This window comes from Panthera tigris, chromosome B1 (assembly GCF_018350195.1).
Source record: "Panthera tigris isolate Pti1 chromosome B1, P.tigris_Pti1_mat1.1, whole genome shotgun sequence".
Taxonomy (NCBI): domain Eukaryota; kingdom Metazoa; phylum Chordata; class Mammalia; order Carnivora; family Felidae; genus Panthera; species Panthera tigris.
Window position 1 is genome coordinate 132,752,664 of NC_056663.1, and position 288,358 is coordinate 133,041,021.

The following is a 288,358-nucleotide window of genomic DNA, read 5'->3' on the forward strand; positions in this document are numbered from 1 at the left end:
AACTATATAATTGTTTATTCTCCATCCTTGAAATTGATTTAGTAGGTTGGCTGTAATATTTTTTCTTATATAAAGGATGTTTTTGTTTAACTGAAAATAGATTTTTGTTATCCTTACAAATATTAAAGGTTAAAGGCAACTAATATAAAAGGTTTCACTAAGCAAATGATGAAGAAGTGGTCTCTTCAGCAGCTGCAGACTTGTACTATCTAGAAATGAGATAAATGCATAAAGATGCGTTAGGATGAATGTTGCCCTTCTGAGTAAGTAACCCTGCTTTTTTTTTTCCCAATTATGTTGGCATTGCTAAACATTTTTCTGACAATGGCCCCAAGAGCCTACTTATAAGGCATCCAAGAGGATTAGTCTCATCATTCATCTTAGTCATATGTTGATTTTTTTTTTAATAAAAAAAAAATTTTTTTTAAGATTTTAAGTGATCTCTACACTCAGTGTGGGACTCAAACTTACAACCCCAAGATCAAGAGTCGCATGCTCTACTGACTGAGCCAGCCAGGCATCCCAGTCAGATGTTAATTCTGACTAGAATCTTAACTTGATTATGGCCATGTGTACTTTATTCATCAAACTTGATTAAAAATATTCTATAGTTATAACGGGAAATCTACCATCAAAAAATAAGGGTTTTTTTTTAATAGAAAATTTTTTTGCAAGTCAATGGAAGATTTCTAGTCACCTTGAGCAATAGTAACTTTAATGAAGGAAGTATGTAGCTCCTTTGAGGATAACCTTGTTTGATACAAAAATCTTATGGATTTTGTTGTTTAAAAAAGTTACTTGATGGTCCATACTAAGTTCAGTCTACCTGAACAAACTCTTTAGAATATAAGGGGTTTCTTAAATTTGGATAATAGTTGAGGGGAGAATTAATGACTATAATTTTTTTAAGCATGTAGTTTGTACCAGTCACTTTATAACATTTTAATCTTTCAAAAATTCTGTACTTTACAGTTAAAAAATAGATTCAAAGACATTAAGTGACTTGTCCAAGATCCATAACTAATGAGTGATTGGCCAGCTAACCTTAACCAGCTGTTATGTCTGCTCTTACAAGGTAGTATACATACATTTAAGGAAAGTTGATTTCCTTTTTCATAGTGTCTTAGCAATATAAAAGTATTTCTGGTCACTGTGGTATCTGTTTTTTGTCCCTTTAATTTTTTAAAATCGCGATATAATTGACATACAACATTAATTTCAGGTGTACACCATAATAATTCAATGTGTGTATATGTATATATTTAAATATATACAATGTTCATTTTAAGTGAGAGAAAGAAAGGGAGAGAAGACATATGCAAGTGGGAAAGGGGCAGAGAGAGAGAGAGAACCCAAGCAGGCTCCACACTGTCTGTCCAGAGCCCAGTGGTGGGCTTGAACCCATGAACTGTGAGATAATGACCTGAGCCAAAATCAAGAATCAGCCACTTAACTGACTGAGCCACCCAGGAACCCCTCAATATGTGTATGTGTATGTATGTATGTATGTATGTATGTATGTATGTATGTATATACATATACACACACACACACACACACACATATATATAAATGTTTATTTATTTTGAGAGAGAGTGTGTGTGTTTGTGAGCTAGGGAGGGGTCAAGACAGGCCAAGCAGGCTCCGAGGCATCAGCGTGTAGCCCAATGTGAGGCTTGAACTCCCAAACTGTCAGATCATGACCCGAGCCAAAATCAAGAGTCAGATGCTTAACTAACTGAGCCACCCATGCCCCTCAGTATGTGTATATTTTGTGAAACAATCACCACAATACATCTAGTTAAGATTCATCACCACACAGGGGCACCTGGGTGGCTCAGTCTGTTAAGTGTCCAACGTCGGCTCAGGCCATGATCTCATGGTTCATGGGTTCGAGCCCCACGTTGGGCTCTTTGCTAACAGTTCAGAGCCTGGAGCCTGCTTCAGACTCTGTGCCTCCTCTCTCTGCCTCTCCCTTGCTTGCGCGCTCTCTCTCAAAATGTAAACATGTTTAAAAAAATGTAACAAAAAGATTCAGCCCCACACAGTTTTTTCTTGTGAGAACTTTTAAGATCTCTCTTAGAAACTCTCAAATATACAATACAGCATTATTAACTACAGCCACCACGCTGTAGTTACATCCCCAGGACTTATTTTATAACTAGAAGTTTATAACTTTTGACTGCCTTCACCCACTTTATCTATCTCCTACACCCAACCTCTGGTAACCACTGGTCACTATAGTTCTTTATGTAATGTTTGATTTATATATAAGAAATACATGCAACATGGAAGTAATGAAGAATAAAAATTAAATGCCTGTGTACCTACTCCTTAATTAAGAACTAGAACATTTCTGATCTATTGACTGTACCTTGGTGTTTAAAAAACAAACTTTTTTATGTTTATTCATTTTTTGAGAGAGACAGTGAATGGGAGAGGGGCAGAGAAAGAGAGAGAGGGAGACAAAGAATCTGAAAGAAGCTCCAGGCTCTTTCTGACAGCACTGAGCCCAATGCGGGGCTTGAATCCCCGAACTGTGAGGTCATGACCTGAGCCAAAGTTGGACGCTTAACAGACTGAGCCCCCCAGGTGCCCTAGTGTTTCTTTTCAATTCCAGTACCCAGCCTACCCTCCTCCCCAGAGGTAACTACTGTTCAGAATCAGTTGGTTTTTGCCTTTTGTTTTATATACACATATCCCATATGATGTTTACTTTTGTTGGTGAACTTTATACAAAATAATATTGTACTGTATGTAGTCTTACATTAACTTTTTTTCATTCCACAAGTTCATTTTTATAACTTATAATGGGTACAGTTTTCCTTTTTTTTCTGTTTGGCTTTTACAGACAATTTTAAAATGAACATTCATATATAGTTTCTTGGTAAAGATGTTCAAGAATTTCTTTAGAGCATATATCTAGAAGCAGAGTTGGTTATAAGGTATGTACCTGATTAGCTTTGTAACAGTTTATAAGATAATGTAGTTATTTTCCAAAGTGGTTGTGCTAGTTTATAATACAGTTTATCATTTGCTTACTACTGTAAGATTTGATTCTTGCCAATCTGGTAGGTGTAAAATGACATTTCATTGTACTTTAGTTTGCATTTTCCTAATAAGTTGAGCATGTTTTCATGATTAGTCATTCCTGTTTCTTCTGTGAAATACTTACTAGTGTCTTATGTCCTTTAATTTTTTTTTAAAGAGTTCTTCATAATACAATACGAATAGTTCTATTGTTAATTTTAACATGTTCAAATTTAGTTATTTTAATATCTTAAGATATTTTTAAAATTAATCTCTACACCTAACATAGGGCTCAAACTCACAACTCCGAAATCAAGTCAGTGTTCTTCTGAATGAGCCACCGAGGCACCCCCTCTTTTTTCTTAAAGATTTTATATTTAGGTAATCTCTATACCCAATATGGGGCCCAAACCTACAACCCTGAGATCAAGAGTCACATGCTGTACTGACTGAGCCAGCCAGGTGCCCTGTGTCTTAAGATATTTCTTATAGTCTCTTCTAAAAGTCAGAAAGTCTCATATTTGTCTTCAGTCCACTTGGAATTTATGTATGTGTGAGAAATAATTTCATCTTTTTACTATGAGGATAACGAGTTTCTTTCTACTCTTTATTGATTAATCCATCCTTTCCTCAGGGACTTTATCTACACGGCCAATTTCCATGGAAATAAATGTCTATTTTGGGACTTTCTGTGCTATTCCAATGGTCAGTTTGTCTAACCAAGAGCCAAGTGGCACCTAATTTTAATTGCTGTAACTTGATTAAAGGTCTTGATAGCTTGTAGAGCAAGTCTCGTCTTATTTTCAGAAGTATCCTTGACCTTTTGCTCTTTCATTAAATATTAGAATCATTGTCACATTCTTTGGGAAGAAAAACAACTCCAGGAGGTTTTTTTCTTCCTTTTAAAAACTAGAATAGGGAGCCTGGGTGGCTCGGTTGGTTAAAACTAGAATCGTGTATCTTATAGATTAATTAGGGAGTATTGACAGCCCTACAATACTGAATTTTATTAGGTTTTTCTACTCTTTTATCAGGGAAAGGAAGTTTCCTTCTATTTTATTAAGCTTTTATTATGGGGGTTGCAGTTTATCAGTTTTTTTTTCTCTTGAAGTAAATTGTGTTTATTTTACTTTGATAATGTGGCGAATTACACTTAAAAGTTTTAAAATGTTGAGCCACCTTTACATTCTTGGGCTAAAGCCAGCTTGATCATTAAAGAATGATCATTTTTCTAATTAAAAATTGTTTTTAATTTTTTTTTTTTTATTTTTGAGAGAGCGTGAGCTGGGGAGGGGCAGAGAGAGAGGGAGACACAGAATCCAACCTGCTCCAGGATCTGAGCTGTCAGCACGAAGCCCAAAGCGGGGCTCAAACCCACAAACAGCAAGATCATGACCTGAGCTGAAATCAGGTGCTTAACCAACTGAGCCACCCAGGTGCCCCATGATCATTTTTAAAATACACTTTTGAACTTTAATTGCTAATGTTTTGCTTAGGACTCTTAACATCTGCACTCTGGAGATTGGTCTGTTATTTTGTTTTCATAGTTTTTAGCTTCATAGAATGAGTTATGGAGTATTCTCTCCTTTCTGTTCTCTGAATTACTTAACATTGAAGTAATTCACTTTTTGAACATTTGATAGAACTTAATTATAAAACCATCTGGACCTCCAGTTTTCTTTTGTAGAAAAATTAACTACCAGTTCATTGTCTTATCAGTGGTAGGATATTTTAGGATTTTTAAGTTGGTTTTGGTAAGTTTTGATTTTTAAAATGCCATCATTTTCTGAATCCTACAAGTTTTATTTTCATTATTTCATTAATGTTCACTTCTGAATATTTTTTTAAATGTTCATTACAAGTTTTTCTTTGAGTTTAGAAGTATATCTTTAAATTATTAAGTTAATTTCATTTGATCAGTGATCATGATCTGTTTGACTCCAGGGAAATATACTAAACTTGTTTTATGGCCAATTATGTAGTTAAATTTTGTTATTTATGTATTCTGTTTTGGTGCAGTTTCTGTACTTGTGCAGTGTATCAAACTAGCAATTTGTGTTGCTCAATCTTCTACACGTTGCTATTTTTTTCTTTTGGCTGTTAGACGTATCAACAGAGGAAGTGTGTTGACATTCTGTATTATGATTAGTTGTGTGTGTTGAGGCTTTAGGTGTAGAGTTGAGCATTTTAAGTTGTATGTTTTCAGATGTGTATTTGATTCTGTTTCCAGGGACTTTACCCTGAAGAGAGCTTTTACTGGTTAGTTTTGAGGGTTCATGGGCCCAAAAATACTTCAGCCCATTCAGACCTGCCTCAGACCCTTTGCACTCTTACTTGCTAATGGAGAAGGCATAACCCTATCCAGTTTTAGTGCTGTTCTGGAGCTATCTAGTCCCCTGAATTTTCCAGTGAGTTTGTTTCCTGCTTTTGTGCTTCACAAACCTGGTTGCTTTCTCCTTGCTCAGTTTCTAGTTTACACAGGTCTTCTATCTGCTCGAATTTGGGGTTCCTGAAACATGTAGTTTAATTAGGATGTTGTACATAGGTTTTTAATTTTGTTATCTGTATTTGTCCTGTGTGTTTTTGGTGGGGGAAGTAGGGGAGTGGCAGGGAGCAGATTAAGTGGTCAGAAATTTCACCAGCACTTTAGTTTCTGTCCAAGACTTTTGCCTTCATTTCAATGATTTTTTGTGTTTCCCCTCCACACCTTTGTATTCTTTTAGTCGTTAACCTTAAATGTGTTGACATCTTCAACATCTAACTAGTATGTTAAATGCTTTCCTGGAACACTGAGGGCCTTAGAACAGTAAAATTCATCATCTCTCTTCCAACCTTTGTTATACAGTATTTTAGTTGTTACCCAACCCACATTTAAACATTAATATTTATTTGAGTTCACTTTGATCATTTTTCTTTTGAGTATCTCAGACATGCCTTCTTAGGTAATTTGTTTTCTAAAGGATGTATTTCTAGAAGTGACTTTAAGGAAGTTCAAGTAACTGCTTGGGTTTTTGTTCATTTTACTGCCGTTTTTGTATTAAAATATTGTTTTTAGCTCTGTTGTAGTTGACAAAATTGTGTATTTAAACTGTAGAACATAGGGGCACCTGGCTGGCTCAGTCAGTAGACTATGTGACTCTTGGTTTTTGGGTTGTGAGTTTGAGCCCAAAGTTGGGGGGTACTTATAATCTTTTTTAAAAATTTAACATCACATTCTTTATGAAATAATCATCAAAACCAGGCTAGTTAACACATCCATCATCTCACAGTTACCTTTATGTGTGTGTCTGGTGAGAACACTTAAGGTCCACTCTTAGCAAATTTCAAGTACACAATACTTATTGTTACTCTTGATACTTCTACTGGGTATGGTTCTAGTTAATACTCTCCTCTCAACAGTTTGAAGTTATTATTCCACTACTATCTGATTTCCTTTCTAGTTTTAACTCAACTGCTGCCCTTTCCTTCTTATGGTATCTCCTTTTACTTTCTTCTGTTAAGATCTTTTCATCTGGTCTGATCTGTAGTTTCATTAAAATGCACTGGATTATTCATCATGTAGGTCTTTCTGCTCAGAAAAGTTCAACCATGGACTTTGAATATCACTTTTCTTTTTCTGGGACTTTACACAGAGGTGAAATGGTAATAAAATAATTTGCTGTTAAACCATTGAATCTCTAATTTCACTGCTATGTTTTTCATTTCCAAAAGTACTATTTCATTCCTTTTTCGATAGGCTTGGCCTAAAGCTTTTTGATTCTTTTTGCTTAATTCCTTTGTTTCTTTGAGCATTTCAAACACAGTTAACTTTGTATCCTGTGGTTGGTAGTTCCAGTATCTGAAGTCTTTGGGGGTTCTAAATCTGTTTACTGTCTTTGGGTTTTTTCCTTATGGTGCCATTCTGTGTGTGGTGAATGCTTTCTTAGTTAAACCCATGGGAATCCAGAGGTTCTAAATTGGGCGTGTTCTCTCAGAGAGGTTTTGCATTTGCTTCTCTAGGCCAGGAACTGCCCCTGGGACACTTTAGCCCTCTTCATGGTTCCAGACCTAATATGGAGTACTCAGGCCTGGCTCCGCCCTTTACTGGTCATCCAAGGCTTAGTCTCCCAATCCTAATGCTGAGGGCATTTTTCCTCAGGGCAACGGCTTTTCTGTTTACTTACCATTCCTGCTTATAGGAGGTTTCCTTGCTTTTCTGGGAATCTAGAAAGCGTTTGAAAGTTTTTATTTTATTTTATTTTATTTTATTTTATTTTATTTTATTTTATTTTTAAATTAATTAATTAATTTATTTATCCAAGCACTAATAGTAATGGGAGAGCCCTTCAGAGGGTGTCTGACTGGCTCAGCCAGTAGAGCATGTGACTTTTGATCTCAAGGTTGAGCTCAAGCCCCAAGTTGGGCCTAGCTCTTACTTAATATTCTATTTTTTTCTTTTATTTTTTATTTTTTTTATTTTTTATTTATTTATTTTTTTTAACGTTTTTTATTTATTTTTGGGACAGAGAGAGACAGAGCATGAACGGGGGAGGGGCAGAGAGAGAGGGAGACACAGAATCGGAAACAGGCTCCAGGCTCCGAGCCATCAGCCCAGAGCCTGACGCGGGGCTCGAACTCACAGACCGCGAGATCGTGACCTGGCTGAAGTCGGACGCTTAACCGACTGCGCCACCCAGGCGCCCCTCTTTTATTTTTTAAATTCACATCCAAGTTAGTTAGAATTTAGTGCAACAATGATTTCAGGAGTAGATTCCTTAGTGCCCATTTAGCCCATCCCCCCTCCCACAACCCCTCTAGTAACCCTCAGTATGTTCTCCATATTTATGAGTCTCTTCTGTTTTGTCCCCCTCCCTGTTTTTATATTATTTTTGTTTCCCTTCCCTTATGTTCATCTGTTTTGTCTCTTAAAGTCCTCATCTGAGTGAAGTCATGAGAGTTTTGTCTTTCTCTAATTTCACTTAGCATAGTACCCTCCAGTTCCATCCATGTAGTTGCAAATGGCAAGATTTCATTCTTTTTTGATTGGTGGGTAATACTCCATTGTATGTATATGTGTGTGTGTGTGTGTATATACACACACACACACACACACACACACACACACACACCACATCTTCTTTATCCATTCATGCATCGATGGACATTTGGGCTCTTTCTGTACTTTGGCTATTGTTGATAGTGCTGCTATAAACATGGGGGTGCATATGTCCCTTCGAAACAGCACACCTGTATCCCTTGGATGAATGCCTAGTAGCGAAATTGCTGGGTTGTAGGGTAGTTCTATTTTTAGTTTTTTGAGGAGCCTCCATACTGTTTTCCAGAATGGCTGCACTAGCTTGTATTCCCACCAACAATGCAAAAGAGATCCTCTTTCTCCGCATCCTTGCCAACATCTGTTTGTTGCCTGAGTTGTTAATATTAGCCATTCTGGCAGGTGTGAGGTGGTATCTCATTATGGTTTTGATTTGTATTTCCCTGATGATGAGTGATGTTGAGCATTTTTTCATGTGTCAGCCATCTGGATGTCTTTTTTGGAGAAGTGTCTATTCATGTCTTTTGCCCATTTATTCACTGTTTTTTTGGGTGTTGAGTTTGATAAGTTCTTTATAGATTTTGGATACTAACCCTTTATCTGATATGTCGTTTGCAACTATCTTCTCCCATTCCGTCAGTTGCCTTTTAGTTTTGCTGACTGTTTCCTTCGCTGTGCAGAAGCTTTTTATTTTGATGAGGTCTCAATAGTTCATGAAGTATTCTGTTTAAAAAAAAAAATCTAGGGGCTCCTGACTTCGGGTCAGGTCATGATCTCACAGGTCGTGGGTTCAAGCCTCGCGTCGGGCTCTGTGCTGACAGCTCTGAGCCTGGAGCCTGCTTCGGATTCTGTGTCTCCCTCTCTGCCCCTTCCCCATTCATACTCTATGTCTCTGTCAAAAATAAACAAACATTGGGGAAAAAAAATTGAAACAAAAATCTAGTCTTTAGTAACTTGCACAAGTAGAATGTGGCCACTGCCATTCTACAGCCAAAGAAAAGGGCATAGCTTTGTCTTGATATCACTTACCTTTCTCTTATTACTGCTAGAGCCCTTTGTAAAATTTGTTGAATATCTTCGTAGACTTTAACAGATTGAGGTTTTTAGTCCCATATATTTATCATACCTGTTTTTCGTGAATAAATATTAGTTTATAAAGGATAATTCATAATATGTAACATTACTTGGCAAAGATGTGTCTATCACTTCTTGTCTCAAGTTTATCACTTATTCTATATACACCAGACCCTTAAGTTAACTTGATGTTATAAATCCCTTCATAAATGTGACTCCAGAGTACTGGTGTTCATTCAGAAAATAATTGCATTCTGCCTGAAACTTGCAACTTTTTTTTTTTTTATGTTTCTGTTTTGGCTTCTAGCCAAAAGTAATAAAATTTTTACCTGACCATAAATTCCTTTATTTCCCCCCATTCATCTGCAAACAATGATCTTTTTTCCTGTCTGGAAACCAGAGCTCAGGACTGAATGATACAGTGGCTGTTTGTGTTATAGGCTAACAGCGCTCTAGTTTTCCTTCTTGTTTCATTTGTCAGTACCTATTCTAATACAGTACTAAGTCAGTGTATTTTGGGGATCCAGCTTTATTTATTGGAGTATAATTTATAGAACCTCACCATGTTTACAATTCATGATTTAGTAAGTTTAGAGTTGTGGCAATATCACCACAATCCAGATGTAAACATTTTCATTACCCCCAAGATTCTCATGAGCACTTCTTGCAGTCCATCTCCACTTCTCCCCAATCAGTAATGTGGTTTCTATCTATAAATTTGTATAGGTGAAATCATATTCTATATGGTGATTTTGCATCTGGCTTTTTACTTAGTATACATTTTTTGAGGTTCACCTGAAAAGTTACTCTATACTGTAGCATTTTTATTGCTGGATAGTATTGCATTTTATGCATATATCACCTGTTGTTTATCTGTTCACACGGTGGACATCTGGACTGTTTCCAATTTTTGGCTGTTATTTCTGAACTTTTGACAGCAGCATTGCACATAACAGAAGTAACACCAATCCCCAAAGTAGTAATTAGTAAAAGCTTATTGTACACACACTGGGAACATTCAAATCAAACCATGGAATGAGGCTCAGGGGTATTATTATCAAATTGATATTATTATCAAATGGCTTATGTAGTGAGAAAGCAGTGACTGTTTATTCTTCACAGTGATTGATTAGAATATTAGAATTTTCTTAAATGATAGGGAATTGGTCAGTGGTTCCGTCATCTCAACTTTGGGAAACATTTCAAATTTTGCTTATGAACTTTAGAGGCATAAGCAAGAAATGACCTAGGTCAATTAGTCTTACAAACTAAGCTTCATTTAGTTTATTTTGCATGACTAAACTGGTGTTATCTGTCCAGGGAATTTTTAAGGCTGGTCTCCATTTGTTTTTAATTTTAACAATTCACCCTGTTTTGGTAATTTTCTTAGCAGTCTGAGAGTATTACTAATCAGTATAGCATTATTCTCAGTTACCACCGTTACGTAGTCAGGCCAAATAATCACATGTTCAGTGTTTTCATCCAGTTGAGTCATCAGACTAGAGGGTCATCTAGTCACCGTTTTCATCATTTATGTGGTTATTGTTGATTTCATCCAGCTGTCTGATGATAATTGTCATGTGAGTGCCTGCTGATAGGCATTTAAAACCCTCAAGAGTATACAGTGCACTGGAGAGGTGAACATGAAGACTGTAAGAACACCACCAAGGACTGAAAAATTCCCCACAGCAGAGATAACCACTTAGAATAAAAAAATGAAACCCATTTGTTTCCATAGGTACAATGTGATGTATTAGTATTCACATCCTCATGATTACTTAAAACTTCCTTATATTCATCCTGTCATGTTTTAGGTGATCTTTTACCCAAATTAGGCCTCTATATAATATGAGCAAACAGGTAATTTAATGAGATGCAGCTCTATGGAAAGAAAAGAAAGACAAAGATTAATAGTTTCAGCAAATGATAGACTTAGTTTTTGAGTTTGGAGAGCGGTCAGTTGAGAAGATTCCTAGTGTTAGGTTCAGAGCATCTGGAAGTGAGGGCAAACAGTGGCAGTCTGACAGATTTTCCTGGTTTGCAGCATGAATGTCCACAGGTGAGCTAATGTGATTTCTCTGAAGTTCATGTCTAGTTGTCCAGCTTTAGCTTGCATGGCTTTGGAAAAAGGGCAGTTTTAGTTTCAGGTGATTCTTAGTCAAAAGAGTGGGAGGAAACTGGAGGTGTTTGGAGAGTTCTATTGAAATATTGGAGCAAACTAGAAGAATTCAGGATCCAGTCTAGTTTATAGGTAGAAAAGAAAACCTCAAAGACAATAGCACTACAATTCAGTGTCCACAAAGGTGTAGTATTGAAATGTAATTTCTCTCGTCACCCCCATTATGACCAGAGATAACCACATGCTAATTTGTTTGGAAATTAAATCTAATTTCAATGAGGTTAGCCTAATTACACAAGTACAACAAGAATAGTGATTGACCATATAGGCTCTTTTAAATCTGCTTTGTCAGGACTTTTCATAAAGAATCTCAGACTAGACTTTCAAAAGCCTGTGACTAATCCAGCTGTGTCCTGTTACAAAGAGAACAGATTCTTATTGAACTAATTAAATATTCTTATTTTTCGTGGCAGTATATCTAATGGTATAAGAGTTTCCAAATTCAGAGATCAGGTGGGAAGAAAGGGATAAATGCTTCAACCTTTGTTGCAAATGTACCCTTTACCAAATTGCTGTAAGCTATAGATAGCTTAAGCAAGGAGCAAAAGGGGTCCTTTAAATCTGGAAAACATTAAATAACCAGCAGTATTCTAAATGAAGTCATAAAAATTCTAATCATTTTCATAAGTTCATGTAGTTGTAATTGTTTTGTTTCTCCTTGGGTAAACAGCTTTATGAATCAATTTTCCATTAGAGCTTTAGAAATTCTTTGTTCACTGTTAAGATATTGTCAGAAGCCTGCATTTTGGAGTACTTGTCAAGGTCTTTTACATGAATTTCTTTGAAAATGAAGCATTTTTGCAGGAACACTTCTGCAAAACCATCAGAGTAAAACAACTGTCTGTAAATGTCAAAAGCCTTAAAATTACCCACTTAAAAAGGATCTAGTGAGAGTTCTATATACAACCCCCAAATGATGCAACTGACATGTAAAATTTGGTTATTTTTGTGAAATATATTTTAAGATAATAGTTGAAATTATGACTAATAACACTATACTAGGACATACTTGAAATTTTTTTTTAATTTTTTTTTTAACGTTTATTTATTATTGAGAGAGAGAGACACAGCATGAGCAGGCAGAGAGAGGAGACACAGAATCCAAAGCAGGATCCAGGCTCTGAGCTGTCACCACAGAGCCCAACGTGGGGCTTGAACTCACGAACCGTGAGATCGTGACCTGAGCTGAAGTCTGATGCTTAACTGACTGAACCCCAAGGTGCCCTAACATATTTGAAATTCTTAAAAATCTTACAATTTCTGAATTATTTTAATGAACTATATGTATATCTCAGAAATATGATCTAAGAAGGTTAAACAATTACATTTTATTTGATGTTTCCAAAATAAGCCTAATTTTTTTTTCATTCAGAATTTGATTGAGGGAAGTTTGTCAAATATGTCAGAAGATTTAAAACATTTGATCAGATAGGATCATCAGTCACCGTGAGACAGTACTTACCCATTCAACCAAAGTGACAAAAGATTTCAAAGGCAAATACAGAAAGAGTCATAGTTGTAAAAACAAAACAAAGAAAAACCCTTAGCTTTTTTAATAGAGAAGACTCTCGTTTTCTTAGTCACCAAAGACTTGATTGATAAAGACTTGAACCACAAATTATTTTCATAAGACATAGAATCTGTTTTCTAGGCAAATTACATAAAGGTTAAAAACAAAACAACTTTGTTTATAATTTCTTAAGAGCAGACCAATAATCTAAGAAAAAAACAGTTGTTTTAACAGAGGAAACCAAATTTTAATTTTGCATCGGTATACTTTTGATATTAAATGTTAAAAAAAATTTTTAATGTTTACTTTTGAAGGGGTTAGAGAGGGAGACAGAATGAGTGAGGGAAGGGCAGAGAGAGAGAGAGGGAAACACAGAATCTGAAGCAGGCTCCAGGCTCTGAGCTGTCAGCACAGAGCCTGATGTGGGGCTCAAACCATGAGATCATGACTTGAGCTGACTTGGACACTTAACTGACTGAGCCACCCAGGCACCCTGATATTAAAGTCTTTTTTAAAACAAGTCCATTCTAAGCTTGATCACATAAAATTCCTTTCTCAAGATTCCCTTTTCACAAACCTTCTGTAACTTTCTATATCCAATTAGGTTTTGTCCTTTTTCCTTATTCTGGAACAATCATTTTATTTTAGGACAAAATTTTTATTTTTTTACTAAAAAGAAAAAAACCCCAAAAGTCCTTCATATGTTTCCTTATTCAAAAAACGTTGTTTTCTTTACCTTTTCATATGCAGTTGGTCTTTTTAGCCCTTTTATTTCAAGTAGTTTTATATATATATATATATATATATATATATATATATATATATATATATATATAAGAATTCTTAACTGTTAGGATCTTTAATTCCTAGTTGAAAACTAAGAAAAAAAAGTAATTGTGGGTTGGCAAATTTATAAATATATTTCACAATTTCTAAAGTAGATTTTTCAGTGTGGCACAAATCATGTTTATTAATGGACCCAAATATCTTTTATCTCTGTAGAAAATTAAAAAGCCAAAAGTATATTAACATTAAATGCTAAATGTAAGTTTGGAAATGATTTAGATATTCAATGAATACCCATTATTCAATTAGAGTTAGTATAAACTTTAAATTATTACTTTAAACAATTGTGCTTGGATTAGACATAAACAACTATTGTATTTTTTGGCAAATGTTGAAGACATACCTGCTTTTATTAAACCAGCATACTTAAACTAGCTTGTATTTATCAAGGATTGTCTTAGATCATAAACTTGAAAAAATCTGGGTTAGTTTCTATACTTCTGAGAGTATCTTGATAAAACACTTTTCTTTAAATAGAGCTCTTTACAATTTTGGTAATACCATCTGGAAAGAGAAAAATATCACCTATCTGTAACATACTTAGACCTACATAAACATACAGACATCCAAAAAGTTCTTAAAGCTTTTGTTTTGAAAACTGTAGCCACGTCTCAGGTACAACAGTCAAAAGAATTGTTGGATACAAACTGTTTCTGGCAGGTGGACTAAATTAACAGTACCTACTTAGATGGCCAAAGACACTATTTGCATGCTGTAAGGATTTTTTTTCAGAGCTCTTTATGGAGTCATTTTCGTCTTTTAGAAGCTTCTACATGCCATTTAAAGAATACATTCCATGGTTTCTGAGAGGTTTGGAATCTTCTAAACGTGCTTAAGGTGGACCTAAGTTAAAAATTCCCCAAAGTGGCCACTACAATTTCAAAAGATCAGCCATTTTCCAAAAAGGCACAAGAGCCTCATCCATAGGCCAGACGGAACCCATCTTTACCTTTAATGTCTTAACTGTGAGAGGCCCTGTTTTCCAACAACTGTTTCAAAACACAGGGAATCACGTTCCACCCCACCCCCGTTCTTTGAACAGCACAGAGTGACTAACCAAGAAGCTTCAACAAGCAAAATGCAGGTGTGCACAACAAAGTTGGAGCGCTCAAAACACAAAGAGCAGACCTCAGATCTCAAAGAGACTTACCCTCAAATTCCTGGGTTAGCTAGAAAGCAGTGAGTTCACTGGGCTTTGTGGGTACTAGGCACCTATGTGTTCACTGGCCTTGGAGACATTCAGGGTCTTTGGATCCCACTTCTTTTGCCAGGAGATGTCAGAAGTTCAGAAATAACAGAAGTAAAACCAATCAATCACCAAAGTAGTTAATTAGTAAAAGTTTATTATGCACACACCAGAAACACTCAAACCAATATGTGGAATGAGACTCAGGGGAATATTTGTTATCAAGCAGCTGCTTTTACAATGAGAAAACAGTAACTGTTTATTCAGTGTTAGAATATATTAGTGTTTTCTTAAATGATAGGGAATTGGTCAGTGTGTTACTTCATACCAACTTTGGGAACTGTTCAAGTATTGCTTATTTTCAGAGGCATAAGCAAGAAATGACCCAGGTCAAGTTAGTCTTGTAAAGTAAGCTAAATCAAGCTTTGTTTATATGACTAAACTGGTTTTGTCTGTTCAGAGAATTTTCAAGGCTGGTCTCCATTTGTTTCTTAACACTGCCATGAGTGTTCATGAACATGTCTTAATGTAAGCATGTTTTCATTTATCTTCATAGGTTCATACAAGTGGAATTGCTGGGTTGTATGGTAACAATTTTTAAGAAACTACCAAACTTCTTCACAGCGGCTGTACTATATTATATTCCCATCAGCACAGTATGAGTTTTCTGGGTTCTTTCATCCTTAACAACACTGTGTGTTGTCCTCTTTGATTATAGCCATTCTACTGGGTGTGAAGGTGTAGCTTCATGTGGTTAAATTCATATATTTTTTTCCTAAGGTAAAGGGTTGCTCTCTAGTGGTGCATTCTGCACATTACACGTGGGAAAAGGGCCCTAATGAGAAGCCTAAAGCTAAAACTTGTTAAAATTCATTCATTTCATGTTGCGCCTGCATTGCTTAGCACACCGAGTGCAATTTGAGGCCCAGGTTCAAAATGTTTTCCTCATTACCACTATTCATAGTCCTCAGGAGCTGGCTGGTTGGCTGTGGCTTTTACTTAATCCCCAGAGGTACATTATAGTCAAAACCCTAAGCTTTTCTGCTTCAGATCTCCTCCTCTTTATGCACACAGATCTCTTGGTGTACAGGTTTACACCTGCAGGGTGGCTAATGCCTATGAATAAGGGGAGGAAGAGGCCAGAGACGGTTTTGTTGACTCAAACCTACCACATCCTTTCAAGCCAGAGCCAGAGAAGTAAATAATTCTTACTAGTGGAATGAATGTAAATTCTTTTTAATGAATTGCACACAAATGGAATGTCTGGTGGCTCCTTGGTATTTTCAGGTAACACTTTGTAAATATGCCTGTAGGGAGTTGTAAAGTTTTAGGAGAATGGGTCTCAGCTGACCCTAGGCTTCTAGGCTCTGCTGAAAGGAGAGAGCACTATGCACATTAAAAATAGCAAAAAGTTGAGCCAAGGAAGGAACCTGGCCAGGGATTTACTTAACTTACAGGAATGTATATTTGGTAAGTAATGAAAGATGTGGCTTCAGGAAATTAGGGAAGTAGAACCAAACATTTAATGGTTTAACGTAAGAACCTACAAGTTTTGTTTTATTGCAACAGGATATTTTTTTTTAAGTGTCCATATGTGAAATTTCCCTAACTTCCTGTGTTTTAGGTAAATGTTTCATGCTAACAATGCATTTTACTATCCTTACCTATCCATTAAATGATTATGGAGATTCATCATTTGTGTAAATATGCACAAAAATACATATGCATACTCAAATGCCTGAACATAGAACTGTAGAGAATATAATGGAGGGGTCTTGCCATGGCTGATTAATGTCCCAGTCAAGGGGAAACAAGAGGAAGAAACACATCTGTGACATTTTTGTACACAGTAATTCTACTCCAGAGTCCAGTCCACTTGTGTTTCCAATTGAGGTGCATATAAGCGTATAAGGTTCAGGATAAAGTTTATTCAACTTTGGGTTAAGCACTGGATATAAAGGGGAATTAAAACATTCTGGGGTGAATACAATTTTTAAACATGTATTAGAACTTCAAAAATGTTGATATAATGAATAGCGCTTTCCAAAGAATATGTGGAGATTTTCATTAATCCAGTGATGCTGCCATCATGCCCAAAACAAACGTAAGGAGATACTGGAAGTATTTAATAGGGACATACTATTTTTTCCTCTGCCTTTTGAAAATACGTGTTTTAGAGCTAAGTCTGGTGAGTTATTTATATGGACAAAACTACCATATAGTAAGGTGTGTGTATGCTTATCCATCGAGTACTGCAAACAGCTTTAGAGTGTTCTACATATTTTCTGAGCAGTGCTCACTGATGTGTACTCCTCCCCCTCACCCAAGATGATGATTTTGTAGGACAGTAGTCCTTTTAGTGAGTTCTGTGTATCTCTAAATTTTAACCCATCACATTTAACAGAAATACATGATTACTATTACTTTCATAGACTTTAGGATAGTATGTATTTCAACCCCTTTCTGTTTTGGTAGGAAATAGTATCAGACATTTAGGTAACTTGCACAAGGTAGAGGATGATTATTGTTTTGGCTTCTGGTTGTATTTTATAGATAATATCATGAAAGTGAGACACATCCTGCTAGGCCAAGGCATTCAGCCTTCAAAGTTGTCAGTTTCTAAGCTAAAGTTTTATTTGGTCCCACTACTCTACAACTTGGAGGACCCTGGGGGGATTCACACTGTTGCCAGTTTCAGTTATTTCATATTTGTTGGGATTTTAACCTTTGAAGTTACTTTGCATGACTTTAAAACTTTTGTTTTATGCTAGTTTCCTTAAAGGTTTATAACAAAAAATTAAAATCTAGTGATACTTTTTTTTTATTAAATAATACATGTCCTCATAAAAAGGAAAAAACCTATCTATTTCAGCAAGCACTAGAGATGTACTCGTGTTCTGACTGGTTCAGGTAAATGGATAAAATCTACAAGGCATATGTAAGGCAACATCTGACTTGGGAAATCCCCCGCTGTGCTAGTCATTGTCTAGTGACTACATATTCTCAGGACTTCCTTCTCAAGCTCCATTAAATTTTTTTTTTAAGTTTATTTATTTTGAGAAAAGGATGAGAGCAGGGAAGGGGCAGAGAGAAGCACTGAGGTGCCCCTTGAGCTCCATTTTATAAAACCTCTCTAATTCCTACCCACAATCCAATTTTACTAATTGCCTCTAGTATAATCCAAAAGTGGTTAAATGTTAAGAGCGTTACGATTCTGTTTGTAGAGGACATTAAAAGAGCTTATTTAAACAACAACAACAACAACAACAAAAGCCACGTTTCCTCTAGTTCATTCTCATAAGCAAAATTCTTCATAATGAAGTCAGACAAATCAGTATCATAATCTGGGTTTCACCTTTTGCTAGCTGCTTGACCATAAATTACTCCTCTTTAGCTTAAATTTGATCATCTGCATGATAATAATGACTAATTTGGAAGGTGGTTTTAAAAATACAACTATGGAAGGTATACAGGACAAGTGGCTTAACACATGTTCTTTTCCCCTTCTCCATGTTTTCATTTTCTAGGTCTGTTGGGCTCTGGGGATGGGGATGTATCATGGAGGTAGTAAATGAAAGGGAAAAAGACTGAGTGGCTCCATTTTGCTCTGGTGAATTCAGGACAAATACATAGACACAAGAGGAGTGCTGTCCTTTGCCTAATAGATACACTGACATATGCCATGCTGTCAAGCTTGAAATAACTCTGAACATTGTAGCTACAGGGTGTTAGTTTTACAATAGCATCTATATTAGGATGGGCCAGAGGCAAGGACAATGGCTATCTGAATGGGAAAATACCAGATCTGAAGTTAACCTGTCACCTGGATGGAAAAGAGACATGCCATCCGGAAGCCAGGCACCTTGACCTATACTTTGTGCTACACACATTCTGAAGCATGTCACTTTACACAAAGGAATCACTCAGACTATTGAATGGATAGAATTAAACTTCATGGGGATAAGAAATCAGTCTTCCCTTGCTCTTTTATCTTCATCTAAAATAAGCAAATTATCAGGTTATTAGGACGCTAATCAAGTGAGGCTGGGGACTGACCTGTAATAAATTTTAGATTTGATCTCTGTAGGCCATAGAGAAACCTATGGTGAAATTCATTCCATAGATCCTCAAAACTGTGCCCATATTTCATAGCTTCCATTTTATCCAGGATAAATGTCATCTGCTTGGACAATGAATATGTTTTAAAGATTAATGGAGCTTCAAATCCTGTGTATCAATGATGTATGCAGTTTCACTTACTTAGGGGTTGATCATTGCCTCCTACAGGGTTGGAAAAAAAGAAATGGGAATTGTAAGCAGCTCACAGATGATGTTTTCTGAGGTGCAAGCAATGGAGTATTAAGAAAACAGTCCCATTTACAATTGCACCAAAAAGAATAAAATACCTAGGAATAAACTTAACCAAGGAGGTGAAAGACCTCTACTCTGAAAACTCATGAAAGAAACTGAAGAGGACACAAAGAAATGGAAACACATTCCATGCTCCTGGGTTGGAAGAACAAAAGTTGTTCAAACGTCTGTACCATTCAAAGCAATCTATGGGTTTAATGCAATCCCTATCAAAACACCAGCAGCATTTTTTCACAGAAGTAGAACAAACAATCCTAAAATTTGTATGGAATAACAAGATGCTGAATAGCCCAGGAAATCTTGAAAAAGTAAAAACTGGAGGTATCACAATTCCAGATTTCAAGTTATATTACAGAGCGGTAGTAATCAAAACAGTATGGTACTAGCATAAACACACACACAAAGATCAAAGTTATAGAAAACACAGAAATGAACCCACAATTATATGGTCAATTAATCTTCAATAAAGGAGGAATGAATATACAATGGGAAAAAGTCTCTTCAACAAATGGTGTTGGGAAAACTGGACAGCAATATGCAGAAGAATGAAACTGGACCACTTTCTTTCACCAAACAAAAACAAAATGGATTAAAGAGCTAAATATATGAGACCTGAAATCATAAAAATCCTTGAAGAGAGCATAGGCAATATTTTCTCTGATGTCAGCTGTAGCAACATTTTTCTAGATAGGTCTAAGGTCAAAGAAATAAAAACAAACCACTGACTACATAAAAAGTTTCTGCAAAGGAAACAATCAACAAAACTAAAAGACAACCTATTCAATGGGAGATGTTTGCAAATGACATGGCTGATAAAGGGTTAGTATCCAAAACATTAAAGAACTGCTACAACTCAATACCCCCCAAAACAACCCAATTTAAAAATGGGCAGAAGACCTGATCAGACACTTCTCCACGGACATTCAGATGGCCAACAGACACATGAAAAGTAGCTCAACATCACTCATCATCAGGGAAATGCAAATCAAAACCACAATGAGATATCACCTCACACCACTCAGAATGGCTAAAATCAAAACCACAAGTGTTGGCAAGGATGTGGACAAAAAGGAACCCTCCTGCACTCTTGTTGGAAATGCAAACTGGTGCAGCCATTCTGGAAAACAGTATGGAGGTTCCTCAAGAAAATTAAAAATAGAACTACCCTATGATCCAGTAATCACACTACTGGGCATTTACCCTGAAAATACAAAAACACTAATTCAAAAGGATACATGCACTCCTACATTTATAGCAGCATTATTTACAATAGCCAAACTATAGGGGCACCTGGGTGGCTCAGTCTGTTGAGTGTCTGACTCTTAATTTCGGCTCAGGTCATGATTCCAGGGTCGTGGGATCGAGCCAAGCATAGGGCTCTGTGCTGAGCATGGAGTTTGCTTAAGATTCTCTCTCCCTCTCCATCCCCACTCATGCATGTGTGCATACATGTGCTCTCTCCAAAAAAAAAAAAAAACCCAAAAACCAAAAAACAAAACACACACGCGCACATACACACACAAACAAAACTTAAAAATAGCCAAACTATGGAAGCAGCCCAAGTGCCTACTGATGAATGTATAAAGATGTGTTGTATACACAACAGAATATTATTCAGCCATAGAAAAGCATGAAATCTTGCCATTTGCAACACGGATAGAGCTAGAATATAATGCTAAATGAAATGTCAGTCAGAAAAGACAAATACCATATGTCACTCATATGTGGAATTTAAGAAAGAAGCCCAAAACAGGCGGTGGTGGGTGGTGGTAGCGAGATAAACCAAGAAACACTCTTAACTTAGAGAACTAATGGTTACCAGAGAGTAAGTGGGGAGGGGAGGATTAAAGAATACACATATCATAATGAAAGAAAAAAAAAAAAAAGGAAAGAATGTATACCCATCCACAGTTGCTATAAGAGCTTTTTGGGAGAAGTAGGTTTGGTAACATCAAAAATTTTAAATTTGACTTCACTTTTGACTGAGACATCCCTCTTACAAAAATTTATCCTGTAAAAATACTTAAAAGAATGCACAATGATGTGTTTATCAAGATTCCTAAAAAAGAAAAAGAAAAGAAAGATTCCTCAGTACAGCTGTTTGTAACAGAATAACGGCAGAGGCCCAGGGGAGGCTTGTATGCATAATGTGAGAATGTTTACATAAAGGGAGATATATCCTTATTACACAATATATTGCATCCAAAATAGGATTACCATAAAAACACTGATATAAAATCAAAAGAATCAAAATATACTCCAAATTTATGTTTAAAAACAACGTATAAGTGCGCAATGAGTTCTGGAATGAGATGCACCAAAAGTAATGGCTATTAGCTCTGGAGGGAAATGGATGAAATACGTTTACCCTTGTGACTTTTTTGTTGATTGTTAAATGTTTATTTATTTTGAGAGAAAAAGAGCAAGTGCGGGTAGGGGAGGGGCAAAGAGAATCACAAACAGGTTCCACGCTGTCAGCAGACAGCCCACGGAGACCAATGGAGGGCTCCATCTCACGAACTGTGAGATCATGACCTAAGCTGAAATCAGGAGTTGGATGCTTAACCGACTGAGTCACCCAGCTGCCCCTGCTCTTGTAGTTTTTGCTCTACATGCTTTTATGTCATTTGATTTAAAAAAAATTTTTTTTTAATGTTATTTTGAGGGAGAGAGACAGAACATGAACAGGGGAGGGGCAGAGAGAGAGAGAGAGAGAGAGAGAGAGAGAGAGACAGAATCCGAAGCATGCTCCAGGCTCTGAGCTGTCCGCACAAAACCTGACGTGGGGCTCGAACCTATGAACCATGAGATCATGACCTGAGCCAAAGTTGGACTCCTAACTGACTGAGCCACCCAGATGCCCCATCATTTGATTTTTTTTTTTTTTTTTTAGGTTTATTTTTGAGTGAGTGAGAGAGAGAAAGAGAGGGAGGGAGAGGGAGGCAGGGGCAGAGAGAAAGGGGGACACAGAAGCTGAAGCAAGGCTCCAGGTTCTGAGTTATCAGTGCAGAGCCCAACACAGGGCTCAAACACACAAATTACAAGATCATGACGTGAGCTGGCAGTAAGTCAGGCACTTAACCCACTGTGCCACCCAGGAACCCCTCATTTGATTTCTTTTAATGGCCTATCTGTAGATCAGTTGAAAACAGGATTTAAAAAAAAATCCACAATAATTTACATGATTGGGAAGCTCTGCAAAGCCACTCTAGCATATCACTCCCTTAAGATGCTTGTAAAGTCCTCAACTACAATCCTGCGTGCTAAGTCCTACCAGCAGGAATAGTTTCTTCAGAGACTGTAGGACAAAGATAGAAAAGCAGGGAATTGAATAGTTAACTGAAGACATTTTTCTAAGGCCCATGCAGTTGAGTACAACTCATTTTTCACATCTAATCGTGTATGTACCTACAGAAAAATGTGTGTGCGTACGCCTGTTTGTGTGTATTGTTGCTTAGATGATAATTTATAGGAATACTTAGCAGTAGAGAGATACAAACCCATAATTGTTTCTGCCGCCTACACATGAAATAAGGTAAATAAGATGTTAGGACTGGGCTGCAGCAACAGAGAAGGGTGATTTACAGCACTTATCCAGAGCAAGCACATGGTCTTTTGAAGCTAAAATAGAATTGTCTGTTTAGAAAGCATTCAAGGTCCACCCTGCAGTCAGTTAGAAGGGCACAGGTCTTTATTATCAGAGCCTTGATGTCAGCGGAGTGTGGTCTACAGGGAAACCGCAAACACCGAAAGAGTCCTGTTCTAAGACAAAACAGACTAGACGGGTACATTTATCTAAGCACAGCCAAAATAACAGCAGATAAAATTCTGATTATATTACGGTAAACACCCGCTGGCCTTCAAAGTTGTTTGGAATGGACTGGAGGGTTCTAAACACCTAGATGTCCTAAGTAAAAGTAGCCTGGAATGTGACAATTTACATTTCCAACAACTCTGGTAAATCGTGAACAAATATCTATTTAAATAATTCAGGCTCCACAAGTGCCTAAATACTTGCTAATACAAATACTAACAAGGCCACCGAGGGAAATTACTACTTACCTTAGAGTTGTTGCTGGTTTTAAATAATACAAAGCCTCTCAGGGTCTGGGAAGCAGCCCACACATACAAGACACCAGAAGCAGAAACTGCAAAGACATTGGCAGAAGTTGGCCTACTTAAAACTAAACAAGCTCTGCTTAAAAGGGCCCTAATAAAAACTGAAAAGCAAAAGATAATTTGGAGGAAACCTTTATAACATAAGGAGAGGTTAATATCGTAAATACATAAATCAAAAGGAAAAAGATTAATAGCTTGAAGGGAAGTCATCTATTCCTTTTTCTGCTCAGCATCCTCTCTCTTTGTTAACAAAACCCTTCCTAATGGTGAACTCATTACATGATTTCGGTGAAAACCTTCCCCACATCTACTGAATTGGACACTTGAACTGGATTTGGGGTACTGGTCACATAACCCATGCACTGCAAATGGCCACTTGGTATGTGATGGGGAAAAAAACTATGTACCACAGGAATAATATCTGAATGAAAACATCAGAAGATACCATTTCCCATCTATCAAATTAGGTAACTTTTCCCTTTGCATTTTTTTTTAATGTTTATTTTTTGAGAGAAAAAAAAGAGAGAGCACAAGTTGGGAAGGGCCAGAGAGAGAGGGATACACAGAATCTGAAGCAGGCTCCATGCTCCGAGCTATCAGCACAGAGCCCGATGTGGGGCTCAAACCCGTGAACCGTGAGATCATGACCTGAGCCAAAGTTGAACGCTTAACCGACTGAGCCACCCAGGCGCCCCTCCCTTTGCATTTTCTAAACATGATATCTAGAATCGGAAAGGCAATGGATTATCAATGCATGCTAAAATAACTGGATGTTGGAAGATGTTGAAACAGGAAAAAGCCTGTATTTACAACAGCGTTCTGGTGGTCATATCTTAACCACTCACTCAAAGTTAGCATCACTGGAGAGTTTAGGTGTCTCCTGATGTAACACCGTGTGAAGTATACCACATACTCTGTAGGGTCTTTTCAAATATAATCAAGAGTCTAAGACTGAATCCAGTTTGCAGGAAATATAGAAGTTAGAGGAATTCCACACTTAGTGGAAACACACAAATGTTTTTAATATAATAAATGTTATTCATGAAACTTGACTGAATCCTGGTTTGAAAAATAAGCCCTAAGGCCTTTCAGGGACAAATGCTGAAATTTTAACATGAACTGAACTTTAGATGTTTGTGAAAAAGTTTTCTTAGTTGGTAACATGTTACTGACATTGGAAAATGTCCTGGGAAATGCATGCTCAACTTTTTAGGGCTGAAATCTAATTCAGCATAAATATATACATGCACACATATACTAAGGATAATATACTACAATATTAAGTGCTGAATCTGTCCAAACAGTTTGCTTCAGGGATGCTTGTAGAAGCATTCTTTATAATATCCCCTACTTAGAAATAATCTCCATGTCTAACAAGGTTGGTTAAATAAACTGTTGCAACCATGCAACGGACAACCACTACTGATAATCTATAATGGACAAGATAGGACACGGATAGCATTTGTGAAAAAGATGAAAACCAGAGATTTTATGACCCATTTTTCCAGGCTTAGTTCAAATAAGAGCTCTTCCCTAGAGATCCCTTCCCTTCTCTTAATGACTGAAACACTCCCTTTTCCCACACTTGCCATTGCATGCTTACCAGTTCTTGCTGCTTGTCAACTTTACCACAAGCTTGCCGAGGGTGGGTATCTATTCATTAGGACCAATATAAGTAGAGGTCAACCTAACCTAAGGAACAAAAAATGAAAAAGAGGTGGGTAGTGAGGTCTGAGGCTGGAGGGTAGCTGTGGGCAGTGTGGTGCAGCAAGGGGAAGGAATAAATTAAAGGAGCCACCAATTTAAGAGTGTTCATGCCAGGCACTATGCTAAACACTCTCCATATCCTCTTGTACAATCCTCACCATCTTACTAGGTACATACCAAATCAACAAAGTTTATAAATGAAAAAACCCCACAGAGGTTAAACAACTTGCCCAAGGACACATAGCAAACTCAGGGGCCAGAATTCAAATTTGCCAAGTCAGATTTCAGTATCTAGGTTCTTGCTGATTTTCTAAAACCACTGGCGTAAAACATTAGCTCCTTCAGAGTAACAAAGGGAGGACAGACCATATGCCTTTAGATTCCTTTCAATACTAACATTATACAAATCTGTCCACGCAACAAGTTAAAATTAGGCAAATTATGGTCACCATTGCACCGGGCAGTTGAGGTCAGAAAGAAAAGATGCCACGGTGGTGGTATCAAGCTAATTTGTGACTGAAGTTCTTGCAAATAAATCAAAGGGAAGGATGAGCACCCTCTGCCCCCACTTCTGTTCCCATTTTAACAATAAATACATATTGTGAACAATGGCATGTTATTCCACCATGTGAGTCTCGCGCCTTGGCTATATAATGGGAATTATATATGGCAATTTTAGGAATTCGTTTATTCAAGCAAAAGGAAAGCATGAATTCAACCCCAACAATTTCTCTAAATTTTTATTAATTTTTTTTTTTTTTTACAGCTCGATCCTCTTGTGAAAAGGAAACAATTTGAAGATTAACAAGTCAATTACATGTTTTTGTTTTTTTTTTTTTAAACAGCAATTAATCCTCATTACAGAGAACAAACAAAAGATCTGTGGCACAGTTATCTTTGGAAAGATCTTTTACAAATTTTTCTTCTAAAAAAAGAAAACTATAATTTTCACAGATCACATGTCTCTTTCAAAGGACTATACAAGGCAGCTAAATTTTATTCACAAAAGCCCCAAGTTGCAGTTCCATTGCTGAAGTAGATAAAATACATGGAGTCCCCTTGTGTTGCACATCTTCCCATTGAGAGCATCACTGCTTCCCTATCCTACATACAAAATCACTGTATGGACTAGACAGCTGGCACATTATTCCACAATAACTAAAGAAAAATTCATATTTTAGACCAGTGATCATTTATCAACTGGACAATTTTATTCCTTTTTTAAACAATTTTAATACCAAGATTTGACTTCCTCTAAAGTTATAAGAAAGCAACAAATATATAATATAATATAATATATAATGGTAATAAATAAAAAAAAAGGCAACCCTGCTCAGGTATCATCCGAAACATGATCACATTCAGAAAAAAAAAAAAAAAAAAAAAAAAAAAAAAAAAAACCACAACAACAACAAAAAGATTTGGGACACATGCCTATAAACACACACACACACCAACATGAACAGTGTATACTTGATATCTGAGGGGGGATGTGCAGTAATTTTAACAATACATGTTGATGGCCTGAACAAAAGGCGAAGTTAATACTGCCTGTGTTAAGCATCACTTCAACATCTACTTTTAAGCAAAGCAAGTTATCTTCCTTAGGTCAGCCACTGCCCGGTCTCACCAGGGCAGCATGGCCACCTTGCTGCCAGTGGTCTTATTCCCTTGTCCTTCCAGGCCAATATAGTACCATCTAGGCTCACGGGGAGCTGTAGGTCTTCTTCCTGCCCTTGTGGGTAGAGAAATATAGGCACTTTTCTGCCCATCACAGTACCTGTTGATATCTGGCGCACAGTGGAACATATTGTGATTTCCCTAGGATGACAGGAAATTCACAGCTCCCTTAAGTAGATGGTGCTTCTCAACTCATCACAAAAACTAAAGAACATGGCCAGTGGTCATCGTTCTTAGTCACCAAGAAACCAACACAACTGGATTGCATACTGGAGGTTTATACGGTAGAAATACCACTTGCAATGTTTGAAGGAAAATCCCCCGACATGTTATTCTGCCAGTCCACCTCCAGCAAACAAAATGACAGAAGATAAAAAAGGCACAGGAAAAAACCTTACATCCATTAATTCTCAATAGAACCAAAAACAATCAAAAGAGGCAACCCACCACAGAAAGGGAACAAAGGAGTAAGTACCGCCATAATCCTGACACTCCTCCTCCATGGCCACTATGCAGAACTCACTTTCCAGGGAGTGAATCTCTGCATTTGTTTCTAAAAGAAGCCCAAATATTCTTGCAAAATTTAAATGTTGGTAATTGATAGTAAAGAGTGTAGTAGATGAAGTGGCAAAGTTTTTCAAAGATTTGTGTAGTGTCTGGGAAAACAAATCCTTAAGAAAAAAGTAGAATCTGTGATAGGAGGTATGGAATCAAGCCTTATTGGATTCATTTACCTTAAGGTATACAAATATGCATCACACTCCATGAAGCAGAAGAGCAAAGGTACACATTAACATTTAAGACCCACATTAACAGGTCTTAAAGCCGTATCAAAATAAATACAGCATTATCCCCAAATTACCATTACTTCAAAATTATGTTTGGTCAACAAAGGCACAATAAATACATCCAATTCAACCAGCCTCATATTCTTGTGTGTGTGAATGTTTATGTAACACATACAACACACACACACACATCTCCTTTCATCTATCAGATATAAGAGCTGTTCGTTTTGGAGGACATAATGGTTAATCTTTTTAGTTCTAAAAATCATTGGACAGGAAACCTAACAAGAGTAATAAGCTCCCAATTCTAACATGAATATTTAAGGTACCAATTAAGGCAAGTTTTCAGCCAGAAAGGGGTCAATTGTTAGCTTCTCAACAGCCTGAGATCTGGAATTAAATGATATAAATGTGTTCTAATTTGTCTACAGGAAAAGGCTAAATATTTTGGTCAAAACAGATCTATAAAATCAAGGTCCTTTTGGCTTAAAAAATCAGACTCATTCAGTCTCATTCAGTACTGTGTATGTCAGATAAACCATTCTATTGCAGTTCTCTTCTTGATACTATACCTGCTGGACCCCCACTTCCTCACCACAGCCAGCATGTGGTGAGTGTTTTCACATTCTTAACCCAGTGTGATTTGGTAAATTTCAGTGAAGTGTTTTTCATTGTTTAGCAGGGCCCCTAGTCTGGCTAAAATCTCAAGTTCAGTGATTCACATTTTAATTATCTCCAGAAAGGACAGAAACATTCAACATTTTAAAAAGTAAAACAGTGTTCTTCCATTTCTTAGTAAACACACACACACACACACACACACACACACACACACACACACACACACACACACGTACATACATATACACACAACTGTAGTGCCAAAGGCAAGATTTTCACTTCTTAAGATGTTTTGTATTTGTCTCATTTTATAATCTAGTCCTTTCAACCATCTACCTCAGTACAAAAAATCTGCCTTTGGGAATTTAAGCATGCAGTGAAAAAGTGCAGCGATTTTAAAAATTCTTTAGACTTCTATATACAACTGTAACAGGAAAAAGACCTTATGAACATTAAGGATTCATCAGCCACTATTTTTCATATACTCTATTTTAAAAGTAGCCATTGGGAATCCTCTTTTAGGTACAATGCAGTAAGAATCAGAAATATTCCATGATCAAAATACTACAAATTGATCTCTGCAAATTAATGTTTTTTCAAGGGACAAATAAATTTTTAATATAAAGGTCAGGGTGGGGGCAATGCTACACACAAGGAATAAGGCCACTGAAAAAGCAATCAGGTTTATTTATTTTTTTACAAGTGGCTGAGAAATCGACTTAGAAACGTCTTCAGTCACAGGAGCACTGTCTTTCACCGGAAGACCACACACACCCCCACACACACACCCACACACTCTTTCTCTCTCTTTTTCTCTCTCTCCAACACAATCTGCATAGATCAGAACCTGTCCTAAAAAACACACACTTCCAAACTGACAGGTGACTTGCATTGGGGAATGGTGGGGTAAAAGGGAGAGGGAAGGCCAAGTGAATAAGGGGAAAAAAGGCATTAAATAATCACATAAAGCTGATTCTGGTGTCTGGTCTCCCACATTTTATGAGATGGACACAATGCCACAACCCACCAGGCAATTACTGTTCATTTAACAAGAAGTTTTGTTAAATGGCCGTGCTTTAGAACATCGATAAAGGAAATCTGTCCATCGAAATCACACATCAAATTCTTATGCTCAGGTATTACTACTGCCGTAATTCTCCGGCTTTAACCTAAACATGAGGTAACAAACCTCTGAACTAGCTACTGGTAACAAAATAGGTTGGATAAGACACTGAGGGAACAGCTTCACACAAACAGTTCATATGTGAAAAATAATCATGACTCCCACCCTCTACACATCCCTTTAAAGATAGACCAAAACTTACATTCCTCATATGGACCTTCAACCTGTTCATTACTCCCTTCTTCATTAATGATACAAAAATGACAAAACATTCTTGGTAGGAAACAAAATGTAGAGGGGCAGAATGGGGTAAAGGTAGTGAAAAATGAACCAACTACAGAGGTAACACTCACTCCTCAATTTTAGTACATGTGCAAATTCTACTTCTAAAAGAGATATAAAGAATTGGCTTTTAAAAACACTGCACTCAAAATAATGCTTCCAATAACCTTCTAAGTTTTAATTAAAAAAATCTGTGCTTATGGTTATGTGGGAATTTTGATCGTGTTCTTTCATTCTAGGTCATTCCAAATGAACTTGGTTAAATGTCTATAACATGGCACTAACAACACATGGGAAGGCCACAGCTCCTCTTTAATCCAATCAAATCTAGTTGACTGAGAACACTTTGGAGTGAAGGCATGTGGTGACTTTTTTTTTTTTTTTTTTTTTTTAAGTCTAATTAACCACCCAAATCCCCACATCCTCTCAGGGAGTTGATTTACCGTAGACAATCAAGGGCTCAGAAAGTCTACTTTTTGCTATAAATATAAAATAATTTGTAGCAGAAAAATATAGCCTAAGAAGTAGATTTCATTTTTCTTTGCTGACAAAATTCTGAGTTGGTTAGACAACATGAGTTACCACATAACTGTAGACCACAGATCAGCACCTCAAATTCCAGCTCTACTCAAATAAACATTAAAAAGCACTTTAGCCATCATCTGGTCAGGTATAAATGTTGGTTCCCTTCTTCCCCAAGGTAGAAAATTCATAATACAGTCAATGGTGACTGCCTTTCACGGAAGCGGGGTGGTGGGGATGGCAGCGCCGCGTCCTCCATTGCGCATGCGATCTCAAGATGGCTTCCCGGTGTGCGGTAGCCCCTCCCTCCACAGCTCTGGTGTAGGCGGACTTGCAGCAGTGACTGAGAAATCGGAGCTGGGGTGAACGTGCGGTACTCCAGGCAACAGGAGGGTTCGGGGACGGGGACGGGGACGGGGGGGGGGGGGGGGGGGTTGCCTTCAATTTTATAAATTATGACAATACTTGGTATTATCAAAGTGATTGTTCACGGGCAGAAAGTGGGGTACAGTGGAGTCCTTCACAACTTACGCTTTATAGATGACCATTAGAATTTACTAAACAAAACAAGTATTTCCCCCCTAAACTTAAAAGAAAAAAAAATCATCCACAAAACCCTACACCAAAATTCACTGTTTAAAAAATTTCCTTCTGGGAATGGACTAAGGTGGCTACTGAGATGACATGAACTTGCTCTCAGAGCTGAAACTGCTTCTCCTCATTTCATTTGCAATTTGCATCCTGCTGGTTAAAAAAAGTATGGAAATGTTTCTAGACCACTCATACGCCCACTTAAGTCTACATTGCACTTCTGTCCTTTAGTTAGGAAAGGCAAGATCATCTCTGAGGCCAGCCTCCTCATTCTGCTCCTGCATAACCACCGTGTCCAACCAATGATCACTTAAGTTCTTGAAAGTTTAAGTGGACAAATGTCCTGGCCATCTCACGGTGCTTCTCTTCTTGGTTTGGTGTCCTGATGAGACAAACGTCTGAACTGTTTTTGAGGCTTTCAATGTGCAAAAAAGTTCCCAAGCCATCAAATCAACTTGGGCCTCCGTTAAGGTGTTTTGGTTGCTTGTTTTAGCCGGTGAAAACCCTGTCTTGTATAGTGCACCAGATCCATCAAACTGCTGTTGAGGGCCAAGGCACACACACTTGTGCTGAGCTGAGCAAAAAATTCTGCAAACAAAGCAAAACCAAAACTAAGCAAACACATTTTCATACACAAAAATAATACAGGAAACATAAAGAGTCAAAGTTCCAGCAACTGTATCCCTGCAATATTCTGTACTTCATCATGGCAAAAAAAAAACCACGATCTACTCTAACGGCCTGCTAGTTCACACCCCTCTGCTAGACCAGAAAGGTTAAGAACTGAGTTGGTTTTAGAGTTGAATCCATAATGCCTGGCACAGTGGCTGGTGTTGGAGAATACCCTATTTATACTACTGGATCAGCAGATGCATGAATCAGAACAAAACAAAACAATCCCAACATGTTAAAAGCATCATTTGTTTGCTAGGAAAGAAAGTTCTAAGAGGCTATGAGAAAATTAAGTGGCTACAGCCAGCTGGCCACCACCTTCCCTGCAGCCAGGAAAAAATATGTAATGGCATTAATGTGGCATTTACATATACGCATCTCCTTAGTGGTCACTGGCACTGCCACAGAGCGGTCCGTCTAACAGCACACCCTATACCGTCTCCTAAATCTTGCATTTCTCCAGGGGCCGTCTTCTCAAAGGAGTCTCAAGAATGTTCACTATGCCGTATTTCTTCCGCTGTCGCTAACCATTTTTCTCAACGCACACTGAAAACAAGCAGGCAACTCCGTATTTAGGTTACACCGCGCCATCTGTTGTGCCCTGAGACGGCCAGGAGCTTTCCTTCTTCACCTGCCTTGTCCCTGTGCTGGAGTTTCAGTTCAGGCTGAAATAACAATGCCAGAACTCCTGAAGGCGCAAGGTGCCAAAACCATTCCTAACTTAATTTTGCTAAGATCGAGCCACAGAAATCTGGCTCCATGCCACCAGAGATCAAGAAAGAACTGTGACTAGGTGATGGAACAGAATGGCCAAAATGTGAAAAGAGTAAATACCTACACATTTCCTTTTCTTCGATAAAATGCACATAAAATACAAACCAACAACATCCTTCCCTCCCAAGCCCCCTGCCCCAGGAATTACCAGCAGAGCCATTTACCTTTATTCTTCCTCGTAAGGACCTCAGCCTGTTCCCAAAGATCAAAGGCGGCAAGGACATGGGAAGTGATGGTGACATAAGAAGATGTCATGTTTTGGATGGTGACAGGCATCCCACTGCTCCCTACGCTGCCAGCACTTGACTGGGAACCCATGGAGCTGGCAGAAGAAGGCATTGGGGAAAGAGGGGACGGTGTGCCTGTACTTCTGAAAGGTGAAGAAAAGAACTGGTTAGTCATCTAAACCCACAGATTACGGATTTCTTGTCTCTGGGACCACAGCGCTAGTTACAAAGTTTCCATGTGTATTAGCCAAAATGACAATCACTCCCACCAGATCAGAGATACCCCTTTACCTTCAATATTTGGGGATTTCATAAAATACAACAAAATGCCCCCCCCCCCCAGTAGAGAAATAAACAGGACAGAGGCAAGGTGTCCTCCACAGAATCAGGCAGGCAAATCTGGATTCTGAGTATGCCTACTCCATTTACACAGTCTACCCCCTCAGCCCAGAAGCCCTCCTTTTCCCCACCCTCAATTCCAACTTCTACTAAGACAATGCTTCCCTGTGAAGATGGTCCTAACCTTCTATATATTCATTCTTTCATCCTCCCCATTTACTGAGTAAAACTCCGTACCCGGCAGTCTTCTAGACACTAGGGAAACATCATGGCTTCCTTTCGGCCACCACCTGAACGCGTCTCTTTGCATTTACCTATCAATTTATCCATTGCATTTATCACATCCCATTATACCCTTCTGTCTATTCCTTTTCCTTCCTTGAAGGCTGGGACCATTTCTTATCAACCTTTGCATTTCTAGCACTTAGCACAAAGAGTGGGCTCTTGACAAATATCTGCCGAACCAATGACTGGATGAGGACAGGACAGCCTTTGAGGAGACTGAGCAAGAAGTATTATGCGTCAGGGGAGTCACAGTCTTCTCTTTGCTCTCATCTTGCCTGCACACCTGCACATGCAAGTTAATGAGCGCCTTGATGTGCATCAAATGCGAAACACAAGGAGAACACTTACACATAAAAAGTAATGGGAAGATGGGCCAGTGGCAGGAGCCTCACGACTGGGTATGTCTGCCCTCGGGGGGTCTGTAGGGACCCGAAGTGTCTCCAAGAGAGCGTGCATTTTGAAAGACTAGAGTGGAATCTCCATGAGGGCAGAGATTCCTGCCTGCTTTGTTTACTGGTATACTCCCTGTACCTAACAACAAGGTTTGGTACAGAGGTGGCTTGCTATATAGTGACTGGACAAACTGAAGTTTTCTCAAATAATGTGTCTGACATCTCAGGGGTGAGGGTCATGAGAATTTTCAGAGATACGAAGTCACTTCTCAATCAGGACTTTTTTTTTTTTTTTGAGAGGCCATATGGGAATCTCTTGAGTGCGCTGGAAATGGGGCAACCTTCTAGGTGATACTCTTAAAATAGCAAAACTTACCAGAACGGGGAATTTTTCAAGGAGTATGACCAAATTTTTAAAAATACTAGGCAAGTGCTACAGGGAAGAAAATTCTATCTTTATTTTAAAAACACCTGCACAAAAATTGCTTTGCAATATATTATGGCACAGATGAACAATTTCAGTTCACAAGGTGGGGTGGGGTTTGTGTGTGTGTGTGTGAATTTAGTTAGAACTTTCTTCATTCTGAATATCACTGTCACTGTCATAGATCCTAGAGGAGGTGGAGGGCATACAGTTCTGGATTGTTCTTGTTTACTGAAACACCAAGACAACATGCTATCTAGAGGGAGAAAAGACTGGCTCTGACTGGCTCTGCCTCTGTTTTGTTGTCAGGCAAATCTAAAGACCCTATGTTCTCTGTAATTATCTTTTTATATTACTTAATAAGCCAACACGTTGACTTATAACTATTCCTTAAAAAGGTAGAAATATGATAATAATTTAAGTTTAAGGAGATTAGCACACAGATGTACACAATCTTTGCAAAGCCAAAGTCATACAGATGGTTGCAAAAGCAAGAAGTAATTAAAGAAATAACTCAATTTTGAAAATTATTTAAATTAGACTCTTCATTACCTTGCAACGCATGGAGATGGTGCCTGGGCAACTTTGAAAAAACTGCTGAAGTGTTCATTAAGAGCACGAGAATACTTTATTGCTATATCTTTTTTACAACGAAACATCGCCATGTTCAAAATGGATTGGCAACGCATGCTGTGGACATACACAGAAGTTTAAGTGAAGCATTACTACTTTACAGACACGAGTATCACCACTACAGAAAGCCATCTAACTAATCTCTTATAGCCTAAAGAACACACTGGGTTTTCCTCCTCTACACTAGGAAGAGTATCTTAACAATCTTACTACACTATTCACACTATCAGCAAAAGTAAATATTGGTGGAAAAACACAAATATACAAGAACATAATTGAAGTTACAAGACCAAACCATCTACTGAGTCATCGGTAACATGGCACTAGATGCCTTTCATAAAAAGTAACTATCACTAGGTTTAACCCCTTGACCACACCTCCTACTACTTTCTGGTTTTGTTCCACCTTTCATTATCATTTCCATGTTAAGAAAGCAAATTTTAAAATCTTTTTTGTAACAGCAAAAGAGGCAAAAGCAAATGCTATTCAGACAAAAAAAAGTACACACCATAAAACAGCAAGTATTTTCTCTTGTGGAGCTGAGGCATCTGAGAAGGATTTTAATGACATTATAAATCTATAGGAAAACATAAAAACACATCAGGTTAAACAAAAGCAGTTAGAAAATCCCAGGCACAAAGACATTTTACTATGTCTGTCTTAGCTTTCTGCTGATTTTCCTGAAGATGTGAAGACATGAAAACCGCGCAGAAAAAACCCCAAGGCTTTAGAGCAGTAATTCAAGCCATTCAGAAAAGCAGGCGAGGGCATGTCTCTTCTCTGGCCTGTCTACCTGCTGGAAACCACGTAGACTTGCGACTTGCGTCCTCACTGAGTCCCCTGCCGAAATGCAGTCGATAAGGAAGGGAGCTTACAGTGAGCTGATAAGAAAGCCAAACTGGAAAAACCAGCCTCTCCCTGAAAGGACTGGCATTTCACAGTGAACCTGGCAAAATGAGAGCGCCAGACTCAGTCACTCTGCTCTAGCGCATCATCTAGAAGTGCTACACCCTTAGTTTGGGCTCCAAGAAGAGGTCCTGGATCAGTTACTTTTTTAAGGCTCCCCTTTATTAAGTTGTCTTCATACTAAGTTCAAATGGATTAAAGCAATAAAGGAGAGGAAAGAGAAGTACTTAGGGAGATGGCAGAATGACTGGGCACTTACTTAATGAGGTCTACGGTTTCTGAGTACACCGAGTAAGCCGACTGGGACGCCGGGCTCTCCGACTCCATGGCGATCCCACACTCGATAAAGGACAAGGCGGCCTCCAAGTACTTAAAAGCCTTCCCAACCTTGTCTGTCTGCAGGAGGAGAACATGGTCGTTGTTAGACTTTTGTTTAGTTTCTCAAACACATTCTTTAACCTTCATTTCCCTCCAACTGTCTTAGTTTACTTACGGCCAGGGAAAAGCGTGAACTCAAAATGATAACCAAAAAGCCTGCTGGCTCTGACCCGCTGAAAACTTTCTTTTAGCAAAAATTTGGTAGGAAGAAGAAAATAATGTTGTTAAGACTGTTCTCTCAAAATCTTAAACTACATATTCAAACCAAGGCAATAAGTCCCCTTGCTGTTAGTGTGCAATTACTCATTACATAATTTTCTTGGGAAATAGATTTTTCTACACATCTAGACTGATGCAGACACAAATATCTTTGTTATGTGTTGAAGTTTATCTTATAAGCAGTAGAAAACATTACGGTTTATGAGCATCTTAGGTATTATGTCTAATAATAATCGTTTTATGTATTTTACAGCCAAACAGATTATCCCATCTTCTCTGGAAGTCAGGGTTCAGTGCACAAGGCTATCCCCTAGGCTAGCAGGGATAAACTTGCAGAGTCCCTTAAAGGGCAAGCAGAAATCTATGAATGAAATCAGATACCGGTGGTCACCCAAACCTGAAGGCATACTGTGTCACTTAATGCCCCCTCACTGGAGCGAAGCCAGCTCCTCTGAGGCTGTGATAAGCACAGCCTTTTCTCTACACTTGGCATCTGCACCACATGTCATAAGAGCAACTGATTAACATGACATTTCCAAGTTTGTAGCTGCTGCCAAGGCTTTCGATCTGATACGTTCAAAAAGAAGTAATAACAGCGAAGATGCAAGTGGAGTGGAAGGAGATGGTGACATATCAGCAAAGAAAGATAGTGTGGGGCTACTAAGTTTTTAAAATAACTTGGTTCTGGGGCGCCTCTGTGGCTCAGTCGGTTGAGTGTCTGACTTTAGCTCAGGTCATGATATCACAGTTCATGGGTTTGAGGCCCACATCGGGCTCTGTGCTGACAGCCTGGAGCCTGCTTCAAATTCTGTGTCTCCCTGTCTGTCTCTGTTCCTCCCCGGCTTGTGCTGTCTCTCTCTCTCTCTCTCAAAAGTAAATAAACGTTAAAGAAGTTTTTTTTGTTTTTTTTGTTTTTTTTTTTTTATAACTTGGTTCTAAAATACTTTTTCTAGAGCAGGTAGGCTCAGAGAATTAGCGACAGAGAGAATAAAGATCAAAGTGGCAAGCTCCAGTGAATCAGCAGTAGAGGCTTAATGGTTTGCTTCATTGGTAAGAATTTAACTCCTGAAATTTATTTATTCAATGCCAATTCCTTCACGGAATTTCCAAGATTTATACTGGCCTTAGCCTATACACAAAAGAAACTATAGCAAAACAAGATGCCTCTTAGAGGTAACTATTTTCTAAGGCCATTAACGCAAATATTCCTGTGCCGGCTCCTGTGGAGCTCCGGAGACAGTGTTCCAGCAGTAGTATTCACACTTCCCTACTCAACAGTGACTCCAATGTGGAGATAAAATACACCCCTCTATATTCAGTTGTGAGCTTAACTCCTTGGAATCCAAAATGGACCTAGTTGAGACCTTGTGCCATTAAAATATTACAAAAAAAAAAAATTACAAAGAGGCTGGTCATTCAGGTTTTTGTCCAAACCGGCATATTTTCACAGCAAAATGAGCTGTTATTTATTAAAATGAGATTCAACAGGTATAAATCAGGACTATCCTGGGCAACCGGGGATATAAGGACAGCTTAGGTAGGGAGAAAGAAGATGTGCAACTGTATAAATAAAAAGCAAAAGAAAAACAAAGTTCCCTGTACTACTGTTTGAATAATGAAGGGATCTAGTAATGAAGGGACGCTGAAAGCATCCACTGCCAAGACAAATTTTAGATAACCGGCTGACAAAGTGCTGAATATTTGCTCTTTTACAAAACGCAAAAGGTTCTGACAGTTCTGGCACCAACTTTGGAGAGCTAGAAGGCAGACACTGGAAGAACACTGTCATTTGGTACAGAGTCGGACATCTTAATCTGACTCAGGCCATCCTAGTGACAGGGCAGCTTTGGAGATAGGTCTACAGAGGCTTGTCTCTGATCCCCTTACAGCACCCAGCATAGTAAGGACTTGATAAACATACTGCCCTGGTGAACGGGGCTGATAAAAGGGTCTCAGTCCAGCCCTCCCTAGGCAGTCAGTCTAAGCAGAGATGTCTAGGTTGGGGTTGAAGAGCACCAGGCCAGGATCTCAGTGGCCACCACGGCCTGGGCCGACTGCGATCCCCAAGGGCTTCTGGAATGTGTGGGTCGGTTTGTATGTGGGAGAACAAAGGCAACCCATGTTCTTCCCATGTGGTACAAGGTTCAATATATGGTATTGGCAGGGGTTTAGGTCTGGGGAATACGTTAAACAAAAGGCCCAGAGTCTCAGATGTTTCAACATAACAAAGGGCAAACATTATCTAATTATACTACAGCAGAAATGTAAAAGCACATTTAATTGCACATGCACAAAGCATCACTTTCCAGAAGTCCCAACAGCCACTGGGTAAAGAGAGCTCTTCTTTTAATTTGTTTAATGTTTTTTTATTTTGAGACAGAAAGACACAGAGCATGAGTAGGGCAGGGGCAGACAGAGAGGGAGACACAGAATCTGAAGCAGGCTCCAGGCTCTGAGCTGTCAGCACAGAGCCCGACACAGGACTCGAACTCACGAACCATGAGATCATGACCCGAGCCGAAGTCATACACTTAACCAACTGAGCCACCCAGGCGCCCCAAGACAGCTCATTTTTAAAAAGCATATTTACCAACAGTATAATCATTACCTTCATCTTAAAATTTTACCTAACAGCCTTTGGTCTGCATTCCCACGGGTTACTATCTCAAAGGTTTTAATTTTGGAGGCAAACAGACTATCTCACCTTTTGAAATGTTTCAGGCTGAACATAAATTCATAGACTTTCAATAGCAGAACTTGTCTTTCACATCCAAAGAATTCATTCAGTGGCACAAGGAAGCACTCATGCATTAAATCAAACACTACCAGGTGGATTTAACTTCCATTCGTTTAGATATAAAACTTGTCACTAGGTACACTGTATATTTGCCCATGCTCAGACCGAGTCAGAGAAAATAATTTCACTAAGAATCCCTTACCCCTTGTTCCTTAAGACCCTGTTGATCCCACTTACACTGTGGCCAATGTTCGCCCTGCCCCCACCATCCCCGTCCCACCCCCGCTGTTCAGTGAGATGGCAAACTACAGATAACTTATCAGAACACATTCTACCAAAGGGAAGAAGAGCCAAACTGACCATTAACTCTGCTCTTTGCTTCAACTTTTTGGCCTCCTTCATGTGAAAATCTGCTTGTTGTCTGAAAGAGAAGCAAAGATCAGGGGTGGGTCACAGGAACCTAGAAATTACTACTGGGGGCAAGAGGACTTAAGACTAAGAGGGTAGAAAGCAATGGGAGGAGACAGAGGGCAGAGGAGGGAGTCAGCAGAGAAGGGGCAGAGGGAAAGTAAAAAAAAAAAGCAGGAGCGGTGAGCATCCAGGGTCTTACCTGTCAAGCTTCACTGGAGGCTTCCCTGGTTTAGAATTACCATTTGGCAAAGAAGGCACTAGAAAAGGATTTGCAGTATCTCCAGAAGATCCCTTTAAAAAAAATCATCATACAGATCACACTCCAACAGTTAAAACCATTGACCTAAAGGTACCACCCCTCTAAATTAGACCAAAATAGTAGTTCAAAAAAGATGAAATCAAGCACTGCACAGTTTAGCTTGGTTTAGCATTTTCCCGGCTAGATTCGACTGACACTGTAGGTTCTGATTATATTGAGAACTAAAAAGACAAGAATGTCCAGAAGAGATATTCAACAAAGCTAAACATAACATTTTCTCTTAGTCAATACACACACACGCGCGCGCGCGCACGCACACACACACACACACAGGTTAGTGGGAAGAGAAGAACTGTATTTGACTTGTATTTGAAAAGTGGCTAATTTTGTCCCATTATAACCAATAGTGAAAGTATTTGACATCAAACATCCAAACCGAGAACTAACCAGAGTAACCAATTTTTATTGCAAATCACCTGAGAGAAAATTAACACAAAAACTGATTCTGATTTTTCAACCTCTGAGTCACTTTAAGATGAATAGACTGACATCTAAACTTACATGGAATATTAACCATCTTTTTACTCTCCCTCTAAAAAGTAGAACTTTAAACACAAATAACTCACTGCAATACCACCACTGGGAACTTCTCTTACTGGGAATTTAAAGATGTTATCGATGGACTCCGTTCCCTATGTCCCAGCAACCCTTGCTTACTTTGTGCTCTGTACAGCTTCCAGATCCCTTCCCCTCCACTCTTCTGTGCTTCAGAGCAGAGGAGTCTTTGTGGCTGCCCTTGCTACTACTGGCACTTTGGGGAGGGTCCTGGTCCGCTTCCCGCTTTGGCCTCTTTTGTGCAGGCTTGGCTGGCTTCTGGGAGGATGAGGATGAGGACGAGGAGGACACAAGTTGGGGGGAAAGCATTTCCTTCTTTGAGGGCTCAGAGGAGGGCCTGGGTGTTCTGGAAAGAAACATCACTCAAAATTGAGTTAAGGAAGAACACAAACCACATAACTTAGTTTTAGTTGTAAGATAAATGGCTGCTGACACCAAAAATTAAGAAATCAGACCATGAAATCCATTCTTGTAGAAAGGCCAAATTTCAGAGACTTTTGGTACCTTTGAAAGATCTAGTTCTATCTATGAACAATGGATTAAGTGGTGGAATTTGTCACTAAGCTTGCAGAGCCTGCCAGAGATCCTAACCTCCCCTAACCCAGTTAGTCTTATTAGCTACTCCCCAACCTGTATTTTTCTCTGACAAGTGGGCAAGCCCAGCTGCCACCTTCACCCTCCCTCCCTGACTCCCTCTCAAATCTCTGCTGGCTCCCAGCCAGTGACACTATGCACTTTCTTTTGCCTGTTGGGAGTCCTGTTGGGAAGCGATTTCTTGACTTAACCAGAGAGTGAATAACAATTACTTTCTATATTCATACCTTCTTGGAACTACTCCCCTTCCCTTTGGCCCTCTCTCTCCAAAGCAAGAGACATAGTGAGCAGGCATGTACATTCCTAGTAATTGCTTCAAGAAAGAGCGCTGAACCGAGGCTCTCAGAGTTCAAGTGCTGGTTCCATCTCTCAAGAATTCTGTGACTACGGACAAGTCATCTTCTCTCTCTGTGCCTTGGTTTCCAATTCTGAAGAGGAGGGTAATAGCAGCACCTTTCTAGTTTTTATTTAAAATGATTTTAGAAAGAAGTTGTTTCCAGAAGTTCTGGAGATTTTCCACTGTTAAAATGCCTTTGATAAACCCAAGTTTGCTGCTCAGTGAATTGCTAATTCCTAAAAGGTCCTTTTCCATGGACAAAAGCAACATCAAACCAACCTATCTGCACATCTGAGCTGGGCGTGTGTGTTAATCCACTCCTACTGCAAGAGAGAAATGTTTTTGCCCAGTCAAGACCCAGGAAGACTCGATCACCTTTCAAGGCTGTTGTTAATCTCTATACTCACTTTATTTTAGAAGAATCTTTGTGGGAAGATGAACATGATGGCTGTGCCTTGGTTTCTTTCTCCAGTCTGGCTTTCTTGCTATCATGGTCTTTCTCTGTGTCACCCTATGAGTGCAGCATAACAAAGTACACAGTTATAAACACAGTCATGCAGACAAAACAGAAAAGACTACACGGCAAAGTAACGACAGTAATTAGGCTTTCGGCGACATCTATACCACACAGCAGACTTACAGGTACCTACACCATGTGTGTGTCGGGGGGGTGGAGGGAAACAGACAATCTAGATTTGATGAGGTTTGTACTGAGACAGATTTCTGCCTGAGGAAGGAGTATTCTTCCCACCTAGGAAAGGGAGGATGTCTAAGTAATAGCTGACAAGAGTGATGGTCTTCAACAAATTACTGAAGTTTTTTAAACATAAAAGAATCAATAAAACACGCATATTCGCAGCAATAAAAGATGATTTTATGAATGAGGGTATCTCCCTTTCTTTCACAAGAACCATCCACTTGACGCCTATTAATTTTTTTCTCTTATTACTTTTAATTTTTTAATGTTTATTTTTGAGAGAGAGAGAGAGAGAGAGAGAGAGAGAGAGAGAGAGAGAGAACGAACGCACACGCGAGCAGGGGAGGGGCAGAGAGAGGGTCCAAAGCTGGCTCTGCGCTGACAGCAGTGAGCCCAATGAGGGGCTCGAACTCACGAACCATGAGATCATGACCTGAGCTAAAGTTGGATGCTCAACCGACTGAGCCACCCAGACATCTCCCTTTTTTAAAGACTGTTTTTATATTTCTCTTTTTTAATGTTTTTATTTATTTTTGAGACAGAGAGAGAGCATGAGCAGGGCAGAGAGAGAGGGAGACACAGAATCTGAAGCAGGCTCCAGGCTCTGAGCTGTCAGCACAGAGCCTGACACGGGGCTCGAACTCACGGACTGTGAGATCATGACCTGAGCCGAAGTCAGACGCTCAACCGACTAAGCCACCCAGGCGCCCCTATATTTCTCTACATAGATATGGGGACACATGTTTTTATTTTTCAAAAAATTTGAAAAAACTGAAGGATAAGTATAATTTGAGAGAAGAGTGATGAGCAAAACAGATATTTAATTCTACAGAGACGCATGTAATCGCAAAAACACGTTTATACCAACTAAAGTACAAGATAAACATATGCAATCGCTAAGAGAGCAAAGAATTCTTTATGGCAAAGTCTTTCTTCATTTGTCAACATGCAGACCAAGTTCACAGCAAGTCTAACACAGACCGAGTGACTTCGCAATGGCTTCCTTCCCACTGGTCTGGACTCACATGACCGCTCTGTGGGAAGAACAGTAAGCAGCAGTGAAGTGACAGGTGGGAGGTCCTTCTTAATTCTGATACACATTTAGAACCAAACTCCTCCCACTGTCAGTTCACCAAGAGAAATCTGGGACACGGCCAGTGAAACTAGGACAATCCCGAAAAAACCTAAGATCCTCTCTCAAAGCCTTAAAGGAAAAAAACATTCTTCATATTAACTGATTGTGGGAGGCCCTGGTTTTCACCACAGTCTCTCCTTCATTCCCTGAATTTCTCCAAGAAAAATGAATAAATTAAGAGGTGTAGGCTCAAGCTCTGCCCCGACCCTAACAGCCTGACCCTGATCAAAAGATGGGGAAAGAGGAAAAACATACCCTTCCTCCTCCAGACATTCTGCAAACAAATGTGCCTAAGTGTATACATGCATTCAGCCCTTCCTATCTCCTTTGGAAAAACAGTTTTATTTCCTGTTCCAAAATTGACCAAAGGGGCTTAGAAAAGGTAACAGGTTTTTAATCTCTTGGTGTATGTACAAGTGAGATTATTAAAAAGGGTAAATATGGATATAGAAGAGAACTTAAATCCAAGGGAAAGCCTTTACCTTCCTGGAGGCTGATTCTGTGGGACCTGCACACTCTGGACAGCCCCCAGACAGCATCTAGAAAGAACCTGGACATGGGTAGTCCAAAGTGATTAACTTCAAAGACAGTGCAAAAATGAGAAATGTAATTATTTTTATATTGACTAAACAATGAAGTAGTGATGTTTTGGACATACTGGATTAAATAAAAATTTTTAAATTATTTTCACTGTGGGGGCACCTGGGTGGCTCTGTCAGTTAAGCATCTGAATCTTGGTTTCGGCTCAGGTCTTGATCTCACAGTTTGTGAGATTGAGCCCCATGTCAGGCCCTGTGCTAAAAACAAGGAGCTTGCGTGGGGTTCTCTTTCTCTCTGATCCCCTACCCCTGCATGATACCTTTCTCAAAAACAGATATACAGGTTTTTTGTTTTTTTTTTTTTTAACTATTTTCACTGTTTTTTTTTTTTTTGGTGCTACATATATTATGTACATATATATATGTGTATGTGTGTGTGCATATATATATATTTTTTTTTTTATTAGAGAGAAAGAGAGCAGGGAAGAGGAGCGGAAAGAGAGAGAGAGAGAGAGAGAGAGAGAGAGAGAGATATGGAGAGAACCTTAAGCACACTCCATATTCAGCATGGAGCCTGATGTGGGGCTTGATCCCATGACCCTGGGATCATGACCTGAGCTAAAAATCGAGAGTTGGACACTCAAAGGACTGAGTCACCTGGGTGAGGCTTTTTATATTTTTAATGTGGCTACTAGAACATTTTAAATTACATATGTGGTTTACATTGTATTTCTAATGGACAGTGCTGTGCTACAGTTCTCAAGAGCCAATCTGCAAACTGGGCTCTGAACTTCCAATTAGCTAATGCAAAGAAGGAATAATAAAATGTACAGGCTAAATAAGATAAAAAAACAAACCAGCTGCTCAAAAATATAACTATTTATTACAGAATATTGGAGAAAAAGTATCTCGGGGGACCTAGTAAGGAGATGACGTGATGTAAATGAATAGCTACATCTAAAAGGCACAGCCGTTTCTCCTGTGACATTAAACACAGGCCAGCAGCAGAATTCAGGAGCACAATTCAGAAGAAATGAAAGGCACTGGCACATGCCAGGAGAAGCCTCCTGGGATTCTGCCCAGCACATGGATCCCCATTCAACAATTCATAATGGTAACACTTGAGAGATAGTCCATGTTGGCAGAGAAAAGAGAGCAAATTGGGAATGACTGGGTTAAAATAGAACCCTACTATCCTCCTTGTCAGTTAAGAACCTACTTATGCCTGGGGCATGGGGGTGGCTCAGTCAGTTAAGTGGCCGGCTCTTGATTTCAGCTCGAGTCATGATCTCACAGTTTGTGAGCTCAAGCCCCGCACTGGGCTCTGTGCTGACAGTGAAGAGCCTGCTTGGGGTTCTCTCTCTCTCCCTCTCGATCTCTCTCTCTCTCTCTCTCTCTGCCCCTACCCTGCTTGTGCTTTAGCTCTCTTCCAAAAATAAATAAATAGTAAAAAAACAAATGAACCTACTTGTGCCCAAGAGTCTCTGCCACCAGTGGACCCAATGAATTCTCCTGAGTTTTAGATTAAAGGCTAGAAAGTTGGCAAGCAAACAGTGCAAGAAGATGGGAGATTTATCTTTGGAAAGTCACAGAATTTGCTAAAATATATAGATATTAACTTGCACGTGGAGTGGTTAGTAATACATACTTTTTCCAGTGGAAGGTGTTTCCAGGCAATTAATGACATTTAGGGTAAATTCCCAAGGCAAAATTAGGCATAAACTGTCCACAAGGTTACTTCCTTAAAAACAAAACAAACAAACAAACAAAACCACCAAACCCCAGAGGTGGAATGTGAGTTAATTTTTGTTTATAGATCTTCATCCTGCTTAGGACTATAAAACCAAAGTGGCAGACCTTATACACCACACATGAAAATAAGATTCATAATGAGTTAATCCTCACAGACCGGACATAACCCTGGCTTGCGCCAATCAGCGACTCAAGAGAACAGCCAAAAAACCCCAAGAAGTTACCACACAATAACTTCAACACAAGCATTTAACAACTGTGTTGGCACTTACTGGAATAATATACTGATTATATTGATGTGTAGAACTTACAAGCTGATAATATTCTTTAAGCTGGTAGAAAGTAAGCCATTAAACCAAATAAAGCAACATTCCCCTTCTGGTGATTTTCCTTGCCTGAGTTCAAACCTGTGGGCTTGAGGTTAGTATTTCTGTACACTATGCACTTGGAACCCTGTCATCCTCTGTCTGGAACAGTCACAGAGGCTTCCCCAGAGTAAGTATTTGTCCGGTGGCACAGAAAGCAAGTTTAGCAGCTGTCGGCACAGCTGAAGCCCCTGGAAACAGGACTGCAAGACAAGTCTCAGGGGGTGGATTTAGGAAAGGGCCATTAAACAGGGAGCCAAGCAATACTGAGCGGCAGGAAATACACACTTGAATTCCAAGACTGAAAAGGAGGCAAGGAGTTCTTAAGATTTTCCTGGGACATGAAGCCATTTGAAAATGAGACAAGGGGCACCTGGGTGGCTCAGTCGGTTGAGCGTCGACTTCAGTTCAGGTCATGATCTCACAGTTCGTGGGTTCGAGCGCCGCAACAGGCTCCGTGCTGACCGCTTGCTCAGAGCCTGGAGCCTGCTTCGGATTCTGTGTCTCCTCTCTCTGCCCCTCCCCCACTCACGCTTTGTCTCACTCTGTTTCTCAAAAATAAATAAATGTAAAAAAAAAAAAAAAAAGAGAGAGAAAAGAAAAAAAAAAGAAAAAGAAAATGAGACAAGAGCGATGCACTCCGTCTTCAAGAGGAAAAAGACGTCTCCTTTGCCCTTTGGCCTATTCACAGATCACCCCCCCTTACAAGGAACCCTTGTCTAAGGTCTGGGCTTCAGAAGTTCTCTTTTTCTAGAAGGATAAGCATCTCAAACAGGGCCTATATCTACAACAAAAGGAGGCTGCTGGCTGAAGACTGGTTCCTAACTGACTTGTTTGCTTTTCTTAACCCGGTGGGTCAGGCGGCCAAGGATTATCTGCCAAATGGCGCTCCACCTACAGAGTCCAGTGGAAGGGCAAGCATGAAGACCATACAAGGAAGAGATGGGGACTGTGCTGGGCCAAGCTGGTTCCTGAAAAAGAACACCCCCAGGGCAGCCTCATGCCCACCCCAGCATCTGGCTCACCATCTATGTACCCAAAGGTGGCAGAGGGAACATGAAGACAGCTTTAGGCCATAAAGTTTCTAACAGGTAGAAAGATGGTCTACCACAAGCTTTGCTATGGCAGGGAGAGATGAGGGGCATCTGAAAGGGAAACTGATGTAGAAGGGTGTGGGGGGAGCACTGGAGTGGCAGGAGCAGGGACAATGCAGGGACTGGGCCAGGGATGACACTCTGTCAGTGTCCATACACTGCCCTTGAGCTGTAACCTTGTGCCTCTCTCCAGTAATCCCCCCACCAGACACCTGTGTACAAAAAAAAACCCCCATCAGGTGTGAAAGATAAGAGCACTGCTGGACTGGAAGGGGTCAGCACATGTGAGCTCCAGACCCACTGGTTGCTAAGCAGCCAAGCGATGTTAGAGCCGTCCTGGATCTCATCTAGAAAAGGGGGCAGCTGAACAAGGAACCCACAGTGTCTCAGCACTCAAACTACCAGACTGTCCTCTCTCCCTCAGGAAAGCAAAGGAGCTTGGCAAGCACCTGGGGGTGGGAAGAGTGGAGAATCTTCTGGGCAATCCAGGGACTTTCTGGGATGTGCCTTTGCACAAAGTTCACTAAGACGACGACACAGTGGTCCAATCAGCACCGAGAACGAGGGCAGGGACTTACAGAGAAGACAGCTTACATTCACTGGGATAAGTACGACAGACAAGGAAAATTAGCCCACCTTTGGCCCTTCTTTCTGGTGAGGAAATACACAGGCATTAAGAATGGTTTAAGACAGTCTTCACACCACACTCACATGGTCATGATGCAGAGTAACTAACAAGGCATGAAGTAATTAGATAGCAGTGACTTGAGGAAACTTCTAGTTTCTTTATAGGGATGACTTTTCAAACCCTTGATGTTGAAGAAGAGTAACTGGGAATGTTGATCTCAATAGGTAGTTTAAGGAAAGACAGATCTTGGAGAGAACGAAGGGACTGAACCAACCATCCTGAAGCAATAAAAATGCACTACATCCCCTAACTTCATTTACCCATTCTCCAAAACTGACATAAATGATAGCTCTGAAATTGTATTTCACAAAATGCCAAAGCTTCTTGGTCCGTAAAGCAGCTATTAAGAGAAAGGAAAAGACAGGCTTGAATGAATATACCTCCTTGTTCAGACATATGTCTACACCATGGTTAGGACATGCTGACATTTCATTTGAAAGATGATCTATACAATGATTGAAATTAAATGAGATACTGTCAACAAAAGTGCCTAGAATAACGCTTAACTCACGCATGGAGCTTTGTGCGTGTTAAGTATGTTGTTAAATACTCTCAATTGCACTAGACTGGTTGTATTTCTTATATTGTGCTTCCTGACTTTCATTTTTCTTCCAAGTCTGAGCAACATAAACTTGGTTTACAAATTATATAAATGAAAACATAAGTTGTGTGTTTTTTTTTTTTTAACATTTTATTTATTTTTGAGACAGAGAGAGACACAGCATGAACGGGGGAGGGGCAGAGAGAGAGGGAGACACAGAATCGGAAGCAGGCTCCAGACTCTGAGCCATCAGCCCAGAGCCCGACGTGGGGCTCGAACTCACGGACCGCAAGATCGTGACCTGAGCTGAAGTCGGACGCTTAACCGACTGAGCCACCCAGGCGCCCCATAAGTTGTGTTTTAAATTCTAGTTCTTTTTGTTTTTAATGTTTTATTTATTTTTGAGAGAGAGCGTGAGCAGGGCAGGAGCACACAGAGGGGGACAGAGGATCCAAAGCGGGCTCTGCATTGACAGCACAGAGCCTGATGCAGGGCTCGAACTATGAACCGGGAGATGATGACCTGAGCTGAAGTCGGATGCTCAACCCACTGAGCCACCCAGGCGCGCCCCCTAAATCCTAAACTGTAATCAAGGTGATGAAATTCTGTAGTTTATGTAAGGAGCACTCAGTCAAGTCATGCGTGTTTCCCCTAATTTTCTCCACTTCTCCTCACAAACTGCTCCTTGCCCACTCTTTCAGGTGCCATATCTGACAGCTTCATCACAGCTACTGTCATCCACTGTAAGTCTTTAGGATTATCTTCTCACAATTTTAAGCCTACAGTGGCTTTAAGGGTCCATTAACACTCTGAAAATAGTTGCCAAATTTTGCATCAGGAAAGGAACACACTGAATTTAAATGAAAAACTAAATTTCAGGGGCACCTCACTGGCTCAGTCCAGTCGAGCATGTGACTCAATCTCAGGGTCATGAGTTCAAGCCCCATGTTGGACATGGAGCCTACCTAAAAAAATGAAAAGAAAATACAAAAGAAAAGCTAAACTTCACTAATGTGAAGGATAAGGTACATTCTTCAAACTGCTCTCATTACTTCCGCAGACAGCTTTTTCTAGTGCTCCCACTTAAAATGAAGGCAATGAACAAATTTTCACCATCCAAATTTGTGGAAAAGCGCTCAGTCTTAAAACAAGAACAGTCCTGCCTGCCTTGGGGTCCAACCCCACATGCCGGAGGAGCAGCTACACTATGGGAAAGGCCACAGTCACGCTGCCCTGAACAAAGGGAGTCAATAGGGTCTCAACAGCAAAGGGGGAAGCCTGCCTGCAAAGGGAAGGATCTCAGGTTCCTATGACCAATATTCATACTACCTGGAACACAACAGGTATAAAAACAAAGGATCATGATTCTCTGATCATGAAATAAGTATACAGCTGAATTATTTTTAAGTTTATTCATCTGAAAGCTTCTAACTAGTGATATCCGTTAGGTAAGGAATTCCTCACTGCCTAGATCCATGATGTTGAAAAGTAGCACACAGGAGGTACTTCTCAATCCAAAGAACTAACTTTGTACAATCTTGGCCCTGTGGTATGGCTCTGCTCCAGTGGTCCCCAGCTCCACTAGACATTAGGATTTAGGAAACACCAATGGAGGGAGGAAGGGAGGGGGACACAAACCTTGCCATCAGCATCAAAGGCTCCCTGGTGACCATCACATTGGTTCAGACCCCGATCCTATCAGTACCACAGCAGAGAGGCAAACTGTTCCCAGGGGCAGTTCTCTCTGCCGCCTGCCGAACACCCAAGAAAGCATGCATCTGACTAAGATGGGGGGGAGGGGGGTCATTATTTCTCCATCCTCTAAACAAAGAGATCAATTAGCTGCCCCGGTGGAGCAAGGCCAAGGGCTGGGAATGGCTTTTAGAGTGCACAGCTCATATCCTCAACAGGGAGAGCTGAGTTTCCCTTTATGGAGCTGCAAGCGATGCTTCTAGTTTTGTGCTGGGGTATGGACAGGGCTAAGAACTGTCTGGGGGAGCCTCCATTTCTAACATCCACACTGGGTTAGTAAGTATTTTAGAAGCCAGTATTTCTCCCCACTCCAGCTACCGCAGAAGGGTCACTGGAGACTAGACGAGATCATGGTGGCTGGAGGTTAAGTGATTAAAAGATTTCCCAGGAGGAAGGGGAGGTGAAGGAGTATATTTCTGAACCTTTCTCATGGGTATGAGATGCAGGCACCTTTTTCCTACCCAGAACCATCACAATTTTATCCGTGAAGTTTTACACCTTCAACACATACACATACCGTTTTAAGGGTTTTCTGACCTGGGACATGCCCCCTTCTAGCTGAAACAGCACCACCAATCGGCACTGGATCCCACCCCGCTTGACTTGCCGGCTGCGGTTATGGTGGTAATGCACACCCTCAGGTCTCATTCAACAAGCTTCTGGAGAAAACAGTCACCCTTCGCTATTTGATAAAGTCATGTTATATTTTTAACCTAGTGGAATAACTGGTCAAATCACAGACAGGACAGCAGGCTTCATGATCTTTTTGTCCTCTGTTATTCTTAGCTCAATTTCCACAACTGAGTAAGAAGGTTTTGGTGGACTTGTGAGAGTGTTAAAACTTTTTATCCCTTGTCAGCAGGAAAGAGCTGGCCTTTCTTGTGCCTTTCGTTCTGAATCTTGGGACAGACTAGGCTGGAATGCCACTGGGGAAAAAACCCGCTTATCTTTCACCATGAAGAGTATCAGGAGCTCAGTGATTCAGAATACAGGAAGGAAGGAGATTGTCCAAATGAATAGTATGTCCAAGTTAAGTCAGGGTCTTAAGTAATGTGAGATTTTTTTTTTTTAACCTTCTTCACTGTGTTTATTCCTTAAAGTGAAGTTTCCAAAAATTATGATAAATGAAATGACAGATTTTTAATACCTCACAACATACCATTACCAGCCTGTTATTACTCAACAAGATATCCCAACCATGTGTTTAATAGCTCTATAACCTTTTTTTATAATGTTCTGCTTATTAATAAAAGTCTTTAATAGAGGTCACAAATTCTAAATCTGGTAGTTTCAAATTAATGAAGTGTTAGGCGGCCGTGAATTAAAATATAGATGTAATATTGGTGGTGTTAAAAAGAATATTACGGGAGTAAAATTTAGAGTATAGCAGTTCTTTCAGTAATTCAGAATACTAATTAACATTTCAGTACATTAAGATTTTAATTTCTAGGACAAAACCTAATCATGGGCCAGGTGGTAAATACCAATGTTACCGGAAAAAATAAAAGTGTACCCCCAAAATGCTACATTATCCTAAAACAAGACATCCTTTAGGAGGACTGCCTCCCCTTTTCAGACTGTTGAAGGGACCTGGTATCTGGTAATGCCCGCTGGCAGAGGGGGAAGCATGCAGATCCTCAGGGAGAGGGTAATTCTGGTGTCGGAGCAAAGGCTACATCAGATCAAGGCAAAGATTCCCCATCTCTTCTAGGACAACTCAGGGGTCAGAGCCAGCCCCAAGCCAACAGGAGGTACAATCCACACGGCTGGGGGAGGCCAGGCACCTACACTCACCTTTCTCTTTTTGGCCAACTTGCTTGAACTGTCTGCGCCTCTCTTCTCGGGATCAGGCTTCTTCCCTGTGGCGGGCTGCTTGTCCTCCGGTCTCTTCTGGCGGCCCCCTTTCCCAGGAAGCTGGGGTATCCGAGAAAGAAGGTCGAGGGTTATCTTCACCATCAAGATCGGCGGGGGAGCGGTGTCCCTGAGCGGGGAGAGCAGCTTGGGGTCTCTCGTGGGCCCCGGGAGCCTGTCCTTCCGGCGGTCTTCCTGGACAACCACGGCACGCCGGCAGCCGCTAGTCCTTCCACCGCCGCCCTGGGGCGGGCCCTGGCTCTGGGTCAAGGGGACCAGGGCAAAGTGCTCGGGGCTCCTGGCCCCCACATTGTCCTTCGTGGGCTCCGGGCCCGAGAGCGCCTTCGAGGGGGCCAGCGGCCCACTCCTGTGCTTCTTCCTCTCGCTGGGGCTGGGGCTGGGGCCGGGCGCCGCGGGCTTGGGCTCTCGGCCGTCTCCTGCGCGGGGCCTCCCTTTCGTCTTCACTTTGGGCTTGTCTTTGGAAGGCTGGTCTTTGGAGCCGTAGGGAGGGGGTCCCGGCTCACTTTCCACCTGCAGGCTGGCCCGCGAGTCTGCCTGCGCAGGGGCCTTGACGGGCTTTTTGGGCTGTTTGTTTCCAACGGTCTGCCTCTGGGGAGCCTCCTGTTGGGCGGGGGACTTCTGACAGCTCCTCTTGCCGGCGTGCAGGCCTTCCGAGGGGCCCCGAGGGCCCTTGCTGGAGCTCTTGAGGGCAGGATCTTTGGATTCCGAGCGCTCGTGGCTGGCGGCACCACCGCCGCCGTCGCCCCCGCCCTTGCCCTTACTCTCTGGGTGCCGAGGCGGAGGCTCCGCGCTCCCCAGGGCGTCCGGCGCTGCTGCTGGCTGGCTCACTTTGGTCAGCCAGTTGTCCAGCTGCCATTTGTTGGTTGTAGGAGGCTCGGGCTAAAAACCAAGGAGTAGAGAAGAATGTGAGCTAACCAAGGATGATAAACTCTTCTGTGCTAGTCACCCAATTGTATAGGACTCTCCCAGGGAGACGTAATCATTCCAAACCTAGGAATTCGAGTCCTTTTTATCCCCTCTAGATACAGGTCAGAGCCTCTTAATAATTAACTCTTAAAACAATCTTCCCATCTTTCTGTGCTACAGGAATTTTGCCGTAGCAGATATCGACTAATAACAGACCATGAGATATTGACCGATGTAGACCACTGACAACTGGGGAGAAATCTTTGTAGCAAGTATTCTGTTCTAATAGTAATTCCAGTGTAATTTAGACAGAAATGACACATTTTGGCTCCTAAACTATCCTATCAGAAAATAAAGGGAGAAATGAAGAATAAACAGAATCCTTTTATCAAGGATTTTCAGAAGGCTAATGAGTAAACTAATAATCTTAGTGATTACCTATAGGCTTTATCCTTTTTTTTTGACATACTTTTCAACTGAAAAGCACTTTCCGCAAGACTTGATTTCATTTCTTTACTTAAAAACATTAAACATTTATACATGACAAGGTTTGCAGTATGTCGTGGAATACTGCTTGATTTTCAAATTTTACACCTCGCTTGGGTAAAAGAATCAAGTGAAGGTGCATTAACCACTTGAATTTAGTCCCACTTGAAGTCTTTAAAACTCAAACATTACGTCTCTTGTTACAGGCAATCTTATCTGAAATAGCATCTATTTTTCTAAGAAACACAGGGTGGCTCCAGAACACACAATTAAGAGCAGTGAGATGACACTGATTATACGTACATCTGATAGGACAAACAAACAGAAGTTCCTGGCTTCTCCTGGTATCTTAACTGTTTTTCAAATCTTTGTTGCTCACTGGCTATTGATGCATCCTAACACGTCTCTCCAAGTAGATTATTAACAGAATGACCCAAAGACGTTTCTGTCTCCAAGTTCCACTCTTATGTTTGCAATACAGTGATGTACATGAGATATTTACTTAAAGCATTTCTACAGGCATGTTACAGCACCTATACATTTTATGCCATATGGAAACATTAGTGTCTAATAGAGTAAGCAATGATTATCCCTTTTAAAAGGGCAGCACATCACCCACATGCTACATGTTTTTTAAGATCCATTCTGATCTGTGGTTTGTATGAGTGACGAAACCATATATGCAATGTACCAGAGAGTTAACTGAAAGATATTCCACATAGGATTTAACTGGTTAGAGATTAGGGATAAGCAGATCACTCCAGTAGGTGGATGATATTTTACAGGAAAGACTGCTAACAACTTTCTGAAGTGGAATGTCCCAAATAATTCAACTCTATAAAAACACTACAAATTGATACGTCAAGACGTGGATATAATGTAAAGGATTTTTGACCAGAAAAAAAGTTAGGTAATAAAATGATCAGGTAGGTAGTTTGGGCTTGGTGTGATGAAAACAGAAGAGGAACTGTAAGGAACCAGGTAGGACCATAGTTCAGCCAGAAGGAGGGCTGCAGAACTGTTTTTTTCTGCTTACCCCTCACTGCTGCTTAATATATCTCCTTCAATATCAACTCTACACCCAGGCTCTCATTTGAATTTCAGAGCAGAAGGGAAGGAAGAAGGAAACTACTCTAATGTGCCAGGCATTTATTTTGCCACAGGAAATCTAAAACTGTATTCCATATTCTAACAAGGCAGGATGATTGTTAATAGTGGAGAAAAGATTAGCACCCAATACCTACTTGTCAAATGTGACTTCCTGCAAAGGCTTGAGGGTGTGGTAATCTGGGTGCTAACCAGGAACAAGGCATTAAGATATATCACTTGCCAATCACCTTAGGAACCAAAACTTTCAAATCCTTTCTTGGGAGAGGTATGGATCTCTCACCAAGGCTAAGTTTACAGCCCCACTGACATCACTGACATGCTCTACAGAAGAGTATTTATTCGTGAACCAAAAAGGAAAGTCATTCCTGGTATAAATAACATCTGTTCTCCCCCCACCCCAAAACAGGGCAGTATAAGATACATTTAGTAGGAATGTCCTACTAAAGGAATGTCCTGGTTACAGAAATAAAACACATTTTCTTCAACTATGGTCCTAAAATTGTCCAGAAGGAAGGCATATGGCCCAATTGCAGGGTAAAATTGAATTTATGTGCCTAGACAAGGAGAAAAGGTATGGACAATCCCTTCTACAGACCTGCCATAAAGACGTAAAATGGATAGAATTATTTTAAGATCAGATATTATTTGGGTGTTGGGATAAGGAAAACTTTTACATTAAGGGATTGAATGAAATAGATTTTAAAATGAATTTTAAGCGCTGGACAGGATCAAGATTTGGACTTTCCTTTCTTCCCCTGCCTTTCCTCATGCCCCGCCACCAGTCTCCCAGTCCAGTGCTGGTGCAACCCCAACACTGCACACTGGGTGTGAAAAAAAATACCGGATTTTCACTAGGTTTTTTTTTTTTTTTTTAATTTATTTTGAAAGGGAGAGCATGCATGAGTGGGGGAGGGGCAGAGAGAGAATCCCGCTCTGTCAGGGCAGAGCTCGAACCCACCAACTGCGAGATCATGACCTGAAGCCAAAGTCGGATGTTTAACCCACTGAGCCACCCAGGCGCTCCTCACTAAGTTTTAAGAAATGTTTGACTATACGTCCCTTTACATCTCCTAACTCCTCAAATTGGTGGAAGTTCATGCATTTTAGGATAAATTGTGATTCTGAATAAAAAGTTTTGAGCTATGCACAAATAGGTCTTTTTTTTTTTTCTTCGTAAAAATGTCGTTATGAGTCTCAAAATGTAAGGAAAAGAAGGAAAGGAAAGGACTATGAGAGAGAGGCATGGTATAGTAGCAAAAAATGCTCTGGAGTCAGATGGCCATGGGCCTAAATCTTGATGTTGCTACCTTTTAACTGGTAAAAAGACAGCTCCCAACCTCCCATGGTTGATGGAGAGCTAAGTCAAATAACTCATTAAAAAATACCAAGAGTATGGGAGGCAAATCAACAAAGGCACTTCACTATAAACAAAGCGGGACAATGAATCTACATTAGAAGACCAAGTAGATCCTTGAATAATGGAGAATAGAATCATTTTTTCTTAATGTATGCAGTAAAAAGACGATGTGTCCCATATATTTGGAAAAGCTGAGATTTACATTTCGACTCACACTGTAAAGCAGACACCGAAAGCAGCTTCCCCCAAATTGCCAGCCCATTGGTGGGCATACGGCATTTCAGATCGCCTAAGATCACTGGACTACTTTATCAAGTGGATTTAAAATGGAGCCATAACAAGAAGAAATCTTAGCATTAAAAATAGATTTTAAAAAAGGGTGACGGGGCAGCTGGGTGGCTCAGTCGGTTAATCATCTGAGTCTTGGTTTCAGCTCAGGTCACGATCTCACGGTGTTTGAGCTCAAGCCCCGTGTTGGGCTCCACAGCTGGAGTTTCAGCTACTTGGGTTTCATCCTCTCTCTCTCTCTCCCTCTCTCTCCCTTCCCTCTCCCTTCCTCTCTCTCCCTCTCCCTCTCCCTCTCCCTCTCCCTCTCCCTCTCTCTCTCTCTCTCTTCCTCTGACCCTCCCCTGCTCGCACTATCTCAGTCTCTCTCAAAATAAATAAATAAACTTAAAAAAAAATACTCTCACACATGAGATTTACAATAATGCAGGTGTTTCTTTGAAAAGAAAAGAAGGTATGGGGCGCCTGGGTGGCTCAATCAGTTAAGTGTCCGACTTCGGCTCAGGTCATGATCTTGCAGTTCGTGAGTTCAAGCCTCGCGTGGGGTTCTGTGCTGACAGCTCGGAGCCTGGAGCCTGCGTCTCCCTCTCTCTGCCCCTTGCCTGCTTGCATTCTGTCTCACTCTCTCTCAAAAATAAACATTAAAAAAAAAAAACAAACTTAAAAAATATATATAAATAAATAAAAAATAAAAGGAAAAAAGGTAGTTAAATACACCGGGGGGTGGGGATGGGAATTAAAGGTTTAAAATCTACACAAAGACAAATTATTCTGGTGACATCTCAGTACATGACATATAAACTGCACCCAAATCTAGACTTGCTCATCAGCGCAAACGTGCAAATATGAGCCTGTCTGGTAAGGCAATTTAAAAAAATAAAGTAGGATGGGAACAATTTTTTCAAAAAGTCTCAATCTTTTCCAGTAACTTTTGAACAACAAGATATAATGGTTTCATTAATATAAATGCTAGATGAAATTTTTCTTTCAAGTTTCAATTATTCAGCCAAATCTGTACCATTTCCATTTTATTTGAACTGAATTTTATTATTTAATTCAATTCTCTTCCTTCTTTTATAACCAAACAAGCATGAAGATTTTTCTAATTGAATAAGGAGACATAAAGCAAAGTTCTTATAAGCAGGGAACAAGCAATTTGTCTACAAAGCATTTTCAGTATCTTTTCCCTGATGCACAGAATAATTATTTCAACAGTAATTAGAATCACACAAGGAAACAGCCCCCAGAAACACATAGAGTAGTTTCTAAAATCTGCAAGGCATTTTAAGTACAGTTAATACTGATTCATGTTTATTCACTCCAAAAAAATATTTATTGAGCATTTAGTCTGTGCCAGACATAAATTCATGTCTAACAAAAAAATGACACTCAGTTATTTTTCCTTGCCCTCAGACATGGCTGTTAAGTCTCACTACATTATCTCCAGATGCATTCAGTTAATGCTCTAGTGGAACTGCCCTGATTTCTAAACAGATGTAAATATTGGGAACTTGAATGCTTTCTTAATCAGAAAGGCTCATTTCCCAGGATTCCCATCTAAAATGAGCAGAGTAATTTTCTCTATACAAACTGGTCTAGTTCATTCACCAAAAAGGTCTTCCCTTTCCACCAAGTATAATTTTTACATTGCTACTCCACGTTTTGAGGGCCTCTGGCAACCCTGATTGTTGTTACTAGACTTCTTGTATTCAACAATCCAGTAAAAAAATAGAGTAAGTCTTCCAGATAAACGTGCTTGCGATTTGCAGTCTCATCTGTTTATCTTACAGTTTCTCCCAAGGGTGGGTGACAGGCACACACAATTATCCCTGTTTTACATGGAACACAGGGAGCAAGAAACACAGCCCTGGCAAGATCACTTTGCCATCAATTTAATGCATGGCTTTTAGTGATTCAAAAATAGAACCTCTGATGACTTATTTCTAGTTCACGTTCCTGTCCTATGCTAAATTGGGCTGTCTCCTTTTCATTTCCTTAATTCATGCATTCCTGAAATTTCAAAAAGAATTCTCATTAATATTAAAACAGCAGCCTACTGAAAAAAAAAAAAAAAAAACCACACAAAAAGCGAGTTGTCTTTTTTTAATAGAAGGGAAAAGAAAATGGTGTGCAAACATTCTTAATGAGTCGCTCCTCCAAACAACACTAGCCACAACAGAGAAGAACTTATCATTTTATAGAAGGAGAGAGAAGACCTCTCTCCCAAACTTCTATTGCCAAATGTTTGGTAAGAAATAAATAGAAATAGCTGGCCCTACGCAGCACAGGGGTAGGAGAGAGTTGCCCCATGGGACAGAACCACTCAGTCCACAGCCAGTGCTGGCCCACAGCAGACTAGCCCCAAAAGCAGAATGCCGCCATCCTAGATTGCCTCCTGGAGGGGACACAATACCTCAGGAGCCGGAGTTTCTAGGGGCTCATTCTCTTCGCTGTCACTTGAGCTGCTCTCGCTCTCCGAGTCCGAGGAGCTGTCTGAGTCACTGGTGCTCTCTGACTCGGCACTACTGGAATGTGCTGAGGCCGCGGCTTCTGGAAGCGACTGTGGAGCACTGCGAAGCAACCGAAGAGAGAATCTGAAGACACCTCACAAGGTGGATTTTCTCCCTCTTTACTCACACCCCACCCTGCCCTCCAACCATTTTTCTGCTACTCAAAAGAGAGGGCCTTAATAATACCTAACATTACTAAATTACCACATCATCCAGTTGAGAGAAAGGCCCACAGTGGCTCAAAAAGTCAGTGAAAAATCTTTAAAATGGCTCACCAAATAACTACATAAATGAGAAGCTTGTGGATATTTTGCTCCTGAAGAACATTTTGAGTTACACAAAATTCAAGTTAGATGGTAGCACTTTATATCAGAAGTTCAGTAAACCACGGCATGGACTGCCTGTCTATTCTTCTAAATAAAGTTTTATTAGGACATGTCCACACCTGTTATTTAAGTATTGTCTAGATCTGCTTTTATACCACAAAAGCAGAGCTGAATAGTTTCAAAAGCTAAATAGTTTTTAGGCCATATAGCCTAAAATATTTACTTTCTGACCCTTTGTGTTTGCTTTAAATGGGTATAAATTAACCCATTAAGTTATTTTATGAAGTTAGTTTATAAAAGAACAGCTAATAAATTAAAACCTCCCTCTGTTCTCTATATGAAAACTAACCGAATGGTAGCCAGAGACCATTGAATATAAATGGCGCTCCTCTGGAAAGTGGCCTCAAAGGTAATCCAGTCACACCCTTGGGCAGAGTTATAGAAGAGGCCATTCTTTATGAGTGGCTTAGGATCACCCCCAAATACCAGCTGAAGTAGAGATTAACTACTACAAGTTTTAAGAATAAGGCAAGAATTCTAGTCAGGGAGAAAACACACTGATCACACTGCTGGGCCCATACAGAATTTCATAGCCTATCTTAAAAACTTGTCCCAGATGGGATCAGCCAGGGCAATAAATCAAGAACTATAATCTTGAAAGCCTCCACAACCACCTAAAATATTAAATGATTTATTAAATAAATTTTTTTATTAAAACAAAATAGAGTAACAAAAAAAAATACCAAAGTCACTAGTTGAGGTAATTTTAAAACACGCACACTATACTACAAATGATGTAACTGCCTCATATAAAACGCTACATCAAATTTGCGATCCCGTTCTCCCTGGTAGCTGAAGAGCTTCAGCCAGTGAGGATTAGAATGAGATGCACTTTCAGTGTGCTTCCTGCTTCTAATTTATCCCCATCTTTCCTATTTTCTCTTCCTCCACTTTAAAGTTAGGCTATTTTGTCATATTTTATGCCACCAGAAGTTACTGAACAGAAGAGAAAATGAGCAGAGCTTTTGAATCCAGACAACCTCACATAATTACACGATAATTACATGGTCTGCCTCCACAATAACTGTAACGTCACCTGTGTGGCAGGAAGGTTTTTATTGCTGAGCACGTCTCGGAATGGATGACCACATCTCAAGAAGTAAAACAGCTACAGCATAGTTTAACCCTTTGTCCATGGAAGGCAGGTACCAATATATTAAATCATTAAGTTCAATACCAGAGGAAAATATTGTAAAGACAGTTCAGATAATTCCCACTTCCAAAAACTAAAGCACCTTATTTTCTGAAATATGGCTGCTACTTACAAAGTGAAAACAGTGCCATTTTTCATCACACTAAAATGTACTCTAGGTCAACTTTTTAAAGCAGCTGAAACAACTAGAAAACTCACATGACTGAGAAAATAGGCACTATGGAAAACAATTCCTAGATATGATTCACCTTTGTAATTTTTGAAAACAGCAAATAAAAACATTATGCTCCTCAGCATAACTTTTTAAACACTGGTTATATTAATACTGATGAAAGTGATTTAAGCTTATTTTTTTTAACTCTCAAAAATTTTTAAATTCCAACCTGATGATCTAGGTAGGTACAGGGACTTTCTCTTTTATAGAGCTAACAACCTCTCTAGGCTGATTTAAGCTTCCAAAAACTTAAATAGGTACTTTCTTCTAACTGTGATCCTTCACGTCCTTCTCCATGAAGAAGCTATGAAAGCACTAACGGAGAAACGCAAACACTTTGCCCGCACACAATACCTTGGAGGTGCAGATGCAGAAGGAGGCTTCTCTGGGCTCTAGGTATTCACAATAAGGGCAAGAAGGACCAGGAAAAGAACAAAACAACAGGTTAGGATAAGCAGCTGGAAAGCTTACATTTTTAAGGATTCCTGGTATTACGGGGGTGTACAAAACTTACTTGTTCGTTGTCACTGTCCTCACTGTCACTGAGCTGAAGGTCATCTTCGAGCATGCTGGAATGGGCAGGGACACAGACATTGTAGGATTTAAAGTATTGTCTACTAACTTCTTTTAGTATATAAATAGAAAATATGCTTAATGATAAAAAAAAAAACAACAGAGATGGGATAGGTATAATTTTTATTTATTCATCAAATGCCTTATTTTTCAGAAATGTTAAGTTTTACTATTATAACACAGAAACTAGTTTAGTCCAAGCTCCTTACTATCTCAAGACTGAATCTTCCACACGTTCTGAGCATTAAAAGCAGAACTACCACGAGACAGGGATTTGTGACCAGCCCAGAGACTCAAGTTCCTAGGTCTACACAAACAAAACAAACAATAACGACTACCAGAAAAAATATACACAATACACTCTATTTTCTTCAATAGTCTCTAACTACATTAAGTGATTAACCAGTAAATAAGTTAACACTGGATAAGCGAGTATTTGTAAAGTGTTTAGAAGAGTGCCAAGGCACTCAAGTGTTATATGTGAATTCAATATATAGTAAGATATACGAAGCTATCAAGGCCATTGCCACCAAATACTGCAGGTATCTTACATTTTTGTTCAAAGGACATTATTAATATTAAACTTTATTTTTCACCCCACCCACAAATTCTCTTTTGTCTGCTTAAACAATCATTAGTTGAAAGAGTAGTAATATCAATAACACTGTTGTCTAGAAAATATGTTTAACCTTACAGCTATCATTCTGGTGAAAATAAAACCTCAGTTCACTTCCTCAAAGTTATAGTTAATACTCATCTCTAGGAATTCTGGTCTATGATCAACTTCAGTGCTAAGAGCAAACATCAGGGGCACCTGGGTGGCTCAGTCAGTTAAGCTTCCAACTTCGGCTCAGGGTATGACCTCACAATTCTTGAGTTCAAGCCCCTCACTGGGCTCTCTGCTGTCAGCACGGAGACCACTTCAGATCCTCTGCCTCTCTCTCTCTCTCTCTCTGCCCCTCCCCTACTCTCTTTCTCTCTCTCAAAAATAAAATAAAAAAATATTTTTAAGAGAAAAAAAAAAAAAGCAAACATTATACTTCAATTAAAAAAAAAAAGCCATTTTCCAATCCCTACATGTTTATTCAACTCTCAGCCCTTCCTTATCTCCTCCCTTTTACCATCTTCTAAGGATAAAACTACAATCAAAAGAATGTATCAGTAATTAATTGTTTGTTCCCACTTCCCCCAAATTTATGAACATCACTATTTGAGGAAATGTTATTAGTGAAGGTGAAAAAAAAACAAAAACAAAAACCAATCTGCTTAAGTACATAAGAAATGCTCCAAAAAGCAAAATTATATTAGTTACAATCCTTTAGTATTTCTAAAAATACCTCTGCAATAATCTGACCAACAATTTTTACTGCAAACCCACTAGCTGCCACTGAAGTAAAAGCAGGCATGATTATTTTGGGAATCCTTGGTAAAATCACTCTATTTTTTAACGAAAATAAATTATAAAACGTGGCTCTTTTGTAAATGACCACCTACATGCAATGTTTTAATTGTGCCAAGGAACTATTTTCACCAACAAATGTAGGAAAACTATCCTGTGATAAGTCTCTTAAAAATACAAAAGCTGTTAGCTACTTGTAAATGGAGATGCTGCTCAATATTTATCTAATGACATAAGGCTAGAAAAACACAGACTTCAGATGCAAAACCTGGCAGTAGCTATCATAATGGTGTGTAAGAAAAAAAGTCAGTCAACAATGTTAGTGCTGAAGGGTGGCTTGGCTGGGGTATACACACAAAAAAGATAAAAGATATATATATATCTTTGAATAAATTTAAGGTATAACGCAACCAGAAAAAAAGAAAAAAAAATAACCTGACAAAGTATATTCAATGTTAGCCACTACCACCAAAACCACAGTTAACAGACCTCTTTGTTTCTTAGTTATTGGGTTTTGCATAAAACTGGTTTGTCTTAACTTCCCAAAATATCAACGATCATGTAATCCAATCACCTTCCCGTTGTAAGCAGAGGGCTAGATACTCTGTTAAGCTGTCTGCCTGGCTTCCATGAATATACTCTCCTAAAGTAAGTCAGAAAATATATGTTCTGACCTTTAGCTCTACTTTCTCTGAGGGAATGAAAGGGACTGTGAAAGTGCTGTCCCAGATTCCGAGAATTTCCCCCTCAGAACATTATGTAGGCAATAACAAAATAGGCCCGCAGGTCTGACACCTAAAGAGATGAGTGGCCTCTGAAGGCAGACTGCTCCAGATAGCTCTAAAGAAACATTCACTCAAAAAGCAATGATAAACCAATAGGCAAACAAAATCTATCACTTACATAGGATATACTGGTTATTTACACTTGGTATTCCACTGAATCAAAATTCAAGATACAACTTGATGCAAAAATCAAGATTTTTTTAAAAATAAGCTCTATGCCCAATGTGGGGCTTGAATTCGTGACCCCAAGGCCAAGAATCGTGTGACCTACCATCTGAGCCAGCCGGGCGCCCTGATGCAAAAATCAACATATTATATTGTCAGTGTCTGCCAAAAGTAACCACGGAATCTTCCAGAAACCATAGTTTATTATTATCGCCAGATGGGTAGCTCAACATAAACCAGCATGCTAATGGGGGGAGGGGGGCGGGAACCTCTAAAGTTTTTTTTAACAAACATGTACTACATCTGTATTAAGAAAAAAATTAACTTGAGGTGCCCGGGTGGCTCAGTCATTAAGTATCCAACTTTAGCTCAGGTTATGATCTCATGGTTTGTGGGTTCAAGACCCACATCGGGCTGTGCTGACACCTGGAGTCTGCTTAGGATTCTGTGTGTCTCTCGCTACCCCTCCCTTGCTCGTGCTCGCTCTCTCTCTCTCTCTCTCTCTCTCTCTCAAAAATAAGTAAACACTAAAAACAAAAACAAAAAAAGTTAACTTAAGAACCATAACTAAGTTTTGCCAATATAGAAAATTAATCATGAATGCCATTGTGACTTTACAAAAAAAAAAAAAAAAAAGAATCTACATAGTTAGGAGAAAATCTAACCAGATGACAGGTAAAAGTTTTACTGTTAGAGATAAAGAAAAAAATGTAAAGGAACCAGCTGCTAAAGCCCCGTTTGTCCCACTAACAAGCATGACTGAGGCCAAGTACATTACTATACTGCACTTCACATACCGTATGTAGAAGAACAGGTCCTTAATAGGAAAAATGGCAAAACTAATTATAGCACATCTGGGTGACCACCTTTGCACCCCTAGAAGGGAATCAAATCTCTTAGACCCAGTCTCACTCATACCAGTAAGATCTAGGTCAAGAGAGCATAAGGCTCAAGGGACATACTCAACTGTAAGCTTTTCTGGGGCAGGATCAAGTCATTTTCACCTTCATATCTTCTATATCCAGAACTTGGCAGGTACCCTAAAAGGCTGGCTGAATGAACAGCACTGCTTTTGCTGAATAAGTAATAGTACCACATAGCTGCGCCCACTGCGTGATCACAACTCTATAATCACTGCCTTTGCTCACAACCCTATAGGCTGCCTCTCATCATCCCGTCACATTCTAAGGATGAGGCAATGGGCTCAGAATGGCCACCTAGCTTGCTAGCTGAAGATCATGGGGCTGGTACATGCTGGATCCAGAATGCAAAAGCCATTCCATCTTATATGACCCCCTTGCTCTGGCCAATAAAGGACACAAGGGCTGGAAAACCTACCTGATGGGATGGAATCTAAGCTTCGGAATCCCCTGAAAGACTTGGATTTAAAAGAAAATAGTAATTATCCTGTTGGAATAAAATGAATACACTATTTTTCCCTTATGAAAATAAATGAACTAGAACCCTTATATACTTTTAAAATGGGTGAAACAACAAATTTCACTTCCAAACGCAAGACAAAGCAGTTATTTCAAAGCATAGGACACCATATGGCCTACCGTAGCACTGTTCAAAAGAAGCCAAATACTCAGGTACAGCAACTCTTTGAACTAACACGGAGGTTTAACCACATTTCACATTACTGGTGAGGGAGAGTTTTCACTTAAAGGTTACAAACAACCCTCAAACCCCTTTGTACAAACGCATTCTTCAGGCAGCTGCTCCACAGAGCCGACAGAGCCACGTACAGGTTCCGGCAGGCGCGCTTCAGTGACTCATGGCCCGACTGTTACTGTGCGAAGACACACAAGACAAGCCTTTATTCCTTTCCCATTCCTCAGTACTGGGCTTGCCAAAGACTTCACTGCCAATATTCTGTAACATCTCAACTCAAACCCCAAAATGACATAAATAAATGGATTTTTTGGCTCAACATTTCCTATGATCACGCCATACATTTTATTTGGGGAAAGAGCAAGTGAAGGCAAGCTCACAGTAATTAATAAGTCACAACCCTGGTATTAGGTGTGTTTAAAACGGTAAGTAATACTTTTTCGAAACCGCTAATGAACACGTGAGAATGTGTAAACTTGAACAATCTCACAAACTTAAAACTGATTTGGGAATAGGACAGGTGATGGAGTTCAGGGAAAGAGAAAGAGGCTGGGCTCCAAAGTGGACATACATAATTCTTCAAATCTAAAATTCAATCAGGCTGTGATTCCTTTTCTGGTAAAGGGCAGCAATAAGGACTGCAAAATGTCTTGCAGATGATGGAAGATTACAAATTATGAAGGAGGTTCCACGTACACTAAATGAAAAATCGAAAAAACAAATCTCAAGTAGCTGTGACACTACATCTAAGGGGAACTCTCCATAAATGGTGACAGTGTTGGCATTACTCAAATTCATGAACTATGGGAGGTTATGGACAAACAAGATTGAGGGGAAAGTGGCTCAGTACATGATCTACTGTAGTAATTGAGGTTATGGCTGATTAAGTAAAAATTGCCAGAGGTGTAAAAGATGATTTAAAATCCATGGAAGAGGTGAAGATTATCTGAGGTCACATAAGGATATGAGAAAAATTACAAGAGTATAAATGAAGGGAAATCTGAAGTAAATAATAAGATTAAATCAGTAAATGTAACATGGGTGGTGCCTGGCTGGTTCAGTCAGTACATCACATGATTCTTGAGCTCAAAGTTGTGTGTTCAAGCCCCAAGTTGGGCAGAGAGATTACTTAAAAAAAAAAAAAAAAAAAAAAAAAAAAAAGGTATGACATAAGATACTAGTGCAAGAATGACCTACTGGACAACCAGGAAGAACCGGGAAAAATTACCGCTGAAAATCCTGCTAATATTGCTTATTGGGGTGCCTGGGTGGCTCAGTCAGTTAAGCATCCAACTCTTGATTTCAGCTCAGGTCATGATCTCACGGTCGCGAGTTCAAGCCCCGCATCAGGCTCTGCGCTGGCAGTGCGGAGCCTGCTTAGGATTCTGTCTCCCCTCTCTCTCTGCCCCTTCCCCGCTCATGCTCTAAGTAAACATTAAAAAAATTAATAAAAAATATTGCTTATGCATATATTTAATCAAATCTATGTGTAATATTTTTTCCTTCCACATTTACTCTTAGTACTTACTATATGCCAAACCCTGCTCTAGACTCAATGGATACAACTCTAAGCAGACAAATTCTGTTTTGTGGCACTTACAGTCTAGGAGAAGGAGATGAACAACTAAAATAAATACTTTTCCCTTATGAAAAGGGAAATAAACAACTAAATATATACTTTTTCAATGGGTAAAAAGCCTATGGAGGGAAATAAAAGAATAAAGATGGGTTCGGGTTCCTTTTCTACATGGGGTAGTTAAAGAAGTCTGCACTGATAAGGGGGTGGCGTCCATTGCACAAATAGAGGGTAGAGTGATCAGGGCACAGAAAATAGCAAGGAGGCCAAGGAGGCCAACGTGGCCACAGTGCAAAGTACACCAGAGTATTCAGGAAGAGGGGTAGTAAGGGAGGGTAGAGAGGTAAGTTATCAGAGGGCTTTGGAGGCCCATGCAGGATGAGACAGAATAGACATTCTTATGGAAGTAGACCACATCTTGTTCATTTAGTAATAGCCTACCATCCCACAGTGGGTGGAATGTACAAACTGCCTTTAGGGCTAACAGATTCTTAGCAAATTAAAACATTTTATTCAATCTTTCAACCCATGTTTAAATTAGTCTATGGTCACTTACTGCAGTAAATCAGCAGTTATGATCCAAAGTGAGACTTGAATCGACCTTCATGGGCTCCCTTAAAACCATGTTTTTGCATATGCAAAGGAACTACTTCAAAGTTGTCACCCCAAGTAAGAATGACTTGCTGATGTTTTCAAGTGGCTTCAGAACCTGCTGCAAAATCTATCAAACCCCTTTAGACGTGGCAGGAGTTCTCTGCCTTCCTCTCTCATCATTCAGGCTCCAGATCAAATGTTACCTCCTCTGAGAGACCTTTCCTGACCTCCCTCCCAAACATCTCACCACCACCCAAAAGAACTCCTCCCTGAGCCTGTCACTATCACATCACCAAGTTTGTATTACATGCCACCCGCATTAAGTTACAAGATGTGGAAGACAAGAATTTTGTCTTATTGGCTACTGTTTCCAAGTCCCTAAAGGAGCACCAGGCACACAGCATGTGTTCACTAGTTATGCACTCAATGCATAAATAGAAGCAATTTTTAGAAATATCTCCAAAGTCACCTGGAGCCAAGCCCTCAGAATAAGATTTATATAATTGGGGTCTAAAGCATGTTAAATAAGGAGAATAATTTTTCTTTTGTAGAAGAAACTCATTTTCCTAGCACTTACCTATTATACAACAGACAAGCGATAAATTTATTCTTCTGGTCCATTTTATTTATCTTTGGTCTAAGACCAAATATAGCAGTTATTTTATCCTAAAGGGGCACTCCCAAAGTAGTTTAAGCCATGGCTGGATCATTTGGGAAAATTCAGCTCCAAGGTGAAAACTCTGAAGAGGACAATCCTCTAGCACCTTAGTATTAGTTTTATAATTATTTAAAGTATGCTTCATTTCATAGCCTCATCAGAATATCCCTTCAATATTATGCAAGTTTCCAGCATGAGCTTGTATAGAATGTTAAGTCAAATATTACCCTCCAAGGGATTCAAGAATATCATCTACTAAAGCTAGAAATCTAAGAGTTAAAATGATTATTCCAAGAGACCATAATTCTACCAGGTGCTGGTTACAGCACAGTGCAAATGAGGAAAAGAGGTGATTCTACATTTGGGAGTTTCAGTATTTTCTAAATATTGGTTTAATGTGCCTGAGGGACTATAATTCTGAAATAAGCAGATTTTTGTAAAATATTGCACACCAAGATTCTTTTTGTTTGCTTTCACTTAAGAGTAGAAATTCTTGGTGGGCAGGGCACCTGGGAAGCTCAGTTGGTTGAGGGTCCAACTCTTGATTTCAGCTCAGGTCATGATCCATGGTCACGGGATGGAGCTCTATGATGGGCTCACGCATTGAGTGTGAAGCCTGCTTAAATTCATTCATTCATTCTCATTCATTCATTCATTTATTCTCTCTCTCTCTCTCTCTCTCTCTCTCTCTCTCCCCCTCCTTCCCCCCGCCCTGCCTCTCTCCCCAATTTATGCTCTAAAATAAATTTTAACACAAATTTTTTTAAAGAAATTCTTTAATACTCCATTTTATAAATTCTCATTTCTCTATAGCATGGCTAACATTAATTCCTTTTTTAAAAACAGCTATATTCCATGGGGCTCCTGGGTGAGCTTCCAACTCTTGATTTCGTCTCAGGTCATGATCTCACAGTTCAGGAGCTTGAGCCCCGTGTCAGGCTCTGGGCTCTACCTGCCTCTCTCTCTCTGTCCCTCCCCTACTCATGCTCTCTCTCAAAAATAGACATTAAAAAAAATAAATTAATTAGAATAAATAAATATAAAATGCTATAATCCTTATTTGCTTTCATTTTACAATTCTACCTTTTCTCCTGAAAACTAACACTTCTTAAAATACCTAGGTAACTAAAATAATTATGAACACCAATATCCCCGAATTCATCAGACAAATTGGGAATGAATATGAAGCGTATTCTTCTCCAGCAACACCTGGTCCTGAGTACTGAGAATTATCATTAAAAATGGGCTCTCCATTTACATTCTGTGATGCTCAACTTTAATGTAGTCCTACCAACACATAAGTGACCAGCACAAATGTTTGTTCTTTGTTTTGAAGAACTGTGAATAAGGCCATAGGAGTGTGACCTCAGTGACAGATAATTTATAAGCTATGCACATTAGGGTGATTTCTACTACTTCTTCTGAAATGTGTATCAGCAAATAGTAAAAACAAAAATAATAATTTCCTTAGGCTAAATATGATTTAGATGAACTGGTATAGATAAGCCACTTCTTTAGACTTCATTCTGGGACATTTCAACTGTCAAATGTCCTGAAGTGATGATTTTATATTATAATAAACTGATAGAATAGGTTTTCCCTAGTTCTTTTACCAAGATATTTAAAAACCAATAATGTTTTGAGCAAGAGATGAAAACTCAGACTCACTTAAAAAGGTATCAGACTCTTCCCAGCTTTTATTAACTTTGCACCATTCCTTTTTGTCAAACTTCCAGGACCATCCCAATCCCAGCCTTCATATCCAGATATTCTCCTCATGTCAGAAGAAACTTCCCATGTGAGTAATAAAAATTTCAAATTGCTAAAATGGTTAATTTCTGCCTCTTAGTCCCAATAAATACTGATGATTTTGGAAGCGGAACCAATAAAAATAAAGGAGGACACCTTCTAGTAAAAACTTGCGATTTGAAGGTAGCGTAGGAAGGGAGAAAGAAGTTAGCACGGTAACACCTATTCAAGTGCTTTGTAGTTTCTAGAATAAACACATGATCTCTTTTGAGAGGCTGACAAAAAACAATGACACTGGTCAACTATATCTGGCTGCACAACAAGGGAATTATAAAAGGACCTAAGTGTATAGAAGAAGGAAATACAATAAAACCTTGGTTTGCAAGCATAATTTGTTCCAGAAACATGCCTGTAATCCAAAGCATGTATCAAAGTGAATTTCAAGAACCACTGGCTCAGTTGTGATCATGTCACATTCGGCATCATGTACTACTCGTACTGCAAGACATCATTCATTTATCAAGTTAAAACTTATTAGAAATGCTTGCTCGTGGGGAATCTGGGTGGCTCAGTCGGTTGAGCGACCGACTTCGGCTCAGGTCATGATCTTGCAGTTCGTGGGTTCGAGCCCCGCATTGGGCTCTGTGCTGACGACTCAGAACCTGGAGCCTGCTTCAGATTCTGTGTCTCCCTGTCTTTGCCCCTTCCCTGCTCATGTTCTGTCTCTGTCTCTCAAAAATGAATAAACGTTAAAAAAAAATTAAAAAAGAAAAATAAAAAAGAAACGTTTGCTCGTGTCGCAGAACATCATAGACCAAGTTACTCGCAATCCAAGGTTTTGCTATACCTTACACTTTGCCTTTGGAACTCAACAGATCTAAGCCTTAGAAAAGGATTCCAAAGTCAGGAGGCCTTAAATCAATACCACTTCCCCTAAATTTAAGGGCAAACAGCACTAACATCATAGCTATTCACTCCCTAGCAAAGGTTGGCAGAAGGAATTCATCATTTGAGAGTTTCAACTTCAGAGATTAAAAAGTAAGGGATTCAGCACATATTTCTTTCACACCTACATCCTTCCACCACCTAGCTAATGGCCCCCGCTGCCCTGCCCTGCTCCCCACCCCAAGCCTGGACAGATGTTAAGAGTTAATACAGACTCTCCACAAACTTATTCTCCAGTACTGGGTCACTCTGTTTTCCTTTCACATGCACTACTCCACTTTTCTAAGGATTCCAAAATATTTGCGACTGAAAGAAAGAGCATTAAGACCTGGATTGATTTTTTTAAACCAAAGTACAAACGACCCCAAAATTAACATTTTTCCCTGACATTCAAAGTACATTAGGCCATCCCTCTGGTACTCTGTGTACCACTCAAATCGTTTAACTACATGTCAAAGAACCTTAATGCTGACGTTAGATCAAATTAACCCGTGAGCACTAACAGATGTGACATACTAAATCTGAAACTACGACTGCACTTTACAAATTAATTGGGACACTGAAGTGATTCCTTTCCCCCATGGTACATTTGGCACTTATCGATACCACCAGCCCCACCCCCATCCAACCAAAAGCCATACCACCCTCATTATTCTACTGAGCCTGGAGACTACGTTCTCTCCTATTTCATGCTTCCTTTTCCTCTTCACCTTCCACAGGCCCTGCTTTCCTCCCCTCCTTCAACCTATCAGGATCATAATAAATATTCTTTCCTACGTGATTTTATTTCTGGCAAATGAACAGTTTTACGAAGAAAGCACTATGTACGTCACAAGACAGAAGTTTACCTGCCATACACTTTCAGGCACCTCTGATTTCAGTGGTTTAACTCGGCAGGAGAACTGCCTATTCCTCTGAGGAGCAAAACTGTCAGAGAAAATGGTCTACCCAACCACCCAAGCCTGAAAGCTGATGGAAATTGGTGTGGGAAGCTGTAACTTTGGCCCGCTCAGTCTGAGGCTGCCTAGCCCTCAGGCCTAGCTCATACCAGAGTTGCCTTTTTTCCTCTACCCCCAGGCCCAGGCACACAGCGGCTTCCTTCTCTTGGTGCTGTTGCCTCCAAGCGCTGCTCCAAGGGGAACTCCTCCCTGCTAATCTTACTGCCAAGGGGGATGCAGGCTCTTTAATTCCCTCTTCCTCACTGTCCCCAAAGACACTGACAAGGGCCTTTTATTGTATAAAGGGCTTTACTACCAACCATTACAAAGAGTACAAGGTGTACAACCCTGGGGAAGTTAGAGCTTCCACAGAATTATTGCAATTGTGGTCCCTGGATCTATAGTTTCTATTTTCTACCAGCCATCAACTGGTTTAAAAACTCTCCTCCTTTCAATGTAATCTAAGTCAGTGATTCCATACTTTCAGAATTTAGGAGCCAGAAGAATTAAAAAGGGAGGAGGAGGAGGACAAAGAGAAGGAGGAGGGGCGCCAGAGGGGAGGGGGAAGGGAGGAGGAGAAAAGGCAGAAGCAGCAGCAGCAGCAGCAGCAGCAGCAGCAGAAAAGAGGGAAAAAAGGAAAGAAAATGCACATAGGGGTTAAACATTTTTTCTGGTAAAAGGACAATAAAAACAAGCAAATGTTCACCATCTGCCAGTACTATAAATAAAATAATTTTTATTACACACACAGAAAAGTCCACCCTTCAAACTATAATAGGTTAATCTTAAAAAAAAAAAAAATGTTATATATATATATATATATATATATTTTTTTTTTTTTTTCCTTCTGATTTTGCTATGGAGAAATGAAAACAAATTCCATCGAGGAGCTGGTGCTTAGGAACAGGGATTGAATCCAGTCTCACATTCAGAGTTACGGTGAAAAGATAAAATAACCTCTTTGCCCCAACTACACAGCTTTTTAAAAATTCAACCCACAGCAATGCCTCCTTCCAAAGCACATGGGACAAATACTGTGCCCAGAGCAAAGCTGGAGCTCGAACCTCAAATTCTGGGAGATTGGCAGCTCCTGGTCAGTTACTGATTAGATACTGAAGGAGTATCACCTAGTTCCTAAAAAGCCTTCCTAGTTGTATGAAAAGCAAGAAATATTACTTTAATACCATCAAGAAATGACAAATTAGGTCAAAATGCTGATTTAAAAATCTTTATTATGTACTTCAAACTGTTCCAAAAACCCCAAATGTATCTGGACTTACTTGGCCTTAATAAAGAACAGCTGGGCAACAGGACTTGTTCTTTATTAGTTAAAACTACGCCAAAAAAGTGGCAAAAAAAAAATCTTAAATTGTACACATCCCCCCAAATTTGTTTCCTAAAGCCAAAGCTATTTGAGACTGAATTTTACTAAGCTAAAACCTTCTATTTTCCACAGTTAATATGTAAATAACAGCTCAAATGCTTTTCTTTTGAGAAAACCCCTTGGCAAACTCTGTTATGGAACCTGAACCCTCAACAGGAGAACTTAATCCAAGCATAAATCTAGGGTATTACTTCCTTTTACAAAGCAGTGGTAGTTCATGAAAGAAAGCCATTACTTGAAAGCAGTAGGGCAAAAAAATCTAGGCAATAGATTTACGTGGGAAATTACAATGTTACGTTATAAACTCTTAATAAACAAAAGCATTTTACTTACGATGTTCCCTGCTGAGAATTAGTGTGGTTTTTTGAAGATGTATCATATTGTTCTGTGGGGAAAGGAAAATGATCAAAGCAACACAGTGAGATATATTCATGAGTTTCTTATAAACCCCCACCCCCCTTTTTTTTTTTTTGCTGTCCCTCCACCCCTGTCCTCATCTTTTCCACCTAATCGTTTAGTATACTTGAACTCAGTCAACCACAGTGCTTGCTATACACACCGCACTTGGTACAATCTCACCATTATATAATAACTTACATCACCTCTAGAGTAGACTTGCTCAGAATCAAAGAATCCTGAACAGAGCAAAAACAGAGAAAAGAACTGCTTGCAGCACACACTGCCACATGGCTGGTAACTTTCCTACATGCTGGAACCTGACTTTCCTTGACGTCGGGTTGTGGGGGGCGGCTCACGTGTTAGCACTATGACAGGGCGGCACTCACTCTCACCTGGTCTGACCTCACCTATCTTTCAGTGATTTGCTAGCACTCCCTTTTCTCAGCCTCTGTATTTGGTCAAGTGTGCTCCCCTTCTCATCCGTACCCCCGTTATTCAACACCTGCCCCCATTTATTTATTCAACAGCTACCTGCAGAATGCCTCACAGATACAAGAAGTTCAAGGCATTTGACCCTGTCCTCGATGAGCTTACAATTAACTGAGGAACACGTGACAGGCACACAAATATCTATGACCCCAGGCAGTGTGAGACGAGTACACAAATCAATCATATAAATTAACTGTACCAGGAATCTAGGGAATGGTCTGTTGACTATGACTAAAGAAGGCAAGTTAGACAAGGAGCTAAATGAATTGTGTCACAAAAGATGGGGGAGATTTTGACAGAATGACTGCTCTGGCCATAGAGACAGGAGGGTGAGGAAGGCCTTTGGCAGAAGAGACCGTGTAAGCCAAGGCAGAGAAGAGGGAAGATTTAAAATGGCACAGATTTGGAAACGGTAAGGGTGGGGCGCAAAAGGTGTGGACACCACAGAAAGATGGGTGAAGGTTGAATTTTAGAGGGCACTGGATGCCACGATGGTAAGTTATAACATTGTTAGGCAATGAGACATCACCAAAGGTCTAAACAGGAACATGACAGATTTCTCAGAAAGATTAGTCTAGTGGTGCCACCTGATAGAACCTAGAAGGGAATGGGGAAATAGTAAATGTGGAGGAAACGAACCAGCTGGGAGCCTGCTCTAGGTGTGAGGTAATAGCTGAAACAGAACTTGAAGTGGAATGGCAATATGGGTGCCTTTTAAGATACCGTTGAAGATTTCCCAAAAATGTCATATGGAGACCCTGTAATTAATCACTCTGTCCTCATGGTGGCAGCAGCTCTTGCATGATATTTTTGAACTGCTTCCCCTTGGGGCTAAAGCTGGAGGCAGGACTACAAATGGGAGGGGCTAAGGTCACTCCTCAACACAGTCACAGGGACTCCCATACAGTGGTCTTCACTGGGTCTTAAGCACCACGAGGCTTGGTTATCCTCAGGCAGTCATGTTTTTGCAAACCTGTGAACATAAATACTGGGGCATGCAAGTAAAACCCTTATACCTCATTCTCTACAGACTCTAAAACCTGAAGATAACCTCTCAAGAAATTTGAATTCTCTTGCTGAGCATACTTTGAGAAACACATGTCAAACTCTACTTTTCTGACCACTAAATCGGCACATAATCTACTCCCTCTTCATCCAACATACAACTAGACCCTTCTAGGGTCCAACGAGGCCCTGCAAAGGCCAGTCTCACAAAAGTGAACAAGGTTCCCCAGAACACCAACAGACAGAGTGGCAGCAGCAGGAAAAACCCCAGGGTAAGCATCTAGTGAGCCAAGATCTACTGGAGTCCTGCCAGGGTCTGAAACCGTATCAGAATAAGGGGGAATCAGCCCATGCTACTCCAGTGGCCAAGAGGGCGGCCATCCATCCGCAGCCAAAAAAAGTGCTTACCAGCTCATCTTCAACTATATTTTTGCTATAAGAAGGAAATCAAACAAAGAATTAAAGGGAATCTTTCTAAACCAAGACTGAGCAATCATCAGAGCTGTTAAGCCAGTGGAAGGCATACAATCTGCCTGACCGGCAGACCTAGCAAAGGGGGAGCAGGGAGAGCAACAAGTAAAAGGGGCACATACTACTCCTATCCACAGCTAAGCTGGCAATGCATCTAAGGCTTGTGCCACTCTCACTGCTTATCTGTCTCTGTATAGGCAGCCAAGACGTTGAGAAAAAAAGATTTCCCCATCTCCCCCAAGAAGCCACCAATTTCTGTTAATTTTACCTTGCTACTTATACAATACTGTGGCAAGATGATCAGGTTTACTTCTCTGCATGTAGGGGAAATTCAGTAATAAATTCATTGAAGATCTTATTCAACATCTAGAGCAGGGGATGGCGAACTTTTTCTATAAAGGTTAGACAGTAAATATTGTGGACTTTGCATGCTGTACCTTGTAGCATAATAATAAATGAATGGGTAAGGCTGTGTCCTAATAAAACCTTTACAAAATATAGTTGCAGAACAGACGGACTCTCAGGCTATGATGGGCCCACCCCCATTCTAGAGGAAAGGATATTCTGCTTCTTGCTTTCCTCACCTTTTCTACTCTCCCCACATCCTTGTAATTTAAACAATAGAATAATAAAGGGAAAAATGTAAGTAAGGGAAAAGAATGAGGTGGGGAGGTCTGAGGAAGAGTCACCTCCATGAAATATCTAAGAACAATCTTTTCCTGACATACATACATATCCTACTTTGGTAGCCCTATTTTTTGAAGATTAGCACTTCGTAACTTGGATGCTCACCGTATATTACTAAACTAAATGACTGCAAATACCTGAGTCATTTTTAGAAGGTTTCAAATGCCTTGTATGTAGTTGGTACACAAAAAAATTTACTGAACCAAGGGGTTACTGATGAAGAGAAAGGCTAGATCCAGTTAGCTTACTTCTGTTTCCCCCTAAATTCCCAACTATTTACAATCCATAAAGAGAGACAAGCAAGAATTACAGGGTGAATACATACAGGAAAAACTAAAGCATCTGTGTGCTCTATTCCTTATACAAATTTCTTACTTTTTTTTAGAAAAAAAAACCACAAGAACCACACAAAATACTCCAATCTATTCTTATATATAATTCCTGAATTATAATGCTTTGAGAGTCACATTCAAAATGTGTAGCACAGATCAGCTAATTATATAATTATATATTAATTATATATACAGCTAATTGTTATAATTGTAACACATTATATTTGTTAAGTATTTTACTACGACCTCTTCATTAAGTCTTTGCAACAATCTGAAATTCCATCCAAAGAACAGTTTTATGTTTTCCCTCCTTTCCTATTCTTTCAATAGAGGAAGCCCTCATCTGTGCTAGGCCATTTTTCATTAATTTTCTTATATTAAAACAGTAAAAACTATGCTTTGTTTTTCAATGCAAAAATCACTTCCACGCAATTTACTTACTTTGGTTTTGAGTTGCAGAACTGATGTGCTGAGAATCCTAGAAAGAAAAATAAAAATCTCTAGTTCTCAAAATACTAAGGTTTATAAATCTTACGTAGCATCACCACTAAGTCTGATGAACACTGGTAAATCTAATTTTTACATAAAATAGGTTTTATTTCTTCTGCTGTTTCCTAGAGTTTACTTTTCCTTACAGCAAAGATAGATTTGTTTTATTTTATTTTATGCAAAGCATAAGGTTTTACCTTAAAACCAGTAATAATGAACATTTTTTAAAAACTATCATGAGAAAATATGGAAAGTATCTAACATGGCAAATTCCGGTTTGGGTAGATATAACCTCTTTTGAAAACAATACCATGGAAAGGAATAGCTATAATATATTAACAATGTGCATGCATACAAAGCTGGACAAAACACAGATCTGAAGGTGCTATTTCTATAGCTCCAAGGAGATCCAAAAGTACAAATAAGCAAAGGAAAACGGCAGTGTTTAAAATACATTGTTCACAAATGCTTCAATGAAACATGCAAGTCAGCAACTGATCCACTTGTTACTAAAACCAGCGCTAATGTAGATGATCATATCAAACTTTAAGAAAATTAGGAAGCATAAGAAGTGGAAGATTTATGTATTAGACCTGAACTAGGAATCAGACACTCACCTTACTTACTTTCCCTGAACTTCTGTTTTCCCAGAATTCCCAGAGAATTTACTGAAAAGTCCTAAATGCTTTCATAAGCTATAAAACTTGGTACAAATGTAAGATGTTCTTACTGACATAGTTTGGAGAGTGAAGTGTTTGAAAACATTATGAAGCATTTTAAGAGCTAAATTAACTGCAATTTTAACCTTATCTGCAAAGATTCCAACAGCTAGTGCTAGATTAATCTGGTTCACAGCAATACTTAAGACTTTTCACTGATGTGGATACAGTGCCTACTGTACTTGTAAGGAATTACCTTTGTCGGAAAAGGAAATTTGGAGGACTCGGCTGTACTGGGCGTATGTATTGCTGTCAAAGGAGGCGGCCATGAATGGGTCATTTCCTGGAAAGAGATTTGGAAAGGGATGAACAATTATAAATAGAATACTTATTGCTATGTAAGTTAACTTTATTTAAGACTTTTTTTTTTTTTTTTTTAACATTTATTCATTTTTGAGAGAGAGAGAGAGAGAGAGCAAGGGAGGGGCAGACAGAGAGGGAGACACAGAATCCGAAGCAGGCTCCAGGCCTCGAGCTGTTAGCACAGAGCCCGACGCAGGGCTCGAACTCACAAACCGTGAGATCATGATCTGAACCGAAGTCGGACGCTAAACTCACTGAGCCACCCAGGCGCCCCAGCTTTTTAAAGTGGGTTGATAGTAAATAAAAAGTGAAATCTTAAAAGTTATTTTACTTTAAAAAAAAACCCCTACTTAATGGGCTATGTTCAAACACCAAAGATCTCCAACTCACAAAACAGTAATCAGTTCAAAGAAGAAAAACAAGAATGCAGAACATGAATGGTCTTAACACTGAATATTATAAAGCATATAAACAGTAATAGGTATTAACAGAGCTTATGTAACCGTGAACACAGAGTCTCTACTCAATGCGTTCTTTCTCCCTCAGCTTCTTTATTGCATTTCCTGGAATTATTTAAGTTCAAAGGAAGAAGAACTTTCCTGTTTGACTTAAGCAAACAAGTAATTCAGGTCACTTGTTCCACTTGGGAGAGTTTTAATGGATTTGACCCTTCCCTGATACACACTATTAGTACATATGAACTTTTTTGGAGGAAAGGGCCTTTAAAAATTATGTTCCCTTTCCAGCAACAGAAGTTTCACTTCTATTCACTATTTTCATGGAGGCAAGATTTTTAGATCTTCCAAATTAATATATATATATCCTGACATGAATTCTTTTTTTTCTGAGTGCATTCATGACTTATACTCTGCTTTGCTAAAAACCTGGCCCTAAACAGAATGTCAGATTAAATATGCCCAATCACAAATATATGTAGGTGCGCACACACACACACACACACACACACACACACACACACACAATTTCTTAAAATGGCATTGGAGATCATGAATATCAACCTCTTCGTTTTACAGATGAGAAAACTGAAGTCTGAAATGACCGGATTTGGTGTCCCAGGAAGCTGATGGCTGAGAGCACAGGGTGTGGGCCCTTTCGCTTATCCAGTCTAAGAGAAAGAAGTTCATTCCCACACATGTCAGACTTGCTTGGTAAACTGGCTTAAAGATGGACAGGCGACTCCCTATGAGCAAGCTCGTGACCCCAGATTTACTGCTGAATTACTTCACCTGTATAACACACTGTGTACTATAGCATTTCTTTTCAGAGTGTGGACCAACCTCTCCATTGCCACAGAAATGCCATCTGATCCTTGAACAACTGGAGATGGATCTCTAGCAAGTATTTCCATTCCCAGACTCTGCACTTTTCCCCTTGCCTTTCCCCACAGCCACTCTCTTGGTGGCTATCACCCCAGGACAGACATAAATGACCTGGCACAGTGACAAGAAGAGTAACTGATGCTGGCTTTCCTGAGTAATTTTTGTTAAAGGTGAAGACATGTCCATGCCTACTGACTAACCATCTGCTTTGTTCAGCACAAAGGAAGAATCCTGTCCTAGAATATAACGGAAAGAGTAACCACTCTGGAGCCAGAGTCCTAGACTGGAATCCTAACTGATCCTCACCAGCCCTGGCAGCCTACAGTCCCTGAGCTCTCTGCACCTCTGTTCTCAGTGAGGGGTGAACTAAGACCACTTATTTTTCTAAGTAGAATGAGGGTAATTTATGTAAAATGCTTGGATACATGGTCATAAAAAGTACTTAATAAATTAAAAGCATCACAACTTTTAATTAAGTCTAGTTTTGAAAGAATTTCAATACTGCACCAAAGCGAGCGCCCTGCTGTTTTATTTATTTGACTATCCTTTAAGGAACAGGATCATTATAATGCTGCAATATAAAAATATAATTAATTGAGGTGTTTGAAAGTATCCCCCCTTCTGTTTTCCAAGAATTTCTTTAGAATCCCAATGGCATCTATGACTTTTAGTTACCAATTATTTCCAGAAAATGTCCATTGTGCTCACAATGCCTAGGGCTGCCCCAGCTATTAAATTAGGCAGTTGGAAAGTGCATAAACTCTTTCAGGACCTAAGTTGTTTGCCAACAGCCTGAAAGAATTTATATACTTCCCTAAATGCCTGGCTTACTAGAGGGAGTTAGGCCTTAGGAGAATTGGGGCCATAAGGCAAGGAGGCTGCCCAGAATTGCACACAAGGCCATGAACTCGCTCCCTACCTTAACAATGACTTACCACACGAATGAGGGTAAATCAGGTGGCACCTGCCTGGGTCTTAGCTTCCAGGTGCCATGGAGCTGTTGCTCCTTGCTCTCTACCTTGCTCACTCTGCTCGAGACACACTGTCTGCTTCCTCTAACTTCTGGTGCTCCTTGAATACACCAACCTGTTCCCACCTCAAGGCTTTTTGCATTCTTTCCTCTGCTTATCCTCTTCATTTGCCTGCTATGGGAATCACTGCACTCATCAATACCTGATATTTTTATTATGTAATTATCTTCCTCCTGTAATCCCCATTAGAGCAAGAACTAGGTCTTATTCACGTGGCATCGCCAGTGCCTAGAAAAGTACTTGAGGCTTAGTGGCTATTTGTTGCATAAATGAATGAACAAGTAACAGTGCTACCACTCACTGTACCAGAATTGCTAGAATGCTGCACTGAGGTACTGTCTACAGGTACTGTGCTGACTTCCCCAGGAGGCCGTCCAGGCCATGGCACTGTAAGTAGAAAACCCGAGCTGTTGCCCTATGCCCACTGAGGACATGAGGGCACAGTCCACTGTCTGGAACTCATGTGTGACCAATTCCTAATCTCCAGTACTGTCTGCTATCTTCTTACCCCATCAGCCTGCAGGAATTATAGGCCTTTGTTAAAACACTTCCACTCTTCATATTTCCACCAGAGAACCAAGAAAGATTTTCTATGATTGTTTTTTCTGTGAGGAAACTATTTACTGCTTCTATCACCCATCAGAAATATTTGTGTTAGGATTCCTGGCAATCTTCATAAATTGCTGGTAAAAGAGAAGAACATGAACCACGAGGCAGAGGAAAGTACCTGGATCAGCACTAGAGAGTAAGAGCTAGATAGGACCCTAGGGATCATCTATTAGCCCAGGGCCTTCATTTTACCAACAAGGAAACTGAGGCCCAAGGAGTGCATATAACATGGCTGGAGCCCCCAAGAGAGGGTGAGTGTAGGGGGAAAGACTCCAAGTCTCCACTATGCAAAGGCTTGTGTCCCTCCTCAGTCCAGGATATCCTTCTATTTGCTCTCCCTATGATTTTCAAATGAAAATACTCACCTGGTAGCTTGCATTAACTGTTCACTTTCATGCCTTTCCAGGTAAGCAAGAACCCATGAAAGTGACACTGGCGGAGAGGGGAGGGACGATGAATAGGTTTATTAAATTAAAACTGCTTGTCTGATACTCTAATACCATCATCCTAAATAAGGGATTTCATGAGGAGTATATTAACACATCAAAATCTAAGAGCAACATTTGATATATACAGAAGACAAGTAATCTATATTGTTGCATTTACTTTTGAAATAACTATAAAACAAATCACACACACTTTCAGAGAAAATGCTAAGGCCATATTTTATAACTAAGTCATTTGTTGTTTTATTACTCATCACACCAAAGGATTTCAGAAATATCAGAAGAAGAGGATGAGACAAAAGCTTAACCAACATAACCTGTTTATTATTAATCTTACTTGCTTGTTCATAAAAATTGTTCAATTTTAGCAGTACAAAGTGTGCTTCCTTAGAGATATTTCTTAGAAGATTCCAACTATAAAAGTAGGGGACAAAAATTATAAAACAGAAATGATGGAACTGCTTTCCAAATATCTGAACATCTGGTTAGACACTACCTTTGTCAAAAATTTTGCAAGTGAGGGGCTCCTGGGTGGCTCAGTCAGTTAAGGGCCCGACTTGGGCTCAGGGCATGATCTCACAGTTCGTAGGTTCAAGCCCCATGTAGGGCTCTGTGCTGACAGCTCAGAGCCTGGAGTCTGCTTTGGATTCTGTGTCTCCCTGTCTCTCTGCCCCTAACCCACTCGCATCCTGTCTCTGTCTCTCTCAAAAATAAATAAACATTGAAAAAAAAAATTTTTTTTTGCAAGTGAGAATTACTGGTTTCAATGCCACCCACTTAATACTTTATAATAAAAAATTAAAGGAAAAATTGGATAAGCATATATTTTGAGGAAAAGTGAACGGTGAAAATACAAATGAATAGGTACATGTGTCATACAGATCTCTACTTCAAAAAAAATCAGAAAACTTACAGTAAAAGATAAAGCAAGAATAGCACTAACATGCTTCCACTGACATGGAAGAAAGTTAAAAGCCAAAGAGGAGCAATGAGAAATAAACAAAACCCTTAGTTATTACAATTATAGTACTTGAGCATTCAATTTAGCTCTAGATTTCCTGGAAATTGAAGCCAAAGTAAGAAACTAAAGAGTTTATGTAATTCTTCTCTGATAAAATGAAAGCACACTGGTTCATGAGGAGAATTAATTTATTTTTTTCCTGGAACTGAATTCTAGGAAGAATCTGTTGTCCTTGTGGGGGGAAAAAAACAAAACAAAACCCTGAACCAACAGATAACGGGTTCAATGATGTATCTGTAGAAACAGCAAAAATGTTCACAGCACCATCTCAAGAAACAAGAGTGAAAAATAACCCTTCAAGGTAAGTTTATAGATATCCATTTACTTCCTACTGTTTTTCTTCATTCTTTTAAAAATTCATGGTCTCACTGAAGATGAGGCCATACATAGCAAGTGTCCATTACAAAACACCCAGAGGTATAAATCAAGCACCATTTAACCCCTCAATACAGAGGGCTTTCCTTTCTGAGAAGTGAGCAACTCTTGTGGGTCTTTATGAGCCACCAGAAAAACCTGAGACAAATGCCTTGCAGCTTGCAGATTTCATTTTAATTAATAGAGTCTGTCAGAGAGCTCAATAATGCTTTAAGAGTCCTTCTGTTACTATTCTGGTTTATTTTGCATTTGAAGGTATGAGGAGGGGAACAGTTTAAAGGGGTATGGAAATGGCAACTGTTCATTAAAGTCAAAGTAAATGGAGATATGCCTGCCTCCTTAAACATTTCTTCAAATGAAAAACAGTAAATGAACTCACCTTTAGAATCTCTTCAACACAATGAACTTCATTGGAGTAGGTCTGCTGAAAGTGAAAACCAAGAAGGGAAAGATTAGCACAGAAACAAAAAGAACTCGGGTGATGGTATTAGTAGACGCTGGTATTCATATGGCAACCTTCTGGTGAGTGGAATCACCTCAGGGCCACCCTTTACTAGCTAAGTATTAGGAACTTCACATTCTGGATAAAACAAGACCAGAGACTAACCTGACTTAATGAGTGGGGAGGGGGTTCTGCAGGAGACAATGGCAGACTAATTCTGACCCTCAGATCAAAGTTTCCAAAGGAAAACGTGTGTATTAATGAAAATTAGCAAATTACTAAATCTATGGGGAAAACAGATATAACAAAAGTAGAGGCAGAAAGAAATAAAACTGGGGTCGCAGTTTGCCGCTTCATAGCAACATGTGTCCTGTGAGCCAAGTAAAATGAACACAAAGATGGAAATCATCTGAACACCTACCTCATAGTTAAAAAGGCCAACATCGAATCACAGACAGATTTTTTTTTGTAATATTCTAACTGGCCAAAGATTCACTTTAAGGTAAAGACATTCACTTCAGTGTCTCTGCCCCTGCTTCCAGCCAGCATTTTCACCTTATATACGCAAATATACACATACACGTGTGTACACACAAACACATACTATGTATTTCCTCAGAGAAAGACCCTAGGAGAAACAGATTTCCTAGTGTCTTGGATAAAAGATCTACTACTTAGACTTCTCTTCCTTATCTCCAGCTAAACAAATGACGGCTGCTGCCACCAATATCACCACCACAGATGGTGTCTAGGAAATGTCTTTTTACAGTCTTTATAAGTGCAAAGAAAATGCAAAAGTTTAAAAAAAAAAAAAACTTTAAAAATCATTTTTCCTTAACTAGAGACATGAAATCCCACGACCTCATGATTTTCCCTGGAAAAGCAACTTTTTGCTCTGTGTCAATTCACAGCCAAGTGCCCCGGTCAAGTTCTATACAACACACACTCCTCCCGTTACTGGTCTTCCCAGTCTGTCTGGTCCAATACCTGCCTCATAGCTGGAGAGTAGATGAAAGGCTTCTTTTCCTGGCTCTCATTTCTGATCTGAGTGTAATTTAATACAGCACTGGTTGCCAATTCCTGATCTACGATTCATTAACCCACCATTCCAGTTGAAGGATGAAGGCAAAGGAAAGAAAAGAGCATACAACATTCACACTGCCATGGAATCAAACTGAACGGATCCGTCAATGTTCAAATGTAATTTAATTTGCCTGGGGTCAGGTTTTAAAACGTGAATTTCATGCAAACAGTTTTGTTGAAATGTTTGCAGTTTGATATTTTTGACTGGCTCTGGAGGTCAGAAGGTACATCCAAAGAATCAAGGGTATCCCTTTAGTCCGCATGTCCTATCAGCTCTGCCTTTAGGCATTATGCATGTCAAACACTAGACTTGCTTACCTGCTCTTTGTTTTTCAAAACCATTAAGAGATGCCTAAAAACTGGACCAAATACTAATAACCCAACATTTCAGGACAACTGTCAGGAACAGAAATGAATGCTGTTTTGACATCATGATAAAATTTAAGAGTATTCTACGGTTTCAGTTTTTCACATGCATAATTAGGACAAATAATAATTATAAGCTGAAGGTGGATCAACACAACAGAGATACAGCATATTACTACTGACTCTGGTCAAGTAGTCCCCTCATCCCATCTGTTCCTGGAATGAGAATGGGAATCCAATTAACATATCTGGGAATCAATGAAAGTGAGGAATCAGAGAGAAAAAGATTTCTCCACTGCTTCCAACAGAATGAGATGAAAAAGCTGTAACTTCAGGACACTAAACGATTTTCTGAACTTCTTAATTATTCAAGGAGTCAATACCTAGCCAAGATGTTTCGTGTCACTAAAAGATTTTTTTTCTAAAGTTTTTATTTTTCTTTAAAGTTTATTTATTTTGAGCGGGGGAGGGGCAGAGAGAGAGGGAGAGAAAGAGAATCATAAGCAGGCTTCACATTGTCAGTGCAGCGCCTGATGCAAGGCTCAAACTCATGAATCCGTGAGATCATGACCTAAGTGGAAATCAAGAGTGACACACTTAACCAACTGAGCCGCCAAGCTGTCCCTAAAGTTATTATATGAGATGAAGCGGAATTGAAGAAATTTTTCTATAGCTCAGTATTTATTAGTATCTGGATAAGATAAACATTGCTAAGGAGTCATCATTTAACCCATTTAAAATTATAAATAAGGTCTTAGGTTCAAGCATTAATCGGTTAATTTACTGTGAATGTTCCTATTAAATCCATTATGAAAGTGGGAGTATTTCAAAGGGATGTGGGGATTCCATTCCAAATACATGAGGATATATTTAAAGACCTCCCTGGGGCGCCTGGGTGGTTCACTTGGTTAAAGTGTCCAATTCTTGGTTTCGGCTCAAGTCATGATCTCAGTTTCATGGGTTCAAGCCCCACGTCAGGCTCTGTGCTGGCAGCGTGGAGCCTGCTTGGGATTCCCGCGCTCTCTACCCCTCTCTCTGCCTCTCCTCCGCTCATGCGGTCTGTGTCTCTCTCAAAATAAACTTAAAAAAAATTTTTTTAAGACTTCCAAGCAGCACTGTTTATAATGGCAAATAACTGGAAATAATCAAATGCCCAACAATAGGAATCTAGCTGAAGACCTTTATAGTACATCTATATAGCAGTGTGTCAGAGAATTAAAATAATAATATAAATGTATGAGCTTGCATGGAAAGATGCTCACGATATTTTCAACTTTTCTTTTTAGAAATAATTGTATATTTACAGAAAAATTACAAAAATAATAAAAGAAATTCCCATGAACCCTTCACCCAAACTCCCCAAATGCTGGCATTCTATCGCATTTACTTTGTATTTTTCTCTCCCACCCATACCTCTACACTGAACCATTTAAGAATAAGTTACAGAATTAGAGTTAATTCCCCTTTATCAAGATATATTTTTCAAACTGTATTTAAAAGAGGAGAGGTTATAATAGAGATATATAAAGAGAGTCTGTATAACATGGGCCCATTTTATGTTCCATCTGCCTGAAATTCAGATCTCTACTCTTCTTCTGGCTCAAATTAGAGACTCTTAAACTAGAGTACAGGTATTTCAAATCTGTCTGCAGAGAAAGAGCTGTAAGGACAGGCTCTCTTGTGTTTAATAAAGTACATCTTGGCACCTCCAAGTCGGCCGCTGGAAGGAGACTTTCCAAAAAGGGAGGGGAAGCTCAACAAACCATTATGGCCTAATCCTTTCCTTAAAATCCACTTTTGCCACAGGGTCTCCAGCAGAGTACTGCCACTCCTGCTCAGAGAAGCCAGGTCCCTGTAACAAACACTGCAGCCAAATAGTAAACAATCAGCCTCTCTAAAGCACAGCCTAGTTAAGGCTGAAGATCTGCAGGTAAGACCTCCACAAAGCACAAGACATGATAAAAAGCAACAACAATAATCCATGCTGGTTGCATGAATCAAGAAATTCTAGTCTGCAGGTCCTTCTTTGTCCAGCTCTGCTTCCATGGTGTAGACAGTGACCTTAGCACTTACAACCACAAATCCCACTGCTGTCTCTCACAGGCAGTATCTAGGTTCCTAGGGGAATGCAGCTCTTCCTTCCTGCCTACCTACTTCTGACTGCCTCACAAATCTGGTATCCTGTATGTAGACTGACCTTGCTTCCCCACAAAGGTATGGACTTAACACAGGAACCATAATTCAATTGAAAATAAAATGACAGCAGCTACTTACTGAATACATATTGTACCTGACATTGCATTAACCTTTTTATGTACTGTTATTTCTTCTATTTGATACCATTTATTGTAAGATGCAACATCAGTAGCTTGGCGGGGGGGGGGGGGGGGGGGGGGGGACTGTACTAAATGTACCCATCAACTGCAGATATAGCCCTTATTGTAGAAACTTAAAAAAGAAATACCACAGCTAACATTATACTCGAATGTGAAAAGCTGAAAGCTTTTCTTCTAAGATCAGGAACAAGATGAGGATGCCCACTCTTGCCCCTTTTATTGGAAGTCTTAGCCATAGCAATCAGACAAGAAATAAAAAGCATCCAAATTGGAAAAGAAGTAAAACTATCATTATTTGCAGATGACATGAAACTATATATAGAAAGCTCTAAAGACTTCATCAGAAAACTATTAGAACTAAAAAAAGAATTCAGTAAAGGTTCAGGATACAAAATTAATATACATAAATCTGTTGCACTTTTATACACTAATAACTATCAGAAAGAGAAATTAAGAAAACAATACCATTTTCAATCACATAAAAAAAAAAAAAAAAAAAACAACTAGGAATAAATTTAACAAAGGAAGTAAAAGACCAGACCAGTACTCTGAAAACTGTAAGACATTGATGAAATAAACTGAAGACCACAAAAATAAATAAAAAGACATAACGTGGCTCATAGACTAGAAGAATACTGTTAAAATGTTCATACTACCCCAAAATAGAATACAAGTAAAATAAGATAAAGTAAAATGCCCATACTACCCAAAGCAATCTATAGATTCAGTGCAAATTACCAAAACACTAATGACATTTTTTCACAAAACTAGAATAGTATGAAAATTTGTACAGAGCCAAAACAGACCCCAAATAGGCAAAGCAATCTTGAGAAAGAAGAACAAAGCTTGCAAGTATCATACTCCCTGATTTCAAACGACACTACAAAGGTATAGGAAGCAAAACAATATGGTACTGGCACAAAAACAGATGCACAGATCAAGGGAATCAAATCGAGTCCAGAAATAAACCATGCTTGTACAGTCAATTAATCTTCAACAAAGGAAGCAAGAACATACAAATGGAAAAAGATAGTCTTAAATAAATGGTGCTGGGAAATCTGGACAACTACTTGCAAAAGAATGTAACTACATCACCTTCTTACACGATACACAAAAATAAACGCAACACGGATTAGAGACTTTAAGACCGGAAACCATAAAACTCCTGAAAAAAAAGGATAAGCGGTAATCTCTTGAACATCAGTCTAAGCAATATTTTTTTTTGATCTGTCTGCTCAGGCAAGAACAAAAGCAAAAATAAATAAATGGGACCACATCAAACTAAACGCTTTTGCACAATGAAGGATACTATCAATAAAACGAAAAAGGGAAACTACCGAATGGGAGAGGATATTTTCAAACAACCCACTAAGGGTTAATATCCAAAATACACAAAGAACTCACAACTACTATCCAGAAAACAATCCAATTAAAAATTGGGCACAGAACCTGAATAGGCATTTTTCCAAAGAAGACATACAGAGAGCTGACACATGAAAAGATGCTCAACATCACTGATCACCAGGGAAATGCAAATCAAAACCACAATGAGACACCACCTCACACCTAAGAGAATGGCTATTATCAAAAAGACAAGAAGGGGTGGCTGGGTGGCTCAGTCAGTTAAGCATCCAACTTTGGCTCAGGCCATGATCTCACGGTTTGTGGGTTTGAGCCCCACATTGGGCTCTGTGCTGACAGCTCAGAGCCTGGAGCCTGCTTTGGATTCTGTCTCCCACTCTCTCTGCCTTTCCCCAGCTCGTGCTCTTTCTTTCTCTCTCTCTCAAAAATAAACATTTGGGTGGGGGGGGAAACACAAGAAATAACAAGTGTTGGTGAGTATGTGGAGGAAAGGGAACCCATGCGCACTGTTGGTGGGAATGCAAAATGGGGTGGCCACTATGAAAACAGTATGGAGGTTCCTCAAAAAGTAAAATTAGAAATACCATACAATGCAGCAATTCCACTTTTGGGTACTTATCCAAAGAATCCAAAGAAAACAAAAACATTAATTTGAAAAGATATAAGCAAACCCACATTTACTGCAGCATTATTTACAATAGCCAAGATATGGAAACAACCTAAGAATCTATTGATAGATGAAGGCATAAAGATGCAGTATATACATGCAATGGAATGTTACCGAGCCAAAGAAAAACATAATCTTGCCATTTGTCACAATGTGAATGACCTAGAGGGTATTATGCAAAGTGAAAGAGGTCAGAATTAGACAAATACTGTATGATTCTACTTATATTTAGAATCTAAAAAACAAAACAGAAACAGACTCACAGATAGAACAATTCAGTTACCAGAGGGGAGTGGGATGGGAGATGGCTGAAATAAGGGAAAGGGATTAAGAGGTACAAACTTCCAGTTCTAAAATAAATAAGACACAGGGATGCAATGTACAGCATAGGGAATATAGTCAATAATAGGTAACAACTTTGCATGGTGACACATGGCAGCTAGATTTAGTATGGTGATCACTCCATAATGTATAAAGGTTGCATCACTACATTGTACACCTGAAACTAATAGAATATTGTATGTCAATTATACTTTGACAACAAAAAAATCTGACAAAATTCCGTATAATGCTCCAATTCTCACATTAACCTCTGTGGTAGGTATTATCCCAGACCGAATTCTAGAGAAATTAAATTACATATCCAAAGTCACACAATGCTCTGAAGTGACTGAGCCTGGTTTCATAATATTAATACTACCTTTCCAAAAACCTCAACCTTCAGGCAAGAGGCAAATATATTAGCATTTTAAGGAGGAGATGTGACTCCAGTTGTCCTACACATGACCAAAAACATTCTTTGAAAAACAATGTCTTGCTTCTGTTTGTACAAAGAAGCGCTTTGGTATTCAGATTTAGCTGCCTCTTCCTACTACACGGCTTCAGACCAGAAAAGGCAGCAATGCTGGCCTCAGTCTGATTTCTCACTGCTCTTGGAATGACATTGTGTAATCATAAGGAAATACACAGATACCAAAATAAAATATGTTAGTAAATGAATTCTAAGCATGACACAGTTTGTTTTAATAAGCTAAAAAAGAGCAGGACGAAGAAATATACCTCACCACTGAGACCTGGAGGCTCTTGCAATACTGTGTTTTAAGTTTCTCAAGTTTCAACGGAGCAGCACTTTTATAACAATGCCAGTCTCAAAAAGGCTTAGTTATCACTAACCAGGAACTGCAGGGAGCGTGAAGGCAGCATGCTGACAAAGGAAGTCAAAAAAGATCTTGGATTCTAGTTCTGGCCCTGCTGAGGACTGGCTCTCCAATTCTGGATGAGATTCAACTTCGTTGCGACTATTTCCTCATGGTGATAAAGGGGATAATATTAACAAACCTAACTGCTTCACAGGATTGGTATGAAGGTCAAATGTGAAACTCTAAAAACTTTCAAAAGGCCCAGGGATATGTGAAATCCCTGGTGCCAACATCATTAAGGCATTCTTTTTAAAACATTTTTTAAAGTTTATTTATTTATTTTGAGAGAGACAGAGACAGCATGAGTGGGGGAGGGGTCACAGAGAGAGGGAGAAAGAGAATGCTAAGCAGGCTTTGTGCTGCCAGCACAGAATCTGATACGGGGTTTGAACCCATGAAGTCAGGAGGGCAAAGCCTGATCTGAAACCAGACACTTAACCTACTGAGCCACTCAGGCACCCTAAGCCTTTCTTTAATGGTGTGGACAGAAACCTCAAGAGGGTTCTCTATCAGTTTAATTTTTAAAAGATAAGGCTCATGCTATTTTTCTTCAAACACAGGTCAACTTTTGGATTACGGTTCGGCCTGTAGTATCTACTTGTTGCACACCAATCCCCATCTAGCTAGATGACTCATACTTTTCTTGTCCCTATCTAAAACTCTCTTCCTTCACTGGTGTCCAGATAACTCCCACGCAGACTTCAGGTCACAGCCTAAAAACATCTTTTGGAAAAGATTCCCCAATCCCTCCCTCCCAAAACTGTTCACGTGCTCCCACAGCTCTCTATACTGCTAAAGCACCTCATGTAGCATCATCTCTGCTACTTCCTGATCGCAAGTTCCATGAGAGCGGGGGCCAGTACTACCTCGGTGAACCACCAATCACACAATGCCTGTCACACAGAGGCAACCAATAAACATTTGCTGGTATGTTTTCAGGCTCAGAACTCAGAACATGAAAATAAATTTCCAATTTTTAGAGCTTTAGATACTTCCTAAATACTGTAGCTTGTAGGAATTATAAGTCAATGTCTTAAATAACAAACTACTGGAAATAAACATACCAGGGACAAAAGGGAAACTGTTTTGCATTGTTTTCTCCTCAAAAACACTATGACTACGTAGAAACTATTTTTCACATACTGACTGGCAAAACAAAAAACTGATGATACTGTATCTGTTAAATATGAGGAAAAAGGCACTCTAATACCCTGGTTTGTGGGAGGGTAAAGGGTCACAACTTCTAAAGGCATCAATTAGGCAACCGCCCCCAAATTCTAATTTCCCATAGACACAACAATTTGACTTATAGCACCAACTTCTACATGTACACAAAGACATATGTACAAACCTATTCACTTCAGCCTCGTTTGCAAATAGTAAGATACTGGATACAATCTAAATGCCCATTCAGAAGTTAACTGGCTAAGAAAACTGTGGTACATGCCCCTTACACAGAAATACTATGTAGCTATAACAAAGAATTAGTACTCTCTTCATGTATTGATTTGGGAGTAATCTCTAAGACATATTGTTAAGCAAGAGGGAAAAATATAGGTGCAGTATATGCCAAGATTTGTATACATGAAAAGGTGACAGAAGGGAACATGTATGTAGTTACTAACCATGCAAAAAAAATACTACTGGGAATACAGACAAGAAGCCTGTGACATCAGCCTTGTAGAAAAGAGAATTAGGTGGCTAGAGGGGTGGAGCAGTGGGAAGATTTGCACTACATATTTTTATCTTTTAAATTCTGGATCACAAAATACATCTGTTCATAAATAAAAACATAATTGATATTTTTAAAAAACAGGGATAAAAACTTTTACTCAAAGTACAGTCAATGTAACTTTCCTTCTCCCAAACACACACCTATGTGAATCAGTTTCCAGTTTCTTCCTCGGTGCTCTGGGCTTGCCCCACATAACACTTAGCACACTGAGCTATTCACAGATTTGCAGTCAGCCTTCCACCACAGACTGTGAGGTGTTCCTGTGGAAATCCAGGACTACTATCAAGGCCTGATCCAGTGTTTGCTGGCTAATTCATTCTTTCTTCCCAAACTAAACTACAAAGTCCTTGAAACAGCTGCATTATTTGGCTTGGTTTTTAAGAAATCAGTCATACTTAAATACTGAGCACACACATTCGAAATACACAAAACCTCACAGGACTGCTGTGAGGAAGAAGTAAGACAATACATGTTAAAGCTAATGTCATACAAATAACACATTTATCATGAAGATGCCATAATCAACATTTCCAAGACACAGATTAGAGATGGAAACCAAAAGGCCTGCCTGAGCAAGGTTTTGACACAAAATTAATTTTACTTTGTGAATACACAGTAAATTACCTCAACAGCGAGCCCTATTACAAGAACACACTTATACTGCCTGGGTGTGCCTACTTAGGCTGGGAAAGGTATGAAGGTGCTAGCAATATTACTTCTTCAGAAGCATCATGCCCTTTGGGCAACTACCTAAGCATCTACTTCCATACCTGGTATTTTAAAAGAATTTTTAAGATCCCTAGACAGACTGGGGCGCCTGGATGGCTCTGTTGGTTAAGTATCCAACTTAGATCTCATGGTTCCTGAGTTTGAGCCCCGTGTGGAGCTCTGTGCTGACAGCTCATAGCCTGGAGCCTGCTTCAGATTCTGTCTCCCTCTTTCTCTGTCCCACCCTGCTCATGGTCTGTCTCTCAAAAAATTAAAAATTAAAAAAATTTTAAAAAAAGATCCCTAGTGAAATTTATGGGCACACTTACAGTACAAAACGTATAAGCTTTTGTAAGTAAGAAAGTTATAGATTGTTACTATGAAAGGAGGGATAATGAGCTGACAGAATAAGGCACTCTTAACAGTGTAATAGTATTATGTAAAGTGCAAACCAACTTTAATTGTTAAGTTCTCCCTTCAAAAAATTAAACACCCTCCCACCTCTCCCCAAGTATTTTCAAATAATGGAGAGGTTTTGGATACCTTTTAAAATGTGATATGCTCCAGGGGCGCCTGGGTGGTTCAGTCAGCTAAGCGTCCGACTTTAGCTCAGGTCATGATATCACAGCTGGTAGGTTTGAGCCCCACATTTGGGATTCTCTCTCTTTCCCTCTCTCTCTGCCCCTCCCCCACTCATGCTTTTTTCCTCTCTCTCAAAAATAAATAAATAAACTTAAAAAAATAAAATAAAATTGATACACTCCAACATGTAGCAAAGATCCCTTTTTTTAATGCCAAACTGTCTGCCAGGCACGAAGGCTCCCACAATTAACGTCATGCTAATTGCAGAAATCTCTACAGCTCCCCAAATAAATTTTTCAAGGAGAGGAGGAAAGAGACTGATAAATGACAAGGCTATTTAAAACAATTTTAGGAATCTATAGGTCACCTACAGTTACCATCAAACAAAAATTTATTGTGGAAAGATCATGCCTTCTACTCGTATTGGAGGATCCAGAAAAGCGGGGAAGTGTAGAAACAGAGGTGTCAGAAATACTGACAGACCTTTTCTATAAGTCTTCTTACACCAAGATAACCCTTGGTGTTTTCATTTATTTTCCTCAGACTCGTTTCCTATTTGGTGGGGTCTGGAGTTAATTCATTCATCTCTGTGTCTCCCATGACCTCAGCATAATTATGGACTAACACAGATATGCAAGTAGTATTTGTCAAATGAATGAATTTGATTTTGTCATTTCGTGGCATCTTCAACGAAATTCAGAAACATGAGCTTACCAAAAATTTGGAATATGTTATGGTGAATTCTCCCTTTTCCCCCTACATATTAGAAGCAACGTGTTTGTTCACATTTGTAATATTACAGACATCTCCACAGAACAATGATGCTTTTTAAGACACAGAAATCCTCAAAAAAACAAACAAAAACTATTATAACAAAATTCCATTACCACCAACAACCCAATCAGATGTTTTTCACCCAAGGAGTAGTTTCCTAAGTGCAGTGTAGGGACATGAATTTCTCTGAGCAAAGTTTCAGATATGAGAGTTGCATGAGATCATGACTGTTGGGAGAGGGGGTACATCAGGCATGCTTGGGTGGGGGTAAGGAAAGACATGTGTATCCTTGAGATAGGAGATCAAGAAATACTCCAGGATAAAAAACAGAAAAAGAATGCTGGAAGCTTTGGAAGATGTGGTGGCATCCCAACTCACTTTTTTTTTTTTTTTTAATGTTTATTATTTTGAGAGAGAGAGATAAAGACAGCAAGGGAGGGGCAGAGAGAGAGAATTCCAAGCAAGCTCCATGCTGTCAGAACAGAGCCCAACATGGGGCTTGAACTCACAAACCATGAGAGATCATGACCTGAGCCAAAACTAAGAGTCGGATGCTTTACTGACTGAGCCACCCAGGCACCCCCCCCCAATTCACTTATTAAATGAGAGCTAATATTCCTGATTTTTTAAAGTTCACCTTTAAGTAAACTTTTTTATAGGCAAACTGTATGTATCTACTTGTCTTTCACCAACTAGAGCAAAATGGTCTAAAAATGAAAAGAACCCTAAATATCATTACTGAAACTTAAAAAACCTCACAGAAAGAAGTATTTTGAACTTTTAAATATCAATATGAATAATCAGAGTTTATTGTTCCTTTCCAGTCACTGATTTTACCTGAAGTGGTTTGCTTTAGTGTCATAAAGAATTTATTTTTCAAAAGTATATGAATTTATAAGAAAGCTCATAAATTGTACTAACTGAATTAGTTAAAATATTCTGGAAATTCTGTTTTGATTTCTATTGAAAGAAAGTATCTTTTCATTGTGAAAACTAGGATCTAGTTTTGAAGACTTGGTTTAAATAAATAAAAATAAAAAGAACAGTGAGTAGCTGTTTTCCACATATAATTGTAAAAACTTGATCTAAATGTACAAATGAACACGAGGGGAGTAATAAAAGTGTTGGTTTCGTTTATTTTATTACTATTATATTTCCTAAGATCAACTGAGTGTGTACATTTTAATGTATTCCCAGGGCTTCTGTAAAGCCACATGAAACAGTTCCTATTTAAAAAAAAAAAATTATGTTTATGCATTATATACAGAAATGTCTTCAGTAGATATGACAATGTCAACTAGTTTCTTGGTGTAAAAGTTAAGAGGAATGGGGTATACCTGAGCCAAATTTAAATTGACTTAAAAACAAAGTAGTTGGATGAAAAACAAATGTAAAAAACTTACCATTGTTTGATAGTACTCATGTCTAATCTCAGTTATTCACTGACTTCCTAACTTTTGCCTGTGAACCATTACCATTCATCATGTAATAAGGTATCAGAAATCTCCAATGCTCTTAAGACTTGAAAACACTGTGCCTATGATGAAAGATCACATGAGACCCCATGAAGCCCACTGTGGGCGTATTAACTGTGAATGATTTAGTAAGACTAGCTAAAAAGGCAGTGCTTTAAAAAAAGAAAGGGAAGGGAGGGAAGGAAGGGAGGAAAAGGGAGGGGAAGGGAAGGGAGGGGAGGGGAGGGGAGGGGAGGGGAGGGGAGGGGAAAAGGCATCACAAAGAACAAGTCTAGACAATGGTTCCATTCCAGTGATAATAAATTGACAACCTTTTTCAAAAGTACCAAACTATATGATCTATTCCTACCACAACCAATCCTCCTCACCAAAACAATCTTTAGAGCTTTTTCTAAGAGAGATTTAATTTTTCTTTTTGACTGGGTACATTACTTTGCAAAGCATGAGTAGTCTTTTCAATTAAAATATTATCACTGTAGAGAAGGTGTTATACTGCAGTGTGATGGTGTTTTGTGACCATGCTTACTCCAATCCCCATCCTACCCTTCCTTCCCTCTTCCCACCGCCCCCCTCTCGCTCCCTTGAGTGCTCACTCTGTCTCTCTCTCTTTCTCCCACACACACACACACACACACACACACAAGTTAAATTGTATTAACTGATGGTTGTGAGTATAAAACAACACTACTAGTTTGTCAACCATGACCAGATTTATAGATACATAAACCTGTGTTCTGCACCTCCTTTGAGTATAGGTGTCTATCAAACTTAAGTGGCAAACAATGTTCAGAAACCATGTCGAATTCTACATTCCATAGGGTGCCTGGACTTTTTTTTTTCTTTCCCATAGCTGAGCATAAGCTAAGACTACAAGAGGCATCAGAAAAAAACTTTCCATCAGTTTCTGGATTAGGTTGAAAGAAACTGAAGTCATATGAATAAGATAAGCCATTTAATCCATGCTTTGTCTGAAAGAACATAAAGATTTTATCTTGGATTTATTCCAGCAGTAATCTCAACAGTCCCCTCTGGGCTAGGTGTTGGTTGTCTGTCTCCTGGCATGTTGACTCTTAAAAACAAAAAACAGAACCCAGGGAAAAAAAGGAAAGAAAATTACTGAAGCAGGCATATATGCACTGAGGAAGCAATTTGAACTTCACACTACCTTGGGGATTACTGATACTATAATAAACACAGAAGAGAGAAGGCAAATAAAGATGGCCTCGTGCTTTATATCTTAATTCTGAACAAGTAAATTCCCCCCTCCCTTCTTTCAGTTTTAATATTGGTAACAACTAACCAGGTTACTTGCCAGAGTGTAGAAAAAGGGCCAAAGATCATTCTGGGAAAGTACAATTCATCTAATATTGTAACACTATGAATGATTATAAATCACTCATTTAATCTTATCATCAAAGAGCACCTCCATTTAAGAGACTATTTTGCTTTTCTATAATCTACCAAGAACCAGATTCAGTCATTCTTTTTAGGGAAAAAAAAAAAAAGTTTACTAATTCCACTGAATCTCTGGGAGACTTAATAATCTTTTCCTTTTCCTGCATTATCTTTGTATGTAAGTTTGGTCAGAAAATACAGACAAATTGCATCAGGTTTCCAGTAAAGTTCATCTTATAAAGTGATTTACTAAACTGGCCAAAGTGAAAATGTTTAGTAACAATGTTCTGAATAAATACTTAGTCACTCCACAAGTGCCAGTATTTTTTTCTTTTATAAATACAAGGGGTAAGGTAAATATATACATATAAGTTTTATTCTTGAATTTATTTTAAATAGCTATTTCATATGTGCCAAGGAAAAACATTCTTGTAAAATAAATGTACTCTAATACCTGCTGAATTAAAAGCATTTTAAGCATTCATACTATATATAATCACGATTCCAAAAGTTGCAGCAGCAAACAATAGGTGTGTGCCCACTTTGAAAACATGAAGCAGTGACTATCCTTGCAACTTTTTCCATCTCAATCTTGTCCACGCTCCATCTCCTTTCTGCTCTTCTCATCCCCTCACACTGACACACACCCACAGTGGAGTTTTCAAAGTACTCTTTTGACTTTAACTCCGAGCCCCTTGAACCAAGACTCCAACTTTTTGAGTGTTTTAAGACACAGGGTGACTCAACCACATCTGTCATAACTCTCAATACTCTTGCATTCCCTGTCGTTCCCATTTCCCCTCTTTCCTTCTAAACTTTTCTAGAATATACAATCTAGGTGCCACAGAAGAGAGAATATGAAAAACAGTCAACCATTCTAATAGCAGCAACAAAACCAACTCCTTTTGAAAACTGCCTTTAGGAGATGGAAGGGTCAGGGCGCTTGGCTGGCTGAGTCAGAGGAATGTGTGAATCTTCATCTTGGGATTGTGAGTTCGAGTCCCACGTTGGGTATAGAAATTACTTAAAAATAAAATCTTAAAAAAAAAAGAAGATAGTAGGGTCAAACCAGAAATAAATTACATCTCAGCTGTACATAAATCCAACTGTGGCCCTCCTGAATGTTCCTTATACCTGGCACATGGCCTGCTGGGAAAATGCTCCTGGAGCCTTGGTCACTTTTTTACTGACATTATCATAATCACGCTGCCAGTTTGGAACATGAGAAGGGGCACCTGCTATTTAAAAAGTCCTTTCAGGGGCGCTTGGGTGGTTCAGTCGGTTAAGTGGCCGACTTTGGCTCAGGTCATGATCTCACAGTCTGTGAGTTCGAGCCCCGCGTCGGGCTCTGTGCTAACAGCTCAGAGACTGCAGCCTGCTTCAGATTCTGTGTCTCCCTCTCTCTCTGACCCTCCCTCATTCATGCTCTGTCTCTCTCTGTCTCAAAAATATATAAACATTAAAAAAAAATTTTTTTTTAAATAAAAAATAAGTCCTTTCAACTTAAAGTTCTTTAACTGGTACAGCAGAATCCTCTGTAAAAATAAGCATTATTATTTATGATGCCATAATAATGCTGTCTGCCAAGTAACATTAAGTGAACCTGAAAAGTTTTACACCGGTTCCAGAGCAGGTCAGTCTTATTCGTTTTATTATCTCTTTTAGTAAAACTTTTCAGAGGCATCTCAATGTCAAAAAGTTGTTTCCTTAATAAAATTCTCTCAAAAGCTTTTTGTAGGAGAAAATCAGCCAGTTTCTTCTGGACTTCATTAGAACAAGTTTAAAAACAAAAACAAAAACAAAAAACATTATTTGTGAGGGATTCAAGTCACTAAAAAACTCTATTCCTTCCTAAATCTGGAGCTAACAGGTCCTCCAACTCATTTTAGGACACAGTTCCTAAAAAAAAAAAGCTCAAAGGTATAACCTGAATTCAAATCAATCAAGAAAAAGTTCACATTATAATAACTTGAGGGGTCTCTCTCCTTTCTCATTACTTGTGCCCAATTTCTCAGCTCTCTTGTGGCAGACAGAAAATGCACTAGTGCTTAACTTTAAACAAATTCTATCTTCTAAAGCGGGGTGGGGGTGGGGATTGTAAACACTGTCATCTTCTCTAACTAGCCTTTCATCACATACATTTACATCCTACACAGTTATAGGCTACATGACCACAAATCCTGGTGAATAAATTAATGGGAACCATATAACTCTAAGAACATTAAAATTTATCTCCTATACCTGCCTATACAGAAGTAAAATTACTTCAAAATATTCTTTCACCACTGGAAATCAATTTTTAATTTAAGTTAGAACTTGGGTAGAGCCCCACAATCCTTTGAATTTGACTTAAACGCCATTTGCTGAAAAACAAAAACACAGCAATAAAAATCAAGGGGGAGAGGAGACAGAAAGGGAGGGTGCAGAAGGGCAGGGAGGGAAAGCAAAGCAGGGGAGCATACACGTGTATACACACATACATAAGCTTTTAAACTGCCAATATCTTCCGTGTGTACCTGTACTTTAGAAAGACAAAAGAAACCATCAATATTTGCCAAGCGATTCAGGAGTTCAAGACCAGAGCTTGAAAGATGAACAGAAAAAATCTGACTGGTAAGGAACTGCTTATTTTTAAATGTTTTTAATTTCTTTAAAATGCATTGCCAAAAATAGGCTGTGATTTCATACAGTTATAAAATGATAATATTACACTTTCTCTACTTTAATTCCATTATTTCATTAGGAAGAAAGAGACAGAGAAAGGAAAATCCATAATCCAACCCAACAACCACGAAAATCTCAAGAGGTATTCAGTCTCTGGTGGCAGCCAAAAGAAAAAAAACACGCACACAAAAACAACAAAGCCAAGCCACACCACCTGTCAGCTACCTATCAAGTGTATACCAAGGGAGGGGCCATGGGAGGGGCCGGATACCTGTGGCTGGAAAGCTTATTTATCTTGTTTAGAAGGTCATGCACAGCCTCGCTCAACTACAGAGGTTACTGGGATCCTTCTCTTCTCTGATGTTAGCCCCTAACAGAGAAGGCAAAGAGAAGAAAAGGAGGGAAGGTGGAAAGAAGGGAAGGAGGAGAGGAAAGGGAAGGATGGAATGGGAGAAAAGGAGAGAGAGAGACGTTCCTTGTTTGAGGCCTCACTCTCTCACCTCCTTCTTCCCCACCTGAACCTCAGGCCTGCACTTCCTCATACTTACTGTGGGGCAGCTGTTCACTGTGGGGCACTTACCTCTGTGAACATGTCTTACTGCCTTCCTACATGGCAAAAAAGCTTTCCTGTTTTCATACATCCCCTTGCCAGCCCTAATCGGTGCCACTGGGCCACTGTCTTTTGTGCTAGCGGCTGCAATGGCGGCCCTGACAGGAAAGAACTTTGAATCTCTTCCCCTGTACTGAGCCATAAGCGGCAGCGAGTGCTCCCAGGCACAACTCCCCTGGCTCTGCTCCTAAAAATGCTCTCAAGTACACCGTTGCTTAGCAATATTTGCCTTCCCCCTGTACATTTGAAATTGGCAACATCTGTCCCTTTAGCAGTTTTTACTTGTGCAAAGCACCATGCTCACAGTTTAAAAACATACGGCTTTATGACACGGGCAATCCTCCACTCTTTCCATCAAAGCCAGGGTTGTGAAGACCCCCAAAGTGGTTTAAATCTTTACTTTGCTTTCAAGGTCCATATAAAAATCTTCATGATTTAAAATTGCCAATAGTATAAAAGCAAAATATTTAAGCCACCACTGGGAGTTCCTATTAAGCCCCACCTAATAAGTGTCTGCACAATGACACCTGAGGTGTCTGAACTAAAATTCCCATTCAGCTCGAAATTTTCTATATAACTAATTCTATCCCCAGGTATTATGTGCAAATATGTATTAGATAAGATAAAATATGTATTAGTTAATATGTGTAGGTATAAGGCAATGTATTCATGGAGTAGACAGGGCAATTTTCATGCCCACGTTATAATCCAACATCATAAACAAAAATACACTAACGTGCGCACGCGCACACGCGCGCGCGCGCACACACACACACACTGATCAGTGGCAAAGGAACTCTTTAAGAGTCTAGAGGGAAAAAAAATTCATTTAAGTAATTCCAACACTACGTATTTCAAAACAAATGATCTTAAGTTTCCTAAGCTTTTTCTTTATCTCCTGACAGTAATCTAAGTATTGTACTAAAGTTACTCATTAACACTAAAGTAGTTCATAATGCTGTAATTTTGCACATAATAACCAAAGATAAAAATGAACATGGGTATTTTATAGGCAGTACATATGTCCTGCATATAATTTTACTTACCTAGCACATTGATGGGAAATAAAAATCAGAGTAATAAAAAGCATAAAAGTCAATGAAGAATTAAACCATACTCTGCACTGAAACTTTGGTGTGTAGTTATTTTTGTTTCTTTAAACAAACCAGGCTACAAAAGCTACAATTTTCCTTTTGGCCAAACCAATTTTGACAGATCAGAAACACATGTTTTCAAAGACATTCTGTAGGAACTGAGCTCCAGCTACAAAGGGCAGGCTGACCTATTGGTCTCATCAAGTCTCTACCTGGTGCTCATAAGAAGCAGAAAAGACTGGGTGATACTTACACCACTAAAAATACATCCAAAAGGTCCTTGATTCTGTAGGTTTAATCACAGCCCTGAAATCCCATTAACATGCATGGATTTGTAATCCTGCTTAGCCAACAAACATGAATTCAACACCCTCAAACTCACTTCTCATTGTAGCTCATCACTCACTACTTGCCCAGATGCACACAGTAATTCTTGTGAAGTCAGGCTTTTTACTGCAGTTTATTAAAGAAACTTGAGTGCACTCTGCAACTGGGGATTCTCAAAAGCCTCAGATGTTCCTCTAAGTCATCCCCAGTGGTTCTGGCCTTGCAGGGTAGTGCTTAGGAGCAAGGGTCTGAGTTGGACACACTGGCTTCCAGATATGGCCCTGCCAGGGACCAACTCTAAGCTCACTGAATAGAAAGGACTTAAACACAGTGCCTAGCACACAGTACCTTCTCAATAAAATATATCAGTTTTACTGCTATACTCTTACCATGACACAAAAGTCTCAATCTTATTTTTCCTTTTTTTCCATTTTATTAAACTTTCCCACTTCTCCACACCATCACCCAGGCACAAACTTTATTTAATGAAACCTTCCTCTGGAAGGAGGAAGGGAATGCTGAAGGAATGAATGACAACAAATTTTATATCTTTTCATAACTGTTCTAGGACAATCTTTGCTTGCACCTCCCTCTGATTTTTCCTTTTTTTAAAAAATGTTTGTTTATTTTTCAGAGAGAGAGAGAGAGAGAGCGAGCAAGGGAGAGAGAGCAGTGGGGGGGTGGGGGGTGGGGAGCAGCAGACAGAGGGAGAATTCAAAGCAGGCTCTGTGCTATTAGCTCAGAGCCCAATGCAGGGCTCGAACTCATGAACTGTGTGTGAGATCATGACCTGAAGTGAAGTTAGACGCTCAACTGACTGAGCCACCCAGGCGCCTGATTTATCCTTAAATAGCCAAAGTCTCTTCAGCTCTGGAGCAGCCATCACCTATGGACATTCTTGTCTGCACCTCTTTCCAAATTAATTCATGTGGGGGAAACCTGGTAATTTGTAGAAACTGGGATCCTGAGCCCTAGAGACTGGGAGAATGGAGGGAGCCAGGGCAGGGACTGTGGTGCTGTCCACCAGGCAAGTGCTGATAAGCCTTGAGGGTTCAGTTGAGACTGCCTCCAGGATACCCCTCATGTCAAGCCATTTACTGAACAAGGAAAGTTCAAAAAGCTTTCCCTGAGAGGATTTCAGAGCTAGCAGGGGAAAACAAGGACTGGTCATGCCAGCAATGCCCTTACAGAGTGCCCTGTAGAGGGCACTCAATGAGGGGTCACTAGAAAGCCAAACCCTGGGGTTTACTTAACCAACTACAGCATTATTGATAATTTCTCCATTTTGATGCTTCTGGCATGAGACTTGCTCTTAAGGATGAATGCCATGACCTATCTATCCCACAGTGCCAATCAACAAATTAAGTCTTCAAGCAAGGGAAATAAGACACAGGCTGTAACACTCATCAAAATCAGTTGTATCTTCATTACCACGCAGTGATACTATACCCTATTCTGATATCCTAAAGAAAATCTATAGCCCTTGCATTGCTTCCACCTCTGAAAATACCGAAATAGAGTTAAGGCCCAATCTCTTTCAAATAATACATACCTAATAACTTGCAGGACAACCTGCTGGCACAGTCTGAAATAAATTTCAAACAATATTATCATAAAAGTCTTCTAGGGTGCCTGCATGGCTCAATCGGCTAAGCATCCGACTTCAGCTGGGGTCATGATCTCACGGTTTGAGTTCAAGCCTCACATCGGGCTCTCTGCTGTCAGCACAGAGCCTGCTTCAGATCCTCTGTACCCCTTCACACTTTCTCTCTCTCTCTCTCTCTGCCCCTCCCCCCGCCCCGTTCTCTCTCAAAAATAAACATTAAAAAAAAAGTCTTCTAAAAAATATCCCTTACTCATGAAAAATTTTATAGATGGTATTGGTAGCAGCAGTCAGTAGTAGAAACATTTAAGAACCAATTAAATAAAGGGGGTGGAAGAAGGGGAAAAGAAAATAATGGACACAACTTAGTTCTGAACTGAGGGAAGCTCTTCAAGCATGAAGAAGTCCTCCAGTGGTGAAGACAAGGAAATGTTTTAGATCACCACCAGGCCTCAAGCTTTTTTTCTTTTTTTTGATACTGCCCCATCTCTAACCAAACTTTGTCAACTCTTTCCTCCATGACTCAAAGTATAGTCTAAAACAGCTTTATACAAACTTCAGTCATTTCCACGTATCTTGACAATGACACCATATTATAATACTACCTATGCTACTTTCTTTAAATCAACTTATGATTAACTTTTTTACTGGCCTCACCCTAAGTAACAATATTTATGTAATCCTAAATTTGATGTGATGGTACATATATTTTTTTCTAACTCACATTAAGATAAATAAATATTGGTACTCCTATACTCTTTTGGAAGTTCAGGTGCTAACCATTATTATTTAAACCAAAAACTGAATGGATGCCTTGGCATACTTCACTGATGTTTTCCAGTAAAGATGTGGTGACTTCCCTAGCTCATAAAGTCATCCTATTTTATTAGCTTATGTGTCGTCCATCCTCTCTATCACACTCAAGAAGCCTTTACAAATTACATGAATATGCCTACTCATGCCTATCCTTACTGGATTTGTGATCCAGACTACAAAATTAACATTATATGATCTGCAGTTCAGTACGTAACTTTCCCCCCATGTATTTCATGATGCCCAAATACAACGGAAAGTTCTTCACTAGCCCCACGGAGTCCTTGTAACAACTAATACTAATTCTGGAATCCTGAAAATACAGCAGGTACTCAATATTTAATTGGTGGTACAAAATATTCATTCAAGTCACTTATTTTATTTTATTTATTTATTTTTTTAATTTATTTTTGGGACAGAGAGAGACAGAGCATGAACGGGGGAGGGGCAGAGAGAGAGGGAGACACAGAATCGGAAACAGGCTCCAGGCTCTGAGCCGTCAGCCCAGAGCCTGACGCGGGGCTCGAACTCACAGACCACAAGATCGTGACCTGGCTGAAGTCGGACGCTTAACCGACTGCGCCACCCAGGCGCCCCTCAAGTCACTTATTTTAAAAGGCATATTTTAAAATCTTTGTAAAATTAAATGCATGATGCAGAATTTCACTACCTCACCAAAACAATTAAACCAACACAAAATATCAGGACGTTTCTTAGGATCCTAGTGACTTCTAAACATAGTTGTAAAGTCAATAAAGACAACTTGAAGACGGTTAAATATGATTTTCTGACAGTGTGAATTTGCTTTTACTGTTACTGCGTGTCAACGAAGGTGGGACATCATGCAGCCTACTGTGTGCCAGACCAACATGTACCCCATTCATTTTCACACAGGCCCTGTAGCTCAAGCAGAAACGTCTTGGAGGAAGGGGTCACCTGGGTGGCTCAGTCATCTGTGCATCTGACTCTTGATTTTGGTTCAGGTCAAGATCTCATGGGTCGTGAGATCGAGCCCTGCATCAGAGCCTACTTGGGATTCCTCTCTCCTCTGTCTGCCCCTCCCCTGCTTATGCTCTCACTCTCGCTCTCAAAAGAAATAAACTTAAAAACAAAAAAAGATGGAGGAAAATGGGGCATCTGGATGGTTCAGTCAATTAAGCATCCAACTTGATTTCGACTCAGGTCGTGATCTCATGGTTCGTGGGATCAAGCCCTATGGTTGGGCTCAGCACTGACAGAGCAGAGTCTGCTTGGGATTCTCTCTCCCTCTCACTCTCTCAAAATAAACAATTAAAAAATCTGATAAAGTGCTATAAGCATTACTTAAAAAAAAAAAAGATGGAGAAAAATTAACCCAAGTATTCTGACTCCATAATGCCATCTAACATTATCTCCCACGTATTATTTCTTTAAAGTTTAAAATTCAGAACTATTAAAACTACCCAAATTTCAGATTCTAAGCCAAGGCGAAGAGATGAATCTACTACATTTACTTATACACTTAGACAGTGTTAGAATAACTATGATAATGATGTAGACACAGCAGCTATTTATGAAATATTCACTATATGCAGTAACTAATAGAGTTTCATGTTCATTTTCTCATTTAAATCTGACAACTACATTGTGAAGAAAATTCTATTATTATTTCTGTTATACAGCTAAGAAATGGAGGCTTGACCAGTAATTTTTAGTATTTAAGTAATTTGCCTGGTCTAATAGCTAGTTTGAGATAAAGATTCAAACCCAAGTCTTCCTTAATCCAAAACTTCATGCTCTTAACCACTATGTATAATGCCCTAAAGTCCCATCTATAATTAGCCAAAAAAAAAAAAAAAAAAGAAACCAAACAAATCCGAGATTACCAAAAAAAAAGAAAAGAAAAACTTAAAAAGTATGTCTTTGTTCCCTCCAATGACTCCAAAGTTCTCAGTGTTCCATGGATTGCATGTTCTATTATAGATTTATTATTTATCCCTAGTTATAAATATTAACACATCAAACTTTTCAGCAATGATACTGACAGAGGGGAAAAAAGATCCTATCCAACAAGAAAAAAATAGCTTAGAAGTTCTCCAGAACAGTCACACCCCAGTTCTTAAATAGTACCCTATACTAATTACATATACGTGTATATTTGTACAAGTATAGAAACCTGTACTCTACAGAAAGTTCAACATGAGTTGCCCATAAAATTACAGGATCAATATTGCTAAGATCAGCCTTTTTGGAAGATGATGAATATCCAGAGCCACGCAGGAGCCAAAGCTGTTGTATCCCTTCCTCTCTTACGTTTTCTGTTTGAATCAATAAAAGCTGTTCATATCATAAAAACATGTATACACGTTGTTAAGATCAAAGAAAGGAATGCAGCTCTTTTTTGCTGAATGGGCGCTGAAAGCCAATTTCCCATTATTCACTTTAAAAACAAGAAAAGCATTTCTGAATAAAAGATTTTAGAGAATATGCTACTGAACTCAGTATAGGAAACAGCATCAGCATCCAACTGGTAGGAATTCAACTCCTTTTTAAAAAAGAATCATAATATTTTAGAGCTGAGAAGAGCATGAAATGACTACCCACCTCTTCATTTAGGAAAACTAAGTGAGCACATTTCGATTTGGTGACAAACAGAATAAGAATCCACGTTCCATGGTTTTGGGTAGTAGCAAACTTAAAAACAAAAAACAAGTGGTTAAGTAGCCTAACACTGTGGGGTTTTTTTTTTCTTTAAAATATGAGTAAGTGTCTGAACTACACATTTAAAGGTTTATCAGAAAACATCTCCATATCTGGAAACAAGGGCAAAAGATAAAGAAGTGGGACCAACTTTACGTAATTTCTTTTAAAAGTCTGAAAATCAGGGGCTCCTCGCTGGCTCAGTCAGTACAGCATGCAACTCTTGATCTCAGGCTTTTTGTTTTTGTTTGGAGAGGAAGAGAGAGCGAGCAGGAGAGCGCTCACTCCAGGAAGAGGGGCACAGGTAGACAGATGATCCCAAGCAGGCTCCACACTCAGTGCAGAGCCTGACATGGGGCTGGGTCCCAGAACCCTGAGCCAAACAACCAACCTGAGCCAAAATCCAACAACCTGAGCCAAAATCAAGAGTCGGACGCTCAACCCACTAAACCACTGGGGCGTCCTGGTCTCAGGGTTTTTTGAATTTAAGCCCCACACTGGGCACAGAGCTTACTTAAAACACACACAAAACAGTTTGAAAATCAATTGCTTTTTACTTCAACTAGAACCATTAAACACATTTCACTATAAATCCTTCCGAAAAGATAGGTCTTTTGCATGTCTGGGTTTTCATCCATTGGATCTGCCCAAAGGGAGGGACAATCAAGGATACAGAAATACTTGAATTCACAGAGAGAGCACGGACACTCAAAGGGCTCAAGCAAGGACTGGGACAAGCCAGCGTGTTTGCCCTAAAGGTCAGCCAACTGTTGCTTTGCAGAAATGCAAAACCTATGTTTCCAATGCTACGGAAAAATAAATAAATAAATATCCAGATTTCAATGTGAAGTATATTAATTTTCAGATGCTGGCAACTCAATCAGTACACCATACAAGACGCTGTCCCTTCAAAGGGGAGCACTCTCCCAAGTTGGCTTTAATGCTGCCTTCTCTCACAAATGGGGGCTTGGGGGAACACGGTATTTGGAAACACGCTCATTTTGAAGAGATGAATCTCTTTTTATACTAAGCACAGTGCCACATACATTATGGACATCTTCAGTTCCCTCTGAGAGACTGAAAAGGCCCTCTGTCTGGGGGACACGGTACAAGGCGGCCTGCCGGCTGCACTCTGCGACGGTCTCCTGTTGGCCGCACGAGTGCCTGCCAAAGCCTGCTTCGGCGGACTGGCATATGCAGCCTGACAGATCACCAGAAATGCGAACCAAGTAAGCAAAACAAACCACAGTGTAGTTATTTTACATGACTTGCATGGAATAAACCTGTGAACTATAGGTGAGTCATAACATAATAAAGGACTCAATTAGGTTCAGAACAACACACCAGTGTTTTCCCTCATCGTAGCAACTAGTTCACTGGCATCTTGAGAGAATATAAGGGACATAAAGAACCCTGCTGTCTCTGTCTCACCCTTTCCTGCATGATAATTAATCTTACTAGAAAATTAAACCCAGGTTGCCAGTCGGGCATTTTCAGGGTCAGTAATTCTTAAGTTACTAGGATACCAATTAATGATACCCAAGTGCCCTAAGAAGAGTTAATGCCCCTACCCAAAATGGTTGGCTCATTCCCAAAAAAGTGATTCACTCGATGGCAAAATATCTGAAATTGAGATTCCTCTGAGAGTAACAGCAATTTTATCATATGTAACCACTTACATAAAAAGACACTCAAAATACACCAAAGGAAATCTGGTGTCTTGTTTAATAGAGAGGAAAGCACCCAAATACATGACAGACACAGAAAAATCTTCACTTTCCAAATTCTATAGTACATAAAACCACCTGATTAATCTCTAAACTCAATACTGAAAGTACAGCAATTAGGAGGCTGGAGCTCTACTAAGAATACCTGATGATCGGATTCGACTGCTTATTTTCAAATCCACATGTAAGAATGCCTAAAATGACCTGGGAAATACTTAGGCTGAAAATGGTAAGTCAAACAATTTCTTTTAAAAACTGCTGAACTTAAGTACCTGCTTCCCATCCCAGCATCCTAAATAATAAATATGGTCCTGCATCAAACTGTTTACCCCCATTACTCCCACATTTATAAGAGATTGTCTTTCAGACTGCAGATCCAAGCAAACTAAGAACTCGAGCTCAGCACAGAGCAGGAAAATCCCCATTTTTGCCTCACTTGTGCTAAACACAAAGGACAAAGAAGAAAAGGCAACACATGATCCTGCCCTCAAAATGTTTAGCACCTGGAGAAAGAGGACAACACCAAGAAGTGCTGAGACCAGAAGTCTGGGTACCAGGAGCACAGAGGAGAAAATCACATCTTTCAGGGCCTGGGTGGTGGGAGTGGGGACAAGGAAGCGTCAGCAGGGGTCCTCGACCCAGGCCTGGAGTGACAGGCAAGAGTCCAGTGGAGAAAGCAATGGGGGGGTGGGGGGGGGCGGCGCAGCTGGAGGTGGGGGCGGGGGAGAGAAGGCGGCAACTGGAAACACCTGGATTTGTATCCTGGACAATAAAGAGGTACTGAAGGATTTAAACCAGAGGTGACTTGATTCAGTTTTCATATAATAGAATCACTCTCTTGTGCACAATATGGCAGACAGTTTGAAGAGAAGGAAAAGGGTAAGAAGGCAGATTAGAAACAAGCTGTAACAGTTCAAGAAAGAAGACAAAAACCTGAACTAGACATGGGACAGTGAGGAACAGAGAAAAGAAGCTTTCAACAATATCTAGAAAGCAATATCCATAGGACTGGGTTGCCAAATGGGTAATGCAGGAGACAGAAAGGAATGGGGACTGATGACCAGGAGGGAGGAGAGTGTTCTGCGTGTATGAAGAGGTACAGGAAATGTGATAAAATCCCTTAGAGCCACTGAATTTGAAATGCCTGTGCAACACCAACAAGAAAAGCTGGATGAAAGGATCTAGAGCTGGAAAAATTTTTTACGAGCTTTAGGCTAGAAAAATCTATTTGGTGGTCATAAGTGTGTCAGCATTTGAAATCTATGTGCAGAGGAGATTACCAGGAAAAGGCTACAGAAGGAGAAAATATGGCTGAAGGCAGAGCTTGGGGAAGCGGTGGGAAAGGCAGCCTCCAGAGGGGATTAAAGCATGTGTGGAGAGGTAGGAGCGAACCCAGCCAAATGAGGGCGGTGGTCAACAGTGTCAAATGCCCCAGAGAGGTCAAGCAGGCTACTACGCCTCAAGAGTGCTCCTTGACTCTGACCATCAGGCATCCACTGGAGGCAGCACAGGGGCACAAGCCAGCCTGCAAAGGGTTTAGAGACTGGCTGGGAGGAAAGGAAACAGGCACAGAACGTCTACCTACTTCTTTCTCCTGAGCCTTGGTTAGGAAGGGAGCAAGAAAGAGGTGATTAGAGTAAGACAGGGGTGAGAAAAGGTTTGTTTTGCCCTGTAAGCTAGGAAAGGCCTGAATGTAACTACAGACTGTTAGGAAAGAGGCAAGTGAGGAGGGAAAGGCTGAAGGTAACCAAAAAGGGTATGCAGGTGGAAGGCAAGAAGAGAAAGATCACCTCCTTCTCTGAGACCAAAGGGAAAGAGGCAAATGGTGGATGTAAATATGGACTTTTGTGGGGGTGGAGGAAATCAATGTAGATGGAGAGAACAGAGATCTCATTCCTGGTGGCCTCCTTTAAAGGGTAGAAACCTCAGAGAAAGCCACATGGCCACCATGAGCAAATCTGAGTTTTAATCATTCTCTCATCTGAGTCATAGTATCGCCCAACATTTGCATTTATCAGGCACTGACATGAAGGCAAGGCCATGTAGAAAATCAGAGTTCTTAACGCTTCCAATAAAAGTGTTCCACAAATGATCATTGCTCCACATAAACCACTTCCTGTGGTAGAAACAGGAGCCAAGGGTCCTGGTTTCATGCCCCCATCACTGCCACTTAGGAGCTTAAATCATTAACCCCCTTAGAGACTCAGTTCCATGGCATGTAAAATGGTAATCTGTGCCAACTTCCCTAACTCATAAGGTTGCTGTAACAATGGAGAGAGAAACAAATAAGCAAGTGCTTTGGAATTAAAAGGGGGTGGGGTGGGGGCGGCAGTAAAATATTTTCAAGCACAGACGTTTTTATAAAGGGAAACATTTACACCAGGAATTGGCAAGCTATGGAATCTGCTCTACAGGAGCAAGTGCAAACCCCTGTGCTATCAGGCAGGGCCCGGCAGTGGGGCCTTCACCTCAGCAAGTCAGTTCTTTAAACAGTTCTTGATAAACCCTAAGCAAGTGCCGTCTTTCCCCCTAGGCTCTTCGTTAGTTTATTTTTAACACTCGTACACCAAAATTTTAGGGTTTTATTCACCTAGCATCTTAACTGGGAATTCCTGGTTCCCATGATCTGATTCTACCTACATTTCTTTTTAAATTTGTTTTATGTTTGTTTATTTTTGAAACAGAGAGCACGAGCAGGGAAGGGGCAGAGAGAGAGAGGTAAACACAAAAATTGGAAGTAGCCTCCAGGCTCGGAGCTGTTTGCACAGAGCCCGATGCGGGACTCGAACTCGTGAACCGCTAGATCATGACCGGAGCTGAAGTCAGACACTCAACCAGCTGAGCCACCCAGGCATCCCCACCTACGTTTCTAAAGTATACACCAATTAACAAGAATGGGTTCAGAGCCTTTCTACCTTCCCAACAACACCAACTCCTCATGTCCAAATTCTACCTTTTTCCCTAAAGCCTAGTTCAAATTTTAACTCTAACTGCTCCAACTACCGCTCATTGAGCTTTTACTATGTACCAAGTACCGTTCTAAGCATTTCATATGGACTACCCTCAATCTAGTAGCCCTGTTACTAACAACACAGCCAGGTCAATTTCCCTGCCCAAGGTCTCACAGAATTGTAACACCATGCTGAAGTGTCTGCCATCAACCCAAAGTAATTTCTCCTTTTTATTAACCACCAGTTCTTGGATAAAGTACTCAGTAAGGAACTAAAGAATTTCACATACTGGCCCCATTCCTCATCTCCCCATTGCTCTGCTCTGTCTCTACCCAATCTCCTTGAACCACAGGCCCAGACATTCTTGCTGGGTTCCTCACTGTGTCTTGCCTCCATGTTTCTTCTCCCCTGAGTACTTGAGCCTGGAATGCACTTTTGCCAATACCCAAAACCCAAAGTGCTACAAAAGTCAACTCTAAAAGAATGTGCAGCTTCCTCTTTTGAAAGGCAACTTAATATAGGGGTCAGAGTTAAGAGTGTGGACTCAAGCCAGGCTACTTAGATCTGGATTCCAGAGCCAGCACTTAAGGCCGGGTAAGCCTGGACAACTGAATCTCTCTAACTCTGAGTCTCTCAATAAAACTGCAATAATAATAGTGCCTACCACATGGGGATAGTTGCAAGGATTAAATGAGTTAATGCACATAAAGCATTCAGAACTGGTCCCACCATAAACAAGAAAACAGTGTGAGCTCTTTAAGACTGTAATTAGTGGTTCCACACTACCTTTTTCATCCTGATGATACTTTGTTATTTTTTTTGCACTATATAATAAATGTATTGTGTCAATGTCTTTCTCTCCCATTAGCTCCCTTTATATCTAGTAGGTGTTCAAATACTTGTTGCCTAAAAAGGCGGAAACCTAGAATGTAACAATGTGAATACTTTCTGACCAAACTGTTCTTGACAGGAAAAGAATTTTTAACATTTTTAAAGAATGTCTAGATTATTTGATACCAGGGAAAAAAAGAATTTTTTTTACAAATTCACATGTTCTCAAGTATGAAAAAATGTTGGAAGCAACATAAGAAACTCTACAGCACCAAAATCTGTTAAAAAAAAAAATTCTTTTTCCCTACAATGCACTAGCAAATATTTGCTTTGAGGCAGAAGATTTTTTAAGAATTGGCTGTAAGGAAAAGGAGCATCTATAAAGCTTGAGTTTGTAACTACAGGAAATTTGAATATGGAATGCTTTCTTTTCTTAATTCATGTAGTTCAATTCAAGCTTCAAATTCTTGTCCAATATATATTTTCAGAGTTCTACTATTTGTAAATTGGAACAACAACCACAACAACAAAAAACCTAAGGTGAGTTATCTAAGGGACAGAGCTAGAAATAGGACCTCTAATTACTTAAATACTGAGGCCCCCAGATTAAAACATTAAACCTCAAAACCCTTCAGCCAAAGGATTAAGGAGATTAGAGCAGGCTTGACAAATTACCACAGGGTTAGGGGGAAAATATGCAGAGAGAAAGTAGGCCAAGCTTAAATAGGGAATGAAATGAAGTTCAAGAGAAAACTAATGGTGTGTGTGGACCCTGAACCTCTATGGGGGAAAAAACTGTCAACCTAGTGATTTCAACAATTAAAGAAACAGCATCAGTGTAAAAATAGCTTCTTCTAAAGTTCTTGGAAAATGTGAACACGCAGCAAAGTTAACCTCGGAAAATAACGATTTTCAAACAGATCTTGGCAACTGGAGAGGAGAAATACAAGGCCAAAAAATAAACTTGTTATGATAACAGGAACCAGGATTCTCTCTTAAAAGGACTTCTGCTTAAATATCCCATTAGTAATGGTCACTCCCATCAAAACAACCAAAATCAAAACTACTAAAACTCACTCATCAACAAGACTCTCCTTTGGGTTTTCTGTCCCTGAAGATTATCAGTTGGCTCAAAATAAATCACAATTAATCTAGACAAGAGCTGAAACGACTCCGGTGGCTACATGAGGGCCTGGGAGAGCACACGGCCTGGAAAGCTTCTAAAGAGTTGAATGTCTCCATTTTGGCAAAGGCACAATGTGAGGGACCCATGGGGGATCCAATAACTCTCCACAAACATCTCAAGTGTGAAAACAACAAGGAGGAACAGGAATTTCTTATCCTGGTACCAAATGTACTTCTGGCGTTTTGAGAAGGAAGAGAACATAAAACGTACAAAGAAAACAACTCCAATTAATACCACCCAAAAAGATTTTCAAGGTTCAATTGTAGGCTTGCTTCTTCGGCTACTATAAGTAATTCTATTATTCACACTAACTCATTTCTAGCAATTTTTGAACTTTTCAAAAATGTCTTGCTTTTATTACTTAGAATGTTTCCTTCAAAGTTTAAAGTGTTTCTTCAAACTCAAAAACAACTACCAGGATCAGGACATTAAAGGCGGAAGCTTCTACTCAGCTCTAATGGTGAAATTGAAAATCTGATTTTCTCCAGTTTGTAAATATTGGCTCAAAGGCTGGGCGGTGGGGGGGGGGAACCCCCAAACCCTAAAAAAATACACACATTACAGAAGCAAAACAAAATCGTCTACAGGCCCTGTCTAGTGCTCAGGCTGTCTGTAGCTTCTGCTCTAAAATTTCCATCAGTCACTTGCTACTACTTTTTCACTTCTTTATTTAGTTATTTGGGGGCTCTAAATTTTAGCCAGTGTCTAAGCAGATCCAGGTTGGTTACTATTCAGTATTTCTCCTAATATAGGAAGTATTCTGCTGCAGGCATCATCAGGGAGTTGTGTACACAGATGACCTTTCTGCTTTGTTATCATTTTCTTAACATAAACGTTTAAGTAGGGCAGGTCTGCCCAAGTTCACTGAGCACTAGCTCCTGGAATCTAATTTGCTATTAAATTACTGTTACTGTAATAAAAACATCTTTAGAAAACTGAGGAAAACTAGATAAGGTTGCATCAGAATCTTTGCCCACAAGCTTGCGAGTGTTGATGCACAACAAAGTGGAGTCTTTGGGGTCCTACTCCTTTTTCTTCCCTGAGGCTGCTCTCATTTCCTTCTGGACAGGAAAAGCCCCACCAATTCAGCAGGATCTTTTAGCCTGAGGCCCACATGGGAGACAGGGACCGCTGAGAAGAGGGCACTCTTTTAACCCTGCTGGGGTCCATTTCAGCTCTTCTGCTGCAGTTTTCATTTCTAGACCCTAGAACAAACCTCATGAAAATCAAAGATACAGATTCTTGAGCCTACCTGTATACCTGCTGAATCAATCTCCTGGAGCAAAGGAATTTTGAACAAGTTGTATCTTTAGCAGGCTTCCCCCAGGTGATTCTGCTGTGTTGCCACGTCTCAGAATGAATGTAAAAATTCTCTTTGATCGACAGTAGTGGGCTTCTAACCCAAGAGGACTTGTAACAGTCTCCACACATCACGTGGCATAAGCCAGGGGCACATGCTGTTCCCTCTTCCTGGAATATTGATGCTCCCTGACCCCTGGCACATCTGCTATGGTCTGAATGGTCATGTGCCCCCCAAATTCATGTGGAAATCCTAAATTCATGTTGACACCCCATAGGTGAGGACAGTAAGAGGTGGAGCCTTTGGGAGATGGTTAAGTCATAACGGTAGAGCCCTCAAAAATGGGATTAGTGCCTTACAAAAGAAGTTACACCGGAGATCCCTGCCCCTTACACTAAGTGAGGATACAGTGAGAAGATGTCAACAGGGAACTAGGAAGAAGGTCTTGAGACTGTGGTCATGCTACTGCCTTGATCTTGGACTTCCACCTTTCAGAACTGTGAGAAATTTCTGTTGTTTATAAGCCACCCAGTCTGTGATATTTTGTTCACAGCAGCCCAATCAGACTAGGACAATCCCTCACTTTTTTCCTTCTTTTTACTCACTATTCAGGTCTTGTGTGAATTCTTCTCTTAGCTCCTGCATTCTAAACTGCAGTCCCCCTTTATCCTTCTTATAATAAATCATCTGTGGATACCTTTATAGTGCTGGCCAAAGTTCTTACAACTTAATCTGAGTGGTTACTTGAATGTCAGTTCCCAATTAGACAGTTAAGGTCCAAGAGGACCAGAACCATCTGTTTGGCCCACCATTGTAACCCCATCCCCAGCACTACACCTGGCACATAGCAGGTGCCCTAGATATTTTAGTTAGAAGTTGGAGAATTCATGGTGTATAGGGGAGAGGGTGTGCTTCTTAACTCTACAAGAGTGTTTTATCAGCAGGACACATACCATCGACACACCAAAAGTGAACTGCCTGAAGGGTTACATCATTGTGTAATAGGGAAGTTGCTCTTTTCAACTTTAAGATAATAAGAGAACTAAATATGGAAGAAGGAAAGACTGTACAAACGAATGTAAAGTGAAACCACTATCACAGAGTTTTCCACCATGGACCAACTCACACTGTTAGGCTGAAAATGGAAGATTCAGTTTAAGAGTTGCCATGAATCAAGGTGATCCAAAATGGCATTGACAGCTGCAGGTGACACCTGGGTTTTGGAAATTAGTTAGAAGCATTTGGTAATATAAATCATCCCTCACTGATGCCCTAAGAGGCCACAAGGTAATCAGAGACCATTAGGACTCAAAATCAAATTTACCTGGAGGGGTATGGCATGGGACCACATAAGGAGATAGAAGCAGTAGCAAATTTAAACTGATACTAAATTCTGCTAGATACCAATAAGTAAATTAAGATAATTGTACCATTTACATGTACACTTCAAACTCTAAGTGAAAAAGAAAAAAAAAAATGGAAACCTCTCATTTCTACTCTTTTATAAGCAGATTCTCAAGTTCCCAGAATGATCTTCAGTTTTTGCTTCTGAAGATGAAGCCACCCTCATTTCTTCCCACCCACTTGCCCCTAGCCACAGGTAAGCTGAGCCAGGAAGGGCTTGATTCAGGGACTTCTCAGGCAGTCCAGTCCCAAAGCTTTAAATCCCTACTGTATGCAAACACAGACCAAAGTTATCATTTCCAGTGTTAACAGTTTCTCTAAGCCGGTCTCAGAGACTTGTCGAGTCTACCTGGACAAATAACAGCATCTCAAGCTAGGTATTTGATCTACTCAGACCTCTTGCCTTTCCCTCCAAACTTGCTACACCAAGATCAACTCCACCTCAGTAGCAGCTATCATCCCAGCATCCACACCTATCAAGTTAAAAAAAAAAAAAAAAGAAAAAAATCCTTGATGCCTCACTTTCCCTCACCTCAGTCTCATTCCCATCTCTAACCAATCAAAGCCCTACCAGTTCCCGGTCAAAAACATCCAGAAATCTGCCCAGTGTGCACCAAGCCCACTCTTATCATCCTACTCTAAGCCATCATCATTTCTCAGCCCCTAACTGGTCTCCCTGCTTCAACCCTTGCCCCTTCAAGCCTTTTTCCACCCAGAAGCCAGAATTATTATTATTTTTTTTTAAAAGAAAGATTTATCACTGTTATGCTCAAGATGGTCCAGTGGTATCCATTCCTACTTAACAAGCAGAAGTAGAAAGATCACAGTACTGAGGGTGCTAGCTCTGGCTCTGTTACTAATTATAATAAATCTTGGCAAAATCAAGTGATTTCACCTGCCTAGGCCTTCCTACCAAATGAAAGGGCTGTATGTTTAGCTTCACAAGTCTAATATTCTAAATCCAATATATTTAAAATTCCCATCTCAGCATATTCCATTTGTTTGTTTCAATAAAACATCTATTTCCTAAATCCTGTATCTAACTCTCTCTCCCTCCCTTCCCCTCCGTCTCTCCCCCTCTCAGGGTCCATGCTCAGAAGCACAACACAGAAATACCACAGCTCCTCTCTCACATCCGTTTGTTATCTTTAGGCAGAAAGGGGAGACAGCGAGGAACCTCAGCCTTCCATTTGGGCAGGTCCATCTCCAATGGGGCGACTCTACACCTGGAAGGCACCCATGTAAGATCGCTGAGGCCTGGCTGTACCCTCACGGATCACTTCACGCCACTACACATCTCCCAGCTGATACAGAAGAACTAACACGCCCCAGAAAGACCAAGTGCAGATTTTTGTGAGCCAGGCCTCTAGGTGGTCATAATATTGACCTGCTGATCACTTTCTTTCCTGTAGATTTTAGGAAAAACTTTTTTTTTTAAGTTTATTTATTTTTGAGACAGAGAGAGACAGAGCATGAATGGGGGAGGGGCAGAGAGAGAGGCAGACACAGAATCGGAAGCAGGCTCCAGGCTCCGAGCCAGCAGCCCAGAGCCCGACGCGGGGCTCGAACTCACGGACTGTGAGATCGTGACCTAAGCTGAAGTCGGACGCTCAACCGACTGAGCCACCCAGGCGCCCCAGGAAAGACTAAGTTTTAACTATGAAGATGATTTATTCCAGAGAAGAATACCATTTTTTAGGAGAAACAACTAAAATGTACAAACCATGTTCATCTCCCACAAAAGGAAAGGACTGTGTAAGGAATTCATATGTACGTGGCTTGAGAATGAAAGAGAGCCAAGCAGACAAGAGGATTTTCCCAATTTGGTTCATTTTTAAAAAATACTGTTTCGTGGAAGCCACGGGGAAAGGGGTGGAGATGAACAAACAAACCGCAAAACCCTCACACTCAAAAAGCCAGGAAAGAAAACCTCTTCTGACTTGCCTTAGGACAAATTAAGCAAATAAAGGAAAACCACTTAGCTACCCCCATACCCCTTCTCGAAGGGGCACCAACAGCCGATTTCCTCTATCCCCATTCTCTATCCTTCTGCTCCAATGCCACAAACAGCCGAAGATAATTGCTAATATTCTGGTCCTAAATTCAGAGTTTAACTGCTCTGGGGCTAATTCCCTGCTTTCTCTGACGTCCCATCTCTATGCTTCCCTTTGATTCGTGAGAATATTAAAATTTGATACTTTAACCCAACCTATACTTTTTAACATTTATTTCAAGGAGAGGGAGAGAGACGGGAAGGGGCAAAGAGAAAAAGAGACAGAGAATCCCAAGCAGACTCTCGTCAGTGCAGCGCCCCATGCAGAGCTCAATCTCACAATCTCACAATCCCACAATCTGTGAGATCATGACCTGAGCCAAGATCAAGAATCGGCTGCCTTGGCACAAAAACAGACACGCAGATCAATGCAACAGAATAGAGAACCCAGAAATGGACGCACAAACGTATGGCCAACTAATCTTTGACAAAGCAGGAAAGAATATCCAATGGAATAAAGACAGTTTCTTCAGCAAGTGGTGCTGGGAAAACTGGACAGCAACATGCAGAAGAATGAACCTGTACCACTTGCTTGCACCACACACAAAAATAAACTCAAAATGGATGAAAGACCTAAATGTAAGAGAGGAAGCCATCAAAATCCTTGAGGAGAAAGCAGGCAAAACCTCTTTGATCTTGGCCGCAGCAACTTCTTATTTAACACATCTCAAGAGGCAAGGGAAACAAAAGCAAAAATGAACTATTGGGACCTCATCAAAATAAAAAGCTTCTACACAGCAAAGGAAACAATCAGCAAAACTAAAAGGCAACCAACCGAATGGGAGAATGTATTTGCAAACGACATACCGGAAAAAGGGTTAGTATCCAAAATCTATAAAGAACACATCAAACTCAACACCCCAAAAAACAAATAATCCAGTGAAGAAATGGGAACAAGACATGAATAGACACTTCTCCAACGAAGACATCCAGATGGCCAACTGACACATGAAAAAATGCTGAACATCATTCATCATCAGGGAAATACAAATCAAAACCACAATGAGATACCACCTCACACCTGCCAGAATAGCTAACATTAACAACTCAGGCAACAACAGATATTGGCGAGGATGCAGGGAAAGAGGATCTCTTTTGCACTGCTGATGGGAATGCAAGCTGGTGCAGCCACTCTGGAAAACAGTATGGAGGTTCCTCAAAAACCTAAAAATAGAACTACCCTACAACCCAGCAATTGCACTACTAGGTGTTTATCCAAGGGATACAGGTGTGCTGTTTCAAAGGGGCACATGCTCCCCCATGTTTACAGCAGCACTATCAACAATAGCCAAAGTATGGAAACAGCCCAAATGTCCATCGATGGATGAATGGATAAAGAAGATGTGGTATAAATATACAATGGAGTTTTACTCGGCAATCAAAAAGAATGAAATCTTGCCATTTGCAACTACGTGGATGGAACTGGAAGGTATGATGCTAAGCGAAATTAGAGAAAGACAAATATCTTATGACTTCACTCATATGAGGACTTTAAGAGACAAAACAGATGAATGTAAGGGAAAGGAACACAAAAATAATATAAAAACAGGGAGGAGGATAATATGTAAGAGACTCTTAAATATGGAGAACAAACAGAGGGTTTCTGGAGGGCTTGTGTGAGGGGGGATGGGCTAAATGGGAAAGGGGCATTAAGAAATCTACTCCTGAAATCAGTGTTGTACTATATGCTAACTAATTTGGAGGTAAATTTAAAAAATAAACATTAAAAAATAAAATAAAATATAAAATAAAATAAGACTGATTTCAAATTAAAAAAAAGAGACAGAGTCGGCTGCTTAACCAACTGAGCCACCCAGGTGCCTCAAATTCAACCTACACTTTTAAAAAAATATTTAAAAATACCCATTTTATCAGGTGTGTGAAGTTAATGTTAAGTCTATGAAATGTGAGATATTAGATAAAAGAGCTAAACAGATCTGAAACCTAGTCAGATAACACTAATACCCCTGCTTTCCAGATTTATTCCCCCTTCATTCCAAGAGCTTAACTCTGAATCCCCCCCTTCACATAGGCTGCCCTGAGCCCTCCATCTCCAGGGGCTCAAGGCAGTCGGCACCACAGCTGCCAGCAGCCTGAGAACCCTGAGCAGAAACTAGACGGAGCCACCACCATGTTAAAATGAATGCTAACTGGGAACACAGCACAGGCCCAAGATGAAAGGTTCACATCTGCTCAAACTGTTGACAGCAGATGACCTTGGGCCAAGAAAACTCCATGCTCCAATCACCAAACCTATAGAGGATTTTGTTCCTTTCAAATATCCATTCAGAAAATATTCCAGGGCCATCTAGCATGGTCCTATGGCCTAACATATTACATCTGAGGAGCTTTGAGACCTTGGAGAAATCTCAACTTGGCTTATCTTTTCTTCACCAAGAAAGCAAAAAGTTGACTAGGATTCTCTCCCCTGGAAGGTCTATTAGAAATCCCATTGGTTCAATTTACCTAGGTTCACCGCTTTATGAGGGCCACTTGAAACTTTCTCCTAGGAACCAAGTAGTAGATAGTTTGGACTCCACTGACCTCTAACTGTTTCATGTGTGGAGGCTGATGTACACACTAGACTGTCATCTCTCCTGGGGCAGCACCAATACTTGCCTGGCATCCCACCCTGCGCTTAAGCATATGGTGGAGCATTTGGCAGACAATGCAAATATTTGCTAATCTGCCTTAAACTTGTTTTAAAGCAATTTTTAGTGGCATGGTTTTTTGTTTTTAAAGAAAATATGTTTAAATTTCCCCCTTATCTGTTTTTTAAACTAGGAAAACAGTTATTTGATAAATAAGGCAAAGAAAATCCCACTAAATTCTTTACTGTCTGAATTATAAGGCAGGCTGGCTGACTGACCATTGTGAGGGAAGATCTCACTTCATTTCACTCTAACTTAATTTGCTGCCTACCTCTCCCCCTAGCCCAGCACACAATGTTTAGTAAATATCATTACAGTGAATTTTCATAACTTATGGGAGTTATGAGTTCTGCCATTTTGGCCATTTCTACCACTTGTTTTCCTCCCGCTTTCCCATTTTTCCTCAGCCTCCAAATAAGACACATGGTGAAAACATCCAGAGACACTCCATCTCAACAGCTGACTGTGGATGGAGCCATAACCTCTTTAAACCAAAAGCTGACACCCCAGAGGAACAGATTTTCCTTCTTCAAGATAAGGGTTATCTTTCCAGTTAAGCATCCTGGAGTCTGTTTTGGTTTTGTTTTTAAACCTTAAGGAATTTTACCTTCTAGCACTAGGTAAGACTGATATCTGGGTGCCCACAAAAGCCTTTGAGCAATGGATATGCAAATTAGAATGTTTATACAATAGATGTGACTAAACCAAGGACATTACCTTAACAGATAAGCTTCAAGACAAATTCACTTCAAACATTTCACTTTGCACTACTAATCTGAATTTTGGAGTAACTAACTGGTGCTAATTTAGAATTCCAGTGATAAGATGTGTGCTCTGATTCTCTTCATTCAAACACAATGCTGCCATTTACAAAGGAGCAGAAAAAGGAATTTCTTCTTTGTTTAAAAAGATAAAGTATTTTGGTTACTTGAAAAAGCCAGAGTTGAATAACATTCTGTATTATATTTGTGACTCACTTTCAAATGAGAGGTCACCATACCCCCACTCCTTTTTTAGGTGGTAAATAAAACAGAACTTCAGTTTCAGAGTTTCTTATAATTTACAGGGAAATCTTTATAATCTTTAGAAATACTTTGCCTTCAACATTTTAACCTCTTACTTTCACTTTTGTATGGTTTAGATCTCAGAAAAACTAACTGGGGTAGAGGAAGTCTTAACTTTTTTTTTTTGCTCTACAATGTTAAAGAAGTCAGTGTTCCCCCAAACAAACAAAAACAATAGCTCAAAACCTTCCTGAAAATTTCTTATGATAAATACCGTGATTGGGTTGTAGATTATAAAACGGAGCGAACGGTACTCATGATCTCTATATTTTACAGCATATAAGTTATGGCCCAATAAAAGTACTTTTTTAAAGACCTTCCTGAAAATCACATTTCAGTATCCGTCATCAGCAATTTAGCTCAGACCTGAGTTCTCTTGGGTCAACATGATCCCAAAGCCAAAAAGGAGTCTCACAACCCAAAAGCCATTGACACCCATGCCCCCAATTCTCCAGAACCTTCCATCTCAAATTTTCCTTCACACTAGAATTGTCCCAGATACAAAATTTCACTCACCTCAACCGACTGAGAAGGCATCTTCAGCTTGGTGAGCTTGGCTTTCGCAGGCACTTTTAAGTCTGTTTTTTCAAAGGTCTGCTGCCGGTAGTCCTCCGGCAGTGGTTTCAGTTCAGGAGACTCACTTGGAGCCTGATCTTGACCATCCATGGGCCGGACATAAGCCGTGGGCTTCTGCTGCATTGCCACAGTTTTTGAGGGGAGGGAAGGTGGGGGGAAAGTCTGAGAAGGTGGCTGGGGAGGGGCTACCCCAAGGCTGGCAACTGCCACTAAACTGTCTTGAGGGGTCTCTTTATCATGGACCTTGACCACTAGGTCTTTGGGAGATTTGGCCGGGCAATAGCCTTTATTGTTACTGTTACTGCTGTGAACCTTGTTGCTTCCTTGTGTCCTGGGAAGAGTCTGCTGGTTGGAATGTACAGGTGACAAGGGGGCCACTGGGGAAGGCAAGGAGAGCAAGGGAGAGAGCTCCCTCTCTGGAACAGAGTCTGTCACCAAAGCACAGCGGTCTCCATCACCTCTGCGGTCACCTTTTTTGTGATGAGCAGAGCCACACCCCTCCTGACCGAGGCGATCTTGGGTCAGGTGCTGGCTGTTTGGTGGGCCATAGCCTCTGACATGAGGATTTGACATTGGTTCCATTCTTGGCTGTGCCATCTTTGGATTGTGGCTATTGTTACCAACAGGAAGTGGTCCGGAGGCAGGAGTGTTAATAGGCTGGTGGTGGGCACTGGTGTGGAAGGGGTGGGGTGGAATGCTGCTCCCCTTCTCAGGAAATGAAGGATATCTTGGCTTTCCCAACCTATTTTCAGAAGCATCCAAGCGATGAGGGTGGGACTTGGTACTGAGGAACTCCTTCACTTCTTCATAGTTTCCCAACATGTTCTGTATTCGACTGGATAGCTCATCACCTTTTTCTGTCTGAAAAAGGAAAGACAGCAGAGTTAGATACCAGAAAAAAAAAAACAAAACAAAAACTAAGGAAAACCACTATTTAATAAACAATGTTACATAATACCATTTAAAAGGGGAAAAAAACCCACAAAACTTCAATTTAATGTGGCAGGAAACGTAACATGAAATTTAAACTCAGTTCCCCTGTTGAGAAGCCTGTCATGGACAAATATTACTAAAGACAAGAGACTGACATTACAAAAGACTATAAACTTTGGTAATTTGCACAACAATGTTCAGAGAATTTTCATAGTTTGTTTTCAAAACCAACCTAAGATAAGTTGTTTTATTTTCACGTTTGTGACCCTTGTTCAAACTCATTTTCAATGCAGAGTTAAATACGGTGATAAATCAGACTTTCTAGTATTCAATAAATACCTTGTAGGGCTCTCCAAAAAGGGGGATCTTTTCAGGAAATGCCTCTTTCTCTTGGTGAGCTTCCTGGTTGCGTCTTTCCTTCTCTCTAATTCGAAGCAGATTTCTGTCTTCATTGTACAAGCTGTTTCAGATGCCACAAAAGAACAAAAACAATAAAATTTATCATGTCCAAAGTTTTGCTGTGCATATGTAGATGTGTGAAGGAGGCCAGGATAGGTCAACAAGAAGGTATGACAAGGGAGATGTTTTCAAGAAAGCCTAAGTCCCCTCAACCCACTCTTGGATTAAGGCTGTGAACCTCCAGCTGTGGGTCCTGGCTCCAGAAACCTAAGCATTCACTCTGGAATACTGCCTTCATGGCTCAGGACTGATTCCAAACTGAACAGTCTTTTATAGGCAGTCATGGAAGAGAGACAAGATTAATGATATTTTTACTTTCGCTTGCAAAATATGGGGTAGAGGTAGAAGCTTTTCATCTGAAGGAGTCAGCAGGATGTGAACTTTAAAAAGGCTGTTTTCCTGGATCAGTATTATACATTCTGGAAGATTAAAATCAAAAGGCTTATTTCATAATTAAAAGATTACCAACCACCCCAAACAGCATTTACTTTATTCTCAGCTTATTCTACTGGGAGTGTCTTGGCATGTAAATCCGAAAAGATAATTTTTATTTCTCATTTCAAACGTCAAGGATGGGAAAATCCAATTGTAGATGTCATCTCTACCTACCGAGAAGTCTGATAATCTGCTTGCCCTAAACCACATAAAACTATATCCTACATCCTTTTAAACCACATAAAAATACATCCTAAATCATCAGCCCTGGAACCAAAGGAGTTAAAAATGCATTCACTGACAAATAAATTGCAGAGATGGAAACCAACAAGAGTGCAGTTTTAGCCAGCATATAAACCAAAAGTGGGCTTGCCTCAGGTGGGCAAACAGGCCACACCCTCTCGACCCCCCACAAGGTGATGTATGAGAATAACGAAAATAAGAACTATAAGCCAACTTTTGTCCTCATAACACTTCCTTCTAGGGTATCTGCTGAATCCTTTCCCTCAACATTATGTAAATAAATAAGTAGGAAATGTTTCAATTGTCTTGCCAAGACAATATATACCTTTAGAAACTCGCCCCCATCTCAGACACCCCTTTTCCTGGCCTCTCTGCTCTCATGTCTCTTTATTTCCTCTGGCAAGAGCCTACTTACTGGTCTCTCTGCCTCCCCAGCATCTTGTCCCTCTAAATTAACCTTCTCATGGAAAGAAATCCAATCTAAAACTCTGGTTTTCATGGCACTATCCATATTTTAAAATAACAAGAATTGGACAGCTCTTTGCTGCTGCAGAATAAACTCTAAATCTTTGCTTTGGCATTAAAATTCCCCCATAATCGGGTACAGATCTACCCTAGATATTATCCTACTGTCTCTAGGCATTATCCTACTGTCTCCCTTGCAGGCCTGCCACAAGCATTCTCTTGACAGTCATGTCTATTCCCCAAACATACCCTGTTAAAGATACCCTCTTGCTCCAATCCCCACCCCAAAACCCCTGAATGATATCCAATTCTTCCAGGACCAGCTTACACACAAAATATGATTCTCCTGCAGACCACATCTATATTCCAGGCATACCAGACTATTCCCTGCTCCTCACTGACATCCTGAACTTCAATGCTTTCATTCTAAACAATTTCCTCTGCTTCTCTCTCAACCTCACACCCATCCCCAATTTTCAGCCACCAGCAAATCTCTGGAGCGAAGGTTCCAGTGTTACTCACCCTAAAGGGTTCCTCAAATCCACCAAGTATGTGCTGATAGAACATACTGATTGCTTCTCTCTCCTCCTCCCCTTTCCCCTAGAATGTGAACTCCATCAAAACAGAACGACTCATATTTCTCTCTTTCCTGATACTAAAGCATGGTACTTTGCATTGAAGCTTATCATTTAAGTATTTTTTAATTAAAAAAAAAAAACAGCTGCTATTGCTTACAGTATATTTTTTAAAACTTACTTGTAATTACAAAACAAAAAAATGCTGAAAGACATATGCAAAAACAATTTTTAAAAAATAGTCATCGGGGCGCCTGGGTGGCTCAGTCAGTTAAGCGTCCAACTTCGGCTCAGGTCATGATCTCACGGTCCATGAGTTCGAGCCCCGCGTCGGGCTCTGGGCTGACAGCTCAGAGCCTGGAGCCTGCTTCAGATTCTGTGTCTCCCTCTCTCTCTGACCCTCCCCCGTTCATACTCTGATTCTGTCTCAAAAATAAATGTTAAAAAAATAAAATAAATAAAATAAAATAAAATAAAATAAAATAAAATAAAATAAAATGTCATCTAGGAGCACCTGGGTGGCTCAGTCAGTTAAGCGTCCAACTTCGGCTCAGGTCATGATCTCACGGTCCATGAGTTCGAGCCCCGCGTCGGGCTCTGGGCTGACAGCTCAGAGCCTGGAGCCTGCTTCAGATTCTGTGTCTCCCTCTCTCTCTGACCCTCCCCCGTTCATACTCTGATTCTGTCTCAAAAATAAATAAATGTTAAAAAAATAAAATAAAATAAATAAAATAAAATAAAATAAAATAAAATAAAATAAAAGTCATCTAGGAGCACCTGGGTGGCTCAGTCGGTTGAGCGCCTGACTCTGGCTCAGGTCATGATCTCAAGGCTTGAGCTTGTGGGTTCGAGACCAACATGCACTCTCTGCTGTCAGTGCTGAGCCCACTTCAGGATCCTCTGTCTCCCTCTCTCTCTCTCTCTCTCTGCTCCTTTGCCACTCATGTTCTCTCTCTCAACAATAAATATATTTTTTTTAAAACATAGCCCTCTAAAAAGTGATTTGCAGCTATTTCTACAGCCTTAAGGTAGTGGGGGGCTAAGCTACCTGGCTAAATTCACCAGGATGTGGCAAAGAATTACCTGCTCAGACCACTGTTACCAAAAACTTTTCCTAAATGATGGATATCTCGATGTCCTACTTTCAGAGAACTACAAAGTGAACAATTTATGTCAGTCAACATACTGAAAAAAGTGAAGGAAAGAAAAACTAAACCAGAAACTAGCCGTGGAGTATTCTTTAACAAAGTCTGAATCTCACATGTTTTGGACAATTAGATTTATTTCTGGTTGAAAGAAGCACAGTGGACTTGATAACCACTCTGGAATTCCTTTCAATTAGCTTAGAATTTTGGTAATTCCTCGTTGGCCCAAAAAACAATCACATAACATTAACATACGTAACGTTAACATACATCCATGGGAGCCAATAAGAGGGTTGATCAGGAAATAACTTTCTTCTTTCAAACTTGCTTTTACAGCCACTTTGTTTACAGAAGGCGTGGGGCATGCAGCTACCTCTGGGCAACCTGAACTGCCAAGTTTCTCTTTTCCAAACCTACTTGGTACTGTACCCCGAATGGGCACGCACAAGGAGAAGCGGCCTCCCAAGGGCGTCCGCTTTACCATTCTCGCCATGAAGGGAGTTCTCCCTTTTCAGATTCTGCTGGGGACAACGGCAGAGTCCCTGTAGCTTTATTGGCGTGGCGTGTTCACAGCCTCTGGCTCTGCTTCACGAGTAACTGCTTCTGAATAACTGTTACCCTTGTCTCAGAAAAGGGAACCACAAATGGCTTAAGTCTCCGTTCGGGATTGAAAAGCGAGGATGTGAACAGCAGCACCTCAACCATCAAGCTGCTTGGGGTCCTCACTTAGTTTTCCTGTTGACTCCACACGTACCTTTAAGAAAAGCTACCCTGGCTTAAAATGACTGAAGTATTTCCAAATTAATCAGCACAGCCTTATCTTAGCATCTGGTACATTCCACCACACTCGCTTCCAGGTATAAAGACTGCTATGGAAATAACGAGAAGAACCAATTTGACAAAATTCCTAACACTGGCTTATTGCTGTGTGATTCAAATATCAAGGTACCTCCCACAGGGGAGAAATCCTATTAAATTAGGGACTCTGCTTAATTACAAGTTTTACTTCATCAGTTTAAAAAAAGTGAAAAACCCACACCAAGATTTTATTGGCAACATACATAATACTACACCAATCTTGAAACAAGCGTTGAATGTATTTTTTTCTTATTAATTATTACCCTTCGACTGGAAAACCCAAAAATAGGGAGATGAGGAAAGACCTCAGGAATGTCACTGATAGGATGAGTTTTAGGAGGTCTAGACTTTGAGAGAGAAACTCTCTCTCACCCACCCTGTCCCTTGGGTCTCACTCCCTAGAGGGCCAGGGAAGGCAGAAGAGACAGGAAGTGACCAGTCCACAGTTGCCAGGACTACACAGGACAAGGTGAGACCTCATTCTTCTGGACTGTCCACCTTCTCACCTTGCAACTAACAGAGTTTTGCCAACTGTACTAGGTAGGGAGCTTTCTGGTTTATTTGGCTTTTACTTGTTGTAAGTTTGCAATGGCTTCAAGGATGGTTTGTTCAAGTTCGTAAGCAAACTTTTTCATGAGTATCTTCTTTTTCTTGGTTCTATTCTGACATCGGGGGAAATACAAATTTTAAAAATATTAACTCAAGTAGTAGCATGAGTAAGCAAATCACTGTTCAGCCTTATATGTCATTGTTTTTAACTCAAGGTACAAGCAAAGAGCGAGTGGATAGAATTTTAAATGAGGGGTTTTAGGTAGCAGTACATGTCCTACAAGATTCACAAACTGTTAATTACCTTTGAATAATTACAAGCTGACTACCACTTCATTTAATTAAAGGTAGCATTTTTCCTCTGTTGTGGAGGAGAAAATATTCTCCCTCATGGGATAACCTCATCCCAACATCAGCATTTCACTGTTAGACTTTCTCACGGTTCCATGCAGAATGGAGTGAGCTAGGAGTTCTCCTTCCCTTTCCATTAGATGAGAGGTTCCCAAACCAGCAAGCATTAGCATCACGAGGGGGGGGGGGGGGGGGGGGGGGGGGATCAGAACACAGAGGGCAAAGACCTGCCTCCAGAGTTTCTGAGTCAGTAGATCTAACGCAGGGCCTGAGATGTGCACGTGTAACAGATTTCTAGGTGGTCCTGAGGAGCACAAGATAGTACACTCTTCTTGGGCTATGTGGAGCACTCGAACAAAGCTTACCGAAAAACAAGAGCAATGAAGACAGCAACAGCAGCAGAGCCTAGCCACGTCCACCACTTAGCATCTGTTGTTCAGTCGGCACTGATTCAGGCACAGCACATCAGTCTCCTATTTAATTTTCACAACAACTCTGTGAGAGGGAGATTATTAACCCCATTTTCCAGGTGAACAAAAAGAAAGCTCAGAGATTAACCTGCTATTAAATAATAGACCTTAAAATTCGAATGCAGATCTGCTTGGCACCAAAGCGTGTGCTCTTAACCACAGTTCTGCTGGCAAAGCTTTCAGGCTGTGTTAAATAGGGCAACAACAAAGAAGGTGGGCTGTGTGTTCACAATTCCTTGGTCTCAAAGAGGGACACGTCGATTAATTCAGGTTTTATCCCTGCCGGCAGAGCAATCTCAGAGCCGCAAGATGCGTTTGCTTAAATGTGTCCACACAGGTCTGTCTTTGCCGAAGGACCTAACAGAGAGCCCTTTGAGAGAGGGATGGCTGGCAGCATGAAGTGGCTCCTCAAATTATAAACACTGCACTACAATTTCTCATTTTGGAAACTTTTTTGTTGTTGTTAGAGCTTTCTTGAATTTACAGATTTGAGGTCACTGGCCCCATAATAACCTCTGGATTCACAAGTCATGTCCAATGTGCTAGAGGCTCTTCGCATTAATATCTTTAAAGAACAGGCTGCAGATAAACTTGTACCAAAGCAGCCATTACATGCCCAATATCAGGCTCCACTCCCAGTAACTTCTGGCCACTGACCTAGGCCTCAATGCTAGTTGTCTGGTGGGCCCAGGAGTCCCTACCTGGGGAGAGAAAGACCAAGTCACGTGACGACTTCAAGCAGCTGAATGCATTCAAAAACAAGTCCACAGTGTTGAAATACCCCTGGGGAGAGGGTGCAAAGTCTGCCCACCCGGCAGATATCCATGAGTTCCACGGAAAGTCTGCTTTAAGTATTCTAAATCAGGGGATTCCTTTCAGGAGCCACGTTGTTGCTTTTGGATCATATGCTACCATCCACCATCTATCTGCAAAGGTTGCAGCGCTGATACACCAAAAGGATCTCTGCGAATGGCAACAAACCACCTCCCGCCACTTTTTTTTTTTTTTTTTTTTTTTTTTTAAGTGAACTAGAAGGACCAAAGGGGGAAGCACAGGCCTCACATCCCAGGGCCCAGTGTGCCCTGCAGAACACAACCAACCGCACGAGACATCGCTGCGCTGGCCTGCACCACCCATGTCTTCGGTGACAGAATCCCACCATTCTCATCCACGCAGGAGCCGGGATGAAGCCTGGAAGTCTAAAACAAGCCAGGATAGGATGCTCTCACTTTCAGAGAGGTTGTGAAACTCCTGGGGAATTCGGAGCTGCCCATTCAGCCCCTGAATGCAGTCATTTAGTCAACCCCATGCTGGGGCCTGTCAGGGCACATTGATTCCGACTTTTCAAATGCTCCTCCTTGGGGTTTCGGATGGACGTGTTAGAACACTGTGATAAAAATGAAGAAATCCCAGCTCTGTGAGCATTAATGAGAGCAATCCCTCTTTCTCACTTTCCCTCACACAAAAAAGGAAAGACCGTATGTGGAAGGAGGAAAAGACGGCAAGAGGAAGGCCCAAGCTGAACATGCGCAGTGGGGCGGCGTGCCGGCCTGGCCATCATCTGGCTGTGAGCACCTTCTTCCAGGCTGGAGCCCACGGGCCCTGCTGCTAATCTAGGTTAGTCATGCAGGATTGCTGAATGCCACTGGGTGCTTCCATGGCAACCCTGGGCCCACGGGGCAGGCTATGCACAGCTGACTACCCATTTATCACCCTTGACTGGCCACTTCACACAGACCTGCCTCTGATAGATGGGACCAACTCTCTCTAGAACTCACGTTTAAAAGTTTAATTCTCCCTTGGGGGACAGAGTGTAATTTCTCCTGTGTATTTATCTCCCTAGGCATGGAAGAGACATTTGGCGGGAAGGAAAGGAAAAATCCTAAAATCAGCCACGTACATTAAATTTGGAAAGGAACAAGTCTTTTATACTGTTTTAGGGGAAAATGATGCCATTCGGATTTGAATGTAGCAAGGATAAAGCAAAACATAAAACTCTCAAGTCTGTTCACAGATGTTGGGCAACCCTGGTTTAGAAACTGGTGATATATGTGTCACAGAGGCAAAAGAACAGCAGGATTGGGTTCTTACTCTTGTGCAAGTGACTTTTTTATTTTCAAAGCTACCCTCTATTGACTTTTCAAGTCCATCTTCTGGCCCTTTTTTCCCCATGTTCCTCTAGTCCTATAATCTAACATCCAGGGGACGTTTTTCAAACACTGGCTTTACAGAAAAAGGTCAATATATGCTTCAAAGCACAAAATTAGTCTTGCCATTAAACTGTATCACTCATAAACACAATTTAAACATGAGAAATCAAAGTGGCTCCAAGTTTGAAAGCAGAAGAAATGTTGCTTCAAAGAATGGAGGATTGGGGCACCTGGGTGGCTTAGCTGGTTAAGCGTCCAACTTCGGCTCAGGTCATGATCTCATGGTTTGTGGGTTCGAGTCCCACATCGGGCTCTGTGCGAAAGCTCAGAGCCTGAAGCCTGCTTCGGACTCTGTGCCTCCCTCCCTCCCTCCCTCCCTCCCTCCCTCCCTCCCTCCCTCCCTGTCTCTGCCCCTCCCCCACTCATACTCTCAAAAATAAACATTTAAAAAACAAAAACAAAGAACGGAGGATTTTTTTCCTCTTTCACTTTTTGCATGGGAAAAATTTTGCAACAGGCTTTCTCACAATAAAAATCACTCCACTAAATCTTCCAGGAATTTCACCTTCATAAGAAAAAACAAAAAACAAAACAAAGAATCCTTAATTTTAAAAACAAAATCTGATTTAACATAAAAGATAAAGTATCAGCATAGTGAAAAGGCAAAATAGCACTCTGCCACTGTTGTTTTCCTGGAGGCACTCCCAGGGGATCTTCTCAAAGTGACAGCTCTCTGCTGGCCACAGAAGACTGAGCCTCATTAGGATACTGAAAGAGTTGTAGGTAACTTCATTTTGCAAAATTAAATCAACCTTTAAGATATGTTGACATAATTTACAAGGAATCCTTTGAATTTCAAATTGAGACAGCCTCTACCTGGGCAAACAACTGAAAAAGTAAGTCACTTCTAATAAGAGACATGCTAATTTTTACCTTTCAAAATGAACCTGCCGCGTGCCAGGTACTTTTCCACATGCATGTTAATATGTGGCAAAGGTCCGAAAGGATTAACTTTACAAAAATCTATCAAGAAGGAGCACCGGATTATGGTGGAGGAAGTTAACTGGTAGTGTGGTGGTTTAGGGAGTATTTTAACATTCTTTTCACAAGCAAGTATCCGTTTGGGGCGCCTGGGTGGCTCAATCGGTTAAGTGTCCAACTCTTGATTTTGGCTCATGATCTCACGGTTCATGAGTTCGAGCCCTGCTTGGGATTGATTCTCTCTCTCTCTCTCTCTGCCCCTCCCCTGCATATGCACACTCTCTCTCAAAAATACATTTTTTAAAAAGTGTCCATTTAAGATTTGTGTGGTTAAAATTTTTTGACTGAAAACAAAAGAAACTAGGGCGCCAGGATGGGTCAGTCGGTTAAGCGTCCAATTCTTGGTTTCAGCTCAGGTCATGATCTCACAGTTTGTGAGTTTAAGCCGTGACACTGATAACAAGAAGGCTGCTTGGGATATTCTCTCTCTCTCTCTCTCTCTCTCTCTCCCTCTTTCTCTGTCTCAAAATAAACAAATAAACTTTAAAAAACAAAGAAATTGCCTTATATAACAACATCAAGATCAGGGCTAAAGAACAGGGTGTTGAACATTTTGGCAGTAACTCTCACTGGAAGCCCTGAAAACTGATTTTGGACCCTGGACTCCCAACTTTGATCATTATGAATAATTATAGACCCATCTGCATAAAGCAGTGTATCAGAGACTATGTTGCAAAGTTCAAACACGAGCAGCTGTTTTTTGGAAAAGTAGTCTCACTTATAGCCTGTTTTGGTTACCTCAACAGATCATAAATATATTCCAAGAGGCACTTTTTTTACCCTATAGGTGGAAAAGCACAAGAATTTGTCTTCACTGATTTTCAAAGAGCAGTGGGGGAAGCTGTGTGTGTGAAGATACACAGCCCCAACAAGGAGAGGAGAGAGGAAAGGAGACAGATGAGCTACTGCACTATGTGTCCTTCTGCTACTGCACTCCAAGTCCTTCACCTTTTAAATACATTTTAAACATACATTAAAACAAACAAAAACAAACAAAAAATAAAACTAGTGCTGAGGAAGGCCATCAAGCAAATGGAACAATTACACAAACCACACCAGTGAAAAGAAATCACTCCTGACCTTGAAGATTTGGCAATCTATGTGTGAGGGCTTAATGAAAGTTGCTTTTAATGCCATTTGAAATGAGAACATATTACTGTTACTGAGAAATTCTAGAAAATACAGCCTCTGACAGGGGTACCCTAAAATGCAGACAGTTCTTACCCACGTTAACTGAAAGCACATACAGAAATCACCGCCTCCCATAGGGGCAACAGGCTCACTAGAAATAAATCTGCCACCTGACGATTTATGTCCTCCTATTTACTTATAAAGGCCCCTGGTGTTGGGAGCTACCTCAGACCACCTGCCTTACTGGCAACTGCACATTTGGCCCCAGTCAGAAGCATGGGCAGAAGCTGTTGGCTCTTCCCCCTGCAGGTCTCATCTGTACTAGAATCAACCAGAGCACTGGCCTCCCTAGCATGTCATTCTTCTTACACACTCAACTGACCATTAAGGACCACATCACATACCTATAAAGTGAGGGTGGGGAAAGTCTGTATCCTTAGAGCCTCAAATTAAAAGAATGTGGTGGTTACTAAGAAAGAAGTAGACTAGCAAGCTCAAAGTTTTGGGCTCTTTCATTGCTTCCCTCATTTGATTTATACTCAAAAACGGGGGTCATTAACTCTATTAAGCATCCACAATTCAAATAAAGTGTTGTGTGGACTTCCTCATTTCTCATTTGGAGCACAGCCCCAACAGGCTCCTTGTCCTGGGCCACTCAGCTCCACACAGCTGCCTCAGTGAACTTCTAAAAATCATGAATCTGATCTTGCTATTCAGCGATTTACAACTTTTCTGACCCCAACGCTCCCTACAAGATTAAAACTGACAGACAGTTAAGCCAAGCAACACCCTTCACTACCTGGCTTCAACTTACCTATAATCTTGGGGCGGGGGCACGCAGGTTAAGACTTCTTTTTCATTTCTCACCCAAAAATGCGCAAGACCCAGTTTTGCCCCCTCTCTCTCTTCTAGACACTATGAACACAAGGAACTGGGATGCGTGGGGAAAAGCAAAGCCCTGGTCTTGGCCAATTCTCTAATGAATTCCTCCCCTTACTTTCACAGCCTTCTGAAATATCCTTGCCTCTCCATCACAGTCCCCAGCCGGGACCTCCACTCTCACTTCCCAACCTGGCTGTGAATGATTCCTTTCTCTGGGATACATTTGTCCTTGCAAATCTGCCCATGTTTACCTTTACAAAAATGAGATGGACTGTACACGTGCCAACAGATTTTCTTTATTAGACTGTGAGCACCTTAATGGCAAGGACTATTTCTGAGAGCACAGTGCTTAGCAAAAAATGATGCTTAATATACATCATTGATTTAATGATTATATTCGAGTATTACTCAAACAATCCAGAATTATACTGAAGTCTGCCAGTCTTATTCATTATTTGATGACAAAACATGATTCACTGTCTAATACCTAAAACCGATTTTACCAGACTGTTGTACCCATCAAATGACTCATCTCCCTTCCCAGGTCAGCCGTGAAAGCTGCCTCAGCTAACACCATATGTTTATCAGCTAATACAACAGGTTTATTCTTCAGTTTGCTGTATTACTCATAAAGCCCAAGTATACTGTAACAACAAAAAAAAAGTTTTGAGTAACATTTATAGCAAATACACATTTAACTTTAAAATTTTTTTCATGTTTGTTCATTTTTGAGAGAGAGAGAGAGAGAGAGAGCGAGCGCGAGAGCGAGCGAGCATGAGTGGGGGGAAGGACAGAGAGAGAGGGAGATACAGAATCCAAAGAAGGCTCCAGGCTCTGAGCTGTCAGCACAGAGCCCGACGTGGGACTCGAACCTGTGAACCACGGGACTCGAACTCGTGAACCGTGAGATCATGACCTGAGCTGAAGTCAGATGCTTACCGACTGAGCCACCCAGGAGCCCCTTAAGTCAAGTAAGATTCAGAATGATATGAATAAGCTGTCTCTAGGACTACGACTTCACCAACAAAAATTCCACAATGAAAAATCTTTCCATGCTGCCACAAACGCATCATGGAGAAAACAAAACAAAAAATACAAGATCTAGAGAGTTTTAAAATGCAAATGAGATTATGTGGCTCCTTCCACTGCTGACAGACCACCACAGGCTTCCCTTAGCATTCAAGATGAAAACCCAGAAGCTGGATCTATAAGGCTCCATTCCCCAGCACACCTCCTCTTAACTGCTACCTCCGGATGCATTCCCCTCCCCCCTGCCCTTCTCAAATACTAGCCACATTGGCCTTCTCATGCCTGGAACGAGTGGGGCTGTGCACTGCTGATTCCCACCTGGATGCTCTGTCCAGAGAGCTGAGGGCAACGTTGTCACTAACACCTCAGGTTAAATGAGCTCTTCAGCGAGGTCCCAGATCTGAACGGGCACTTTACCCCTCCAGCACTCCACCCTCCATCTCTTTTTATCACTATCTAAAATTACCTGGTCTATTCACTTATCTGTTTAATTACGTCTGGCTCTCCACGCTCACCTCCTCCAGGAATGCGAGTTACAGACGCCCAGTCACCTTTTCTAGCTCCACACTGTATATACCCAGCACTAACCCATCAGGCTAAATGAGTATTGGCTGAATGGGTGGAATTCTGCATACAGATGCAGAACCTGAAGTCGTGGTTTCTTTTTAAAAACAAAACAAATCATACAATTTGAAACAAACATTTTCAAAAGATAGTGTGTTATTTTTTTTAAACTAGGCAGTATAGGGGCGCCTGGGTGGCTCAGTTGGTTAAGCATCTGACGTCAGCTCATGATCTCACAGTTTGTGAGTTCAAGCCCTGCGCTGACAGCTCAGAGCCTGGAGCATGCTTCAGATTCTGTGTCTCCCTCCGTCTCTGCCCCTCCCCCGCTTGTGCTCTGTGTCTCTCTCTCTCAAAAAATAAACATTTTTTTTTGTATTTTAAAAATACATACATACATAAAAACCAGGCAGTTATGGAGATCATCCTACCAAATAACGGATTTATACATCAAATTTTCAAGTACCACACAGAAAGCAAGAGACAAACCAATCATTTCCAAATTCATCTTGTGTCTCATGAGACTGCTGAAATGTCTTTAGGGAGATTGAAGGGGGGAGGAGAGCAATTCTTCTCTCAAGTAATTATTCAGGAGTAAGTTTATTTTTTGTTTGTTAAGAAGAGTCATAAGAGATCAAACATATTAAGTGGATATTTTTTGTCACTTGACATTTTGAGCACCAGATAATTCCCGACATACATCAAATTGAATGCATTACATTCTGTAGAGCAGCTTAGAAAACTGCACAGGATTTACCACTCCGAAAGGAAGAGTCCCTCCCAATGACTGAACTTCTAACACGCACATTCCAGAGAACCAATTGCACCACATATGATAAGAAGAACTGTTTGAAACTGGGCCAAGGTACCAAGCACTGCTCCAGCCAGAATAAATGCTCAGCATTTAGACTTGCTAACCAACAGCAAAAAGCAACAGGAAAAGGCTTCATTTGGGAAATGAAAGGAAAAACAATGTCTATGTATTGATAAGATAATAAGAAAACTGGCAAGAGGCGATTTATTTCTCTAAAGAATATTAAGAAACATTTATTCTTTAAATAAGTACACATCAACACATTTCAGTTACTGAACAAACCAAAACAACTGTACAGCCCCCTCCTCTATTCATTTAATGAAATGTATCCCATTATGGGAGTATATCTAAAACTAAAGACCAGGCAACACACAACTTGCAGGAGAAGCCACCGGCAATTATATTTTTAAACCTAGTTAAACAGGCTGCTATGGACACCCCATAAGAAGAGATAAACTTTCTATGACTGAAAAACTTGTTTTAGGCTCTAACAAACACCTGGACATAAAAAAACACAAAGATATATAACCTTATTTGCATAGCACACAAAACAGACAACTACGTAAGAATAAAGCGTTCATGTTTTTATAGAATCATCACTTTAATCTCTTGACTTCCAGTTATCTTCTTTTGGTTAACTGCACATGTCACACTTGTTTTCACAGAGAGAAAGCTTAATGTCATAAAAACTAGAGGCAGCCTCATTATTCTATTCCGTTTCATTCCACAGACATTTCAAGTAGGAAGAACAGGGAGATTATTATAGGAGAAGAAAGCTGAAAACATGTATTGGTATTTTATATGGCAACAAGCAACAATTACATGTTTCTAAATATTCTCATTTTCATCATAACCCCAGCTCACCTCCTACCACTGGCTATAATTGGCATCTCCTTAAAACTAAACAGTAAGTCATTGTTTTTCTGGAGAAGTCTCCCTTCATTTTGACCTCTGCTAAGCAGTGTTATGAGCCTTACAAAGCTTGTCAGGATTCTTTGGGCTGGATTTTGGCCCAGCCATGGACATTTATATGCAGAATATATCATCTTTTCCCCATCACTGTCAACAGGCAGTTCACTTACATGAAACAAAGGGTATTTATCAAACTTAATACATCACCCTCCCCCTTCTTCAACACTGGTAAAGTAGCATCTGAGAGTTCACTTAATTTTTTCTTAAAAAAATAAACTTCAGGAGTATTAGAGATTGTGTCTTTTATAATGCTTTAAAATTTCCATTTTTAACTCTCTATTTGAAAAGCGAAGCTAATACATCCATTGTAAGGAAACAATAAGCAAACATTTAAAATTACCAAATGCACTGATGATTTATATTAAAAGCCTCTCTGACTGTAAAAGAATGTCTTCAAACAGAATTGCATTTTAAATTTCATGCCACTTAAAGTTATTTAAGAGCACAAATGCACTTCTATGGTTTTCTGTAGTCCAACTCAACATCGTAAGCTTCACAGAATAAAAACAGAAAATCTATTTGTTTTCAGTCAATATTGACTCCACTCCTATGTGCTAGACCTAAAGGACAAAAGAAGTAAGGATTCGACAATCTAGTAGGAGAAATGCAAAGGGGGGTGGAGGGTGGGTTAGGGTAAGGAACAGACTGCTAAGAGTGATTTGCAGAGGTTGGTTACAAGTGCTAAAGAATCAGAGGAGAAAAACACCAAGTCTAAAGGAAGGAGCCTGGGATGATTTAATTAGGAGCGGTGACATCTGAGCTTGAAGAATGAGGAGTTTGAAAAAGGGGAAGGGGCCCCCATGCCCCTGCTAAGAAAGCACGTAAGTCGTGGAGGGGTGATCATTCACCATGGGGTGTTTGCACCATCTCACCTCGTTCCCCAACTCCAAATTTGTCCAGAAAGGGTCCAAAGAACCACTGATAATTCATGAGGATGACAGCCTTTTGCAGTCATCCACTCCACTTGGCTAGCCTAGAGCCTCGAGGATATTTTAAGGCAGCGGATCCCCTGAGAGTGGCCTGCAGGCTTTCCTCTGCCTGAAATAATGACCTCAAATTACTTTGCACATGAAAAACTGTCAATTTTAGGAAGTGAACAGAGTGGGGATGTCAAACTTTGGAATGCAAATGGACTTAACTGCGGCCTCAGAGGATCACGGAAGCAAAACTGACCACTCCTCCCACCCTTAATCCTCCCCACTGCCCCCAAAGAACACAGTCCTGGTGCCCACTCAATACAGAGCCTTGCTGTGCAAAGTCTGGCCTGACTTCCTAATTCAAATGATTTTACACTATTTTCCAGACCTCCTTGTATCCTCGTGTTTGTTGAGCCAGCAATCACAATTTCATGATTTTACAAACTCTGTAATATATCTAAAAGGAGCATTTAGTAGAACATCCCCACCTGAAACTGTTCCTTGATTTCTTGGCCTGCTTAGCCCAGAAACTTCAGGCCTAATTTTAAGTAAAATTAGTTGAAAAAGAATAAGGCTACAGTGGCAAAGAGGGGAAATTTTTTTTTAAATATTCCAATTTGCATTAACATTGATCAATGCTTAAATTTCAATCTAAAACTGTATGGTAAACAAAGTTAGTAGAAATAAAAAGATGGACTAGACCAGGCATTGGTAACCTGGCTCATGAGCCAAATCTGCCCCAGCTGCCTGTTTTTACAAATAAAGATTTATTGGAACTCGACCCTGCCCATTTGTTTACATACTGTCTATGGCTGCTTTGGTCCTGGAACTGCAGAGAGTAGTAGTTGCAACAGACTGCATGGACAGCAAAGCCTGAGATAATTACTACCTGGCCCCTTACAGAAAAGAGTTGTCAGTCCTTGGACTAGACCCTAAAGTATCAAAAAATATGAAGGGTGATTTTTAAAAGTTTATTTTGAAGTGTTTCATTTTAAAGGAGTAAAGTAAGGACTATTTCTGAAATAATTTCTTCTGAAACACACAAGTCTTTCAGTAACATCAAACTTCTCTCTTATCTATCAGCTTTCCTGACTTGAGGGGGAAAGATGAGAAATCTACTCATCTCGATCTCATTTTAATGCCTTACTCTATTATTCCAAAAGATTAGCATAATGTAGTGTGTGGTGAAAAGTGTGCCAAGCTGGCTGCCTCCAGAATCTGGCATCATTCACTGTATGATGTTATCTATTACTTCCAGGACTCAGCTTCTTCATCTCTAATACCCTGCCCTGGGGCCTAATGGTCAACAGTCTCAAAAGGGTTGTAAAAAGACTGTGTTGGTGAAGTTTGGGAGATGTAGGAAGCATAAAAAACATCCCAGTCACTGGTTCCAGCTGCATCTTCAATGGAGTAATGGACTTCACACTACAATTCTGTATGACTTTAGCATGAAATGAATGGAGAAGGAGAGTATATGAGGGAGATTGCAGAGTAGAAGAAAACATTGGGAGAAGCTCGGGAATTAAAACCTCCCAAGGCACAGTGAGTCCATCCAACTTCCCTGAGCTATCTACTCCAGCAGGCGGGTGTGGTTTGCGGAAAATATGAAGAATTAAGCCAGTGGCTGCTATTAAAGGTCAGAACTTACTGTTCCTCAAATGTCCTGGTTTTTTAAAAGTGTGGTGGGAGACTGCATCACTAGATTCAAAAACCTTTATTTAAATAAAAGGACACTTGTCAGGTTGACAGTATAAATAAAGAAACAGGCTTGACAGCCTTTATAAAATTAAACTGAGATGTTCAAATGTAGGTAGAGTGAACCTCTTACACGTTTTAATCTTATTCCTTGGACTTAAAACCTTCTAGGGGATCTCTCACTAATTAAGGCTGCTACTACTCCCACTCTGCCCTCGGGGGAATGTCGCCTCCCTACAACTCTGGCCCAATAGTAAACTCAACTATTCCCTTATAAATAGCTGAGAAATGGCTGAAACATTTACATTAGACTACCAAAAGCTGGAGGATAACAGAACAGAAATAAACAGGTAACATTCAACTAGATAATTTAACAAAACACAACTTGCCTCACTTCAGTTCGGGGCCCCTGTTTATCTACAGACCCACCACTAGGTTACTTGGAAAGGCATTCCTTCACCCCCAGACTTCTCTCATTCATCCAGGTCCAAGAAGGAGGCTCTGAGAGTCCTGAGCCCACCCATACATGATGAGTGGCATCAACTAAGTCCACCTCTTTCAAGAGAGAGCCCATCTCCCTACCTGTGACGTCCACAGCATAATCCTGGAAGAACACAACCCAACCATCCTGGCACCTCTCTACTACATACACTCTTAAAGTAGCTGGCTTTAAGTACATCGTGTCACATGCATTTCTCTGTTACCCAGAAATAGGAAGGTCTTAAAGAGTGGACAGAACTCTCTACTCTCCATGAAGTCTTCCACTGGGAAAAGGACTAAATCACTCCCCCCCCCACCCAATTAATGATTTTGGAGTCAGATTCAAATATTCAAAGCACTCGGTAAAGACAGGCTTTGCTTGTTTTAAAGAAAGCAGTCACCATATGCCTCATCACAGAAGCAATTTTAGTTACAGTCATGGGAGAAGACATTTTTGAAACAAGATTCAATATATCTTAGGAAGGTCAAAAATCCTAGAAACTCAATACAGTAATTGAGGAGAATTCTTAGCAAGAGACAACCTAGGTAAGGAAACCTCTACCTTAATCCAAAGGTTTTAGCCTGAGACCCCAAGAAATTACCTAGTCTCTACAAAATGAGACATTATCAAACATACACAAGTCATAAATACAATTTAAAAATATATAGAAATGATACCTTGAAAGAAGGAAAAATAAAACCCAAATGAGGTTATAATTATCTTCTAATCATCTTACCACATACATGCCAAAAAATAACCCTAACATTAGTCCTATATCTTTTTTTTATATTTATTGAGAGAGAGAGAGAGAGTGTGTGTGTGTGTGTGTGTGTGTGCGTGCGTGCATGCATGCACACACAAGGTGGGGAGGAGGGGCAGAGAGAAGGAGAGACAGAATCCCAAGCAGGCTCCACACCATCAGCACAGAACCCGATGTGGGGCTCGAACCCACAAACTGCGATATCATGACCTGAGCTGAGATCAAGAGTTAGACACCCTACCGACTGTGCCACCCAGGCGCCCCTAGTCCTGTATCTTAATAGGGGTTTGGGTTACACAGACGTATACATTGTCAAAATGTACCAGTACACTTAAAATCTGTGCATTTCATGGCATCTAAACTTTAAGGCAAAAAAGGAAAAAAAACTGTAATACTTAACTTTAGTTAATGACACACAGGTTGCAGTATTCTGAGATCTGCAAACCCACACAAAAAGCCTAAGAGATGAATGGATGGATATAACAATGAAGAGATGAGTACTTACGTGGAAACACAAGGATAAGTGTTAACAAGAGTATAATCTGGGAATAAGGCTTTTTACTGTGAAATTCTTCCAATTTTCTGAATGTTTGAAATTTGTATTTTATATAGAAAAATTTACATTTAAATTATAATTATATATACTACATATAACTATGCATAAAGTAACTTATACTGTATAATATAACATTAGGAACAATAGCCCCAAGAATAAACTAGTAAATACGATAGGATCTGAGAGGCTGCCAAACACCAAGAAATCCCACGGGGTTCCATCACACACATCTACAGAGAAACTTGAGGTTTAAGCAGACGTCTCCATCAGAAAAGGGTAAGTGGGAATCACAAATTCATCTATTAACGAGTAGAGTGGATCTGTGAAAGGAAAGGAACTGAGGAGTGGTCCTGAGCTCCGTGAGACACACAATAACAGCTGCTACTGGCAGAACTGAGACAGCTCGAGTGTATGTATGCCTGCACGCTGCAGGAGTTGATCTATGCGTGCGCGCTGAGCAAAACCTTACCTTGTTCCTCCAAAATCCTGCTTGGGCTTCTGCTTTTGTTCTACTGAGAAACTACAACTGATCCAGTAGAGATACATACATACATTTGGAGGAATACATTTCAGACTCCCCTCTGGAAAGCTTTCAGGCAGTCTCCTTCACAGCCCCCGTGGAGACTTAATTCACCTTTCCGTCTTTCCTCCTCCAATCTTCATCTTTGTAAAAAAAAAAAAAAATCATTGTTTTTCCCCATTTGAGAACTAGGTTGGTTGTGAGGTTTCAGAAAATCAATCTTCTCTAATTCTTGTCCTACTTCTTCACGTACGGATTTAGTGCCTATAAAGGAACCACTGGAATCACATTTCCTTCTTCATATTTCAAAGTGTTTTTCCTGCAAGTCCTTCCCTACAAAATTACCAAGCCAGAAAGCTTTGAGCTTTAAGGCGGGCCTGATTCTATGGTTTCCCTAGTTTAGGTTACAACTGATATCCAAGATACAAAAGGTCCAGATTTTAGACACGCATTTTACACAAGTAAATTTGTAATACAATCAGCGGTTACCTTATACCTACCAATCTCCCTTTCTGCCTATTTTTTCCCTTGAGCTAGTTCAAAATGCTTCTGCAGGCAACCTCTTCCCTGCCAGATATGTTGAGGCCCCAAGCCACTCGGAATTCTTTCCTTGCTGCTTTAAAAGGCTCCCCTTAGTTCTCTGCTAATGTGTTCCCTCACCTCTGACCCCTCTGTATCACCTCCCAGTACAGAGCAACCGGATGGGCACTCAAGGTCCCCGAATGGAGACTGCTGTCAGTCTCCCACAGCAGCTGTGCTGAATTCAGGGAAGGCAGAGAGGAGGCTGAGCGACAGACAACAGGATGGAACACTCTGCTTACCAGCAGAGTAAGCTGGTCAAGAGCATGGTCTCTGGAGTTAGCAACGGGTTAAAACTCGGGCTCTGCAACTTTCTAGCAGCGTCCTTCGTCCTTCGTCCTTCGTCCTTCATCCTTCGTCCGTCCTTCGTCCTGTCCTTCGGGTCAAGTCATTTAACAGGAATGTCGGCCTTCTTAAAAAAGTAGAGATAATAATGGTGCCAATTCCCTAAAATTAATGCGAGGTTTAAGTGAGCTAATGGCTTACAATACAGAGTAAAGGGAAAGCACTCAGGTGAGTAAGAAAGGGGAAATCTGAAAACGACCCCAGATGCACCTCCAGCTGTGCTTTGTCCCGCTCAGGTTTTACACTTTCCAGTTTTGCAGCTTATACCTATCCAAGCCTTTCCCCACCCCACGTCCCCTCTGCTTCGACAAACCCTTTCCTCCCCACCACACTTCCATTTTTCCCTTTCCTATGGGCTGTGTTATCCACACGGTGCCCAGCAGCATCCTGCACATGTTGTGTCTAAACTAACAGTCCAAATGACTAACACTTAGAGTCAGCACTGGCTGAGCAGGAGTCTGGTTATGATGTACTGATGTTGTCTGGAGCACAAACACCCCCAAACCTATGAACCAGGGGGAACCAGCAGAGCAGGGCACTTCTCAACTATGGCACTATTGACATTTTGAACCAAATAATTATTTGTGTCAGGGCTGTCCTGTGCATTGTAAAATGCTTAGCAGGGTCCTTGGCCTCCATCTTAGGTGACAGTGCACACTCTCCTCCCAGCTGTGACAATCAAATATACTTCTAAGCTTTGCCAAATATCCCTGTGCTTAGGGTGGGGGTAAAATAACCTTCTCCTCTTTTCCCTGCCTCCCCCATATTGAGAGCCAATGCTGTAGATAACGAGGGATATTCTCCGTGTCACAGTGTTAGTTTTCTACTGAGACAACAGCCACCACATTGCAGCACACTGAAAACAGACATGGGAAACATTTCCTAATAGCTATATTTGTGAAAGGCACCTTCGAGACTCTATCACTACTAGCTATGGCCAACAGGGTAAGTCACAAACTCTAAGCTCTAATTGTACCAAAAGGTTTAGGACGGTTGTAAGATTTAAATTAACTAATACATACACAGTGCTTAGTCCAGTGCCTGGCTAAAGTATTTGATACCTGTGAGCTATTACTAATAAGTATATTCGGCTGCAGTTCAAGTGCTTGGCAAAGCAGCACGGGCCTTGGCTCTCCTCTCACCTATTCTTTCTATGCTCCTCCCACCCATCTCCCCAAGGAGAAAGTAAGGTAATTCAATACTGAAAACAATACGATGGTCCCTAGAGCTGACAGCGTGTGAAGCAGGGTAAGAGACCAGAAGAAAAAAAGGAGAATCCAAAGATAGAATGTAAAGTGCGGTGTCCTGCCAGAGAGGCAAAGGGGTTTACACATTTCACACTAAACAGGAAGAGGCAGAGGATGACTTTCATTCCAAAATGAGTTTCTTATAAGGAAGGAGCATCCTGAAAGAGGATGAGGGGTACAAGGGATTTGACATCTTTTACCCAGAGAAGTTCCACCCCACATAAATCTCCCTTTCCAAATATCACAGGAGTTCCCTGAGTTAAAAATAACCACAACTTCAAACAGTTGTATCATCTCTCCTTAATTCCCCATGTGGTAACCAAGTTGTGGGGGGAAGGCACTTCCCAGTGCTGGGCATTAGGGAACACTGACCTCACATTTCTTCTGTACATGTCTTCACTCTGCAAGGAATTTTACACATACCATGCTTCCCTACTCTCATCTCGTTCCCTTTTCCTGTTTCATACACTTCAGGTAACAGGCACGCACACACAATCACGTTCCATTTTCTCCATCCTTCCTTTGCTCCATTAGTATACCAAGGAGCACTGACCACATAGATATGTGTGTGAAGGACAAAAGCAACATTTACATAAAAGTCTAGAGTAGATTAGCAGAGGCTGTGTAACCCTTATTGGTCAATCACTGAGAGTCAAATCCAATCTCCAGGAGTCTCAGTTCTTCACCTGTACACTCAGAGTGATAATTTCTGCTATAGATTCAGTGATACCAGATATGCAAATTTCTGACTCGGAATATAACAATGCACAAATGATTGCTATTATCATATACTAAAATGATACACAATGTCTGTACTTCAAAGTACTCAAGTTTGCCAACAAATACTCCGAAAAGAATTCATTTTGCTCATATTTTGTTCCTATTAAGCCTAAGGATCCCTTAGAGCACTCCTCTCTCCCACCAAAAGAACCAACTTAGGCAGAAGGTAAGCTGTCTTACTCAAGCATGGTTTGTATGCTTTGTTTAATCAAAACCGCTGTTTTCCATTATTGTACCACATGTTTGACATTTTGGCACCATAAGTGAAGAAACACTCTGGGTTCAGCCTTGGGCCTAACCTTCATCACATGATTTTCGTAGCTGCTTCTGCAAAATATCTTCTGTGCTCCAAACCCATTTCTAGAAGAAAAAGCAGTTTGTAAATAGGAAACCGCGCAGGCTTTCTTCTTAAATTTCCAACATCTACTGAAATAACATCCACTCTTACTAGCAAGTCAACTATGAAAACAGTGAAAGAAATGATTTTTGAACTAAATCAGAAACGTTTCTCTCAAAAACAAAATGAATAATTTTGGTGGCTCTTGCTGTCCTACAGTTTGGGCACAATTTTTAAAGGAATTCAATAAAAATATAAGATCTAAAATTTCTATTCCTGATAATTTAAACAATTAGATTAAAATTTACAAAGTTAAAGACAATTGCCAAAAATCTATTTCCTTATCAATTTTAAAAACAAATGAAATTTTTCATCAGCTAATTTTAAGCTAATATTTAAAAGCACAAGGAAAAAAAAAATCATTTGTCTGCATTCTGATTCCAGCTTCTACCACTGAAGCAACGTTTGTGTTTCTGTGTGAGCATGATGTACATATACCTGCGTGTATGAATACAAAGGAAAAAATACTAGAAGAGGTCTTCAATTTATAGCAGTTTCTGAGTTATACGTTGTTCTTCAACTATGACAGTCTTATACATAAATATGAATGAGAGGTGTCGGGGTGGCTCAGTTGGTTGAAACTCTTGGTTTCAGCTCAGGTCATGAGCCTGGTGTCGGGCTCCACATTGAGCATGGAGTCTGTTTAAGGTTCTCTCTCTCTCTCTCTCTCTCTCTCCCTCCCTCCCTCCCTCCGCCCCTCCCCTTGCACACTCATGCGCTAAAATATAGACAGATAAAATAAGAATGAGTGAAGTTCATAAATATGGTACTCAGTATAGTTTCCATACCCAGCATCATGAATCACATAACATCTATCTGTGGAAGTGTGTTATTATCTGTTACCACCTTGGTTTCTAGCGCAATGTATAAAAAAACACCACCTTGCTTTGGGCAATATTAACTTTTTGACTTTTAAAAATGTATTCTTACCATTGCATTTCCAGGCATAAAAAAGATCTCAAAGTCTTATGTTCCTCTTCAAATTTAAGACAAAATGAAAATCTAAAAAAACAAAAAAACAAAAAAAACCACAACTGCCTCAAGTAACCCCCACCTCACCTTTCCCCCTATACATTGAGCACATCACCTACCAAATATATACCAAGAATGATTCAAAGTGCGGTAACATTTAACATATAAAGAAAAAGTAGAAAAGGAACAGAAGAAAATGTTTGGTCAAGCTGTTAAAAATTACAAAAATGTTTCTCTTTCATTTTAATTACAATTAAGTTTAATATATTCTTTTGTTTTACTGAACTACAGAGTATTTCAAAAAGTAGAAATTATATCTATTACAGTCAAGGAAACGTGAATGAAAAAAGTCTGCTAGAAAGTGAAAACTTCTCAGGGCACGTAGAGGGCTCAGTTGGAAGGCCATGCAACTCTTGATCTCGTGTTTGTGAATTCAAACCCCACGTTGGGTGCAGAGATTACTTAAAATAAAATGTTTACAAGTGGGGATGGGGGGGGGGGCTGCCTGGGTAGCTCAGTCAATTGAGCATCTGATTCTTAATTTAGGCTCAGGTCAGGATCCCAGGGCTGTGGGACTGAACCCTGATGGTGGAGCTTGCCTGGGATTCTCTTTCCCTCCTGCTCCTCTCCCCCAACTCGCACACACTCTATCTAAAGAAATAACAATAATAATAATAAAATTATCTTAAAAATTAAAAAAAAATTAGAGTAAGTTTAAAAACAAAACAGGAAAGTAAGATCCCCTCTACAGCAATACAGAGACCACAAAATCCTCCTCCTGCCTAAAGTCCTATGTAGTCACTCACAGAAATAGGATTCCCCTTAGAGAGTTAGATTAACAACACGCTCATTCGGGACAAGAGCAAACGTACATTTTTACTTCCTCCTGAAGAAACTGAGGCAAACAAGATTTCCCAAATGTGTCCAAGATAAACAAGCGGTGTCTGTCCAGTGATTCAGGAGTCCCTGGCACTCAAACCTACTCTTTTCCATTCCATGAAAATCTGCAAATTTAGACAGTAATCCTGTCTAAAACTTTAATGCTTCTGAAAAACAGGATGAGGTTTTTATAGGAAATTATCCTATTAAAAGGCCACACACTTTTTTTTTTTTTAAACAAAATACTCAAGCTGCTCTTGAAAAATATCTGTGAAAATACCAAAAGCAGGACAAGTTAGGTATAGTGATGGAGTCTGACAATGGCTCTTGAATAGAGAGAATAGAATAGCTCCTTTTGAGGGGAGAGAACAGGGGGATCCAGAACCCACACTCCTTAAGCCAAAATAAAATCCACATGGATAAAAGATGTAAAGACACAGCTTTTTAAAAAATTTATCACCAACACTCAAAGAAACCTTCTACAAGAATACTTTAATACCTTCAAGAGGACAACTTAAAATGAAGACGTAACAATTATGAGTGTCTATGCATCAAAAACATTGCATCAACATTCACAAAGCAGGGGTCCTGATGCTCAGTCAGTTAAGCGTCTGACTTCGGCTCAGGTCATGATCCACCGTTCGTGAGTTCAAGCCCCTCGAGCCCCGTGTCGGGCTCTGTGCTGACAGCTTGGAGCCTGAAGCCTGCTTTGGAGTCTGGGTCTCCCTTTCTCTCTGCCCCTCCCTGCCTCTCAAAAGTAAATAAATGTTAAATAAATAATTTTTTAAAAATTAAAAAAAAATTCACAAAGCAAAAAACTTCAGAAGATTATTAGGAGAAATAGAAGCTCATTAATTGTATGTGACTTATTCATCTCTTAGTCCACAGAATGGATAAAATAAGAATACAAAAATAAGGGGCGCCTGGGTGGCACAGTCGGTTAAGCGTCTGTCCGACTCTTGATTTTGGCTCAGGTCATGATCTCCCGGTTTCAGGAGTTTGAGCCCCGAGCCTGCCTGGGATATTCTCTCTCTCTCTCTCTCTCTCTGCTGCTCCCCTGCTCATGTTCTGTCTCTCCCAAAAAATAAACTTTAAAAAAATGAATATAGAAATAAGGCAAGACAGGTCTAATGTACAAACCCACATTTGACTCTGGACCCTGAAAATAGAGAATATACATTCTATGTTCACATTCATGGACTTACCATCTATTAGGCCACAAAAGGTCCATGACTAACTATATTTATTTGAAAATAACTGTAAATAGAGGTACAAAAGAGATGAGGTGACACTGAATGCAGGATCCTTATAGTAACTTTATATAATTAAACATAGCTGTGATGCATGCAGAGCATAAGAACTTTCAGTTCCTCTAGCAGTTTGTTGTGATAACATTTTTTCAAGAAGCCACAAAATCCCTTGAGAAAAAGGTACTCAAACCATCTGCTACTTCCTAAAATATCCAAGGTAGAGATTATCTATTTCCTATTTCTCAATAGACTAAAAGAACTCCACCTTCCACTATATTTTCATGTTTAATTATCTTCAATGAGAAGTTCGTTGCTGGGCTTTCCTTAAACCCCTTAACATATATAATTTATTAATTCAAGGTCTGTTTTTGGCAGAAGTGCAAGCCATCTTTCACCACACTTCCTATGGCAGTCTTTCACAAGTATAAAAGGTTGCTTTGTAAATTAACCTTTTTATTTAATAGCCAGGCTAAACATCCTCTTTACTGTCTAAATCTTCACCTCCTTATGACTGTACTCCCTGAGCTGGGACTTCTCTAATTCTATCACATCTCTTACTTGATGGCTTTCCAAACTAAGAAAGATGTCCTCTCAAATTTATTTTCTGCATGTTTAACTTGTTTATATTTATGCACCAATTAAGGCAAACTCTTAGAAAACAGTCTCTATTTTAAAAGCTCATGTTATGTTATGAAGCTCATTTTATCTGTATTAAAAAACAAAAACAAAAACAAAAAACACAGGACTGAGTTTTGGTCGAATTAATCCACAAAAACAATTTTTATTTTAAGAAACTGCCACATGACAGTGTTTCCTAAAATCCTATCTGCCCTGTTTAAAAAATGCCATTCTTTCCACTATCACTTATTTCCATGTACATTCTGAAATCGCAGTTCTAACATATATCATGACTTGATTTTTCTCTGCTTCAGTCAACTCTACCAGAGGTCCTTGTGGCTGACAAAGTCCCCCACATTCCATTATTCTCTGTCACGACACCCCCATTTGTTTTTTGTCATGGTGCTGTAACAGTTTGTGACTGTTTCATTGGCCAGTTTTGTTTGCTGATTTTCTGTCCCCCACCCCCACAACCAACTATGAGCTCCTCTCCATGTGGGGAGACAGCTCCCCACATGAACCAGCTTAGAGACCTGCACACACAGTGGCTGGCTCTCAGTGAGCAACAAGGCATTCGTCAATACATGATATGGATAATATTAAAAGCACTGTTCATGTATGTGAATTGGCCACAGTCATAAAGCTATTAATGCTGATATAATCTTTAAGTAGATAAATTAATACCCAGAAACAGTGAATTCCAGTCACATGCCACAATGTTCTGAGGCCCCAAAGCTGAAAGCGCATGGGCAGACTTGTTAAAGGCAGCCATGTAGGAGACAACTAAGTGTGGCCTCACAGCTCCTTTACAGAATAGCAACGGGAGTGCTGAAAAGGGGATTCACTCTCACTACCATCACACATACACCCACAGATAATTTCAGAGCACTTCACGAAGTATTCTTGTTCATAAAGCAGATCCACCTTTTCCTGAAGTTTGGAACACACTACCAATTGGGGGAATATGGTCACCACCTTCCTCTAGCAAAACCCCAGTTTTAAAGATAATTTCCAGAAGCTCCACTCAGATAACATATCTTTGCACAAATTCAAGACTGTAGCTAATGAGAACAGCTAAAATTTGCCTGAAAGTTTTTTTACTAAAAACACATCTAAATGACAATTTCTAGGGCTGTTTAGCAGTTCTGAAAAATAGAATATATATATACACATATATATATGTATACATATATATCGATTTGATGGGTTCATAAGTTGTGTGTTGGAAGTTTCACTTGCAATTTTGACAAAAGCATGCATTGATATTTTAAATGTTAATTTGACTTTCTTTAAATACTTCTTGATGTAAGCTTCTTCATCACAAAGTCTGACCAATTTTAGAAATCTTCATAGTATCTTCTATGAAAAAAACAGTTGTGTTTTAGCCATATGTATTTAAAACACATTATTTTTTAACATTCAAATGCAAAATTGATCAGATCTCAGAACCACCAGTTCCACAGCCCAGTTGACTACAAAGACAGTAAAATAACTTGCAAGAAACTGAACTAGATCAGTTTAAACATGGGTTAGGATGGACATACAGTTTGGAAAACAGTTCAGTGGTTTCTCAAAAAAGTAAGGTATAGGGGTGCCTGGGTGGCTCAGTCAGTCAAGCATTCAACTTTGGCTCAGGTCATGATCTCACAGTTCATGGGTTCGAGCCCCGCATCAGGCTCTGTGCTGACAACTCAGAGCCCGAAGCCTGCTTCAGATTCTGTGTCTCCCTCTCTCTCTCTGCCCCTCCCCGGCTCGCACTCTCTTTCTCTCTCTCTCTCTCTCAAAAATAAACAAACAAAAAAAAAAAAAAAAAAAAAAAGGAAGTAAGGCATAAAACTATCCTAAGGACCCAGCAAATCTACTCTTTGGTATCTAACCAAGCAAAAGGAAAATGTATGTCTACACAAAGACTTGCACGCAAATGTTCACAGGAGCATTATTTGTAATAGCCACTCCCCTGTGAACACACATGAAACAACCAGTCTATCATACTCAGACAGCAGAATACTATTTGGTAATTACAAGGACAAAGCTGACATATGCTATGTCACAGATGAATCTCAAAAAAATTACACGAGTGCAAAGAGCCAGATGTAAAAAACCTCAAAGTTCCATGTAGGTGAAGTAATGACAAAAAGGCAAATTTACACACAGAAAGATTTAGCAAGGAGCTAGGAACATGGATTACCTGTAAATGGACATGAGGGATCTTATTGGGGAGATAAAATGTCCTAAAAAAGATTTATGGTGATGGCTGTACCACTTAAGAAGGTAAACATAATAAAGTGAAATCATTGAGTTGCACACTTGAAATGGACAACTCTTAGGATATGTAAAATATACTACAAAGTTGTAAAGAAAAAAAAAAAACTTGGGTTGAGGGAAAAAATGATAAAATGAGAAGTCACAAAAGAGATGAAAGATCTGGGTGATAGTGACTGTATCTTGATTAAAGCAATCTGCTCCCCTCCCACCCTGCCAAAAAAAAAAAAAAAAAAGTCATTTGCCAAGATACGAAAAAAAGAAGTAGGAGTAAAGTTTCCACTTCACTCTTTAATATAATGGATAATACCAACACCTTAGAGGGATATCACCACAGAATATGGGTGACCTCAGGAAGAAACCAAGTTTTATTCTAGGCTTTATGAGAATTGTCATGATTTTTTTCAAAGCCTACAAACTAAAGTCCACAGTGAGTAAATCTAATGATTTTCACTTTATCCTTAGAAAAACATGACTGTTAAAATAAGAAAAATATGACGCTATTTGTAAGAATAAGGCACCTGTTGGGGTGTCTGTGTGGCGCCATCGGTTGGACTTCAGCTCAGGTCATGATCTCATGGCTTGTGAGTTCGAGCCCTGCTTCGGGCTCTGTGCTGACAGCTCAGAGCCTAGAACCTGCTTTGGATTCTGTGTCTCCCTCTCTCTCTGCCCCTCCCCTGCTTGCACCTTGTCTCTCACGCACTCTCTCTCAAATATAAATAAACATTAAAAAAATAATAAAATAAGGCACCTATCATGAGTTTTAATATAAAAACCCCACACTATCAACAAAAAGATAGAAACTACCAAATTCAATCTTTTATAACTTCCAATCTAGGGCTTTTTGTCTTCTGGGCACAGTTCCCACTTTAAAAAACTGTGTTTAATTGGTTTACTCTCGATTTTACTAAAATCAAGTGACAAGCAGACAATACTCATCTCTGTATTCTTTACAACACTTTCAGCTAGAACTTGGTTTTGGAAACAAATGTAACACACTGGGTTCCATTCTATCTTTTTACTATGCTAATGTCAGTAAATGTAGCTGCCTAATTTCTTCCATGTGGTACAAAGTTTATATTTACACAGCTTTTTAAAATGGAGAGTTAGCACAAGTATGGTTTAACTCTAAAAGGGAAGTGAGTGGGGGGAAAGAGAGATACACAGACCATAAAATAACAGAAAAACATAATTTCTAGAAGTGCAATTGCAGGTCAACATTACTTAAAGAGAAAGAGAGTGAGAGTGTTAGCTACGTGTTACCGTCCAGAATTTTGTACCACTAAATATCCCCTTTTAACAAACTTTTAGAAGTATTTAATATTCAGCATATTAATTCAAGAGGTTCTGTTTGCCTTTAAACACACACTCACAGCATAATTTCATGAACTCATGACAGCTAAAGCTACCAACTGACTAGGTAGGCCATCTTACTTAAAAATGTCTACAGTAAAATATCAGTTTATCGACCAGGAGACAAAAATATGTAATTTCTACACAAAACTAAGTAGGAAACATGTTTCATTCTTTTATATGAAGCAATGGGGCCTGGTTAATTTTACCACTTACCAAAAATTCACATCCAGAGTAAATCAGATACACCTGCATTTTTAAGGCAATGAGAATGAGGGGATTGATTTAACAAGTTATCCAGATGCACATTGTCCGGGATGAATGTCACGTGAGTCTCGGCTCTATCATGACCGCAAAAACATATGCACCAAATCAAAATTTAATTACACTGCACAACACCGTTTGTGAATTGTGCTACATATTTTATCAACTGCTCTGCTTTTGACAGGACAGTTTCCTGAAGGAAAGTTCCAAGAACTGAAGAGTTACAACACCCACATACCAGAAAGTGTTTCCTGAATTTTGTTACAGGAACTGACATCTGCTATAATTTGAACATTTACTTCCCAGTAGGAGTCTCACTTAAAATTTTTACTGAACATTATTTGTTCAACAACAGTGGACACAGACAGTATTTTGTTTAAAAAACAAAAACAAAACACCACCACCTTTTAGTTTCATGGAGTTTGGATATAATTGACCAATTCACAGTTGTAACTTTTCTCTGGGAACAAAAACAACTGCCACCTGATAAACTGGGGTGTGTGTGGCAGAATGCGAGTTAGTAGTTTTGGGAAGGATCCCAGAATGGATAGGAAAGGGTAAATTAAATATTTAGGTCCTTGAAAAGAAACAATTCTTGGGAAAGTGCTGCATGATCAAATTGGGCATTACTTCTTGATGCCTTCCTTTTCCTTTTATTTTTTAAATTTAGGTGCATCTGGATACTTTAGCAAATACAGTTTGTAATATATATATAAATAGAGATGGAGATTTACTTTTTCTACCAATCTCTTGTCTATTTCAAGGGGGGGGAGGAGGATATGTGAGTATATATTAAGTCAAAATGTAATTGCATTGTATAATATATATATATTTATTTTATTTTATTTATTTATTTTTTTTTTGCATGATATACTTTATATATCTCTCTCACACAGACTCCATTTCACAAAGGGTAGTAGGGTGGGCCTCTGGCCTCAGAGCCGGCAGGGCTCCCCACCCAAGCTCCACCCTACACCTGTCTAATGAGACTCTCTGAGGGTGGGGAAAAAAGGAGTAGAATCGGCATGTTAGCAACCACCCCCCCCCCCCCAACCCGGTGATTCTAGTGTCAAGTTTGAAAGAGAACCTTGAACTTAATATGACCACGTTGCACCTAAAATATTCTTTTACTTTTATTTAATTGCCAACCCAGCAGTAAGCAACATGAAAAAGAAAGCAAGATCTTGTAGGGTAAAATAAAGGCAAGCCAGTGACTCAAGAGTTGCATCCTTAACTCTCTACAGCCCACCCAAAGGACCATGTGGCCTGCAGGTCTCCAAGTATTCATCATCATATGAGCCAATAAAGAGAAACAACAATTCTTGGTACCTTTAGAACGTGGTCGGGCACCTGGGTGGCTCAGTCAGTTATGCGTCCAACTTCGGCTCAGGTCATGATCTCATGGCTAGTGAGTTCGAGCCCCATGTCAGGCTCTGTGCTGACAGCTCAGATTCTGTGTCTCCATCTCTCTCTGCCCCTCCCCACTCACACTCTGTCTTTCTCTCTCAAAAATAAACATTAAAAAAAAGTTTTTTAACAATGTGGTCAAACTGTGGGTGTCCTTTGGAAATATAATACCTAACACCAAAGCAAAGGCAATTTAGGCATCAGTCGAAATACACTATAGATTTCCCCCCTTCAGTTAGTTTTCGTTCTTTTTGACAAGATGTCGCTACTGGGATTCCTCTTACCATACTAAATCTGACATAAAATTACTGCTTGAGTAACAGCCTTTTGAATCTGATAGTTCAATCTGGTTAAATTAAAAACAAAGCCAATAAACCATAACAAGAAAACAGACATTCATCAGAGAACAAGACTTCCAGGATATTAAGTCTGCTGGCTTTGTGGCCATTGGGTTAAGCTTTAACTCACTAGGCATAGCTAGAAAAAGGGAAAAGTTTGCACAGGGGAAAGATTCTCAACACCGATCACTGCCAAGTCACAGAAAGTCAGCACTGGGATGGTTTTGAAGTTAATTTTTACTTTAGGGTCTCTAGAGCATTAACACGGCAAGTTATAAATCTTATTTTTCCCTTTAAGGCCTAATACTAAACTCCACCTGATACATCTATATTTCAGCAAGACATTGTGCCTTCTACTTACTGCATTATTTTGAGCAAATGAATACATGTATACTCATAATAAAAGGAATGAACAAAAATACAGCCTTAGTTCTCTCCCCATTTTTTTTTCACTTATGTAAAAAAGGTAATCATTTAAGCTGTAAAAGTTATGCACACACCCTATACCAATAAAACGTAACTGAACTGCAACAGAGACTATGATATCCAAGTTTGTTACATTTTTACTTCTGAGTCAAGAAACTTTGTCCTAAAGATGTAGACTGTATTTCCAACTAGTTCGGAGGGATCATCAGAAATGCTACTGCTTGTAGTTCCCACCACAACTCACATACAGAACTTTCCCTTTTAAAAGACAGGAGCTTTTGGAATTGAGTTTATACGCCAATCTTGGAAAACAAATGAAATAGAGAAATTCCCTAATAGAAAACTAAGTTTATATATTTGGAAGCAATCAAGTTGTATGCTGTACCTCAAAGCAGTAACGAAGATACTCAGCTTTATTTCCTGCATTTTACAGCTACTGGGTAATATATAGATTTGGAGGCTCAAAACGAACGACAGCACCAAAATGAGATTTCCCTCTTATCCGTGACTAAGAGAACATTTCTCATGCCTGAGAATATGTGACATTTAAATTGCTTCAATGCAGCATTCACTAAATTCCATTTTCAAAAGAGTATAGAAACTATCAAACACCTTTTCATGCTATCCCGTAAGAATCCCCTAAATCTCTTGAGAGATCACGTGCGTTAATATCGCCAAAGAACATCCCCATAAACCAGCTGACTGGAAAAAAAAATGACTCAATTCTTCTTTATGTTGGAAGAAACTGTAGTCTGGTGAGTCAGGAAGCTCGGCTGGCTCTCAGGATGAACTAGTAGGAAATCACTTAAGAGACCTGTCTGTGTTTCTCTCCTGTCAAGGACACTGTTTACCATGGCGTCACAAAGGAAAAAATGAAGACATTCGCTGGGCCTAAATACTGCATAAATTATTTCCTTCTTGAAATCACGTCCTTGAACCGCACTTCCCAAAATACCACAGCATTTTTCTTTGATATCTGCTCATATTTAATAATCAGAGCTTCTTTGCTTTCGTGAATTTTCTTCCAAGGTAATTGGTAGCTCACAAATGAGGGCAGAAGACAGAACAAAACTGGTTCTGTACCAGTTTAAGAGCAATGCTTTTTGCAATGGAAAATTTCCCTCACCAAAGAGATCCACCAAAAACCGGCTTCATAATAATCTTGGGAACAATCTGACTTTGCTTTATTATTATTATTATTATTATTATTATTATTTAAACTTCATTAACATTAACCTCAGTCAAATTGAAAACAAAAACACCGTGGGAGAACTGACTAACCCTAATTTCCTTTTGCAAATTGTCTGAAAGTGCTTTCTTCTGAGATGTGCTCAACCACCAGATGCTGTTCTTCTACAGAATTTCAACTCCCCCACTCCCCTCCCTCCCAGGGTGGGGGTGGACCAGGGCTTCTCCCTTAGCACAAGGTGCGTTTTAAAACTGGTTAATCCCTGGCAGTAGTTGAAGGTACGTATATATTCCTTTCTAGAATTCAAGGATTGCTTCAATGAGGGGGTTAGCAGAGATGGGGAACCAGACAAAGCCCTCCTGTTTTATCCATCAACACACTTCTAAATATAAAGTAAGTTAATCCTCACCAAAAAGTATAGATCTACAAACTATTGAGATGCCATACCCACCTTTACCCCATCACAGGCTTGCTATTATCCAAAGAGGGCACGCCAGGTTATATACACTTCTATAAAGCATTCGGTGCTTTAGATCAGAATTTGGAAACTAAAGCCACGGATCTGTAACTATTTCAAGTTAAAGAAGGCAAGTTTATTACAACTCCCATAAGAAAGTAGCCAGTGTATCTGTTGTGCTTAAAGGTTCCAAAGAAAGCACACACGAATCTGAGAGTGAGAGCAGAGGCACAGTATGTCCTGCTTGAACTGGTACTGCATTTCTTTTTATTTTTTTATAAATTTTTTTTTAATGTTTATTTTTGAGGCAGAGAGAGACAGAGCATGAACAGGGGAGGGCCAGAGAGAGAGGGAGACACAGAATCCGAAGCAGGCTCCAGGCTCTGAGCTGTCGGCACAGAGCCTGACGCGGGGCTCGAACTCACAGACCGCGAGATCATGACCTGAGCAGAAGTCGGACGCTTAACCAACTGAGCCACCCAGGTGCCCCAACTGGTACTGCATTTCTAAATGACTGCGTTTCTCCACAACTTGAATACTCAAATCAAATATTACATGTTTTCAAAATACTGACCCAAAATCTAATTTTTAAAGTTTAGGCAACTGACCTTTCATTCAACAGATGTCTTCCACTTCTGGGGGAAGAAATCAACAACAAAGCAAAACAAAATAATCAATTTCCTAGTTTTAGGTTGTTGTTGTTTTTCGCTCCTTTTAGGTTTTAAAATGAGAGAGAGGACTGTACAAACTCAATTTATAAAGGTTCACAAGCTAAGAAATAATTACGTAGTCTCTTCCTCATTCAAAATTCTTCTAGCTTATGCAGGAGACAATAAAAATGTGAGACAATGTCTTGCCTTAAGGAGCTGACTATAGAAAAGGAAGACACTGCCTAGCCTATTCAGTCACACAAAAAATTAGTCATATACCAACCGTAAGTATCAAATGAAAAATATTACCTGAAAGTAATGCCAAATAACGAGAGGAAAGTGACATGGTCCTCTCGTGTAGTCCCTGTCAGTGCCACAAAATTCATTTTGATCTAAGCTCTCATCTACCTCTTCGAAGAAAAAAAAAGTCAAATTACTTTAAATAGTGCACAATGAAATGACTGTGGTTAGAACAAACTGAGCTATGAATCCTGAGGACCAATGAGTCCAACAATCTAAACTAATTGTTTCAAGAGCAAACAGATACTGTGTGTGGCACATGGACAAGATTTTACTGCCCCAGATCATAAATCAGAGGTGATGGTTCTGTTTCTCTTAGCACTACTCAGAACGATGTGGCCCAGCTTGAGGTTTCCTTGAAATCCAAAAATATCTGCAATCTTCTCTTTGGATCTCAGAAATTACCTACTATCCCACAAAACACAACGTCTAAATGAGCGTAGACCACATTCCAAATGTAACTGAAGAAAATGAATATTTATAACTTAAGAGATCTACTCCCATCATGCAGGCTAAGAAAACAACAGACATCATGGCCTTGTGGCTTTGTTCCTAGTTCAAGGGCACGTCTGAAGGCCAGGAAGAGAAGAAGAGCAGAATACAGGCAGTCCTCCTATTTCAGTTACCCACAAGTTGAACTACCAGACCGGTAATTCCGATTTTTCCATTTTGTAGCAGAGCACTTTGAGCAGAAATTGCTTTTTGTATACTTATATTAAGGCTTTGCAGATCCCTTTTCACACCTCACACCTCACCATTAAAGAAGCATCCTGGAAGTAAGCAAATCTGCAGCACAGCTCAGGAGTCAGGCACTGCTCCACTTGTGTGATCTCGGGCAAGAAACAGGCAGGCCGGGACTCAGTTTCTTTAACTCCAAATGTGAAAAATAAAACTCCTTACCTATTTAAGTGACTGAGAAGAATGAAAGAGATAATTCAATTACAGCAGCTGTGCCTGGCACGCTGCAGTGTTCAGTTAGTTACTATCTTATTTTATTCTTAGCTTAAGAGCGGAGGCATTGAAATCACTTGCACCTGAGTTCAAATCGCACCTCTATATGAAGGAGTTTTGTTGAATAGTATTTAATTATTTTGATCAAGGTATCTTATCAAAGGTTTTATGCCACGGGCCCCCTTGGCAGTTAATTTTCATTACAGGTTAGCACACAAAGATGCAACTTTTGTTTCTAATCAAAGTTTTCCTACTACTTGGATCCAAGAGCCCCTTTCTCAGAACAACCAATAACATGGAACAGGGAATAAACCACTGAGTTGAGATGTTAAAATATATACAGCAGATATCACACAAGAGGTGGTCTACATTAGAGAAGTTGTTTCTCTTCCTAGAAAGTTCTCTTAGGAAACAATTTTGAATTTCATCTCACCCAATCGTCAGCATTCGAGCATCTATTTCTTTTAGTGGTACACCAGGGTTTTGGGACCCGAAACGTATTTAGCCTAAGACATCCCCAAATCACTATACTACAACAAATGTCAACTTGAAGGGCCCTATTATTATTTTAAATATGTGACACCAAACTGCTTTCTAGTAAAACAGTTGAAAAGAACTTAAATATAACTTTAAGCTTCCCTTAGCACCAACTGCTGTCACATCTAAAATGAATTCACACACAACAGTCTGAATCGTATACTAACCACTAACGCCTTGTTATCACTCTTTAACACTCATTGCAAAAAAAAAAAAAAAAAAAAAAAAAAAAGGAACCAACCAGGCAAAGTCAGAGCTTGAGGTCCTTACAATAGCGCTCCTCTGACAGCAACTGCAGTTCATTATCCTCTCCCCTTCGCCAACCCCGGTACGTTCCCGGTCTTTGCCTACTCAGCAGATTCTCGCAAGCCGTGCGTTTTATGAGGAATCCTACATTTTAGCAGCAACATTTTCGATCACTCACCAGCCAAATTCTCAACCACCTTCTCTAAGGCGAACTGTTTTTACATTTACTGACTTCTAAAATTCCGATCAAAAATACTAGCGCTCCCCCTCCCCCCCCCCAAATCAGGCGAACCAAAGAGAGGTGCACAAAGAAACTAAACGAAAATTTGGGCAAAGGTAAGCAAGTTCAAACAACTTACTTTCTCCGAAAATAATTATTTTGGAAGACGGAAGAAATTTAACTTTTAACTTTAACTCAACCCCTCTCCTCCGCTCTGCAGAAATTGTCCAGTATGCTCTCCCAACGGTTTTTTTTTTTTTTTTTTAATCTGACGTTAAGTAATGAACCACAGCATCGGGAATGATGAGAGAGCAATGACAAAGCTGCTTCCTGCCGGTCGTCTTCGCAGCACCCCAACCGTCCCTCCCCCACCCCCCGCCCTCAACCTTCAATTCCCCTAGCCACTAACACATTTAAAAAGTTTCTCTCAGAGCCTGGCTTACCTTGACTGGGCTGCCATAATTCACTTTGCAGAGCTCAAGGTCTTCTGTCCATCGGAGCCTTCCACCCGCGGCCCTTCTGCCAGCACCGCGCTCACCATTTGCCGGGGCCGGGCGGGGACGAGCTCCCCAGCGCAACTCCCCGGTGTTACGGGACTACCTGCTCCCGAGCCCGGGCGTCCTCAGCGCAGCCTCAGGCTCCGAGCGTATTGGCTCGCACTAATCCTGATGGACATCCGGGCACTGGGGCCTCTGCAGGCGAACTACACTTTGGACCAGCTCGGGGAATGTTGCGTCCGAAATGAGAGCAAGTGAAGACCCTCGGGCGATTTCGGAGAAGGGAAACCCGAGGAGCCCCACGACCAAAGCCCACCAGCGCACAGCTCCCCCTGAGCGCCACTAGAACCCGGGCCAGCGTTAGAAGAGAAACGAAAGCCTCTTTAGGCTCCCTGAAAGTTGTCCGAGTTCGCCTGACTACCCCTGTCAAGAAAGTTCTCGTGGTACGGTCCGCCTCCTTAAATGGGCACGGCGCTCCGCCGGCCCGAGCCGGAGGCTGCGCCGGGCGGGGGCACCGAGCCCGAGCGCCGACGCAGCCCCGCTCGCTCGTTCGTGGCCGAGCCCCGCCTGCCGGCTCTTGGCTGGTGCTCTCTTGCCAGGTTTTAACAATGTACAAACACACCGCCGGAACACACAGTACCCGGCCGCTCAGAACTCCGGCTCCAATTTGAATATTTGTTGAATATTGGGCCCCTAGAGGCTGCAGTGAGCAAGGAATAAAAACCACAGCAGTAAACCACGTTCGCTACTTTTGATCATTCCAATGCTCGCAGTCAGGAAATGTGCAACCAACGCACTCTTGTTTTACTTTGTTCGCTTTCAGTTTTGATTTCATTACACTGAGAAAACATTTACAAAACGCCCTGCCTTTTCTGGACAACATACAGATTGCAAAGTAAACAGTAACTCATTTTGGTCCTTTAGTAAATCAAGGGATTGGCATTAAAAAAAATTGAGGATGCAAACTACCAATATAGTAAACGCTATGTAGTTAGTACAAACAAAAACGGGTCGTACTAAGAGGACTAGGGAAGGCATTTGTGTTTCAACAGTGCCTAAAGGTAAGCAGGAAAACCCTTAGGTGGGCAGAGATGGAGAGACGGTGTGCTACAATATCTCCTGGGGACCTGCAGCACACTGTAAGAGCTGGAAATGAAGGCTGACCGAATGTCTGCCCTGTAGGCTCCTCAGTTCTACCTAGAATCATTACAGGGTTGTCTACCTCACAGAGATAATCCAGACTATGCCACTAAGAAGCCATGGAATAGTGACATGTTGATCTCTGGTATGAAAATGACAATGCTGGGAGGAAGGCCCAATGCATCTCTATGTGTGGTTCTCAAAGTGTGATTAGTGGACTCCTGGGAGTCCCCAAGAACTTCGCAGAGGTCAAAACTATTTTTAGAGTAACACAAAGCCCTTATTTGTCTTTTTCACTGTGCTGCCATTTGCACTAATGATGCAAAAGCAATTGTGGGGTAACTGCAGGCCTCTGAGCCCTAATCGCCACAGTGGCAGCAAATGGAACTAGTAGTCACTGCATTCTTCACCACCACACATCAGCAGTTACAACAAGTGTCCTTCACGAATGTCCTTAATGAAACAAGCAGTAGGAATTACTACTTTTGTTAAATCTACCCGAGTAGGTCTTTTTGATGTTCTTTGGGACTGAATGGGAAGTGCACCGAAGCACTCTGCTGCTGCAGAAGTTAAGTACAATCACGGCCTAGTAGAAAAGCACTTGTGTGTAATTGAGTTGCAAGCTAGCCCAGCTGTTTTTTCGTGGACTACCATTTCTACATCAAAGAACAATTGATGGACTGTGGTTAGTCTGACTTGGGTTTCTGGCAGTCATTCTCTCAAAAATGAACAAAGTAAGTCTGTTTCCTCAAGGAAAACAACCGACACTATTTACTGCCAATGGTAAAATCTGAGCTTTCAAGCATTTTGTAAAACTTTACATCTGCCACTGTGAGCTTGATAGCTTCTCCACAATTAAAAGACTTTTCTGATGAGATTGAAGGAGGACCCAGTCATAGCCCTGACTGACTCCATTTTTGCCTTCAATGTGTTCCTCTTACTTGTTTTTCCCCTTCCAGCTTTACCAGTTAACTCAGGCAAGGGACCCAGCAGGCAAAACATCCAACGATGGGAACAGAAACTACCCCCTCGAGCAAGAAGGACAGCCCAGACGCCAGCAACACCCTGTGCGATTGACCCCAAGACAATAATCAACCTGACCTTTTGCTGCTCAGCTGCGTACCCACAGATCTTTGTTCCACGTTTTCCCTATATAAACTTAGAAGTATTCTCAGCACCTTGGAGACGATTCTTTGGACGTTAATCCTGTCTTCCTGGTGCTGACCTCACTGAATAAATTCCTTTCTTGCTTCACGCCATGTTTCTCTCAGCCTTTAGATTTTGTTGGCGGTGAGTAGCTGAAACTGTGTTGTTTGGGCCCCCTGGGCCACGTGTTCTTGCACCCTTGGGCTCCAGTAACACATTTTCTGGTGAGCCAGACAGGAGCTGCTTCCAATCTGTCCCACCCTCTAGGGATTCCAGGATGGAGCTGCAGGCTGCAGCGCCCAGGACTCACACATTCATTTCCCCTAATAATTGACTATGACAGGTCAGAGCCAACCACTGTGACTAGCTGATGCCAGGCAGGGAGAGTGAGGAGAACAGTCCCTTACAGCTGCCAAAATCTGTTTGGTTTTGGGGACAGTCCTTTCTGCTCACCCCAGACAGGCACTGACTGCCTTAACTACATTTATTGAAGCAGAGAAATGAACTGAGAAGTGCATCCTGAAAGATTTGGTTCCTGGTAAGTTCCTCGACAGTGCACATCGGGTCCTATCCTTCCCTACTTCCCTGTTGTTGGACCTCCTAGGAACCATTCTGAGTTTGTGTGGGTCATTCATATGACTTGTAACAAGAAATCTCTAATTAGAGACACCATTAGAAGAGTGGAAGGGATGTGGGGCAAGTAGGGAAGCCAGGATATGTGTTTGGAAGATCTCTTGAAATTTGTGTGAGAATGGGAAGTATTATTTCTATTCCCGCTCCCAGCCCCCTCAGGAGAATATTGGCTGAGTCGTCTACTTTTAGCTATGAACCTATGACTAAAAAGAAGTATTTTATTGTAATGCTGCCTGGCCTGTGTATATGTTAAGCTCAGAGAAAAGACGGCTCTGAATGGCTCTCTTTGATTTCTTCCTCCCATTTGGTTGCCACCAAACAGGAGATTTTGATCTGGCTCTCTTAGCTTGTCTAGAAGCTGTTTGGTTCAGGGGCACCTGGGTGGCTCAGTAGGTTGAGTGGCCAACTCTTGATTTATGCTCAGGTCATGATGCTAGGGTCGTGGCATTGAGCACCGCATCCAGCTCTGTGCTGGCATGGAACCTGCTTAAGATACTCTCCGTCTCTCTCTCTCTCCCCCTCCCTCTGTCCCTCTCCCCTGCTCCTGTGTGCTCTCTCTCTAAACTAAACTAAACTAAACTAAACTAAACTAAACTAAACTAAAATAAAATAAAATAAAATAAAATAAAAAGAAAGGAAAAAAATAGAAGCTATTTGGTTCAGCCAGTGAAGCTCCAACTTTTGGGAAAGAAAGAATGCTACCACAGGTACTCTGAGCTTCATTTGGTTACAATTTTGTATCTTCTGTGTTCTTAACTTTTGCCTATGGAGATGGGGGATGCTTCTGCTCCCAAAGAAAGTCCATTAAGACATATTTTGAATAAATGATGCAGAGAGCTAAAAAGCAACCAGAGAAAAAGTCTGTTTTGCAGGAGGAAGAGGCAGGAGAGGGAGATAAAGGAATGTCAGCCCAGACTTTAAATCCACCATCAGCCTTGCTGAGGAGGCACCTCTCCCTCCTCCTGTTCCTGTACCACCACTGGCCAGGCTCGCACCACTGGCTCCTATATTATCCTCGGTGCCCCAGCTCCTGTTCCCACCTTCACCATCAATGAGCAGAAAGTACCCCAAGCTGTTGGGTCACCTCCTTATGAAGTTCATCCTGAAGCACCTCCCAAAGCAGCACAAAGGAGTCCAGGGGCTTCCCAGGACTCCAACTACCCACTTCAGATTTCCCCACAGGAAAAACTGACAGCAGGGAACAAACTGATGGACTTTAGTGGACACAGGTGCAACATAGCCAGTATTAAAGCTAATTCGAGGTTGTTGGTTTAATTAAAATAGACATGTCTTTTAGAGTTATCAGCATTAAATATAAAACTTATTCTACCAAGGTTTACTGAAGGTCAAATAAGCTCATGTTATCTCTATTGCAGTTTATCAGCAAAAAAGATGACTTAAAATAATGGTTAACGTAGTCTCTGGCATGAAGTTTTCATGGGTAATTGTTCAGAGCAAGTAGATTAAAATAAAAAGGCTTATAGGTAAACTTTAAAAAAATTGTTTTTAAGTTTTATTTATTTATTTTGAGAAAGACAGAGACAGCATGAGTAGGGAAGCGAGAGAGAGAGAATCCCAAGCAGGCTCCAAAGTTCCTGCACAGAGCCCAATGTGGGGCCCGAACCCACAAACCTGCAAGATCATGACTTGAGCCAAAATCAACAGTCAGGTGCTTAACCAACTGAACCACCTAGGCTCCCCAGGTGAACTTTTTTTTTTAAAGTTTATTTATTTTGAGAGAGGGAGAGAATGCAGGGGCAGACAGAAAGAGAGGGGCAGACAGAGAGGGAGAGAGAATCTAAAGGAGGCTCCGTGCTATTAATGCAGAGCCTGACATGGGACTTGAATTCACAAACCATGAGATTATGACCCAAGCTGAAATAAAGAGCTGGACACTTAACCAACTGAGCCACCTAAGTGTCCCTATAGATAAACTTTTAAATAGCTTTCAAAATCTTTGGTAACCTAAAACTTTAAATTTTGCTAGGTTTTTTGGTTTGTTTTTTTTTTTTTTAAGTTTACTTATCTTGAGAGAAGGAAAGAATGGGAGAGGGAGAGGGAGAGGGGGAGGGGGAGGGGGGGGAGAGGGAGGGAGAGGGAGAGGGAGGGAGAGGGAGGGAGAGGGAGGGAGAGAGGGAGGGAGAGAGGGAGGGGGAGAGAGGGAGGGGGAGAGAGGGAGGGGGAGAGAGGGAGGGGGAGAGAGGGAGGGGGAGAGAGGGAGGGGGAGAGAGGGAGGGAGGGAGGGGGAGAGAGGGAGGGAGGGAGGGGGAGAGAGAGAGAGGGAGAGAGGGGGAGAGAGAGAATCCCAAGCAGACTCCATGCTGTCATCTCAGAGCCCGATGTGGGGTTCAAACTCAGGAACCGTGAGATCATGACCTGAGCTGAAATCAGGAGTCGTACGTTTCCCTGACTGAGCCACCCAGGTGCCCCTTAAATTTTGCTAGGTTAAATGACAGATTGGTTTGAACTCACTGGATATCTACGTCTTTTCCAAATAAGATAATAAATACTGAAACATTAATTACTAAACACAGGTTTATCTGCTTTTGGCTTATTACAGAGAAACTAACAATACTTGGGTCTGCTAATGAACATTTTATGCTTTATCGAAAGATGTACTATGAAAAAACACATATTTCTAAAAATGAAATATATTCATAAATTTGCCAGTCTAAAGCATTCTAGTGTAATAGTTCACAATTGGTTACTACCTAGTTTTCACTGGAAACTAAGGTTTCTAAGAGTGAAATTCTGATAAAAGTAATTAAAACTGCTAGAAACAATAAGGAAGATAACTCTGTATGTAGGAAAAGTTACGATATGTTTTCAAAAAAAAAGGTATGAAAATGGTAATACATTTTTGGTGACAGAAAAGAAAGTAATTTTGTCCTACACTGAGACTAAACGAAGTCTTTTTGAATGAGAAAACTTAGGATAAAATCTGAATGTAAAGAAAAATAATTTTGTTATAAACTGAGACTGGTTAGAGAGAGAAAACTTAGGATAAAATCTGAATATATACAAAAAAAAAACTTTGTAGAAGGTTTGTGAAGGGGAATCTTTGGAAAACAATTTTATGCACAGTCAGGAGTAAGGATGGAATAAATGAATTTTAAAAGTATACTGGTATAAGATTGGAATTCGAGGGGTGTTTTTTCATTTCTATTAAAATGACAGTTTTCTTAGATTATTGGTCTACGCTTGATAAAAAAAATTGTAAACAAAGGTTTTTTTTCTTTATCTGCCCAGACAACCAAAGTTTCTGTTTCGTCTTTATCAGGTCTTTGATTATTTAAGAAAGTTAAAACTTCTCAGTATTAAAGGAGCTAAGTTTTGCTAACAACTATGTAACCTTCTGTAGAATCTCCTATTGCCACTTTGGTTAAATAGATAATTAAATATTAAGTCTTATAATGATCTGTAATTCTACCTAGGCATTTTGCTTTAAAACCTGAGGTCTTTAACAAAACTTCCCCCAAATTCAAATTCTAAATGAAGTCTTTTTGACTAATGAGGCTTGATAATTTGGTATATTAAGTTACATGGTAAGCACTGTCAAACAAATGATGATAAACTTTCTTAGGTTACACTTCATGGGCAAATGCAAAACTGTCCTACAAGTTATATGAAATTCCTAAGGTTTAAGTATGTCCTGGTATAAGGTCATCACTTGACATTGTAATTATTATGTTGTGTGTCACAGAAAAAACTGGATTTCCTTGTCAATTGCATTATAACAAATGCTCATCAGATCTTTAACCATGTCCATCTTCGAGTCTTTTTGTCATTTACACTTATTGTTCTGATGCTCTTGCAAAATGTGTTTCATCTTCAAGGAAATTCATGAAAAAGACTTTGCACAAATACATCTTTCTGATACTTTAAGATCACAAAACTAAACTGGGTTAAGAATCTCCAGAACTAATGGAAAAGCTGCGAACAGAACCAGATTTAATAATTAGGAACTGAATGAATTGAGGAAGATGATTATAGTTTTTCTGACTCTTGTTTGAAACACTGCTGGTTCTCTAATGTTTGCTGTTTTAGATTTAGGGGAAACTTTTTCTCTTAAAGTATGTATGACTTACAGAAATATGGTAAAATATTCCTTTGTGACAAGTGAAAACATTTCTTTTCTCCCTATCTGAACCCTCTAGAATTCAGAAATTCTCAGTGAGTATTCTTTCTTTCATGACAATTATAATTGTTTATATAAGTTCAGTAAGAATCTGTTCTCCTAGTAACAGGACACCATTGGAAACACTGGTTATATTACCAAGGTTTTGACTGGAATGTCATATTTGAGACAGACATACATAGACTCAGATATGACCAGACAGTTTTAAGGAACTGAAATTGACTTTATGGAGACAACAGAGCCCCTTGGAGATGTTCCCTGACACCTTGCTTACAGAGTCCCCAGCAGCTTTACTCCCAGGTGAATAAAGAATGTCACTTCCTGGCAGACACAGGAACCTTAGGGAGGATGTTTGGGGGACCCCAAGAAGAGAGGAATTCACCCAAATCTATAAGCATTGCAGGCAACCTGACGGCAAGTATTTGGCTTGACTTCTCACCTTGACAGGCTGTTAAAAAGTTCAATCTGAACCTCCTTATAGAAAGTTCCAGCAAAGTAGATTTTAAAGAATTTATATGGTCAATCAGTATTCCAGCTGTGCTTATGTAAATAATTAGGCTAAGTTTGTTAAGATTGGACTCGTTTTACAAATGTCTTGATTTGGCTCTCTTTGCTGGAAATGAGGATGATTTTAGAGAGAAAAATTATGTTTCGATAAACACTTTTGTGGATGTTAGATTCTAGTTTTGTCTTTCAATGTTTGTTGTGCACCTAACCTACACAACTTGAGGTAAACATCAGAGAAATTGCCACAATGAGGCACATATAGACAGTCTTCATGCCTGTTACTCTGTGGGGATGACAAGAGGACCCACGGGCATATGACTAAACAGCTAGACAATGGAAGACACTTGCTTGTTAGGAGTTCTTACCGCTCCCTTCTCAGTCCACATGAAGTCTGAAGTTGCCCACTGGACTCCCTCTCAAATTATTCACCCAGGTCACACAGTACCTCCTTGAGGAAATACCAGAGGAAGCTGAATATCTTTGGGTATACCTTGCTCCCCTGATGGGGACCTGCAGCTCATCACATGTGTTTGCTTTAGTAAAAGAACAGATAGACACCACCCCAGGTATGGGAAATGCAGCACATGGTGGAACTGGGTAGCTAACTGCTGAGCAAGTCCAATGGAGTAAAGAGCACCCCCCCCCCCCCAGGTATTAAAAAGTTAAATGGTATTTAGGGATCATCCCAGGCAATGGGGTGGACTTCCTGAGAATTGTGTAACACAACTGTCACTTTGATTCTATGTGACTGGAATGGCAAAACTGCTACTTAAGAGCCAAGAGTACCGCACTACTCCATGGGGTTAGCTATATGGACTTGTGGAAATAATGGATGGCCTTACCTTATGAATGGATTAGATGATGCATGCACTTGTGAATGAGTTACCTCCCACTTGCCAGTGATTTCTCATAATAGGGATACTGTTAAAACTAGACATCAGGCAAACAGGGCTTTTTGATGGTTTTATTCTTTGGCCATATTTGTCCCAGGAGCTGCCTTTATCAATGTAGAATTAGAAGTAGAGGCTTTAGCCAAGCATACAAAGGCCACCTTGAAACAAACCCAGCATGCACTCTCCTAAATGATGATACCACACAAATTCAAAAAATTGCCCTTCAAAACTGGATGGCCATTGACGTTTGACTGCAGCCCAAGGATGAAATTGTACTGTCATTAAAACAGAATGCTGTATTCCTATTCCAAATTATTCAAAAAATGTAACTGAAGCCACTAAAGATTTAAACAAACACATAACTGCTAGAGATGCCCTAGTTCTAGATCCTTTTAGCAGTTTGCTGAATTCTATTCCTTTCAAATGGAAATATGCCCTGCTAAACATTGCATATGTCTTGTTCTTCTTCTCTTTGGTTGTTTGACTTTCTGTATTTGTCAAACAGGAGCCCACACTCATACTAGCTTGGAGATGCCCTTGCTGTCCTCCTCAGCAGGGACACAAAAAACAATTCTAACCTGTCAAAATCCTCCATCCCAAAATTCCTACATCATCCCTGGTCCACAGGAAGTAGTTACAGCAGAAATGACCATCATCATCCCTTCTTGTTCTATTGAAATGTAATAACTTGACAGTGAGGATTTGAAGAAGGACCCAGTCTTTGCCCTGATTGACTCCATTTTGCCTTCAACCTTTTCCTCTTAAAGGCTCTGTTTTTCCCCTCAGGCTTATCTGTTAACACCGGCAAAGACCCAGGGGGCAAAAACATCCCCTGGGAACCAAAACTACCCCCTCAGGCAATAACTACTCCCCTGACGTCAGCAAGACCCCCACGTGATGGACCTCAGGACAATTGTCAAACTGACCTTTGCTGCTCAGCTGCAAGTACCTACCGATTTTGTTGTTCCCTGTCTTCCCTATATAAACTTAGAAGTATTCTCAGCACCTTGGAGACATTCTTAGGACTTTAGTCCCCAGTCTTTCTGGTGTTGACCTCACTGAAATTCCTTTCTGGTTTCACCACCACTTGTCTCTCCAACTTCAGATTTTGTTAGTGGCATGGGACAGAACCTGGTCTGTTTTGGCCGCCCCCATGCGTCTAGGTGGTCTTGCACCATTGGGCTCCAGTAACAAAATGAGAGAAATAAATGTGATTTTAGAAGGTCTGCATAACCTCGTGACCAATGTCTTCTAATTGGTACAAAGTCATGCATGGGTAAAAAATTCACTGAAAGTGTAAAACAGACTAATGGATTTGAATGTATCAAAGTAAAAAACAAAACAAAACTCAGTGATAGAATTCCAGATTCCATACTGCAATTAAGCTTTAAGAAAATGTGACTTGTATAGTTTTAGTATAATATCAAAGAAGGCTTTAAAATACTTCCCTCTTTTCTGTGTGAGACTGGATCTTCTTCATAGATTTCAACCAAAACATTGCAACACATTGAATACAGAAGCATCTATGAGAATCCAGATGTCCTCTATACTGTATTAACCTTCTATTGCGTTAACAGTAAAGAGATTTGCATAAATGTGAAATAATGCCATTCCCCTTCCTAATTTATTTTATTTTGGAAATAGTTTTCTTTCCCAATAAGAAATTATTTCCAATAATAGACCCAAGTAATGGGTTTATTATTATTTTAAATACGACCTGAGCCGAAGTCAGACGCTCAACAGACTGAGCCACCCAGGCCCTACAGGTAATGTTCTTATACTGTAGCTATTCCCATATAACCTCTTAGCACCTAGAACAAAATATGCTCACATCATCACCTGGGGCTATGTCAAAAACACAGTGGAGTCCAGAACTACTGAATGAAAGTCTTTGTGAGGTGAGGTCTCCAGGATACACATTTCAGCACATTCTCCAGGTACTACTTGTTGTCTGCTTGTACATGAGAGCCACTTACCTAGATCATGCATATTTAGAAAATAATGTTAAAAGCTTTTTGATTCACTATTGGTTTATAATTTCTGAATCATTTGAAGGATCACGGTTGGACAACATTTATATTCATTGTCAGAGATCTCTATTAAACAATAAAATACCACTGCACACATATATTCTTATTGCCACAGTAGAGTGATAAACCTTCAAGGAGACAAATATAAATTCAGGCAAAAGTCTACTCCTAAGAATTTTCTGCTTGCCATTTCCTCCTGTTTTTTTCTTATTATTTTCAATACCAACTATGATCATTTGTACTTCGAACAAATTGGTATCAGACATCTAAGCAACCTGAAACAGTATTTTTTTGGGGGGGGGGGCGCAAGTGAGCAAGGGGAGGCAGGAAGGGGAAGGAAGAGGGGTAGGGAAGCAGGGATCGTGTTTCACCCAAAGTGGGGCTCCTGCTCACCTGATGTGGGACTATAACTCCTGAACTGTGAGAACCTGAGCCAAAGTCAGATGCTTAACAACTGAGCCGCCCAGGCACTCTGCAATAGTATTTCATAATAGCATTTACTCACAGGTTCTCCATTTACCACAGTCTAGAAATGTAACATCAGTAATATTAAAATTACATGTTTCCTCTTTGAACTGTGCTAATTGTTCTGGCACTATTTAAATATGAAGAAATGGAAGAACATAGCAAATAGCTACCCAAAAGGAAAATGGGAATCACCAGATCACGATTACACCTGTGATTACCTGGGCCCTCAAAATTGTTTGTAAATTAGTGAGGGTAATTTGAAACAGAAGTGAGATTACACTACATTTATACCATATCTAAAAATACTAGAGGAAAGTGCAAGAGAAATTTTCTGAAATTAGATACTGCCTGTGGCTGAAGTACTGCAATACAAACATGGGTATAATTATTTCCAAGCATTTTCAAAACACTATTGTGTCCTAACCACAGACTTGTTCAGCGATGAAACTGAACAAAAATGGTATTTTTGGCACACAAAATTCTTTGGCTTTCAGATGAAATTTGAGGAGATAGCCCCTGCATACATTTGTGATACTTTTATGTGTTTAAGATCTCCCTAGAGCCCCGGAGGCTCTGTAGACTTCAGGTGAAGAGCTGCTGGGCCCTGAAATACACTCAAACTGGACCAGCTCGTAGACCCAGCTTAGCTTACAAGTAAGAGGTAAGACCACCTGTCAATCCTTACTGTCCCTTAAAAACTTAGATGTGTCTTATTCATTGCCCAGTGAAGGACTACTAATGAAAAGAGAAAGATGTGACATGCCATCAAAACACCTGCACAACAAAATAACAGGTTTCTCTATACAGTGAGAATATGCTAATCAGTCTACGTTTCCTGATTAATCCAACAGTGACCACATATGCTAAAACCAATAGTACGCTACACAACTTAATAAGTAGGGTAGAATTTATAAGGTTAGTGGGACTATTTTACAATCATAAACGTGTTCTTGAATCACAAGAGTATCTTTTTTTTCTTTTAATGTTTATTCATTTTTTGACAGAGAAAGGGGGGGGGGGGCAGGGGCAGAGAGAGAGAGAGAGGGAGACACGGAATCCAAAGCAGGCTCCAGGCTCTGAGCTGTCAGCGCAAAGCCAGACACGGAGCTGGAACCCACGAACCGTGAGATCATGAACTGAGCTGAAGTCAGACGCCTAACTGACTGAGCCACCCAGGCACCCGAAAAGTATCTTTTTATTAGCCCTTTAAATTAATGAGCTTTATAAGTGACACTTGAACATATGTAGTGGCAACAACATATAGCATATGTAACACATCTTAATTACAATCACAAATGTGTACTGGATATTGTTATCCAAGAGTGAAAATAGAATAATCTTTCCAGTGCTCCATTACCTATTTGGCAAAATATACAGACATATGTTTAGAAATATATACATATTTACATTTAAATATTTTTTTATTTAGATAGAGGGCAATATCTTTCTAACATACCTTAGTTGAAATTAAAGGGGAGAAGAAAAGGTTACTCAGATTGCCTTAATCCAAACTGTAAAATGCCTCATTCAATGTACTATGCATTTGGTCCACAACAGTCATTCAATGATTCCACACCTTAATAGCATTTTGGGTCTAAAAGTTAGCTACACAGGTCAAATCTCCTAAGAACTGCTACTTCATTACAATGAGATGTTTCTTAACATGGACACTGCAAAAAATCACTTCACAAAAGAAAAGTGCTCCAAGTTGCCACTGGAAGATCTCAAATAAAGCAGACACAGGAAAAACAAGGAGAGGCAAAGGAGGAGAAAAAAAGATGAGCAGTCCCCAGAGGTCAGAGCTAGCAGAGAAAACAGTATCATAAGCATCACTGGAAATTAACTGGCTCCCCCTTCAGCTGTGACCTCAACACAAAGTAGTCCTCCCCTCACTGGTCCCGAGAAAACCCTCCTCTCCAGGCACTATTCCAAAGCTTTACTCCACATCTCTTGGGTCTTCTTTTTATATTTTTACTAAAAACAAACACTTTAGTGTCTATTTATTTTTGAGAGAGAGAGAGCGCGCGCATGCACATGCATGAGCAGGGGGGCAGAGAGAGAGGGAGACAGAATCTGAAGCAGACTCCAGGCTCTGAGCTGTCAGCACAAAGCCTGACATGGGGCACAAACTCACAAACCGTGAGATCATGACCTGAGCCAAAGTCGGACGCTCAACTGACTGAGCCACCCAGACGCCCCCACATCTCTTGGGTCTTCTAGTATGGTCTTCAAACTGAGGGTACAAGGAAATCCTCAAGAGGCCTGAGGGCAAAGGTTTAGGTAAATCTCTTTCCAAGGTCATTAATTTCCAAATGTCCTCTTTCCTGAAACAAGGATTCAGGCTTTCCTTTAACTTCCCCCTTGCCTTTCCCTACCAGAACAAGAAAAGCCTGCCTCTCATTCATCCCAAATCGGGGTACATTGTTCTGGGATATAAATGCCTCTGAGACCCCAAAGGAACATATCTATGTAGGAGAATCCCTGAGCTCAAATCAAGAAATATTCATGGGTGATTCCTCATTAAAGACATCCAGGTAACCAACCTGTAGCAAGGCCCATGCCTTTCCTATCTAGCTATGCAGAATTACAAAATGAGGTAGATCTTCTCTAATAGGTTTGAAAATGAAGACCTATGGTTTTTCAGCACTCTGTTGGGGAGTACACAAGCAACAATGTTTAGGACTACCATCCAACTTCAGCTCTTCACTGAATGAATGTCTTTTTCTCTACTTCTGGTTTACACTTTTCTGTCTCCTTCTATGGGCGCATTGTTAGACCATTTCTCCTCACCCTCCCCAAGACCCATACCAATTACTTATTCTCAGCCTGCAAAGGAGCTCAAGTTTCCCAACACCCCCCCCCCCAACACACACCACAGCCTTAAAAAAAATTATTTTAGAATAATCTTAGATTTACAGAAAAGTTGCAAAGAATTTCCATATACCTCTCCAGCCAGCTTCCCCATTTTTACATCTTATAGCACTATTTGTCATTTGCCAAAACTGAGAAATCAACATTGGTATATTACTTTGAACTCTAGACTTTGTTTTGAATTGTTTTTCCATCCATATCCTCAATCTATTCCAAGAGCCAATTCAGGGTATCACACACTGCACTCTATGATAGTATCTCAGTTTTTCCTGGTTTTTCATGACTTTTAACAGTTTTGAGGAGTTCAGGCCACGTGCGTTGTAGAATGTCCCCCACCAGCCTGGGTTTATCTGATGTTTTCCCTTCAGGGGAGGGAGGGAATTACACTCCACCTCCTGTAGGGTGGGTGGTATTTATACATCTTATTTGGAATTCTTCTGTGAGGAAGATTTGCTTCTTCTCCATTTATTAATATTTAATCACTTCTTTATATTAGTATGGGGCTCACTGTTATTTTATCCTTTGGGTTATAACTCAGGGCTACATGATTTATTTTAGTCCTCCAATTGTTCCAGCCCTGGCCATTGGGAGTTCTCAGGTGAGCTCTCTGTCCCTTTGACCTGCTCCCATCCTTTTGTCTTTTAAACACTTCCTTACTTTCTGCTACAAGATGCTCAGGTACCATCTATTTTCTGTATGCTCTGCCCCAGTTCTAGAGTCAGCCATTTCTCCCACATATCAGCATCCTCTTCTTAAAATGCTATCCCCACTCAGGGTGCCTGGGTGGCTCAGTTGGTTAAGTGCCCGCCTTCAGCTCAGGTCATGATCCCAAGGTTCAAGCCCCACATCAGGCTTTGTACTTCAGCTCAGACCTCCTGCCATCCCAGCCAAATTTCCCAGCCATAAAAATGTAGGAAGCGTTGTCGGCTTCCTTTACAATGAAGCTCTCCTCTGTGGACTTTTAGGGTACCACTTTACTTGGGGGGGGGGGTGGTGACGCTCACTTTATTTTACAATTTCTATTCACACATCCAGAATTCAATATAAGACATTAGAAAACTTCACTTATCTCTCGGTCTGTTTGTGGTCTTGTACGATATCATAAGTGACTCTCCAAAAGTTTAACTCTAGCCCAAACCTTTCTTCACAACTCCAACTTCATTCTTTCCAGCTGCCCAGAAACACTTTGTTGGGAATGGAAAGGCATTTGGGAGGTTGTCCAAAATGGATCATTCACTTAGTGAAAAGTGTTTTACCCTCGAGATGCCAAGAAACACATGTCATTCAGCCTGAGCTGATGCTTGGGTCTGCAAAGGGCATTTTCTCTACAAAGGAAGGAGACAATGTCTTCCTCCCCAAAGAAGGGAAAGAACTGAGGGAGGAGGGCTAGAACTGGTTCCATTCTTGCAAATAAAAGCAGAAGGCAGAACTTAAAAAGGGCTTCTAACTGGCAAATCAGGAGAGACAAGGTAACATAAAACTAAAAAATGTCATTATCTTTATACTGTGTTTAACTGTAATGAACAGCAATAAACATCTTAAAATAACACCTGCCTCCTTAAATTTTTTACTAGCAAAAAACAGTGAGTATGCACAGTAACAGGTGGTATGCAGAGTAGTGATACCTTTAAAAAGGAAAGGCAAACAGGTGAGGGAAAGAGAGACAAAGTCAGCCTGAGAAATGGCCCCAGGCCAGGCAGTGACCCCCAGCAACTCACACTCACCAGGGCCAGAATTCATCTGACCTCAACTCCAACCCATTCCTCTCCCCTTGGTCTCCATCACCCAAACTAAAGATCAGTTACTCCTTTTCCTGGTTCTTTCTCCACATGTAATCACCACCCAAATCCCAGAGGTCTCTTGAGATAGTAAAAATGCAGGGATACAGGGGTGGGGGGCTCTTCTCTTGAAACACTTCTCTATTTTTTTTTTTCAATTTATACAACTAGTCCCTAAGTGCTTTTTCTCCCCCTGGGTTGAATATGCTTTCACCCTCTTGTGTTACAAAAATATTTAACAACATGGAAAGATATAATATAGTACAAGTTTTTTTAAAAAAGCAATTGCAATACAGTGCCTTTGTTAGGAACCCACTTCATCAAAATTTAAGTGAATATTTGTATTCATGAGATTGACTGGGCCTCTGTACCAAAATGCTAGTAGCTGTAGATATTTCTGGATGGAAGGACCAAATGGCTTGTCTTGTTCTGGGCATTTAAATATTTTCTAAGTATTATAAGGGCTCGTGGGTGGCTCAGTCGGTTAAGGGTCTGACTTCAGCTCAGGTCATGATGTCACGGTCTCTGAGTTCGAGCCCTGTGCTCAGAGCCTGGAGCCTGCTTCAGATTCTGTGTCTCCCTCTCTCTCTGTGCCTCTCCTCCACTCACACTCTGTATCTCAAAAATGAATAAATGCTAAAACGAAAGTTTTTAACATTTTCTAAGTATTATAAAATGAACATACCCACATTTCTAGCCATTAAAACAAAAAAAATCACAATTATTGTAAAAAATAAACTATAATCAAATCTTAGCTCCAGAAAGGAGACCAAGGTCATCTAATCCACATCTCTATGCAAGAATGCTCTTTCTGTGTGTAGACTAGCCCATTTGGGAATCTCCAGGGACATGTGTTGTAATTAAAAGGCAGCCCCTTCCACTGCTGGCCAGTGATGAGCACCAGAAAGTTCTGTGCTCCATAGAGCTAAAATTGGCTTCCCTGCAGCCCTCATCCATTGGTTCTATTCTGCCCTCTTGATCCTAATGGAACTGCCCGGCTTTCTCATGCTTACATTTGAGGGTGTTGCTTATTCTATCCTTTTTCCTTAGACCGATTCATGTTTTTATATTTAAAATGCATCTACTGTAAGGGTATTGTGCTGGGTAAAGCCCAGTCTGCTGGATCTTTGCCTTGTAACTGAAATGTTTAGACATTTATTTTAATTATTGATATTGTTGGGTCTAAGTTCTACCAACTTGCTACCTGTCTTCCACTTTCCCTTTAGATTCCTGTTCCTTTCCTGCATTCTTTTGTGAATTTTCAGGCCCCACCCAAACCTACAGAATCAGAAACTCTATGGGTGGGGCACAACAATTGGAATTTCAATAAGCCCTATAGGTGACCCTGTTTTACACTCAAGTTTAGAAACCACTGCTCTAGCGCTAATAGAATGCATCCTCTACATAACCAAATTCTATTTAGACTCAATCTTGTACCTATTCCCAGCTGACACTTTCATCATCTAATTTATTTTGGAAATTAAAAATAATCACAAGGTCTTCTAGAACCCCTACTGTTCTTAGTTCAGGTTCTTTCTCATATATCATCATGCTTTTTCAATAGCTTAAGATTTCTCTTGCCAACTTTCTCTCTCCACTCAGCCTTCAACAGTACTGCCAGAATATATCATTCCTAAAATACACATCAGATGTTACTCTCTTGTGGAAAAAAAGAAAAAGAAAACCAACCCCCGTCCACTGCTTCCTCACTTTATCACCACAAACACCCTCCAGCCAGACACCTCTCATGCCAGCCATCTTTGCAGAGTATTTTCTCTTTGTTGGAATACCCTTTCCTTCTTCTCCAGCTAAAGACCCCCTACCATTTTTCAAATCCCAACCAAGGCAGCTCTTCTCAGAAGCCTTCTCTGCTATCTGAACCTTCACGCTATCCCACAAGCTCCTAGCTCTCATGTATATCAAGTCACGAGGTGGGATAGGATCAAGGGGAATGTTTGCTTGTTTGAGCAGAGCAGAAAGGAAGCCAAAAGATAACGCAGCTAACAGATAATTACTGAAACAGAGAGCTGTGAAGAACTCTGCCAGCTGCAGCTGCCAGACTGCTTCCGACACCTGAATCCAAGGGAGAGCTCTGCCTGGAACCCACACAACCTGAGAAGCTCCTGGATTATGTAATCTCTGGACTCTGACCCACGTCCACAAATGGAGATCAGTGAACTATTTTCGACATTTCAAAAAGTCCAAAGGAAATCACTTATTTGTCTGTGGAAAGTATGTGCAGGCCTCTGCTTTGGGCCTTCCTAGACCCTGTGCTAACTCAGTGTGGTAACACCAGGGAGCTCATGCTCACCAGGAAGTCTAACTGACCAGCTTATGTGGTTTGATTAACTTAAAACCAGAAAACAGCAAAGCTGTTTAAAATGTGGTTTAGTAGAGGGACTCTTCCAAAACATGGGCTCCAAAGGAGAAGAGAGAAATAATAAAAGAAAACAAGAGTACTTTAAAACACACACAGAGGACATCACTTTGAAGACAGGTACTTCCCCACAGATGTCAACTAATGAAAACAATTCAGATCCTTCAGAATAAGCAGTATGGTTCCCGGCCTTGACTCTGCATGGGAATCACCTGGGGAGGTTTACAAGTTCCTGACACCCAGGCAGCACCCCAGGCCAATTACTCTCTGGAAGTGGGACCTATGAGTCAGTATTTTTTTAAAAGTCCTCAGGTAATTTAAAGTGAAGCCAAGTTTGAAAACCTCTGCTTTTAAGCCTTGCTACTCCTCCAAGTGAGGGCTGGAGAGCAGCAGTGACAGCCCCACAGGGAGACTTGTTAGAAACCCAGAATCTTGGGGTGCCTGGGGGGCTCAGTCGGTCAAGTGTCTGACTCTTGATCTCAGCTCAGGTCATGATCTCACAGTTCATGAGTTCGAGCCTCAAGCCTCGCATCGGGCTCTATGCTGACAGTGTGGAACCTGCTTGGGATTCTCTCCCTCTCTTCCTCTCTCTGCCCCTCTTGCGCGCGCACGCGCACACACACACACACACACACACAAATTCTCTCTCTCTCTCTCCGTCTCTCTCTCCCCCTCTCAAAATAAACTAAAAAAATATTAAAAAATAAAAACATTAAAAAAAGAAATAGAGAATATTAAGTTCCATTCCAGATATACCAAATCACAGTCTGCAGTTTAACAAAATTCCCAGGTGATTCATATGCCCAATAAAGTCCAAGAATCACTGCATTATAAGATAACAAGATATGAGGTGCCTGGGTGGCTCAGTCCATTGAGTGTCTGACTTCAGCTCAGGTCATGATCTCGTAGTTCATGGGTTCAAGCCCTACATCGGGCTCTGAGCTGACAGCTCAGAGCCTGGAGCCTGCTTCAGATTCTGTGTCTCCCTCTGTCTGCCCCTCCCCAACTTGTGCTCTCTCCCAAAATTAAACACTAAAAAACTTTTTTAAATTAAAATGTATAAGATTTAAGAATTCCTTAAATTCTCAAAGACAAGTGATCAATATCTTCCCAATATTCAGTCTAAAACAATAATCTCTAAACAATGTTTTCGTGAAGTTCTCTATGCATTGGGGACTTTTTTATCCCTTCAAAATACCCTCAAATTTTCCAGAATACACATAAGAAAAAGGGAAGGATGTAAGAATTGGAAGAGACGAGACATTTCCCAGGCTTTCAGGGTTGTTTTTCCTTTTTGTTAAAAAAAAAGTTTACATACACAGACAAGCCACAATGATCAGTAAATTGCAGCTCATAAATTACAGTAAGATCTCATCTCTGCACACATAAAAAGAGGTTACGTCAACTACTGACGTTTGTCTGTGATAGCCAGGCCTGTCTTAAATGTGTTTTTATTCCTAGCAAATATTTTAATCCAAACAATTCAAATCTAATTTAAGGCATGAGTTTTGCATTCCATTGGAGGGCAACGGATCTCCTCCAAAAACCAGGGGAGTTTCATTTGAGGTCATGAGCTCTGCCTCCTACCTAGGTCACATGCAGAACAGAAAGATTAAAATGAAATCAAAGCAGCATTTATTAAGCATCTATTTGGTCCCAAACCCTGCACAACCCCATAGGAGAGATTTAAAAATCTTTGTCCTCTAAGCACTTACTAACTCAGAGAAAGAGCTACTCTATTTTCTATGTCCCAAACACCTTGAAAATACAACAAATCTAAAGAACAAAAAGTTGATTAATCACCAATTACACCTCTACATGATCAAGAATCTCTAAGTTATTGAGCTAATTAGTTTTAAGCATCATGCTGAAGGATTCATTTAAGAAAAGTACAGCAGTTTTTGTTCACAGTGTTACCTATAGCCCAGGAGGAGACTTCCTGGCTAATCCAATTAGAACTCATCCAGTTCCAGTGGTCAAGGTGAAAACTCTCAGCTGGGATCTCTACTCCCAGCTGACAGACTAGTCAGTGCCCTTAACACCTCAAAGCTCAATGGCCTCGTGCCTTAAAATGATTAACAACTTAATGGGCCTCTAAGCTTCTTCCACTTGGAAATTAGCAGAAAGATGACATTCTTCCACATAAAATATTTCCTCAGTACATGTGCTTGAGATGTTTGGCAACAGTCTTAGATACCAAAGTCTGGGCACAGTGGCAAGCAAGGTGCTGGGAATAATTCTGTTACTGATATGAATTGTAAACATGGCACCCACCATATATAGTGCTCTGCCTGTATTAAATTAATTCCCACCACAAACTGTTAAACCAAGTACAGGGTTGCCATCCCTGCTTTACATACAAGCATACACGATGGTGAGGCCCATGAAGGCAACTGGTAAGTGGTGGGACAGAGCTATGGAGCCTAGCACCCTGGTTCCAAGAACCCTTGCTCTTAATCACTATGCCTGGAGCCTCTGGAGAGGCTACTGTTACACTGTCGAGCAAACAGTCCCAGGAACACTTTTACAGTCTTTTAGGAAATATTCTTCCTGACATCTAGCTATGTTTCATTACAGCATTCCCAAATGTGACATTATTTTTGAACTCAGCTAGATGGCAAATAGGGATTTATTATCATGGTTACCCTGGTTTGGTTTTCTCCAAGAGTGTTTGGGGTTGAAAGAAATGTGATACCTGGGATCAGGGCATCTACTGTATTTCAGTGACTAAGGATAAAAAAAACAAAAACAAAACAAAACAAAAAAAAACCCTGATTTGAGGTAAACACGGAACTCCATTCCTGAATTTTCTCCTGATGTTTCAGGTGCTATGAACACTGAAGTTTCCAGCCATGAAGATGTGGTTAAGAGACGCCCACCTCCATCCGAGCAGAAAGTCTGCAGAGACAGCTGTAAGCTAATGTGACTGAGTCTGAGCAGTAACAGTCACACAGCTATTAATGGTGGTGTCCTTCCAGGGCAATCATCTTATGACGAGAAAGTGATTTTAGAACAAAAACTAACTTGGCTGAAACAACTTCAAGTAATAGCTTCGCTCTCTTTACCCCCTCTCCTCTCAACCCCTCTTCTGTCTCTTTTAATAAATGCACCCTTTCAGGGAGCCAAGTACATAGGTCACATATTTCCAACCTTAAATGAGAGGATCACGGCCGATAAAATAATAAATAAAAAAAAAAATTTTTTTTTTCTATGCAATTCTCCTAACTCTCATACATTTATTGAGTTGAACCACATTCCTGGCAAATATGCCATGTTGAACAGCCTCCCGCTGCCTACATGTAACACTTAAGCCCTAGTTTTTCCATAAACTTTGATGGCATCTACAGCACGTTCGTTATCCAAGGCATCTTCAGCAAGTGCCTCCTTGCACTCTCCTTACTCACTGGTAGCGGCTAGCAACGTTGCTCATGGATGGCATCCTCTCGGAGGGCAGTCTGAAATTGCTCTTGGGGAACCTGGCATTTCAAGAAGTTGTGCTGTACACAAGCTCTGGAGTACAGCTCTCTCGAGATGGATCCCACGGCCTCGTGTTCACTTCATACTTCTTTCACATCAACAGCTAACCAAGGCTTTTTGACTATGACCAAAGCAGCGTGCCAAGGGCTCTTCCTGAGGGGGTCCTGGTACCTTCTACAACTTATGCGGTCTTAAAGAAGTGCTAAATCGTTACTACTCTACAATGGCTACTGCCTCTGGTTTCTACCTGGGTATCAGTTACCACCTCTTGCCAAGTCTGACTCAGCCTCGTCTATAAATTGCTGGTCGTCAAGCCCCTGCTGGACCCCTGACTCAAGGCTTAGAACTGTTGTGTTCAGACCCTACTCAGGAGAGGGTAAATGGCCAGGAAAAAAATCAGAGGAGCTTTCCAGGGCCTAGGGTCAATCAGGCCATTCAGGCTGAGTACTGAAGTTCCTGCCCCACAGAGGTGCAACTGTTAAATAAAGCCTCATCCACATGCAACACACTGCCTGCACATAACAGAAGATTCTGAGAAGGAAAACAAGAAGGAGTGGCTATTACATAAGGAGCAGAGAAAAAACAGGAAAGACCTCTAATCTAATCCTCTTTCTTATTTTATGGTAAGAAACTCAAGTGCCAGGGAGTTCCAGGTTTAAAAAGACTTTTAAGATGAAGATTTTCTTAAAAAGCATAACTATAATACCAGTAGCCCATCTAAAATGTTTTAATAGTAATTATTGTTTACTATTAATAAAATTTTCCTTTAATAATATATTTCCTCAAGTATCCAGTTAGTCTACAAATTTAATTGGTGTGCTTAGATCAGACAGGATCCTTTTACTACAGGGTTATGTCTGTTGGGTTTTAAAATAAGGTGCCTGGGTGGCTCAGTTGGTTTAGCATCCGACTTCAGCTCAGGTCATGATCTCACAGTTCTCGAATTCGAGCCATGTGTCGGGCTCTGTGCTGTTGGTGCAGAGCCTGCTTCAGATCCTCTGTCCACTCCCCCACCCCTCCCCTGTTCATGCTCTCTCTCAAAAATAAACATTCAAAAATAGTAATAAAGTAAAAGTAAAATGAATACTGACCCTTAATTAAAAAATAAATTAAATAATCTATTTCTTTTTCTAGAGATTTGTTGGAGGAAAAAAATTACTTCCTGTAGCATTCTCACATTATGGATTTTGCTGACAGCATGCTGGAAGTATCCTTTGACCCCTTCCTTGGTCTAGTGTATTTCCTACAAACTGGCTTGAACACATTCCTGTCCAAACTTTTGGAAAGACTGTTCCGCAAGTGGTTTGTCAACATCCCATTGAATCACATCAGGATGCACAACAGTTATCTCTTTAAAAAAAAATCTTAACATTAAAATCTTAAATAATGGATTCAGGTGTTATCAGCCATCCTAAACCATCCCACTGAAAAGTTTCTTACCACTTTTTAACCTAATGATATTATCAGCTACTGGTAATGACTGCCTATTCAGTGTGAGAATGCAAATACTAGAGTAATATTCCAATGCTATCACTCTTTATCTGTTAATTTTTTCCTGTAAATATCTTTCCCTCATTAATTACTTGGTTACCCAATTTGTTCAGGAAACTAGGATAAATTGCTTGATACTTTCTTCTGTTTTCATTTTTAAAAAGTTATGAGTTGGTTTCCCACCATTTCCCAAAGGTAATTAATGGATTTTGTATTGTTTTAGTATCAACTTAAACCATGGGTTTAACCATATTTGATATGTTTTAATCCACTTTTTATGCTTTTATGCCATTGGCTGCCGTTTGCTGCAACCCTTCAAGTTGTTTCTTTTCGCTATCACTCCAACCGTCTTTAATAGTGTTTTGCTCTCTGGTAATGATGAGAAATTTGAGGCTCATCTTGTACATTTCTAGACCCAGATGTAGAACCAGTCCTCACTTCAAAGGGGCCTGGTTCCTTTTGTTGGGATCTGGGAGAGAGCCCTGATGCTGAGTTGGCCATGTTTAGGCTTCCCCCCACCACCCAAGAGACAGAAGGAAATGCAATTTTCAAAAAGATAATAGACATCATTAGTTTCCATTGATATTTCCAATTAAATTTAGGATTACAGTGTTTTTTCTTATCCTCTTTGATTGTGAAATTTTGTTTCCTAACAGTACAATACCTCTAGCATTACTAACCATGTTTGCTGAGAACAGTTTACAGCTTGTCACTAGAGTCACTTGAAATATAGATAATCCTCACTTTGCAGAGTAGTGAAGGACCATAAAAAACTGAAACTCTGCAAAAACAATCTTAATATCAATGGGCAAAATTACAAATTGTTCCATGTCCTTTACAAATTTCTGTCAAAATACTAAAAATGTATGCTATAAGTCTATAGGTTTACAGGGAAATAACATATATAATGTAGAAGTAACATACAAGTTATATATAAATAACATACAAATAACATAGATAAGTTATAGTTTAAGGGAAATGAACAAAATAGTAAAATATCTACTAAATATGCTGTGATTTAAAACATTAAACACATTGAGAAGTAAACAATTTCTTTGTTAGGGGCACCTGGGTGGCTCAGTCGGTTAAGCGTCCGACTTCGGCTCAGGTCATGATCTCACAGTCCGTGGGTTTGAGCCCCACGTCAGGCTGTGTGTGGACAGCTCAGAGCCTGGAGCCTGCTTCAGATTCTGTATCTCCCTTTCTCTCTGTCTGTCCCTCCCTCCCTCCCTCTCTCTCAAAAATAAATAAACATTAAAAATTTTTTTTAAAAAAAGAATTGCTTGTTAAAAAAAAAAAACTTTCTAAGAGTGCTTTGAACAGTGCTCGCCTTCTTGTCACATAAGTCACAACACAAAGCAAACATCTTTTCTACACCCTGGCAAATTGTCATACTCCTTTCTAAGTATGGATCAGCTTCCAACATTTCATCCTTGGTTCTTTCAATGTGGTGAAATGTCTCAATGTGGTGAAGTAAGAGTTCCTTTAATGTGAGCATTTCTTAGGCAGCTCATCCTCTGGGACATCGTCCTCCCTCTCATTGCAACTGCTTTCCTCATTTATGTCAGTAAGCTCCTCTCCACTGTGTTCCTGTCTGCACATTCCCAGTCAGCCATTTTTTCTGTAGCTTCCTTTATGCTCGTTCAGTATTTCTCTCTCAGCACTGCCACCTTTTGTTTCTTTCTGCACTTTCATATTGGTTGGCCAAGTCTCTCTTTAGATTATCCATTTATGTGAACTGTCCCATGGGTTCATCACTGGGAGACAAGGAGCCAACACAACTACAGCAACCAATCAGGGCAGGCCTTAAAAGAAGTGACATGATTGGTTATTGATCATGATGCCCTCTGTTATTTACACAGTGATTTGTGGAGGAATTAGCTAGTTTGCACTTCATGAAATTGCTGCGCTAACTGAAATCTGAACCACTCTGTTGGAGACCTGGTGTTACTGAGACCATGATAACTGAAATTTGTTCACAGCAAGGGCTGACTATAATTCCTCTCAGTAAAGGCAAACCACTAACTCGACAAACTATTAGATTCATTTGTTAATTGTTGCTTTCCACATTTTTTTAAATGTTTATTTTTGAGGTGGGGAGCAGAAGGGGCAGAGAGAGAGGGAGACAGAGGATCCGAAGCAGGGAGATTGTGACCTGAGCCGAAGTTGGACACTTGACTAAGCCACCCAGGCACCCATTGCTTTCCACTTTTAAGGGCTGGTTTCACCTTCACAATTTTGATTTAATTTTGTTTTATAATTATGTATAACATTTAGTAGTTCCAAGATGAGCCACAAAGCAAGGCACATTCAGGAAAGTCTAGCTTCTATTTTTGCCCATCAAGTTTTTGAGTTATCTATTAATTATTCTTTTAATATAAGCAAAGCATATACATTTTCGTATTCTTCCCTTACTATTTTTTTAAGTGATTGCTACATACAATGTGGAACCTGAATGCACAACCCCAGGATCATGTTCTACTGACTGAGCCAGCCAAATGCCCCTTCCCTTACTAAAATAAAAGGTAACATAATTAAACATGCTATTCTACACTTTACTTTTAAAAAATTTTTTTTTTAACATTTATTTATTTTTGAGACAGAGAGAGACAGAGCATGAATGGGGGAGGGGCAGAGAGAGAGGGAGACACAGAATCGGAAGCAGGCTCCAGGCTCTGAGCCATCAGCCCAGAGCCCGACGCGGGGCTTGAACTCACGGACCGCGAGATTGTGACCTGAGCTGAAGTCGGACGCTTAACCGACTGAGCCACCCAGGCGCCCCTCTACACTTTACTTTTTAAAAAAAATGATAGATCCGGGGCATCTGAGTCACTCAGTCGGTTAAGCATCTGACTTCAGCTTAGGTCATGACCTCACAGTTCACGGATTCAAGCCCTGAGTCTGTGCTGATAGTTCAGAGCCTGGAGTCTGCTTCAAATTCTGTGTCTCCCTTTCCCTCTGTCCCACCCCCAGTCATATTCATTCATTCATTCATTCATTCATTCTCTCTCCCCCTTCCTCTCTCTCAAAAATAAACATTAAAAATTTTTTTTAATAAAATAAAAAAACCTTAGAGATCACACAATAGTAGAAAATAGAGTCCTCATTCCATTTTAAACTTGTATAATGCTCCATTATTTTGAAATACCAGATTTTTCTTTTAAGTTTATGTATGTACGTATGTATATATGTATGTAATTTCTACACCCAACATGGGGCTTGAACTCAGACCTCAAGATCAAGAGTTGTAGGCTCTTCCAACTAAAGTCAGCCAGGTTGCTTTTAAACCAACTCCCTAATGATATTTGGATTATTTTGTCTTTTGCTATTACATACACTCTATAATAAATACACCTGTAGATACCTTTTCCTTATTTTTGCCAGTGTATCTTGGGGATAAATTCCTAGACGTGAGCTGATTGAATCAAAGGGTAAACGCAAATGATATTTTGCTACTTACTGCCAAACTCCCCTCATAGGGTTATACCATTTTGCGTTCCTGCCAGCTATGTATGAAAGCATTTTGTCCTTGGGGCGCCTGGGTGGCAGCAGATTCTTGATTTCCGCTCAGGTCCTGATCTCACAGTTTTGAGATCTAGCCCCATGTTGGGGTCCACACTGACAGCAGGGGAGCCTGCTTGGGATTCTGTCTCTCCCTCTCTTTCTCTGACCCTCCCCTTGCTTGCGTATGCGTGCTATCTCAAAATAAATAAGCATTAAAAAAGAAGAAAGAAAAAAGGAGGGGCACTTGGGTGGCTCAGTAGGTTAAGCCACTGAGTTTGGCTCAGGTCATGATCTCATGGTATATGAGTTCGAGACCCAGGTCAGGCTCTCTGTCAGCACAGAGCCTGCTTCGGATCCTTGGTCTCCCTTTCTCACTCTCTGTCCCTCCCTCACTTGCTCTCTCTCCCTCTTTCTCTTCCCTCAAAAATAAACAAACATTAAAAATGAAATGAAATGAAAAGAAAAGAACGGATGAACGAACTTTGTCCCCTACAGTCTTATCAATAAAACTTGTTTGTATGGGGTGCCTTGGTGGCTCAGTGAGTTAAGCAACCAACTGTTGGTTTTGGCTCAGGTCATGATCTCAAGGTTCCTAAGACTGAGCCAGAGTTGGGCTCTGTGCTGAGAGGCGGGGCCTGCTTGGGATTCTCTTTCTGCCCCTCCCCCATTTACATGCCGCCCATGCTCACACAAGTTCTTGCTCTCTCAACAATGAGTAAACATTAAAAAAATAAATAAAACATGTTGTAAAACTTTTTATTTTTACCAGCCTGATAGACAAGATATGATACCTTAATGCAGTTTTCATTTCCATCTCTTTTATGTTGCATGGTTGGGCATCTTTTCTAATTAAAAAGACACTGTAACTGCTCTGACAAGTTTGATATTTTAGAATAAGAGTTTTCAAATAAAATTTTCACAAAGACAAAATGTACTATTAAACACACTCTTTAAAAAGCTGAGTAATTTAAATACACTTCCACTCCCACATATGCTTTATTTGTATCAGTTCATCCTATCAACACAAACATGAGGGTTTTGGTGTACCAGGACCTGCCCCTGCTGTACTAACGCAGGTGAGGTTAAGGCGTTTGGGGATGCTAAGGGTGAGATGTTCAGCAGGGATCCCAGTAGTTTAAAAATCACTGAAGTTGAGAGCATCTATCTTTCTTTTTAAAAAAAAAAAATTTTTTTTAACGTTTATTTATTTTTGAGACAGAGAGAGAGACAGAGCATGAACAGGGGAGGGGCAGAGAGAGAGGGAGACACAGAATCTGAAACAGGCTCCAGGCTCTGAGCTGTCAGCACAGAGCTGGACGCGGGGCTCGAACTCACGGAACGCGAGATCGTGACCTGAGCCGAAGTCGGCCGCTTAACCGACTGAGCCACCCAGGCGCCCCGAGAACATCTATCTTTCAATAGAAAGTAATGCACTGAGGGGGCACCTAGGTGGCTCAGTTGGTTGAGCGTCCAACTTTGGCTCAGGTCATGATCTCACAGTTCACAGTTCGAGCCCCACCTCAGGGTCTGTGTTGACAGCTCAAAGCCTGGAGCCTGCTTCTCATTCTATGTCGCCCTGTCTCTCTTTGCCCCTCCCCCACTTAATGCTCTGTCTCTGTCTCTCTCTCTCTCAAAAATAAATAAAAACGTTTAAAAGGGGGGGGGGAGTTATGCATTGGGCCAAAAGAGAAAGGTTTTTTTTCTGGGTTTAGAGATGGTCTGAGCAAAGAGTGATAAATGTTCACAACAGAACAAGCCTGCCTTTTCTATTTGAAAAAATAAAAAGGCAGCAGGGTAGGCTACAGAGGCCAGAGAATTATGGTGAGAAAAGTAGGGACAGATACGACCAAAAGCTTAAAACCATAGCTGTAATAAAAACCTGTAACTAGGTACCTTTAATCAAACATAATACTCGATGCTGATTAGGGATTAAGTGCAAAAACAAAGAGCCCAGGAAGGCACTTGGTCCAAAGGCAAGGATATACCCCTCCTTCCCACATGTGTGGAGTAATTTCTATTCAGGATTAAAATCTGAGAAATGAGCAGGCTTACTGTGAACTTTACCCTGCTCAGTTTATTAGACAGATTCTGTTGTGACAGAAAACTGAAATGTAACAACAAGAAATAAGCTACCTTCAGTGAGATATCATTAAAAAAAATAAAGTTATTCTGAAATTCTCTGACTGAAGCAATTACACTTCTAAACAGAAATCCCAATACAACCAAACCAATGCATAGCCTGTTTTTCATTTTATCAGCAACCATTTACCTCTTCCCTTACATCCACAATTAAAACTGTAAGAGCCAACACAACCCAGGGCAGAGTACACAGTTGATTCATCTTTGTAGCCCCCACAGCGCCATGTGCAGTAGGCACTCAATAAATACTTGGTGTATGAAAGAATGAAAACACCCTCCCGTAGCAACATGCCCAGACTTTTCCATGGGAGGACCTTTCTCCTGAATTATAAGTTAGGGCAACTCCCTAGTAAACCTTTCAAATAAATTCAACAACTACTTGTCGAGTGCCCAATATGTGCCAGTGTTAGGCACTGCCCTTGGCAGGGGCATGTAAAGAGGAGTAACGCATAGTCTTTAACACCCTGAGGGAATTCAGTCTAGTGTGAGAAACACAAACTATAAAATTCAATGGGAAAATGCCACCATGGAGATAAAATGATGTGGGAACACAGGTGAAGGAACACGTAATTATGCAGGGAATGAAGAGAAAAGGTGAGGTCAGAGAATCCACAAAAATACAATCCCAGTCCCCTCCTCCCCAATACACAGGCTTAAACTTGCTCTAAAATGATATTTGAGGAACACAAGAATGATCAAGCCATTCCACTGCAAGTAACCCTTAACAGGTCTGCAGTCAGTCATAGCTTATCTCCATGCAATACTATGTCCATAATCACCACCCCTGCAGTTAGTGGGCACCTGATATGTCAAACAGTGTTCCAGGCATTTTGTAGGTACTTATTTAATCCTCACAATAACCTGATAAGGTTGGTGCTATCATCATCTCAGTTTTACAAATGAGGAAACTGGAGGCACAGAAAGATTTTATTTTGTTATTATTAAACCTTGTCCTATTTATGGGAATGCCAGAGGCTGAGATCTGAGCCCAGTTCTGGCTCCAGAGCCCCCTTCTTGACCACCCACTTCTTAGCCTTATTTCCTGCCTCTAGGCTCCTCCTAACATCAAAGTACTTTAAACTCTACGAACACAAGTTGTTTTAAACCTCTGTGCTTTGGCATGGAAAGCCCTTCAGCCACCCTTCACCAGATTCTTCCACTGCATGGCAGAAAACACCTTATGGGCCCTTCATACTGCCAAAGTATCCTTCGTTACATCCCTGTATCACTGAGTTCATCACATCATATTATAACTATTCATTTGCATTTACATTTTTACACATAGGTCTCCTACATTTATCCTATGATAATTAAGCTTTATTACGCTTTACTATAATTACTTGCTTAAATGTCTTTTTTAAAAGTGTCACCTCCATGGAGAAGCCAAACCTGACCCTTTTTTTTTTTTAATCTAAAATTGACTTTCCTATCCTTCCTAGTTACTTTCTCAGATCAAAGTCGTTTTTCACTTTCACAGAACTTCTCACAGATCAGTTTCTAAAATTTGATATCTTCTCCCCAACCAGAACATATGCTTCATGGGGGCAGGAAGCCTGTCTGTTCTGTCATGATATTTCTAACACCTAACCCTAACACACAGGAATATTAATAAATATTTGTGTACCTACCTCCTTAGACTATTAACTCCTTAAAAGAAAGACTATCTTGACAAGTTTGTATCCCCAGCATATGGCACATGGAACAACCTCAATAAGTGTTTGTTGAACTGAAATCAATTAAAGGTTATGGTAGGATAAACAGGATTTTCCCCAGGAAAACAAAGTAGTTTTGAAGATCATTCAAGGCATGGGACCAATATGGTCAAAAACAGAGAGACATGGCTCTTGGTGAAAAGGTGTTCTGGGGCACCTGGGTGGCTCAGTAGGTTAAGCGTCCAACTTCAGCTCAGGTCATAATCTCACAGTCTGTGAGTTTGAGCCCTGCGTCCGGCTCTGTGCTGACAGCTCAGAGCCTGGAGCCTGCTTCAGATCCTGTGTCTCCCCCTCTCTCTGCCCCTCCCCACTCACACTCTATGTCTCTCTGTCTCTCAATAATAAACGTTAAAAAAAAAAAGAAAAGAAAAGAAAAGAAAAGAAAAGAAAAGAAAGAAAGAAAGAAAGAAAGAAAGAAAGAAAGAAAGAAAGAAAGAAAGAAAGAAAAGGTGCTCTGCACAAGGGAGCCCATGAGAGAGGTAAGGAAGGCACTGAAGAAGTTAGCATACCAGGCTGCAGAAAGACCTGCATCTGTTTAGGCAGCAATGATCTGGCAGAGTTTTTAAAGCAGTTGTGGCTATCGAAAGATTGTTCCAACAGACAGAGGAGGATGGAGGAGGCAGCTATTAGCTGGAGGTACAGGGAATTGGAACCCATTGTAAAAATCCAGCTCGTACCGTCAATAACATTCACGAGATGGAAGGAAATGAAGGCGACCTGGAATCTGAGAACTGAAAGAATGGTGGTACCTCCTAGACCACACCCTGCTAGTTTGTTCTTTGTATCATGACTTGCATCTTTAGCTAGTCCCCAAAAGTCTTTTCTGAATTTAATTTACATGACCAAAACATTATGTCCAGCTTTTTCTCTTAAGTGTATAATAAGGCTTTCCTGTGATTCCACATTGTTAGTCTTTAATATATTTTATATGAATACCATTAATTAGAAGAAATATCATCCTGAGGTGCCTGGGTGGCTCAGTCGGTTAAGCGTCCGACTTCGGCTCTGGTCATGATCTCAAGGTTTGTGAGTTCGAGCCCTGCGTCAGGCTCTGTGCTGACAGCTCAGACCGTGGAGCCTTCTTTGGATTCTGTGTTTCCCTCTCTCTCTCTCTGCCCCTCCTCCACTCATGCTGTGTCTGTCTCTCAAAAATAAATGTTAAAAAAAAAAATTAAATCTCTGCATTTACAGAAACTCAAAGTTTAGGTAGGACTAAACTTAAACCCACAAGTTGAATTCTGCCTTAGCAACACTTCAAGAAAACTGGTATGACCCCAAGACCCCCAAGAGAAAGTGAGAATGAACAGAATATCCATGGTTCTAACCAGAAAGATCTTAGGTAGGACGCATCACTGCCTCCCACGATCCTATAAAGTTTTATTGAGACTTTCCTGAGAGCATTTATCTGTCACACAGTTTCATAATTTATCTGTGTGCCTATCTCCCTGGCTAAACAGACAGGGACTCTTATTTTGATAATCTTTGATACATCACATTGTAATGTTCTACCTGCCATAGTAAATGTTTACTAAGTACTTTCTGAATGAATGAAAATTCCCCAAAGGGAGGGCTTTCCTAATAAAACCCCTGTCAGTCCTCACTCTGATTCTAGGAAATAAAGTTTGGCAAATTTGTTAAACGGATACCTTCTTTCTCTTTACAAACCAGTCTGCTTCCAGAAATAATAAGGAAAAAGAGAAGTTGCTATACTAGTCTAAATATCTGCATTAAAATTTTTTGGCCGCATCATAATTTGCATACTTCCTTTTCTCCCTATGGTAAAAGTATGGCAATTTAAGAAAAAATAGGGATTGAGGCAGAATTATAAAATTCAGCATAAACTACAAAGCAATTCTGCAGATTATTTCTATAGTGCAGGACGCTCTCACCCTGCCCCCCTCCAAGAGGCTACAGCAAACAGTTGTGATGGGCATGGGACCCAACCTAACTGGTCTCCCCACCTCCAGCTCCTGCCAGCCCCACATTTTGCTGCCAAATTAATCTCCCTACAGCACAGCCTGTGATCAAGAGGCCTCCAATGAAATCATCACTGGCCTCCACCCTCCAACGCCTCCGTGTGTGCTCCGTCAAGTTGATTGCGACATCAGCCAGAGCCTCAGGGGTATCACTGACCTCTCCCACACCCACTAGTGCAAATCATGTAGATTCTCCTTTCCTGGTTTTCTTCTATCCCTTCTCTCCTTCTTTCCTTCCACCCTGCTTCTACCCCCTCTCCCAGGGTTAGCTAGCCTAGCCTAGATCAGCTACGACCAATAAAACTATAATGGGGGCTACAAATGTAGTTTTTAATTTGCCTGTAGCCACATTAAAAAGGTAAAAAGAAACCAGTGCCATAAATTTTAATACTGTTTTGTTTAAAACCAATATAACCAAAAAGTAATTTCATTGCTTAACTTTTAACCAACATAAAGTTAATGATGAGTGGTTTTACTTTTTTCCTCCTCCAGACCAAGTCTTTGAAATCTGGGTGTCTTGTACTTTTCCAGGACATCTCCGTTCAGACCAGCCGTGCTTCAAGTACCGTATGTGGCCAGTGGCCACCGTACTGGATTGTAACAGCTCAGGCTCAGATGCAATAGTCTCACTTGGCCCCATTGCCTCCTTCTTTTTCACCTCCTGAAAATACTTTAATCCAGTTGTAGTCACCCTGTCCTAAACCCATTTCCTTCCCTGGTGCTCTTCTGGCTGTCCCTTAAGTACAAAATGTCTCTAAACTTCAATACCCAGTTCAAGTGCTATCTCATTCAACAAGCCTTTCCCATACCCACCCCCCCCCCCCATAATTCATCTCTACATTCTTCGTACTCCCAGTTATCATCTAGAAACTCTCTAATAACATTGATGTTTTCGCTGTTGTGCCCAAGACTGTAAACTCTTTAAGGGCATGGTATTGCTGTTTATGTTACGGCTCCTAAAGAACATGGCACACTGCTTTGCATACAGCAGACCTTGATTAACTTCTGGTGAAGTGAACTCTTTAATTTACCAGCCTTAGGATAAATAACCGTACCCTTAACGTGAACACTCAAGTGTGGTTCCAAGGTAAGCTTAACCAGTGCATACTACCCACTGAAAACACAAGTGCTGAATGTGTAGGTGCATCCAAACCCTGCCATGGACAAAGCAACACTAACTCATACTCTGACTCAACACTTTAGCAAATGTCATAGATCAGAAGCATTATCTTCATACAAGAAGAGCACTGAAGCCAGAACCCCTAGAAATTCTGTACAGCATCATGGGCCATGCTCATAATAATTCATCAGAGATCTAACTATTAAAAATAACATGTTAGGGGACGCCTGGGTAGCTCAGTCGTTAAGCATCCGACTTTGGCTCAGGTCATGATCTCGCAGTTCGTGAGTTCAAGCCCCATGTGGGGCTCTGTGCTTACAGCTGGAGACTGGAGCCTGCTTCTGATTCTGTGTCTCCCTCCTTCTCTGCTCCTACCCTGCTCATGCTCTGTCTCTCTCTCTCTCTCAAAAATAAATAAACATTAACAATTTTTTTAAAAATAATAATATGTTAGGGGCACTTGGGTGGCTCAGTTGGTTAAGTGTCCAACTCTTGACTTTGGCTCAGGTCATGATCTCATGGTTCATGAATTCGAGCCCCGCATTGGGCTCCATGCTGATAGTGTGGATCCTGCTTGGGATTCTCCCCCTCTCTCTGCCCCTCCCCTGCTGGCGCATGCTCGCTCTCTCTCTCTCTCTCTCAAAATAAATAAATACACTTTTAAAAAATTAAAAAATAATAAAAATAACATGTTATAATATACCAGACAATGGAAATTCCCAGATTAGATACCCTTACCTGAATAACAGAGTGCTGAAACAACAACCAGGAAAACTCGGGACCTGGTCCCTACTCTGTAATGTTTCATGTTCCTATACCAACCTTAACTTTCTCTACTTGTGAAATTAGGGGGAAGGATAGTCCCTATCCATTGCAGGAATGGTTTCTTTTGCTCATGCCCATCACAGTGTAAACTCCATAAAGCTCCCCAAGTGACCATATTAAAAGGACGCTCAGACAGTGCTACTCCTCTGGTCAAAAAAAGTTTTCCATTTCACTGCAACAACTCTCCAATGGCCTACAAGGCCCTGCATAATCTGGCCTCCTGCTAGCTCTCTCATACCTCATCCCAACCACTCTCCCCCTCATTACTGCTCCAGCATCACTCACTGACAGCCTTGCTGTTTCTCAAATATGAAGAACACACATACTGCCCCAGGACCTTTGCACATGCTCCCTCTGCCTGAAAAGTCCCCCCCCCCCCAGCTCCAATCATCTGTGTGGCTTATACTCCTTCAGATCTCTTCTCAAATATTACCATATCAGAGAAGACTTTCCTAATGACTGGACATAAAATAGCCCAGCTTTCCTTCATACACCTGACACTGTTTACTCCTACCTATGCTATTTTATAACCCTGAGCAGTTATATGCTTATACTTTGTCTACCACTACATTGGACCTAAGCTCCAGAAAAGCAGGATCCTGTTGGTTTTATCTGTTACTGTATCCTGACTGCTTAGAATAATGCCTGGAATGCAAAACAAACAAACATTTACTGGCTGAATAAGTTAATAAGCTACACTTTATCTTTCTTCTGAAAAATAGCAGAACAAGAGACCATTTCTTCACTTTTTCCAATAATATTAAAAAAAAAAATTATTCTTGACAGAGACAGAATGTGAGCAGGAGAGGGGCAGAGAGAGAGGGAGACACAGCATCCAAAGCAGGCTCCAGGATCTGAACTGTCAGCACAGAGCCCGACGCGGGGCTAGAACTCACAAGCTGTAAGATCATGACCTGAGCCGAAGTCAGACACTTAACCGACTGAGCCCCCCAAGAGCCCCCCAATAATATTTTAGAAAATATTTTCATTTTAATACATGCCCATCAAGAAAAAATTACTTGAAAGTATATACATTTAAAAAACAAAAGTCATCCTACTGAGCAACCTAAATAGTCCTATTTTGCAAGGTTGGTAAATGTCCTTTCAGACCCATTGTATGTCTGTCTTGACAGAGTTCTACATTCCTATTCACAAAAACAAGATCATATCTGATTTTATTCTGTAGTTCGTACACTGTATCATGTCATGGTCATATACTTAGAATTATCTCATTGTTTTTAATAGCTATTTTTCTATTTTGTAGTATATCCTAGTTTAGAATTCAATCCCCTATTGATGAGATAATTCAAGTGTCTTTTTTTTTTTTTTTTACTGTTTTTTATTATTTTTGAGTGAGCAAGACATAGAGTGTGATTGGGGGAGGGTGAGAGAGAGGGTGAGAGAGAGAGTGAGAGAGAGAGAGAGAGAGAGAGAGAGAGAGAGAGTGAGAGAGAGAGAGAGAGAGAGAGACACACACACACACACACACACACACACACACAGAATCTGAAGCGGGCTCCAGGCTCCGAGCTGTCAGCACAGAGCCCAACATGGGGCTCGAATACACAAACGGTGAGATCAGACCTGAGCCGAAGTCGGGTACTTAACTTACTGAACCACCCAGGCACCCCAATTCAAGTGTCTCTCATTTGAAAGGACAAAAGAGTTTTGTTTTGTTTTGTTTTGTTTTTCCCAGGCCAAATAATTCACCCTCTGGCCAAGACTTTAAATCTCACCTATGCATCCAGAACTAGAGCAGAAAGTAATGCAGATTAATGAAGGAACAGGCAGAAACTCCACACAGAGGGTACCATAGAAGATCTGAAACCAACGAACACCATCTTCCACTCCCTACCAAATGGCCCCTTCGCTCTCTTTTTCACTATTCAGCATGCATTTATAGCTACAGATAATTCTGGGCCCTCTGGGTTATGTCTCTGTTTTCTCTTGTTCCTTTTTCCCTCCTTCTGAAAGATGGATTACCTCAGCCCAGCATTAACCCCTACAGAAACTTAAGAAGAATACCACCTATCAATTCTCTTTCACCCATGTGTTCTCCAAAAGATATCCATAAAAGGCCCCCCTGAGACTCTCCTGTGGCAGACTTTATTTCCTGAGCTGCCTTCATGATTTATACAGAAATTTCTCCCCCTCTTCTGTCCCCAGCAGTGATCCCAGAGCAGGATGTTGCTCATAAATCTTTTCCCTCAGCTTACCTACCACCCACTGACTGGCTTATTTTTACAAGAGTTGCCATTTCCCATACTCCCTTAGTGTAAGCCCCCTGTGTCACAACAGTTTAGTTCCTGAGGTCTCTGTCCATCACAAGAACCAGGCACGGTCAAAATGTCATTACTTCTGCTATTGTGAGTGCAGAAAATTCTACAAGGGGCTATACAGGAATATTGATAGATTTAAATTTATTTGTTTTGAGAGAGAGAAAGAGAGAGATCACGAGCATGGGAGGGACAGAGAGAGGGGGAGAGGGAGAGAATCCCAGGCAGGTTCCCTGCTGTCAGTGCAGAGCCTAACATGGGGCTTGATCTCAAGAATCGAGGGATCATGACCTGAGCAGAAATCAAGAGTCAGATGCTTAGCCAACTGAGCCACCCAGATGCCCCTCTCATTTATTTTTAAAATATTTATTAATTTATTGAGTGTCTTCTTAGTCCAGATACAATGCCAGCCCTTGAAGACACAAAGATGATAGCCCTTAAATCAGCTGTCTCATGACAGAATCTTGTAACGAAGACAAACATCATGGCAATTTAAGAAATAAATGCCATAATAAAAGACTTGTACCTTTGAGAGGTGGTGGACCATTGCTGCCCAAGGGTGACAGGGGCATGCTGAAAGGTGAGTGAACCAGAAGTTACACACCATTTGATACTCTGAGCCATCCTTGTATGCTCTCTCCTCTTGGTCCCCAAGTCAGCACTCCCTTGTTTTTCCTCCCACGTCTTTGCAATTGTCTTCTCAATCTCTTGAAAACTTCTTGCTACTTAGTTTCCTCTTCTTAGGCATTTTCATCTTCTCCCTCTCCCAAGAAAATCTCATGTATAACTGTGATTCAATTTCTTCTTTTTTTGAGAGAGAGACAGAGACAGCACAAGCTAGGGAGGGGCAGAGAGAGAGAGACGGAGGAGAGAGAATCCCGAACAGGCTCCATGCTGCCAGCACAGAGCCCGATGCGGGGCTTGAACACACAAAACCTCGAGATCATGACCTGAGCCCAAACCAAGTCAGATGCTTCAACTGGGCCACCTAGGCACCCCTCAATTTCTACCAAACAAATGTGTATCTTAGGCCCAGATTTTCCCCAATGAGCTCCACTCTTAGATAACCAACTGCCCACTTGACACCTCCACTAGCAAGGGGATTCAAAGGCATCACAAACTTAAACTCTCCCCCTAAGCATTTACATCATCTACCCACCTTGACCACAGCCCTTCCCGTTAACAACACCACATAATGAGGAATTGCACTTGACCCTTTTCTTTTACACATGCTTTACATCCAAACACCTACAAATCCTTTTTCACTATTTCTCCCAAATTATCCAAAATCAATTTGGTCCTTTCCAGCTAACCCATGAACCCACTTGCTAATCCCCCCCAACTGGTTTCTCTGCTTCTGCCCCACTACACTCATTCTGTACTTTATAATTGACCTTCTAAAATCATGTCAACCATTCACCTACTTAAAATTGTTTAATAACTTCCCGTACCCCTAAATATAAAGTCAAATTGCTTAGCATGGCCCACTAGATCATTTCCTGGCCTGGTGCTCTATTCTCCAGCTATACTGAAGTCCATTCAGTTCCTCAAAGGAGCCATATTTGTGTGTGTGTGTGTGTTTGCATGCGTGTGTTTTAAAGCACTTTATTTTATTATTTTATTTTTGAGAGAGAGAGAGATAGCACATGCACAAAAGGAGAAGAAGGGCAGAGAAAGAGAGAGAGAGAGAGAGAGAGAGAGAGAGAGAATATCTTAAGCAGGCTCTATGCTGGGCATAAAGCCTGATGCAGGGCTGGATCTCACAACCATGAGATCGTGAGCTGAGCTGAAATCAAGAGTCAGGTGCTTAACCAAAGCTACCCAGGTGCCCCATGTGTGTGTTTTCTTAACCCAAACCATCACAAGTATGTTTCCTTTTAGCTGGAATACATTTTTCTGCTCCCTATTGCACCACCCAACTTTTTCAATTGATTAACTCTTAAACATACACTCACTTGCTGCTGGGCACCTCTTCCTCCAATAAGCCTTCCCTGATTATTCTGCAAATCTGACTTTAGGTGCCCTTTCTACATGCTCCTGTAAAGCCCTGTACTTCCTGAATAGCACTTACAGGTGAATGATGCAAAGATGGGAGAAAGGCATAACATATGCCAAAGCATGTTATTTTAAAGACAAAAGTCTGCGTATGGAATTATAAGAACTTCTGTCCAGGCATCAAGGCTGGTGGAAGCACAAGAGTGAGTGGAGGTGAGACCCAAAGAGAATGCTGAGGCCCAAAGGATGGAGGCTTGAAGGCCACATTAAGGAATCCAACTATAAACAGTAGATGATTGGGAGCCCTGGAAGATTTTTCTGTTTTGTTTTCAAAAAATTTTTAATGTTTATTTATTTTTGAGAGAGACAGAGAGAAAGAGAGCGCACGTGAGAAGAGTGGGGGTGGGGGAAGAGGAAGGGAGAGACAGAATCTGAAGCAGGCTCCAGGCTCTGAGCTGTCAGTACAGAGCCCGACATGGGGCTCGAACTCACAGAGTGCAAGATCATGACCTGAGCCAAAGTCAGAGGCTCAACTGACTGAGCCACCCAGGCGCCCCTGTTTTGTTTTAAGATTTTATTTTTAAGTAATCTCTACACTCAACATGGGGCTTGAAGCCACGACCCTGAGACCAAGAGTCGCATGCTCTACCAATGAAACCAGTCAGGCGCCCTCTTTTTGTTTGTTTGTTTGTTTGTTTGTTTGTTTAAAGTAAGGTCTACACCCAAAGTGGAGCTTGAACTCACGACCACAAGATCAAGAGTTGTGTGCTCTACCGACTGACCCAGCTAGGCGCCCCATTAAGTTTTGTAAGTAAAGGAGCAAAATGAACACACAGGAAACCTAGCATAATGCACTTCCCTCCTATTGAGTAACAGTAATGAAGTTAGGATGGGGAGATAATGACTTACATTTAGAGGCACAGAGGAATCTGGGAAGGGAAATGATGGTACTGTGGGAGCAGTTTTGGCTTAGAAATCCAGATGTGGGAGTCACCTATTGTGGGTAGTGTAGCCACAATAAGACACTGCACAGAAAAAAAATCTGTAAGAGGGAAAGAAGTCAGGGATAAAGGTGTGAGGAATGACAACTTTCATTAAGCAGGAAAAAAAGGAAGTTACATGCGAAAGTGGGAGGGGCCAATCGGAAAGGTAAAGAGCTCATGAGCTAGCATGAGTGTCCCAGAGAAGGTGCCGGGGAGAAGGGAAGGAAATGTCCCATCGTGTGCCAAGTTTACTGTGCAGCACTCTGCACACAGTAGGTGCTGAGCATTGTTAAAGTAATACACTGAGCACCTCTGTTCAGGTTACATGTATTCCAAAGAAACTGCATATATTTCTCAGATTATTTAAGTTACTATCTTACTACAGAGAGTTCGTTTGAGAGATGTTTTGAAAAACCACACCCACTCCCTGATTCAAAGGATGCCAGGTGTGAATCCTTTTGAAAAGAAACAAAATTTTCTTCATGCAAATAATTACCCTCTAACATTTCAAATTGGGGGTTAAAGTATCCTATCTTCATAAAGGAGAGGAATCTTACTTTAGCATAAAAAGGTCATCTGAGTGGGTGGAGTCAAGAAGGGGTACAAAGATTTGGACAATGAAAGACAAACACTGGTGAAGACCAGGCATGGGTAAAGGAAAGGCAGAGCCAAATACCCATGAGCTGAAATCAGCACAACATGAAGGGGGTCACTCAGCAGACTGGCTGAACCAAATAACTTTTAAAGATTCAAAAAATGCTCATTAGCCTCATAATGATACCAAGTATCAATATTTCCTTTCTGAGCCATAATGAAGCACCTCCTTTCAAAATACAGGCAATATTCCTGCTTCTCTGGCTACACTGCTTCCCTAGACATAGACTTAGCCAAATGGAGAAAAAAAGATGTTTTCCTCTATGAGCTATACCCTTTACTCCTCTTTGCTCATGGGTTGGTGAGAGAAGAGGCTTAGCAAGTGTGTGTATAGAACCTGAACAGTAACCTAAGTACCACCCTGCCTACAACAGAAGAGGCTACTGTGAGAGGACACTGACAAATTAGCCTGAAGAAATGGAATATGTGTGATTGTTAAGCACCATTGGCTAAAAGGCTTGCTGTACTTCAGAGCAATTTGTTTTTAAAAGGTCATTGAAGACAAATAGGTAGAGTAAATCACTATTGACACAATCCTGAAGACTTCACAGACAGACCTTAAAACCTACTTTTCAATAATTGGGTCACCAAGTAATTGCCTTGGCAGTTCTAGGATTTCACAAAAACACCAAGTTAACGCATTAGTAATACAGCAAGAACTTTGAGTTGCCTTTCCCATAAAGAGCAAATAACCATCCTCCCTCTCTCTCTCTCTCCCACAACAGCGGCAAACTCAATCATTCATTAATCATGGGTTCTCTGCAAAGCACAGAGATAATGCTGAGGGATTAAACAGGCCCCTGCTGTAAAAGAAGTTAACAATTTACACAGATGTGTGAAATAACACTTGGGACCAAGGAAAATAAGCACTGGAGGTTGTATTAGTCTGGGTCTAATCAGGAAAGAGAAACCACACAACAATGTAAACAGAAAGTGAATATAAAAAGCAATCCCACTATGACAGAACAGCCATAAAGACATAAAGAGAACTCTAAAGGGTACCCTGAGCTGAGAGAGGGTACCCAGGGAAGAACAAACTTTGCAGAGGAGTCCCTCCCCAAAACTGAGGTTGAGATGTCATGGGCGGGGGTGTGGCTGCAGCACACTGGGTGGCAGATGAGGTCACTGGAACTGGGCTACACTAACAGCAGCAGGGGACAACTCTCTGGGGTGCGATGGGCCGAGGCTGATGCAGGTACACAGAGCCAGCTGTGCACTTCTGTGGGAATCAGACCGGGCGCGTGCAGTGTCTGCACTGACAGGGTCGATGGATCCAGGCTGCAAAGTCGCCAAGAGACTTCATGTGCCAAGCAAAGCACCACTGGGTATGTGGACACACAGAGTGTGCATGCTCACACTGACAAGCTGCACAGCAGGACTGAGAAAAAGCAAGCACAAACAAAGGAAGAATCTCCCTAACTCCACAATGTCCCTCCAGTACCCTCTACTGGTCAAGTTGAACACCGCGTCCACTGTAAAGGAGAAATGCTTAGAGTCTATTATAACAGAGCAGGTACTGAAGGGTGAATTCAGAAAAGAGAAGCATTAATTAAAATGTGGCACAGAGGAAAGGACAAAGGCACAAAAAGAGCAAAGAATTTCTCGGGTGATCAGAGTTTTAAAAGAGGTGTTGTTTCAGTGGCACCTTGAAGAATGAGTAAGATTTTGAAAGAGCTGGGGGTGAAGGGGAGGCTGGGAAGGTGAGAGAAAACTCATTCCAGGTTGAGAGGACAGTTTTATTATTAACTCTGGGATTTTGGGCAAACCATTTAACCTCTTTAAGCCTACCCACCTTATAAGATACCTAAGAGGTTAAAGTGCAACAGAAGACTATGAATAGTGCTTTGAAAAAGTTTAAAGCACTAAATGAAAACCACTTGACGGTAATACCTTTACCTAGTAACTAGAATGCAAGCTCCCGCACAGATCCTACCAGCTAACCTACTCCCACCCCAGCTCCTTCCCTCACCATCCACTCCCCCCTAGTTCCTGGTAGACACTTGTGACATCAAGGCCCTATAGAAGTCTTTGCTGAATGAATGAGCAGATCTTGGATTATCAGAACAGAAAAGACCCTTCATTTAAAATCAAACCCCCACAGGGGTGCCTGGGTGGTTCCATCGGTCAACTGACTTTTGATTGCGGCTTGGGTCATGATCTCACAATTTCATTGATTCAAGCCCCATGTAGGGCTCCATGTAGGGCTCTATGCTGATAGCACCGAGCCTGGTTGGGATTCTCTCCCTCCCTCTCTTAAAATAAATAAATAAACTTAAAAAATAAAATAAAATCAAGCTAACCCAAAGGAAATACATGATTTATTTCCTTAAAAGTGTAAAAAGTATTATTAAACATTCTCTCTACACATAAGGCACACTTACCATTTTGGTTTGTTTTTAATTTTATTTATTTTGAGAGAGAGAGAGAGAGAGAGAGAAAGAGAGAGAGAGAGAGAGAGAGAGAGAGAGAGAGAAGAGGAGAGGAGAGAGAGAGGAGAGAGAGAAGGAGACAGACAGAATCCCAAGCAGGCTCCACACTGTCAGCAGGGCTCAAACTCATGAACCATGAAATCATGACCTGACCTGTAACCAAGAGTGGGATGCTTAACCAGTCGAGTCACCCAGGTGCCCCTACACTTACTTTACATATACCCTAAACCATATTCTTAATGTAACATTTTCTTAAAACACGGACCTTTATTTTTTCTTTATTTTTTTGATGTCTATTTATGTATTTGAGAGAGCATGCATGTGCAAGCAGGGAGGTGGGGAGGGGGGGTGGGCAGAGAAAGAGAGAGAATCCAAAGCAGAAATTGAGCCCAGAGCCCAAAGAGGGGCTCTATGTCACAAATCATTAAATCATGACACAAGCCAAAATCAAGAGTCAGATGTTTAACCAACTGAGCCACTGGCTCCTCCTTAATGTAACATTTTAACAAGAAATATGAAATAAGAATTTTATTGAGAAATGAATGCATAGTGTCACTTACCATTTTAACTTACCCAAACGCTTAATATATAAAACCCACAGTAACAACAACAACAGAAAAATCATTCTCAAGCTCGCTTCAGCAGCACAAGTACTAAAAGGCAAACAACAACAGCGCACTTGGGTGGCATAGTCAGTTAGGCGTCTGGCTCTTGATCTCAGCTCGGATCACGATCTCTCAGTTCATAAGTTCAAGCCCCCACATCAGCGGGCTCTGTGCTGCTGGTGCAGAGCCTGCTTGGGATTCTGTGTCTCCTTCTCTCTGACCCTCTCCTGCTTATGCTTGCACTCTCTCTCTCTCTTTGTCAAAATAAATAAACTTAAAAAAAACAAAACAAAACAATAAAAATACAAATCTCAATCACCTGAGCCCACAGTCAGCAGGAACATTTGATTAGGCAGTTCACACACTACCAGACCTCTGTCACCCACCAGGTTTCTGAGCTGGGTCTCAAGAGCACAGCAGGGTTATTTCCCAAATACTGCCCAATGGAGCCCCCTTTTAAACCTCCTATGGGCTTTAGGAACATCACAGAGTTCAGGGCCTGGAGAGGCCCTGAACACTAAAATTATCAAAGGCAGGTCAACAGAAAGGGAAACAAATTAATATTTATTAAACACTGGCTCACTGCAGGCACACTGCTGGGTTTTGAAAAATATTATCTCACCTAATTCTCATTTTAAAAAATTTTTTTAAATGTTTATTTATTTTTGAGAGAGACAGAGTGCAAGTGGGGAGGGGCTTAAAGAGAAGGAGACACAGAATCCGAAGCAGGCTCCAGGCTCTGAGTTGTCAGCACACAGCCCAAAGCAGGGCTCAAACCCACAAACTGTGAGATCATGACCTGAGCCAAAGTCAGGCGCTTAACCAACTGAACCACCCAGGTGCCCCGATTCTCATTTTTTTTTAAGTTTATTTATTTATTTTGAGAGAGACAGAGAAAGCATGAGTGGGGGAGAGGCAGAGAGAGAACCCCAAGTAGGCTCGGCACCAGCAGCACGAGCCTGACACAGGGCTTGAACTCAAAAAACTATGAGATCATGACCTAAGCCAAAATCAAAGAGTCCAGACACTTAATAAACTGAGCCACCCAGGAACCCCTATAATTCTCATTATTATTATTATTATTATTATTATTATTATTATTATTATTATTTTAAGTAGGCTCCATGCCCAGTGTGGGGCATGAACTCAAGACCCTGAGATTATTTTTATTTTTTAATGTTTATTTATTTTTGAGAGAGACAGAAACAGAGTGTGAATGGGGAAGGGGCAGAGAGAAAGGGAGACAGAATCCGGAGCAGGCTCCAGGCACAGAGCCTGACGCAGGGCTCAAACTCACAAACCGCGAGATCATGACCTGAGCCATAGTCAGACGCTCAACCGACTGAGCCACCCGGGCATCCCAAAACCCCGACATTAAAAGTCACATGCTCTACCCACTGAGCCAGCCAGGCACTCCTCATTATTATTCTTATTTTACAGATGAAGGAAGTAGAGTTTGGAGAGGTTAAGTAAATTGCCCAGCATTACACAATCTAGTGGGGCTAGACTACAAGCCCAGGTCTAACGGATTTCAAAGCAAACTTTTTCCCTTGAACTTCAGCTGTCTCCAGGTGAAAATCCAATGGCACAGTCTCAGTGAGCCTGTATGAATTCCACTCACCTGGGTCACTACTGCAGGTTGAAGACAGAAAGGAAAAGTAACAGTGATGTTAAGACCTGTTCTAAACTATCTTCTCCTCTCACCCCGTTCGTTGCCTTTGCCTAGCACATATTTTTAAATATATTTTTTAGACAAGAGTTATTCTCCGCTCTCATTTATTACTGTGCCCCCTTTGAAAATCAACACCTCCTTTCTTACATAGGACGATTTCATATCTCAGTCATCAAGTGCTCACTTGAGGAAAGGAAGTCTCACCGGATGTTGAAATGATCATCTAAAATGAGAACTGCTACAACTTCTAACCGTTGAGGGGTTGATTCATTAACAGGGCCACCACCTGACATGTGTGCAGTGCTCCACGGACTGCTTGAGGCGCTCTCCACAACAGCACACGACACCTCACCACAAGGATGACAACAGCTCAGCTAGGGCAAGCTGGGGCGGTCTGAACTTCTCCTAGGCTGGGCACCACCTCTATCCCTCAGTTCATCTTTTTCCTGCCATTGGCTCATCAGTCATCCTCCCTTTCTTCTCCCGACTCCACCTTCTACACCTCAACGTAAAGAAAGCAGCTTTGTCCCTTCACCAGAAGGGTCGCATGTTCCTGTGACTACAGGAGCCAGGCTGAAGCGCTGTCCCAGGAGCAACCTTTGATGCAATACTCCTTTATGGTGTCAGACAAGAACAGTCTGCTGCAGAAGATCTCTGGTCCAAGCCTCAGAGTTTCAAGTCAGAGCTCAGAAAGTGCTTCCCTGCCACCTGCTTCTGCCAAGACAACATGGAACAGGGGTTAAGGACCCCTGTTAAGGGGTTAAGGGTCTGGTGATAAAAAGAAGGTAGCTTGAATATCTACCACTGATGAGTCAGTTACCTTTTCCTTTCCTTTTTTTCATCTGTAAAATATAGCTGCATAGGGAACTGAGACTGAAATGAAATCACACCTATCAAACACTTATTAACACAAAATCTGGTCACTGTGCTCATTAAATGTTGGCTGCTGTTGGCATCTGAACTCACAAAAGCAGTGTCTCCCACAGTCTGGCTCTTCCAGCATCAAAGGGGACTGGAAGGCCTTGAATACTCTTATCTCTAGTTGAATCACCTCAACTGGAGGACGGAGAGTCTACCCACAGTCCCCGGACCTGCTTACTCCTAACCCTCCAGCTGTGACCTCTGCTCCTTTCTCAAATCTTACAACTTGTTTGGAAGATATGCTCAGAAGGTGATTACCAAACATTTGGGAAGTTAGTAAACACATTAGCATTCTTGGGCCCAGTACCTTACTAGTTCACTGGAGTTACAAAGGCCAGTCTCTGACCTCTAGTTTAAAATCTGGTTGGAGCTTAGACTAACTGCAACAAAGGAGCCAGGTGAAAAGCCAGCAAGAGATAAGCTTGATGGGGAGTTGGGTACACAGGGAGGGAGTTTACCGAAAGTGGACCTTCAACTCTGCAGGCCTGAATTTAGAGAGCAGTTTCCAAGTCTTGGTTCCATAAAATGCTAGATTACCTGTGTTAATAATAGCATTGCTTTTAATATATCAATATAAACACTGAACATAAAGTGTTCAAATACCATCATTTTTGCTAAAGGTTTCAATCACATGCAAAGCCCTGCACTACATGAAAACAAGGGGATAGGAATTTAAACTTTAAATGTAAAATTAAAAACAATGGCTTTGGGACCTCTGTACAAAGTTCCAAGAATTCACTTAAAATGACCTCTTTCTGCACCGCACAAGAGTAAGGGAGTTTTTCTCTTGATGTTGGGTGGGAAAAGGAGCAGAGGAAGGGTCTAAGCCCTCAGCCTCCTCAGTGGTACAGAGCTAAAGAATTCTGCCGTGCTCCCCTTACTGCAACAACAACACAGCTGACCCCAGGGCACTTCAAATCTCAATCCAGGAGGAACACCTGCGAGGCCACCCTGGGCAGGGCACATTTACACAGGATTTGTGAGTCAGAGCAAAGCCGGGGTAACAGCGGCTGCCACCTTACAACCTTAACAGAAATCTTCTCCTGAGGGAGCAGTCAAAATTCAGACGAAGAGCAGCCCCACACTCAACCGCTAGGAAACCCTGTTTTCTTTTAATTAAAAAAAATTTAGAGGTCACTCCTCCGCTTTGTTTACAAGTAATGAGTCCCGCAGCCCCCATTTATCACCCCTGGAGATTCTTTTGCACTTTGATGTGAAAAGAGTCAGAGCCCATTGTGATCTTGGCTACTCCAACAGTAGTCCTTTCATTTGCAAACGAAGCCTTGGCCTCAGTGAGAACCAACTGTCAGAAAAAATTCATGGCCTTTCCTTCCAATGATTTATCAGAGATGGGGGAAGAGAAGCTGGCTGTAAGACAACTTTCCAGAAAGGGTTCCCAGCACATCCCTAATGCATTCCCGGATCTTTGCCGGTTCTTTCAGCCCAAAATGCCCCTTTCTCAAATCCCACCACTCATGAAAGGTCACCTTCTCTCTTGACACTCCATCCCCTTTGGAAGGACTTTCTCTCTCTCCTTTAAGCTTTCAGACAAAGCCCAAATGGCCTTATTGTTTTTAGGTGTTCTCTCCCTCATGGCAATGCTCCAGAGCAAGAAAAATACCTGACGTGGCCATAACAGACACTCAACCATCCCAATAACTAGGTCACAAGGCACCTGTTTTACCCCATCTTTACCACTGTCTTAATATTAAATGGAATTGAGTGTTAAGTAAGTTTATTTTTTTAAGGTTTATTTATTTTTGAGAGAGAGAAAGAGACAGAGTGCAAGCAGGGGAGGGTCAGAGAGAGAGGGAGACACAGAATCTGAAGCAGGCTCCAGGCTGAGCTGTCAGCACAGAGCCTGATGAGGAGCTTGAACTCAGGATCCATGAGATCATGACTTGAGCCGAAGTTGGGACGCTTAACTGACTGAGTCACCCAGGCATCCCAGAGTGTTAAGAAAGTTTAAAACGGGAGAGGATTTAAAGATTTCTTGACATATCTAAGAGTCCAATGTGGTAGTCAAAAGTACACAGCAGGGCGATTAAGACTTTTTCAAGTAAACTTTAAAAATTAGAATATAACATACATTTAAAAAGTGTACAGCTCTTGCTGCCATTTGCAACAACATGGATGGAGCTAAAGAATATGATGCTAAGCAAAATAAGTGAGACAGAGAAATATGATTTCACTCATGTGGCGTTTAAGAAACAAAGCAAATGGGGGCTCCTGGGTGGCTCGGTCGGTTAAGCATCTGACTTCGGCTCGGGTCATGATCTCACAGTTCATGGGTTCAACCCCCCCACCTGGATCAGCAGCAGAGCCACTTTACATCCTTTGTCCCCCTCTGTCTGCCCACCCACCCCCCCACCCTGCTTGAGCACATGTGTGTGCATGCACACTCTCTCGTTCTCTCTCAAATATAAACATTAAAAAAAAAAAAAAAAAAAGAGCAAATGAACAAAAAAAAAAGAGACGAAAAAAGCCACTCAAATATGGAGAACTGGTGATTGCCAGGGGGGACCTGGGCGGGGGATGGGTGAGATAGGTAAAGGGGGAGTATACTCATAAGTATATACTCATAAGAGTATACTTATGATGAGCACTGGGTAACCTATAAAATTGTTGACTCATATTGTACACCTGAAACTAATAACACTGTATATTAATTATATTTCAATTTTTTAGAAGTGCATAGCTCAGGCACACATTTTCACAAAGAGACATAACTCTGGTAACCAGCACCCAGATCAAAACACAGAACAATACCAGCACTCTTGAACTATTAAACTATTTTTAGTGAAAAGACTTATCTTAACTCTAACTGAGCTTTAGAGCTAACTTCCTGGGATAGAACCACAGGGTCTCACAACCTCAGCAATGCTGACATTTGGAGCCAGAATATTCTTTGCAGGGAAGGGAGGTAGGGTGGTAACCTGTGCATTGTAGATGTAGCAGCATTCCTGCCCTTTACTCATTAGATGATGACAACTAAAAATCTCTCCAGACATTATCAAATGTCTCCCCAATGCTGGGGAGTAATATTATTCCTGGTTAAGAACTGCTGGTATATAAGAACAAGTTAAACATATTAAGAGGAAACAGATAAATCCCCAAAATAGGACATACATTTAGCTCAGTTCCACAACCAATCTTCCACCCCTCAAGTAGAGTAGTTGCTCTAGATTAAGACTCAAGAAATAAAACCTAGAGGGGTGCCTGGGTGGCTCAGTCAATTGAGCTTCTGACTTCGGCTCAGGTCATGATCTCACAGTCTGTGAATTTGAGCCCTGCGTCGGGCTCTGTTCTGACAGCTCAGAGCCTGGAGCCTGCTTCGGATTCTGTGTCTCCCTCTCTCTCTGCCCCTCCCCTGCTCATGCTCTGTATCTCTCTGTCAAAAATAAACACACGTTAAAAAATAAAAAATAAAAAAAAGAAAGAAAGAAAACCTAGGGATGCCTGCCTGGCTCAGCAGGAGGAGCATGAGACTCAATCTTGCAGTCATGATGCAAGCCCTGCATTGGGTGTAGAAATTACCTAAATAAAATTTTGACAACAAAAAGAAGCAAAACCTAACACAACGTAAGTGCTTTGGCTTGCTTAAATCAGGAATCAGAATGTTAATAACTTTAATGGATTTTTTTTTGAGAGAGAGCATGAACAGGGAGGGAGGGAGGGAGGGAGGGAGGGAGGGAGGGAGGGAGGGAGAGAGAGAGAAAATAAATCTCAAGCAGGCTTCACGCACAGCACGACCTCATGACCATGAGATCATGACCTCAACCAAAATCAAGAGTTGCACACTTAAGCAACTAAGCCACCCAAGTGCCACCCCCCCCCCACCTTTTAAGTAATCTTTACACCCAACATGGGGCTCAAACTCATGACCCTGAGATCAAGAGTTACATGCTCTACCCACTGAGTCAGTCAGGTGCCCCTAACTTTAATAGACATTGTAAACAATATCAACAGTTTGGATATGGGCTAGTCATTAGATGAATCCAAAATGTTTATTTAATTAGGTATGAAATTGGTGTCCAGTTATGTAGTGAAATATCTGTATTTTTTTTAGTGATGCACATAAAGTATGCAGGAGTGAAAAAATAGATGCCTGGGATTTACTTTAAAACACTCCAGCAAAGGGACGCCTGGGTGGCTCAGTCGGTTAAGCATCCAACTTTGGCTTAGGTCATGATCTCATGGTTCGTGAGTTCAAGCCCCACATCGGGCTGTGTGCTGACAGCTCAAAGCCTAGAGCCTGCTTTGGATTGTGTGTCTCCCTCTGTTTCTACCCCTTCCCCACTCATGCTCTTTCTCTCTCTCTCTCAAAAATAAACATTAAGATAAATAAGTAAAATAAAAAATAAAATCCTTCAGCAAAGAAAAAAAAGGAAAAGGGGCAAAGAAAAAGGATAGATTTTAAGTGTGACAAAATATTGAGAATGTTAAATATGGGAAAAGGGTATTTGATAATGAAATATTTTTTCTACTTTTCCTAATATCTAAATATTTCTATGAAAAAAATGTCTTTTAAAGTGAAGGAGGGACAAGGAGAGAGTAGGCAAGAACTATGATGAAGTCCATATAATAGATTATCAAGGCCAATCAGAGCCAATATTATTTCCTTATTGCTGCTTCAACGCACAAGATTCCTTTCCCTCCCTCCCTTTCCTCTTTGTCTATCTTGCCCTCCCCCCTTCCCTTTAGACTCTTAACAAGAAGTCTTGGACAATCTCATGCTTTCAATAGCTTTAATAAGACATGTTCTCTTAGCTGTATCTATTAACATCTTACGAAAACATATACAATCCAGTGTCTACGATTTTAGCAACAAAATGGCAGCAGTCTGTGATGCGATTTATGAAAAAGGCTTCGTCTGATGAAGGCATCCAAACTTGTTGGTCAAAAGCAGAAATGAATTGCACACAATGAACGTGCCTCGTATGTTAAATGTTATTCTGTATAGTAATTTAAAAATTTCACAACCAAAACAAACCAGTTGCCCCCAGCATTCCCTATAGTCTGATTCACACATTCAGCTATTGACTTCTCCAGGCCTTTGCTTCTTCTGGTACAAGGAGGCTGATTACCATCTAATCTGACCACTTTACAGGGTTATCATGAAGCAGAAGAAAACAAGACTCTGATTCTGAAATAATGTCCTACAGGCTTCTCATAAGCCACAGGAACCTGAACTGAAATTCTCTTCTTCCTAACCATGTTTCACAGATTCTTAAGGAGGCTAACTGCTCAGTAACTTCAGAAGAAAAGGATTATTGTAATTGAAACTCCACACAAAGAAAAAGGCTCTTCTCCAAATCAGGATAGCATAAAATTTGTATCCCTACAAAGATAGTGTAATCCTAAACAATGTAACTCAATGTCCCTCTTATACACCACCGCAGACCAAAGTATCATGTAAAATGATATACTGCCACTACCTAAACTACTATCCATTATATAGAAGGCACTAAATGATATTAACTCATTTTCTCCAACTCTTAGCATTGGTACAGTTCAGGGCTGAAGGCAAAAGGAAAAACCACCTGCAAACGAATCTGAAACTGACCCACTGGCACAATAATCTGGAACTTAGAATAACCTAAAGATGTCTCTAAACAGGAATCTACCTCATGAGAAAGCAATGCCACTTCTAGTATCTACCCAAAAGAAATGAAAACACATGTGCAACATTATTTATAACAGCCAAAAAGTGGATACAACCCAAATGTCCATCAATTGGTGCACAGTAAAAACAAAAACAAAAACAAACACAAAAACAAACCACTAGTATATCCATACAATGGGTTATTTGGCAATAAAAAGGAATGAAATATTGATAAATTCTATCACATGGATGGATCTTGAAAACTTTACGCTAAGTGAAAGTAGCCAGTCACAAAAACCACATATTATGTGACTGCATGTACATGACATGTTCAGAATAGGCACAAGTATGAAGTAGATTAATGGCTGCCTGGGGTTGGGGTGGGAAACAGGCAGTTGCATCTACTGGGAGTGCAATTCTGAAAATGGGTTGTAGAAATGGTTGCATATCTCAGTAAATTTATTAAAAATCCTTAAACTGTATACTTAAAAAGTGTGTTTTTTTTTTTTTTTTTTAAGACTACACTACTTGTAGAAAGGAAAATACTATGCAGCAGTGTTTTTTTATATTGTATGTGATTTAGGACAATGCAATAGCCAATATTAAATGTAAAATAGACCACAGCAATACTTATAACTGTATCTACATGCTCTCCAAATAAACACACTCTGTGTTTTGTTTTTAAGAGACTGTTTCCTCTATCATTCTTCTTTCTATGAATGCTATTCCTGGAGTAGCTCACAAAACAATCTCTTCTATCCAAAGAGTTGCCTCTAAATAAAGCCTTTCCCCTCAAAACAGAAATAAGAAAGCTTCTGACTCCCCCTGAAATCCATCCACCATTCTACCATCATCACCAAAGCGGTAGAATTAATAATTTATTGAGGACTTATGATGTAGGAGGTACCATAAGCACTTTACACACATTATTCTTATCCCCATTTTAATGAGGTTTTAAAAGTTGAGCAATTTGCCCAAGTAACCCATGTGTCAGAGAACTAAACATAGCCATCCCACTGCAGAGTCCCACACTCCAGCTCACTATAACACAGATGTAATACCAGCTCCACTGGATTTTACTAGTGAAATTATGCAGTATTTCTACAGTTTAGCCTCAGTCCCCACCCCACCCCACCCCCTGATTTAACTCTCCCTTTGGGAGACAACTAATTTTGAAAAAGATTTCCTCGGGTCTGGGTAAGTCTGAAACCAAACTCTTCTAAACCCATCAAACTGAGTGACTCATCTTAAATTACTAATGACAATGTCACATACTAAAGGATGAGGAACCATTTTCTAAATGAAGGGATACAATGAATTCTATATAAGAAACATTATTGCACTTGTAAATCAGGCCTTAAATGACTTGCTTGGGAAATACAGGAAATCTTCCTATTTCCCCAGGTCACAGTCCAGGTGTGGATTATTTACAATGCCCAGGCCAATCACTGTTTCAGAAAAATATGGCCTATAGCCAGTAATCTCTCTAGTAAGCATTTGGAAGTTAGGCCTCTGATTTACTCACACAGAGAAAATCTGTCCATATAATAGGTGTTAATCGGCTTAACACCTTGTAGCTTCCTTACTAATTGAGGACTCTTCTCAATTAGGAGAGTTAAACATTATTTCGGACTCTCCTGGGGAAGACAGGCTTCCAAGAGTACAGTACGATAATATAATCCAGCATTCACAAAATTTAATCTTTTAAATCTTCCCAAGGACTGAAAAGCATATCTCAGGAGATCTTCTAAAACATGTATACGTACCTACCCTTAATGGCAGAAAACAATAAAATCATGTCCCACAAATCTGGTGATATAGCCTGAAATAAAATTTATTTCATTCTTATGTTTCACCTTCACATGTTCCCCACCCCCCCCCCCAAACCCCCATCACCAACTAACATTTTCCTAGAATGTATCCCAGCTTTACTCACTAGCTTCATTTATCTGGGCCCACTTTCAGAAGAATGTAATTTAGCACACAATTTGTAAAAATTAATTTCAGTTTCAGGATTCCAAGAAGAAAATGAGAGATTTGTACAATAGATACTGAAGGGGAAGAAGGGGAACAGATTGGTGAAATAGCAAAAAGGCATGTTCTCTCAATAAGGAAAAACTAAAAACTCCAGCAAAAAATAAAAACACCATTCAAAGATAAAGTAACTGGGGCACCTGAGTGGCTCAGTTAAGTGTCCAACTTCGGCTCAGGTCATGATCTCGGGTCTGTGAGTTTGAGCCCCTCATCGGGCTCTATGCTGACAGCTCAGAGTCTGGAGCCTGCTTCAGATTCTCTCCCTCTCTCTCTCTCAAAAATGAACATTAAAAAAAATCAAAGATGACGCAATTTAGGGTGCCATGGTGGCTCAGTTGGTTAAGCGTCCAACTCTTGGTTTTGGCTCAGGTCATGATCTCACGGTTCCGTGAGATGGAGCCCCGTCAGGCTCTGCACTGACAGCAGGGATCCTGCTTGGAATTCTCTCTCCCTTTCTCTCTGCCCCTCCCACCCACGCATGTATGTGGAGCATGTACTCATGTGCTGTCTCTAAATAAATAAACATACGTTCAAAGATGAAGCAATTTATTTTTTTTAGATGTTTATTTTTGAGAGAGAGACAGACAGACAGACAGAGCATGAGCAGGGGAGGGTCAGAGAGAGAGAGACACAGCAACTGAAGCAGGCTCCAGGCTCTGTGCTGACAGCTCAGAGGTCTGATGTGAGGCTCAGACCCACAAATCACGAGATCATGACTGGAGCCAAAGTCAGATGCTTAACTGACTGAGCCACCCAGGTGCCCCAAAGATGAAGCAATTTAAAATGTGCCATGAATTTGAACAATTTAATTAGCTAAAGTCAAGGGTTGATTTGTCCTGACCAAAATGAACCTTCTCTTCCAAGTGTTTCTTGTGATGACTTTAAACCCATATATGAAATGAAACTCTATACACTATTTTACTTCCCAATCAAAATAATGTATATAATGCTGTTGGTTTTTCAACTTCTGTTATCAATTTAAAGACCAAGGTTTCAAGGGTACAGGTAACTATAAAATAAAATGTGCTATCAAGTTGGACAATTTAACACTAAAGAGCTGGGAGCCTGGGTGGCTCAGTCAGCTAAGCATCCGACTTCAGCTCAGGTCATGATCTCACGGCTCGTGAGTTCAAGCCCCACATCAGACTCTGTGATGACATCTCAGAGCCTGGAGCCTGCTTCGGATTCTGTGTCTCCCTCTCTCTCTCTGCTTCTCCCCCACTTGCACTCTGTCTCTCTCAAAAATAAACATTAAAAACAATTAAATAAATAAATAAAACTAAAGAGCTAACAGTTGGAGGTTAGAAGGAAAGAAATGGAAGAGCAAGGATAATTATGTGATATCAGACCATGGAAACTTGAAAGGAAAATAAACGTATTTAATATCAACTATATAAAATATACCTAATATAGTATTTCAAAATAAAACACATTACTGAAATACTTAAATGGTAAAGATAACAATTTATGAAACAGAAGAAATAAAAATAACAAACATTAAACCTGAATAAGGAAACATAAAAAGCATACTGTAGGGTTATATGAAATGAAATCTAAAAGCAAGCAAACAGATCCATAGTGTTAGAAGTCAGAATAGCGGCAGCCTTTGAGGGAGTTAGTAGCTAAAAGGGGACAGGCAGAGGCTTCTGGAGAGCTGGTATTGTCACTTCATCGGTTACACAAGTGTGTTCACTTTGTGAAAACACACTGAACTGTACTAATAATGTCTGCCTTTTCCAGTTTGTTATACTCCAATAACAATTTTTGGAAAGAACAAAAAGAAAGGAGAGGGGGAGAAGGAGGGTAGGGGGAAATACAGGTGAGCTCAGATTCAGTAGTGTTCAACGGTGATAAACCTGGAAATCACAGAACAAGCCCATTATTTATAACAACTAAAACAAATACTGTCTTTGCCCATTACATTGATATTCTGTCCACGCTTATGACTTTTGATAGCCCTGAGCAAAGTAAGGGCTCACACTCAGATTTCTATTTCATTTGAACAATTAGAGTTGCACACTCAAGACACATCTGTTTCAAATATGTGATAGCCCTGGACCAGTTCCACATGAATTTGTGGGGTTTTTTTTCTGGACTACTAAAAGATTAAAGTATCATGATTAAACATTTAAACAGTGAGCTATTGGTTTATATTAAAAATTGAGCTCCATTTAGGATTTTCCCTGGCTTTATCACTTGTACTGGGTATTAAAATTAAAAGGAGCACATCAGGAAGGCGATGAGTTGAAAAAATGTCACCAACAATAAAACCAGTTCTGTAAGTGCTACAATGTTACTACAAGGGCCCTTTTTGCATCCTAACTTAATAATGAGCAACAATGGAAAACATACGAAAATAATAGAATACAGAATACCTTTTTAATCTTGCCACTGAGAATACTGTAACTATTACAATTGATTCTTCTACCAGAAATTGTATAGGATGAAAGGTCAACAACTAGAAATTTTTGAAAAATCCTACCTCCAAACACCATACAACTGAAATTTAAAATTTCTTGGGGCGCCTGGGTGGCTCAGTCGGTTAAGCGTCCGACTTCGGCTCAGGTCACGATCTCGCGGTCCGTGAGTTTGAGCCCCGCGTCGGGCTCTGTGCTGACTGCTCAGAGCCTGGAGCCTGTTTCAGATTCTGTGTCTCCCTCTCTCTCTGACCCTCCCCCGTTCATGCTCTGTCTCTGTCTCAAAATAAATAAACGTTAAAAAAATTTTTTTTGAAAAAAATTAAATTTCTCAACCTCTTAAAATTTCATCATTCTGATATTTAGATTCTTTTGTAGAAAGACCCAGTTTTAATAAGCTATAGAATCTGACTTGCCCCAATTGGCGAAATTCAAAGGGACACCAATCAAAATGCCAACATTTTTCTAGAAAATGACTAAAGACGTCAGAGTACATATGGAAATGTAATCAGATGTGAATAACTATCAAAATTCTGAAAATGAAAAGTAACGACAAAGAAGTGTCAGCATATTTTGAGCTATGGGGAATACAGTGAAATAGCACTGGCACCACTGGCAGAAGAAACAATCTATGGGACAAAGGAGTCCAACAAGAGACTTAAAAATGTGATGGAATTTACATGCAGCACTCAATCAGTGGAGAAAAGATGATGATTTAATAAACTATGGTCAAACAACTGCTTAGCTTTTTGCCTTTTTAAAAAAATGGCTCCCTAACATCCCTTGGACCTTTTCACTTTCCTATTAATATGGAAATTTACAGCACATACTTTATACTAAAATTAATTACAGATGGATCAAAATACCACAAAAAGTCCAAGATCTAGGGCGCCTGGCTGGTTCAGTGGGTAGAGCATGTGACTCCTGATCTCAGGGTATGAGTTCAAGCCCCACACTGGACATACAGCCTACTTCAAAAATTAATTAATTAAAAATTTTAAAAAAAATTAAAAGCCCAAGATCTGAAAAGGGTCACAAGTTAAGAGGGCTAAGCAGTGAGGTGAATGTGGGAGTCCAACTGTGTGGGAACTGTGGTGAACTAGAAAGCTGCTGTGCTCTCCTGACTTCTTCTTTTAATTTCTTTTCTTTTCTTTTTTCTTTCTTTTTTTTTTTTTTGAGAGAGAGGGAGCGAGTGAGGTGCAGAGAAAGAGAGAGAGAGAGAGAGAGAGAGAGAGAAAGAATCCCATGAGAAGCAGGGGGGGAGGGAGAGAGATAGAGAAAGGAAGAGACAGAGAATCCCATGAGAAGCAGGGTGGGGGGAGGGGAAAGGGCAGGGGAGGGGAAGAGAGAGAAGTGGGGCACGAGTTCACTGGAAACCAGCTCACTGGAGCTGGGTTCAAGCTCACCTGACCAGGGACTTGAATTCATGAACTATGAGATCATGACCTGAGCCAAAGTCAGATGCTGAACCGACTGAGCCATCCAGGCATCCCTCCTGACGACTTCTTCTTCTTTTTTTTTTTTTTTTTTTTTTTTTTACATCAAGTCTTTCTGGGGAATCCCGACAAAGCAGAAGTCTGCAGGGGGAATGCAGGTAGGAATCCTAGAGTTCTGGCTGACTGGCAGGCTGAGGGGACAAACATGTTGGCACACCTGAAAAGTACTGATGGCATACCATTTGGTAAGTTCTGAATTAGAACTTGTCTAAGTTCATGGCCTTGTCTAAAAGAGCAACAGCCATTTGACTGTGTCTGAGTGCTGCGATATAGCAATGCAAGCCCAATGTTGTTAAATCTTAAATTTTTAAAGAGAAGATGGAAGTCTAGATTGTTATGTAAAAAACATTGGCAGATATATTTTTTTAGAACACTGTGAGGGGCCAAACAAAACCCATCTGTTGACCAGATCTGTCCCATAGGCCACCAGCTCACAAGTTCTGATTTAAATGCAAAAAATGAAACCACTGAAGTGCCAGCAGAGAACACATGACATTATTTTCACAATCTTGGAGTTGGAAAGACCTTTCTAAGCACAATCAAAACCAGAATCCATAAAGGACAAGACATTTAACTACATACAAATTTAAAACTTATGTGTAACCGAACACAAGGACAAGCCTAAAGACAGATGACAATAGCTTCCCCCAGCTCTAGCAGAACATGAATTGTTGCAGCCTGGGTCACATGCCTTCCTCTGTGGGGGAGGACAGTGCACCAAGTTTAACAACAGTCCCACCAGGGCCACCTGGAATGGAGGACAAGTTTTCTAACTGAACCAGAAAGGGGAAGTGGGAAAGCATCCAGGCAGGACCTTCCAGAATTGCATGCACTATCATCTGCCTCTCAATAAATATCAGTTGAGTAAGTTTGAGTCTACATGTCTCATACTTTAATATGTTTTGGAATATCTAACAGTATAAAAAAAAAAAACTGATCAGTGATATTAAGAATGCCCTCTGGCTATCAAATGAATTATTCTTAATAACTGCTTCAGAATGTTAACATGCTCCCCTCAATCAACCCTGACCCCATAGTATATGCAAGAAGGAAGTTAACTGTATGTGCACACTTGGAGGGAGAGATGTGAAAGTAAATAAAATGTAACTGACAGAATTCCCTCCTTTGAAGCTCCCATGATAAGGTAGATCTCATATTTGTTTCAGCACAGGCTGAATAGGTGCTCATTTCTGCAGATCAGTGGAATATGGACCAGTATCTTGAACACAGAATTAGGATGCTGATCTACTATATATAACATCCACATGTTAAAGAAAGGAGTTATGAGGCTGAGAGAGTATTAGATTTAAAGAAAATATGTAGCCAGTCTAAGAGGTTTGGCTTCCTGTAGAGAAAACTGACATTTTCACATATTTTATTGCATTGCAAAAATGAAAAAGATCAAGCTTATTCTTTGAAACATAGATTATAAACTTAAATGCTGTCGCATCTTTGAATCAGGGATTTCACAGTTGTTACCTGCTGCTGCTGCTGCTGCTGCTGCTGCTGCTTTTGACTCTTTCGGTAAACGCCATTGCTGCCAGTCAGTGGAAAGTAACAAGTCTGTTCATCTGAAAGAGAAACAGCAATCTGAATATTAGTCCATAAGTAAACTCCTAGGCATGCATAACTTGCAAGAAAATCCTACTGGAAACAGAATTCAATGTTCTTATTAGAATTAGGGAGTGGTTCTTCATCAACTCTCAAGCTGCATGAACAAACCGGCTACCATATATCATAGGGCAAAGGTACTTTCAGTTTTGAGGCTGTTACTCAAAGCCATTTCAGGGTCACCTGGGTGACTTAATTGGTTAAATGTCCAACTCTTGATTTCAGCTCAGGTCATGACCTCATGACTGGTGAGCTCAAGCCCCGCGTGGGGCTTTGTGCTGACTGTGAGGAGCCTGCTTGGAATTCTCTCTCTCTCCCTCTCTCTGCCCCTCCTCTGCCTGTCCTATCTCAACAAATAAACTTAAAAAAAAAATTTTTTTTTAATTTCAAAGCCATTTCAGCAAGAAGAGATAGGCATAAGTTAATCATGAGGAGTATGAAAGGAAATAACATGTCCCCAGTGTCTACTTTTGCCAAGCATTGTGTTAATCCCTTTTTAAAATGAAAGTTGATGTAAACATTGCAATAAACTTGAAAGGCATATACTAATATCCCACATACTAATAACCCATTTTATAGATAAGAAAACGGAAACCCAGTTTTAAGTAATCTGCCTGAGGAAACAGAATCAAAAGAAAGTAAGAGTTGCACAAGAAAGGAAATCAACCAGTTGGTCTTTATATAAGAATTCAATACTTAATAAAAATGTAGGCCAAATAGGAGCCAATCTTAAGATTTTACTTCCACTCATAAAATGTGTTTAATCCCCAAAGTCATTTTTGAACCTTCTCTCAAAACCGTTCTGGTCAAAAATTAGAAAAAGAAAAAGTTATACAACCTGGGCAGATGGCCTTGGTACTGTCCTGTGTATCTCTAGAAACAACCTGTCTTTGGTTAACACTATCAACAGCTGTTTCCTTTTCCCTTTCTTGTATATGTATTTGTAAATTTACTGCACTTATCCTAACTTGCTTTAAATAGTTCAATTTTTTTCAAACATCCTTAAGACAAAGGATATGTTACAAATTATCTTAGCACATATTTAACAAACTGTGATACAAATGAAAACACACTAAATTTGTAACAGTTTTAGCTTGCTCTTATGTTTAAGAGGCTGTTACACTTCCAGCCTGAGGCTGAAACATTGAATATAGGCCAGTGCTATTCTGACACCTGATAAGGTCCTTTTATCTCCTCCTCCCTGAAATTAAAGTTGCTGACCACAATGTTTCCATACTAGTAGATATACACTCTATCTCCTCCCCGCAAAAAAGAGCGCAACATGGATACTGCACATATTCTAGTTAAACTCACACTAGTAGAGCTCTGTTTTTCAGGGTCGAACAAGCTTTGGATTCGCACACTCCTCTAACCAGCTACAGCAGCCCTACTTAACCCAGCTTAGCCAAGTTTCCTAAATTCTCCAACTTTAAATCCCAGTCATCGTCCCTCCCCCCCCCTTCTCTCTCTCTCACTTTCCCTCTCTCAAATACACTTTTATTTTCCTTTCCTCTCTTTCTCTACCCTCTTTCCTGCCATTACTCTCCCTCCCCCACCTTTCTCTCCCTCCACCCCTGTTGCTGCTCTCACCTTCTCTCTCTTGACATGCAGGGCTGGCACACAGTAGATGGCCAATAAAATAGTATGTTTTCATTTAAACCCTTTTGAAGAGTCCTGATGGTCTCCCACAGGACCCTCCCAAGGAAGATGCCCCACCTGCTTGCAGACCAACAGTGCCTTCCCTGGGGCTTGTTGGTGGGGAGTGAGCAAGCAGTGAGGGGGGAGGTAGGTTGAGTTGTGGAAAAACACCAACCCTGAGAAGGGTCCTGAGTTCCCTTGTTTATTCACTTACTCACTAGGCCAGCAAATGTTTCCTGAGCATCTACTCCAGCCCAGGTACAAAGAATAAGAGTGAAGAACAAAGACTTGCCATCACAGAGCTTGCAAACTAGAGTTTAGCAAAGACAACACATAAAAATACATAGATGTTAGATATTAAAAGGCAATAAAGGGCGCCTGGGTAGATCAGCTGGTTGAGCCTCTGACTCTTGCAATTTTATATATGGTGGTCAGAGACTGTAACATTTGAGCAAAGACTTAAAGTGAGGAGCAAGCCATGCAGACCTGCAGTGAAAGATGGTCCTAGAATTCTAGATGATAACGATGTGTCAGTGTAAATTCATCATTTGTAACTAATATACTACTCTAGTGGGAGACACTGATTATGGGAAGGCTGTGCATGGGGACAGGGGTGGGGCGGTTTAAGGGAAATCTCTCTACTTTCTCAATGTTGCTGTGAATGTAAAACTGCTCTAGGGGTGGTGCCTGGGTGGTCAAGCATCCCACTCTTGATTTCGGCTCAGGTGATGATCTCACAGTTTGAACCTGCATTGGGAGCCCAGAACTTGCTTGGGATTCTCTCACTCCCTCTCTCTCTGCCCTTCTCCCCTTCCCCTGGATGTGCACACACTCTCTCTCTCTGAAAATAATCTTGGGTGAGTGGGCAGTGTACAAAGTGAGAGAGACATATTCTCTCAGGGATCTGCCCCCAGGCACAGCCAGAGTCTGTACAACTCAAATTCTTTGATTTGCCAGGAGGCACAATCCTTTCCACAGAGACAAGTGCTAGGAAGCTACATCACCAGATTATTGACTGTTATCTCAATTACGTCTCACAGAAAAGAACAAATTCAGCCCGTGACAGACAGTTTAGGTGATGTATGATTTACACCTCTGTATGGAATAGCCACGCAACTCACATAGGTTAGGTTAGCTGGGCGCCTAGGTGGCTCAGTCAGTTAAGTGTATGACTCTTGATCTTGGTTCAGGTCATGATCTCAAGGTTCATGAGTTTGGGCCTTGAGTGTAGCTCTGTGCTGACAGCAAGGAGCCTACTTGGGATTCTCTCTGTCCCTGTCTCTCTCTCTGCCCCCTCCCCCCCCCCCACTGGTGCTGTCTCTCTCTCTCTCTCTCTCAAATTAAATAAATAAATTTTTTTTTAAAAAGTTAAGTTGGAATAGAGACCTACTGTAGTCAGGAAGTTATTAACCTAAACCACTGCTAAGAAAGGAAATTAGTATATGCTTCAGTTAATGTCTCTTTCAAAGAATCTTTCTTAAAAATACAGTCACAGTGTACAAGGAGTTATGTGCAATAAAATATTGTTTGTAAGAAAACTGGTAACAACCTAATACATGCCAACACAGAAATGGCTCGATCAATTATGATACATCATGAGATGCAACAAAACATCAAAAAGGATGTTTACCTAAACAAGATGCTGAACAATATGGACAGTGTGAGCCAATTTGTTTTAAAAAGCAAATGTTTTAGGGGTGCCTGGGTGGCTCAGTTGGTTGGGCATCCGACTTCAGCTCAGGTCATGATCTTGCGGTTCATGGGTTCGAGCCCAGCGTCAGGCTCTGTGCTGACAGTTTGGAGCCTGGAGCCTGGAGCCTGGAGCCTGGAGCCTGGAGCCTGGAGCCTGGAGCCTGGAGCCTGCTTTGGATTCTGTGTCTCCCTCTCTCTCTGCTCCTTCCCTACTCATGCTCTGTCTCTCTGTCTCTCAAAAATAAATAAACATTGACTTTTTTTTTTTTAAAGCAAATGCTTTATTTTAATGTTTATGTAACATATACACACAAATGTGCATGTGTGCACACATATACCAAACTGTAAATGGTGACTTCTCTGGAAAGGGACACTTTTATTCTGTATGCTATGAATCTTTTATTATCTATGTAAACAGTTTTGCCTCTAAAATATAGGGGCTTGGAAGAAAATGGACTGGCCTACAAATATTGAAATCAGAAGCTCTTCCTGAAATTTTCATACATTTTTATATTATTTCCCTAGATTATAAAGACAAAATGGGATAAATAGGGGGAGCAGTTTAAAATCCTACTTAAAAAAAAAAAAAAAAAAAAAAAAAAAAAAAAAAAAAAAGCAGAGAAGACACCAACTTGGCTGTGCAACAGAACAGGTTCAGGTTGAGACCAGGGATCAGTCTGGGCAAATTAAACCATACCAGCCTCAGTGTTCCCAGCTGTAAAATGGAGTATAGCACATTCTACAGTTACTGAGAAGACTGAATTACAGAATCCAGCTGAAATGCCTAGCCAGCTGACACATCGTAGGTTTCCAATACACAGCAGCTCTTGCAGAGCCAGGGGGTGGGGAAGAGGGGAATATGGAGCCTCTCTGGTTATTTAAGTCAGTAACATCTATGTTACATTTTATATAAGTGAAACAAATGGGTTTCATTTAGGAATGCACCCTGCTGAGGTCTTCTACACTCCTTCAGCCTCTTGCAACAAATTGTTTCAAAAACAAAAATGTCATGTATATCAAATTGCTTTTCTCCCCCAAATAGCAGGTAAAAACAATTCAAGTAAAAAAAAAAATTTTTTTTTTCTTTCATTTTTTAAGGGCTTCCAAAACCTAGCACATTCTAGGGAACCTACTCTCAGGAGTCTTTTAAGACAAGCTGGTTAAAAGGCCGGCTTTGCAACCTACTACCTGTATAATCTCAAAAAAAAAAAAAAAAAAAAAAAAAAAAAAAAAAAATACTCTCAGCAGTCTTTTAAGACAAGCTGGTTAAAAGGCCTGCTTTGCAACCTACTACCTATATAATCTCAAAAAAAATTTTTTTTTTACTAATTTTTTCCCTAAAGTCTCAGCTTTCTCATCAGTAATACAGGGCTTCACAGGATTGTCATAGGGTTAAATTAAATGTTTGTAATATTTTTAGCACAATGCCTGGCTCATGTTAAGCACTCAGTAAAATGGTAGTAGTTGTTGTTCTGGCTATTCTTCTGCTAATCAAAGCACATGTTTGGGAGAACCCATATATTGCTTTTCAACAACAAACTGACCTAACCAGGTCTCAAGGCCCCATGACCATGACCCAGTTCCCAAAGGAGAAAATAACTCTGTCCAGAGTCCAGAGGGTGTGTGGATTGGTCTGGTCAGAAGTCCCCATCAAGTCTACTTCCCTTCCTGTCCCCACACAGACCTCCAGGAGTAACAGTCTCCTGGGAACAGACAATGTGTCAGAGGTGAGTCACGCATCATACACTGTTTTCGTCGGCATTCTCTAGAACTCTACCCCAAGCAGATCATAATCTCCCCAGGTCCCAAACTGATATGATCACTCCCAGTTCCTTTGGCTCTCCAATGCCATGAGCCCATAGCTTAGAAATCTATAATGGAACACGATTTTCCCAACCACCTCTTCACTGCAAATCCTTGTCCAAGAGGGCTCTGGTGCTACCCCAAACTCAAATATACATGCCACATCCTGTCGGCTCCCTCTCATTACTCAGGTCTCTGCTCAATGATACATTTTCAGAGAGACCACAGTAGCTACTGTAGTACTACTGTGCCTTCAACCACATCCTGCAGCCAACCCACTCTCAATTCCATTATACTCTAGGAACGTGCCTAGCTGCAAGGAGCAACTGCTTGGTTAACGGAAGTTTACACTTCCAGAGCAAGTCCAGAAGTCGGTGGCTACTGATACCGTTTTAGCTATTCAATGAGGCCATCAAGAACTCTGGCTCTTTCTGCTCGGCCATATTTAGCATGTTGTCTTTATGCCTGTCACCTCATGGTATGAAAAGGTTGCTGCTATAACCAGACATCTTACCTGCATTTAAGGCAGGAAGATGAGAAGAGAAGGATGTGGCTAATGCCAGCCATATCTTCCTCCTTTTTTCAAGAAAGGAAAATCTTTCCCCAAGACCTTGCCTATCAAAAAACCAGAGCTAGGTCACACGGCCTCCTAAAGGTGCATGGGGAGGGAGGTACATTGGGATACAAGTTGTTAGCACTGAGAAGAAGCATGATCTATCACCTAAGGCTAGGCACAGTGTAGCCCCACACACAATTAAGGTTCTTTTAGTAACAACAACAACAACAACAACAACAACAAAGGGAAGGGCTTTGGGTAGGAAAATAATAGTACTGTTCATATTTTTCATAGTGCTTATCATGTGAAATTAATTTATGCAAAATAATAATGACAATAAATGTGAATTGCTCATATCCTCTCAGAAGAATGCAAGCTCCAAGTCTAGAGCCTGTATTTTAAAATAAAGTAGACAGGTATTATATATATATATATATATATATATATATATATATATATATATATATATATATAGGCAGGCACTGGGATAGAATAGTCCAGGTTATCCTGTAGTGGCAAATTAACATCAAAATCCCAGTGGCTTGACAGAACAAAGGTTTCGTTCATACTCACTCTTTATGTCCATTGCATATTGGTGTGTTGGGGTAGGAAAGAGGGCAGGGAGCTTTTCTCCACATTGAGAAACCCAAGCTGTTGTAATCTCCATTATTTCAAAATGTGGCTTCAGGGTTTGCCATAATAAGAGAGTTGGAGGGTCTCACAAGAGCCACTTATAAATGCTTGAGCTCAGAAACACATGTTACTCCCATAGACAGTCCACTGGACAGAATTAGTCATATGATTCTTTTTTTTTTTTTTTTTTTTACTTAAGCTTATTTATTTATTTATTTAGTAATCTCTACACCCAACCCAGGGCTCGAACTCACATCCGCAAAATCAAGCATTGCATGCTCTTTAAGAGTCCCATGCTCCTTAGACTGAACCAACCAGGCACCCCCAGAATTAGTCACAGGAGTCTACATAATCATAATGAGGCAGTGAAACATGAGAGAACACATGAATATTGGTAGTAAATGTTTCTGCCTCATTCTCCACAGGCTGGTAAAACAATGTATTATTTATTCCATTTTAGAATTTAGACCCATTAAAGAAGTGTCTTGGAACAAATTCAAAGTTAGGGATACTCATTGAAACAATTATTTCATCTTATAAGGCAATCCTTACCATTAAACACACACACACACACACACACACACACACACACACACACACACACACTTTTTCCCTCAGGAGAAATAATAGGAAATATTTATGTAGCACAGATTATGCTCTTCTCCAAGTACTTGCCAAATTTTAGTACATTTAATCTACTCAACTATCTAATAAGAAGATCTTATTAGGAGTAACAGTCTTATTAACCCCTTCTTATAAGGGAATGGAAAAGTGTTAGAAGCCAATTCTCCATAGGTCTATGGCATTTCTGCACATTATACAAGCAGAGGCACCAGCTGTCTTTGTTCCGATCTTTAAGGATGTTTGTATAGAGAACGGCCTTGGAAAATAGAGATAGTGTCTCCTATAGTACAAGGCAGCATGTTTAGTGTGCAGTATAAACAAGATATCTCCCCCTCTGGAGCAAAGGGCAGACATGCTTACTGCCCATTATAAAAGATTAGAATTCCCTAAGCTCAGGATTCCTCACCTGTAATGCAACCCATTTTGTTTCCAAGTGTCATCTGACTCTCTCCACATCTCTCTTTGGAAACTGGGGCTTAGGGAACCAGTATAAGGAAATGTTGATACTCTCTCTACAGCTATTACTGTGAGTAATAAAGTCATTCCCAAGAGCCCATGAAACTGTAGCAGGTTAACTTGTTAGCTTGAAAGTAGGGTAGAATCTCAAAGCCTTCACAATTTTTGACAAAAAGTTAATGTGCCTAAGGTCTGACAGCTCGTAGGTGGCATATGCAAGATTCAAGCCCAAGCTGTGTGGCTTAGTAACCGTGCTTTTAAATGCTCTGCCGTATGGCACTTCTCAAAGTGTAGTTCCAGAACTAGCATCATCAGTATCACCTGTGAACATGTTACAATGCAAATTCTTGGGTATTACCCCAGACCCACTGAATCAAAAGCTTGGGAGGGGGATGGGGGGTGGGGTGGAAGATGTGTTTTAACAAGACTTCCAGAAGATTCTGACATTAGAAGTTTGCAAACCACTGCTACACTGCATAAATTCACTGAATCTATAAGATTGAAGGAAATGGTATGGCTATATCCTGATTTACATACTGATGTGACTGACCTTTCATAACTCTAATAGATTTGAAGCACTAAGGGAGATGGTTTATAAGCCCTTGCATATAATTCTTAGGAAGGTAAGGATCTTTATATGGTGCAAATAAACATCACATGTCTTTTTAATAGGCCTGCACAATATTTTCCTTTGGAGTCACAAATACATGTCCAGAATGCTAAATGAAAATACCTGCTTTTTTATTCCCATAATGATCAGAAAGAATTACTTAGCCAAGGAGAAACACTATTTATACTTTAGAGTCAAGCTGTAATTCTTGAAAAACAGGAAACCACACATCAACAAAGCCAACTCAGTGTACCATAGTGGAAAGGGCACCAGGCTTTGAGTCAGAGTCAAGTCACTTAACTTCTTCAACTCAATTTCCTGATTTTAAAATGGAAAATGAACTCCAACTTTAGAGTTGTAATTAGGCTTAAATGAAAGCTGTTGGTAAATAGATTTTATGCTACATGAACGTAAAATCCACCTGCAAGAGCACTTTCTCTTTCTTGATCATGGTGTTATCACATTTTCTCCAAAGCTTAGAGTACTGAGAGGCACACAGAAGATGTTCGATACTTATGAGGTATTAGGAATGAATATGAGGTATTATATGAATGATGTAACTGACTCCTCTGGGCTCCACTTGTCACAATAATTTCAGCCTTTTAATAGGAAAAAGTCACTCTAACAAGAAATCCTTAGTCATGTTTAAAATGGGCCAGCTAATTTAAGAAAATCAGCTGATTTTCTTCCCCTGGAGAACACTACTGAAGGAGTTCTGTACTAAAGCGAATAGAAACTCCTATTAGCAACCCTGATGGCCTTAGAACCTCTCAGTCTCAAGTGTACAATAATCTGTTGTGCCTATGTAAACAGTCAGAAATAAAGGATATGTACCTACAAAGAACTACATATTCACATTTACTTCTGCACTGTGGTAGAATTTTAATAAATGGATTATAGGGTTTATGAAATCTATTTTAATAAAATCTGAGAATCAATTCAGCATATATTAAAAAAAACTGGGATAAAAAAGACAGCTAGAAAGCTACTGCCAATTAAATATCATTTGGGAACAGAATTTGTAACTTAATAAGGAAAATATAACTTATGTACAAAACTCTGTACATTTATGTTCAGGCAGCTCCTTAATTTGTACTCTCTCCAACATACTTTCTCAATCTCCTGAAAAATTAGTTAATTATCTGGAGTCTTAAAATAGGGGAACTTCAAGCATTTATCTTCCACAGACATATCTAAGTTAGCTAATAAATTCAAGTTGAAGGTCAGCTTTCAGTGTAGGGCTTTAATAGTAAGGACACTATCCTAATTATGCTGCCATACCTTCAGAAACACCTGCAGGGTATATTGTTCCCTGTGTGTGTCTTATAACGATCCAAATATTTATACATAAATTAGCTCTGCCTTTTAAAAAGTGAAAGCATAAGTCCATCTCAAGATTTGTACTTTTAAAAACCAATTAACTTCATAAATGATGACGCAAATTTGTTTGATGAAAACACAAATTACCGTGCAGCATGAAATTCCTTCCAAATGCTTCTTGAAAAAAAGGAAAAAAATATATGGAAAACAAGGTTACCTTTTCTAAACCTATTTTTTTTACTTCTCAACTCAAGGCAATATAACTTCAACTAAACACTCACATAGCTACAGTGATTTGTAGAAGTTCCTAACAAACATGCAATTCATCTGTGTATCTTAATTGAACGGTACTCTTCCAAATTTAATCCAAAATCCAATTGAGATTCTTGGTTAATAAAACAGTTAACTTTTAGCTCAACCCACTGCTTGCAAAATTCAGTCAAACCAGATAGGAAATAGGAGAGACAGACAGTTTTGATGTAGTCTCTAACTACTACTGCTTCAAAGTACTAGGTCTTATAACCCTACAGTGAAACAGTGACTTCTGGTGGCAAAAAAAAAATGCATGCATACTCCACATTTTGCAGGAGAAAGCAATGTTTAAAATCACTGAAATTTTCTGACCATAAATTCTATCTCTGGATGATTTCTGTATTCTAATTTAACACGCTGTGATTCTTCAAAATTGTATTTTTACAAAGTTGAAGAGTTAAGCAAATCACAAATGCCAAAGCCACTACAGAAATTGAATTGCTATAGTGAATGAATAAAACCTGTTAACTTTGATATGTAACAGTTCATTTTCTTTCTGCAGGTGGAAAGCTAAGAGTTCACACCAACATGTCTGCAAGTCCCATACCTCCAGCCTCACCATCCCTGCAAGTTATATTTAGAAAAAGAAAAGAAGGGGAGGGTGCGGGGGATGGAAGTAAGCTCTCAATATCTAAACTTATTTTTTTTTCAAAGCCTTGCGTCCTCCTCTTCGATACTTTGTCTTAAAGTGACCAAATCATCCCAAGTCCTTTCTGTGGTTCCCCCTCTTCTAAATTAGCTAAATTCAAATTCCTTTTTCTAGTTTTACACAAGTACCAGGAGTTACTCTTTTGCTTTCTCTCCTACTCTCCCTTCCTTTTCTTGGGTTATTATTGTTTAGTACTTTCCATTACTTTTCTGCATATTTATCACCAATACAATATTTTCTGACACTGGCAAGAGACAAATTAAATTTGTCTTTAAATTAAAGCAGGAGAACCATCCAGAATTTTCAACTCTCCTGTGAATTTATTTCCAGAATATCCACTCAAGGAATCCTTTCCACTAAAGATGAAAGGCAAGCTAAGGAAATACATTAGACAGAGGAAGTAAACACTGAAACAGGGCCATGCCTAGGTATGCTCAAGCCTCCGAGCAGAACTAGACTCCCAGTCCAAAGGTCTTTTCTTTTTCTATCTCCACCCGGAGCCTGACATAGGTAGCTCCAGGAGAAGTATCCCACCTCTGCCTACCTTCTACGAACTCTGCATGACCTTGCTCTGAAATAATCTTGCACGAGCAAAATTCCCACACCTCTCAGGCCGTTCGGTCGCCTGATGTTTTTCTGTGCCTCAATTTCTGAGCTTTTTTCACTTTGCAACTGTCTCAGGGAACACTGGGTTTTCGTCTTAATTACGGTTTCTCCTTGAAGGTTTAAATCTGTCGGGTTCCTCGACGGTGTATCATCTCCCCGGCCCCACCCTCAACGTACACCAACAGGGTTAAAATTACCCCCATCTAACACTGAAAAAAAAAAAAAAACACAGTTAAAAAAAACAAAAACAAAAAAAACTGCGAGCGCTCCCCCAAAAAGAGACGGGCTCCCGGAAGATACGGACATCTCCACCTCCAAATCCAAAGGTCTTCCTGAGACAATTTGCATAACAACAATGGGGTGTGTGTATAGAAACTCCTGGAAAACTAACCTAGTAAGAAAGTATCAAGGCGCTCGAAGGTATCTCGCAGATTCATTAACGTAACTACTATTACACCAAGGTGAAAGTACGATTCACACAACTCTCCCAATTTCTCTCCCTTTTAATTCGACGACCCTGGCGCACGCGACGCCTGAGGGCTCGCTAGCAGAAGTCAGAGGATCTGACACTGGCGTAAAAAATTAGCAAGAGAAATTAAGCAGTCCCACGTTCGGCAAACGGAGCCTGCCTCCGCCCCAGGGGCAAGTCTCAGAAGGTGCCTCCAACTTTCCCCTCCCTCCCTGGAGGCTGCGGACCACCGGCACATGCCTCCCTCTCAAGCACAATTAGATCGGACTGGAACCACTAAATTCTCTCAACTAGACGCAAGGGGGAGGGGTGACAATGATGAGGGGAGGGAGACTCCGAGACTCCGGGTGGAAGGGAGAAAAACCCCGTTTTTACCGCCCGAGAAACTTCTGGGACACTTTATTACGCAACCCTGAGAGCAGGTTCCAAAACCAAACATCTTTCCGCAAGACGCGGGGCGCACCAGCAGATGTCAGATCTGGGGGAGTGGGGAAGGAGAACGGGTCTCTTCCAGTGTTTCCCACCGCTCCACACCGTTTTTCTAGACGCTACCTGCCCTGGATTTGCAAGTAAGGGTGGTGCGAGCCCCGCGTCTCCGTTGCGCGTTCCCCGCCAAGGTTCCCACCGGAAAAGTGGGAACGCCAGCTACTTGAGTCAGCGTGCTGGGAAGCAGGCAGCGAGGCGGGGAGAGTCTGGGCTTCCCAGAAGTCAGCGGCTGCGGCGTTCCGGGCCAGGCTGACCCCCAGCTCGGGGGCGCAAAAGGCTCCGCTTACCTTCCGGACCTTTGCTCCTCCAGTCGCAAGTCGTACGCCCTCTCAGCCTCTGCCCTCCCCTGACCTGTTGCGGTGGGGAAGGGGCGCGAGTGCGGAGGGCGTAGGGGAACGCGTCCCTCCGGGATTCAGAGGTGGTTCGTACGGGACTGGGCTCTCGAGCCGCGGAGGCGAAAATGCAGCTGCGCCCGCGACGCGCGCAGGCGGCAGCCCAGTGCGCAGGGGCCGCGCGCCAGTCCGCTCGCTGGCTCACCAGCTCCGCGCGCCAGCAGCGCCAGGACGCCGGGAGGCAAGGCCACGCCCTCCTCGGAAGGCCCCGCCCCGCCCTCACCCTGCAGCCGCGCTACGCGGATCCACCCGGCCCACGCCCTCTAGCTGGCGCCACCCAGATGGCTAGGAACATCGCCGCCCTCCCCGAGAAACCAGTGGGAGGATGAGGGGGAAGCAGCCGCTGAGGTTGGAGTACTGCAGTGACCGCACCGGCAGCGTGGGTGACCCTGCCCCAAGCTGACGTGGGGCACAAGAACCCTTTTGTTTTGCAAAGAGCTTCGGCAGGGTCAAGTTCTGACTAAAAGTGTCAAGGAGTCTTTCTGCAATCTCCTATACAATTGAAACAGATTCTGTGTCCTTTAAAGGAGATAACTCACATCTCGGGAGTATTTTACACTTTATAAAGGGCTTTTCATTCACAGGCCCGATTCATTTTCACAACAACCTTATAAAACAGGTACATCATTATTGTCATTTCCCAAACAATAAAATGGAAGAGCTGAAAATTAAGTGTTGTGCCAATGTCACAAGCTACACAGTGGCATGGGAAACAAATTTCCTGAATCCAACCTCTGGGTATCTACATTTCACCAGTCCAACCCCAGAAAATCCTAGGAGGGGAAGGACTTTGGCAAACAGAACCAAAGCTAATGTCTAATTAAGATGCTACCTGATTCCTTTTATGAGCATACCAAGAAAGCATTGTCTTCCTTGCACCGTCTCATCTCCCCAGCAAAAGAGATGCAGAAAGATTACATGGAGAGGCCCCTGAGTGGTTCAGTCGGTTAAGCCCCCGACTTCAGCTCAGGTCATGACCTCCTGGCTTGTGAGTTCCAGCCCCACGTCTGGCTCTGTGCTGGCAGCTCAGAGCCTGGAGCCTGCTTGGGATTCTGTGTCTCCCCCTCTGTCTGCCCCTCCCCTGCTCATGCTCTGTCTCTGTCTCTCAAAAATAAACAAGCATTAGAAAAAAGGCATTTTTAAAAAGTTTTTTTTTTTTACATTTATTTCATTTTTGAGTGGCAGAGAGAGACAGAGCACAAGTGGGGGAGGGGCAGAGACAGAGGGAGACACAGAATCCGAAACAGGCTCCAGGTTCTGAGCTGTCATCACAGAGCCCGACTCGGGGCTCGAACTCACAAACTGAGCCGAAGTCGGACGCCCAACCATCTGAGCCACCCAGGCGCCCCTGAAAAAGGCATTTTTAAAGAAAGGTTATATCGAATGGCCCAGGTGGGTTTTTCCAATATCTTAACAGTTTAAAGTGGTGAAATTATTTGGACGAAGAAAATTACCTTATTCAAATGTAATATAATGTGAATTAATATAATGTATGAAAATAACCCCCTCAGTGCCCTCTGTATTCTTTCTTCTGCTTTTCCTTCTACTTTTCTTCTTTCTTTCTTTCTTTCTTTCTTTCTTTCTTTCTTTCTTTCTGTTTCTTTTTTGTCTCTTTCTTTCTTTTCTTTCTTTCTGTTTCTTTTTTGTCACTATTGCTTTGCCCCTCATTATTCCTTTATTGTGCACATGAATAGTGTTGATTGAAAACCCAATCAATAGATATTTGCATTTCCAAATTAAACATTTTCCCATGGATTGTTTTCCAAAATGCAACTCTTCTTCCTACTCCCTATGCTCCCATGATGATATTGATTTGGGTTACCTTAACAGCTAAAATAATTAAGTGGTCCCTGATGAAATTTGGTGTGCCCTAGATGAAAGCTTTGGAAGTCATCTCTGAGCAGAGTGGGACAGGAGTCACCTCTGACAGAGGATGTCTGTGTACTTCTTAAAACTTCTAATAGAGATTGGTATCTCTTCTAATCATAACAAATATTTTAACCTTTTTGTTATAGAACTAATATACTTCATTGTAATACATATACACATAATATTTTATAACGTAAAGGTCTTTACCATTCCTATCTAAAACTTTTTCCTTTGTCATATTGCTTTTTATCATCCTATGCTACTTCCTAATATGTTCAAACTGTGGTCAACTTAGTAAGTAATGTTGACTGAAGGTTTGATAATTTTATTTTCCTGCTTTTGGAACTGAGGGATGTAATTTTGCAAAATTTTTTGGCTGAAGATAATATAGTTTTGTCAGAGAGTAGTTCATTCCATTTATATGAATATTCTTAAGGTAATGTGCTAGGTGATAGGCCGTATCAATAACAAAGGTTCAGTGCCTAGCAGAAACAAACATGTATGTAAACAATTCCAATATATACTTCTATTGGTTACTTTCTAGAAAGATGGTAGGTTATTTAAAAACACTTAAGTCAAAATTAACTTTTTCATAATAAATAAAAAGCAGGAGAGTTATTCCACTGAGTTGTTTGGATTTTTTTATTTTGTTTTATTTTCAAAAAGTTGCCTTTCTGGGGTGCTGGGCTGGTTCAATCAGATGAGCATGGGACTCTTTTTTTTTGTTTGTTTGTTTATTTATTTATTTTGAGAGAGAGAGTGAGAGAGAAAGAGTGCAGGAATGCACTGGGGAGGGGCAGAGAAAAAGGGGGAGAGAGAGGATCCCAAGCATGCTCCACAGTATCAGCGCAGAGCAGGATGCAGGGCTCAAATTCATGAACTGTGAGATCAAGACCCAAGCCTAAATCAAGAGTCAGAAGCTTAACCAACTAAGCCACCCAGGTGCCCCAAGAGTTTGTGACTCTTAATCTCAGGGTGGTGAGTTCGAACCCTACGTTGGGTATAGAGATTACTAAAACTACATCAACTTAAAAAAAAAAATTGCCTTTCCTCCTCTTCTATAGGTCACATTATATAAATGGTTAGTAAACAGGCTATTTTAAATAGTGATTATACTACATTTAAATTTTTAAAAATTATGACATAAACAAAAGAAAATTATGTAATAGAGATGCAGACGTTGAGCTTTATTAGCTATGCTTTCTTCTACTTCTTTATAGGGATTTGTAAGTTTATTTATTTTTGAGATGGGGGGAAAAGAGAGAGAGGGAGACAGAGAATCCCAAGGAGACTCTGCACTGTCAACACTGAGCCTGAGTTGGGGCTCAAACTCACGAACTGTGAGATCATGACCTGAGGTGAAACCAAGAATTGGATGCTCAACCGACTGAGCCACCCAGGCACCCCAGGAATTTTTAAATTACATTTTTAGTTCACTTGATGAAATTCTAGCACTTTTTTAATCTTGACAACCTAGTCACATATTTTTCTAATTGTTTCTGCTAAGGTAAAACAGGTCTCTGACATCAGTGATTTTTTTTTTCAACAGAACTAAAAGAAATATTTTTCCCTTTTTAAAGGGTACTTTTAAAACTGCCTCCTTATGTGAGGACTCCTGGGATGCTAGTTGACAATTGTCAGCCATGATTTTTCTTAAAATTTAAAGACAAGTGAACCCCCTGGGACTCACAGAAACTCATAGGCTGTATTCTCAGAGGGCCTGAATGGAACGAAGGGGCAGGAACATAATGTTAGGAAATGTGCCGGCATCACAACACAGACAGCTGTTTGCTTGGCCAACCTGAAGTACTCCTGAACTCTGCAGTCAGCAAGACGAGCAGTTTAAGTTAAGTTACTCCAAAATCACTGAGTGTCTATTTCAAAGGGATAATTTCTTCAAAGTGTAAATAAATCCTAACCAAACACTTGTAAAAGAAAACAAGCAACCCAGAATTGGGAGGTACGTAGATGAGGAGAAGGTGACCGTGAGGACAGAGCTGGAAGGATTAGCCTAAAACCAGGTAAAAGGAAGTGGAGGAAGAGCCAGTTCCCAAAAAAGAACACAAAGAGGGGTAGTAGGAGCTTGGGACAAAGATTACAAGGGGAGCGATAAGATGTAAGACAGGAAAGGTCAATAGGAAACTGCTGGTGAAGTACCCTACATGCCAACCCAGAGAGATTTCCTTTCATGCAAAGTGCAGTGGCTAGGAGATTTGATCAGGCTGCATTTTAGAAAGACTACTGTAGCTGCCTTATGAAAATGAGTAGGAGAAGGTAAGGCCGCAGTCATAATCCCCAAGGCCACGTAAGAAAGTGTGCTGAGAGCTCAACATAGATTGCAGGCAGATTCAGAAATTCCTAGCTTTCCATCTCAACCTGGGAGGCAGATATGCAAATACAAGCCTGCTATCTTTTGCTATAAAAAGAATTAGGTGCAATATTATTATAATCAAAATAACTGTCTTTGTTTCATCATAAATATTTAGCAGAAAATACGGTTCTAAATGACCTGACATCACTTTTTCTAGCAAGTACAATATGAGTTTCATATTGTGCTTTTCTTACTCATTGCTACTACACACTACTTCCCAATCCCAGTGGGGATTAGGAATATGTCTTAGTCATGTGATAATATTGTTAAACTGATTTCATATTTACAACAGTAATTTGAAAAATCCCAATGAATCTGGAGCGAAAGAATATGAGCACAACATCCACATTTTTCTCTAAAAAAATTAATGCAGGGATTTAACTGAACTTCTACAATTTATCAGACATTTCACACACAAAATTTTACTTAATTCTCTTGAAAACATGTGTGTGTATCTAGTTTATGTATAAAGAAGGAATAAACTTAAGAGAGATCATTCATCGGGATCATGATTATACAGCAAATAAACAGAAGCGGTACTTGAACTCAGCTGTTCTGTGGCTCGAGGTCATGTTCTTACCACTATACACAGAATTAGATCAGTATAAATATCTCAACTAATGTCTATTACAGTTAAATTCACATCAGCAGGACCAAGAGAGTTGGCAATGGATTTTTATTCTGACGGTTATATCTGGAGGGTTATGTCTGGAGGGTATAGGAAGAGGATAAGAAAATCTGAGTAATTATGGGAAAATCAAATAGTTGGGAAGTAGAAAAGGGAAAGAAATAAGAGTCAGAAGCCAGGGGTGCCTGGGTGACTCATTCCTTGAAGTGTCCAACTCTTGATTTTGGCTCAGGTCATGATCTCACAGTTCATGAGATTGAGCCCCACACTGGGCTGCTCAGTAACAGCATGGAGCCTGCTTGGGACTCTCCCTCTCCTTCTCTCTCTACCCCTCCCTCACTCACGCACTCTCTCTCAAGATAAATAAACATTAAAAAAAAAAAAAGAAAAAAGTCAGAGCCAGAATATAAGAGCCAAATTATGGTGTCCCCATGGGAGCAGGATTGGCGGTAAGAGTACCCTACAAACTATGGTACTACTTCAAGCACTCAGTACTAAATGCTGTAATTCATAGTATTCTCAACCCATATCTCTCTTCTAAGTTACACACTATCATCCTCATTTGTTCGCAGGAAATTTCCACATGGTTGTGCCACAGGCAAAACCAACTCAGAATATGAAGAATGAAACACATAGTATTTCATTCTGTCCACCCATTCTTCCACAACCCATCCAACCCCATTCCTCCTAAGTTTTCAACTTTTGTTAATGGTGCCATTATAGACCCAGAATTCAGGTTCCAATGTCCATTACCTACCAAGTCATATTTACTTTCCATTTAAAGATCTCCCTCCCCTACAAGTTCCCTTCCCCTTTTTTCCTTGTATTTCTTCATTCTTTCATTGAATAGCTACTAAGTGTCAGGTACTAACAGTTCGATTCTGAGATATAACGACAAATAAGAGACTAGCCTTGTCTTGGGACAGTTTACATCCAGAAGGACAGTATGGAAGGCAGAATTCTATGATGGCCCCCAAGATTCCCAGTCCTGGTGTGTATTTGTTATTTAATTTTTCTCTCCTTGAGTGTAGGTGAGCCCAACCTAATCAGGTGAGCTCTTTTGAAAAAGAGGATCTAGGGGCCAAAGAGGAAAGCAGAGATATTTGAAGCTACAGCAGAAGCTCTCCTGTTGGTTCTGAAGAAGCAAATTACCATGTTGTAGAGAGGGCCATCTAACAAGGACCTGAAAGTGTCTCTAGGAACTGAGAGTGGTCTTTGGCCACCAGCTGGCAATAAAATAGGAAGCCTGGTCATACAACTGCAAGGAAATGAATTCTGCCAAGGGAACTTGGAAATTGATCTTTTCTTGGTCAAGCCTGCAGATGAGGATACAGCTGGCCAACACCTTGATTTCAGTCTGGTAAGATCCCGTGCAGAGGGCCCAGGTAAAGATGCTGGCCTTCTGACTTACTGAAACTGTGAGGTAGTAAATGTGTGTTGTTTTAGACTGCGAAGTTTGTGGTAATTTGTTATGCAGCAGTAGAAAAGGCAGTAGAAAACAAAGAGAGAGATTCATTGTCAGACAGTCTGCCTGGTGCTATGAGAGAGGTATGTAGAGGATGCTCTCAGAGCATCAATGGGGCATTTAACAAACGCTGATGGACTCAGGGAAGACATCCTGCTAGACGCAGAACCTAGGATGATAACAAAGGGAAAGAGGGAGTTGGGGGAAATGTGAGTCATCAGGAAAGGGCACAATGCTGTGTGGGCAGTGGGAGCTAAATACAAGTCCCAAAGTGATAGTTCATGGTGAATTGGTGAATTTTAGAAACTAGAAATACTTCAATATGTCCAAAATTAGGAGGGAAATGGTAAAAGATGAGGATAGAGATGTAAGAAAGGGTAAGAAAAAAACAGCACTTGATCATTTACTGATTGCATACTATGCGGTGTGATCTCAGCTGAGGTGTTCACAGTAATCCCCAGTGATATATCCATGTGTGCTGCTTGATTGATTGTTTGCCTCAAATCCAGCCCCTGCTCTTCCTCCAGTCTGCTGTGAATCACAGGGGGTTGTTTCTTGCAAATCACCTTTCCCAGGTTTCTTTGCTGGGAAATTGATTCTGTCTAGGTTTGGCCAATAGATGTCACTGGGAGAAGACTGCAGGACAGGGAGAGAGGAGACTCCAGAGCATTTCTCTTCTCTCTCTGCTTTGGGCACAGCTGTGACCCAGTGGCTGCACCTCCTCTTTAGCTCTGGTTCCCACACATCCTGATCAGCAGCTCTGCCCCCTGGGCTCTGGTAACACTCTCTTCCCTTAGTCCCAGCCTTGGAAGTGGTCATTGCTTTCTGCAATTGCTTAATCCCTGGATGACCTTGACTTCCCATTTGGTCTTTCAGCTCTTCAGTCTGTACCTGTAACTAGCTCCCTTATTAAATTCTATTAAATTACCTGGCATGCATGTTATTTTTCTAATTGGATCCTCACTGAATCACCATGTTTTACAGACAAATAGACTGAAATTCAGAAAAGACTGTGCAACTTGCTTAGTATCCCACAGTTAGGATACTGTGGGGCTGAGATATAGACCAAGTATAGTGACTCTGTTGGGCTGCATCATCTCTCTGAACTTACATCACCATAACACCATACAAAGGAGCTCACTCCTTTGTATTTCACTATTCCAGTAGCTCTGAACTGTTCTCCATCCCTCCTCTGTCTTCTATCTCTAGTCTGTTCTCACAGGGCTGATACATGAGTCCTCCTTAAGCTTATCTCTGGTCATGTGACATATCTGGCAGTTGCAAAGAGAACTAAGCACCAACTCCCCCTTCTAGACGCCAAGCTTCCCAAAATAGTTCTTAATCAATCTTTCTGGCCTCACTTTTGCTAAATATTTTGCTCTACTGAAATCTACCCTTGATTTTCACTTCTATATCTTTTTTTTTTAATTTTTTAATGTTTTTATTTATTTTTGAGACAGAGAGAGACAGAGCATGAGCAGGGGAGGGGCAGAGAGTGAGGGAGACACAGAATCTGAAGCAGGCTCCAGGCTCTGAGCTGTCAGCACAGAGCCCAACGCGGGGCTCGAACTCACGGGCTGTGAGATCATGAGCTGAAGTCGGACGCTTAACCAACTGAGCCACCCAGGCACCCCTATATCTTTGCTTATACTATTTCTGTTCTCTTTAGCTAGAATGCTATCTTTTCATCTTTTGAAATAATATCTCTCTCAGTTCTACCTATTGATATAATATTTGCCCTTCAAAGCTTATTTATTCATTGATTCAACAAACCTGGACAAGGCACATTCTAGGCCTTCAGGATAGAAAGAAGAAGAAAATTGTTACTATCTTGTAGAGTAGGGATTGACAAAGTTTTTCTGTGAGGGCCAGATGGCAAGTATTTTAAATGTTTAAACTTTGTGGATCACACCGTCTCTGTTGCAACTACTCAACTCTTCCATGGTAGCACAAAAGCAACCATAGATCATACATAAATGAATGAATATAACTATTCCAATGAAACTTTACTGCAATATAACTATTCCAATGAAACAGATGACAAGCTGGATTTAGCCCATGGGCTGTAGTTTGCTGATCTCTCCTATAGAAACTCACATCAAACAAATGGAAAAGCTAGCAAGAAATGATAATGAATAAAACATAGCAAAGAGATGTGGAGAATAGAAATAGTAGAGTCAGCATCTTTGTAAGAGGAGTCTCAAAAGACAAAATTTTAAAGAAGAAGAGGAGGATATATTTGAAGAAATAATAGTTAAATTTCTCACAACTAATGAAAAATGAATGATTTCAGATCATAAAATGTCAAAGAGAGGAGATAAGGAAAAATCAGACCTAGACAGGTTATAGTGAAAGAGTACTAGAGATAAAGAAAAAATCTGAAACTTTCTAGAAAGAACATACAATCTACAAAGGAATAAGAATCATACTAATATTAGTCTTCTCAACAGCATACTGGCTGCAGGGAGGCAAAGGAGCAATATATGTTAAGTACTGAAAAAAACTTGAGCCAAAATCTTGTATTCAACCAAATTGTCTTTCAAATATAAAGGCATAGGAAAAGTGATATTCAGCCTCAAGTATACAAGTTCTCAGAAAACTTGCCACACGAAGACTCACACTGAAAACATTTTTGAGGAAGTACAAAAATGAGAAGAAAAATTGAAAATCCTGATGTGCTCTAAGAGATATCAGGAGTTTGTTGTAGCCTTAAAAAAGAAAAAGCAACTGGAACCAAAGAAAAAAGACAAAAAATATCCATTACATTGCAGAACTAAATCCTAGATATTATTAATATAACAGATGCTTTGAGAGGATATGAAAGGGAAAGGAGAGCATGCTAATATATATTTATTAGGACAATAATACAGAGGTGACAAGTTTAGGAAATGAATAGGAAGAAAATAAATAAGGTTATGTTTGTATCAGTCTGGATATAGAAACCACACCTATAATTTATCAGGAAATATTTAATGTAACAGTCATGAACTAATAAAAGGTGGTTAACTATTAACAGAGGTAAAAGTTAACTCTACGGAATAGCAAATGTAAACAACACTATTACCTCTAAGCTTGAGGGAGAATATCCAAGAGAAAAAGAAACTTGGAACAGATTCTATCCCCCAGGTGAGGCTGAGATTCAAACCTCCTTGGAGAGGGTAAGGCTATAGTCTAAAGAAAAGTTCAGTGGAGTGCTGCAGCCCAGAACTGGGGGGTAGCCTATATGTCAGGGGTGGTCAACTGGAAGCCATTCATTTAGGGTGGTGGTGAAATGTGCCACTGGGTCTTCACAAGAGACATCACAGGAAGATCTGAGAAGCCACCTTCTCTGCTTTGTCTTGCAGTGTCCCTCCAGTGCCCTCTGCTGTAAGGCCTAACATTACACCTGCTAGCAAACGAATTGTTTACAAGGTCCAGCTCCAAGTGACTTTGGAGCTGACAGGCAATAAATTGATAATAAGCCTCTCCCAGTTTTTTCCCCTATTCAGTGTTGTCATTATTCATCCATGTTCATTGTGTATAGTTATTGAATATACTGCCTTGAGCACCCTTCCTAAATATATTTTTCTTTCATTGTTTTTTTGGGTTTTTTACTATTTTATGGGTTGAAGAAAACTAACAATAATGAAAATGACTTGGCCCATAGAAATGGAAAGTAATTGTGTCAGTGGAATGCAATTTATTATTTCCTGGTGATTAGACCATTTTGTATCTTTTTGTAAATTCATTCTAGCATTCCTTGTTGCCTATATATGTGTGGTTATTTGAATTCTCCTTTGATCTAGTTGTAACATCTTATTGGCTTCCTCATTAATTAATGAGGTAAACACAACTTCTGATCCCTTTTCATTTTATATCTGTATGAGGGTTATATTAACTTTCAAAACAAATTGTATCTTAGATAAGTCAGTCCTAGGCGAGATCGGGCACATTCAGGGTGGTATGGCCATAGACTAATAAGTCAGTCCTAGGGTAGCCAAACTCATAGAGTTACAATGTAGAAGGGTGGTTGCCAAGGCCTGGTGGGAGAACATGGGGAGTTATGATTTAATGGGTACAGAGTGTCAGTTTGAGAAGATGAAAAAGTTCTGGAGAAAGATAGTGGTGAGGGTTGTACAACAATGTGTATGTAGTCAATACCACCGAACCCTACACTTAAAAATGGTTAAAATGGTAAATTTTGTTATGCATAGTTTACCACAATTTTAAAAATAAAAAAATTTTAAAATTATACTTTAGGGGCCCTGCCTAGCTTAGTTGGTGGAGCATGAAACTCTTGATTTTGCGGTGGTGAGTTTAAGCCCCATGTTGGATGTAAAGATTACTTAAAAATAAAAAAATCTTTTAAAAAAATTATACTTTAACACTATGTTAATTGCTTTTCAAGTTCAGTCACAATTTTACTATTCTATTACCTAAAGACTAAAGACTAACTTGCAAAGTTAACCTCCAAAAATTTATATATGAAATAATAATGGAAGAAGAGGGGCACCTGGGTGGCTCAGTTGGTTAAGCATCTGACTCTTGACTTTGGCTCAGTCATGATCTGTGAGTTTGAGCTTGCTTGGGATTCCATCTCCCTCTCTCTCTGCCCCTCCTCCCCTGCTCCTTTCTGTCTCTCTCTCAAAATAAAAATAAATAAATAAAAAATAAAAGGTTTAGTAGAATGTTAAAGTATCAAAGTGTGGATATATGGATGTTTGTTGTAAAGTTCTTTGAACTTTAAAAAAAATAATGGAAGAAAGAAAATGGTTGATATTTACAAATGAACGCACGTACACAACAAATGAGGAAATATGCAAAACTGCTACAGTCCTTGTTTTTGTAACTGGTCACAAGGCCATAGTTGATATTTATGATCCCCTTCTTTCACTATTTATTCTGTATTTCCTTTGCTCTCAGCCAGAAGCTCAGCTGGTCAATTTCCTAGTGGAGTGACCTAAACCTACCTTCCTTAAAGCATCTCAGTCCTCAATATTCCTACCGCTTCCCTTTTTGAATATGGTTTTTTATTAACACTTACTATTGGGCATGGAAGTACTAAGAGATGCCCCAGGAAATGCACTGGGTTCTGGATATAGTCCTACTTGTACTCATGGGTTAGCAGCGACCTAAATTCCCTCTTGGTAACTGGGATCAGTCCAGCAGTAGAGAGATTCCTTTTACTGCCTTTTGGTTTTGTGACATAAGAAGCCCAAGAGAGCCAGCTGGCAGCCTTACTTTCCAATTTAGAGCATGCATTGTTGTGTCCCCTGATGGAAGCATTCCTCCCTTTGGAACAAAGACCTTTAATTTTTTTTATTTTTTTTTTAGCATTTTTATTCATTTTTTGAGAGACAAAGAGAGACTGTGAGCAGGGGAGGGGCAGAGAGAGAGAGAGGGAGACACAGACTCTGAAGTAGGCTCCAGGCTCTGAGCTGTCAGCACAGAGCCTGATGCGGGGCTCGAACCCACGAACTGTGAGATCATGACCTGAAATCTACTGCTTAACTGACTGAGCCACCAGATGCCCCTGGAATGAAGACCTTTAAAAACAGCAAATCTCAGAGCTGCATGGATGGGAAGCAAAAATTTTGTGAGTAGATTAGGTGATATAATAGTGAGAGGATCTACTCCCACCTACATCCCTTGATTCCCAAATCCACGTATTCTGGCTGTGGAGGAGACAGCACTATGTAATGACCTCTGATTCAAAGTATGCACTGCATTTTTCAAGACAGAATCCTGTCTCTGAAGACGTTGTCTCACATCTGGTACCATAACTGAGTTTTCAGTAAGCAATTCCACTGTTAAGTTAAAGTAGCCACTTACGGATGATGCAGTATGTGGTAGGACCACTTAGTTCTATAGGCTTAAGTTCACTGCTGTATTTCTATTGGTATGAAATGAGTTTCTTGATCAGACGCAGTGCTGTGCAGAATCCCATAATGGTGAATAAGACATTCTGTGAGTCTATTGATGGAGGTCCTGACAGAATTATGGATAGAGAAGACATCTATACCAGGAATATGTGTCTATTATAGTGAGGAAGATTTTCTGCCCTCTCAACAATGGAAGGATTCCAATGTAATCAACCGACTACCAGGTGGCTGGGCAATGGTGCCTTATCAGGGGGCCAGTGCTGGTTTCTGCTGTTGGCAGATAAGGCACTCAGCAATAGCATTAGCCAGGTCAGCCTTGGTAATGAGAAGTCCATGTAGCAGAGTCTATGGCTAGCTTCCATCCCTGCCATAGTCTTTATTCATGGGCCCATTGAAAAAGCACTGGGTGTCTGGGGAAAGAGGTTGTCTGACATCCACAGAACATGCCATTTTGTCCACTTGATTATTAAGAGCCTCCTCTGTAGTGAATCTCTTTTGGTGATCATTCACACAGACAAAAATATATTTGCAGTCTGTGTCCTTTCCAGGAAGACCACCAACATTCTTCTTCTCCATACTTTTTTTCAATCTGTGTACTTAGCCCTAACCATCCAATCAAATTGTTAGCAACCACACATGAATAAGGGTAGGTACATAATCTGTCTTCTCACATCAGACAAGGCAGATATATTAGTTTCCTCATTTCTAAGTGACAAATGAGGCGGCTTAGAACAACAAAAGTTTATTGTCTCATAGTTCTGGAGGCTAAAAGTCTGAAATCTAAGTGTTAATAGGGCCATGCTCTCTCTGAAGGCTCTAGGGACTGATTATTTCTCTCCTCTTCCTAGATTCTGATGGCTGCTGGGACTCCTTGGTGTTCCTTGACTTACAGATGTATCATCCCAATCTTTGCCTCTGCAGTCACATGGCATTTTCCCTGTGTATTCGTGTCCAAATTTCCCTCTTCTTATAAGGACACCAGTTACTGGGTTAGGGTCTACCTTAGTCCAGTATGACCTCATCTTAACTTGATTACATCTGCAATGATGCTATTTCCAAATAAAGTCACATTCATAGGTTCTGGGTGGACATGTATTTAGGGATAGGACACTATTCAGTTCAGTACAGTAGACAATCCTATTATGAGCATTTCCCTTCCCCATTGCCCATTAGGGTGATTTCTTTCTTTCTTTCTTTTTTTTTAACGTTTATTTATTTTTGAGACAGGGAGAGACAGAGCATGAACAGGGGAGGGTCAGAGAGAGGGAGACACAGAATCTGAAACAGGCTCCAGGCTCTGAGCTGTCAGCACAGAGCCCAACGCGGGGCTCGAACTCACGGACCGCAAGATCATGACCTGAGCCGAAGTCGGCCGCTCAACCGACTGAGCCACCCAGGTGCCCCTAGATGATTTCTGAGTGGAGTTTTGCCTAAGCATATTGCAATGAAGTTAAAATTTAATTACAAAAGGATATAATTTCACATATTTGAAAATTAAGTTACATATTTCTAAATAATCTTTATGTTAAAAAGGGAAGTGCAGAGTAAATTAGTACTTAGAAATAAATGATAATGAGGGGCACCTGGGTGGCTCAGTCGGTTGAGCGTCTGACTGTGGCTCAGGTCATGATCTCATGGTCCTTGAGTTCGAGCCCCATGTTGGGTTCTGTGCTGACAGCTCAGAGCCTGGAGCCTGCTTCAGATTCTGTGTGTGTGTGTCTCTCTCTCTCTGCCCCTCCCATGTTTGTGCTCTGTCTGTCTCTCTCTCTCTCAAAAATAAACAAACATTAAAAAATTTAAAAAAAATAATGAAAATACTACATGTAAGCACTTTTGGATCACAGATAAGGCAGTTCTTAGAGAAATAAATGATAATTTACATATATTTATTAAGAAACAAGATAGTTTTAAAACAAAGCAGCTAAATAATTACAGTATGTGAAAAACAGTAATATCTAAGAAACAAGAAGGAAGCAAATAATAAGAAAATAAATAAAACCAATAATATTTTTTAAAAGACAGAAAATACTAATGAAATATTAGATGAGATGAAAATCTCTGGCAAGATTGAGAGACAGAGAGAGAGAGAGAGAATAGAATATGAAAAGGGGGAAATTAACCACAGTCTCAACAGAAATGAAAACTTAATAAAAATAATATTATGAATAAGTATATATAAATAGATTTTTTAAAGTTCTTATGTATTTATTTTTGAGAGAGAGAGTGTTAATGGGGGAGGGGCAGAGAAAGAGGGAGAGAGAGAGAATCCCAAGCAGGCTCTGCACTGCCAGCACAGAGCCTGACCCAGGGTTCAGATCCATGACCTGAGCCAAATTCAAGAGTCAGATGTTTAACCAACTGAGCCACCCAAGCACTCCTGTAGGTAAATACATTTTAAAACCTAAATGAAGGGCTTAGTCAGTTAAGCATCCAGCTTTGGCTCAGGTCATGATCTCATGTTTCATGAATTGTAGCCCTGCTTCAGGCTCTCTGCTGTTAGCATAGAGCCCACTCCAGATCCTCTGTCTCCCTCTCTCTGACCTCTCCCACTGGTTCTCTCCCACCCCCTCCTCTCAAAATGAATAAATAAACTTAAAATAAAATAAATTTAGACTAAATGAAATGGACAAAACCCAAGAAACACAAAACTGCAAAAATAATGCAAGAAGAAAGTAGGAACTGGAAAAGATCGATAAGGATTAAACAAAACATAACAAAGTCTCAAGGCCTACATGGTTATACAGATAATTTTTACCCAAAGTTTTTTTTTTTTTTTTTTAAGTAATCTCTATACCAACATAGGGCTTGAACTCATAACCCTGAAATCAAGAGTTACATGCTCTCCCAAATGAGCCAGGCAGACATTCCAATTTCTACCCAAGTTTTAAAGTATAATTAATTTAATGTGTAGTATATAATTACTTAACAGTGAACATGAAAACAAATGGAGAAATCTTAAATATATTCCTTTGAGATCAAGAAAAAGAAAACACTGTCCAATATTACTGATGATATTACTGTCTTGATCAATGGTATTAGGAAAGAAAAAAAAGCTGATGGGATATAAGAGATAAAACTGTAATATTTTTCCAGATAATATAATCATCTATAGAGAACAACCAACAGAATCAAATTATGAACTTAGAATAATAGAGTTGAACAATGTTTCTGATACCAACACAGCATACACAAATTAGTTTCATTTCTCTACATCAAAAACAGTAAACTAGAAGATACAATTTAAGAAAAGACACCATTTAATTTAGCAGCAATATACTTATGGAGAAAAATGTCAAACTGTAATAAATGACCTGGGACCAGAGGATGATCTGAACAAGTGAGAAGATATTCCATGCATTTGGGTGGGATAATAATAATAATAATATTATTATTATTATTTTAATTTTTTGAGAGACCATGAGTGGGGGAGGGGCAGACAGACAGGGGAACAGAGGATTCAAAGTGGGCTCTGAGCTGACAGCAGCGAATCTGATGAGGGGCTCAAATTCACAAACCATGAGATCATGACCTGAGCCAAAACCAAGAGTCAGATGCTTAACTGACTGAGCCACCCCAGGCACTCCTGGGATAACTTATTAAAAAGATACTAACTTTCCCAAATTAATCAATAAATTCAATGTAGATTCCATCAAAATTTTAGTCGAAAATTTTAAGGAATTTGTTAACTTACTCACAGAGAAGAGTAAAAGTCCATAAATAGCTAAGTCAACCTTAGAAAAGTAGAATAAAAAGTAGGTCTTGTTTTATCAGATATTAGGGCATATTACAAAGATGCAATAAGAAATACTGGATGTTGTTAACACAGAAATAGATAAGAAACTAAGTTGCCATATGGAAACAATAAAACTGGATCTCTTCCTAACATTATGTACAGAGGTAAACTAAAGATTATTTAAGAGCATAAATATGAAAGATGAAAATATGTATTAATAGAAGAAAATGTACAATTTTTTTCAGCAAGGAACTTGGGAGGTGAGAGCTAACCACAGACAGTGACAGTGGGGATGGAAGGATCACATAGAAGATATTTGGGAGGTTACCATTGACAGACTCTTATCCAACTCTCCCTTATACTGCTGTCTCAGAGTTTGGAGGAGATAGCAGAAGTGGGTATAAATGTATAAATGTATACACATATACATTGCTTTATATTATGTAGTTATGCATAGTAATTTTGTGGCAGAGTGTTATAAAGGGAATTGAGTTTGTAGTCAGAAGACCTGAGTTTAAGTCATAGTTCTTTCATTAACTAAGTGTGACCATGAGCCTTAGTATTCTCAGCTCCATAAAGTGGATGGTCAAAAAAAGATAAAACCTGTTATGAACTAAATATAGAGCTCAACCTACCATTACTCAGTTTTTTCCACTTGGACATCCTCCTTCCTATTATAGTTGACTTTGGTAAATGTCTGTATCTGGGAGTATTCTTTCTTTCGCACATTATAGATAGCTCAATCCAAACAGGATCAGACAAAACAGCAAAACAAAGAGAGGAGGGGGAATTATTACCTCTTGTAGATTTAAAATCCATGAGTAGATGTAACATCTAGCATGGCTGAATTCAGATGCTCAGAATAGGTTTTAGGAAGCTGTCTTGCTCCATCTCCTCGTTCTGTTCATTGGGTCAGGTGTGCCCCATCTGTTCCGAGAAGTTTCAGGCTTATGTCTTCACAGTCCCAAGATGCAAAACACTTCTTTTGCTATAAACTCTCCCAAAGGTTCTGGGATATATGCTGTTTGAGTTAACTTGATTCCTTCTTTCATCCTTGCGCCAATCACCGTAGCCAGACTTATTGCTACTTATGGTGGTACTTATGTTGATCAGTGTAAGCCAATAGCATGTGATCATTCCTTGAACTTGGGGTGCGGTCAGGTGCACCCAAACAATGAGTACTAAAAGTGGGGTGGGGTAGTTTCCCAAGGAAATACAGGGCTCTGAAATAAAAAAGGAGAAGAAGAAGTTTGTGGTAGAGAAAAAGAATAGGTATTTATTATATATTTTCCTTTTCTTTTGTCTTTATTGTTCATTTTGACAAGAAAATATATACAAAAACATTGCAGGAACCAGAGACCATTGCAGAGACCTGGTGATTAGCCCCTGGGGAGGGCCCTGACTTGAATTCAAGGATGGCTGGGTACATGAGAGATAGGGTTGTGTAAGAAGACTAACTTGCAAGTTGGTAAAGGCTCTTCCTCACCTCCTGATCAGACAGAGAACTTTTTTTTTTAAATGACTTTATTCAGATATAGTTCATACCATACAATTCACTCATTTACAATGCACAATTCAATAGTTTTTTGGTAATTTACAGAGTTGTGCGACCATTATCACCATCAATTTTATTTTATTATTTTTTTAAGTTTATTTATTTATTTTTGAGAGAGCATGAGTGGGGTAGGGACAGAGAGAGAGGGGTAGAGAGAATCCCAAGCAGGCTCCGTGCTGTCAGTGCAGAGCCTGACGTGGGGCTCGATCTCACAAACTGTGATATCATAACATGAGCCAAAATCCAGAGTCCACGCTTAAACAAATGAGCTACCCAAGTGCCCTAGAAACTCTACATCCTTTAGCTATCATTCCCCCTCCCCTCAATTCCCCCATCCCCACCAGCCTTAGGCAACCACTAACTATTTTTTGTCTCTATAGATTTTTGTATTCTGGACATTTAATATAAATAAAATAATATAATATGTGATCTTTTGTGACTGGCATCTTTCATTTAGCATAATGTTTTAAGGTACATCCATGTTGCTACATGTATTTGTACTTCTTTTTTATGGTTGAGTAGCATTCAATAGTATACGATGGAATACTATTCCATTGTGTAGATATATCACATTTCAGATATAGATATATCACCCATTCACTCATTGATGGATTTTTGGATTGTTTCTAGCTTTGGGGACTGTTTTTAGGTGGAAATATATTTTCATTTCTCTTGGGTATATATTCAAGGGTGGAATTACTGGGTCAAATAGTAACACTGTGTAACTTTTTGAGGAACTGCCAGACTATTTTGCTAAGTAGCTGTATCACTTTCACCAAAGTTCCAATATCTCCACACCTTAGCGTGATCTTTTTATTATCTGTCTTTTAAAATATTACAGCCGTACTAGTAGGTGTTACGTGGTATCTCATGGTTTTTTTTTTTTTTTTTTAATTTTTTTTTCAACGTTTTTTATTTATTTTTGGGACAGAGAGAGACAGAGCATGAACGGGGGAGGGGCAGAGAGAGAGGGAGACACAGAATCGGAAACAGGCTCCAGGCTCCGAGCCATCAGCCCAGAGCCTGACGCGGGGCTCGAACTCACGGACCGCGAGATCGTGACCTGGCTGAAGTCGGACGCTTAACCGACTGCGCCACCCAGGCGCCCCGGTATCTCATGGTTTTGATTTGTATTTCCCTAATGGCTAATGATGTTGAGCATCTTTTCATATGGAAGGTCTATTAAATATATATATAATATATATATATTATATATATATAATATATAATATATTATATATATAATATATATATATGTATATAAAGCTTATATATTATATATAAGCAATTGTCTTTTCACTTTCTTGATAGTGTCCTTTGAAGCACAAATTTAAAATTTTTGAAGTCCAATTTATTAATTTTTTCCATTGGTCAGTTGATTTTTAACATGCTACCCTTGTTGCTTTTTTTTTTTTGTAATTATTTTTTTTTGAGTATAGTTGACTTCAGGTGTACAACTTATTTTTAATTTTTTGTTTATTTGCTACACTTGTTGCTTTTAAACCTGGTACTTGGTACAAAAGCTTATCTCAAGCTTACCTCTGTTTCTTTTATACATAAGATCTCACAAGTACTTCAGGTGAGTCAAAAGAATGTTTAAAAAAAAAATGACTCACAAGCATGGGACATCAGAGCCTGAATAAAGTGAGAAGGACCTCTACTCAGGGGTGGCCAAATGTGAAAGGTTAGAACCCAGAGAAACTAGGAGAATATCCATGCATGGGGATGATTCAGAATTGGGTGCAGAAGCCCAAAAAAGGAAGGAAGGCAACCACACATGGGAGCATCCTGGTGTGGAGAGTCAGAACCTGAATAGGCAATGAAGGGCATTCATGCCGGGGTGGCTCAGTGCACTTGAGAGCCCAAATGGCATGAGAGGGCTTTGATACTGAGAGTACAGTAGCCTGGAATAGAGTATTTGTATAGAAGTGAGATGAGAAGGGTATCTGCACGGGGTGGGCGGGGGGGGTGGGGAGAGGACAGTGGAGGTAATGGGAGATTGATTATATTCAGGAATATTGATAAAATGTTAAGGATAACAAGGGCCAGGTTCCCACAATTGGAGAATGGATTAAAAGTATACAAAGGAAGAGAGGCGCCTGGGTGGCTCAGTTCGTTGAGCATCTGACTCTTGATTTTGACTTAGGTCATGACCCCAGGGTTGTGGGATCAAGCCCATGTTGGGCTCCATGTTGAGTGTGGGGCCTGCTTAAGATCCCCTCTCTCCCTCTGCCCCCTTCTCTGCTCATGTGTGTGCTCTCTCTAAAAAAAAAAAAAAAGTATAGAAAGGAAGAAAACTAGAATGAAATTTGTGGTGGATTAGAATTGGAAGTATTGGTGTAAACTCACAGTTTTTAATATAAAAAGATCAATATAGAAATGTACATGCATTTACATATATGTATTCACATATACATGTCCATTCATGCATAAATACATATGTACACACATGTATTGATTAGAAACGCCTCCTGAAGGAACTTGGAAGTAGTGACATCTCAATAGTAATGAGCAAAAACAGTCCCCAGATCTTGGTTTCTAAATATCATTCTGAGAGCCAGTGAAGCAGCTTACATAAGGATAAAGGTGGGCATTGACTATTGGGAGACTGTTCATTTCAGGAAGGCAGAGTGGGGCCATTTACAATGGGGGCACAGGGGCCTGTAGTGGCTTGGAGACCAAGCTTTGGATCCACACCAAGAGTGAGTTGGATCTCAGTTCTGGATTTATCAGCTAAGTGATGTATTGACAATAGGTTCCTTAACATTTCTCAGCCTCAGCTCCTCATTTGTAAATAGGACAATAGAAAATAGAAAGGGAAAAAGTAAGTCAAATGCCTGGCACGTTGTAAGCACTTACTATTCTTACTGGGAACACCAGGAAGGCATATTGTAGTAGTGAAAATAAATCACAGAAATCAACAAAAACAAAAAGACTCTGAAAACTTTCCAAAATCTTCATCTAAGCTCAGAAGGCCAGGAATTTGGTGGAGTTCCAGGGGCTTTTCAGTCCCGTATACCAGCTATGAAATTAATGTGTAATGCTTTTGTGTTAATTCTGCCTATTAATAAAATTTGTGATACGAGATCTGACCCATGTGTTGGATAGTCCGAAGAGTGGGGTGCCACATGGGGTGGGATGATAGGAATTATGCCAATTTGATTTCATTTCAGAGAACTAACTAGCTGGGGAAATTCCTATGGAAGTGGGCTGCCACTGGGATCTCCCTACTGCTCAAACCAGAGTCTTCTGTTTCCTTCCTCCCTCAATAGTGCTTACATCTAATAAGTCATCACGCCTTTTCTTCTCAGTTTCCCCATAGTTGTTCTGCTTCTCTTCACCACCACTCTGGTTCCAGCCTTCCATTCTGACTTGGTTACTTTGTGAAAAACTTTGTAACTGGTCTTCTTGTCCCTAGTTATTACATCTCCAAACCACCCCTATCCTGCCACATAGTAAGTTCCATTTTTCCAAGGATTAATCTGCCCACACTGAAACTCCTCAAATCCTATTTCTTCCATGATAAAATTTGCCTTCCTTAGATGGCATTCAAGGACCTCCTGCTATGCAACCAGCTACAACCAACAGAGGCCATTCACTCCCTATTCCTTGGGACCATATTTCACATTTCTTTTTTTTTTTTTTAATTTCATTTTTCATATTTCACATTTCTATCTACACTTTTCACCTAAGCCTTCCTTACTTTTCCTTTTGCAATGATTGTTTCTTTTTATATCCTGTCATTAAAATGTGTTAAGTCATAGTTTAAAATGCCCATAACAAAACAAAGAGTGTGGATCAGTCTCCTGTCCATCACAATTTCCTTCTCCTTGCAGGCTACGACTTTCACTCTTGTTGATTATTTTCATATCTTCATCCTCATTTCTAAATAAAATGCTTAAGTTGCTATTCAATTAAAAATTTTCCCAACAAACAAAAGTCTAGGACCAGACAGCTTCACAGGCCAATTCTACCAAACATTTAAAGAACAGCTGGGGCACCTGGGTGGCTCAGTTGGTTGGGCGTCTGACTTCAGTTCAGGTCATGATCTCACATCTCATGGGTTTAAGCCCTGTGTCAGGCTCTGTGCTGACAGCTCAGAGCCTGGAGCCTGCTTCAGATTCTATGTCCCCTCGCCCTCTTCCCCTCCCCCACTCATGCTCTGTCTCTCTCTCAAAAATAAATAAACATTAAAAAAAATTTTTTAAATAAAAAAAATAAAGAACAGTTAATAGCTGTTCTTCTCAAACTATTCTAAAAAATAGAAAAGAAGGAAGGAAAACTTCCAAATTCATTCTACAAAGCCAGCATTCCCTTAGAGCAAAAACAGATGAAGATACCACAAAAAAGGCCAGTATCTCTGATGAACATAGGTGCAAAAATCCTCAACAAAATACTAGTACACGGAATACAATAATACATTAAAAAAAAATCACTCACCATTATCAAGTGGGATTTATTTCCAGGATGCAAAAGTGGTTCAATATTCACAAATCAACATGATATATCACATCAATAAAAGAAAGGATGAAAACCATATGATCATTTCAATAGATACAGAAAAAGTATTTGACAAAGTACAACATGCATTCATGATAAAAATCCTAAATGAAGGAGGTTTAGAGGGAGCATATCTCAACATAATAAAGGCCTTGTATGAAGAACCCACAACTGACATCATACTCAATGGGGAAAAACTGAGAGCTTTCCCCCTAAGATCAGGAACAAGACAATGATGTCTACTCTCACCACTTTTATTCAACACAGTACTGGAAGTCCTAGCCACAGCATTCAGACTATAAAAAGAAATAAAAGGCATCCAAATCAGTAAGGAAGAAGTAAAACTTTTACTATTTGCAGATGACGTGATACTATATACAGAAAACCAAAAAACTGCTAGAACTGATACATGAATTTAGTAAAGTCACAGGATACAAATCAATGTACAGAAATCTGTTGCATTTCTACACACTAATAATGAAACAGCAGAAAGAGAAGTAAAGAAAATAATTCCATTTACAACTGCACCAAAAATAAAAAAGTACCTAGGAACAAACATAACCAAAGAGGTGAAATACCTGTACTCTGAAAACTATAAAACATTGATGAGAGAAATTGAAGACAACACAAAGAAACAGAAAGACATTTCATGCTCATGGATTGGAAGAACAAATATTGTTAAACTGTCTATACTCTCCAAAGCAATCTACAGATTTAATGTAATCCTCATCAAAATACCAATAGCAGTTTCACAGAACTTGAAGAAACAGTCTAAAATCTGTATGGAACCACAAAAAGACCCTGAATAGCCAAAGCAATCTTGAAAAAGAAAAACAAAACTGGAGGTATCACAGTTCCGGACTACAAGTTATATTACAAAGCTGTAGTAATCGAAACATTACACGGTACTGGCACCAAAACAGACACATAGATCAATAGAATAAAATAGAAAACCCAGAAATAAACTCACAATTATATGGTCAATTAGTCTTAGACAAAGTAGAAAGAATGTCCAAAGGGAAAAAGACAGTCTCTTCAAATGGTGTTGGGAAAACTGGTCAGTTAGATGCAAAAGAATGAAACTGGACAACTTTCTTATACCATACACAAAAATAGACTCAAAATGGATTAATGACTCAAATGTGGGGGCATCTGGGTGGCTCAGCTGATTGAGTGTCCGACTCTTGGTTTCAACTCAGGTCATGATCTTGTGGTTCATGAGTTCGAGCCCCAAATCAGGCTCTGGGCTGACTGTGTGGAGCCTGCTTGGGATTCTCTCTCTCCCTCTTTCTGACCCTCCACTGCTCGATCTGTTTCTCTCTCAAAATAAATAAATAGGGGCGCCTGGGTGGCGCAGTCGGTTAAGCGTCCGACTTCAGCCAGGTCACGATCAAGAGGTCCGTGAGTTCGAGCCCCGCGTCAGGCTCTGGGCTGATGGCTCGGAGCCTGGAGCCTGTTTCCGATTCTGTGTCTCCCTCTCTCTCTGCCCCTCCCCCGTTCATGCTCTGTCTCTCTCTGTCCCAAAAATAAATAAAAAACGTTGAAAAAAAATTAAAAATAAATAAATAAATAAAAAGTTAAAAAAAAAAAAAAGGCCTAAATGTGAGACTCGAAACCATAAAAATCCTAGAAGACAGCATAGGCAGTAATGTCTCTGACACTAGCCATAGCATCATTTTTCTAGATATGTCTTCTGAGGCAAGAGAAATAAAAGAAAAAATAAACTACTGGGACTTTTTCAACATAAAAAAATTTCTGTACAGCCAAAGAAATAATCAACAAAATTAAAGACAACCTGCTGAATGGGAGAAGATATTTGCAAATGACATATCCAATAAAGGGTTAGTATCCAAAATATCTAAATAATTTACACAACTCAATACTCCCAAAACAAATAATCCGATTAAAAAATGGGCAGAAGACATGAACATTTTTCCAAAGAAGACATCCAGATGGCCAACAGACACATGAAAAGATGCTCATCATCACTTGTCATCAGGGAAATACGAAACAAAACCACAATGAGATACCACCTCACACCTGTCAGAATGGCTAAAATAAAAAACACAAGACAGGCACCTGGTGGCTTAGTCGGTTAAGCATCCAACTCTTAATTTTGGCTTAGGTCATGATCTCATGGTCATGAGATCGAGCCTTGTGTTGGGCTCTGTGCCAGGCATGAAGCCTGCTTAAGATTCTCTCTCCCTCTCTCTGTCTCACCCCTATTTGCGCACTTTCCCTCTCTCTCAAGAATTAAACAAAACAAAACAAAACAAAACAACGTTGGTGAGGATGTGGGAAAAAATGAACCCTCAGGCATTGTTGGTAGGAATGCAAACTGGTGCAGCCACTGTGGAAAACAGTATGGAAGTTCCTCAAAAAATTAAAAATAGAACTACCTGCTATCTAATAATTGCACTACTGGATATTTACCCCCAAAATATGAAAACACTAATTCAAAGGGACACCTGCTATAATGGATATTATTGAGCCATAAAAAATAATGAAATCTTGCCATTTACAACAACATGGTTGGAGCTACAGAGTATTATGCTAAGAGAAATAAGTCAGTCAGAGAAAGATAAATACCATGATTGCACTCATATGTGGAATTTAGGAAACAAAACGAGCAAACGGAAAAAAGAGAGAGAGAGAGAGACAAACCAAAAAACAGAATCTTAAGTATAGAGAACAAACTGATGGTTCCAGAGGAGACGTGGGTGGGGAGATGGGTGACTAGTAAAGGAGATTAAGAATATACTTATCATGATGAGCACTGCGTAATGTATAGAATTGTTGAATCACTATCTTAGACACCTGGAACTAACAAAACATTGTATGTTAAGTATACTGGAATTAAAATAAAAAACAATAAAAAATTTAGGTATCTATGGACTTTCTACTATTGAAAATTTCACTCTTTTAGTACACACACCCACATTTACATCTTTCCTGTCTACACATTGTGCCAGATGCCAAAGGTGTTTTGCCCCTTAGAGAAGTGCCCTCAAAGTTTGCCCATGATTATTTTCCTTCTTCACTTCCCATGATGAAGGTCTTATTTACTATACCTGTTTTCCCTCGAGATAGAAGTCTGGTCTTGTCTACTGGATTCCATGTCTTCCTTTTTTGAAGGATGTCTTGTCTACTGTACTTCATGTCTTCCTCTCCTAAGGGAGGTTCTTGTGTACTGGATTCCATGTCTTTCTCTTTTTTGGTTTACTCCCTCATTTTGGAGAAGCACATTCTTTCTGGTTTCCTATAAAGAATTCAGTGCAGGTATAATTTTTGAGACCTTTTGTGTATTAAAATATTCCTATTCTACTTTCATACTTAAATGATAATTTCGCTGGTCTGAAAATTCTATATTGGAAAATCTTTTCCTTCAAAATTTCATCATCTAGCTTTCATGGTTGTTGCTGAGAAGTCTGACTTCATTCTGACTCCTGTTTCTGTATGTGGGATCTTATCTGCTTGTCTTTTTCACCTTAATTCCCACCATATCCTCTGTTTTGGTTGGGCTGCCTTCAGCTGCAGTTGAAAATCAACTTGAAGTGGCTTAAAAAATAAAATTTATCTCATACAAGAAGTCCAAATGCAGAATGGCTCCAAGGAGAGTTAATTCATTGATAAATTATGTTACCATTGACCCCAGACTTTTCCCTTCTCTTTTTTCCCTTAGGTTAGTTCTCCTTATGGTTCTAAGATGGCGAGAGCAATTCCAGGTTGTATCCAATATCCAGATGCACGAAAGTATAAAGGAGGAAAAGATAATCTCTTCATTGATATCTTTTCTAGGAATAAAGAAACCTTTCTCAGAAACACCCAGTTGATTTTACCTCATGTTTCATTGGTGAGAATATATATCACATGCCCAAGCCTAAATCAAAGATAAAGGGAATGGTACTACCTTGGTTGGTTTAATCAGGATTCACCTTTAAGAGCTTTGGAAGTAACTGGCACACAAGCACATGACCAAATGGAGGAGATTAGATACCTGAACAAAACTAGAGGTGCAACAGCAAGGAAGCAAGGAAATGGTTTTGGAAGGGAATCAACAGTGTGTGCTACACTCTTGGACATATTCTATTTCATTAATCCTGACTTGATTACAGTGTCCCCAATGCTCATATTATTAGGTTTCTGACTTTGCATTGGCTCCTGCTGTTCTAGTCACTGCAGGAAGTCGAAGAGTAGGATTGACTTCTGGAGTCTCCCTAGGAAGTCATTTATTTCTGTACATTTGGCTAGCATTAGATTAACCTTGTATCCTCTATAAGTAAAGTCAGAGTGTTGACACCGGTGCTCCCTTACCCATTGAGATGGGGTCCTGGCTGCAGGTTTGTACTGAAGCCTTCCTGATTTCCCATTACCACCAAGGCTAATTGGTCCAAGGAGGGAATACTGAATCAGATTCTCCCCCTATTTGGTATTAGGACTGAAAGAAAGGCAGTCTCCATTTGCTTCAAACTATCACTTCCAACTCAAGAGGGGCAGCTGCATTCCATCTTGTGCTTTGAGGAACAGAGAAATCAGTTTGCAGGGAGAAGGAGCAAATGCAGAAGAGAAAGCAGACAGTGAGATGGAGTGGAGTGTTCCTGGCTTTCTACTTCTTTTTATTTTTTTTAAATTTTTTAACCTTTATTCATTTTTGAGAGGCAGAGAGAGAGAGAGAGGGCACAAGTGAGGGAGGAGCAGAGAGGGAGGGAGACACAGAATCCTAAGCAGGCTCCAGACTCTGAGCTGTCAGCACAGAGCCTGATACGGGGCTTGAACCCACAAACCGTGAGATCATGACCTGAGCTGAAGTTGGACACTTAACCAACCAAGTCACCTAGGAGACCCCCCTCATTTAAAAAAAAATTTTTTTTTAACATGTATTTATTTTTGAGAGGCAGAGACAGAGCACAAGCGGTGGAGGGGCAGAAAGAGAGGGTTGGCTTTCTACTTCTTGATTTCAGCTCCTGTCTGAGGGCTGGCTGCATTCCTTGCTCTTGTGTCTTGTGAGATAAGCAAGTCTCCTCATTTTGCAAGTCTCCTCATTTTAAATCCTCCTATTTATTTAAACTAGTTCCCTGGAAATTCTGCTATTTTTAACTACATCATCTTAATTTAAGGAGTTATGACCAATCCTTCTGAGTAGGGCTATGAAACCTGAGGGCTTGTGTCTCAGAGCCTCTTTTTCTCCCCCTTATCACCAGGTTTTATTTATTGTATACCTTGTGGGGAATCTGGTACGCTTGGGTAGGAAATCTGAGGTGTTGTATGCAAGAACAGGTAGAAGGGCGTGTGTCCAGTTCGTGCAGAGGCTAGTAAGATGTTTCACTTCTTCTGTGTGATGTAAAGTAAGCATTGATAAATATTTGAACAGATAAGCATTATATACCTTGTAAACCTGAATCTGATAAAAAAAATAAATCTTAAAGTAATTGTTAATAGCTGTTGTGTCACACTGAGATAAAAACTCAGTGATCATCTGTAATTGTTGCACCTGTGGTCACTGTGTTGGGGTATCAGACTTACATTTATGAGCTGACTTCACTTTATGCAACCAGTTTGCTCTAAGTGGGACAATTCTAGTGCTGACACAGGACTTTGAGAAGTCCTGAGGAGTCTCAAACAGCTTGGGATCTCAATAAGCACTTTTGCTCAGAATCTTTGCATTGACTGTGTCACCTTTAAATTTTTTTATTTGAGAGAGAGAGAGAGAGAGAGAGAGAGAGAGAGAGACAGAGAAAGTGTGAGTGGGGGTGGGGGGCAGAGGGAGAGAGAGAGAGCATGTTCCATGCTCAGCACGGAGCCCAGCATGGGGCTTGATCCCATGACCCTGGGATCATGACCTAAGCTGAAATCAAGAGCCAGATGCTCAACTGACTGAGCCACCAGGCATCCTGATTATGTCACCTCTAATCATGCATTGGCCTCCTGGTCAACTTTCATCACTTCTCAACCCAACTCCTTATATATATGGTGTTACTTTGGACAAATTAGAACTACAGTTCCCAGAATCCCCTTCCTTGTGTGATTTGCATTAGAGTTGGAAAAAAAAAAAAAAGAAGCTAGCATGTGATTTGGTAGGTAGTAGGGAAAGAGCAGCCATGCTCTGGAGGAAACACACAGAGAGGTTTGCCTATCTCAGTTGTGCCCACTCTCTACCACACTGGTGGCACATTCTGTATGTTCTTGCTCCCTCCTACCCCATACCAGACTCTTTTGTCAAGTGCAGGCCCTGTTGACCAGAAGTGACTCCAGCTGGGCTGTTCCACTCTGATAGCTGAAGCACCTGGATTCCCAGATGACTTTGCAAGCTTCATGTTGCCCACCTCTGCCAGCACTAAAGGAAGGCTGGCCAGTGATTTTTCCCTGATCCTTCAACTTCTACTTTTCACTTGATTTCCTCACTTCTTCAATAATAGTAGGTAGTAACTGTATCTTGTTTGCTATCCCAGAAGTCATAGCTTCTAGCATATAATGAATCCTCAATAAACATCTACTAAATGATCTTTAGTTTACAGAAAGAAGGAAAGAAAGAAAGAAACTACTTGTCTCATTGAACTGGCCTAGATGCCAGATGGTGGAGATTCTCTTCACAATTTTGGCTAAGAGGAAAAGGTGCTTTCCAATCTCTGATTACTTACTTCTTAAAATAATTCCACAAGGCATATTCCTTAAAAAAATAAAAAAAAAAAAAGAGAGAAATGAAAGTAGCTTGCTTAAGATTCTGCAGCAAAAGAGGAAGTAAACCCAAATTAGAACTGGTAGTTATGCTTTCCCTAACTTACAACTGAAGTCTGCTTAGCAACTCATTCAGTTTTATCTTCCTTACCTTATCAAACCCACTTTTGTTCACCATCACCTCTCTGCCCCTTGCCTGTACATACATGTATGCTTATCCAAACACCACTAGGAAAAAATTATGGAAGTCCTTGTTGAAAGTATGGCTCTCCAAAGGGAATACATTCAAGTCAACTTAATGGGTATTTATAGAGCATCTACATGTAAGAAAATTTGCACTGCAGGCCAAGTATAGATGAATAGAGGACCAATGTGTTGCAGTGTTCCTACTGGAGAGACTTTATAAAAATTCTTTGATGTGGAACCATTGTTGGTTATTACTTAATTCCTATTCTCAGTACCTTGTCTTTTTCTCATTCCTTTAGTTGAGTTCTTGGGGTTGTGGTTTCCTCATGAACATACATACACCCAAAGTAGCTTCATGAGATTCAGCAGAAGTAGGTCCTCTAGGCCACAGCCCATCTAAGAGAACATTTTGTTATTCCTTAGGTGGGTGGTTCTTAAAATTCAGGAGTAAGCCTTCACCTGGGAAGTCTCTTTAAAATGCAGAATCCCAGGGGTGCCTGGGTGGCTTGGTCGGTTAAGCATCCGACTTCAGCTCAGGTCATGATCTCACGGTCCGTGAGTTCGAGCCCCGCGTCGGGCTCTGTGCTGACAGCTCAGAGCCTGGAGCCTGTTTCAGATTCTGTGTCTCCTTCTCTCTCTGCCCCTCCCCTGTTCATGCTCTGTCTCTCTCTGTCTCAAAAATAAATAAACGTTAAAAAAATAAAAAATAAAATAAAATAAAATGCAGAATCCTGGACTTCCTTCTTCATCCTCCCCCAACCAACTCTGCCCCTGCAGATTAAAATTCAGGATATCTATGGACTTTGTATTTTTCACAAGACTCCAGGGACTCATCTGATGCAATGGTCTTTAGGCCAGTTTTGGAGAAATGTCCAAAAACACCTGAAAGAGAATCATTTGGGCACTTATTTTTTAACAGCTGATTCTTGATCCCTCTGAATTAGAATTCTGGAGGCAGGACCTGGGAATATGCATTTTAAATTCATCTCCTACTTAAAAAACATTTTTTTTAATGTTTATTTTTGAAAGAGAGAGAAAGAGAGAGAGAGCAAGTGGGGGAGAGGCAGAGAGAGAGGGAGACACAGAATCTGAAGCTATCAGCACAGAGCCTGATGTAGGTTTGAACCGTTTGAACTGTTCGATTGTGACCTGAGCCAAAGTGAAATGCTCAACCGACTGAGCCACCCAAGCACTTGATTGTTATGAATCCACAGACCCCTTTGAAAAGAATTAGTAGATTTCCTACTTTGAATTTGAAGCCCAGTTCAGACACAAAGTCTTCTGGAGAGAGAAACAGAAAAAAAAAAAGGGAAAGCTTTGCTAATAAACATTGATTTTAGAATCACTCCTTCCTAACTGTTCGAATCCGTTCCCAGCTTATCGCTGTTCTGAGCCTTTTCTGGAAAACGTCTGGGTTTGCAAGGTCAGGCAGCCTTCATACCCCTTGAGGTGGTAAGGACTCTTCTAATGGGCCCATCTGAGGGAGCCTTGGTTTGCAGACTAAATGTATAAAGGCCCATCAAACAGTAATGGGAACTGCAGAGGACTTGGGGGTGTTGAGAACTGTCTTCCTGAACAATGGGGCCATGGTCATTCTGGGGCTAACTTCAGGTCACCTGTCTGCTTCTCTACGCCATCCCATCCCGACATTCCCAGCTACTGAGCCCCAAAGGTAAGTGCAGAGTGATAACTGCTGGGAGGGGCTGTGTGAAGCCAGAAAAGCCAATGTGTGAGAGCACTAGAGAGAGACAAATGTGGTACTTCAGAGGTGGCTCAATTAGTTAAGCCTCCAACTCTTGATTTTGGCTCAGGTCATGATCTCACTGTTCATGAGATCAAGCCCTTGTTAGGCTCCACCCTGACCGCAGGGAGCCTGCTTGGGATTCTCTCTCTGCCCCTTCCCCTGTGCTCTCTCTCTCACTCACAAATTAATAAACTTTAAAAATAACAATTAAAAAAAACAAAACAAAACATGATACTTTCGTCTCTTCCTGACTCTACACTCCCTTTTATCCTCATTCTTTCCTCCTTTTCCATCCGTCATCTTCCCTACAAACTGGACTGGTTAGTAAATCGAGAAGGCTTTCTTCAGCCACCCCTGCTGCCCCCACTTTGTGGAGGACTGTGTCTGGTAAGGCACTACTTTCTCTCACCAGCCTGCCATAACCAGCGCCAGCACTTGGTCAACTTTACTGTAGTAAAACCTGCTCCAAGGACTGAAAGGTGACATTTGCTGGGCACCAGGCAAGTGCCAAGTGCCAAGGACTGACAATACTACCAGAAAAGTGCTTAGGGCAGTGGCTGGCTTGTTTAGTAAATTATAGGTATTACTCACCATTGTTTTGCTATTTATTTCTCAAAGTGACCCTGGAAAGTGGGTCGTGACTGCTGGTCTGCTCCTCTTTGCAGGTGAAAAAACTGAGGCCCAGAGGAAAGTAAGTGATGTGCTTCTGATCACATAGGTAGAGAGAGGTGGAACCGGAATTTTTACCCAATCTAGAGATGGCTCCAAAATCCATACTTTTTCAACTGCCATCATTAAGATCTCAGTCTGAGGTCTTACATTCAAAACAAATATAGGAAAACTTAAAAAAAAAAAAAAAGCTGTTAGTTCTAGAGATATATACACATATTTAATTTTTTGTGAAATTAAAGTGACTTATAAATGAATTTTTAAAAGTTACTTAGGGGTTGCCTGGGTGGCTCAGTCAGCTGAGTGTCCAACTCTGGATTTTGGTTCAGGTCATGATCTCACGTTTTGTGTGATTGAGCCTCGCACTGGGCTCTGCTGGCTGTGAGGAGCCTGCTTGGGTTCTCTCTCTCTCTCTCTCTCTCTCTCATGCTCTCTCTCTTAAACTTAAAAAAAAGTCACTCAGTGTTTACAGGGAAAGTGACAAAATTAAACAAGATTGGAAATCTGTTGATAAACAGCTAACATTGGGTGATGGGTAGATGGAGATTCAGTGTATGAATCTCTTTGCTTTTGTATAGATTTGAAATTTTCTTCATTGAAGAGTTAAAAACCGAAGTCACTTCACATCCATCCAAAATATGATGATTATGTACAGTAGCAGAATATCTACAGGTCCTTAATTCGTAGTTGATAAACTTCACATTTTGTGAGGATTGTTCTGTTTTTTTTTTTTACATTTATTTATTTTTAAGAAACAGAGTGAGACAAAGTGTGAGCGGAGGAGGGGCAGAGAGAGAAGGAGACACAGAATCTGAAGCAGTCTCCAGGCTCTGAGCAAGTGGTCAGCACAGAGCCTGATGCGGGGCTCAAACCCACGAACTGTGAGATCATGACCTGAGCCGAAGTCGGACGCTCAACCGACTGAGCCACCCAGGCGCCCCGTGGATTGTGTGGTTTTTTGAAGATTTTGAATACTAAATTTTTGGTTTTTAAACTCTTAAAATAATGACAATTTATATTTGTTGTATAATAATTAGGGCAAGGCAACTAATGGTCATGACAGTCCTATGGTGAAAGTAGAATTATCTCCATCTTATAGATGAAAAACTGAGGCACTGAGGTAACTTCCTGGCTAGAGGGCTACTAGATGAAGTGGAAGGGGATTTTGAACTCAGGAAGTATGTCTCAGGTCCACACATATTATGTGGCTCGGCTTGAGGGCACCATCTTTTTTTTTTTTTTTTTTTTTAAGTTTTTAAATGTTTATTTATTTTGGAGAGAGAGACAGAGACAGAGCAAAAGCAGGGGAGGGGTAGAGAGAGAGAGGGGGAGACAGAATCTGAAGCAGGCTCCAGGCTCTGAGCTGTCAGCACAGAGCCCAACGTGGGGCTCCAATCATGAACCATGAGATCATGACCTGAGCCAAAGTTGGATGCTCAACCGACTGAACCACCCAGGTGCCCTTGAGGGCACCATCTTTAAGAAAATATTCATCTTAAGTATCAGTTAGGAATGATTTTGACACAAATTACAGAAAACCATAGTAATTGTAGCTTAAGTGACTTAAGCAAAAAAGAGCATTAATATTCTCACCTAATGAGATTGGAACAAGGCACTCCAGGTTCAATGCCACCACTCAGGCTGCCTCCATGGCTCTAGGTGCTTTCTGGCCTTATGCTTAGCCACCCCTGCCTGATGCCTTCCCATCATCACAATTAGCTTCTCACTGGCACAAGACAGTGGCCTCATACAACTTTTCGACACACCTGTAAGATAGGAAGAAAGGTCAGGGAAATGCTAGTGAATTCTTAAGTGTGTGTCTCTACTCAGCAGGAAGCAAAATATTTCCCAGGGGCTCCCAGTAGACTTCCCCTTATGTCTCATTGGCCAGAACTTTGTCCATGGCTCCACATAATAAGAAGAACTGGGAAATTGAGTGTCTAGTAAAGAAGGATAAAATTACTAGCATTGACTTACATAAGTCATTCATGAGCCCAAGGACACATTAAATTACTGGGCAAGTTGGATTATTATTATTTAAAGATATGTAGATCTTTATTTAAAGTTTTTTAGGAACACAGGGGAGAGATTCATACCAAACAACACAGAAAAATTTCTTGAATAAACCTTTTAACATCTCTCTGTCCCAAAGTCCCATTTCATATATCACTGCCCTAACCTCATCCTGTCTCTCCAAATGAGTGAACACTTTTGAAATTCTCCTCACTATACCCTCTTTCCACTTCTTTTTCCTCCTAACTCATTTCCAGATCTTTCCTTCTATGTCTCCTTATCTCCTTCTTATGTAAGAGTAATCTAGCCTCTAGAAATTACCTACTGGAGTAACAAATTACTCCCAATTTAGTGTCTTAAAATAAACATGTTATGTCACAAATTCTGTGGGTCAGGAATTTGAGGGTAGCTTAGTTGGATGTTTCTAGCTCAGCATCTCGAATGAGGTTTCAGTCAAGATGTGTGCAAGGGCTGCAGTCATCTAAAAGCTCGACTGGGGCTAGAGGATCCCCTTCTGAGATGGCTCACTCATACAGCTGTTGACTTGCAGCCTAAGTTCTTCACTCCATGGCCTCTCCATAGGATGGCTCAACATGGTGGCTGGCTTCTCCCAAAGTGAGTGATCTGAGAGAGAGAGAACATGAAGGTAGCCATAGTGCCTTTTATTACAGAGTCTCTTCAGTCATATGTCATCATTTTTACGTTATTTTATGAGTTAGAAGAGGGTCACACTCAAGGGGAGGGGAATTAAGCTCTTCTTCTTGAAGGGAGGTATATCAGAGGATTTGTGGACATGTTTTTTAAACCATCACATCTATATATCATTTAACGTATCACACCTCAGTTTTTTTGAGAGGGGGAGAGGGACAAGGGTAAGAGGTAGAAAAGAATGGGAACAAAAGTGACTCTGGGGTGGCAGCTATATTTGTCTCCTCAGACTGCCATAACAGAATACCACAAACTGGGGGCTTAAACAACAGAAATTTATTTTCTCACAGCTCTGGAGGCTAGAAGTCCAGGATCAAGGTGCCAGCAGAGCTGGTTTCTGGTGAATCCTCTCTCCTCTCTTGCAGGTGGCCACTTTCTTGTTTCCTCACGTGGCCATTCCTCTGTGTGTATTCCTGGTGTCTCCTCCTCTTATAAGGATACCAGTCTTACTGGATCAAGACCCCACCCTAATGACCTCATTTAACCTTAATTATCTTCTTTTCTAATCAATTAATTTTACTTTTTTATTAAAAAAATTTTAATGTTTGGGGCGCCTGGGTGGCTCAGTCGGTTGAGCGTCCGACTTTGGCTCAGGTCATGATCTCACAGTTCGTGCGTTCGAGCCCCGCATCAGGTTCTGTGCTGACCGCTTGCTCAGAGCCTGGAGACTGCTTCAGATTCTGTGTCTCCTACTCTCTCTGCCCCTCCCCCATTCACGCTTTGTCTCACTCTGTTTCTCGAAAATAAATGTAAAAAAAAAAAATTTTAATGTTTAGGGAGAGAAAGAATCCCAAGCAGGCTCCACGCTGCCAGCACGGAGCCTGACTTAGGGCTTGAACCCACAAACTGTGAGATCATGACCTGAGCTGAAATCGAGAGTCAGACGCTTAACCGACTGAACCACCCAGGGGCCCCTGACCTTAATTATCTTCATAAAGGCCTCTTCTCTAAATACAGTCACATTGGGAAGGGTGCAGTTTACAGCTCCAACATTTAAGTTTAGGGAGATGTAATTTGTTTTGTGACAGTAGCTATGTATGTCATGTTGCTGCTTTACACATTACTTCTATTAAGATCATATTTTAAAATAAAATGCCTTCATGGCTTTTGGGGACACTATGTTGTACTGTTGTTGTTGTTGTTGCTTTTAATATTTATTTATTTTGAGAGACAGGGGGTTGGGGGGAGGGACAGAGAGAGAGGAAGAGAGAGATAATCCCAAGCAGGCTCCACACCATCAGTGCAGAGCCTGATGTGGAGCTCGAACTCATGAATTGTGAGATCATGACCCGAGCCAAAATCAAGAGTTGGGTACTCAATGAACTGAGGCACCCAGGAACCCCTATGTTGTACCATTTAATATAATCATCAAAGTTATGACATTTTTATAAATAATATTTTTAAGCAATAACTTTCCCCATAGGAAAAAAATAAAAGTAATTCTTTTTAAATGTTTTTAAGTGTTTATTTATTTTGAGACAGAGGGAGAGAAAGAGAGAGCAGGAGAGGGGCAGAGAGAGAGGGAGAGAGAAAGACTCTCAAGCAGGCTCCACACTGTCAGTGCAGAGCCTGATGCAGGGTTCAAACCCACGAACTGTGAGATCATGACCTGAACTGAGATCAAGAGTCAGCCGCTTAATGGACTGAGCCACCCAGGCGTCCCCAAAATGAAAGTAATTCTTAAAGCTTCTCTTTGTTGTGAAAAATGGCTCATGCAGAAAGATGTATAAAACATAAATGTACAATTTACCAAGTTGTGAGAAAGTAATCATGCCTTTAACTGCTAACCAGGTTAGGAAATAGAGCCCCACTTGCAAGTCTGAAGGCCCTGCATACACTTTCCAATTAGCAATAATTGCACCTCGGATAAACCTCATTGGCTATGATACTGCCACTGCGCAAGGCTCATGTACTTTCCAAATTATAACTTTCCATCTCCCTCCAAAGGTAACTATAGTCTCATCTTGCATGATATTCACCTTGCCATTCTTTATTTTTTACTACCTACATATGCATTCCCTTGAGTGTTCAAGGCCCTAAGGATACAGAAGTGAAAGAAACAAACTCTCTACCCTTATGGAGTTCACAGCTAACAATAAACATTGATCATATAATTAACAATAAACATAATGAATAAACTGTATAGTATGTTAGAAGGTGATAAATGCAAAAAAAAGCAGAGCTGGAGTTTACTTGGCTCTATAAGCACGTAATGATTTCAACATTGGAAGGGAGATAAAAAGGGAGATAAAACTGAAAGTAGGGAGGGAAGAAAGTAAACGAAAGGAGGGTGGAAAAGAATAAAGAGGGAGAAAGGAGGAGGAAACAACAGGAAGAAGAATGTTGGTGGGAAAGCAAACAGAACAGATGGTAAGAAGAGGGAAGAAAGGGAAAATAAGAGGTAGAGAAGGAAAAGTGGGAGGTTAAAAGATTTTTTCTCACCTGGAGGGTTGCTGAAAAGACCCTGAGCTGAAACCCCTTTATTTACATTTTGGTAAAAAGAAGTACTAAATTCTTAATTAGAGAGCAGTTTCCTACATTGAAGCTTTTTGTTTACTACAAATTTGTTTTATGCAAGCTAAAATTAGCTTGCACGAAAGTATTCCTTAATACTTATACAAAATTTAGGCAGCTGTTTTAGAAATGGATGTTTTTGAGCCCATAGCAGATGACTGGGCTGAGCAGAGGCTATGCAACATGCCTGGAATTTGTAAGAATTGCCAGCTGTTAATAAAGTAGTTTTCTTTTTTAAATATTTAATTAATTAAATTAATTAATTCATTCATTCATTTAGAGAGTGTGAGCAGGGAAGGAGCAGAGAGAGAGAGGGAGAGAGAAAATTCCAAGCAGACTTTGTGCTGTCAGTGCAGAGCCTGATAAGGGGCTTGAACCCATAAACCCAACTGTGAGATCATGACCTGAGCCAAAATCAAGTTGGATGCTCAACCAACTGAGTCACCCAGGTGCCCTAATAAAGTAGTTTTCTTTAAAAAAAAAAAAAAAAAGGAGTGGGGTGGCTGGGTGGCTCAGTGTGTTAAGCATCTGACTTTGGCTCAGGTCATGATCTCATGGTTCATGAGTTCGAGCCCTGAATTGGTCTCTGTGCTGACAGCTTGGAGCCTGGAGCCTGCTTCAGATTCTGTCTCCCATTCTCTCTGCTCCTCCCTCACTTGCTCTCTGTCTCTCTCTCTCTCAAAAATAAACACTACAAAAATTTTTTTTAATTAAAAAAAGTAGAGCAGGGTAAGGGGATTGGCAGCACAGGGGTGAGGGGTAGTGGTTTTGACTAGAGTGTCAGGGAAAGCCTCACTAAGCAAATGCATGACGGAGGTGAGTTATCCATGTCTGGAGGAAGACTATTCCAGGTAGAAGGAACAGCTACACCTACCACCTACAGTGGTGTATTTGGTTTCATAGAGCTGCTCTAACAAAGTACCACAAACTGAATGGCTTACAACAGAAATTTATTCTCTTATACTTTGCAGGGCCAGAAGTCTGAAATCAAAGTGTCAGCAGGGTTGGGTCCTTTTTGGAGGCTCTGAGGGAGAATCTGTTCCTTGTCTCTTTTGGCTTCTAATCCTTACTGGCAACCCTTGGCATTCCTTTTTCTGTAAGGACACAGTGATTGGATTTAGGCCCAATCCAGTAGGACCTCATCATAACTTGATTACATCTGCAAAGACCCTTTTCCAAATGAGGTCACTTTCATAGGTACTGAGAGTTAAGACTTCAACATTTCTTTTTGGTGGACTCGGTTCAACCCATGACATGTGGGAATACGCTTTCCAGGCTTGGGAAACAGCAACCAAGCCAGGGAGGCTAGAGATGCTTAGATGCATTTGAGACTCTGCTTACCTTTGGGATAAAGAGGAGTTTGTTCTAGCATTGTGTTATCTCCGCTGTTTGTTTCTCAAATATATAGTATATAGGGGACAAACCTTAAAAATCGAAAGCATATTAGATCACAATGCCTACTACAGCCACAGGGGGTGTCCTTTGATTTATTGTTGGTACCCTGAAGGTAGAACTGGAAGATGAGAAACAAGATTTGGTGACTGTAGTTAAGAATATAGTATTGTACACTTGAAATTTGCCTGGGGTGGGGGGTGGGGTGGAGGCAGTGCCTAGGTGGCTCAGTTGGTTAAGCATCTGACTCTTGATTTCAGCTCAGGTCACTGTTCATGAGTTTGAGTCCTGTGTTAGGCTCTGTGCTGACAGCATGGAGCTTGCTTGGGTGGGATTCTCTCTCCCTCTCTCTGCTCCTCTCCTGCTCACTCTCTCCCTATCAAAATAAATAATAAACATAAAAAAAAAGAAATTTGCTGGGAGTAGATCTTAAGCATTCTTAACACACACACACAGAGCTAACTATGCTAACTATTAACTATGTGGGGTGGTGATGTGTTGATTATCTTGATCTTGGTAATCACCGTATAATGTATATTCCTATCAAATCATTACATTATATTTGCCAATTATCCTACAATAAAATTAAAAAAGAATTTAACTTGGAAAATCAAGAAGATGGAAAAGAATTAAGGAGTAAATTTCACAGACAGGTTTATCATTAAGAAGTCAGTGCTTGAGAAAGTCCAAGAAGTTCTACACTTTGAAATAATTCCTTTTTCTTCAGTCCTGAATTTAGGTAGATTGTTATTTACTGCCTTTAGGGGTTTATATGCATTTCAATTTTAGGTTTTGGCTTAAAAAGGGAAACTTAATTCTTTCAAGACAGCTTTCACAAGTGACAGAGTGGTGATCCTTTCTTTTTCTGTATTTCTGAGAATGTACACTTTTCATAATTGACTTAACTCTACATGGGAAAAGAGAGCTGTTCTTTATTTTTTTAATTGAACAATGATTGACATAAAATATTGTATTAGTTTCAGGTGTACAACAGTGATTCAATATTTATATATGCCAAGAAATGGTCATCACAATATGTCTACTATATGTTACCATATAGATATTACAATATCATTGACTATATTCCCTAATCTGTACTTTTCATTCCCACAACTTATTTATTTTATAACTAGAACATCATACCTCTTACTCTCCTTCATTTATGTCATTCATACCCCCTATTCTCCTCTCTGGCAAACAACAATTTATTCTCTATATCTGTGTCTGTTTCTCTTTTATTTTGCTTATCTGTTTGCTTTATATTTTAGATTGCACATGTAAGTGAAATCATATGGTATTTATCTTTGTATAAGTTATTTCCTTTAGCAGAGTACCCTTTAGGTCCATCCATATTGTTGCAATTGGCAAGATTTCACTCTTTTTTATGACTAGGTAATATTCCATTGTATATGTATATATATATGGTGTGTGTGTGTGTGTGTGTGTGTGTGTGTATATATATATATATATATATGGTATTGTATATGTATTTATATGGTATACATATATATGTATATATATGGTATATGTATATATATGGTATTGTATATGTATATATATGTATATACATGTGTAAACATATATATATATATATATACACACACACCACATCCCCTTAAAAATTGTTTTTTCTTTAAAATTTTTTATTTATAACACATCCTCTTTATCATTCATCTATCAATGGACGCTTAGGTTGTTCTGTATGTTGGATATTGTAAGTAATGCTGCAATAAACATAGCAGTTCATATGTCTTTTTGAATTAGTGTTTTCATTTTCTTTGGCTAAATATCCAGAAGTGGAATTGCTGGATCATATGGTAGTTCTATTTTTAATTTTTTGAAAAACCTCCACACTTTTCCACAGTGGCTGTACCAATTTGCATTCCCACCAAGGAGTTCCCTTTTCTCCACTTTGTTGCCAACATTTGTTATTTCTTGTCATCCCCCAATCCCCCCCCCCCCCCCGTCTTTTTGATACTAGCCATTCTGACAGGTGTAAGGTGATATCTCATTGAGATTTTGATTTGCATTTCCCTGATGATGAGTGATGCTGAACATCTTTTAGTGTGTCTGTTAGCCATCTGGATGTCTTCTTTGGAAAAGTGACAGGGCCTCTATTCATTTTCTTTCTTTCTTTCTCTCTTCTTCTTCTTTTTTTTTTTTTGAGAGAGAGAGAGAGAGAGGGAGAGAGAGAGCACAATGAGCAAGGGGCAGAGAAAGAGGGAGAAGCAGGGCTCACCCAAAGCAGGGCTCAAGCTCACCTGAGGTGGGACCCAAACTCATGAACTGTGAGATCATGACTTGAGCTGAAGTCAGATGCTTTAACTGACTGAGCCACCCAGGCACCCAGCTCTGTTCATTTTTTAATTGGATTGTTTTTCTGATATTGAGTTATAGGAGTTCTTTATATATTTTGAATGTTAACCCCTTATGGGATTCACATAATTTACAAATATCTTCTCCCATTCAGCAGATCGCCTTTTTGTTTTGTTGATGGTTTCCTTTGCTGTGCAAAAGTTTTTTAGTTTGATGTAGTCCCAATAGTTTAGTTTTGCTTTTGCTGTCTTTGCCTTGAGAGACAGATCCAAAAAAAAATTGCCAAAAGCAATGTCATAGAGCTTACCTCCTCTGTTTTCTTCTAGGAATTTTATGGTTTCCGGTCTTACATTTAAGTCTTACACCCATTTTGAGTTTATTTTTGTATATGGTGTTAAAAAAGCAGTCCAGTTTCATTCATTTGCATATAGTTGTTAAAAACTCTCTAAGCTTTTCTTACACATGGCAGGGGTGAGGGACAAATTTCAGACTACGGGGGCTAATCACAGAGCTTTGCATACAGAAAATGCTCAATAGATATGTGTTAAATTGCCTTGAATCTAATTGAATTAAAGCTTAAGATGAACTATGAATGAACCACTGAGATAAATAAAATTAAAAAGATTATATAGATATTATAAGCCTGGGATATAAATCTTCAAAAAAAAAAAAAGAAATTTTAGGACAAGATTTCTATCCAATATGAACTTTAATGAATTCTTTTTTTACTTATTTATTTTTTTAAGTAATCTGCATGCCCAACATGGGGTTTGAACTCATGACCCCAAGATCAAGAGTCACAAGCCCTACCTATTGAACCAACCAGGGGCACAGTTGGTTAAGTGCTCGACTCTTGATTATGGCTCAGGTCATAATCTCATGGTTTGTGAGATTGAGCCCTATGTTGGGCTCTGCGGTGTCAGTGCAGAGCCTACTTGGGATTCTCTCTCTGCCTTTCTCTCTGCCACTCCAATACTTGTGGTCTCTCTCTCTTTCAAAATAAATAAAAATAAATCTTAAAAAAATATTGTGGGGTGCTATAGATTAGGTTTCATAAATGGTACAAAGGTTTAGAAGCTTCATATTTGTAAAAGATCTCCAGCCTAGTTTATTTTTTATTCCTAGTTAGACCTTTTCTATCAAAGCATGCCACCTCTCCATCTGGTCTGTGTCTCCTCAGGAAAAGAGCTCAACTGCTATGACTTATTATATATTTCAAAAGTCGATAAAATGTGACTCATTTTAACAAATATTTAACGAATGACTGGAGACCTCATCTTCTTTTTTCTTTCTTCTTCTTTTTTGATGTCTGATCTTATTTATTTGTTACTCGTAGATAATCTCATATTTGACTGGACTCAGAAGTAGAAGCTCTCAGAGAAGACAGCCTCTCTCTCTTGACGATCTGTTCCCGGCATTTTCCTTTGGCCTCCTTCATTCTCTTGGCCAAAAGTTTATCATATTTTGCAGCCTCTTGCTTATTTTTCATAGTACACTGTTTCTTCGAAGCAATACGCTATCGTTTGTGTTGGAGGACACATGGAATAACAAGATGTTGAGCCCTGGGTGCTCTGGTTCTTGGTTTCTTACCTTCTTTTAGGGTCTTTCTCACAACATATGAGTGGCCGTCATCTTCTTTTTTTTTTTTTTTTTTTTTAATTTTTTTTTTCAACGTTTTTTATTTATTTTTGGGACAGAGAGAGACAGAGCATGAACAGGGGAGGGGCAGAGAGAGAGGGAGACACAGAATCGGAAACAGGCTCCAGGCTCCGAGCCATCAGCCCAGAGCCCGACGCGGGGCTGGAACTCACGGACCGCGAGATCGTGACCTGGCTGAAGTCGGAGGCTCAACCGACTGCGCCACCCAGGCGCCCCTTATCTTCTTTAGAGAGACTGAAAAGTTTGCGGATTCTGCTAGCTCTTTTGGGCCCCAGGTGACGAGGCACACTAATACTAGCGAGTCCAGGAGTATCCTTCTCCCCTTTTTTCACAATAACCAAGTTGAGAACACTGAGATTGGCATCCACAATGCAACCCCGATCAAATTTGCACTTTCTTTCCCCAGTCTTCCTTTGTCGGTAGTAGGAATGCCCCTTACTCAGCAGCAGGTGGACACAGCCATGGGTCAAGATGCCCTGCTTCATGGGGAAGCCCTGTGTGTCATTGCCACCACTGGTTCGGACCATGTAACCCTTCCACTCTTCACCAAGAGCATCAGCAGCTTCTGTGGCCATTCCCTTTGAAGTTTGCATTTATCATCCACGTCAATGAGTTTCTGGCAGCCAGTAGCTGGGAAAGAGATGTTCGGCTTCATCCTGAAGCAGCCTACCGCCTCTGAGTCACCACAAAAAGAACCTCTTCTTAATTTCCTAATTGCTCCTACTTTCCTAATTATTCTTAAAGTGACTTATTGTAAATTAGCATGGTTGAAACTAGTACTTTACAGGGTGACATTGTAACACTCCAAAGCCCTCATATATTAAGATGTGTAAAGAAACACCTTTCTTCCTATTCTTACAACTAATGCTTTACGCTTGCACGGTGGAGGAATTCAAATGTAGTTGTCACGGGATAGCTACCCTGATATGTACTGCTCCGTGACAGATGCAGGTTCACAGTGCCTGCCTGAGAGGCAGCCAGGGATCCCTACTGCTCCAGATTTTGTCCTGGGGAGAATCCTAGGCTGTAAATCACATACTATAGTCTTGGATTAGGGTAATACATTCTTACCTGCTTTGCCTCCTAAACAACAGGAGTTCATCAACTGAGCACCTAGGAAATTTTAACTTATACCTCTAAAGAGGGCAGAGGAGTCTGGACTCTAGCTGTGGCTATTATTTTCTGTTCTGGTCAGGCACTAATGTGTTTAAGGTACAGAAGCCTACTCTGTCAAATAAAATGGGTGGGTAGTCAATGTTATGGTAAGGATGCAATGGAAATTTCATGGACTGAGGAATATATAGTTAAGTCAGAGAACTCAGAGAAGGTAGGTCAGGAGTGAAACTGACCTGGGTTAAATTAGGTTCTGTAATTTACTAGTTGTGTAATTGTAAGCAAGTCATTTGGTAGCCCTATAAACCTTTTTTTTCCTTAACTGTTCTAGGGAAACTATTACCCTTTTCTCCACTAAACTGCGAGGCTCAGATGACATGGAGAAGAATGACTGCTGGCATGGAGTAGGTGTCCAAGAATATTCTGTTAATATATATATGATGAGAAATTAACAGAGTATTTAAACAGGGAAGTACAAAAATATTTACAAGTATACACCTTAAAAAATTGTCTTAATTACAATCCGGGGAGAATGTACAGTATGATAGAAAGAAAAATATCAGAATTGCATAGTCTTGAGTCCTGTGACCTTGGAAAAGTTATTCACATGTGAGGTACCTCAGTTTTTACTTCCCTAATATCCCTAAACTCACACCACTAAATTGATAATAGCATCTCTTCTTGTGATGATTAAATGAATCAATGTATATGAAGTACCTTGAACAGTGCCCAAAGTGTAGTAAACATCACACTAGTATTGTTTTTTTGTTACCTATTATTATAAGGTCTCTTTGTATTCATCTTCGTGCCTTAGTTTTAACGGTAGGTGGCAGCAATGCTCTCTTAACCAATTCAAATGAAACCTGCCAACTTTCTGGAATAGAGATCAGTGAAGGCTTACCCAATGGGAAGATGTGTGCAGGGCAGTGGAAAAGCAGTGGGAGAGAGATCATAGAGAAAAGAAAGGAAAGGAGGAGAAGGACAAGAGAGAGAGAGAGTAGGCGGGTGGGAGACAGAAATGTTTATGGGAGTCAGTAATGTTTAGAGGTGATTTGATATTTCAAAAGAAAATACTAAAATTGTCATTATGGGGGTAGGGTGATTTAGTGTTATTTTTGTTTTTAAATATACGTGGGAGAGGTGCCTGGGTGGCTCAGTTGGTTTAGTGTCTGGCTCTTGATTTCGACTCAGGTCAAGATCTCATAGTTCATGAGATGGAGCCCTGCACTGGACTCTGCACTGACAGTGGGGAGTGTACTTGGGATTCTCTCTTTCCCTCTCTCCCTGATACCTTCCCCACACCCACTCTCTCTCTCAAAATAAATAAATGAAATAAAAAAAAATAGAGATATGGGAGACTGGTACTTACCATATTTTCTGTGTTGACAGTTTCTAAACCTTTCAACTGGTCCTAGATGAGATTTAGCAAAATCAGCTGCCCAGAAAGAATCTGTAAAAGCATAATGTTTTATTGTTCATTTATTTTTTATTTTAGAGAGAGAGAGAGAGAGCATGAGCAAGGGAGAGTAGGAGAGAGAGAGAGAGAGAGAGAGAGAGAGAGAATCCCAAGAAGGGACTTGCTCAGCACAGAGCCAATAGTGGGGCTTGATCCCACAACCCTGGGATCACAACCTGATTCCAAACCAAGAGCTGGATGTTCAACCAACTTAGCCACCAGGTGCCCCTTTACTGCTCATTTTTTAAATCAAACTATTAATCTCAACTAGAAAAATATGGCTATTTTCCTCTGTGTAAAATATTCCTTCTACAATAAGACACTTAGTGTTATATTAGGTATCTGTTGCTCTGTAACAAATACTCCAAAGTTTGATGGCTTAAAATGATAAGCATTTATTATCTTATATTTTCTGAGGGCCAGGAATCCTGGACTGGCTAGCTAGATGGTTCTGACCCAGGGTCTCCCGTGAAGTTTCAGTGAAGACATCAGCTGAGGCTGCAGTCATCTGAAGGCTTGATGGAGCTTTGGAGGATGTGCTTCCAAGCTGGCTCACTCACATGGTTGGTGGAATGAGGCCTCAGAACCTCACCAGTTGTTGGCTAGAGGCCTTGATTCTTTTGCATGTGACTTTCTCCACAAGGTGGCTTGAGTGTTCCCTAACATGGTTCTGATCTCTTCTAGGGTCTTTTGTGACCTGGTCTCAGAAGTCATATTCTGGGTGCACCTGGTGGCTCAGTTGGTTAAGCATCCGACTTGGGCTCAGGTCATGATCTCACAACTTGTGGGTTCGAGCCCTGTACCGGGCTCTGTGCTGACATCTCAGAGCCTGGAGCCGGCTTCGGATTCTCTGTCTCCCTCTCTCTCTCTGCCCCTTCATCGCTTGCGCGCTCTCTCTCTCTCAAAAATAAATAAACATTAAAAAAATTTAAATAAAAAAGTCATATTCTGTAACTTCCACCATATTTGTTCAAAGTAAATCACTTAGAAAATAACTAAACATAATTCTCAGGAATGATGAAGGAAATGAATACAGGAAATGAAGTTCCCACATGGAGAAATCACAGGCTGTCTAGCCTTTTTCAGTGGGGCCCTGGAAACATCTCTCTGGATTATTGATTTCTTCTATTAAAAAGAGAACAGGCCATAGCTCCACGTGTCACTTCAACTCTAAAGTGGCCTATTTCTGCTCCATCTAAATGTGATTTCAGTTAACAACTTGGTCTCCACTTTTTTCATCTCTAAAATGAAATGTTAGTGGCTTTCGAACTTTTTAGACCCACTGTGAGAACTACAGTTTACACTGAAACTGCATACACACAAAAGCATGAGAAAGAGTACATATGGATAACAAAAATATAAGTTCCACGAAACAATACCTAGACCTACTTGCATGATGTACTCTCATTCCCCACACTCCACCCCATTCTATGTTAATTCATTTGAAAAAATCCAGGTCAAAATCTACTACATTCATGGATTCACCATTCTTCGTGTTAAATACTAACACTCACTCTCACCCATTGGGGCTCCTTTCCCAGAAATGTTAAAGAGCAAAGGAGTCCTCGCCTTCCAGTTTCAGGAAGGCAAAAAGCTGGTTCAAGCCTACCACCATTCTAATTAGGCAGGAGCTAGTAACAGAGGTAGCCTGTCCGGGTACTGTTGGGCCTGTAACTCGAGAGCTATGTCACCTCTCTTAGTTCATTCTTCCTCTCTACAATTGGAGTAAGTATCCCTTGCTTATGTCATAAAGTGTTACTAGGCTCAAAATTAGACAATTAGGCACTTACCATGTGGCAGGGAATTTACAGACAGATCTTTAATCCTCACAACGACCTTGCAAGTCCTAGAGTATTATACTTGCTTTATAGACGGAGAAATTGAGGATTAGAGAATTTGCATAGGCAAGACCTTAAAGTTGTCAACTGGCAGAACTAGAATTCCAAACCAGTTCTGACTCCAAGACCCTCCTGCAAAATGGACAGGTAAGCCATTTTCATTTGATGTTGAAGTGATGACCATTGGCATATTAAAATATAGATTCCTCCTGAATCACCACAGTGTAATGACTTCAGAAACTGGTCCACCAGGCCACTTTTTCCATTCTGTCTTGCCCTTACCACGACGAACACATAACACCACATTTGGGCTTGGGGCTTTAGCGTTTATTGCTGCCTTGACCCACTAGGGCGCGCGAACTGTAACAATAGCGCTTCCGCTCCTCAGGCGTCACCAGTGAGCATCGCTCAAAGAGAACAAGTCAAAGCTGAGCACGTTTCTTTAAATTGTGCCCCCAAATGGGCCCCAAAACGAAGTTCCCAGGTCACTGCAACACAACTTCCTGTCATTTAAATGTCGTTTTCGGAGAAAGACCTCGCTTACAACTCCTTTGCTCCTAAGTTTTGTTCCGTCAAGTGTGTGCTTGTCTCGCTTGCCTAACCCGAAGGCCCCCGCGGGACCCCATCACGGACCTGGTTCCCAAGGCCCCTGGAGGGCGGGGCCGTCACCACAAAGCCCTTTATTGAGGCCCGGGCGTGACGCGAGGCGTCCCGGCCTGGGGCGCGGCCCGTAGCTCCGGCGCCAGCGGGAAGGAGGCGTGTGCCCGCGGCGCGGGCCCGCTGGTGCGCGCGGCCATGAGCGCCTAGTCGGGCGCGCGCTCCGCCCTCCGTCCGCGGGGGAACGCAACCCCCGAGACCCGCGAGCGCCGGTAATCGGGCTCCGGCGACCACCACCCCCTCCGGCCCCCGAGGCCCCGGCCGACCCGGTGCGCCCGCCGCGCATTGTGTGCGGGTGGGAGGAGAGCTGGGCGCGGACGTGGGAAGAGGCGGCGGGAGGGCCCGGCCTCCCTGCCCGTCCGCCTGTCCGTCCCTCTGCCCCGGGCTCCGCGGACCGCCGAGACTCCGCCCGCTCCCGAGAGCCGGTTCCTACGCGGAACTGCGCACCCTGGCGGGACGCAGTGGGAGGGGCACTTACAGGGGGTCGCTTGGTTAGCTCAGGCTTTTGAAAAAGGGAAAACCCGGGAAGGGGGCTTGGGCGGGGAACGGGAAGTTCGTGTACCCCGCAGAGCCATTTGTCTTTCAATATTGCCAAAGTCAGACACGTTTGGGTGATGAGGTGTTTGAGCCAGTTTTGCAGGCTTGGGCAGTGACGGAATACCGATGTTAACTTTGCATTTTCTCCATACGTGGCCAGAAATGATAAAATGAGTTCACGACAAATAAAAGAGAACACAGTTGTACATTAGGAGTTAAGCTTCAAGGAACATTTATTAGGAATTTCCTGACATCCAGAAATGCTTTTTCTAAATCTTTTTATTATTTGGGTATTAAAAAATATTAAAGTGAAAGCCACTAATTCTGTGTATTGCAATCATTTCAGGCAGAGTGAACAGAATACTGCAGTCATAACATCAGGCACCTATGTGAGGAAATTGGACTGTGATAATTCACCATGGCTTATGGCTTGCCAAGAAAGAACACAGTGAAAACCATATTGCGGGGCGGTTGTTTTAAAGTGTAAGTATTTTCATCACTGTGAGCATTGACTGGGGATGGGGAGTGTCCTTGGTAAAATGAGAGTACCGGAAACCCTGATGAGCTACTGGACCATGTGAGGTATTTTCGGTGATCTGAATAGTGATTTTTTTTTTTTTAAAGGTAAATGCTTTTAGTAAGAATTTATAAATTATCGTACTTGGCTGTTATAAGAAAACAACCCAAACAGGTTTGGAGAAGTGATTTGATCAAAGTCATACAGTCATGTAGTAAAGAAGTGACAGGGATAGAAGCTCATCTTCGTACTCCAAAGCAACATTTTCGACTACTGTCAACTACCTTAAAATATCTCTGTAGATAGCGTAAATCTACCTAAAAGTGTCTTGGTGTCAGGTGTATCTTAACTTAGCACTTGATTGGCTGGTACAAAGAGTCAGTTTTGCATCCTGTACGTTTTTGCAGGTGATGTTTGGTATGGACAACATGGGTTTTGCAATCAGAAAGATCTGAGCCATGTGCTTGCTTCTGCAGCACAGGTACTAAAATTGGAACGAAACAGAGAAGATTAGCATGGCCCCTGCACAGGAATGACATGTAAATTCGTGAAGCTTCCATATTTTTAAACTGCAAAACCAATTTGTATCATGCACTGAACTGATTTAAAATAAATCTACATGTTTATTTAAAAAAAAAAAAATGGGGTGGGGCGCCTGGGTGGCTCAGTCGGTTAAGTGGCCAACTTCAGCTCAGGTCATGATCTCGAGGTCCATGAGTTCAAGTCCCGCGTCAGGCTCTGTGCTGACAGCTCAGAGCCTGGAGCCTGTTTCAGATTCCGTGTCTCCCTCTCTCTGACCCTCCCCCATTCATGCTCTGTCTCTCTCTGTCTCAAAAATAAATAAACGTTAAAAAAAAAATTAAAAAAAAAATGGGGCTCCTGGGTGGCTCAGTTGGTTCAGCGTCCGACTTCAGCTCAGGTCATGATCTCAACGGTTTGTGGGTTTGAGCCCTGGATCCAGCTCTGTGCTGTTAGCTCAGAGCCTGGAGCCTGCTTCGGATTCTGTGTCTTCCTCTCTCTCTGCCCCTCCCCTGCTCGCGCTCTGTGTGTCTCTCTCTTTCAAAATAAATAAACATTAAAAAAACAAACAAACAGAAGACCTGAGTTCGAAGCCTGGTCCTGCCCTGGCTCCCTATGCCAACTTGAGTAAATTACTTTTCTCTATCTTGGTCTCCACATGTGTAAAATGAACTCATCACTACCTGTCTGTATGATGTGGAATACAAATAATGTGTGTTACATACTTGCATATTGCTTGACATACAGTAAACCCATAATGAACATGGACTGCTACTACCACATGGTAGTTTCACTGTGTGGTGTCTATTGCGACGTTGTTTTTTGTTTATTTTTAATTTTTGCACTTGTTTTTTTAACCTCTGCCACAGTCTATGACATACTTGCCATTATGGGTCAGTTGAATTTTTCTTTTTAAACAATATTCTGCGAAGTAAGTGGAGACACCCTTTGGGTTTCTAAAACCAGAGCAAATTCACCATTGCATTTTATTTAGTTTTGTCATTTCCGTATGTGTTTAGACATTGAACTACTGACAAGTACCATGGTAGTCAACATTATTATAAATGTAATTTGTGTAATAAAGATAATCCTATGTCTGGAGAATAACTTAAAGCATTTATTCTGCAGTTTTGATTATGTAGAATTTTATATCATGAATAGTCTCTGCAGCACCAGTGCCTTCTCTATCATACTTATAAGAAAGTGTTTGATACCATATTATTTATAAGAACAGCTAAATTAAGAGGAAAAGAATGGCAACGACACTCTTTGGAATTAATTTGCTAAGACAACTCCTCACTGATTTTTTGGTTAAATATTTTTAGAGAGTTGTAGAAAATACACACAAAAATTTCAAACAGTATAGAAACATTTGAAAAGAAAATAAAAAGGCTATGTCAGTCCCACTCAGAGGTAAAATGTTTTATATTTTTCTAGAATTTCCGTCTGCTATACAAGATACACACATATATACACATACACACATATGTGTTTTTACATGTGTGATTATGTTGAACTTTGCCCTGGCCCCCACTATATCTTGTATAGCCTAATGGTTATGAACACAGTTTCTAGAGTCTGACTTTCTGGGTTCAAATCCCAAACCCACGACCAACAGCCCTGTGACCTTGAACAAGTTGTTCTATTCTTATTTCCTTATCTGCAAAATGAGTTTAATAATAGTACCTGCCTACTCCATAGAGTTACTGTGTCAATTAAATGTGTTCGTATGCGTAAACTGATTGAAACAGTGCAGTGCCCAGCACATAGTAAGTGCTAGATAAAATTAGCTGTTTTATTGCTCATGTTTCCAAGTCGACATATAAGGATAAACCTCATTCTTTCATCAACATGTGTACCACAGTTTGTTTAACCAGGCTTGTCTTGATCGACATTAAGGCTATTTTGTGAGTTTTTTTGTTTGTTTGTTTTGTTTTTGACAAACAGTGCTTCAGTGGACATTCTTATAAATACATCTTTGTGCCCTTATTGAAATGCATTTATAATAATTGTAGACTTCAAGTTGCTCTTTAAAGTTAGATGATAAAGTAGCAAGGAAGCTGGAGGAGGAAAACAAGTAGACACTTGTATATTACACCCTTACTTCCTCTACTTGTACCAAAGCAGGTCTTTCACCTTTCCTAGGACATATGAAACTCATATTGACTCAGTGAGATGAGAAACATGTAGTTGTCATTTAGCATTTCCAAATTAGAATATATAAAACAATTCATTTGAAGTTCATGGTGATTATTTTTATTTTTTTTTTTATTTTTTTTTTTAATGTTTATTATTTTTGAGAGAGAGACAGAGACAGAGAGCAAGCAGGGGAGGGGCAGAAAGAGAGGGAGACACAGAATCGGAAGCAGGCTCCAGGCTCTGAGCCATCAGCCCAGAGCCTGACGCGGGGCTCGAACTCACAGACCGCGAGATCATGACCTGAGCCGAAGGCAGCCGCTCAACCGACTGAGCCACCCAGGCGCCCCTTTTTTTTTTTTTTTTAATTTTTTTTTTTTTAATGTTAGTGATTATTTTTAAATATTATAGTTTGGAATTTCATCTCCTCCAGTTTTCCGAGGATTCTCTTGCTACTAGTGCTTCTGAATAACTCCAGCTGGGCTAAGTACCAGCTCTGGTTCTTAATTAACTTCTGAGTCTGTTTCCTTGTCTATCCACAGGGGGGTTGTAAAGATTAAAATAAGATCACACATTCGAAGCCTTAGTGTATGCCAAGTACCTGCTCAATGAATGATTATTCTCTTTTTTTCTTTCCCTAATGTGACCATATTTGTGATCAGCCATAAAAGACCTAGAGCTTACAGTTCTTAACCACATCCTCTTAAAAGACATAGAAAGATTGGCTTGACTGCAGGGAGGCTGTTTTTAACAAAAGTTCCTGTCATTATAATTTATGGTAATTTTGCAATATATCTCTACATTAGTATATATACATTACATACTATACATTAATATAAGGCTCCTTCTCTTGGCTAGATTTACAACTCTGGAAAATCCTGAATTCCCATCTTAAACCAAAATGTCTAGTGGAAAATGGAATTGAGAATTAAGATATCTTCTGTATATTCCACATTAGATGTTCAATAAATATTTGTTGAATGAATTAATGAATTTTTGCCCCAGACAGGAACCTTGGGATCTTGCACTGCTTACAAAGACCTGGTACATGAACCTAGCCAACATCAAATTGCCTTTCTTGGAAGAAATTACATTTGGTAGTCCTTTTTACCTCCAAAAAAATAAAACCACTAAGAGTGCTCTGCTCCCTTCTGCAGAATGTAAGTTCTGTAAGAACTACTTTAATAAATAGCAAATTTTATCTATGTCATTTTGTTTATTGTCAGATAAATGTTTAAATATGCTTATTCAGACCCATACCCTTCATCTATGAAGCCCTTCTTGTTTAGTATTTAAGAATGTGTGGTTTGCTGTGTGATGAAATATTCAGTTTTAACTATATTATGACTGGTGAAAAATATCAGTTGGATTGCTTCATGTATTTTATTTTCCAGCCATCAAACTTGAAAGGGAGTATGAGATGAAGCGCTTGAAAAACCTGAAATGTCAGAAAATCCTAGCTAAGGAAGTTCAGTTTTCTCTAAGGGAAAGGCAAGTTGGTTTGAGAAGACCCCTTCCACCTAAGTGACCATCATCTCATAATTGAATCTGTACTCTGAGCTTTCCACATCCAAAGGCAATGAAGGTCTCCAAGCTTTCACAGTGTGAAGTTTGGTGCAGACATGAGTACCCACTGGTGGATGAACCAGCTCCTGTGGGTTGATGGGCAGCTCTGACAGATCTTCTGTGTCCCTACCACATACTTGTTCCTTTGTGTCACAAGCAACAACACTGTAAGTAGATGAAAGTAGTTGGGATTGAGTCATTTATGCTATTCATTTGGATTTTTGTAAAATTGCACTATGGAAAGAGGAAACTCCTTGTCAGAGACATTATTTTGAATTTGCATCTTTGAGATACCAAAAAAGGAGAGAGAAAAATTCTTTTTTTCTTTTTAAAGATTTTGTTTTTAAGTAATCTCTACATCCAACATGGGGCTTGAACTCACAACCCTGAGATCAAGAGTCAGATGCTCCACCAACTGAGCCAGCCAGGCGCCCCAAGAAAAATTATTTCTTTAAAATTTATTTTGAGAGAGAGAGAACAGGGAGGGGCAGAGAGAGAGAGGGAGGCAGAGAACCCCAGGCAGACTCCGACTGCCAGTGCAGAGCCTGAGGTGGGGTTTGATTTCATGAACTGTGAGATCATGACCTGAGCCAAAATCAAGAGTCAGATGCTTAACTCACTGAGCCACCCAGGTGTTCCAAGAAAAATTCTTTTAAAAATGATAGACTAAAAATTTTTTTGGTTAAGAAAAATTAAATTTTAATTTTTTTTTGAGAGAGGTAGAGAGAATCTTAATAATGGGGCTGTCATGACTATGAAATAAAGACCTGAGCCAAAATCAAGAGCTAGATGCTTAACTGACTGAGACACCCAGGAGCCCTGAGAAAAATTTTAGATTTCATTTTAGTAACTCTTCAGTTTCCAATGTTCAGTGAAACATCATTTACTACTCTTATGTAGTACTTTAAAGCAGCAAGTAGAACTTACGTTTTGCTTTTGTTCTCCTAAAAAATAATCTTTTTCTTTCTGCTTAATTTCATATTATCTTTCTGGGATGCCCTGGAACATATGGAACACACATACATGTGAAAATGATATGAAAACGCAAAGACCTTATTATGTGGAAAACTCTTATTTGCAGAAGGGCTAGAGAATGGGGAACTGATTAGCTGGAAAATATTGGACTTGTGTGAACCAATTTTCCTAGAATTTGAATCCATTAAGGCACACTTGGATATCAAAGTTATATTTAAGCACAACTTAGTGTTTGTTAGATGAATCAAAGCATACTTAGGGGGCCATAATACACCGCTGTGGGCCCACAGTTTGACTTCTTAACTAGGGAATTAGATCTGGTGGTTGCTGTTTGACAATATTTAGAAGCTGTTGTCTGCATTATCTTCAGATACTTTCTTCTACCTATGATATGGTGGCTCACATGAAGGTCATTTGTTTTTAGAAGTGTGTCAGTGACCCATTTGATTTAGTGATCCTCAGGCCTGGAAAAAGCTGTCTGTATGTAGTCTTGAGGAGGTGGAACTGCCACATTCCTGGTTAGATTTGCTTAACAAAATTCAGATGTGCTTCATGTAAGATGCTTAGCTGCCAACCAGAGCCACTCCCAGTTTCTTGGCTGAGTGTGTGGGATTTTCACTATGTTACCCAGTTGTACCACGTATCTCCCCTTTTTTCCACATCTGTTCTCTCCGCTTTTTTTCTTCCATTTGACTAGTTTTTTTCCCCCTTCCACCAGTGTTATTATCATAAATATGGCAGCTGAGTTGCTGACTGCTTAAAATGTGGAAAATACCACTTTATAATTTCTCAACCAAAGACCAGTCTTAGGCAAAAAGTCAGTGTATTTCTATTTCTTTAGAAATCAAAACCAATTCATTGTTTTCCTTAAAAAATTAATCACATCCAGCTGTATCAACATATGTTTTGGACAGTAATGGGATTAATTGCATGTTTATTTTTGTAGTTCACATCCCATGGAGTAGTTTGTGTACTTTCCCTTTTAGGGTCACTGTTACTAATTCATCTAGACTGGAGATAACACCTCAAATAGTTTCTTTGAAAACTAGAAATATTTTTCAATCTATAGCCCACAATTCTACTGCACACTGTATCTAACATTGTTGCTATTAGTAAGTTTTAATTTCTTAAAAGTCATGTTTATGTAGATAGGAGTAGAAAGTTAAGTAGTAGTAAGTAGTAGAAAGAAAACTGTAGGTTTTAGCTAATAGATCTGGGTTCTAGTCCCCTCCCTTTCTTTCCCTGATTCATCAGCTATCCTTGAGAAACCTTTTTTTTTTGTTGTAGAAGTTTATTTATTTTGATAGAGAATGAGTGGGGGAGGGACAGAGAGAAAGGGAGAGAGAGAATCCCACGCAGACTCCATGCCAATGGCACAGAGCTTCATGTGGGGCTTAAACCCATGAACTATGAGATCATGACCTGAGCCAAAGTTGGACACTTAACTGACTGAACCACCCAGGTACCCTGAGAAAACTTCTTAATTTCAATGGAACTAAGTCTGTTTCTCTTAAAAAAAAAAAAACCAAACAAACTATCAATTATGTATACGTATCCATATGTTTATAGCAGCATTATTTACAATAGCCAAGTTATGGAAGTACCCCATGTCCATTGAGTAATGAATGGATAAAGAAGATGTGGTGTATATATATAATGGAATATTATTCAGAGCCATGAAAAAGAATGAAGTCCTGCCATTTGCAATGACATTGATGGAGCTAGAGAGTATAATGCTAAGCGAAATAAGTCAGAGAAAGAAAATACCATGATTTTACTCATATTTGGAATTTAAGAACTAAAGCAAATGATCAAAGGGAGAAAAAAGAGACAAATCTAGAAACAGTTTCTTAACTATGGAGAACAAACTGATGGTTACCAGAGGGGAGGGGGTGAGGAGATGGGTGAAATAGGTGATGGAGATTAAGGAGTACACTTGTGATGAGCACCGGGTATTGTATGCAATTGTTGAATCACTATATTGTATATCTGAAATTAATATAACACTGTATGTTAACTAACTGTAATTAAAATAAAAACTTAAAGATATTAATCCATTATGAATGTATTTTAAAAGGTAAAATAAAGATTTGTTTTTAAAAACCATAGCTCTGTGGATCCTCACCACTCATTTCCACTTCAATGGAGGCAACTAATTTAATCTCTTTTACCTGTTTCATTATTTACCTTTATGTCTCTAAATAATACTTTGATTTTTCTACTTCTTGGATTTTCCTTTTTAGGTATTGACTTCCCAGTAAAGAAGATAGAATTTTTTTTTTCTTTTCTTTCTTCCATCCTCAATACACATACATATGCCATTTCTATCTACCTGTAAATATAGATTATATTTATAATTTTGGTTAGATCAGTATTAAATGTTAACATTATTATGACATTATTATGTTAACATTATGATGTGTAAATACTTCACAGCCTAGCCATGTAGTAGACTATAATTGCTTTTCCTTTCCTGCCATTATGTGTGTGTGTGTGTGTGTGTGTGTGTGTGTGTGTGTATGCGTGTGTGCACCAGTATTTAGTAGAGTTAATATTTGCTTAGTTTGCAATGTATTTATCACTAAATCAACCCCACGCTCTTTGCCAGTTGTCAGTCTTCTGAAAACATTCCTACATATTCTCTCATTTCATCTTCCTGCAAAGTCTTCTGAGAAATATTGTCCTGCCCTAACCTGAACTGCTTATTTTCACACTCATAAGTAGCTCTTCTATGATTTCTACATGATCATTAGGGGATTCACTTCACACTCTTTGGTGTAGGGCCTCCTGATTATCCTCTTCCTTGTTTTTTGTTTTTTTTTTTTTATTACATTGGAGCATATCCTCCAGTAGTTCCCTAAGAAAGGATGCATGGGAGGAAATTTGTTTAAGGTCTTCTTGTCCAAAGTTTTTATTTTACTCTATTTCATTAATAGATTGGCTGAGTTGAGAATTATAGGTTGTAAATAATGTTCCTTTAAAATTCGAAGGATTTGTGTATTTCTTTTTAGTTTTTAGTATTTTTAGTGAGCATTCCAAAGCCATTTTTACTTTGAATGCTTTCCTTGAGAACTTTTTTCTCTCTGGAAACTATGGCATCTTCCCCTAGATCCCATTGTTCTGCTAGGAAACATGGTGTAAGACTAATAATCCAATGTAGCACAGTGATTTAGAGCACTGGGTGTAAATCATGAGCCCACTGGGATTGAATGCCAGTTCTACCATTTATTAAGCTGTGTGTCATCTCGGACCCATTGCTGAACTTCCCTGTGCTTTAGTTTCTTCTTCTGTAATAAGTGGATAGTGATAGTCGTGACAAGTAAATGAGTTAAATATGTAAGCACCTAGAATAGTGTCCGGCACAGAATAAGCACTAACACAGATAGCGTTAGCTACTCTTATCATTACCCATGGTGCTTGGTACTACAAAAGCCCTTGCAATCTGGAAATTCATATCCCTCAGTTCTGGGGGATTGTAGTAAGTTCTCTTGTAGATATTTGCACCTTTTCCTTTTCTCTATATTTTCTAGAAATACTATTATTCATATTCTACATCTTCTGTACTGGCCATATTTTTTTATCTTTTCCCTTCTGCTTTCCATCCTTTTGTCTTTTGCTCCATTTTTCTGGAGGAAGCTCTCAGTTTTATCATCTACCCATTATAAGTTTTTAATTTCTGCTATCATATTTTTCCTTCTGAAGCCTTACTCCTCTCCTTTTTAAAAAGTAACCTGTTTTATTTATAATTGCCTATCTTCCCTTACCTCCCTGAGGACATGAAATAGATTGTTCTCCCTGCATTGTGTGGGTTTCCTCAACACTGTTTTTGTGTTAATTTTTATTTCTTTCTTTCATGTTAAAAGCTGTCACGGTAATCCAGGTGTGACAGTGCATAACTTAAGGAAGTAAAGGTGGAATGGATAATACAGGTCTGACTCAGGAGTCATGGAAGAAGTAGAAACCACAAGATAGTGTCACTGATTGGATGTGGTTGAGTGAGAGGGATGTGGGTGAGTTAAAGGGATATGGGTGAGTGAAAGGGAGGAATTTTGAATGAATTCCAGATTGTGGGCTTGGGAAAGGAAGAGTTGTCTTGGGTGTGTGTGAGATACATTAATTTTAGGTTCATAGATGTTTGAAATTCTTGGTAGACACTAGAGCGGAGATCTCCAGTAGCAGTGGGCTTTACAGGTGTGCTGCTCAGGAAGGAGCGAGTATAGAGAAGAAAGGTGAAAACAATGGGTGTCTTTGAGCTCATCCAGGAGGAGTAGGCAGAATGAGAAGAATGAACGAGTAGTGATAGTGAACATTCTGAAACTTTGGTTGGCAGCGTAGAAGAGGCAGACCTTTAGGAAAAAATGGCTTAGATACTGAAACCCTGGGTGAATTGCATGCTGTATTTT

The 288,358-nt window shown here is 40.3% G+C and overlaps 2 protein-coding genes, 1 non-coding gene and 2 pseudogenes across 15 annotated transcripts in view; 2 read left to right on the forward strand and 3 right to left on the reverse strand.

Annotated features, from left to right (window-relative positions):
• Positions 1 to 14,211: 14,211 nt before the first annotated feature.
• Positions 14,212 to 159,919, reverse strand: AFF1 (AF4/FMR2 family member 1). Of its 11 annotated transcripts, XR_006216871.1 has the most exons (23): positions 141,400 to 141,593; positions 122,731 to 122,851; positions 121,399 to 122,319; positions 82,181 to 82,225; positions 76,873 to 76,959; positions 75,910 to 75,946; positions 72,419 to 72,470; positions 60,220 to 60,274; positions 60,060 to 60,097; positions 57,856 to 58,012; positions 51,221 to 52,177; positions 41,271 to 41,374; positions 40,035 to 40,278; positions 39,258 to 39,349; positions 39,008 to 39,068; positions 35,573 to 35,709; positions 34,916 to 34,984; positions 34,327 to 34,464; positions 32,272 to 32,477; positions 24,951 to 25,039; positions 23,291 to 23,376; positions 18,914 to 19,138; positions 14,212 to 14,932 (listed from the first exon to the last, which is right to left on the reverse strand). XR_006216871.1 is itself a non-coding variant. In XM_042984222.1 (20 exons), exons 1-20 carry the CDS (start codon positions 159,575 to 159,577, stop codon positions 31,128 to 31,130), a joined length of 3,660 nt encoding a protein of 1,219 aa, XP_042840156.1. In that variant the 5' UTR covers positions 159,578 to 159,919; the 3' UTR covers positions 30,502 to 31,127. The 11 variants fall into 11 exon arrangements, 7 of the variants coding, with proteins under 7 accessions (XP_042840156.1, XP_042840157.1, XP_042840155.1 ...); XR_006216872.1 differs by lacking the exon at positions 18,914 to 19,138 and having other exon boundaries at positions 14,213 to 14,932; XR_006216874.1 differs by lacking the exons at positions 14,212 to 14,932; positions 18,914 to 19,138 and adding an exon at positions 22,902 to 22,985.
• A 106,566-nt stretch (positions 159,920 to 266,485) lies between these two features.
• On the reverse strand, positions 266,486 to 266,666 carry LOC122238160 (annotated as a pseudogene).
• A 5,658-nt stretch (positions 266,667 to 272,324) lies between these two features.
• LOC102962586 lies at positions 272,325 to 273,296 on the reverse strand (annotated as a pseudogene).
• Positions 273,297 to 277,041: 3,745 nt separating this feature from the next.
• Positions 277,042 to 288,358, forward strand: part of CB1H4orf36 (chromosome B1 C4orf36 homolog) — a 22,812-nt gene continuing 11,495 nt past the window's right edge. Inside the window, exons 1-4 of one of the 3 annotated variants that reach the window (XM_042984231.1) lie at positions 277,042 to 277,195; positions 278,589 to 278,725; positions 282,420 to 282,574; positions 282,809 to 283,147. In XM_042984231.1, the coding sequence (XP_042840165.1) occupies positions 278,661 to 278,725; positions 282,420 to 282,574; positions 282,809 to 282,942 (354 nt within the window). In that variant the 5' untranslated portion in view covers positions 277,042 to 277,195; positions 278,589 to 278,660 and the 3' untranslated portion in view covers positions 282,943 to 283,147. Of the gene's footprint in view, positions 277,196 to 277,831; positions 277,975 to 278,588; positions 278,726 to 282,419; positions 282,575 to 282,808; positions 283,148 to 288,358 lie in introns of those variants that run through there. The other 2 variants (XM_042984229.1, XM_042984230.1) reach the window with 2 other exon arrangements.
• Positions 279,220 to 279,326, forward strand: LOC122238182. Its single transcript, XR_006217144.1, has one exon. It is a non-coding gene; the product is annotated as a U6 spliceosomal RNA (small nuclear RNA).

What these genes read in the sequence shown, in the direction of transcription:
- AFF1 (XM_042984219.1), bottom strand. Translation starts at nt 141,476, where the DNA reads ATGTATCTCTACTGGATCAGTTGTAGTTTCTCAGTAGAACAAAAGCAG. An exon ending in TTTTTGGAGAGCCCTACAAG is followed by an intron (nt 122,320 to 122,730) that starts GTATTTATTGAA and finishes TTCCTTTTTCAG; the next exon opens with ACAGAAAAAGGTGATGAGCT. An exon ending in TGCCTTCTCAGTCGGTTGAG is followed by an intron (nt 82,226 to 121,398) that starts GTGAGTGAAATT and finishes TTTCACTTTCAG; the next exon opens with CAGACCTACTCCAATGAAGT.